Source organism: Pongo abelii, chromosome 20 (genome assembly GCF_028885655.2).
Source record: "Pongo abelii isolate AG06213 chromosome 20, NHGRI_mPonAbe1-v2.0_pri, whole genome shotgun sequence".
Taxonomy (NCBI): domain Eukaryota; kingdom Metazoa; phylum Chordata; class Mammalia; order Primates; family Hominidae; genus Pongo; species Pongo abelii.
This window is the reverse complement of record NC_072005.2, coordinates 50088786-50359965: the sequence shown is the minus strand read 5'-3', so window position 1 is coordinate 50359965 and position 271180 is coordinate 50088786. Positions and strand designations below refer to the sequence as shown.

The 271180-nt window shown below is 40.2% G+C and overlaps 9 protein-coding genes, 3 long non-coding RNA genes and 1 pseudogene across 45 annotated transcripts; 4 read left to right on the top strand and 9 right to left on the bottom strand.

Annotated features, from left to right (window-relative positions):
- Window positions 1-14334: 14334 nt before the first annotated feature.
- On the top strand, window positions 14335-36515 carry ZNF235 (zinc finger protein 235). Of its 3 annotated transcripts, none has more exons than XM_009232705.4 (5): window positions 14335-15391; window positions 16909-16971; window positions 20550-20676; window positions 21381-21464; window positions 31205-36515. In XM_009232705.4, the coding sequence occupies exons 2-5, from the start codon at window positions 16957-16959 to the stop codon at window positions 33181-33183; spliced, it is 2205 nt and encodes a 734-aa protein (XP_009230980.1). In that variant the 5' UTR covers window positions 14335-15391; window positions 16909-16956; the 3' UTR covers window positions 33184-36515.
- LOC112130089 (NADH dehydrogenase [ubiquinone] 1 alpha subcomplex subunit 3-like) lies at window positions 22874-23182 on the bottom strand (annotated as a pseudogene).
- An 8552-nt stretch (window positions 36516-45067) lies between the features above and the next one.
- Window positions 45068-60432, bottom strand: ZNF233 (zinc finger protein 233). The gene is given in 6 exon segments (XM_054540654.2): window positions 45068-45750; window positions 45753-47495; window positions 53343-53438; window positions 53977-54103; window positions 55922-55983; window positions 60109-60432. Coding segments are annotated over 6 exon segments (2181 nt in total). The 5' UTR covers window positions 60233-60432; the 3' UTR covers window positions 45068-45721.
- A 22618-nt stretch (window positions 60433-83050) lies between these two features.
- Window positions 83051-107373, bottom strand: ZNF227 (zinc finger protein 227). 14 transcript variants are annotated; one of them, XM_054540649.2, is made up of 7 exons: window positions 107180-107338; window positions 106522-106684; window positions 105235-105351; window positions 101956-102017; window positions 92276-92402; window positions 91036-91119; window positions 83051-85612 (listed from the first exon to the last, which is right to left on the bottom strand). In XM_054540649.2, exons 4-7 carry the CDS (start codon window positions 102013-102015, stop codon window positions 83484-83486), a joined length of 2400 nt encoding a protein of 799 aa, XP_054396624.1. In that variant the 5' UTR covers window positions 102016-102017; window positions 105235-105351; window positions 106522-106684; window positions 107180-107338; the 3' UTR covers window positions 83051-83483. The 14 variants fall into 14 exon arrangements, with proteins under 14 accessions (XP_054396624.1, XP_063575637.1, XP_024093300.1 ...); XM_063719567.1 differs by having other exon boundaries at window positions 107184-107338; XM_024237532.3 differs by lacking the exon at window positions 105235-105351 and having other exon boundaries at window positions 107184-107373.
- On the top strand, window positions 85448-87021 carry LOC129051995 (uncharacterized). The gene is made up of 2 exons (XR_008516624.2): window positions 85448-85559; window positions 86074-87021. It is a non-coding gene; the product is annotated as an uncharacterized LOC129051995 (long non-coding RNA).
- A 38756-nt stretch (window positions 107374-146129) lies between the features above and the next one.
- Window positions 146130-158704, bottom strand: ZNF226 (zinc finger protein 226). Of its 7 annotated transcripts, XM_054538477.2 has the most exons (7): window positions 158630-158704; window positions 157965-158015; window positions 156985-157067; window positions 153696-153756; window positions 151551-151677; window positions 150816-150908; window positions 146130-148308 (listed from the first exon to the last, which is right to left on the bottom strand). In XM_054538477.2, the coding sequence occupies exons 4-7, from the start codon at window positions 153708-153710 to the stop codon at window positions 146141-146143; spliced, it is 2403 nt and encodes an 800-aa protein (XP_054394452.2). In that variant the 5' UTR covers window positions 153711-153756; window positions 156985-157067; window positions 157965-158015; window positions 158630-158704; the 3' UTR covers window positions 146130-146140.
- Window positions 158705-164795: 6091 nt separating this feature from the next.
- On the bottom strand, window positions 164796-182965 carry ZNF234 (zinc finger protein 234). Of its 3 annotated transcripts, none has more exons than XM_009232737.4 (6): window positions 181206-182965; window positions 180904-180957; window positions 178949-179039; window positions 174958-175084; window positions 173345-173437; window positions 164796-167531 (listed from the first exon to the last, which is right to left on the bottom strand). In XM_009232737.4, exons 3-6 carry the CDS (start codon window positions 178961-178963, stop codon window positions 165664-165666), a joined length of 2103 nt encoding a protein of 700 aa, XP_009231012.2. In that variant the 5' UTR covers window positions 178964-179039; window positions 180904-180957; window positions 181206-182965; the 3' UTR covers window positions 164796-165663. The 3 variants fall into 3 exon arrangements, with proteins under 3 accessions (XP_009231012.2, XP_009231010.2, XP_009231011.2); XM_009232735.4 differs by having other exon boundaries at window positions 181539-182965; XM_009232736.4 differs by having other exon boundaries at window positions 181657-182965.
- LOC129051994 (uncharacterized) lies at window positions 182644-184084 on the top strand. The gene is made up of 2 exons (XR_008516623.2): window positions 182644-182873; window positions 183269-184084. It is a non-coding gene; the product is annotated as an uncharacterized LOC129051994 (long non-coding RNA).
- Window positions 184085-188470: 4386 nt separating this feature from the next.
- ZNF225 (zinc finger protein 225) lies at window positions 188471-210385 on the bottom strand. Of its 2 annotated transcripts, XM_054540642.2 has the most exons (6): window positions 209574-210385; window positions 208929-209093; window positions 207296-207378; window positions 204822-204948; window positions 204556-204648; window positions 188471-192304 (listed from the first exon to the last, which is right to left on the bottom strand). In XM_054540642.2, the coding sequence occupies exons 3-6, from the start codon at window positions 207308-207310 to the stop codon at window positions 190419-190421; spliced, it is 2121 nt and encodes a 706-aa protein (XP_054396617.2). In that variant the 5' UTR covers window positions 207311-207378; window positions 208929-209093; window positions 209574-210385; the 3' UTR covers window positions 188471-190418. The 2 variants fall into 2 exon arrangements, with proteins under 2 accessions (XP_054396617.2, XP_063575632.1); XM_063719562.1 differs by lacking the exons at window positions 207296-207378; window positions 208929-209093 and having other exon boundaries at window positions 209574-209680.
- A 2895-nt stretch (window positions 210386-213280) lies between these two features.
- Window positions 213281-228835, bottom strand: ZNF224 (zinc finger protein 224). 3 transcript variants are annotated; one of them, XM_063719559.1, is made up of 5 exons: window positions 228663-228835; window positions 225237-225319; window positions 222199-222325; window positions 221901-221993; window positions 213281-216726 (listed from the first exon to the last, which is right to left on the bottom strand). In XM_063719559.1, exons 2-5 carry the CDS (start codon window positions 225249-225251, stop codon window positions 214838-214840), a joined length of 2124 nt encoding a protein of 707 aa, XP_063575629.1. In that variant the 5' UTR covers window positions 225252-225319; window positions 228663-228835; the 3' UTR covers window positions 213281-214837. The 3 variants fall into 3 exon arrangements, with proteins under 3 accessions (XP_063575629.1, XP_063575630.1, XP_063575631.1); XM_063719560.1 differs by lacking the exons at window positions 221901-221993; window positions 222199-222325; window positions 225237-225319; window positions 228663-228835 and adding an exon at window positions 217860-217996; XM_063719561.1 differs by lacking the exons at window positions 221901-221993; window positions 222199-222325; window positions 225237-225319; window positions 228663-228835 and adding an exon at window positions 217855-217955.
- Window positions 218065-232410, top strand: LOC103888631 (uncharacterized). Of its 2 annotated transcripts, XR_008516622.2 has the most exons (5): window positions 218065-218477; window positions 220171-220233; window positions 222143-222564; window positions 226817-229269; window positions 230831-232410. It is a non-coding gene; the product is annotated as an uncharacterized LOC103888631 (long non-coding RNA). The 2 variants fall into 2 exon arrangements; XR_653060.3 differs by lacking the exons at window positions 226817-229269; window positions 230831-232410 and having other exon boundaries at window positions 222143-223204.
- A 1202-nt stretch (window positions 232411-233612) lies between these two features.
- On the bottom strand, window positions 233613-250288 carry ZNF284 (zinc finger protein 284). 4 transcript variants are annotated; one of them, XM_009232732.4, is made up of 6 exons: window positions 250153-250288; window positions 247828-247921; window positions 246044-246126; window positions 241632-241758; window positions 241008-241100; window positions 233613-237467 (listed from the first exon to the last, which is right to left on the bottom strand). In XM_009232732.4, exons 3-6 carry the CDS (start codon window positions 246056-246058, stop codon window positions 235921-235923), a joined length of 1782 nt encoding a protein of 593 aa, XP_009231007.3. In that variant the 5' UTR covers window positions 246059-246126; window positions 247828-247921; window positions 250153-250288; the 3' UTR covers window positions 233613-235920. The 4 variants fall into 4 exon arrangements, with proteins under 4 accessions (XP_009231007.3, XP_009231006.3, XP_054396623.2 ...); XM_009232731.4 differs by lacking the exon at window positions 247828-247921 and having other exon boundaries at window positions 250153-250267; XM_054540648.2 differs by lacking the exon at window positions 247828-247921 and having other exon boundaries at window positions 250119-250202.
- A 4711-nt stretch (window positions 250289-254999) lies between these two features.
- Window positions 255000-270438, bottom strand: ZNF223 (zinc finger protein 223). Of its 4 annotated transcripts, none has more exons than XM_063719565.1 (5): window positions 270244-270438; window positions 267260-267342; window positions 261897-262023; window positions 261638-261730; window positions 255000-256393 (listed from the first exon to the last, which is right to left on the bottom strand). In XM_063719565.1, the coding sequence occupies exons 2-5, from the start codon at window positions 267272-267274 to the stop codon at window positions 255180-255182; spliced, it is 1449 nt and encodes a 482-aa protein (XP_063575635.1). In that variant the 5' UTR covers window positions 267275-267342; window positions 270244-270438; the 3' UTR covers window positions 255000-255179. The 4 variants fall into 4 exon arrangements, with proteins under 4 accessions (XP_063575635.1, XP_063575634.1, XP_063575636.1 ...); XM_063719564.1 differs by having other exon boundaries at window positions 267260-269995; window positions 270244-270426; XM_063719566.1 differs by lacking the exon at window positions 270244-270438 and having other exon boundaries at window positions 261897-262069; window positions 267260-267349.
- Between the last annotated feature and the right edge of the window lie 742 nt (window positions 270439-271180).

The window sequence follows — 271180 nt, the reverse complement described above, 5'->3', positions numbered from 1 at the left end:
TATATGGCAAAATAATAGTAGTAGGAGACTTTGACATCCCGCTCTCAGCAATGGACAGATCATCCAGACAGAAAATCAACAAAGAAACATTGAAGTTAGGTCACACACTAGACCTAATAGACATAACTGACATTTACAGATCATTTCACCCAATTGCTGCAGAATACATATTCTTTTCATCAGTACATGGAACATTGTCCAGAATAGACTATATCTTAGGCCACAAAACAAATCTCAACAAATTCAAAAAAAAAAGGAGAGATTATATTCAGTATCTTTTCTGACCACAGTATAATTAAACTAGAAATCAATAACAAAAAGGACATTGGAAGCTTCACAAACAACATGGAAATTAAACAGCATGCTCCTGAATGACCAATGGGGAAATGAAGAAATTAAGAAGGAAATTTAAACATTTTTTGAAACAATGAAAATAGAAATACAACATGCCAAAATCTATGGGATACAGCCAAAGCAAAACTTAGAGGTTTATAGCAATAAACATATATCAAAAAGGTAAAAAGATTTCAAATAACAACCTAATGGTGCACCTCAAGGAACTAAAAAAGTAAGAACAAACCAAATCCAAAATTAGTAGAAGGAAAGAAAGAAAGATCAGAGCAGAAATAAATAAAATTGAGAATGAAAGAACAATACAGAAGATCAATGAAAGAAAAGTTGGGATTTTAAAAAGATAAACAGAAATCATCAAACCTTTGGCTAAACTAACCAAGAAAGAAAGAAGATCCAAGTAAATAACATCAGAAATGAAAAAGGAGACTTAACAACTGAGACCACGGAAATAAGAATCATTAGAAATAAGAATCATTAGAGACTGTGATGAACAATGATACACTTTGGAAAACCTAGAAGAAATGAATAAAAACCTAGAAGAAATGAATAAATTCCTGGACACATGCAATCGACCACAGTTGAACTATGAAGAAATAGAAAACCTCAATAAACCAGTAACAAATAATGAAATTGAAGCCATAATAAAAAGTCGCCTATCAAGGAAAAACTCATGACCTGATGGTTTCACTGCTAAATTCTACCAAACATTTAGAGAACTAATACCAATTCTACTCAAACTCTTCACAAAAATTGAAGAGAAGGGAATAATTCCAAATTTATTCTATGGGGCCAACAGTATCCTGATACCAAAACCAGAAAAGGACACAATGAAAAAAAAACTGCAGGACATTATCACTGGTGAACATAGATGCAAAAATTCTCAACAAAATACTAGCAAACTGAATTCAGCAACATATTAAAAAGATCATTCACCAACATATTAAAAAGATCATTCACCATGATCAAATGGGATTCATCCCAAGGATGCAAGGATGATCCAGTATATGCAAATTGGTGTGATGTGTCACACTAACAGAACCAAGAACAAAAACCATCTGATTATTTTGATAGATTCTAAAAATAAACATTCAGTATAACATCCCTTTATGATAAAAATCCTCATCAAACTGGGTGTAGAAGGAACATACCTCAGAATAATAAAAGTTATATATGACAAGCCCACAGCTAACATTGTGCTGATGGGGAAGAATTGAAGGCCTTTCCTCTAAGATCTTGAAAAAGACAAGGATGCCTAATCTCACCACCTTTATTCAATATAGTACTGGAAATCCTGCATAGAACAATTAGGCAGCAGGAACACTGAGAAAACTTTAGCACTCCAGTTCCCAGAGAAATTAAAGGGCATCCAAATTGGAAAGGAAGAAGTCAAATTAGTCTTGTTCACAGATGACATGTTATTATACATAGAAAATACTAAAGACTATCAAAAAACCATTAGAACTGATAAGAAAATTGAGTAATGTTGCAGGATACAAAATAAGCATAAAAAAATCAGTATTATTTATATATGCCAACAGTGAACAATCTGAAATCAAGAAAGCAATCCCATTTACAATAGCTACAAAGAATGTACAATACCTAGGAGTGAGTTTAACCAAAGTAGTGAAAGAACTATCCAAGGAAAACTCTAAAACAGTGATGAAAGAAATTGAAAAGGACACAAAAAATAGGAAGATAGTCCATGCTCATGGATTGGAATAATTAATATTGTCAAAATGACAGTATTACTCAATGCAATTTACAAATTCAATGAAATTCCTATGAAAATACTAATGACAGGCTGGGCACAGTGGCTCACGCCTGTAATCCCAGCACTTTGGGAGGCTGAGGCGGGCGGATCATGAGGTCAGGAGATTGAAACCATCCTGGCTAACACGGTGAAACCCCATCTCTACTAAAAAATGCAAAAAATTAGCTGGGCGTGGTGGTGGGCACCTGTAGTCCCAGCTACTTGGGAGGCTGAGGCAGGAGAATGGCGTGAACCTGGGAGGCAGAGCTTGCAGTGAGCCAAGATCGCGCCACTGCACTCTAGCCTGGGCAACAAAGCAAGACTCCGTCTCAAGAAAAATAATAATAATAAATTAAATTAAATTAAATTAAAATACTAATGACATTCTTCACTGAAGTAGACAAAAACAATTCTAACATTCTTATGGAACCACAGAAGATGCCATATAGCCAAAGGCAACTCTGAGCAAAAGTAAGAAAGCTGGAGGCAGCACACTATCTGACTTCAAAATATACTACAAAACAATAGCAACTGAAACAGCATAGTACTGGCATAAAAACAGACACATAGACCAATGGAAAAGAATAGAGAGCTCAAGTATAAATCCATGCATTTATAGTTAACTCATCTTTGACAAAGGCATCAAGAACATACAATGGAAGAAAGGTCAGTCTCTTCAATTAATAGTGCAGGGGAAACTGAATATATGCAAAAGAATGAAGCTAGACCCTTATCTCACCTTCACAAAAATCAGATCAAAATTGATTAAAGACTTAAACATAAGACCTAAAACTATAAAACTACTATTAATAAAAGAAAACATTGGGGAAATGATTCACAACATTGATATCGGCAAAGATTTGAGTAGGACCTCAAAAGCACAGGCAGCGAGAGCAAAAATTAACAAATTGGATTACATCAAGCCAAGAATCTTCTGCAGAGCAAGGGAAACAATTTAAAAAGTGAAGAGACAACCCACAGAATGGGAGAAAATATTTGCAAACTGACCATCTGACCAGGGATTAAGACCCAGAATATATAAGGAGCTCAAACGACTCAATAGCAAAAAAGCCAAATAATCAGATTTTTAATGGGCAAAAGATCTGAGTAGATATTTTCAAAAGAAGACATACAAGTGACCAACAGGTATAAGGAAAAAAATGATCAATATCACTAATCATCAGGGAAATCCAAATCAAAACCACAGTGAGATCTCATCTCACTCCTGTCAAAATTACTTTTATCAAAAATACAGGCAATAATGGATGATGGTGAAAGTGTGGCAAAAAGGGAATGGTTGTACACTGTTGGTGGGGATGTAAGTTGGTACAATCACTATGGCGAATAGTATGGAGGTTTCTTTAAAAACTAAAAATAGAACTACCATACAGTCCAGCAATTCCAGTACTGGGTATATATTCAAAGAAAGAAAATATGTCAAAAAGACACCTGCAGTCTCATGTTTATTGCAGCACTATGGACAATAGGCAAAATATGAAATCAACCTAAGTGCCCATTAATGGATGAATTGTATATATGCACAATGGAATATTCTTCAGCCATAAAAGAGAATGAAATACCATCATTGGCAGCAACATGGATGGAACCGGGAGTAATTATATTAAATGAAATAGGCCAAACACAGAAAGACAAATAACATAGTCTCAATTATATATGGAAGCTAAAAAAAAGTGGATCTCATGAAGATAGAGAGTAGATTGTTGGTTACCAGAGGCTGGGAAGGTTAGTAGGGAGGAGGGATGAAGAGAAGTTGATTAATGGGTGCAAAAATATGGTTTGATAGAAGAAATAAGACCTAGCAGTAGATTAGTAGGATGACTATAGTTAACAGTAATCTATTGTATATTTCAAAATGGCTAGAAGAGAAGAATTAGAATGGTGCTAGCATAAAGAAAGGACACATATTTCAGGGGATGGATATTCCAAGTACACTGATTTGATTTTTACAAATTACATAAATGTATTAAATTATCATAAAAATAAGAAACAAAACAATAAACTGAGAAAAAAATTTAAATGACCTACAACTTAATTTTTAATGCCTGCATAGTATTCTTGTGTATTAATGTGTTATTTTTACTTAACCAATTTCTTACTATTGAAGGCCTGTTTACTGTTTTTCACTCTTCTAAACCACAATGCAATAAAAAACAGAGAAAAATAAGTTTCATCTTTTTATATTCATCATCTCCATAGAACATTTAAATGTATGGTTGTTGAGTGAATAGATGTGTTTTAAATTTTATCTATACTGGCTCATTGTCCTGCCGAAAATGAAAATCCTCATATTCTCCAAGTCAAAAATAGTGGATCACAACATCATCTGAGTAAAGTTTGTGATATGCCTGTCCTCTGTCTGCCAGAAAAAAACTTAGATCCTCTGAAGGAAGATTACATTATCTAGAGTCAACACCATTTTTGTACAAAATACCTGGCATTCAACAAAAATTAATGGGGCTTGCCAGAAAATTGGCCAAATGTCAAAACAAAAACAAAAGACAATATAAACATTCAAACTTGGGAAATGAGTAGATTCCTTAAGACTGCAGGCAAAAGAAACTGTACATAAGCATGATATTCTAATAGTTGAAACAGACTTCCAGATGATCCAGATATTGGAGTTAGCGGGCACAGACTTTAAAACAACTGATTAAAGAAAATAAATGAAATCTAAAAGTAATCACTTGGTTCTGTTTTTGAAAATTTTATGCTTAGGGTAGCATTTAAAAGATCCATTTTTAAAAAATGGTTATATAAAAATGTAAACTCCTAGAAAGCTCAACACGATGACTGACATTAAGAATTTAACAGATGGGGGCCAGGCGCAATGGCTCACCCCTGTAATCCTAGCACTTTAGGAGGCCAAGGCAGGTGGATCACGAGGTCAGGAGTTTGAGACCAGCCTGGTCAATATGGTGAAACCCCGTCTCTACTAAAAATATAAAAAAATCAGCTGAGTGTGGTGGCGTGTGCCTGTAGTCCCAGCTACTCGGGAGGCTGAGGCAGGAGAATCACTTGAACCCGGGAGGCAGAGGTTGCAGTGAACTGAGATCACGCCACTGCACTCTAGCCTGGTGACAGAGTGAGACTCCATCTCAAAAAAAGAAATTAACAGATGGGATTAATAGCAGATTAGATATGGCTAATATTTTGTCCTTATTTCTCACAGTTCTTAGTCTAGCTAAAGGCTTATGAACATTGTCATTTCAAAAAAAAATCTTTCCATTTTATCTTCTGTATTGTTTTTATAGTTTCAATTTCATTTATTTCTGCTCTGATGTTTATTATTTCTTTCTTTTTACTAATTTTGGATTTGGTTTGTTTTGCTTTTTTAGTTCCCCTCACAGTCCTATAGCATTTGTAGCTCAGTAGAGTGGGAACTCCTTAAGAGTAAATATGGTGCTTTATACATTACAGGTGTACCGTAAATGTTTGCAAAGACGATGCCCTATAGAGGCCCAGAGTTAAGGTTTCAACAGAATTAAAAGTTACTTGTCTTACCATAAGTACTGCCAAAAAAGAATAATGATTATTGAGAGTAAAAGCAAGAGTATGACTATAGGAATCCACTCTGAGATCTCTCCAAACAACAATTCGAGTGCCTTCTATTTCAGACTGATTTGGGTCTAGGTAATGTAATTTCTTTTAGGGATGTAAGAAAAGCATGGTTGATTTGATCCTAAAATCCTGAAAAGAGAGATGGGAATTACAGCAGGGTAGAGTTTAGAGATGTAAGGTGGAAGTCTATGGAAGGCAAGAAGAGAGAAAAGGAAAGATTGATGGAAAATTGTATATGAGAAAGTTGTTTTCCAAAAGAGTTGCACCATTTTACATTTCAGCCAACAATGTATGACAGTTCGTTTCTCTGTATCCTTGCTAACACTTGTTATTTCTTGTCTTTTTCATTACAGGAGTTCTAGTGGGTGTGAAGTGGTATCACGTTGCAATTTTTATTTGCATTTTCCCTAATGAAATTATATTGAGCATGTTTTCATGTGCTATTTAGCTGGTTCATCCCACCAAACCCATGGCTGGAATTGCCCCAAAGGCGGTGGCAGGGGAGTTCCCACCATGGAGTACCCCCAAACCATCCTGAGATGGGGCTGGTTGGGATTCTAAAGAAAGAAACACTTAATGCCAGTATGATCAGTCCAAAACATTTAGTAGTGGAACTTAAAGAGGGCTGCAGCAATTCTTGTGATGGACAGTGAAAGAAAAGGGGCATTCTACCTAGGTATGTTCACAGCGAGGGAGTCAGGGTATGGAGTTTTCATGAGGGCTTAAGGAATTTGGTCCAGGGCCAGGGCCAGTTTCTTTCAGTATTTTGGGCAACAACCTAGATGCCTTTATCAATGTCTGGGAATGTTGAAGGCCCCGGTTTGGGTTCAAGCCTGCTGGAAAAAGTGTGCAGCTGGCTGGGTCACAGAATGGTCGAGGCACTCTGTGATTTTTGGTCAGGACACAGAAAGAGAGGGTAACTGGAGGACCCTACATTAGCCATTTGTGTGTGCTGGACACTTCTTTGGAGGACTACCTGTTGAAATTCTTTGCCCATTTTAAGTTGGATCTTTTCTTCTCATTGTCTTCCATATGCTAAATATTATATAACAGTCTCCTCCATTGTTGTCTGTAATGTAAAACCATCTTGGGAGGGAGATCCTGGGAAATGGGTAGATGCTTGCTTTTCTTCTTCAATACAGACAAGTTGTTAGAAGGGGTTGTTGTGATGCCAAGTTAATAACAGCCAACCCAACACAGGGATCTAAGGGTTTGAAGAATAACAAGAGTCTTAACATTAGAATCCATACATGTGTATGTTCACACCCTTTATGTGATACTGCAATTAGGACTATGGTAAGATTTTACCTCCTTGGAGACAACAAAAGTGCCCACACAGCTGAATATCCCTATCAGTGGTACGTGACATAAATAATGTTTCACTGTATGAACAAAACCAAAGGATTAGAAATCAGAGAGAGGAAACCCCAACAATACATATTGCAAAAAATAAAAAATATATATAATAGAAAAAATATCATAATGAACAGGCAAGTCACTTAAATAAAAGTTCAAATTGATAGTGAAAATATGTAAAGGTACCCAACCATGTTAGTAACTAGGGAAGTCAAAACTACAACCAGATCTATTTTTATCCCTTAAGGTTGTCAAAGTTTTTTCTTTTTCTTTTTTTCTTTTTTTCTTTCTTTTTTTTTTTTTGAGACAGTCTCACTCTCTTGCCCAGGCTGGAGTGCAGTGGCATGGTCTCGGCTCATTGCAATCTCCGCCTCCCAGGTACAAGTGATTCTCATGTCTCAGCTTCCCTAGTAGCTGGGATTACAGTCATGCACCACCACACCTGGCTAACTTTTTTATTTTTAGCACAGATGGGGTTTCACCATGTTGGCCAGGCTGGTCTCGAACTTCTGACCTCAGGTGATCTGCCCACCTCGGCCTCCCAAAGTGCTGGGATTACAGGTGTGAACCACTGCACCCTGCCAGGTTGTCTCAATTTTTTCAAGAAAATGTGAATCTGCTACTCTCAGAAACTGCTTGTGGGAGTGGAAACTAGTGCAATTGCTTTGAGGAATTAATTAGTAGTAGCTATCAAATGTTTAAATATGCTTACCACATGACCTAGCAATTGCAATTTTTCTGCCCCTCCCATGGAGAATGGTCACACCTCATAGGAGGGCATGAATGAGATGTTTATTGCAGCTTTGTTGTAATAGTGGAAAAATTGAAAACAATTTCTATGTCTTTCATATAAACTGTATAAGCACATTTGCAAAATATTATGTGGCATGTAAGATGAATGATGTTCTTTAAGTCTTACAAGGACACACATTCTACACATTGAAATGCATATAAAAGAGTCCAGAATAATAATAAATAAATAAAAATACAATAAAACAAACAAAAAAGAGTCCATAAGAATAGATACTAAACTGATAACGGTCTCTACCTTAAAGACAGGGAATGGAGAAGAGTACTGGGCAGCTGTGGTGGTCGAAGGAGATTTTAGCTGTTATCTTTAGTATTATTTAAAAGAAAATAGTAGATTATGATTTTATAATTTAAAAATATTAATACTAATAATATCATTACTACTAATAGGGGAAATTGAGTTAACAAATACCCAGTGATATCATAGAAGTGGAAAATGCAATTTCTCAATCCAGAATACATGGAAGAAGTATAGCTTAGCTAAGCGTGGTACCAAGAGAAATACGCACTGACTGGGTAATGCACCAAAGATTAGCAGCCTTTAGAGAAAGGAGCCTTCTGCCCAAAGAGAAGCATTGTTGCAGGTTGCATTCCCTGGGAAGTAGACTCTGAAATGGACAGTAGCACTCAGGTGGTGCAAATGTATTAGAAATATTAAGAAAAGTATAATTTGAAGTGGAGCCTGAAGATGTGACAAAATGGCTACAATTTCATGATAAAACTTGAAAGGATAAGGAGTTGTTTCTTAAGGATGAACAAAGAAAGTGGTTTCATGAAATGGAATCTGCTTTTAGTGAAGATGCGTGAGCACTGTTGAAATGACAACAAAGGATTTCAAATATGATGTAAACCTAGTTGATAAAGCAGTGGCAGGGTTTGAGAAGACTGACTCCAATTTTGAGAGATGTTCTACTGTGGGTAAAATGCTATCAAACACTGTCACATGCTACAGAGAAATCTTTCATGAAAGGAAGAGTCAATCACGGGGGGCAAACTTCATTGTTGTCTTATTTTAAGAAATTTCCACAGCCACTCCAGCCTTCAGCAACTACCACCCTGATCAGTCGGCAGCCATAAACATCAAGGGAAGACCTTCCCCCAGATAAAAGATTATACAACTCACAGAAGGCGCAGATGATTGTTAGCATTTTTTATCAACAAAGTATTTTTAAATTAAGGTATGTACATTGCTTTTTTTTTTTTTTTTTTTTTGAGACAGAGTCTCACTCTGTCGCCCAGGCTGGCACAATCTTCGCTCACTGCAACCTCCGCCTCCCGGGTTCACACCATTCTCCTGCCTCAGCCTCCCGAGTAGCTGGGACTACAGGTGCCCGCCACCACGCCCGGCTAATTTTTTTGTATTTTTAGTAGAGAAGGGGTTTCACCGTGTTAGCCAGGATGGTCTCTATCTCCTGACCTTGTGATCTGCCCATCTTGGCCTCCCAAAGTGCTGGGATTACAGGCATGAGCCACTAGACATAATGCTATTACACAGGTAAATGGTATGTTTACAGTATAGTATAAACATAACTTTTATGTGCAATAAGAAACCAAAAAATTCATATGACTCACTTTATTGAGATATTCATTTTATTGCAGTGGTCTGGACCCAAACCTGCAATATCTCCCAGGTATGCACATATTAAGAAAACTTTGGTCAAGTAAGGTGGTCATGCCTGTAATCCTCTGCACTTTTGGAAGGCTGAGGTGGGAGGATTAGGATTGCTTGAGGCTGAGAGAGACCAGCCTAGGCCACATAGGAAGACCCCATTTCTACAAAAAAAAAAAAAAATTAAAAAATGATCCAGGCATGGTGGTACATGCCAGTAGTCCTAGCTACTCAAGAGGCTGAAGCAGGAGAATTACTTGAGCCCAGGAGTTTAAAATTACAGCGAGCTATGATGATTTCACCAGTGCACTCCAAGGTAGGCAACAGAATGAGACCCTGTCTCTAAACAAAATACTTTCTGCCCTGAGGTTCGTAAAGGTATTAGCCCATATTATTAAGTGGTGTAATTACTTCTGAAACTAATTACTCAGTGTTTTGTCAAACTTCACAGTTTAAGTGCACAGTCCTCAGAAGACTTTTTTCATTCCAAACTGCAAGTTCAAGGGTTTCCATGCCACCCTCACTTCTGACCAGCTGAACACTTCTGATCACTAACCTCTCAGGTTTAATAATTTGCTGAAACAACTCACAGAACCCAGAAAAATTATATTTATTAATTACAGCTTTATTATTGAAAAAAGGATACAAATCAAAACCAACCAAAGGTAGAAACACATAGGACAAGGTCTGGGAGGGTTCCAGATGAAAATTCCATGGTTCTTTCTCTTGAGGTCAGGACACATTACCCTCCCAGCACATAGCTGTATGAAAATACTTGCCAACCATAGAAGTTTATCCAAGCTTGTGTTCATAGATTTTGTTGGGGCTGTATTACATAGGTATGATTGATTGAAGAACTGACATGTAACTCAATGTCTAGCCCCCATCCTCTACACAGGCTGGTGTTATTTGGCTCATAGTCCTAAACTTCAAATCACATGATCTATCTGTCTGGTATAACCAGCACCTATCTGAAGTAATCTCACTAGCAGAACTTATCCAGAGGCCCATCATGTGTCACCTCTTTAGCACAATCTGTCAGGTATAGTGTGAGTGGCCCACCGTGAATAACAAAGAGCTTCTATAATTCAGGATATTTTAAGAGTTTAGATGCCACCTCCCAGGAACTAGGGACAGAGGCCAGAAAAGTTGGAGAAATCCGGAATGTGTAATATCATAACAACTGACCTAATTCCTTCAACAGGTCAGGGTCTGAAAAAAAGGAATGATGTAGTAGTGTTCAATAATAAATACACCTAAGTAGATAAATAAAATGAATGGGCTGAATATTGATTTGACAAACCAGTCATGAGATATTTTTAGGTAATCAGGAAAATTTTAATAGAGATTGGGTATGTAAAGGAAAATAAAAATCTCAGGATCCTTCAAACTTAGGCAAATGTGGAGATTAAGCCCTGGAGTTCAGTCATTGCAATACCCTCTTCCAAATGAACAGCTGTGCATTAGCCAGATCCCCATGAAAGGTGAAAAGCCTCAGGTATTTGGGAAGAGCTTTCCCCATAGATTACTCATAAGTAAATTTTTTGCTGACCTCTCATAAACAAGCACATGCCAATTGTTGCTTTTGTTCTACAATCTAAGTCTAGCTCCTAAAACTCCACACTGATCATGAAAGAGCCTTTGCAAAAATCATGACAGTGAAGAAATCTGACACAAGTGACTCCATCTTGGTTCTAACCCCACAAGCTGTACTTGCTCATTCCTGTGCATAGGCCAAGCTAACTATGGGAAGAATTCAGTTTAGAGTTTAACTTTAAAACAAAGATGATAAAAGTCCCCTCCTGGAACTAACCCCTTCCTTGCTTGGGGACTGAAACTGCCTTCATAAAGCTAACAAATTGTCCACAAGGAGTCACAAAGCTGTAAGTCACAAGATTTGTAACCTCCTTAATTGCTCCTATAGATAACATCACTACTATAAAACCTAGAACTGGTGCTTGAGGTATTTTTCAGACTCTGCATTCTGATGGACCAGATGATGTCACCCAGACCAGTATCCCATACCAAGAAACTGACCTCCACCCTGGAACTAACTCAGTGCACAAAGACAGCTTCGACCCCTTATGATTTCATTCCCAACTAAGTCAATCAGTATTCCGCATTCCCTAGCCCCTGCCCACCAAACTATCCTTGAAAAATCCCAGCCTTTGAATTCTCAGGGAAACAGATTTGAGATATCTCCCATTCTTCTATTTGGCTGGCCCTGCAATTATTAAACTATTTATTTGCTTCAAAACCTGCTGTTTTCAGCGCATTGGCTTTTCTAGGCAGTAAGAAGAACCCTTGCTGATTACAATAATGTTGATTACAAGTTTATCTTCCCAGGTGCAGAACAAAGTCAAGACTCATTCCTCCACCTACTCTCCTCTACCTCCACATATATCTACATAATTGACTCTACTTTTACTCCCCTTTCCTCTTAAGACATTCACCTTATTTATGTCAAAATGTAGATTTATTGGGGACTAACTGAAGTCTCACAAGAATGTAACTATTTGCCTAACTGCATACCTACCCCTCTTCCTATATCCCTTCCCCACCCCTTTAAGGAAATTGATAAATACTAAACCTCCTGAAAACCTCTTTGGAAAGATAGTCACAGATGTGTCTGTGGCTTTGTTTTTCCCTGGCAGGTCCTAAAGCTGGCTTAGGAAACCTCAATGATTGAGACTTATGCCTGAGTCACTCATTTTGGTTGTCAAGTATTAGGAAATATTAAGAAATAACTGGTATTTTGTTCAGTGTGATAGTAGTATTGTGGTTTTGAAAGAAAATATTTTTATTTTAAAATATATTTAGCAAAGCATTTTTAGGTGAAAAGACATAATTACAGGAATTTGCTTTAGAATTGTAACTAAAAGAAGAAAACAGTGATAGATGAATTAAATAGGCTAAACAGTGTTAATTATTGAATTTGGGATATGAGTATATAGAGTTCATTTTACTATTCTCTCTACTTCTATATATGTTTGAAAACTTTGATAATAAAATGTAACAAACTACAGCTGACCTTCAAACAGGTTTGAACTCTGCAGGTCCACTTATACATACACTGTATTCTGCTTTTGCCATCCCTGACACAGCAAGACCAACCCCTTCTCTTCCTCGTTCTCCTCAGCCTACTCAACTCAGTGAAGATGATGAGGATGAAGATCTTTGTGATGATCTGCTTAATAAATAGCAAAAAATACTTTCTCTTCCTTATTATTTTCTTAATAACATTTTCTTTTCTCTAGCTTTATTGTAAGAATACAGTCCAACCAAGGCGGGCAGATCACCTGAGGTCGGGAGTTCGAGACCAGCCTGACCAACATGGAGAAACCCTGTCTCTAAAAAAAAAATAAAAATAAAAATACAAAATTAGCTGGGCATGATAGTGCATGCCTGTAATCCCAGCTACTTGGGAGGCTGAGGCATGAGAATTGCTTGAACCTGGGAGGCGCCATTACACTCCAGCCTGTGCAACAAGAGCAAGACTCTGTCTCAAAAAACAAAAAACATATATATATACATATAACATACAAAATATATGTTAATTGTTTATGTTATTGGTAAGGCTTCTGTTCAACAGGCTATTGGTAGTTAAGTAAGTTAAGTTTTGGGGGAGTCAAAACTCACAGGTAGATTTTTCAACTGCCCAGGGGTCAGCTCCCCTAACCCTCGTGTTGTTCAAGGGTCACCTGTATGTTTATACCTGCCTAGGAGAAAAATCATGGCTTCTTTGTTTCATCTAGTTTATTCAACCATAAGACACTTAATTTCATTTATGTCAGGATCAGGATCAAAGTATGTAATAAAATATTTGAAGCCGAACACAAATTAGAAAACAATTCAAGATTTTACACGTGCCCGTATTACAACGTTGTCTTAGATTCCCTGCCAATGGAGCTGCTTTTGTTTGCCGTAACAGTACACACTTAAAATAAATGAAGTTCAAGATATTTCTCTGGCTTAATATTTATATTGCCTTTTTGTGGGTTCTTAGTATATTAGAGCGAACAGCACATTAAACAAAACACTGTCATAAGCCCTTAGGTACCTTGAGGAATAATGGAGGGAAAGGAGTCAAACACTTTACTCCCTTCTCTCCTTGCCACCAACCCCTAAATATACACAACTCGGACACTAAGGACTAAAACTCCATTCCTCTTTCTCTCCCCCTCACTGATACGGAAGGGGGCCATGGAAGTGCTGGAGAGGAGAAGGGTGTGGTCCCTGACTAGGGGTCTACCCCCAGGCCTGTGGCCACGGACCTAGGCGAGGACAGGCATTCCTGCCTTTGCGCCCAAAGATTGCATTTCCCAAGACCACCCTGGCCCACCACGCCCCCATCCTGTGCCTTTAAAAACCCTGAGATCTTAGCAGGCAGAAACACAAGCTGCTGGACGTTGAGAGGAGAGCATTGGCGGACACACAAACGGCTGGATATCGAGAGGCCGTCGAGGGGAGCAGGTCGGCAAAAGAGCACACTGAAGAGACCGGCAGGCCAGCAGGCCATTAACGGGTGGAACCATGCAGTTTGGCCTAGGTAGTCGGAGGAGCGCCCAGGCCGCCGAGAGGCTGACTCCAGGTGAAAACCATCTCCCTTCTGGCTCCCCCATCTGCTGAGAGCTACTTCCAAATTTTTGTCCAAGGTTTCTCCAAACCTTTAACTCTTTCTCCAAGCCTATGTGCGGTGTGATACGGCTCTTCTGGTACACCAAGGCAAGAACCACTGGGATACAGAAAGCCCTCTTGTGCTTGCGATAAGGCAGGGGTCTAATTGCGCTGACTAACACAAGCCTCCTACAGATGGCTAAACTAAAAAAGCACCCTATAACACACGCCCACTGGGCCTTCAGGAGCTGTAAACATTCACCCCTAGACACTGCCATGGGGTTGGACCCCTACAACCTGCCCGTGTGCATGCTCCCCCTAGAGGTTTGAGCAGCTGGGCACGAAGAAGCGAGCCACCCCCTCATCACATGCCCTGGGAGGGGGACAAGTGAACTTTTCCCGTTTCATCACAATTTACTTTCGGCACTAACATGATTGTTCAGCTGTCTTGTTCAGCAGGCCTTTATTCCAGGAGATTCCTGCCCAAGCAAACTGTTTAATTGTTCATTATGGGAACTTCCACAGAGACCCATCAAATTTTCAATCTCTTCCAAAGAAAGTATCAATAGATTGCACCTTAAGATTCTTTGCTTCAAAAATCCTTGCTATATCCACCAATCCTGGACTATAGTATCATGATCATTATGCAATACTAATAAAATCCCTTGCATTGAAAGACCCGCCTTAAACATCCAATTCTCAATCAGTTCTATCCTTGCCTTGACACCTTGCTCTGTGAAGTGCCAACGCTCCGTCGAAGTGTTGTTCTCCATTACTGCAATCAACAATAAATTCTGTTTTTTGTCTTATCAACAGGTTGAGTTGATGATATTTGGGGAGCCGGCATTTGACACAAGTTTGAGATCTGGTGTTCCTTAACGTTCAGCGTCCATCGGAGCTCAGCCTAAGTCACTTTTACGCTTCCCATTTTTAGCCTACCCTTTGCTTCTGCTAAAAATTTTGGTTTCTAACTTATTTTCATAATACAAGCTGCACTTTTCACTTTTATATGGCATCACTTTAAAAATTTTACAATTATTTTCTCATGAGCTTTTAAAAATGAATAAAACAAAAACGAATCTGATAGTAGTAGCACCAGAGAAGTGGCTCAAACCCAACCGGCTTGAGTGAAAACAAAACCCAGCTGGTGGGAAGCACCGCCCTTGGAGCATTCTGGGAACTGTAGTCCAGGAGTGAGAGAACTCTGAGACGCTTCCGCTTAGGAATTCTGGGAAGTGGAGTCCACGAACCGTGGGCACTCGGAGGCACTTCCGCTCCAGGAAGGCGAGGTCGGATCTGAGATAGCTCCCAGGGAGGTGAGTCAGCTCCGGGTCTCCAGGACTTCTCCGAGCCCTCTTTGCCTAGGCGTGGGGCCAGCGATGAACCGGTCCTTGGCTTGGGGAAGAGAAGCAGCGGCCAGCGCTGGAGGGCGGGGTTGGGAGGCTGCGGGAGTTTGCGTCCCCTCGGCAGAACCTCTTGCGTTGGAGGCTGGCTCGCGTCGTCCTTCGAGGTTGAAGGTCTGCTGCCCTAGCCGTCCTCACGCATATACCAGCCAGTCCTGCCTGCTCCTCGCAGTAAAATATTGGGCAAGTTACTTAATCTCTCCTTGTCTCAGTTTCCTCGTGCCTGTAAAGGGTTAGTGCGTTCCCAGTGATGTTCTTGTGAGAATTAAATGAGATTTTATAGAAATAAGCTTAAAACCAGTGCATAGGAAAATGTTGGATGCCACCGTTAATTCTGTTATAATACTAAAAAAGACGCCTGTTGTTTGGAAACTCCTCTGAGTCTAGGAGATCCAGCTACGGAGCCGCTGTCCCTTCTCTAATCCTTGCCTGATGTGGGGCCGTTCCTGGATTTTTGGACTTTTCTAGCCTCTTGTTTAGGAGACAGGAGATTAGTTCCAGCGGAGCCTGGGGAATGTCCTCTGTGTTTTATCTCAGCGAAGCGATCGTCATGACGGATTTGCAGAGTGCCAGAGGTGTCCTGAGGCCCTAATAAATGTTCAGTATAATGTGGTTATAACCAATAATCCCGTGTGGTTAACTTAAGTGTAACACCATTTCTTAGAGAGTTTTAGGTTTTTATTAGTCATTGCTTTCATGCATGTGGAAAAAGAGACTTTATTGAGGCTCCTCCAGCTTAGTAACATTTGCAAGTAATTACATCTGTTGGAGGAAAAAGAAACCTGTGGCAGTTTAACTATCATTACCAACGGAACTAATTATGTTAGACAACCAATCACAGTTACAGACTTTTCTGAGGGTAATGGTAACTCACAGGACACAGCAATTATTTTTGAGTTCTGAGTTTCTTAAAAGATTCATTTTCTAGAAAGCATACTCTAAAGGGCAGTTTCATGAAGCATAATAGCACTTGCTTGTCAGAAGCAGCAGGAAATAGAGAATACAGGCATTATTATTGTCCCCATTCGCAGGTGACTGAATTAAGGCACAGAGAGATTAATAATTCGCTTAAGGTTTATACTGCTGATCAGTAGAAAATAGGTAGAAATCCCAAAATTTGAAGCCAGGCATTTTGGCTCTGTTACATTCCCCTGCCTGTCTGTGAATCATTTCCTTGGAGACTAAAGTTCAGAAGGAGTACACAGAGAGCTGCATTTGATTTAGGTCTGTTAATAGGAAATGTTCATGAACAAAAGCAGCTGGTTGAGGGGGCCGAGGGGTAGCTGGGAGCTAGCTCCCGTTCTCCTCACTAAGCCGTGTGCAACTGTCTGCCTAGAGACAGGGGGACCTTTCTCTGAAGTGTCACATAAAAGTGCCATGTTGACTAATGGCATCCCTAACCTATCTCATGATGCCTTTCCCTCCCCCAGGTTCACTCCCCCAGAACTCTGCCTTTTCCCAGAAGGAGGAGGGGAAAAATGACCAAGTTCCGGGTAAGTTTGGTTTGCCTTTGTGTTTCTTAAAATGACATCTCATTTCACAAAGACTGGACACATTTTTCCTGTTTGGGAAGAGTAAAAGGGAACGAAAGGCATTTGGAAGATTGTATGCCAGGTTGTTGCCTTTTATTTCAAAATAATAGTATAAAAATTAACAGATATATATATATCTGTTAATTTCTAAAATATATTTCTATATAATTATATATTTCTGTATAATTATATATTTTATAAATATATACAAATATATACTTATATATTTATATACAAATGTATACTTATATATTTATATACAAATGTATACGTATATATTTATATACATATATACATATATTTATATACAAATATATACTTATTTATATATAAATATATGCGTATATATTTGTATATAAATATATACATATATACAAATGTGTATTTATATATAAATACATACAAATATATATGTATATATTTACTCATATATAAGTATATATTTTTATATATATGTAAATATAAATCTCTAAATATATATATTTAGAGACAGAGTCTCACCCTGTTTCCCAGGCTGGAGTGCAGTGGCTCACTGCAGCCTGGGCCTCCTGGGCTCAAAAGATCCTCCCACCTTAGCCTGTTGAGTAGCTGGGACCACAGGCACACACCAGCACAACCGGCTAATAATTTTTAGTAGAGACGGGGTGTTCCTGTGTTGCCCAGGCTGGTCTTGAACTACTGGGCTCAAGCGATCCTCCTGCCTTGGCCTAACAGATATATTTTTTAAATGGAAAACAACTCTCACATTACAAATATGTTTACAAATCATTTCCCACATTCCTTTTCATTTGCACTCACATATATAATCATACTTTAGGTACAATTTCGAATTTTCTAAATTTAATTTTATACCACCTACTCTTTAATGATCACATCATTTTCCGTCATTTACTTGATTTTATTTTTCCTCGTTCTCCATGTTTATGTAATCTATGAATTTTGCTATTTTAAGGACATTGACAATAGCAGTTTTTCCCCATATAACTTCTCTTCCCAGATAGGAATTCTGAGAATTCTACCATTTTTTTAATCTTTAAAGTTTTAGACTCATTTTCTCATACGCAGTACCTCATTTTATGGAGAGAATAAAGTATAGCTTGGTGCAGTAGTATCTGACTGATGCCAAAATCAGAGAAAGTAATTTTAGTTTCAAACAAGAGCTAGATTTCTTTAATTCTAAGTAAAACCTTGTATTATAGTTAAGCATCTGTTTTATTCATTAACATGTTATTATATTTTAAAGATGTACATACTTAGTTTAAAAGTCTTATAGCACTAGGAGATTCGCCAGGAATTTGCACCATGGAACAGCTTTGTGAGGATGTAGATGGCCTTATCTGTATTTTAAACATAAAGAGACAGGTGTGAACCTTTAGACACTTACTGAAGTCCACTCAATGCCCAGCTGTTGTTAAAGCTTCCAGTGCCTAAGCCAGAAGTCAGGTGTTCCATTTGGGTGAAGGCCAGGCACAGTGGCTCACCTGTAATCCCAGCACTTTGGGGCTGAGGTGGGTGGATCACTTGAGGTCAGGAGTTCGAGACCAGCCTGGCCAACATGGTGAAACCCTGTCTCTACTAAAAATACAAAAATGAGCTGGGCGTGGTGGCACACGCCTGTAAGCCCAGCCACTCATGTAGATGAGGCAGGAAAATTGCTTGAACCTGGGAGGCGGAGGTTGCAGTGAGCCGAGATCACACTACTATACTCTAGCCTGAGTGACAGAGTGAGACTGTCTCAAAAAAGAAAAAAAAAAAAAAAACAGCTGATTCAGGGACCTGAGGCTGTGCTACACATGTATGTGTCCCTGGCGTGTCCTGGTAGATGAAGGGCTCCAGAAATCACATTGCTCTTCACCAGATTCCCTTTCTCAGTGCATGGCTCTTTGCCAGATGTGTCATCGAGTTGTTTAGTACATAGATGTTCAGAACTCCAGCCAAAACAAATGCAGGGATGTGCAGTGTCTTCAGATAAAAAATGTTAATTTCCATACAGAAAAACACCACATACAAACTTTATGAGACAAATAGGAAATAGGTGTAGGGGTAGGAATTTATTTATTCTAGAAAATGACTTAATATTCTTAATAGTAATGTTACTGACACATGAAAAATCCCAATAGGATTAAGCAAAGGCAATATGTGAAGAAAAATAATATCAGATCATCTTTAAAAAAATTAAATAAATAGCTGTTTATATCACTCACCAAATTACTCAAGATTAAAAAAAAATAATATAATGTCCAGTTTTGGCCAGAGTATGGAGAATCGGGAATACTTATAATCTCTTACAGGAAGAGTTAATTGAGAAAATTAACATTATACCAGCAAACCAAAGGTATATATATATTTTTTACAATGTAATTACCACTTCTTGGAACTTACCTTTTTTTTTTTTGAGATGGAGTCTCGCTGTCATTCAGGCTGGAGTGCAGTGACATGATCTCAGCTCACTGCAACCTCCGCCTGCTGGGTTCAAGTGATTCTCCTGCCTCAGCCCCCCGAGTAGCTGGGATTACAGGTGTGTGCCACTGTGCCCAAGTAATTTTTGTATTTTTAGTAGAGACAGGGTTTCACCGTGTTGGTCGGGCTGGTCTTGAACTCCTGACCTCAAGTGATCCGCCCGCCTCGACCTCTCAAAGTGCTGGGATTACAGAAGTGAGAGCCATTGCGCCCAGCCAGAATTTATCTTAAGGAAATAACCATACGAGCTGGCTGAGATCTATGTAAAAATATGTTTTTTTTGTGGCATTGTTTGTCACTTTTAAATTTAAAATGATCGAATGTGCATTATTTAGAATGGTTAAATATATTGTAGATCATGTTTATGGACTATCATGCAGCCATGAAAGGGATGAAATAGATGATGGTGGTGATAATAAGAGTAATGATCAACATTTATTGAGTACTTACTGTATGTCACACACACTCCTAAGTTCCTTATATGTATTCACTCATTTAATCCCTTCAAGGACCCTACGATATAGGTCCTCTTATACAGATGTGGAAATTGAGGTATTGAGAAGGTAGGTGACTTGACCAGTGTCACAAAACTAGCAATGGATAGACCCTTGGAATGTGAACTAAGGCAGTCAAACTCCAGAGCCTGTACTCTTAACCTTGACCCTAAATGCTGCTGCAGTTGACCAAGACAGCATGTTCCTGAGAACCCAGAGAGTGAACTGCATACTTGTCCCAGAGCTTTATGAAGGCCTGTTGGATTGACAAAATAGTGGTACTATCCAATGAGAGAAGATAGGTACTATCAAACACTGTTGGGAAGAAATTAATGCAAAATTTCTTATCAAATTTGGTGCTATCAGTCAAATGGTAAAATGTGTGTATGCCATGATTTAACAATGACAGTTCTAGGAATTTATATAAAGGGCACCACGTTACATGTACAAGGTATTTTCCTTCTTCCCCCTAGCATTTTTGGTGTGATTGTGGAAAGGGAAGAATAGTAACTCTACAGAAAGAGTTGCTTAGGTGCCAGTGGCCATTGGGTATGAGATTGAGGTTATGTGTGCTTCATGTTCTAGGAGGCAGTGACATTCAAGGATGTGGCTGTGGCCTTCACCGAGGAGGAGCTGGGGCTGCTGGACTCTGCCCAGAAGAAGCTGTACCGAGATGTGATGCTGGAGAACTTTAGGAACCTGGTTTCAGTGGGTAAGGACAGGCACCCTCTGTAATTCAGCGGGGTTTCTCAACCTCCATGCCGTTGATGTTTTGGGCCAAATAATTCTGTGTTGTATCAGGCTATCCTGTGTATTTTGGGATGTTTAGTGGCATCCCTGGCCTCTGTCCCCTTGTTCAAGGCTTTGGGACTGCTCAGAGACTAGAGTTTTTCTATCTCTTTAGAGCATAGAGATAAGATATTTCTGACCTTTGTTCCAAGGCAAATGATTTTCTTTTAGAAATGAACTATAAGAGAAAAGTTGAGCTTGGCTCCTCCTGATTCCTTATTTCGTATATCTTTTTTAAACTTGCGGGTCATGATCCATTGGTGGGTCAGTAAATTAGTAAGTTGCATCAGCATTTTTGTAATAAAATAAAGTAACAATATCGGAGCCCCTTAGCCAGAATGGTGCACATTGTGGCAATAACTGCCGCTGCTTGCAGTAAGGGATGTGATGAAAACAGATATTGATTAGAAATAGGTCCTTTAATCTTTTATTTCAGTAGTTTACATAGGGTAATGTATTTCCAGCGATAGTAAATGTATTTCTTATAATGTGTCATGATAAAAAAAAAAATGTTCCCTAAACATTGCATGCCGGGGCAGGGAGGAGACTTACATCATGTGATTGGAACCAGATTTTTTCAGTATTCTTTGCCTTTAACATTTTCACTTAAATACTATCTTTTTATAGGACATCAGTCCTTCAAACCAGATATGATATCCCAGTTGGAGATGGAAGAAAAGCTTTGGATGAAGGAGCTTCAAACCCAAAGAGGTAAGGATTCAGGTGAGTACTGTGCAGCCGGAATCATAGTTAACAGCTGTTATTTTTCCTTTATTCAGGATAATTTCTTCTCCACCCAGCTACCTGAGAGACTTTTTTAAAAAACATCTGTCATGGCTGGGCGCGATGGCTCAAGCCTTTAATCCCAGCACTTTGGGAGGCCTGGCAGGTGGATCACTTGAGGTCAGGAGTTCAAGACCAGCCTGGGTAACATAGCAAAACCCTGTCTCTACAAAATATAAAAAAATTAGCTAGATGTGGGTGTGCCTGTAGTCCCAGCTACTCAGGAGGCTGAGATGGGGGGATTGATTGAACCTGGGAGGCGTGGGTTGCAGTGAGCTGAGATCTGCCACTGCACTGCAACCTGGGTGTTAGAGCGAGACTCTGTCTCAGAAAAAAAAAAAAAGAATGAAAACGTCTGTCACATCATGTCACTCTCTGCTTTCAGACCCTCCACTGGCTTCCCATTTCACGAGTAAAATCCAGTGTTAAATTTAAGGAGCTTGTAAGGCTGTATAATGTTTACCTATTCACCTAGCTTTACCATTCTGTTTTTCCCCCTCCCTTTGTCTCTGCCACCCTCACTTGTTCCTCAAATATGACATCTGCATCACAGCCTTTTACTTTCTGTTCTCTGGCTGGAATGCTGTTTTTTCTCAAACCTTTGTCCTCTTATTGATTGATTGATTGATTGATTGATTGAGATAGGGTCTCACTCTGTTGCCCAGGCTGTAGTGCAATGACACAGTCTCGGCTCACTGCAATCTCCACTCCTGTGCTCAAGCCATCCTCCCACCTCAGCCTTCTGAGTAGCTGGAACTACAGGTGTGCACCACCACACCCAGCTAATTTTTATATTTTTTGTACAGACGAGGTTTCCCCATGTTGCCCAGGCTGCTCTTGAACTCCTGGACTCAAGCAATCTGCCCACCTCAGCCTCCCCAAAATGTTGGGATTATAGATGTGAGCCACTGCGCCCAGCCCCTCTTCCTTATTCATGCTTCTGCTCAGAAATCATTTCATGAGAGGCTTTCTTAAAATACCATCTTCCAGCCGGGCGCGGTGGCTCATGCCTGTAATCCCAGTACTTTGGGAGGACAAGATGGGCGGATCACATGAGGTCGGGAGTTCGAGACCAGCCTGACCAACATGGAGAAACTCTATCTCTACTAAAAATACAAAATTAGCCGGGCGTGGTGGCACATGCCTGTAATCCCAGCTACTCGGGAGGCTGAGGCAGGAGAATCACTTGAACCCAGGAGGCAGAGGTTGCAGTGAGCCAAGATCGCACTATTGCACTCCAGCCTGGGCAACAAAAGCAAAACTCTGTCCCCCAAAAAAAAGGTTAGATTCCTTTCTTCTGTCAGTATTGGATTTAATTTGGTTTTGTTTTTTGGCTTTCACATTTTTATTCGGAGCCACTGGGGAGGGTCCTTCTCCCTGTCAGTGGAGATGCTCAGTTTCTTCAGCCACTCCAGGCTTGGGCCCTAGGAGTCCTGGGGGTGGCTGGACACGTAAGGCATGCTCCCATCATCTCAGACAGGCATTGGGTAATTGTAGGGTGTGGCCTGGTTGATCATGATGGCATACTTGGTGTAGGGGCTGAGTGGGGGCAGAATTATAGCATGGCCTGCAATGGTGAAGGACACAGCCAGCACTGGCTGCTTGGCCCAGGCATTCTTGAAGAAGGCAGCAAGTCTTGCAGCCATCTTGGTGTTGGTAATGGCGATGGCTTGTTATTTTTTTCAGTTCCTTAAGGTGTAAGGTTATGATGTTGATTTGAGACCTTTTTCCTTTTCATTGTAAGCATTTATAGCTATAGATTTCCCCCTTAGCACTGTTTTTGCAGTGGATTTGTTTTCATTTATCCCAAGATATTTTCTGGTTTCTCCTTTGATCCCCTGTGATTTCTTCTTTGATCTATTGGTTGTATGTGTATTGTTTAATTTTCACGTATTTATGGAATTTTCAGGTTTTATTCTGCTATTCATTGCTAGTTTCATTTCATTTTGATCAGCAGAGATACTTTGTGTGATTTTAATCTTTTTATATTTATTAGGGCTTTTTTGTAGTTTAACATATGGTGTATCCTAGAGAATGTTCTGTATGTACGTTAGAAAAATGTGTATTCTGCTGTTATTTGGTGGAGTGTTCTGTATAATCATAGTCTACATGTATATATTTGTTAGGTCCCTATACTTCAAAAATGTATAAAACATAGAAAATTGATTAATTTTAAAATTGCTTATGTCCTTTGTTAAGATATCATATAATCCACCATATTGAGGGAGATATGTGATAAAAATGACTTAGTAGGATGCCATTTGTAATCCCGCCATTCAGTTCAGTTTTAACATTCATTTTACATCTTTTTCTGTTAATGAAAATTGACTGATAGTTTAAATGGATAATTTCTGCTTCTCCACCCTTCCCCCAACATACACATAATTTGGATGACCTATTTGTTTTCCTTTCTATGACTTTAAACTTTTTATTTTGAAAACTTAAAAAACATAGAAAAGTAAATAATGCTATAGACTGTGTATATCCATACTGTCTTAGCAGTTACCAACTTTCTGCTGTTCCTGTTTTATCTATTCCCTTTTATTTTTTGCCGGAGAATGTCATATCACCCATAGATTTATCAGTGTCTATCTACAACAGTAACTCCTTATTGTCACTTAATATCCATTCTATAATCAGTATGGGCTCATATGTATTTATTTATACTTTGTGTTATAATCCAGTATTGCATTGTTTATTTTGTTACCAAGTTGTTTCTACTTTGACCACTTGGAGCTTCTTCAGGTTGCCTCCTGTGGTTGAAATCACCAGTGATTTCTAGAAATGCAAATTAAAACAATGGTGAGATATCATCTTATACCAGTCAGAATGGCTATTATTAGAATCTGTTACGGATCTCAGGAGATCTCAGGTAATGAACTCAAGATGGATTAAATAGCACCATTTATTCAATAGGATGTCCTTTCCCCAGTGTATGTTTTTTTCGACTTTGTCAAAGATCAGTTGGCTGTAGGTATGTGACTTATTTCTGGGTTCTCTTTTCTATTCCATTGATCTATGTATCTATTTTTATATCAGTACGATGCTGTTTTGGTTACTAGAGCCATGTAGTGTAGTTTGAAGTCAAGTAATGTAATGCCTCCAGCTTTGTTATTTGTTTAGGATTGCTTTGTCTATTCAGGCTCTTTTTTGGTTCCATGTGAATTTTAGAATTGTTTTTCCTCTGTAAAAAATGACATTAGTATTTAGATAGCCATTGCGTTGAATTTGTAGATTGCTTGGGGCAGTGTGGTCTTTTTAACAATATTGATTCTGCTGATCCATGAGCATGGGATATTTTTCCATTTTTTTTTTATGTCATCTGCAACTTCTTTCATTATTGTTTCATAATTTTTCTTGGTTAGATCTTTCCCCTCCTTGGTTAAATACATTCCTAGGTATTTTAATTTTTTTGTAGATACTATAAATTGGATTGTGTTCTTGATTTGGTTTTTTAGCCTGATCATTATTGTTGTATAGAAATGCTACTGACTTTTGTATATTGACTTTTTTTAATCCTGAAACTTTACTGAAGTCGTTTATCAAATCTAGGATTCTTTTGGAGGAGTCTTTAGGGATTTGTAGGTATGACATCAGATTGTCAGAAAACAGAGATATTAAATGACTTACTCTTTTTTCCAATTTAGATTGGTTTTCTCTCTTTCTCTTGCCTGAGTACTTTGGCTAGGACTTCCAGTGCTGTGTGGAATAGGAGTGGTGAAAGTGGGCAATCCTTGTTTTATTCCAGTTCTTAGGGGGAATGCTTTCAGCTTTTCCCCATTCAGTATGTTACCTATGGGTTTTCATATATGGCTTTTATTGTTTTGAAGTATGTTTCTTCTGTGCCTAGTTTGTTGAAGGTTTTTATCATGAGATGATGCTGAATGTTGTCAAATGGTTTTTATATATCTGTTGAGATGATCATGTGGTTTTTGTTTTTAATTCTGTTTATAGGCTGAATCACATTTATTGGTTTGTGTATGTTGAACCATTCTCGCATCCTTGGAATAAAACCCACTCGATCATGGTGGCTTATCTTTCTGATGTGCTATTAGATTTGGTTTGGGGGGTTTTGCGGGGGGATTTGTGTTTGTTTTTGGAGGATTTTTGCATCTACATTCATCAGGGATATTGCGCTGTAGTTTTCTTTTTTTGTTGTGTCTTTGTCTGACTTCGGTATAAGAGCAATACTGGCTTTGTAGAATGAGTTAGGGAGGATTCTCTCCGCTTAGATTTTTTGGAAGAGTTTTAGTAGAATTGGTACCAGTTCTTTGTACCTTTTGTGGAATTCCAGCGTACATTTGTCTGGTCCTGGGCTTTTTTGTTCTTAGGAGGTTTTGCATTGCTGATTCAATCTCACTGCTCATTACTGGTCTGTTCAGGATTTCTGTTTCTTCCTGGCCCAATCTTGGGAGGTTGTATGTTTCCAGGAATTAGTTCATTTTCTCTAGAATTTCTAGTTTTCAAGTGTATTGTTCATAATAGTGTCTGATCATGTTTTTTATTTCTATGGTATTAGTTGTAATGTCTCCTTATTCATTTCTGATTATGTTTATTTGGATCTTCTCTTTTCTTGGCTAGTCTTACTGGCAGTCTATCAGTTTTATCTTTTCAAAGATAAAAACAAGCTTTTCATTTCATCGATCCTTTGTATGGTTCCTTGGTTCTCTATTTTATTTAGTTCTGCTGTGGTCTTTGTTATATCTTTCTTCTGCTGACTTTGGGTTTGGATTGTTCTTGTTTTTCTAGTTCCTGGAGGTGAGACATAGGTTGTTAATATTTTATCTTTTTTTTTAATGTAGACATTTAACACCATAAACTTCCCTCTTAGTACTGCTTTTGCTTTATCCCAGAGGTTTTGGTATATTGTATTTTCATTTTCATTCATTTCAAGAAATTTTAAAATTTGTCTTAATTTTGTCATTAACCCAAAGATTGTTTAGGATTCTTGGAATTGATTTCTAGTTTTATTCTGCTGAGGTATGAGAAGATACTTGGTGTGATTTCAGTTTTTAAAAATGTATTGAGACTTTTTTTGTGACCTAACGTATGTTCTATCTTGGAGAATGCTCCATGCACTAATCAGAAGAGTGTATATTCTGCTATTGGATAGAATGTTCTGTAAATGTCTGTTAGCTCCATTTGACCTAAAATTTAATTTTTGACCTAAATTTTTGACCTAAATTAAATTTTGACCTAAAATTTAATTTTTGTGACCTAACATATGTTCTATCTTGGAGAATGTGCCATGCACTAATCAGAAGAGTGTATATTCTGCTGTTGGATAGAATGTTCTGTAAATGTCTGTTAGCTCCATTTGACCTAAAATTTAATTTAAGTCCAGTGTTTCTTTGTTGATTTTCTGTCTCAGTCTATCTAGTGGTGTCTGTGGGGTGTTGAGGTCCCCCACTGTTATTGTATTGCTGTGTATTTTTTTAGGTCTAATAATATTTGTTTTATGAATTTGGGTGCCCTAATGTTTGATGTCTATATATTTAGGATTGTTATATCTTATTTGTTTATTGATCACTTCATCATTATGTAATGACTTTGTCTTCTTTTTTTACTGCTGTTGATTTAAAGTCTTTTTTTATCTGATATAAAAATATCTACTCCTGCTCGTTTCTGGTTTCCATTTGCATGGAATATCTTTTTCTACCTCTTTACCTTCAGTCTGTGTCTTTATCAATAAGATGAGTTATGTTGCCATTTGATTTCTTTATCTTCTTTCTTTGTGTAATTATTTTATAAGGCCTGTGAGTTTTATACTTTTGTGTCTTTTATCATGGCAAGTATCAACCTTTTGTTTTCATGGTTAGAACTCGCTTGAGCATTCCCTGTAGACCTGGTCTAGTGGTGACAAACTCCCTAAGTGTTTGTTTATTTGGAGAAGGCTTACTTTTCCTTCATTTGTAGAGCTTATTCTAGTAGGATACAAATTTTTTTGTTTTTTGAAGCAACTTGAAAATAGAATCCTAATCTCTTCTGGCTTGTAAGGTTTCTACAAGTTGAATTGTGTGATGGAGCTTCCTTTATAGGTGACTAAACACTTTTCTCTCGCTGATTTTAGGATTTTATCGTTCATATAAACCTTAGTCTGATGACTGTATGCTGTGGTGAGTTTCATCTTGCAATGTATTTTCCTGGAGTTCATTAGGTCTCTTTTATCTGGATATCTAAAGCTCTTGCTAGATTAAGGAAGTTTTCCTCAATTATTTCCTTAACTAGGTTTCCAAACCTTTTACTTTTTCTTCTCCCTCAGGAATACCTATGATTCATAGGTTTGGCTGCTTTATGTAGTTTCATACTTCTTAGAAGCTTTGTTTTTTCTTCTGTATTATTTTTTCTTTACTTTCGTCTGACTAGATTAATTCAAAAGACCTGTCTTGAAGTACTGAGATTCTTTCTTCTGCTTGTCTAGTCTATTGTAAAAGCTTTCAACTGTATTTTGTAATTTATTCAATGATTTTTTCATTTCCAGAAGTTTTTATTTGTTTGGCTTTTTAAAAAAAGATATCTATCTCTTTCTCTTTGGTAAATTTCTCATTCATATCCTGAATTGATTTTTTGTATTGCTTTTCAAATTTCTTTTGTATCTCATTGAACTTCCTTAAAATCAGTATTTCAAATTATTTATCTGGCTCATTTTTTCCTTTATGATCTTTATTTCATGTTGTTTTTTTCCTGTCTTACTGCACTGACTAGAACTTCAGTAACGTTGAATAAAGGTGGCGAGAGTGGATATACTTGCCTTGTTCCTGATTTTCTGAGGGAAGCATTTAGGTCTAATTTTAGAATACTAAATCAGCCTTGCATTCTTGAGATAATCACTAGTTTGTCATGATTTATCCTTTTTATACATTGTTAGATTTGATTGATCACATTTTGTTAAGAATTTTATAAATATGTTCATTAGGAATATTAGTCTGTAGTTGCCTTTTCTTGGAATGTCATTGTCTTATTTTGGTGTTAGAATAATGCTGGCTTCCTAAAATGTGTTGAGAAGTATTTACACCTTTTCATTTTTCTGGAAGAGTTTGTCTAGCATTGGTATTGTTTCTTCCTTATATGTTTGGTAAAATTCATGGATGAAGCCCTATAAGCCTGAACTTTTGCTTGTGGAAATATTTGTAAGTATGAATTCTGTTTCTTTGGTAGATAAGGGCTATTCAGATCATCTGTATGTTCTCAAGTAAACTTATTTTGTGTCTTTCAAGAAATTTGTCCAGTTCATCTGCAATGTTGCATTTATTGCCATAAAGTTCATAAGTCCCTTATCCTTTTAATAATATATACAGGATCTATAGTGATGTCACCTCTCATCCTGATATTTGTAATTTGTATCTTCTTTCTGTTTTTATCATGCATGCTAGAGTTTATTAATTTTATTGTTCTTTCCAAAGAGCTAGCTATTTCTGTTTTCTTGTTTTCTATTTATGCTTACTTTGTGTTTAATTTGTTCTTGTGTTTTTAGTTTCTTTGACACATTTCTGCTTTATAAATTTTGCTCTAAGTAGAAATTTTGATATGTTGGTTTTTTTATTTTCACTCAATTTATAAAGTCTCTTTTGAATTATTTTTGATCCACAGTTTATTTAGAAGTATGTTATTTATTCTCTGAATATTTGAAGATTTTGCAGAGATGTTTCTGTTCATAATTTCTGATTTAAATCAGTTGTGGCTAGAATACCCTTTGTATGATTTGACTCCTTTTGCATCTGTTAGAACTTGTTTTATGGCCTAGAATATGATCTATCTTGGAGTATGTTCCATGTGCACCTGAAAATAACATTTTCTGCTCTTATTGGATAGAGTGTCCTGTAAAGGCCAAGTAGTCAATTTGGTTGATAGTATTGCCTCAAGCCTGTATCTTCGCTTATTACCTACTTGTTTTTTGTTGTGTTTTGCTTTATTTTTAACATAATTTATTGTTTTTGTTTTGTTTTGTTTTCTGACTGCTGATGCTGCTGTTGCAGCTAAGACCGTTTTTGTTTCTTCAGCTTTTCCGCATTCTGGAAAACCTGAATTCACAGAGCCTTCTTAGTCAGAAGCCACGGTTAGTGGGCTGTTTGGTAATTCAGAGGGGAAAGGTGTCTTCAGTCCCCAGTTCCCTGCATGTCTTCCCAGAGTTGTCATAATAGGTCTTGTGGAGGTTATTGAGCATCTTTTTCCTCTGATTGATGCTTATCAGCAGATAGCATTTGTGGCCTTTGTCCTTTCAATATGTCAGCATGTGTTTTTCGTAACTGTGGATCTTGGCCGGGCACAGTGGCTCATGCCTGTAATCCCAGCACTTTGGGAGGCTGAGGTGGGAGGATTGCTTGAACCCAGGAGGCGGGGGTTGCAGTGAGGCGAGAACATGCCACTGTACTCCAGCCTGAATGGCAGAGCAAAACTCCATTTCAAAAAAAAAAAACGAAACAAAACTGTGGGCCTTGATGTTCAAGTCGGTAATTCCAGCCTCTGGGGAGCTGGTGTCCTCAGGGCTTGCCATGTCCTTTTTTGTCAACTATTCTGGCTTAATTTTTGGCTTCTCCTGGTGGCCATTTCCAAAGACAAGTGTCTTTTCACAACATCATCAACCTTCTCAATTCTGGGAAAGTTCTGGTAGTCTTTGAGCAGCGTACAAGGGGACAGGTCATCATCTTGGCTGGGCTGGACTGGTTTCTGGATGGCATATCCACAGGCGGCCTGGAGGAAGAAACTTGGAGGATACCAGCACCACTGGTTGGAAGGAAGTCTGGTGCTCCCTCCTTTTGGCGTCTCAAAAACTGGAGCTTGGGTCTCAGTGGAACTTAGCTCCTTTCACACAGCCCTTGCCATGGTGACTTCTGACTCCCAAGGGGCCAGGGCAGCTGTCCTTTTCACAGCACGGACTCAGTTACATGAGTGCCACCACACATCTTCCTACTTGCTTTACTAGCTGTCGGAAAGGGGTATTGAAATCTCCAGCTATAAATATGGATTTATCTGTCAGTTATTTTGAGCACACTTCTAGATGTGCAGGTTGTATAATGAGAGCCTATAATTGAGGCATATATTTTGCCTGATTTATGTAGTTGCTACTTATGATTCAGTTGCTGTAGCCAAAGAAGAGGTGACTTTTAATTTACCATTCTTATAGGCAAAGAAGTCAATTTTTCCTTTCTAAGTACTTACTGAGATATCATTTTGTTGTTCTGCAGTTGGCTGGTTTCTACCTCCTGTCCTATTCTTAGATCTGTAGTTCTGTGTTTCGACAGGCAAATAAAATCCAAGAAAATCCATGATGGTAAAGATAAGCTGAAAATTTCCATCATGAACTAAAGCCTGATACCGAAGGAACTACGTGTAAAATTTGGAAACATCTGGACAAAGCATTCACTTTGGAGTTGTGTATACTGGAGAATACACACAGGCAGCAAGACACATACTCAGAAAAGACCCAAGATATACCTTAGCCATACCCTGGGCTGATCTCAAATTTTCTATCTTAAATATGGCTTTTTAAAAAATTTGGTGTTCTCTTGGTTGCAGCTGCTTTTCAGAGTTCCTATAAATTTATTTCAGCCAGTCTAGTTGTTTTTTTTAATGTTTCCATGGGGAAAATGAGAGCTTAGATCTTAATTCTCTACTTTGCTAATATCAGTCTCTTGGTCCTTTATTCCTTATTCTCTCTATCCTTTCAGGAGACAGGAATCAAAATGAGATGGCAACTCTTCACAAAGCAGGATTAAGGTGCTTTTCACTGGGAGAGCTTTCATGCTGGCAAATCAAGAGACACATTGCGAGCAAATTAGCCAGAAGTCAAGACTCCATGATAAATATTGAAGGAAAGAGCTCTCAGTTCCCCAAGCACCATGATTCCCCCTGTCAAGTGGGAGCAGGAGAATCTATTCAAGCTTCTGTGGATGACAACTGTCTAGTGAATCACATAGGGGATTATTCCAGTATCATTGAAAATCAAGAATTTCCAACTGGGAAAGTTCTGAATTCTTGGAGTAAAATATATCTGAATGAGACACAGAATTATCAGAGAAGTTGTAAGCAGACTCAGATGAAAAACAAGTTATGTATATTTGCTCCATATGTTGACATTTTCAGTTGTATTTCACACCACCGTGATGATAATATAGTGCACAAGAGAGATAAAGTTCATAGCAATAGTGATTGTGGTAAAGATACCCTAAAGGTATCACCTCTTACCCAGCGTAGTATTCACACAGGACAGAAAACCTACCAGGGTAATGAATGTGAAGAAGCCTTCAATGATAGCTCCAGTCTTGAACTTCATAAGCAGGTACACCTGGGAAGGAAGTCTCCAGCGTGTAGTACACATGAGAAGGACCCCAGTTATACTTCAGGTATTCCTGTTCAACAAAGTGTTCGTACTGGAAAAAAACGCTACTGGTGTCATGAGTGTGGTAAAGGTTTCAGTCAGAGCTCAAATCTGCAAACTCATCAGAGAGTCCACACAGGGGAGAAACCCTATACATGCCACGAGTGTGGTAAGAGCTTTAATCAGAGCTCACATCTTTATGCTCATTTGCCTATTCACACAGGAGAGAAGCCCTATAGATGTGACAGTTGTGGGAAGGGCTTCAGTCGTAGCACAGATCTTAACATTCATTGCAGAGTTCACACTGGAGAGAAACCTTATAAATGTGAGGTGTGTGGGAAGGGCTTCACTCAGAGATCACACCTTCAGGCCCATGAAAGAATTCACACTGGAGAGAAACCATATAAATGTGGGGATTGTGGTAAACGCTTTAGTTGTAGCTCAAATCTTCATACCCATCAGAGAGTGCACACTGAAGAAAAACCATACAAATGTGATGAGTGTGGTAAGTGCTTTAGTTTGAGCTTTAATCTTCATAGTCATCAACGAGTCCACACAGGAGAAAAGCCATATAAATGTGAAGAGTGTGGTAAGGGTTTTAGTTCAGCCTCAAGTTTCCAGAGCCATCAGAGGGTCCATACAGGAGAGAAACCATTTCGATGCAACGTGTGTGGTAAAGGCTTCAGTCAGAGTTCATATTTTCAAGCACATCAGAGAGTCCACACTGGAGAAAAACCATACAAATGTGAAGTGTGTGGGAAGCGCTTCAATTGGAGCTTGAATCTTCACAATCATCAGAGAGTCCACACGGGAGAGAAACCCTACAAATGTGAAGAGTGTGGTAAGGGTTTCAGTCAGGCCTCAAATCTTCAAGCCCATCAGAGCGTCCACACTGGGGAAAAACCATTCAAGTGTGATGCATGTCAGAAGCGATTCAGTCAGGCCTCACACCTTCAAGCCCATCAGAGAGTCCACACCGGAGAGAAACCATATAAATGTGACACTTGTGGTAAGGCCTTCAGCCAGAGGTCAAATCTTCAAGTCCATCAGATAATTCACACTGGAGAGAAACCATTTAAATGTGAGGAATGTGGGAAAGAATTCAGTTGGAGTGCCGGTCTCAGCGCCCATCAGAGGGTCCACACGGGAGAGAAACCCTATACGTGTCAGCAGTGTGGGAAGGGCTTCAGTCAGGCCTCACATTTTCACACACACCAGAGAGTCCACACTGGAGAGAGGCCTTACATATGTGATGTCTGTTGTAAGGGCTTCAGTCAGAGGTCACATCTCGTCTACCATCAGAGAGTCCACACTGGAGGGAATCTGTAGAAATGAGAGGTGTGGTTCAGCCTTCAGTTAGAGCTCACATCTTTGTCTCCGTTGGGAAGTCCATGCTGATGATTGTGAAAAGTTCCTTTAAAACTAGAAGCTTCAAAGAATCTTGACAGGAAAGAAGTCTTTCAAATGCTGTTTTAGACTTGGTTAGGACATGAATTCTTTACAAACGTCATATTTCACAGATGTGAGAAAACTTTGTTCTGTAAATATGATCAGTGTTTGTATCAGAGTACCAAGTGTCCCAGTTCTCAAGATGTAACACAGCAGAAAAGTCTTGTCAGAGTCTGCCCAGGAGAGAGGCCTTCCTTTAACAAAAGTATGATTGACAGAAAAAATTGATGTCAACTAAAATGTAACCTCTATGTAAGGAGGTGTTTTTCACCACTGTATCTCTACCATGTAGAATTGTGCTTGGCCCATAGTAGAGCCCAGCAATTACTGAAGAAAGTGAAGAAAATACCTATAATTAGGACAAATACTTGAAAATTCTAGTCTGTTTTCTACTCTAAATTTATATTAATTTATATTCAAAAGGAATCCTGCAAGTAGCCTTAATAATGTTAGTTTCAGTAAGTACTGAAAAGTATATAATACTGCCATCCATACTAACACAAATTTGGAAAAAGGACATGAATGGCTCCCATCCTTCAGCCTTAGTTCATTGTACAGCGTATCATCAGTTGTGTACAGTATGATTTTTAATGTCATTAGTTTATAGACTGAACAATACTGTTTTTATCTAATGTGACCCTGCAATTTACATGATTAGAATTTTTGGACACTAAGCTTTACTGTAACTCTGAAAGTGTTAAAAGTAGTTAATGATGACAAAAAGTTTCTTAGTAAACTTGAATTGTTAATAACTGGTTTCCTTTCATTATTTTCATTCAGGTTCAGGTCAAGTTGCTTTTCTATGTGTAGTCTTTCCTCCATCTAGACCGCTTTAGAAGGAGCTTTGGCAGATTTCAGGCATATTAATTTGTCACATTTATCCCCTTAAAAGGAAGTGGCAGGGCAAGAAACCTGTTGAGTCTTTATTGAAATTGTATCTTATTGTTTATTTATTTTGTTTAATAGAGCCTTGCAGTGTTGCCCAGGTTGGTCTCAAACTCCTGGCCTCAAGTATTCCTCCCACTTTAGCTTCCCGAAGTGTTGAGATTACAGATGTGAACCTCTGTGCCCAACCTTGAAATTGTATTCAATGTAATGATTTAGATGGATTACCACTTACACAGCATTCTATGCTTAACAGCTCTTGGTATTAGTGGACAATAAATACTCTTTGACCTGGCAGTCCTAGCACTAGAAATTTCACTTAGGAGATTGTGACAAAAGCGAGAAAGATTGTACACAGGATATTTATCCTGAATTCAAAAAGGAAAAGGTAAAATATTTGAGTAAGTCTTGATATATACTTATAATATACAGCCATTAAGATGATCAGAGGTCTGTAATGACTAGAGAAAACATTATTCATGAGAAAACTAGGTTAGATCCTTCCTGGGATTATCCAATTAATAGAAGTATGTCCACCTAACGGTGTGATTATATGCATAGAAATAGTAGAAGGATATTAATATGCTAACAATTGTTTACTGTGGCATGGAAGGTTGGGATGATATTTTAACTTTTCAAAAAATTACAGTGACATCAGTTTTACCAAAGTAAAAGTGAAACAAAGTTACACATAAATGAAAATCCCTTATAGCTAAATCTTGTTTGCTTTATCTCATTATATGGCATGTAATCCTGTGTTACGGATGTGTAACCGGCTTAAGTCCAGCTGCTCGCTACTCAAAGGCTGAAAACATGGAAAGTAAAATGTAGTGAAAGGAAAGCAGTTTTACTAATCAAATATTAGCAATTGGGAAATGGCCAGACTCATACCTTAAAAGACCATTCCAACTTTTTGGGCTGAGTGAGGGAGTTTAAGAGGGAAAACTTGGTGTGGGAAATAACGTGGGAGCGGTGCAGTTGGGTGCAGGTCTTGCATGTCTTCTTCTGATGGTTTATCTTTGAGCAGTCGCCCATTTGGAGGTCCAGTTTGCATCTTCTTGACTTTGGCCCAGGAGTGGTGGATGAACTGTTCATAACTGCCCTTAAGTGGGAGGATTGTGCAGCTGATTTGTTTAGTCTCTGTGTCTGTTTTGCTTTAAAATTAGTCCCTGGAATTTCTAAGCAAGCACAATTATACCAAGTGAGCACTGTGCATGAAGTACCTCGTGGTGAAAAGGAGAGATGAAGAGTTTTAACATATAAGGCCACATTCTGAGATTGGGGAGGAAAGGGAGAAAAGTTTTAAAATGCATTTCAAAGCTGGAATACTCTGTAAGAATTCCCCACTGTCAAACTTAATCCTATTTTTATGGAAAGTGGGCAACGCAGTTAATCAGGCTGCTTCCTGCTGAAAGGGGGCATAGTTGGGAAGTACCAGAATGGAATCTATTCACTTGGAGTTGGAAATATATCCACATTCCCAGATCTATAGCAGGAACTTGCTGGAGCCTTACAGTGTGAGGACGAAGGACCTAGGAACTTTTGAGAAAGTCTGTCCTCAGTATATAACAGTAGTAAAATCCATAGCAGCTGATGCGGACAATGAGAAGAATACCAACCATACTGTATATGAAAGTCTTTTATAAGGAAGTCAGCTGGACCACACTGTTAAAGGGTCCTGGGAGAGGATCCTATATCTGTATCAGAAATATGGATGTCCAATGTATGCATAGCTTAGGTCATATTGTGAGAATAATGTGGTATATATTCACAATACTTAGTCTTTTTTTTTTTTTTTCCTGAGACAATCGTGCTGTGTCACCCAGGCTGGAGCACAGTGGCACAATCTTGGCTCACTGCAACCTCTGCCTCTCAAGTTCAAGTCTCATGCCTTAGCCTCCCCAGTAGCTGGGATTACGGGTGTACACCACCATGCCCAGCTAAGTTTTGTATTTTTAGTAGAGAGGGTTTCACTATGTTGGCCAGGCCAGTTTCGAACTCCTGACCTCAAGTGATCTACCCTTTTCAGCCTCCCAAAGTGCTGGGATTGCAGGCACTGTAGTCCACTGCTCCCGGACAGAACATTCAGTCTTAATCAGTGCACAAGGGCTGCCTTGTGCTGCAGTTGGGATATCTAAGGCCATATGGTTCTGCAGGGCCACTTGTCTAATCTTGTGAGGGTTTTTCAGTGAGAAAGGGAATGACATGATGGATATTATTAAAAGTAGCAGCCGTATGTTTAACCAGGTCTTTTATTTGTAATTTTACATCTATGGCCACTGCCTGGGGAAAAAAAAAAAAAAAAGGACTAGTGGGTACAACCACCTTGATGCCTATTTTTGATGGGATTGTCTCACCTTTACACTTTCCTAGTTGGCATGGAGAGAGTCTAAATGGGAAAGGATACATCCTAGTAGGGAAGGGCACCCCCAGGTGCATCTACCATTCCAGTTGTAAGTGTTGGGAAAAGGGCTTGTGGAGTGCCTGCATAAATTGGCCATAAAAATATCAGACAATAAGTTGTGGAAAGCCACAAGAGGCCTCTGAGGAGGAAAGCCTCCTAATTGCCATCATGTTCCCATGCTCAGAGCGAGACCTGCTCTCTTATCTGTAAACACTGTGTTCAAGAGAAAAGGCACTCCTTTAAAGCATTGAAATGTAGACAGATACGCAAGCTCCTAGTTAAGCCTGCTCCCACCAGCTACTCTCTGATAAGTTAAAGATACACTGAGCACAAAGGAGATTCACTTAAACCGCCACTACTATAGATCACGCATATAATGCACTGCCTCCCTTTCACTGTTTCACCCTGAACATCTGCTTCTTAGATCTAAGTGATTATATTCAGTAAGTAGCGTAGAGACCAAAACTCTCGGCCTTTGCAGCCTCCGATTTGCTCTGGCCCCCTGGCTCCCACCTTTATGAACTCTTAACCTGTCTCTTCTCATTCCTTTGTCACCACTGGACTTCGGGTACCCTACAAGTGGTGTTAAGGCTGATCCCCAACAGTAAGGCCAACCATGAGTGCCGCAGACCCATAGCAAACCCCAGGGGGAAGGATAAGGCTATGTTATGGAGGTGGATGCTATTTTGATTGTGCCATCCTAGTCACATGTTATTAGTCAGTCCAAGAGTTTGGCCACATTGTTGAAGAGGTAATCATCCCATATTGTGGGAGATAGTGTGGGGTGTACTGTTACTGTGTTTTTCAATGCATAGAAGTCTTGACCCATTACCTGGATTTACACTGCCATCAACCATCATATGCCATCATGTATGGCATATCCTGTAGTGGGGGTGGGATTAACCTGTTTATGAACCAGAAGGAAAATATGTTTCTGTGTTTTCTCAGAGGCAGGGAACTCATGGTAAGTGGTACTCTAATCATAGAAGGGAAACAGGTAAATATTTTTACTCCAAGTATAAAAATACTCAAGTGCTCAGGTTAGCAGTTTGTATGCACCATGGCAAGCCTGTGATTAAAGAAAGGGGTAGCTCCCTGCAGACCCAACAGCCTTTTATTTTGGAGGTAAGTCACCATCTATGCCCATTCAGCAAAAAGGTTAGTTTTAGCAAAGATAAAGAATGTAGTTATGACTGTACAATTCATTAACAATTCATGTTAACAGAAGGGTGTTACTTATTTGTATGATTTTTCTTTAATAAATAGCTTTAGGTCCTCTCGTGGTTTACATGACCAAGCAGTCTGATTGTCTGAGGTATCAGGTTGAGGAGGAGCTCCCTTCACCCGAGTGTGATGTATCTATGGTTGATTCCAGCCAGTCTGACAGATGGAATGGATGGTTAGCAGCACGTCATCAGTTACTGTCTACTTGTTGGCTAGCTGTTGGTCTGGCCCTTGGTTTCTGTAGAATTTTAGTAGCACTTTATTTTCAATTCATAAAGGTCTTGACCTATTACGTGGATTTACACTGCCATCAACCATTCTATGCCACAATATATGAGAAAGTAGAAAGGGTGAATGAGTATTATTTAATTTAAAGTTTTTAGGGTTTTAAATTGCACAAAAAGTCTATAAGCATTTATCTCATTTATAGGTACTCAATATTTTCTCATTTTTAACAGCTTATCTAGATTACTACTGAAAACTGAGATACTACATAAAGCTGGTGATTATTTAAAGTTATTTCCCTGTTAACCGTTTTTAAAGTCTGAATATCAGGTATACATCTAAGTAAGAACCTTAAACACTGGGCATTTTGCCAATAACTCAGAAGATTTAGCTGTTTTCATTAAACTAAAAATTTTAAATTAGTTTTATTTTTCAAAAAAAAATACACAAAGATTACTCTGTTTTCATTTGGGTTTATAGTCTCAGAACCTTTGTGCCGAACTGTGACACCTTAAAACATTTAGCCAAGGCAACTATAAAACTATAAAACTTATTTGCCTGGACAAAAATGTATGCTGACAATTCTGAAGACATTTTTATCTTACTAATGATTTTAAAACCAGTTTTATTTACTGAAGATCTGTGTGAACTTGAAAAGCATTTGTACTTAATTTATAATTATCTACTTACAAGGCCATTTGGTATCATGCTAGACCAACACATAACATAATACATGTTACATACATGTAACAATATAATCACATAAACATATCTAAATATGTACACACATATACAAACAAATATCCAATAGCTTTTACTGTGGGGAAAAGAGAGATCAGATTGTTACTGTGTCTATGTAGAAAGTAGACATAAGAGACTCCATTTTGTTCTGTACTAAGAAAAATTCTTCTGCCTTGAGATGCTGTTAATCTGTAACCCTAGCCCCAACCCTGTGCTCACAGAGACATGTGCTGTGTTGACTCAAGGTTTAATGGATTTAGGGCTATGCAGAATGTGCTTTGTTAAAAAAGTGCTTGAAGGCAGTATGCTTGTTAAAAGTCGTCACCATTCTCTAATCTCAAGTACCCAGGGACACAATACACTGCATAAGGCCACAGGGACCTCTGCCTAGGAAAACCAGGTGTTGTCCAAGGTTTCTCCCCATGTGATAGCCTGAGATATGGCCTTGTGGGAAGGGAAAGATCTGACCGTCCCCCAACCCAACACCCGACACCCGTAAAGGATCTGTGCTGAGGAGGATTAGTAAAAGAGGAAGGCCTCTTTGCAGCTGTGATAAGCTGCGATAAGAGTCTCCTGCTCGTCCCTGGACAATAGAATGTCTTGGTGTAAAACTCGATTGTATGTTCTATTTACTGAGATAGGAGAAAACCACCTTAAGGCTGGAGGTGAGACATGCTAGCGGCAATACTGCTCTCTAATGTACCGAGATGTTTGTTTACGTGCACATCAAAGCACAGCACCTTTTCTTAACCTTGTTTATGACACAGAGACCTTTGTTTACATGTTTTCCTGCTGACCCTCTCCCCACAATTACCCTGTTGTCCTGCCACATCCCCCTCTCTGAGATGGTAGAGATAATGATCAGTAAATACTGACGGAACTCAAGAGACCAGGGCTGGCGCAGGTCCTCCGTATGCTGAGCGCCGGTCCCCTGGGCCCACTTTTCTTTCTCTATACTTTGCCTCTGTGTCTCTTTCTTTTCATGCTGCTGATAAAGGCATACCCCAGATTGGGTAATTTATACAGGAAAAAGGGTTTAATGGGCTTACAGTTTGACATGGCTGGGAGGCCTCACAATCATGGTGGAAGGCAAGGAGGAGCAAGTCACATCTTCGTGGATGACAGGCAAAGAGAGAGCTTATGCAGGAAAAGTCCCACCTCCCCCCCTTTTTTTCTTTTTTTTTTTTTGAGACGGAGTCTCCGGATTGCAGCAGGCAAAGAGAGAGCTTGTGCAGAAAGACTCCCCACCACCCTGCCTTTTCTTTTCTTTTCTTTTCTTTTTTTCTTTTTTTTTTTTTGAGACAGAGTCTCGCTCTGTCACCCAGGCTGGAATGCAGTGGTGCGATCTTGACTCACTGCAACCTCCCCCTACCAAGTTCAAGCAATTCTCCTGCCTCAGCCTCCTGAATAGTCAGCATTACAGGCATGAGCCACCACTCCCAGCTAATTTTTGTATTTTTAATAGAGACAGGGTTTCACCATGTTAGTCAGGCTTGTCTTGAGCTCCTGACCTCATGATCCACCCGCCACAGCCTCCCAAAGTGCTGGGATTACAGGCATGAGCCACCACACCTGGCCAAACTCCCCTTTCTAAAACCATCAGATCTCGTGAGATGTATTCACTATCATGAGAACAGCATGGGAAAGACCTGCCCCCTTGATTCAGTTACCTCCCACCCGGTCCCTCCCACAACACCTCGGAATTCAAGATAAGATCTGGGTGGGGACACAGCCAAACCGTATCAGGAAGGAAAGGGAAAAAACTTTTAAGATGCATTTGAAGGCTGAGACACTCAGTTACAGATGTATGTAAATGGATGTTCACAGTTGCATTGTTGATAATAGCAAACTTTGCATTTATCAGTTGGATTGACAAAATATTTGATGACTTATCCATTCAGTGGAATACAGAGTGAAATGAGAAGAGGTAAATTTATAATTATTGACGTTGGTAGTTACTGAGAATATGCTTAGGAAAGTGGGCAGAGACAGAATTTTGTATGAGTGTGTATATATGTGTATGTGATGTGTGTATATATGTATGTACATATATGATCTTGTTACTTTAAGGGGGCTAGTGTAGTAATTTTTAACATTTTTGTAATGTTTTTTAAAGTTCCAAAATTTTTATTTTGAATTAATTCTAAACATTAAGAAAAGATGCAAGAATAGTACAAAAGAGTCCCACATATTCTTGGGATCTCTAATGTGATTGCAGTTAGACCTGTTCATTTCCACATCTACTGCCTGGACTGAGAGAATGACACAGCTTCGGTTTCTCAGGCATGTCTTTCTATCTCTCTGTGACCTCTTCAGCATGGCAACTTCACAGAGACTGGACATTACATGGTGGCTCAAAGCTAGTATCCAGATAAAAGCCAGCACAAATACTGTGGCCTTTTCTAATCTAGCCTTGAAAGTTCCAACATCACTTCTGCCTCGGTTCATTGAGACAGTCAAAAGTCTATCTACAATCAAGGGGGTAGTAAAATAATCTGTAAACATATTTTAAGACCATTGTAGGTTGAAACAGTAACGTTGACCGGGCGTGGTGGCTCACGCCTGTAATCCCAGCACTTTGGGAGGCCGAGGTGGGCAGATCACAAGTTCAGGAGATCGAGACCACGGTGAAACCCCATCTCTACTAAAAATACAAAAAATTAGCCGGGCGCTGTGGCGGTACCTGTAGTCCCAGCTACTCGGAAGGCTGAGGCAGGAGAGTGGCGTGAAACCGGGAGGCAGAGCTTGCAGTGAGCCAAGATCATGCCACTGCACTCCAGCCTGGGCGAGAGAGCAAGACTCCATCTCAAAAAAAAAAAAAAGAAAAAGAAACAGTAATGTTTCCTAATCTGCAGAGTTTATTTAAATTCCACAGCTGTCCTATAATGTTTATAGCATTTTCTATTTCAGGGTCCAATCTAAAATGTATCATGCCCTGCATTTCATTGTCATGTTTCTTTAGTCTTCAACCTGGATCAGTTCCATAGCCATTTTTTGTCTTTCATGAAATGAGCATTTTGAAGACAACAAGCTATTTTGTAGAACAACGCTAAATTTGAGTTTGAGTCCTCATGATTAGATTCAAGTTAAATGTTTGTAGATTGAGTATTGCATGACTAATGCATACTTCTCAGTGCATCACAATAGGAAACACATGATGTGTTTTGTTGGCGTTAGCGTTGATAACTTGTATGAACTGGTGTCTCCCAGGTTTTTCCACTAAAAAATTGCTATTTTGGCTTTGAAATTAATAAGCAATTTGTGGGAAGATCTTTGAGACTATGTTATCACCTCGTCTTTCACCCACTAGTTTTAGTGTTCATTGATGATTCTTGTCTGAATCAGTTATTACTGTGATGACTGCAAAATAATGACTTTCTGACTCTGTCATTCCTTCTATTTTTAGTAATTGGCATCCTACTTTTTGTTAGAAGAGCTTTTCCTTCCCCTACCCCCATGTCTCTCTACCTGTCTGTCATCCATATGAACCTTTGTTTTCTGGTACAATAAGATATTAGGTTTATCTTGTATATTCCCTGCCTCAGCCACAGATTCTGTAGAGCTGTGATTGCTTTTAGTGGGGAATGATACTTAGAAACCAAGATCTGGGTGCTGTGCATCCTAATCATTATTGGGATAATAGTCGTGTGTGTGTGTGTGTGTGTGTGTGTGTGTGTGTATCTGTAAAACACTGATCCCTCTCATTTTAAATAAGTATTGCAGGATTCTTCCTAAGGGATTTTCCCATTCCATATTTACTTCTTTCTCTAAGAGTCAGAAATTGGCCCCCAGCATCATCAGTAAGTTTATGCATCTGTTCAGTCCTCCAATACATGGCAAGTAGTTTTGGAGTTGCCAGATAACATGAATGCACATAACAAACTTTGCTAGTGTTCATGATTTGTTTGCAGGTCTTTTTCTCTTTAGACCAAGTATATATAGATAAAATTCTTTATTCAGGCCAGGCGCAATGGCTCATGCCTGTAATCCCAGCACTTTGGGATGTCGAGGCAGGAAAACAGCTTGAGCTCAGGAGTTTGAGACGAATCTGGGCAACATGGTGAGACCGTCTTTACAAAAAATTGGCTGGGCATGTTGGTGCATGCCTGTAGTCCCTGGTACTCGGGAAGCTTGAGGTGGGAGGATTGCTTGAGTCCAGCAGGTTGGGACTACAGTGAACTAGGATTGCGCCACTGCACTCCAGCCTGGTCGACTGAGACCTCTCTCAAAAAAAATAAATAAATAAAAATAAAAAACAAAAAACAGACAATCTCTTGCTGCAAATGACAGGATTTTATTATTTTAATGGCTGGATAATATTCCGTTGTGTGTATATACCACATTTTCTTTCTCCTGTCATTTGCAGCAACATGGATGGAACCAGAGGATATTATGTTAAGTGGAATCATCCAGGCATAGGAAGACATTTTGCATATTCTCATTCCTATATGGGAACTAAAAATATTGATCTCAAGGAGGAAGTGATTTAGAATGGTGGTTATCAGAGGTTGGGATGGATAGGAGTGAGGGAAGGATGAAGAGAGGCTGGTTAATGGGTACAAAAATATGATTAGAACAGTGTCAGTAACACTAGAACTTATTTATTCTATCTAATCAATAACACAGTAGGGCAACTACAGGTAATAAGAATTTATTGTATATTTCAAAATAACTAGAAGATTTAGAATGTTCCCAACACAAAGAAATGATAAATGTTTGAGGTGATGGATATCCCAGTTACCATTATTTGATCATTACACATTGTATGTGCACAAATCAAAATATCACATGCATCCCATAAATATATACAACTATTAATATATTAATAAAAACTATTTCAAGTGTTTATTTTTAGAAAAAAATTAATTTTACTCTGGAAAAATGTATATACTTTAAAAGATTCTCCAGAAGGCTGATGTATGGTTCAAATGGCAAACCATAACCCACAGTACTTCTATGAATATTTGTTTAGATATGATATATTTAGGAAAATGAAAAGTCTCTACATGACTAAGAGCAAAAAGAGGTTCAGGAAATAGGTGCTTTAGAAGTACAAAGAAAAGGGAGTGTGGTATGAGAATGTTAACTGAGCATCTGTTCTTTAAGTAAGTTTCCTCAGTAGGTTGGAATGAACAAATATGGGAATCAACTCAGCCAGAAGGGTAGAGGTGAGGGAATCACAGAAGAATTGACCCAGAGCCCTGTTTCAACCAGACCTAGTCCTGCCCTACCTGTATTCTTTTTGTTTTTTGTTTTGTTTTGTTTGAGATGGAGTCTCATACCGGCCCCCTGGGCTGGAGGGCAATGGCGCCATCTCGGCTCATGGCAACCTCCACCTCCTGGGTTCAAGCGATTCTCCTGCTTCAGACTCTTGAGTAGCTGGGATTACAGGCACCCACCACCACGCCCAACTAATTTTTGTATTTTTAGTAGAGACTGGGTTTCACCCTATTGGCCAGGCTGGTCTCAAACTTCTGACCTCGTGATCTGCTCACCTCGGCCTCCCAAAGTGCTGGGATTACAGGCGTGAGCCACCATGCCCAGCCTCTTCTTTTTAATTATGCATACCAATAAATTTTGTTCCAGCTAGTTGGAGTGTGATTTTCCATTTCTCACAATTGAAAACATCTTGATTTAAACAACCATGAGCTCCAGCAACCCACCCTAGTAATCTGGTGGTGACGAGGTGGAGCATTACTGGCCCTGTATTTCTTTTTTTGTTTTTATCTTTTTTATTTATTTTTTCATTTATTGGCCCTGTATTTCTGATGGTAGCATGAAATGAGCTATCATGGAACTTAAGTACTCATTGTCCTGGAAGGTAAGGTCCAGGACAAAAAAAAAACAGTGGGAAAATTTCTTCCACCTCCACTAAATATACACCTGAGTAAACCCTTCATCCAATTACTATGATTTGATCATTACACACTGCATAACGTGTAATGATGTCTGAGAAGTATGGGGTGTTGTCCAAAATGCTGTGTCCTTAACAGCTTAGTTTAACATCTAAAATGCATGCCATATGATGTTCCCCTTTTTTGCAAAACCTTTCTCATGAAGCTTTACGGAACTAAAAACCAGTTGGGATTTTTTTCTTCATTCAGTCTGTTTCTATCACACATGCTCCCAAAAAGAAAGATAGTAAAAGCCCCCACCAAAGAAACATAGCACAACTGTACACCATATGGAAAAAGTCTTAAATGATCAGATAGAAACTTTGGCCTATTACTGCTTGGAAAATGAAGCTGAACTGAGGACAAGCCAATTGCAAAAATATTACTCAAATTGTAGACTGCATGGTTTTATGTGTTTTAATTAAATGTCATTTCCTTGAATTCATTTTAAGGCTTCTTGCAAGAATCCTTTTCCCAGTACAATTACAACGACGAATTGGGGCTGAGCTCACTAAAATATTCAAATATATGTCCTATATATGATAGAATTTTCCTATCAAGTTAAACAGTTCCACGGAAGCCACTATTTGTTAGGTACTGGTTCAAGGTCATGATCATACAGCAGTAAACAATGTTCCTGCATGGAGCTTAGATTCTAGTGGACACAGATTTTTGTCATGTCCCTCATTATACTTTTGCTAAAGTTCTGACCTTACTTATCAGTTTGAAGGCTTCACTCCTGCATATTGCTTATTGAATGTGAAGGTTCTGATTGAAATGTATTGTATCATTCTTTTTAGGGTTTCTCTGTTGTGTGTTCTCTTGACAACTGTGACATTTTGAGCTCTGCTTGAAACTGGTCATATTCATACAAAAATAGGTTTTCTTCAATGGAATTCAGATGACTATAAAAACTCAGCTCATGAATTCTTAAAACATGACATTTTATAAATATTCTCTGCTGTGTGGATTTTCTGAGGAAAATGGGAAGTCTAGGTCTTGAAAAGCACCTCTATCACACTCATCATTAATAGATTGATCACCATCATGGACTCTCTGATGAATCTGAAGACATGAACTCTTACTAAAGCCCTTACCACACACAAAACATCTGTATGGTTTCTCTCCAGTATGGACTCTCTGATGGGCTTGAAGATGTGAAGTCTGACTGAAGCTCTTACCACACATGCCACATTTATAGGGTTTCTCTCCCGTGTGGATCCTCTGATGAACATGAAGATATGAGTTCCAGATGAAGCCTTTCCCACATTCTTCACATTTGTATGGTTTCTCTCCTGTGTGAACTCTCTGATGGGCTTGAAGATGTGAACTCCAACTGAAGCCTTTCCCGCACACATCACATTTGTAGGGTTTCTCTCCAGTATGGACTCGCTGATGGTCTTGGAGATGCGAACTCTGACTAAAGCCCTTCCCACATGTCTCACATTTGTATGGCTTCTCTCCTGTGTGAACTCTCTGATGGGCCTGAAGATGAGAGATCTGACTGAAGTCCTTCCCACATGTGTCACATTTGTAGGGTTTCTCTCCTGTATGGACTCTCTGATGGGCCTGAAGGTGGGAATTACGGCTGAAGTTCTTATCACACACATCACATTTGTAGGGTTTCTCTCCAGTGTGGATTCTCTGATGGGCTTGAAGATTTGAGGCCTTACTGAAGCCCTTATCACATACCTCACATTTATATGGTTTCTCTCCAGTGTGAACTCTCTGGTGAAGACCAGAATTCCTATTAAATATCCTGTCACTTCCTTCCCATTTGTATGTCTTGTCTCTAGAGTGACCTCTCTGATGGGCTTGAAGTTGTGATGTCTGACTGAAGCCTTTATCATATACATCACATTTACAGGCTCTCTCTCCAGCACTGTCTACACAGTGAATGTCAAAATCTAAGCTATGATGGAAGCCCTTCCCACACCTGCCACACGTACACAACTTCTCTCCTGGGTGAGTAAGCTCATGAGAGGGAAGACAGGAGTTCTGGTTGAAGCTCTGGGCACATACCTGACATCTGTAGAGGTTCTCTCCTGTGCTCACTCTCTGATGAGGTTGCAGATGTGAGCCCTGACTGAAGCCCTCACCACTGTCACCATTCCTATAGCATTTCTCTCCTATGTGGACACACTGATGCCTGGGAAGCCCTGAGCTGTAATTTATGCCCTTCCCATACTCACCACTTACATGAGGCTTGTCTCCTAAGTGTAGTTGCTGGTGAAGTTCAAGATTACAGCCAACACTGAAGCCTTTTCCATTCTCATCAGAGGTTTGCTCTCCTGAATGGATTATGCTATGCTGGGATGATTCCTTCACACAATCTTTTCCACAATTATTGTGGCTAAAAGCTTTCTCTCTTTTGTGTAGTCCATGATCATCATGTTGATGAGCAATTCTTTGCCTAACACAATGATCACATTTACAGAGCTTATTTTTTACATCAATTTGCTGACACCTACTCTGATAATTCTGTGGTTCTCTCAGATACATTTTCCTCCAGAAATCCCAGGTGGTCCTCATTGGAAGCTCTTGATTTTTGATGCCATTTGAACTCTCCCCTTGCAGCTTTATTATATAGTTCTCATCTTCAGACACCTGAATAGATTCTCCTGTCCACGCCTGACAGGGGGAATCACCTTGTTTTAGCAACTTGGACCTCTTGCCTTGAAGATTTATTATGAAGTCTTGATTACTGGTTAATTTACTTGTAAATTGTTCCCATATTTGCCAGCATATAAGGTCTTCATATGAAAGGAATCTTAATCTTACTTCTTGAAGGGTATTTATCTCATTTTGATTCCTGTGTCCTGGAATGATAAAGGGAACTCAGAAATGAAAATGAAGACAAGTGAATATTTGTTCAGAAATTAAAAAAAACATTTCACAGGTTGACCACATTGGGAAACCTTAATAAACCAGTGGAGAGTTCAGCTTGACTTTATTACTGGTTTTTTTCTCTTTTTTTTTTTTTTGAGACGGAGTCTCACTCTGTCGCCCAGGCTGGAGCGCAGTGGTGTGATCTCGGCTCACTGCAAGCTCCACCTCCCAGGTTCACACCATTCTCCTGCCTCGGCCTCCTGAGTAGCTGGGACTACAAGCACCCGCCACCATGCCCAGCTCATTTTTTTGTATTTTTAGTAGAGACGGGGTTTCACCATGTTAGCCAGGATGTTCTCAATCTCCTGACCTCGTGATCTGCCCGCCTTGGCCTCCCAAAGTGCTGGGATTACAGGCGTGAGCCACCGCACCTGGACTATCATTGTTTTTCTTCATGCCTATGGGAACAAAAAAGGGTGGCTTCTATATACAAAATGTTGAGACTCATTTAGAGCTATACCAAGACTTTTTTTTTTTTTGAGGCTGCAGATTGTACAATGTAACTATGATTCTGAGGCTCACATATAGCCAGGATTTTCTATATTTTATACATCTGCCATGGAAAAGAGGAGAGGATTTTTTTTTTTTTTTTTTTTTTTTTTTGGAGACAGTCTCACTCTGTCGCCCAGGCTGGAGTGTGGTGGCATGATCTCGGCTTACTGAAATCTCTGCCTCTGGGGTTCAAGTGATTCTCCTGCCTCAGCCTCTGGAGGAGCTGGGACTACAAGTGCATGCCACCACACCCCATTAATTTTTTTGTATTTTTAGTAGAGACAGGGTTTCACCATGTTGGCCAGGCTGGTCTTGAACTCCTGACCTCAAGTCATCTGCCTGCCTTGGCCTCCCAAAGTGCTGGGATTACAGGTGTGAGCCACCATGCCTGGCCAATACCAAGACTTATGTATGTGGTCAAATACACAGACTACAGAGCAACAAAAAGATGTCCTAGAAAGACATTATAGAGGAGAAACTTTACCTCCTTGTCCATAAGAATAATCACTTAAAAATCCTCTCCTCTTTGGCTGGGCACAGTGGCTCACTGTGTAATCCCAGCACTTTGGGAGGCCAAGGCGGGCAGATCATGAGGTCAGGAGATCGAGACCATCCTGGCTAACATGGTGAAACCCCATCTCTACTAAAAATACCGAAAAATTAGCCAGGCGTGGTGGCAGGCGCCTGTAGTCCCAGCTACTCGGGAGGCTGAGGCAGGAGAATGGTGTGAACCCGGGAGGCAGAGCTTGCAATGAGCAGAGATCGTGCCACTGCACTCAAGCCTGGGCTACAGAGTGAAACTCCGTCTTAAAAAAAAAAAAAAAAAAAAAAAAAACCCTCTCCTCTTTTCTATGGCAGATGTATAAAATCTACAAAATCCTGGCTATGTGTGAGCCTCAGAATCATGGTTACATTGTACAACCTGCATCTGTATATGATAAAAAAAAAAAAAGCCCAAAAATAGTTAGAAAAGCCTGAATTTCCCTTTCAGCATTTACAAGTGGATTATTAAGTGATGCCAAGAATTCTCAAAGAGAGAAAGAGGGGACATCTTTGGCAAAAGTGAAGAGAATATAGAAAAATATCTTCTCTGTCTTGAGAATAAACCTATAAGATAGTACCATTATTTCCTTAATTTAGTCCTTAAACATACATTTGATGAGCTAGATTTGGGAGAATTCTCCTTCTTTTCAATGAGGTTCTAAGTATATAATATTCAATTAGTGAACATGATAAATGAAAAAGAATTAGAAAACTTATTCCCACAGCTGACACACCCTATAGGAGTAAAGGCATTGATAATTGTTGCCACTTAGTTTGACTGAATTTTCTGATAAACCTAGATGGCTAATACAAGATGGTCCCCAATGATCTCTGTCACTTCTGATGCTAGGTGATAAAAACACTGTGGCTTCTATCTTCCACACTCCTGAATCACTGGGTCTGCGAGAAACTAGCTGCCATGTTTTGAGGACACTTCAGCAGCCCTAGGGAATGGTTCACTTAGCAAGGAAGTGAGGCCTTCTGCCACAGCCATGTGAACGAGCCCACCTTGGAAGCAGGTCCTTCAGTCCCAGTCAAGCCTTCCAGGGACGGCAGCTCCGTCACTCTTTAACAGCTTTTTGAGATCCTGAGTGAGTACCCTCACTCAGGGTTAAGCTAAGCTGCTCCCATATGCCTAACCCATAGAAACTATAAACCAATGTTCGTTGTTTTAAGGTGCTAAGGTTTTTGTTTTGTTTTGAGACGAAGTTCTGCTCTTGTTCCCCAGGCTGGAGTGCAATGGTATGATAGCAGCTCAATGCAACCTCTGCCTCCAGGGTTCAAGTGATTCTCCAGCCTCAGCCTCCCCAGTAGTTGGGATTACAGGTGCCTGCCACCACACCTAGCTAATTTTTTTTTTTTTTTTTTTTTTGATTTTTAGTAGAGATGGGGTTTCACCATGTTGGCCAGGCTGGTCTCGAACTCCTGACCTCAGGTGATCTGCCTGCCTCAGCCTCCCAAAATGCTGGGATTACAGGCGTGAGCCACCACAACTGGCCAAGGTGCTAAGTTTCACAGTAATTTGTTATAAAATAATTGATAACTAACACAGGTGTCATAAAAATTATAACTAGGCTGAACATACATCAGAAGAGTAACTATGTTCTGAAATAGTCCTTTAATGACACCTCTTTATTCTCTGCCTGTGAACTCTCTCCATGAGAAGTGAAGTTTTGTTTTATTGATCCTTGAGGGAGAAGATGCCCTTTAATTTCTACTTCTGTCCAGTGAAAATAGACCTCAGGAATATTTTGTATAGGTGGAGCTGGGTACCTAGATGGACAGGCAGAATGTGAAACCCTAAAAATTTCTGATGTTTGCCAAAAAATAAAGAGAGGTGAGGGTAGAATACGCTGTCAGATTTGTTCAGTTTTCCAAGGGCTGTGAGTTACATAGTTATATCCTTTTGTCAAAACTCATCACACTGCACACTTAAGGTGTGCACATGTAAATTTTACCTCAATAAAAAAGAACTGTAAAACAAGCCATTTTACTTTCTGAAAATTTAGGGAGCTATACATTTACAATTTGTACAGTTTTCTGTATATATTTCAATAAAAAATTGGCCAAAAATTTAAAAAGTAAAGATTTGTGGCCGGGCACAGTGGCTCATGCCTGTAATCCCAGCACTTTGGGAGGCCAACGTGGGCAGATCACAAGATCAAGAGATAGAGACCATCCTGGCCAACATGGTGAAACCCCATCTCTACTAAAAATACAAAAATTAGCTGGGTATGGTGGCATGCGCCTATAGTCCCTGCTACTCGGGAGGCTGAGGCAGGAGAATCACTTGAACCTGAGAGGCAGAGGTTGCAGCCAGCCAAGATTGTGCCACTGCACTCTAGCCTGGTGATAGAGTGAGACTCCATCTCAAAAAAAGAAAAAAAAAAAAAAAAAAAAAAACAGTCAAGATTTGCTCAAGGAGGCAAAGAAGTTGGGAAGCTACCTGTTAAGAAAAAAAAAAAAAAGGACAATGGCAATAACTGGGATCATAATTCCCAAGTTTAGGTTTATACACAAAAATGAGGCAGTCAAAAACAAAAAAAGAAGATTTTTAAAAATGAGGCAGTCAGTCAAAGAAGTCAAAATCCAACATTCCTGATTGCAATGCAGTAAACCTTCATGCAGCATGGAGATACAAGAAAATAAAAGCTAAGAAGATGGGAAAGATTTTACTACCCCAGCTACTTACAAAATCCAGGGCCTGTCTCTCTCAGATAAGCACAGAGATTCTCCTGGGCTTTTGGTTTGCTTTTTTGTTTTTTAATTTAGGTTTGCGTTTTGGTGCTTCTATCAAGTAGGAACGACTTTAATTAGTATACTTTAGGTATTTATGATGTATATTCAAATTAAAGATAAATGAAGGAAAGAGTGAAGAAAAGGGGGAATGAAATAAGGAAGAGAAAGAATAGAAGGAGAGCGGTGAAAGCAGAACAGGGAGGTTGTCACTGGGTGTATGGATGAGGCAACTCTCACCAAAAGTCACGCAGATACCACAGGTTAGGGAGATCTGTGAGGGAGCCATTTCACTACTATTCAAATGGAAACACCTATCCATTAGTCTATTAACTGATGTTACCGACATCGGTCCATTAACCCATTCATTCACTCATTCAGTCACTCATTCAACAAATATTAAATGAACAGGTATTATGTGCCAAGCCTATTAAAGGCAATAAGGATCAGCAATTTAAAAACAGGTAAAATTAGTGTTGGGCACAGTAGTGCACTCCTGTAGTCCTAGCCCAGGAGTTTGAGCTGCAGCAAGCTATGATTGTATCACTGCACTCCAGCCTAGGTGAAAAAGCCAGACCCCCATCTCTAAGAAAAGAAAAAGAAAAATGAAAAGAAAACAGGTAAAATTCTTACGCTCATGAAGTTATACTCTAATGGGGAAAGAGACCATAAAAAATAAACAAAATATAATACATGAATATGTCAGCTGATGATTGATGATTAATCACAAAGTCAGGCAGAATAAAGAGATGGGTATTTAATTTAATTAAATGTATGTATGTATGTATGTATGTATGTATGTATTTTTGAGACAGGGTCTTGCTCTGTCACCCAGGCTAGAGTGCAGTGGCACAATTATAGCTCCCTGTGAGCTAATTTTTTTAATTTTTTTGTAGAGGTGGGGTCTCACTATGTTGTCCAGGCTGGTCTTAAACTCCTGGCCTCAAGTGATCCTGCCACCTTGGCCTCTCAAAGTGCTGAGATTACAGGGATGAGCCATCACACCCAGCCAAGGATAGGTATTTTAAACAGGGCAGTCAAAGCAGGTTTCCAGGAAGTCGGAGGTTGCAGTGAGCCAAGATCATGCCACAGCACTCCAGCCTGGCAACAGAGCAAGACCCCGTCTATTAAAAAAAAAAAAAAAGCAGGTTTCTGTGATGAGATGACATCTGACCAGACACAAAGGAAGTGGGCTGGGAGCCAAGAGGATGTATGAGGTAAGAACATCCCAGGCAGACAGAAGAGCAAAAGGCTTCAGGTAGAAAGAAATACATGTATGCTGGGCACAGTGGCTCATGCCTGTAATACTAACACTTTGGGAGGCTGAAGTGGGAGGATTGCTTGAGCTCAGGAGTTTGAGACCAACCTGGGTAATATGGTGAGACCTCATCTCTACCAAAAAAAAAAAAAAAAAAGTATATATACATAGTTTTAAAATTAGTACAGCATAGTGGCATGTGCCTTGTAGTCCCATCCCAGCTACTCAGGAGGCTGAGGTGAGAAGATCGATTGAGCCTAGGAGGTTGAGGCTGCAGTATACCACGATTGCACCACTGCACTTCAGCCTGGGCCACAGAGTGAGACCCGTCTTAAAAAAAAAAAAAAAAAAAAAAGCACACTTGGCATGTATAAGAAACACACAGCAGTCTTGTGTGGCTGGAAAGAACTGAGTGAAAAGCAAAGGATAGGAAATCAATTCACAGGGAGTGGGTGACCAGGTCACATAGGACCCTGAAGGCTCAAACAGATTTTGGAATTAATGAGTGAGATGGGAAGTCACAGCAGGCTTTTGAGCCAAGGAGCGACATGCTCTGACTTACATGATCTGGCTGCTATGTGGAGAATGGACTGGAGGGAGGTAGAAGGAGGAAGGTCATGCACAAGCTGCTGCAGTAAACTGGGGTGATGAATGCTGGGGTCTTGGGCCAGGCTGGTGGCTGAGGAGGTGGTGAGGAGGAGAGGACTAGGCTGTACCCTGCAAAGACTCACAGCTGCATGGTTCTCACCTGAACACCCATCTCCTTGGATTTCTGTCTCCATCATCCAAAGCTTGTCTTCTTTTCCCAACTGTAATACCACATCTAGTTTGAAGGGTTGATAGCCTGTGAAAAAGAAATGGCATATATATAAAGTGAATGCATTATAGTCAAAAACTTTAATTCCAACACCACCATTTTCATGCGCTCTAAGTAGTATTTTTCAAAATTGTGATCATGAGCTATTGTCTGAATACCTTTTAATTTGTGATCCGGTACACAAATACATAAATGTAAATCACTGAATCAAGTGATCAGATAATCTGATCCTAACCATTATCTACTTTTATCACATCTTCTTTCCTGTTTTTACTTACAATTTTTGTTGCACTGAATGCAGTTCCTGACAAGGAGCTATAATATTTCTACTTCATTTCATTAAACACAATAGTAATGTAACTCACCAACTGATTTCAAAACCCACCAAGATTTCACAACTGCAATTTGAGAAAAATAGACAAGGTATAGACAAGATGTCCTGGGGAATTAGGAAATTCACATCCCCAAGTTCAGGGAAGCATTTTAAACATCCTAAGTCTTAAATAATTGAAAGCAGGACAGTCCAGAGGACTGATACTCAGTTACAGAAGGTGCCTGTGCTCACCCACTGACAGCAGGTTCCTGAAGTTCTCCAGCATCACATCTTGGTACAGCTTTCTCTGGGCAACGTCCAGCAACCCCACCTCCTCCCTGGTGAAGACCACAGCCACATCCTTGAATGTCACCATCTCCTACAACATCAAGCAGATGTAATCTCAATCTTATGGCCAATAACTGCTGGGAGAGAGGCAGCACTGAGCAGGTAGAAAGAACAGGCAGGAAGATGTTCTGGATTGTGAGGGCCTCAAATCAACTTTAAGTAGCTTCCTCGTTTTCTCCATCCCACATGCCAATCTCATAGACTACTTCTCCACAGTCACATCAAAAGTGTGTGCTACTAAAAAATAACCCCTGTGTATTTAATTTGGTGACATTTGTAAGTATTCCAACAGTAAATGCCCCAGCACTGTAAACCTTGAATCACATGGAATATGTATTTTATAACTTGACTGATTACTACCAAATTGTCCTAGAAATGTTGGGTCAATTTAGTCCCAGCACTGAAAAAGGTGTTTGTACATGCACGTTTATAGTAGCACAATTTGCAATTGCAAAAATGTGGAACCAACCCAAATGCCCATCAGTCAATGAGTAGATAAAGAAACTGTGTGGTCAGCTGCAGTGGCTCACGCCTGTAATTCCAGCACTTTGGGAGGCCGAGGTGGGTGAACCACGAGGTCAGGAGTTCAAGACCAGCCTGGCCAACATGATGAAACGTCGTCTCTACTAAAAATACAAAAAATTAGCTGGGTATGGTGGCAGGTGCCTGTAATCCCAGCTACTCGGGAGGCTGAGGCAGGAGAATTGCTTGAACCCAGGAGGCGGAGGTTGCAGTGAGCCAGGATTGCGCCATTGCACTCCAGCCCGGGCAACAGTGCAAGACTTGGTCTCAAAAAAAAAAAAAAAAAAAAAGAAACAAAAGAAACCGTGGTGTATATATATATATATATATATATATATATATATATATGATGGAATACTACTCAGCCGTAAAAGGGAACAAATTAATGGCATTTGCAGCAAGCTGGATGATATTGGAGACTATTATTCTATGTGAAGTAACTCAGGAATGGAAAACCAAACATCATATGTTCTCTCTCATAAGTAGAAGCTAAGCTATGAGGATCCAAAGGTCTAAGAATGACACAATGGACTTTAGGGCCTCAGGGGGAAAGGGTGAGAAGGGGGTAAGGGATAACAGAGGATGCCTCTGGGGAGTAAGGAACTGACTTGAAAGAGACAGGAGGGACCTTTTTGGGGTAATATAAATGTTCTATATCTTGTTCTGAATGGTGGGCTAATGCAATTATACAGCTGTCAAAGTGGGATATAAAACTGTTATTGACCTGACCACTTAAGATATATGTAATTTTTGTAAGTAAATATTGCATTTTTAAAGCCCCATGAAAAAGTATTGCAAATTGAAATACTATTTAGAGACACAGCATTGTGTATGTTTGTTTGTAGCCTCTGAAAAATTAGACAAAAAATGAAAACCCTTCTGAGACAAATACATAAAGGAACACTAAATCATACAAAACTCTAGTAATAACATTAACTGAAAAAAGAAAATTGTATATAGAATGTGATTGTAGTTCTTTAAAATACACTGACAAGTATAGATATAAGACATACAATATGTAAATACATATAAAATAGTATGGGGGAAATAGATTATTTGTATGCAATGTAGTAACGTGGAGGTTTTCTCCCATTTTTTGATATCTACGAATGTTTGCACTACTACTTGTGAAATAAAGATGATAAAACTACCAAAACAAAAGCTAAAGACATAAACAAAAAATTGAACCAATCGAAAATCAAGTAACTAGCAGATCCCAAATACCTGTTTTCCTCCTTTATCTTTCCCAAGGAAGAGAAAAAAATGCGTCTAATCTTTGAGGAAAAGAGATGTCATTTTAAGAGATAAAAAGCAAAACTCAACTCACCTGAAACTTGGTCATTTTCTCCTGCTCCTTCTGGGGAAGGGCAGGGTCCTGGGAAGGCAGAACTGGGAAAAGGGAAAGAAGCCATGAGAAACAGGCCCTAGCCCACGTGGCTGTTCTGGGTGAATTTTTAAAAGGTGGCTGGGCATGGTGGCTCATGCCTGTAATCCCAGCACTTTGGGAGGCCGAGGCAGGCAGATTGCTTGAGCTCAGGAGTTCAAGACTAGCCTGAGCAACATGACAAAACCCCATCTCTACAAAAAAATACAAAAATTAGCCGGGTGTGGTGGCACACACCTGTAATCCCAGCTACTCGCAGCAGAATGTACTGGCTACAAAAGTGGATTCTGGGGTCACAAGGTCTGGGGTCAAATCCTGGCATGGCTACTAACTCTGTTTAAGCTAATTAACCTCCCCATTCCTCAAATCTGTCACCTGCAAATGAGAAAAATAGTGCTTTCTTGCAAGATTATTATAAGGGTCAAATGTGTGAACAGATGGAAACTCATATAACTGATTTCCCTGCAAGCTGCAGAAAAGCAGATGATATTAGGCATCATAAAATTGTTGTTGCAAATGTCTTTTGCCATCATTTCCAATAAGAAAGTCTTTTATAACATCCAGATTTCAAAGACTGTACAATGCTTTATCTTATGAAATTCACCTTTACCTCTGAAAAGTCTATAATTCTGATTGGCTATATTACTTACTACTTTGTTGTCCTGTAATATTTAATTGATATCAGCATTCAGTTTTGTAAAAGGTATAAATACTTAAGAATTTTCTTCATGTAGCCAGGAGAGTCTCAATGGTGTATCTCCCTTTCCCATGCTCACTGTCGTAAGGAAATACTAATTTAAAATGTGTCTCTGCTAGTTTTTTTTTTTTAAACAAAAGTTTGACAGTATCTGTCTCACTTAAATGAAAAATACTGTAGTACTAATAATAGATCCTAATTTACAGTTGCTTTTGGGATTAATGGGCAAATCAAATAGGCTTGGCTAGGCTAATCCATAGAGACAAAAAGTAAATTAATAGTTGCCAGGGGCTGAGAGAGGAGATAGTAAAGAGTGATGGCTAGGGAATATGAGGTTTCTTTGGGGGTGATACAAATGTTCTTCAATTAGAAAATGGTGATGGTTGTACAACGTAACATTGTGGATACACTAAATACCACCGAATTGTACACTTTAAAAGGGTGAATTATATGGTATATGAATTATGACTCAATTTCTAAAATAGGGGGGAAAAGCCTTGGTTCCGTCTCCGGCACATTATATAAGCTCTCAATAAGTGATGATATGATGACTGTTGTTCCCATTTAATGGATGAGGAAGCTGAGGATTACTGAGATTAAGTTGCCCAAGGTCCCAGAGCTGGTGAGGTGAGACTGCATCTGAACCCAGCTGAGTCCAGAGCCTGTCTCTTAATCGTGTCTCTTTCTCTAACCAGAAATATGAAGACATGGAAGGAATCATGTCTTAGAGATCAGAGAAAGGGAAGTTGGAGGGTATGAACTGCTGAAAATGATCTGCTGAGAGATACTGGAGCCAGATGATGAGGAACCTAATATCCTAATTGACTCCTCTGACTTACTAGCTCTTTGTGCCTATTTCCTCACCCATAAAGTGAGGACAATAACAGTATCTACCTCGTAGGGTTATTAAGAGGTTTCAGTGAGTATATACAAGATAACATTCAATACAGATAGCTACTCCTGTTCATGGGTCCTCCTACTTCAGGCAGAAACACTCTAGTAGGGACGAGAGCAATGTATTCTCTTCTCAAAGCTAGGGAGAGATATCAATTCTTAACATCCAATTCCCTTTGTTCTGGTCCTATATTTACCTGCACCCTCCTGTTCTGCTCAGTAACAGGATTTTGCAAGACTTGACATTTCACAACATTTAGCAGAAAAAAACAAATGGGGTTTGGGGTGCCTGGCTCAGCTCTGCTCACTATATGTACCAGGGCCACTTTTCTAGGCCTGAATTTCCAGACTTTGTTCATTCCTAGGTTGTCAAGTCCTCTCGTGCCTTTGCTCCTGCCACTCTGCCTCCAGAGAGGACCAGCTTCCCTGTCCTTCTCTTGTAATCCCTCCTCTTGAAAGCCTTCAGAGTAGCTGGGGCATTTGGGGTATAATTAGTAAATCAAGCATCTGTTTTGCCTGTGAGATAATGAACAATTACTCATCTTTTTATCCCAAGCACCTAGAATATAGTGAGTATTTGATGCACACGGAATCAAAGAATGGCACGCAGTCAGACAAGGACTGTACTAATTGATCTCCAAGATTCCTTTGAGCTACAAAATTCTGAGGCTATTCCTAATTGGGAGGAGGAGAGGATGAACTTTATCTGTCAATTTCTTCTGGGTTTTTAATTTCATTTGCTTTGCTCAAACAACATCAAGGTCATCCTTAAAAGTGAAATCATAAGGCCGGGCGCAGTGGCTCACGCCTGTAATCCCAGCACTTTAGGAGGTCGAGGCAGGCGGATCACTTGAGGTCAGGAGTTCGAGACCAGCCTGGCCAACATGGTGAAACCCCATCTCTCCTAAAAATACAAAAATTAGCCAGGCATGGTGGCGGGCACCTGTAATCCCAGCTACTTGGAAGGCTGAGGCATGAGAATTGCTTGAACCTGGGAGTGGGAGGTTGCAGTGAGTTGAGATCGCGCCACTGCAGTCCAGCCTGGGCGACAGAGGGAGACTCAGTCTCAAAAAAAAAAAGTGAAATCATTCATAAAAGGGTCAATCACAGACTGGATAATGTAAACCCTATCTATTTATTTATTTTAATAGCAGTGTCAGGTATTTACTCAAATGTCATCTCCTCAGAGTTCTTCCCTGCAAATCCTTTTTTAAAAAGTTTTTTGATTATGACTCGAGCATCCCCCAGTCATTGCCTATGCTGTGAAACCATTTCTTTTCCTCTTTTTATTTTTATTTTTAATTTTTTTGAGACAGACTCTCACTCTCTTGCCCAGGCTGGAGTGCAGTGGCGTGATCTCAGCTCACTGTAACCTCTGCCTCCTGGACTCAAGCGATCCTCCTGCCTCAGCCTCCCAAGTAGCTGGGACCACAGGTGTGTGCCACCACATCCAGCTAATTTTTTAATTTTTTTGTACAGACAGTGTCTCACCATGTTGCCCAGGCTGGTGTTGAACTCCTGGGCTCAAGCCACCCTCCTGCCTCAGCCTTCCAAAGTGTTGGGATTACAGGTGTGAGTCACTGCGGCCCCATGGGACTGACATTTCTCAGGGCTGAAGGAGAGTGGCACAAAGGTCAAGAACCCACACTGCCTGAGCTCAGCCTGAGCTCAAACTCCCAGTTCAGGCTCTTTCCTGTTGTTTTACTTTGGGAAGATAAATGTTTTACCTATCAGTGTTGTCATCTGTAAAATAGGAATTATAATATTATCGTTGTTATGAAGATTAAGCTAATTAATGCATATAAAGCCTATAGAAGAGACCCTGGCACTCAACGTATTAACAAATTATTATTACTCATTCCTGAACACATGCCGAATCCAACCTCCCGTTTATTCCATAAATATTTGAGCATTTGCCCAGCAGGAAAAATAATATTGCTAATGAGTGAGGGAACTCTGTTCTCCAACTGAGCAGAAATAGCAATAGCATATATTAAGTCCTCTCACTTTGGGACAATGTTACCAAGAGCCAGGGGGTCAACACCCTCCTCTCTGCAGCCCTCCGGTTAGTCAAGGCTGAGGAAGGAAAGGAGGTTGGAAGATACCTAAACTGTGTTTCTGGTCCAGGATGAATGACAGTGGACATCCCCAGGCACCACATGGAGGTGAGACACACTCATGCCTTAAAAGAGAAGGAAAAATAAAAAAGATGGAGAGAAAATTGACACCCCCCTCCCCCAGGTTAGGAACCCAGGAACAGCCCCGTGGGGTGCAGGGATCAGAGAAGGGCGAGTAGCACTGCACCTGGAGCTCAGAACCCACTGCGGGCTCACAGAAGCTTTCAGAGACTGAACGCCTCTCCTCTCCAGGAAGAAATAACAGATTGGCAACAACCAGCCACCTTTTCAGTGTGTGCCAGGATCGGTCCTAAGCATTTTTACATCTATTTATCTTACGTAAATCTCACGAAACCGCTACCAGATAGGTACTACTATGAAACTCACTTTACAGAGGAGAAACGGAGAAATTCAGAAACTACCATGATTATATCGCCAGAAGGCAGCAGAGCGTGTGGAAGGTGGGGAAGGCGAGGGAACTTGAGCGCCCGGGAGACCCTCAAACCAAACGTGCGACCAGGAGCCATTCCCAACTTGGAGACCCATGCACCGCCCTAAAAGCAGAGGGCAAGCAAACCGTCGTCCCCGCCCTCTGCGACTTCTCTTCACTGGGGGCGAAGGCAGGCACCTGCGAGTCCAACGCCCAGGCCAGGAAAGCTCGCTGTAGATGCAGAGGTTCCGCGCTGACTCACCTCCCAGAGGGGATTGATGACGGCTGCCTCGCCCTCCTGCAGCGGAAGTGCACAAGGTTGCAAGGGCTCCTGCACTACACTTCCCAGAATGCCCGAGCGGAAATAGGCTACCGTCCCGCCCCGCCAAGAGGGGCCAAGAGGGGCCAGGTGCAGTGGCTCACGCCTGTAATCCCAGCACTTTGGGAGGCCGGGGGGGGGGGGGGGGCAGATCACTAGGTGGGCAGATCACTAGGTCAGCAGTTCGAGACCAACCTGGCCAATATGGTGAAACCCCGTCTCTACTAAAAATACAAAAATTAGCTGGGCGTGGTGGTACATGCCTGTAATCCTAGCTACTGCAGAGGCTGAGGCAGGAGAATTGCTTGAACCCGGGAGGCAGAGGTTGCAGTGAGCCAATATTGTGCCACTGCACTCCAGCCAAGGCGACAGAGTGAGACTCCATCTCAAAAAAAAGAAAAAATCAAGAGGAAGAGAAATATTTACAGTTCTGTACTGTATTGATACTGTAAGTTTACACCATCTATTTACAAAATAAACGGTCTTTCTGAAATGGCAGGCAGCTGCAGCTTCAGACCTCAATCTACAGTACATATCAAGCAATTCAACTTTTTCTTATAATGTCATGACTTTTCTATGCATCTTGGGAGCACTTGCAACATCACTAGTGGCGGTTCACATAGGTCCCATTGTATTATTCAAGGTTTATAATATTGCACTAAACACAATAAAAAATAAGAGGAAACATTTAGATCACTTTTTACTGTAATACACAATTTACTAGAGAGATGAACTGCTCATTTTGAGATAATTAGCATCACTTGGAATTTTAAGCAGATATTTACACACATGAGCTCACCACAATAGTGACAGGAGATAGCTATTAAATTATTACAGTAGCACAGCATGTACTACAGTTAACTTTATGCAGTTTTAATATTGCATCTTTGTTTTACATTTCTCTTGACTGTGAACGTACAGTCTGTAAGTTTTGATAAGTTTTACCTTTTTATAATTCATGTATATTTTATGGTAGTAAATGATAGACTAATATCTATGTATATTTTATGCATTCATGATATACCTAAATTTTTCTTAATTGTTTGATATTTCTAGGCTACATGGCTTATCTGTGATCTTTTTCAAATTGTTGCAAATTTCCAAAAAATTTGCAATATATTTGTTGAAAAAAATTTCACATAGAAGTGGACCCATGCAGTTTAAACCTGTGGTGTTCAAGAGCCAACTGTGTTGTAATTTGGAAAAAAAATCTAAATTATATCTTGAAAATGCTTCTTCCCTTATTTCAACTTAAATTTTTTTTTGTATCCACTCAGCTTGCTCTTGAGATGATAAATGCAATAGAATGATCATCAATCGATCAAGTCAATGTGGAATCCAAAACAAGGTAATATTTAGCAGCCTTGTAAAAGCACATATATCAGGACTTCTTGCAGAGGCTTTGTTTCCAATGTGATTTTCTCTAGAAAGGAGAAAGTTGTTTTGTTTAAGTTATAGGGGGTGGGTATTGTGTATAGGGTGGGTGGGGAACTGTCTTTGATATTTTCTACCACAAATTTTTTTAGCTCAGTCAGCAGAATTTTATTATTTTAGCACCAAAGGAATCCTGCATCATGTTTTGTTTTCATCTCAAAGTATTTTCGAATTTCCCTGTAACTTCTATCCCCATTGGTTTTTATGAGTGTGCTGTTTAATTTCCACACATTTGTGAATTTTCCAGTTTTCCTCTTGTTACTGGTTTGAGTTTCACTTTTTTGTGGCCCAAGAATACATTTCATGTGACTTTATCTTTCTGTTGATACGTGAGATTTTTTATTTTTATTGAGACCTGTTTTGTGGCCTAATGTATGATCTATCCCAGAAAATGTTTCATGACCACTTAAGAAAAATGTGTATTCTGCTGGTTTTAGGTGGGGTGCTTTGTATATATCTGGTAGAAGTTTGGTTTATGTTTCCAAGTCCTCTAATTCTTTATTGATCTTTTGTCTGGTTGTTGTATCCATTATTGAAAGTGAGATACTGAAGTCTGAAAACATTGTAGAAATATTTATTTCTCCCTTCAGTTCCATCAATTTTCACATCATATATTTGGGGACTAGCTGTGTAATGTCTGTATTGTTATATCTTCTTGATGGATTGACTCTTTTGTCAATATATTACGCCATTGTTTGTCTCTTGTCAAGTTTTTTACCTAAAGTCGATTTTGTCTAATATTAATACAGTTACCTCAGTTCTCTCTTTTTACATCCTGCATGGAATAATTTTCTTCCATTTTTTCACTCAACTTTTTTTTGTCTTTGGGTTGCAAATAAGTCTCTTATACACAGCATATAGTTAGATCATGCTGTTTTATCCATTCTGCCAATTTTTGCCTTTTAACTGGAGAGCTTAATCTATTTGCATTTAAATTAATTCCTGATTTTAAAACGGCCTTGCTTCTTTCACTTTGTGATCTGTTTTCTACATGGCTTATCTTTTTTGTTCCTAGGTCTCTTGACTAATGTCTTCTTTTCTGTTTGATGTTTTTGCAGCATACCTTTTTTTTTTTTTCCATTTTGAGACAGGGTCTCACTATGTCACCCAGGCTGGAGTGCAGTGGTGTGATCTCAGCTCACTGCAACCTCTGCCTCCTGGGTTCAAGTGATTCTCATGCCTCAGCCTCCCAAGTAGCTGGGACTACAGGCAGGCACCACAATGCCCAGCTAATTTTTGTATTTTTAGTAAAGACAGAGTTTCACCATGTTGGGCAGGCTGGTCTTGAACTCCTGACCTAAAATGATCCACCCACCTTGGCCTCCCAAAATGCTGGGATTACAAGCGTGAGTCACCATGCCCGACCTGTAGTGTACCATTTAATTTTTCTTATTATTCCCTTTTCTGTATATTTTATTTTCTTAGTGATTACCCTGTGGAATACAGTTAACATCTTTTTCTCTTTTTTGAAACAAGGTCTCACTCTGTCACCCTAGCTGGAGTGCAATGGTGTGATCTTGGCTCACTGCAGCCTCAAACTCCTGGGCTCAAGTGTTCCTCCAGCCTCAGACTCCTGCATAGTTAGGACTACAGAAATGTGCCATTACACCCAGCTAATTAAAAAAAAAAAAAATTGTAGAGACAGGGTCTCACTATGTTGCCCAGGCTGTTCTGAAACTCCTGGCCTCAAGCAATCCTCCTGCCTCACCCTCCCAAAGGGCTGGGATAACAGAGGTGAGCCACCACAGCTGGCCTATTTTTCCAAATTTTATTATGAAAAAATTTAAAGATGCAAAAGTATTGAATAGTATTAATTCAGACTATATTGTAATACATTAAAGAAGTTAATATAGTTTGAATTAATACTAACCTAGCTTCCACAATATAAAAAATCCTGCTCCCATATATCTGTCCTCCTCCCTTTAGGATTTGAAAAATTACATCTTTATACATTGTATGCCCCATTAACATAGATTTATAACTATTTTACTCATTTTTCTGTAAATCATATAGGAGTTATTAGCCAATAATACAATAATATTGGCTTTTGTGTTTACCTATGTAGTTACTTTACCAGTGTTCTTTATTAGTTTATATGGCTTCAAGATACTACTTAGTGTCTTTTTACTTCTGCCTGAAGTATTTTGTATTTCTTGTAGGGCAGGCCAACTAGCAATGAACTCCCTCAGTGTTTATCTAGGAATGTCTTAATTTCTCCTTCATTTTTGAAGGATAGTTTTGCCAGATATAGGATTCTTGGCTAATAAGTTATTTTTATTTCATTACCTTAAATATGTCATCATACTGGCTTCTGGAGATCATGGTTTTTGATGAGGAATGGGTTATTAATCTTATTATAGAGCCTTTGAACATGAGGAGTCACTTCCTCTTGTTGATTTTGAGTCTCTTTTTATGGTTTGATTATAATGTGTCTTGGTGTGGATCTCTATGCATTTATTCCTCTTGGAGTTAGTTCCTTGAGGTTCTCATATGTGTAGATTCATGTCTTTATAAGTTTGAGAAGTTTTTGAACATTATTTCTTCAAATATTCCTTATACTCCTTTCTCTCTCCTCTCTTATTGTGACTCCCATTGTGCATATGTTGATATGCTTGATGGCATCCCACAGGTAACTCAGTTCTACTTATTTTTCCTTCTGCTCCTCAGATGGAATAACTTCAATTTACTTACCTTTTAGTTCACTGATTTTTCTGCTTGCTTAAATATACTGTTGAAATCCTCCAGTGAATTTTCATTTCAGTTATTGTACTGTTCAGCTCCAAAATTCATGGTTTTTAAATAATTTCTACCTATTTGATATCTTTTTTCAGACATGATCCTCCTGGTTTGATTATTATTTTTGTTCATGGTTTCCTCTAGCTCTTTGAGAATATTTAAGACAGTTTATTTAAAGTCTTTGTCTGGTAAGTCCAATGTCTGTGTTTCCTTGGGGACAGTTTCTGTTCATTTATTCTGGGAATGGACCATAATTTTTTATTTGCATGCTGTGTATTTTTTTTTTGTTTTATAATGTGATATCTCTTAAAGTCAGATTCTTCCTCCTGCTCAGTTTGTTTTTATCTTATTGTGGATTGTAATGGTTTGTTTAGTGGCTGTTACAGGTTTAATTTTGTCTCCCAAAAAGATATGTTGAAGTCCTAACCTGTGAACATGACCTTACTTTGAAATAGGGTTTTTGAAGATGCAATCAAGATGAGGGCATTAGGGTGTACCCTCATTCAATATGACAATGTCCTTATTAGAAAAGTAACATACCATATCAAGACAGAAACACATGGGGAGAATGCCATGTGACCACAGAGACACAGCTTGAAGTGATACAGCTAAAAGCCAAGGAATATCAAAGATCAATGGATACCAGCAGAAGCTACTAAGTGGTAATGAAAGAGAGCATGGCCCTTCTGACACTTTGATTTTGGAGGTCTAGCCTGCAGAAAACTGGGAGAGAATGAATTTTTATTGTTCAAGCCACCCAATTTTGTGCCATGTGGTAACAGCAGCTCTGGGAAATGAATAGTGAGTTTTCTAAACTACTCTTTTTGTAAAACTGGTATTCCCTGTATTGTGTGGTATCTAAGGCCTCTATTCTTTTCATTTATTTTTACCCAGTGTGTTAACAGGGATTTCCTTGAATGTCTGGATGAAAAACAAACAAAAAAGGAAAAATATTTGCCCACTCTTTGCGCAATGACTCTTTGTTGGAGCCCTCTTTCAATGCTTAGCCAGGTCATTTACAACTCTGCCAAAGCCTTCCCTTATTGCTTGCACTAAGTCAAAGATCAGTCAGAGGTGAAAGCTTGCAGTTTTTTCAGGTCATTTCTGAACATATGTTCTCCTCTGAGTACGTGCATGCCTTTCTAAATTTCCTGGTGTATGTGGGGAGCTTTTCAATACCCTACTTCCTCACAGAATCTCTCTCCCCAGATTTTCCTCCCAAGTTGTCATTCTGTATATTGTTCGCTTCAACAGTAATCTCTTACCTCAAGTGACAGTGGGTTGTTCATTTGCCTTTCAATGATTTAGAGGAATGTACTCTTCAATTAGCCACTTTTCCACCAAGATAGAATTCCAAGTTAGATAAGATAAAACCAAGTGACTTGCAACAGTCTTTCAAGTAGCCCTCAGACAGTTCAAAACAGACAAACACAATTGAGAACAAGTTCTGCTCCACTGCCTCTGGAGCAAGTGATCAGCGTCTTACACTGGGAATATAGGCTATCACCTTCAAGACCATCACCCAGCTGCAGAGAAAAGTAAATCAAGGGCAAATGAAAGCACCACAAAGCTCCCCTACTATTTTTAAGTTGCTGTTTTCTCTATTCTACATTCCCTGGGTTGTTGTAAACCTTGGACTACTTTTCAGAGTTCTGATGACATTGATTCTGACAGTTTTTGAAAAATCATTTTTGTTGTTTTCTTTCTGTGGAAGGATGGGTCCCTGAAGCTACCTACTCCATCATTTCTCTGACATTACTTTGCCATTCTTTTTTTTTTTTTTAATACTTTTAAGTTCTGGGATACATGTGCAGAACGTGCAGGTTTGTTACATAGGTATACACATGCCATGGTGGTTTGCTGCACCCATCAACCCATCATCTACATTAGGTATTTCTTCTAATGCTATCCCTCCCCTAGCACCTCAACCCCTGAAAGGCCCCAGTGTGTGATGTTCCCCTCCCCGTGTCCATGTGTTCTCATTCTTCAACTCCCACTTATGAGTGTGAACATGTGGTGTTTGGTTTTCTGTTCCAGAGTTAGTTTGCTGAGAATGATGGTTTCCAGCTTCATCCATGTCCCTGCAAAGGACATGAATTAATCCTTTTTTATGGCTGCATAGTATTCCATGGTGTATATGTGCCATATGTTCTTTATTCAGTCTATCATTGATGGGCATTTGGGTTGGTTCCAAGTCTTCTCTATTGTGAATAGTGCTGCAATAAACATACAGTGTGCATGTCTCTTTATAGTAGGATGATTTATAATCCTTTGGGTATATACCCAGTAATGGGATTGCTGGGTCAAATGGTATTTCTGGTTGGATCCTTGAGGAATCGCCACACGGTCTTCCACAATGGTGGAACTAATTTACACTCCCACCAACAGTGTAAAAGCATTCCTATTTCTCCACATTCTCTCCAGCATCTGTTGTTTCCTGACTTTTTAATGATCACCATTCTAACTGGCGTGAGATGGTATCTTATTGTGGTTTTGATTTGCATTTCTCTAATGACCAGTGATGATGAGCTTTTTCTCATATGTTTGTTGGCTGCATAAATGTCTTCTTTTGAGAAGTATCTGCTCATATCCTTCGCCCACTTTTTGATGGGGTGTTTTGTTTTTTTTTTTCCTAGTAAATTTGTTTAAGTTCCTTGTAGATTCTGGATATTAGCCCTTTGTCAGATGGATAGATTCCAAAAATTTTCTCCCATTCTGTAGGTTGCCTGTTGACTCTGATAATAGTTTCTTTTGCTGTGCAGAAGCACTTTAATTAGATCCCATTCATCAGTTTTTGTTTTTGTTGTCATTCCTTTTCGTGTTTTAGTCATGAGGTCTTTGTCCATGCCTATGTCCTGAATGGTATTGCCTAGGTTTTCTTCTAAGGTTTTTATGGTTTTAGGTCTTATGTTTAAGTGTTTAATCCATCTTGAGTTAATTTTTGTATAAGGTATAAGGAAGAGGTCCAGTTTCAGTTTTCTGCATATGGCTAGCCAGTTTTCCCAACACCATTTATTAAATAGGGAATCCCTTCCCTATTGCTTGTTTTTGTCAGGTTTGTCGAAGATCAGATGGTTGTAGATGTGTGGTGTTATTTCTGAAGCTTCTCTTCTGCTCGATTTGTCTGTATATCTGTTTTAGTACGAGTACCATGCTGTTTTGGCTACTGTAGCCTTGTAGTATAGTTTGAAGTCGGGTAGCGTGATGCCTCCAGCTTTGTTCTTTTTGCTTAGGATTGTCTTGGCTACAGGGCTCTTTTTTGGTTCCATATGAAATTTAAAGTACTTTTTTCTAATTCTGTGAAGAAAGTCAATGGCAGTTTGATGGGAATAGCCTTGAATCTATACATTACTTTGGGAGGTATGGTGGCCATTTTCATGATATCGATTCTTCCTATCAATGAGCATGGAATGTTTTTCTATTTGTTTGTGTCCTCTCTTATTTCCTTGAGCAGTGGTTTGTAGTTCTCCTTGAAGAGGTCCTTCACATCCCTTTTAAGTTTTATTCCTAGGTATTCTCTTTATAGTAATTGTGAATGACAGTTCACTCATGATTTGGCTGTTTGTCTATTATTGGTCTATAGGAATGCTTGTGATTTTTTGCACACTGATTTTGTATCCTGAGACTTTGCTGAGGTTGCTTATCAGCTTAAGGAGACTTTAGGCTGAGATGATGGGGTTTTCTAAATACACAGTCATGTCATCTGCAAACAGAAACAATTTGACTTCCTCTCTTCCTTTTTGAATATGCTTTCTTTCTTTCTCTTGCCTGATTACCCTGGCTAGAAGTTCTAATACTATGTTGAATAGGAGTGGTAAGAGAGGTCTTCCTTGTCTTATGCCAGTTTTCAAAGGGAATGCTTCTAGCTTTTGCCCATGCAGTATAATATTGGCTATGGGCTTGTCATAAATAGCTCTTATTATTTTGAGATACATTCCATCAATACCTAGTTTATTGAGAGTTTTTAGCATGAAGGGGTATTGAATTTTATTGAAGGCCTTTTTCTGCATTTATTGAGGTAATCATGTGGTTTTTGTCATTGGTTCTGTTTATGTGATGGATTATGTTTATTGATTTGCATATGTTGAACCAGCCTTACATCCCAGGGATGAAGCCGACTTGATCATGGTGGACAAGTTTTTTGATGTGCTGCTGGATTCGGTTTGCCAGTATTTTATTGAGGATTTTTCACATTGATGTTGATCAAAGATATTGGCCTGAAATTTTCTTTTTTTGTTTTGTTTCTGCCAGGTTTTCATATCAGGATGATTCTGGCCTCATGAAATGAGTTATGGAGGAGTCCCTCTTTTTCTATTGTTTGGAATAGTTTCAGAAGGAATGGTACCAGCTCCTCTTTGTACCTCTGGTTGAATTTGGCTGTGACTCCATCTGGTCCTGGGCTTTTTTTTGGTTGGTAGGCTATTAATTACTGCCTCAATTTCAGAACTTGTTATTGGTCTATTCAGGGATACAACTTATCCTGGTTTAGTCTTGGGATGGTGTGTGTGTCCAGGAATGTATCCATTTCTTCTAAATTTTCTAGTTTATTTGCATAGAGGTGTTTATAGTACTCTCTGATGGTAGTCTGTATTTCTGTGGGATCAGTGGTGATATCCCCTTTATCATTTTTTATTGTGTCTATTTGATTCTTCTCTCTTCTCTTATTAGTCTGACTAGTGGTCTCTCTGTTTTGTTAGTCTTTCCAAAAAGCCAGCTCCTGGATTCACTGATTTTTTTTTAAGGGTTTTTTGTGTGTCTGTCTCCTTCAGGTGTGCTCTGATCTTAGTTATTTCTTGTCTTCTGCTAGCTTTTGAATTTGTTTGCTCTTTCTTCTCTACTTCTTTTAATTGTGATGTTAGAATGTCAATTTTAGATCTTTCCCACTATCTCTTGTTGGCATTTAGTGCTATAAATTTCCCTCTAAACACTGCTTTCGCTGTGTCCCAGAGATTCTGGTACATTGTGTCTTTGTTCTCAATGATTTCAAATAACTTATTTATTTTTGCCCAAATTTCATTATTTACCCAGTAGTCATTCAGGAGCAGGTTGTTCAGTTTCCATGTAGTTGTGCAGTTTTGAGTGCGTTTCTTAATCCTAAGTTCTAATTTGATTGCACTGTGGCCTGAGAGACTGTTATGATTTCTGTTCTTTTGCATTTGCTGGGGAGTGTTTTACTTCCAATTGTGTGGTCAATTCTAGACTACATGCAATGTGGCACTGAGAAGAATGTATATTCTGTTGATTTGGGATGGAGAGTTCTGCAGATGTCTGTTAGGTCCACTTGGTCCAGAGCTGAGTTTAAATCCTGAATGTCCTTGTTAATTTTCTGTCTCGTTGATCTGTCTAATACTGGCAGCTGGGTGTTAAAAGTATCCCACTATTATTGTGTGGGAGTCTTGAGTCTCATTGTAGGTCTCTAAGAACTTGCCTTATGAATCTAGGTGCTCCTGTATTGGGTGCATATATATTTAGGATAGTTAGCTCTTCTTGTTGCATTGATCTCTTTACCATTATGTAATGCCCTTCTTTGTATTTTTTTTATCTTTGTTAAAATCTGTTTTATCAGAGACTAGGATTGAAACCCCTGCTTTTTTTTTTTCTTTCCATTTGTTTGGTAAGTATTCCTCCATCCCTTTATTTTGAGCCTATACTTTGCCATTCTTAAAACAGTTTATCCTTAATGGATTTGAAATTGGAATATTGTCAGGTACAATTGGACTGGAATGGGGAGCAAAATGTAGCGATAACTCCTGTAGTTCAAACACCCGGTAATATGAGGTCTCTAACTCAAGGGGGTGGAGAGGAGGTGGAGACAACTGGGGGTAACAAAGGATTGGTTAAGTGAGCTAATGCTGGAGCTGGAGAGCAGAAAATGAACAAAAGTCCACAATATGAACTGCAAGGTAGTTCTAATTATGGGATTCAGGAAAAAGAAACTATATCTTCACTGTTCTCATTGTGAAGACTGGAGTTAGTTAATGATAGAAATAGGCTTTTAAGAACTTTTATTCTGGATGAAAGCAGGACTAGGGAAACAAGCTTTGCAGAAAAATAGTAAGATTGGAATGAGGCAAGAGAAAAACCATTGACAACAAAAAATAAAAAAGCATTGCAATCTCTCAGGGATGAAAATACCATCCTGAGCAGCAGCAAATAACATATATGGGGTCTGTGGACTGGGTCTGTTAGGTTTTAAAACTGCATTGTTAAACGTGTGTTTAATTTTTCTTTTCCAGTGGTGAGTCAAAACACAATGGCCAGTTAACAATACTTTTCCCATGGAGTGAGGCTGTAGGGAAATGTAATACTTTCTAAAATTGTGTAAATATGAAGACATGGATGTGTAACTGTCTATATGTATTATAAATGAGAGAATACTGAGACTCTAATCAAATAATTAAACTAGGCAAAGGAAAAAATAAGGCCCATTAATGCTTTTGGGGAAATTTGCTTTAAATTTTTTTCTATACTAGGTAATATATTTACATGGTACAAAATTAAAATAATATAAACAATATACCTTGAAAACTCATCCCATTCTGACCCAAGGTTGTTTGCCTATACCAAAAGCCCATGTACCGCATGTAATCTTTGTGTTAGTTTTTTTGTTGGTTTGTTTTTTTGAGATGGAGTCTTGCTCTTTCACCCAGGCTGGAGTGCAATGGCACAATCTTGGCTCATTGCAACCTCTGCCTCTTGGGTTCAAGCGATTCTCCTGCCTCAGCCTCCCGAGTAGCTGGGATTACATATGTGTACCGCCACGCCTGGCTGATTTTTGTATTTTTAGTAGAGACGGAGTTTCACCATGTTGCCCAGGCTGGTCTCGAACTCCTGACCTCAAGTGATCTGTCTGCCTCGTCCTCTCAAAGTGTTGGGATTACAGGCATAAGTCATCACACCCGACCGGTGTTAGTTTTTCGTGTATACTTTCATTGGGTCTTTGTGCACATGAAAAATTCAAGAAGTATATACAAATGAACTTTTACTAATGTATTAAAATATACACCCTTCCATCCTTTGGTTTATTACATGAAGAATGTAGTAAGAAACAAGAATTTCTAGGTGAATGAATATATTGCTGTGGATTTTCAATGGTAGTATCTATATTTTTAAAATAAAAACAATCACACCTTAGACGTAGACACATCATATTGAAACTGCAGTAAATTCAAAATAAAGAGAAAATTTTGAAGGCAGCCAAAGGCAGGAGATGGGTGGGGAGACACAATACATACAAAGAATCAAAGATGAGAATTACAGGACACTTTTCATTAAAAACTATGCAAACCAGAATACAAAGAGTATAGAAAGAAAAGAAACCAACACATAATTCCATACCCAGCAAATATATCCCTCAAAAATGAAGATATAATGAAAACTTTTTAAGACAAAAACTGAGAAAATTCAGTAGCAGCCAACCAGCAGTACAAGAAACATTAAAGAAAGTTCTTCAAACAGAAAGGATGCTATATAAAATTTGGTAAACATGCAAAGTAATGACGATTTCCAGAAGCAGTTAAGAATTTAACTTTTAATTGCTCTGAAGGACACTTGACTCCTAAAGCAAAAATAATAGCAATGTACTGTGGCTTTATAGCATATGCAAACGACAAATGCTTGACAACAATTGGACAAAAGTTTGAAGGAAGGAATTGGGAGTGTACAGTTGTATAAGTAAAGAGTATATATTCAAAATCTCAGTAAACAAACACCTGTTTCCCAAAAACCTAGTGAAATAAAATAAATAAAATAGTATATATTATTTAAAGAGAGGTTGTCATTAACTATAGATGAATATTGTCAATTTTACACTAACACTAAAACAATAATGAAAAGAGGTACAGGTTGAGTACCCCAATCTGAACATCCAAATGCTGTAAAATCTGAATTTTTTTGAGTGCTGACATGACAACTCAAAGGAAATGCTGATGGGAGTGTTCTGGATTTCAGATGTTCAGACTGCGAATACTCAACTGATAACTACAATACAAATATTCCACAATCTGAAAAAATCTGAAATCCGAACACTCCTAATCTCAAACATTTTGGGTAAGGGATATTCAACCTGTATAAATAAGCTAATTGTGGATACAATATGAAATCATTTTTTAAAATTAGCAAAAAATGTGTAACAAGAGGAAAAGAAACAAAGACAGAAGGTAACCAAAAATAGATTTATATCTGACCATATCAATTACTAAATGATATATAAATGACATAAACATACCAATTATAACAAATCATCAGATTGGAGAATAAAGCAACAATAATCAAATTAAATCTGGAGTGGCTATACTACTATTAGGCAAACACTAATAAAAGGCTATAGTGGGCCAGGTGCAGTGGCTCACGCCTGTAATCCCAGCACTTTGGGAGGCCGAGGTGGGCGGATCATGAGGTGAGGAGATTAAGACCATCCTAGCTAACATGGTGAAACCCCGTCTCTACTAAAAATAGAAAAAAATTAGCCAGGCGTGGTGGCAGGTGCCTGTAGTCCCAGATACTCAGGAGGCTGAGGCAGAAGAATGGCGTGAACCTGGGAGGCGGAGCTTGCAGTGAACCGAGATCGCTCCACTGCACTCCAGCCTGGGCAACAGAGCAAGACTCCTTCTCAAAAAAAAAAAAAAAAAAAAAAAAAAAAAAAAGGCTATGGTGGTGATATTAAAAGCAAACAAAGTAGGCATCAAAACAAGGATTATTACCAGAAATAAGAGGGACATTAAATAATAATAAAGAGGTAATTTTGCCAAAAAGACATAAAATTAAATGTGTATGCACAAAACAACAGAGCTTCAAAATATACAAAGCCAAAACTGATAAAGACAAAGACTAAACAACCCACAATTACAGTTGGAGACTTCACTCTCATTAATCAATAAAACAAATAGAAAAAAAACCAGTAAGTCATGATGAAATCTTGCCACGATGGAAAAAAGAAAAGAAAACCAGTAAGGATATAGAAGACCTCAATAACATTATTAATCAACATCATTAAAACATACACCAAGATGGATCATACTCTGGACCATGTAATTCACTGCACCAATTTAAAAGAACTGAAACCACACAAAGTATATTCTCATATCACAACAAAATTAAATGAGAATCAATAACAAAACAATCTCAGGAAAATCCCCCACTACCCATAGAAATTAAATAACCCACGGGTCAAAAAAATAACCCATGAGTTAAAAGAGAAAAGGGAAAATAACTTAAATCAAATAAAAATAAAAAGATAACAGAACTTGTAGAATGCCACTAAGGCAGCATTTAGAGAAAAATTTAGAGCATGAAATGCTTATATTGGAAGAGAAGGAACTTACGTCAATTATCTAAGCTTTTTTAAGCTTAATAAACTTTAAAAAAAAGCTGGGGGCAATGGCTCACACCTGTAATCCCAGGATTTGGGGGAGGCCAAGGCAGGAGAACTGCTTGAGCCCAGGAGTTTGAGACTAGCCTGGGTAACAGAGTGAGACCCTGTCTATGAAAAAAGAAGAAAAAAAAAGAAAAACCCCTGAGCAAGAAAGAAGAAAGCAACAAAAATGAAAGCAGAGATCAACCAAATGAAAAAGAGAATAGTGAAAAAAAAGCAATAAACTTTGAAAAGAACAAGAAAACAAAACAGAAATTACCAATTGTAGGACTGAAAGAAGGATATGATTACAGATCCTAATGACAGGCCATGTGCGGTGGCTCACGCCTGTAATCCCAGCACTTTGGGAGGCTGAGGCTGATGGATCACTTGAGGAGTCAGGAGTTCGAGACCAGCCTGGCCAACATGGCAAAACCCCCTCTCTATTAAAAATACAAAAATTAGCTGGGCATTGTGGCAGGCACCTGTAATCTCAGCTACCCAGGAGGCTGAGGCAGGAGAATTGCTTGAACCTGCCCGGGAGGCAAAGGTTGCTGTGAGTGCAAGATTGTGCCACTGCACGCCAGCCTGGGAGACACACACACACACACACAAGCCAGATCCTAATGACATTAAAATGATAATAAGGAAATATTATGAACAACTTTATGCCATACGTGACAACCTAGATGAAATAGACAATTTATTTAAAAAAGAAAAACTACCAAAATTCATTCAAGAAGAAATAGACATCCTGAATATTCCTATACCTATTAATGACATTGAATTCAAGTTAAAGCACCTCCAGAAACATCACCACCAGGCCTAGGCCTCTTATATGTACCAAACATTTAAGGAAAAAGAAACTACCAATTCTACACAAACATTTTGAGGAAAAAGAAAAAAATAAAGAGGAGAAAAACACTTCCCAACTCATTTTATAAGGCTAGCATTATCTTGTTGCCAAAATTAGAAAAATGCATGAAGAAAGACAACAGATCAATATTCCTCATAAACATAGACACAAAATTCTTCAACAAATACCAGCAAGTAGAATATATGAAAAGAATACTACATCATGATTAAGTAGGTTTATCTCAGGAATGCGATGTTGTTCAAACATTTTAAAATGAATGTAATTCACTATATTAATAGACTAAAGAACAAAAACTCTTCAATCATCTTAGTAGATGCAGAAAAAGCTCTTAGGGAAACAAGCAAAGAAGCAAAAACCATATTGGAAAAGAAGAAATAACTATCTCCATTTGCATACAACATGATTATGTATAAAGAATGAAAAAGTTACCAGAACTAATAAATCAGTTTCAAAAGGTCCTGGGATGCAATGTTAATATACAATATTAATATAAATAACTTGCATTTCTATATACTATTATGAACAAATAGAAACTTACAACAGAACAAAATTTTCAGGAATTTTTTAAGTACAAGTCTAAGAAAACATAGGCAATATCTGTGTACTGAAAAATACAAATCACTGATGAAATAAAAGACCTTTATAAATAAGTGAAGAGACATGCCATTTTCACTGATTGGAAGACTAAAGAAGTCAGATCTTCCAACACACTTCCCATTAAAAGCCCTGCAAATATTCTTTAAAAGAATCAACAGGATGATTCTACAACTTACGTGAAAAAGCAAAAGAACTAGAATAGCTAAAGCAATTTTGAAAAAGCAAAGTTGGAAGACTCGTGCTACCAGATTTAGAGAGCGTTACTATAAAGCTATGTTAGTAATCAAGAACAACTGGCTGTGTATGGTGAAGAGACAAAAAGATCAACAAGCTGGAATGGAGAGTTCAGAAATAGGCCCACTCATATATGGTCAATTGATTTTTGACAAAGATACAAAGTCAATTCAATGGAGAAAAAATCATTTTTTCAACAAATGGTGTTGACATAACTGGACATCCATAGTTTTAAGATGAATAAACATGTTTTGTATTATATACAAGTATTAATTAAAAATGGATCATACATCTGTATGTAAAACCTAAACTTGGCCGGGCACAGTGGCTCACGCCTGTAATCCCAGCACTTTGGGAGGCCGAGGTGGGTGGATCACGAGGTCAGGAGATCAAGACCATCCTGGCTAAAACGGTGAAACCCCATCTCTACTAAAAATACAAAAAATTAGGTGGGCATGGTGGCGGGCACCTGTAGTCCCAGCTACTCGGGAGGCTGAGGCAGGAGAATGGCATGAACCCGGGAGGCAGAGCTTGCCATGAGCCGAGATCACGCCACTGCACTCCAGCCTGGGTGACAGAGCGAGACTCTGTCTCAAAAAAAAAAAAAAAACAAAAACAAAAACCTATAAAATTAGAAAAAAACATAGGAGAAAGTCTTTGAGACCTTGGATTAGGCAAAGATTTCTTAGATATGACACCAAAAGCATGATACATCAATGAAAATTATGAAACTAGACTTCATAAAAATTTTAAACTTCTGCTTAACCACAGACTGAGTGAAAAAATTTTTGAAATCACATACCTGATAAAGCACTTGCATCAATAATATACAAAGAACCCACAAAACTCAATAAGAAAACAAGTTAACCCAATAAAAAAATGGGCAAAGTATTTAAGTAGACTTTACCAAAGATATGATAATGGAAAATCAGCACATGAAAAACATGTTTAAAAAAATGCAAATTAAAAACACAATGAGATACTACTAGGGTAGAATGGCTAAAATTAAGAGACCGACCGTTATACATTTTGATGAAAATGTGAAGAAAATATGCACACTGCTAGTGAAAACGTAAAACAGCACACGCACTTTGGAAAAGAGTGGAAATTCCTTAAAAAGTTAAATACGGGCAGGCACAGTGGCTCATGCCTGTAATCCCAGAACTTTGGGAGGCCGAGGCAGTGGATCACAAGATCTGGAGTTCGTGACCAACCTGGCCAGCACAGTGAAACCCCATCTCTACTAAAAATATAAAAAAATTAGCCAGGCATGGTGCCACATGCCTGTAGTCCCAGCTACTCAGGAGGTTGAGGCAGGAGAATTGGTTGAACCCAGCAGGCAGAGGTTGCAGTGAGCCAAGATCACACCACTGCACTCCAGCCTGGGTGACAGAGCAAGACTCCGTCTCAAAACAAAAAAAAAAAGTTAAACACAATGTTTGGGGTGATGGGCATCCCAACTACACTGATTTGATCATTACACATTGTACACATGTATTGAAATACCACACATACTCCTCCAAATTTCTATAACTATGAGAAATAAAAATACCAAATTAAAAATACAATAAAAGTTATACATATACTTACCATATGATCCAGTTATTCAATTCCTAGCTATTTATCCAGGATAAAATATATAGTCTAGAGTTATATATGGTGTATATATACATATTTCTAGACTATACATATTTCCATGCAAACACTTGTACACAAACAAGTGTTCATAGCATGTCATAGCATTTATAATAGCCAAAAGTTTTAAAACAACTCAAATCCCCATCAACAGATGGATTTTTTTAAAAAAGTATGGTATATCTACACAATTACAATAATGCTCAGTAATAAAGAATTAATTCTATACAAACAACAAGGATGAATCTCTTTCTACAAGAAGTTAGGGAAAAAAAGAGTATATACTGTACAGTTTTCATTTGTTAGAATTGTAGAAAACGCAAACTATGCAGTGTCAGAAAGCAGATCAGTGGTTGCTTGGGGATTGGGGAGGGGCAGAATGGAGATTAAAAGGGAGATATGAGGTGACTTTGAAGAATGATGGATATTTTTGCTATCTTGATTGTGGTGATGGTTTCAAAGATACACATATTAAAACTTTAAAAATCGAACTCTTTAAATATATACAGCTTATTGTATGTTAATTATACCTCACAACTTCAAAGGGGGAGGGAAAAAGAGAAGAGAAATATGGGTATAAATTGTCAAAAGGCTCTCCAACTTAGAATTTTCAAGTGAATGGCTATCCTAAAACCTGCATTTTTAAGATTATTATTTCTGAGTCAGGGCCCCAGGCTGGAGTGCAGTGCAACATCACAACTGCAGCCTCAACCTCCTGGGCTCTAGCAATCCTCCCACTTCAGCCACTGAGCCTGTAGCTGGGACTATAGGCACGTGACACAATGCCCAGCTAATTTTTTGATTTTTTTGTAGAGATGGGGTCTCACTATGTTGCCCATGCTGGTCTTGAACTCCAGGGTTCAAGCCATTCTCCTGCCTCAGCCTCTGAAAGTGCTGAGATTACAGGCATAAGCCACCATGCCTGGCAAAAGCTGCATATTTTTAAATAAACCTGATTTTGTGGAGGCACTACCAAGTAAATAGTTTCAGGTAAGTCCTAAAAAGGATTCCTTCCTCAAGTGGACTGCAAAATTACAGTTGGAAGAGGTACATTCAGTTAGGTTACAACTGCTAGGTTAAAGCTTCAAACATGGCTGTTCTTTTTCAACATTTGAGTTAATTTTTCAGTATTGGATTTTTAATCATCAAACAAGAAGAAATATTTAAAAATTAATGGCATCAACGAGGTCAGAAATGTAATCAAGGAAATAGGAAATACAAAACATATCTCTTAGATCGAGGCGTCCAATCTTTTGGCTTCCCTGGGCCACACTAGAATTGTCTTGGGTCACACATAAAATAGCTGATGAGCTTTAAAAATTTGCAAAAACAATCTCATGTTTTAGAAAGCTTATGAATTTGTGTTAGGCCACTTTCAAAGCTGTCCTGGGCTGCAAGTTGGACAAGCTTGCCTAGATTATTGACTTAGTATAGGAAAAACCTGAGTCGAAATGGAGCAAAAGATTTCCTAGGCAAATTTTGTTCTTTTTGAAGGATATTCCATTCTTATATTTGCACTTTATTCGTGTGAAATGGGATGCATGCTCTACAGAATGCAAACTTAGGGGTTCTGGCCTTGCAATGTAATTTATGCACATAGCATTTAAGAGTAGCTTTGAAGTCAGCAAGATAGACCTGAGTTCAAACTGTGGTTGTGACATTTACTACTGACTGACTTAGGGAAGGTACTTAAACCTATAAAACCTAAGTTTACTTACAAAAAAAAAAACAAAAACAGAATAACATTTATTCATAGAATTGCAGATTAACTACACATTGGACACACAGCACATGGCTTCATATATGGTCCCAATTTTCTGTAAAAAATGTGCTTGTGTTTTTTTATGTCAATTCAAGCATTTTTTTTTAAACCTAAAAGATTTGAGAAGTACTGAATTGAGATAATACATATCTGTAGTATGTATGTATCTCAGAAGCAAATGCTTCTGAGAAACTAAAATTTGCTTAGATCAGGGAATGGCAAACTTCCTAAAAAGGGCCAGACAGTAATGTTTTAAGTCTTGCGGGCCACAGATGGTCTCTGTAGCATTTTTTTTTTTCTTATAACTCTTTAAACATTTAAAATCTCAGCTCTCGTGTTGTACAAAAAGAGGACACAGGCTAGATTTGGCCAGCAGGTTATAGTTTACTGATCCCTTGCTTAGAAATTTCAAATATAAATTAGCAGAAATCTAGTAATAGTGACATCTATGTTGAAAATAATAGTTAACACTATACAGGTCTTACTATATGCCAGGCATATAGTTTTAACCCTTACCACAAAACTAAAAGATATTATCCTCAAACATTGAAGACACAAGCAAACTGAAGAATAGAGAGGTTAACCATTTTGCCTGCAGTTACGCAACTAGCAAATGGTTACACTGAAAAAGAAAGTCTAATTCCAGGGTTCCAGGGTTGGCTTTTTCTGTTATTCTTTTTCTTTTTTTTTTTTTTTTCACTCTTGTCGCCCAGGCTGGAGTGCAATGACCACGATCTCAGCTCACTACAACATCCACCTCCTAGGTTCAAGTGATTCTCCTGCCTCAGCCGAATAGCTAGGATTACAGGGGCCAACAACCACGCCTGGCTAACTTTTTGTATTTTTGGTAGAGACAGGGTTTCACCATGTTGACTAGACTGGTCTGGAACTCCTAACCTCAAGTGATCCACCCACTTCGGCCAGCCAAAGTGCTGGGATTAAAGGCGGGAGCCACTGCACCCAGTTGGCTTTTTCAAGATGGGGTCTCACTGTCACCCAGGCTGGAATGCAGTGGTGCAATCACAGCTCACTGCAGCTTCAAATTCCTGGGCTCAAGTGATCCTCCCACCTCAGCCTCCTGAGTAGTTGAGACTATAGGTGTGAGCCACTGTGCCTGGCTGAGAGTCTGCTTTCTATTATACTATACTACTTTGTTACCAATATTCTGACTTGGTCTCTTTCTTTAACACTAGTTTCTCCTAAAATGCCTTGGTCCTCTCAAGAAGCAGTAGAGGGATGTGGTTTGAGAACTTTGTCAAAATACCTCTGAGAAGGTTAAGAGAATGAGAGGTAAATAAAGTGAAGCAATGCTAATCAACGGCATCAGTGACACTCACAGGCTAGGAGAGCTCAACACTTCACAAGAAACCATTCCTTAACATTATCTGCAAGGAAACATTGACTGGAAGGCTCTCATCTGAATATATCTATCTTTGGATATTTCTATCAGATACTTTTCTTCATGGCACTACGGGAACATTTTATTTGGTTTAAAAGGTCAATACCCTGAGAATAGGAAAAATTATAATGTTTGGGAGACTATGCCATTCAAAAATAATCTCTGGCATCAGTCATCCAATACTCCCATTCTCTCCGAAAGATAGAACCCCCAAGTTCTAGTTGGATGCATGTCCACATTCCCCAGTAAATATATGAATGATACTGGGAGACAAATTTCTGATTCTTGAAGAATGAAGATGCAACATAGAATGGGGATAAGGCTAGAAAAAAAACACCATGATATTAATTTAAGAACTAGAGATAAAAGCAGGAACTCATCATTAATTCTTTCTACCTTTCTACTTCTCTTCCTATCTATATAACTCTTTCCCCTCCTTCATCCCCTAGAGGAAAAAAAAAAGGCACATCTATTACAGCTATTACCTTGATGTTTAACTACCATCCCCCAATCAGAAGAATCTGAGTTCTCAAAGAAACAGCAAATTCCATGGATGGTGCAGGAAGAGTACAAGATGAGTTTGGAACACTGTATTGTGTCAGAGTAAAGATGTGCTCAAATTTATTTAAAAATACATGATGGGCAAACAGGACAGAAGGGAAACTTCCTTAGAGTAGAACAACAATCTAACAAGTGTTGGAGGAATGATGAAAGTTGAATATATCACCCTTTTGCACCATCAGAGCAATTACTGATTTAGGCCAGACTTAGAGAATGCTTAAACTAGTGGAGGAAAATTTACTGAAAAACAAGCTATTTAGAGTCAGGAAGTGTCTCCCCACAAGTTGCCTTTGTAATTATTAATTACAAAGAAAAAAACAGTAATTTTGCAGTGGAAAAACCCAGCACCGCCCTCCCCAATCAAGTGTTCCAAATTAACGTCACCTATAAAGGTACAAACACACCTTATTTCCTCACGTGCTGCACACCACTTACAGAGTCTTCATGGGAAAAAACGTGTACTTTAAATCCAATTGTAAGGAAACCTCAGGCAAATCCAAATTAAGAGACATTCTACAAAATAATCTCAAAAATATCAAGGTCATTAAGAACAATGAAAGAGGTAGCAACTGAGATTAAAGGAGTCTAAATGCAATGTGTAATCTTTGGACTCTAGAGCAGAAAAACAATATATTATTGGGATAATTTTAAGATTTAAATAAGGTCTGTAGGTTACATAGTGTTATGTATCAATAATAAATTTTCTTTCTGGGTGCAGTGGCTCATGCCTGTAATCCTAGCATTTTGGAAGGCTGAGGTGGAAGGATCACTTAAGCCCAAGAGTTGGGTACCAGCTTAGACAACATAGCAAGAGCCCATCTCTACAAAAATCTTAAAAATTAGGTGGGCATGGTGGTCCACACCTGCAGTCCCAGCTACTTGAAAGGCTGAGTGGGGAGGATCGCTTGAGCCCAGGAGTTCAAGGCTGCGGTGAGCTATAATCACCACCCTGCACTCAGCCTGGGCAACAGAATGAGACCCTGTCTCTAAATAAGTAAATCACTGGAATGTTGTATTATAACTAAGTAGATATCCTTGTTCTTAGGAAAGCACACTTAAGTATTTAGTGTAGGGAGAAGGATGTCTGTAACATATTAATATGGCAAAACTTTATGTATAAATGCATTTAATATGTATAAGTATCGGTATATCCATGCTCATACTTATTGAGAGAATAATTCAAACGTGTTAACTGGTGAATCTGGGTAAAGAGTATATGGGAGCTTTTATATAATTTCTGTAATTTTTCTGAAAGTTTCAAATTATTTCAAAATAAGTTTAAAGAAATATAAAAATATACATAAAGTAAAATCCCATTATTTAGAGAGAACTATAAGTAAATACCCATTCATCTATGCGTTTTTACAAAACAGGATCACATAAAAATCTCACATTTTGTTTTTCAAGTTAATATATTCTGAACATCTTCCAACATCCACAGCTAAAAAATTTACCTTTTCCCATTTGATGTCTGCATAGTCTGCCACTGGATTGGTAAAGCACAAAATACTTTGGCAATCCAACTATTTCTATGTTTGCTATTAAAACAATGATGCACTGACTATCCTCTTTTCTCTTTCCCTTTCTCTCTCTCTTCTTTATTTGAGATGGAGTCTCACTCTGTCACCAGGCTGGAGTGCAGTGGCGCAATCTTGGCTCACTGTAACCTCCACCTCCTGGGTTCAAGCGATTCTCCTGCCTCAGCCTCCCGACTAGATAGGACTACAGGCACCTGCCACCACGCCCGGCTAATTTTTTGTATTTTTAGTAGAGATGGGGTTTCACCATATTAGCCAGGATGTTCTCAATCTTCTGACCTTGTGATCCGCCCACCTTGGCCTCCCAAAGTGCTGGGATTATAGGCGTGAGCCACCATGCCCGGCCATACTACTGTCCTTTAATACACCTCTATGGCAGATATAAATTTACTTCTGAAGATCAAAGATTCATCTCTGGGGATATATTCCTTAATTTTAAACCTATATACCATATAAAAGAATCATATTATGAGTCCTTAGCTACAGAAAATTTTTAGTCAGTAATTTTATTCATTTTTCATAGCTTTACAGCTTTTATGAAAATAATGATCACTGTAAGTATAAAATGAAAACTAAAGAAAAGGGATAATAACCCAAAACTCTCCCTGGCCAAAAAACCAGTTAGCATATGGCAAATATCCTTCCACACATTAACTTCAGGCGTATATTCACATTGAAAGGTGATCATTTATATTAACTAGATCTTACCAAGAGAGCCACAAGCCCTATTTCTCCCCTAAATAAGAGTTCTATTCCTGTTCATGGTTCTGTGTTATCATCTTGATGGATTTGTTAGAAAGATTCCAAGTGTGAACAAACCCCCTTCCACTCTCAGTAGTTTTATAGGGTTTACCACCAGCATGGACTCTCCAAAAACTTGAAGATGTGCATTCAGACAAAAGTTCGTAACCCATTTCTCATTTCTAAAGCTTTTTACCAGTATGGACTTTCTGATGATATGTAAGACGTGAACGGTGACGGAAGTCCTTATCACATATGTCACATTTGTATGGTTTTTCTCCAGTGTGGACTCTCTGATGGGCTTCAAGACGTGCACTCTGACTGAAGCCTTTACCACACTCTTCACATTTAAAGAGTTTTTCCCTGGTGTGAACACCCAGATGGACTCGAAGATTTGAGGGGAGACTGAAGGCCTTACCACACTCCTCACATATATGGGGTTTCTCTCCCGTGTGCACCCTCTGATGATGGCGAAGATTCAAGCTCCTACCAAAGCCTTTCCCACACTCTTCACATTTGTAAGGTTTTTCTCCAGTGTGGCCTCTCTGATGGTATATAAACTGCGAACTGTATCTAAAGCCCTTTCCACACACATCACATTTGTATGGCTTTTCCCCCGTGTGGACTCTCTGATGGGATTGAAGACCAGAGGACTGACTGAAGCCCTTACCACAGACACCACATTTGTATGGCTTCTCTCCAGTATGGACTCGCTGATGTACCCGAAAATCTATGGCCTGACTGAAGCTCTTATCACACTGCTCACATTTATAGGGTTTTTCTCCTGAGTGAACTCTCTGATGTGCATGAAGATTTGATCTCCAGCTGAAGCCCTTCCCGCATTCCTCACATTTGTATGGTTTTTCTCCAGTGTGAATTACTTGGTGTAGTTTAAGATTTGAACTATAACTGAAGTCCTTACCACACACATCACATCTATATGGTTTCTCTCCAGTGTGGACTCGCTTATGGGTTTGAAGCTTTGAGGATTGACTGAAGCCTTTCCCACACGTTTCACATTTAAATCGTTTCTCCCCAGTATGGACATTCTGATGGACTTGAAGATTTGAAGCCTGACTGAAGCCCTTACCACACTCCTTACATTTATAGGGTTTCTCTCCCGTGTGAACTCTGAAATGAATATGCAGATCTGTATTACGGGTAAAGCCTTTCCCACACGCCTCACACTTGTATGGCTTCTCTCCGGTGTGGACTCTCCGATGGCATATTAATGGTGAATTGTGGCTGAAGCCCTTACCACACACATCACATTTGTAGGGTTTCTCTCCAGTGTGGACTCTCTGATGGATGTGAAAATGTGCAGCCTGAGTGAAGCCCTTACCACATTCCTCACATTTATAGGGTTTCTCACCCCTGTGGACCCTCTGGTGAACACGGAGATTAACACTCCAACCGAAGCCCTTACCACACTCTTCGCATTTGTATGGTTTTTCTTCAGTGTGGACTCTCTGATGGCACTGAAAATTTGAACTTTGACTAAAGCATTTACCACATTCCTCGCATTTATAGGGTTTCTCTCCAGTATGAGTTCTGTAATGAATGATAAGACCCGTGCTGCTACTGAATCCCTTGCCACAACTGTCACATCTATAAGACTTCTCTCCTGTATGATTAGATTGATAAGAATGAAAAGAGCTCTTATTGAAGCAATCACCAGATTCATGACATCTATTGAGTTTCTCTCCTGGGTGAATTCTCTGATGGGTTTGCAGATGTGAGCTTTGACTGAGGCATTTTTCTCCTGTGTGAACATTCTGATGAAGGGGAAGCCTTGGGCTGTAACTGAAGCCCCTTCCACACTCACCACATGGATGGGGTTTCTCTCCTAAGGGTAATTTCTGATTGGAGCCATCACTAATGATTTTGCCATATTCATTACCTTTGCAGGGTTTTGGTTCTGTGTCAGTTTTAATATGCTCATGAAACGGTGATTTCTTCATGAAGTCTTCATGTATATGCAGGTTATTTTTCACATCAATTTGCTTACCTCTACTCTGAATCTGTGACTCACTCAGATATGTATTCCTGCAAGAATGCTGGGTTCTCCAAAATGGAAACTCTTGATTTTCAGTATAAATAGAGCTATCTCCTTTAGGGTTCACTATATTGTTCTCATTTTCAGAAACCTGAATAGAGTCACCTTGTAGTAACTGGGAATTCTTCCCCTGAAGACACCTGGTTAATTCACTTGCAACCTGTTTCCAGATTTCCCAGCAGGACAGCTCTTGATTTGAAAGGTATTTTAATGCAAATTTTTGGAGTGCCTCCATCTTATTTTGATGCTTGCTGCCTATTAAAAAAACAAAGGCAATATTTAGAGATGAGGGCAGTAAATGCTTTCTTCAGAAATATCAGAATTTCACACTTGGGCCATGGGAGAAAGCCTTGATAAACCAGGGAAAAGGTGACCTTGTCCTTACAGCATTGTGTACTCTTTTGACATGTTTTTCATACAGGTGTAAACAAAGAGTGGGGTCAACAGGCTCCCATTCACTAAGTATAAACACGATCCATATAGAACCATAAGTCTAACAGTTTAATACGAGAGCTAAAAGCTAAAATCAGGTAGCTGCAGGGCAACAAAAAGACAATGCATATTCCAACCTACAATAACATCAATCAACAGCCTACTCACCTCTTCCTCAGTAGGCTTATGACAAGCGGGATTCTAATAACTAGTTAGGTTAGAAAAGTTCAGACTATAGGCATGAAATACTATTGTAGATCCTGATAGAAATTATTCTCCAACAGATTTGGGAAAGCAGTTGGAATAATATGATTGTTCTAAAACCTGGTAGAAATCCAGGTCTCTGGACAAGAAGTGGAAAAGGGAAAGCTAATCTTGTATAACCAGGAGAGAACTTCGGAGAGGAAAGAAATAGAGCATAGTGCCAACTCTCAAAGCCAACACAGAAGACGAAGAGAGGGAGAGGTATGTTCAGCTTGGAAACTTCCTCCCAGAAAGCAGGGGGCCTTGCTTGTTCTCTCGCTCCCTTCAGGTCTCTGCTCACACGTTACATGTTACTCTACCCGTGATGCCTTCCATAACACACGATGTAAAAATAAATCAACGGTACCACCATACACCTTTTTTTTTTTTTTTTAAACACTGTCTCACTCTGTCGCCCAGGCTGGAGTGCAGTGGTATGATTTCAGCTCACTGCAACCTCCACCTCCTGGGTTCAAGAGATTCTCCTCCTCAGCCTCCCGGGTAGCGGGGATTACTGGCGCGTGCCACTACACTCAGCCAATTTTTGTATTTTTAGTAGAGATGGGGTTTTGCCATGTTGGCCAGGCTGGTCTCGAACTCCTGACCTCAAGTAATCTGCCCACCTCGGCCTCCCAAAGTGCTGGGATTACAGGCTGAACCACCACGCCCGGCCTGCCATACACCTTCGACTCTTCCCAGTTCGATTACCCTGCTTGACTTTTCCCCACAGTACTTATTATTTGATTTACTATATACTTTCCTTTTTTTTTTTCCTTTGTCTCTTTAGACCCAGTAGAATGTAACAGTCATGAAAAAAACACGCATTTTGTTTTCTTCATTGCTTCATCCCTACTGTAACAAGGGTTTTCAAATTGTTGCAATGCATTAGTCCACCATGAAACCAAGTATGTAACTTGTGACAAAAAAACAAAAAACAAAAAACACAAGTATGTAACTTGTGACAAAAAAAAAAGAATAAGACATGCTTAGTGTATTAAAAGCAATAAGAGTACCACTATAGAAAATACTTGTTTTAGTTTGTAAATATACACATAAATATAAACGTATTTATGCTTAGTCAAGATGTAAAATTATACTTATGTTGAGGGTCATGGTTAGAAACATATGAAAGACCTTGGCTTAAAATGTTTAGGGGGTGGTTTACCAAGTCCTAATCAAATAATTTGCCTAAATGAAATGTTACATTCTAATAATGCAAACTGAAAAAAAAAAACAGCAACAGGTATCTACACATTTCTGGATATGGCAGGCTGAGTAATGACACCCCACCCCCAAGAGAAGAACACAGCCCGAACCCTCAAACCTGTGAATAGTTAATGTACATGGCAAAAAGGAATTTACAGGCCAGGCGCAGTGGCTCACACCTGTAATCCCAGCACTTTGTGAGGCCGAGGCAGGTGGATCACTTGAGGTCAGGAGTTCGAGACCAGCCTGGCCAACAACATGGTGAAACCCCGTCTCCGCTAAAAAGAAAATAAAAAAACAATTAGCCTGGCGTGGTGGCGGGCACCTGTAAGCTACTAGAGAAGCTGAGATATGAGAATCGCTTGATCCCAGAAGGCAGAGGTTGCAGTGAGCCAAGATTGCACCACTGCACTTCAGCCTGGACGATGAAGCATGACTCCGTTTACAAAAAAAAAAAAAAAAAAAAACGAGCAATTTTTAGATATGATTAAATGAAAGCTCTTAAGATAAGGAGATTATCCTAGATTATCCAATGAGCCCAAAGTAATCACAAGTCCTTACAAAAGGGAAGAAAGAGGGAAGCCACCCAGATTTCACCCTATATATCTCTCCCTTTTGCTGCTTCCAACGTGTATCTTTTTTGCTATAATAAAACTGTAAGTCCAGCACCTTCCCAAGTTCTGTCAGTCATTCTAACAAATTATCACAGGAACTCCCAAATTTGTAGCTACTTGGTCAGAGGTGAGCAAAATTATCTGGGAATCCCTAAACTTAGAACTGATATAGAGAGCAGTCTTGTGGAAAACTATGCCCTTACTCTGAAAGTCCAGCCTAACTTCAGGTGTTTGGTGTCAGAAGTCACTGCAACATGTAAAGTGCTTCTCACATTGCTTGTGCTAGAAGCTAAGATTAATACATGTGGATGCAAATTACACTGGAAACCCAATTTAGAAACTTTGCCTAATCAGGACTCACCTCAACTCCACAGGTATGTCAGCGCCTTTGGACTTCTGGAAATGTCCAATTCAAAACTGCTGAAGAACTACTGTATGTAGGTTATATAACTGTTGGTATTAGAGGGAAGGGGAAATGGGAAAGTGGGAAGTCAGCTGTATGGATAAGGCAGTTTTCACCAATGAGTAAAGCCAACTTGAAATTGATACAGGGAAACTGATGAACTGTAATACCTGCCATATTGCCACTGATAATTTTTGATAGTGAAGTTCTACATTCCAGCCAACTGTGAATAGCTTTTATCTTCTAAGGCTAGTAGGTTTGAATATTTACATGTCCAAAAATGTCTTAGAAATTACTAATTATGTTAGACATTCACTAGAACACAGTGTTCCCAAATAATTAATCACACTGGTGTGCTCTCAATCTATTGGAGCTAACTCTCAGAGTAAAAGGGATGTGATGTCTACTTGTCTCTATTCGCTGTAAGTTTTTTGTTAAGAATTCTTATAAAAATAAACCCTTTGGCTGGGCGTGGTGGTTCATGCCTGTAACCCCAGCATTTTGGGAGGCTGAGATGGGCAGACCACAATCTCAGGAGTTCGAGACCAGCCTGGCCAACATGGTGAAACCCCATCTCTACTAAAAATACAAAAATTAGCCGGGCATGGTGGCAGGCGCCTGTAATCCCAGCTACTTGGGAGGCTAAAGCAGAATTGCTTGAACCCAGGAGGCGAAGGTTGCAGTGAGCCAAGATCACACCACTGCACTCCAGCCTGGGTGACACAGCGAGACTACATCTTGGGGAGGTGGGGGAGGGGGCAGGGGAAGCCCTTTAATATGTGTTCCTCTGACTTATGAAGAATGTTTTAGAATATTACTTGTACATGGAGCATGGTTGCAAAATCCTCAAACATGCTGAAGGCATCAAAGAAAAACCTTTGAGATAGGGTGGCAGAAAATGCTACAAGATTTGTTAGAAGAAAGACTTTGTTTATTTTGCAAAAATGAAAAGTAACAATACCTAGGATAATTCCCGAGGGTAAGTTTGCATATGAAAATGAGACCCAGTAAAGTGAAGCAAATATCTAACATTCCTAAACACATCAAACATGAAGCAGCATGTAGACCTAAAAAGGGAGATGAACCAAAGAAGATGAATTGTATCTATCAACTACTCACAGAATTCAGAGCCTAGTCTATCATGTTAATAGATAAGCTTCCTTGTTTTGTTTTTGGGGTGGGGAGAGCATATAAATTTACAACATTTGCAGTGTCTCACACCAGTAATCCCAGCACTTTGGGAAGCCAAAGTGGGTAAGATCAGAAGTTCAATACCAGCCTGGCCAACATGGTGAAACCCCATCTCTACTAAAAATACAAAAATTAGTTGGGCATGGTGGTGGTCACCTGTAATCCCAGCAACTTGGGAGGCTGAGGCAGGAGAATCACTTGAACCCGGGAGGCAGAGGTTGCAGTGAGCCAAAATGGCACCACTGCTCTCCAGCCTAGGTGACAGAGCAAGACTTGGTCTCAAAAAAAAAAAAAAAAATTCACATCATCTAGGAATATCTAATTTTTACTTTTAATTTTGTGTGTGTGTGAGACAAGGTCTCGCTATGTTGTCCAGGTTGGTCTCAAATTCCTGTGCTCACCTGATGCTCCTGCCTCAGCCTCCCAAGTAGCTGGGACTACAGGTATATGCTAACATGCCTGGCTAATATATATATATATATATATATATTTTTTTTTTTTTTTGTAGAGATGGAGTCTCACTATGTTGCCCAGGTTGGTCTGGAACTCTTCAGCTCAAGTGATCCTCCCACTTCAGCCTCCCATGTAGCCAGGATTACAGGTGTGCACGACCATACCCAGCTTACTTTTAAGTCAGTAGACCTGAGGAATATGCAAATTCAAGAGAAAGCAAAGAAGGAGAGAAAGGAAAGGTAAGGGGATGGAAAATGGAAGGAAGATGGTATTTTAAATTAAAATGGTAAATTTAAACATAGAAGACCTCTCTAATGATATAACATTTGAGGAATGACTCGAGTGCAGTAAGTAAGGTGCTGGGGAGCCTCTCCACCAAGGCAATGAGAAGAGCTGATTATAAGCCATGGAAGAGAAGGCAACTTGGTATGCTTAAGAAATACTCCAAGGGCGGCCAGCATGGCTGAGATGATCTAAGCAAAGGGAAAGGAATGGGAGATCAAAGAGAATCTTCGTGAGATGAGACCAGGTAAGGTCTTGCAGTTCAGTACAAGGACTCTGAGTGAAATGGGAAGGTTGTGAAGGCTTCTGAGCAGAGGAATAACATAATCTAACGTGTTCTTTAAAGAACCATTCTGGGCCGGGTGCGGCAGCTCACATCTGTAATCTCAGCACTTTGGGAGGCTGAGGTGGGAAGACTGCTTGAGTCCAGGAGTTTGAGACCAGCCTGAGCAACACAGCAAGACCTCATCTCTACAAAAAATAAAAAATTAGCCAGGTATCATGATATACACCTGTAGTCCTAGCTACTTAGGAGGCTGAGATGGGAGGACCACTTGAAATCAGGAGGTTGAGGCTGCAGTGAGCTACAATCACGCTGCTGCACTCCAGCCTGGGTGACAGGGTGAGACCCTGTCTCAAAAAAATAAAGATTAAAAAAAGAACCACTCTGGCTACCATTTAGAAAGCAGATTATAGGAGCACAAGGGAGGAGGTGGGGAGACCAGCATGGAAGCTGTTGTTATAATCCAGGTGAAGGATGACCGCACTCAGACCAGAGACGTCATGGACATGGTAAGATGCAGACTAACCAGTACCTGAAGGAACAGACACAGGGTTCTCACCAGAATACCTACTTCTTTGGGTTTCTGTTTCCATCATCCAAAGCTTTTCTTCTGCTTCCAATTGGGATACCATATCTGGTTGGAAGGGAAGATGCCCTATGAAAATGTAGATTTATATGTATTTAAGATGAACACACAACTAAAACACATTATTGTCTGAACCCTATAAGCCTCACAACCTCTAGAATGATATTTTATTATTTTATTTATTTATTTTGAGACAGAGTCTCGCTCTATCGCCCAGGCTGAAGTGCAACGGCACAATCTCAGCTCACTGCAACCTCTGCCTCCAGGGTTCAAACAATTCTCCTGCCTCAGCCTCCCGAGTAGTTGGGATTACAGGCGCCTGCCACCACACCCGGCTAATTTTTGCATTTTTAGTAGAGATGGGGTTTCACCATGTTGGCCAGGATGGTCTGGAACTCCTGACCTCAAGTGATCCACCCACCCTGGCCTCCCATATTGCTGCGATTAAAGGCGTAAGCCACCATGCCCAGCCTCTAGAGTGATTTATTTTTAAGATGTTTTTAGATCATGAACTATAATAAGAAATTTAGGTTGTGGCCTAGTTCATATATATGTCTCTCTCTCTCAAGTTATACTTAGCCAATGTCTGTTTTCATCACATTTGCAATGCTGTATCTCACACCATTCACTGAAAATTGTCAGTTTTTGTTGCAATGTGAGCAGTTCCTGATAAGAAGCTCTGATATTTTCTATCCTTATCTGTTTTATTTCATTGAAAAAAAAGCCAATACAGTGCACTAAGTTAATGCATTGATGGGTTTCATTTGAAAGACAAGGTATTTGAAAGATAAAGCATAGAAGCTAATGTGTCCATTTACGGTTCATTTAAAACAGGGTTTTGCAACTGCAGCACTACTGTTTTGGACTGGCCAATTCTCTGTTGGGGGCACTGTCCTGTGCACTGTAGGAGATTTAGCAGAATTCCTGGATACTACCCACAAAATGCCAATAGCACCCCTCTGTCAGGTGTGACAACCATTTCCAGACATTGCCAAGTATCTTCTGGGGATGAAATCACCCATGGTTGAGAACCAGCAATTTAAAAGGACAGAATTTTGCCTGAGCAGAAAGACCAGAAAAACCTATCCTGTTTTCCTAGGGATTAGAAAACCTTTCGTCTTCAAGAGCAAAGAACCATTTTAAAAGGTCCAAACTCTTAAACACCTGAGAGCAAAGAGATTTTCAAGAGAATTGAAGTTCAGAGTCAGAGAGTGCCTGTCCTCACCCACTGCAACCAGGTTCTTGAAGTTCTCCACCATGACATCTCGGTACAGCTTTCTCTGGGTAAGATCCAGCAGTCTCAGTTCCTCCCTGGAGAAGACCACAGCCACATCCTTGAATGTCACAGCCTCCTACAACATCAAACACATGTAACCTCAATCTTACAACCAACCTCCACTAGAAGAAGGGTGGCATCAAGAAGGAAAAGAGCACTACAAAAAAGTTGTTACAGATTCCAAGAGATCTCAGTCAATTTTCAGCTGTTACAGTTTTCCCTCTCTATCTCCTACGCTCATCCCCATAAAGGCTGTACTTTATCACTGTTTTTTTGTTTTTTTCTTTTTTGAGACGGAGTCTCACTCTGTCACCCGTGCTGGAGTGCAGTGGCGCAATCTCTGCTCACTGCAACTTCCGCCTCCTGGGTTCAAGAGATTCTCCTGCCTTAGCCTCCCAAGTAGCTAGGATTACAGGCGTCTACGACCATGCCCAGCTAATTTTTGTATTTATTTAGTAGAGACGGGGTTTCACCACGTTGGCCAGGCTGGTCTCAAACTCCTGACCTCCAATGATCTGCCCGCCTTGGCCTCCCAAAGTGCTGTGATTACAGCTGTGAGCCACTGAGCCTGGCCCTAACATTGTTTTTAATGTTTGCAAAGTTCACAGGCCTTCAGCAACCCCCTGGACAGGTATATAGCTCTTCCTGTGTTTTCAAGGCACATGTCACATCCACCTACTACAGGATGCACAGCTGCTTAATTTAAAGCACTGACTCTGGAGTCTGGCCAGGTTCAAATTTCAAGGTTTTGCCTTTGACTAGTTATAGGACCTTGGGCAAATTCCTTAATCTCTCAGTAATTCAATTTCCTCTTCTTTATCATTGTATCTAAATTATAAGGTGTATGAGCCTGACACAGAAGGATCACTTCAGCCCAGGAGTTTGAGGCTGCAGTGAGCCATGATTGTGCCACTGCACTTCAGCCTGGGCAACAGAGTGAGACCCCATCTCAATTTTTAAAAATAAATTTTCAGGCTAGGCACAGTGACTCACACCTGTAATGCCAGCACTTTGGGAGGCCAAGGTGGGCAAATCACTTGAGGCCAGGAGTTTGAGACTAGCCTGGCCAAGATGCTGAAACCCCGTCTCTACTAAAAATACAAAAAAATTAGCCAGGCATGGTGATGTGTGTCTGTAATCCCAGCTACTCAGGAGGCTGAGGCAGGAGAATCACTTGAACCTGGGAGGCGGAGGTTGCAGTGAGCCAAGGTGGCGCCACTGCACTCCAGCCTGGGTGACAGGGGTGAGACACTGTCTTAAAATAAATAGATCATAAAGTGTTTGAAAGGATCAGATGAATGAATATATGTCAAGCACTTAGAAGTGCCTAGCACACCATACGTGCTCAATAAACTCGAACAACGAATATCTTTATGATCTCTTTTGTCCTATTTTGTGACTACATACAACAGTATTCCTTGGAACTGATGATTAACCAATCCAAATAATGTACAATTAATTACAGATGTTTACTTATAACCAATACTGCAAAGATCCTTTTATAGAGCTCATGGCCAAGAAGTAACAACTGCAAAGTCATAGAATATTTACTTTAAAAGTTTTGAGGGGTGGAGCCAAGATGGCCGAATAGGAACAGCTCCGGTCTACAGCTCCCAGCGTGAGCGACGCAGAAGACGGGTGATTTCTGCATTTCCATCTGAGGTACAGGGTTCATCTCACTAGGGAGTGCCAGACAGTGGGTGCAGTGCACCAGGTGCGAGCCAAAGCAGGGTGAGGCATTGCCTCACTCGGGAAGCACAAGGGGTCAGGGAGTCCCCTTTCGTAGTCAAAGAAAGGGGTGACAGACGGCACCTGGAAAATCGGGTCACTCCCACCCTAATACTGCGCTTTTCCAACGGGCTTAAAAAACAGCACACCAGGAGATTATATCCCGCACCTGGCTTGGAGGGTCCTACGCCCACGGAGTCTCACTGATTGCTAGCACAGCAGTCTGAGATCAAACTGCAAGGCAGCAGCAAGGCTGGGGCAGGGGCGCCTGCCATTGCCCAGGCTTGATTAGGTAAACAAAGCAGCAGGGAAGCTCGACCTGGGTAGAGCCCACCACAGCTCAAGGAGGCCTGCCTGCCTCTGTAGGCTTCACCTCTGGGGGCAGGGCACAGACAAACAAAAAGACAGCAGTAACCTCTGCAGACTTAAATGTCCCTGTCTGACAGCTTTGAAGAGAGTAGTGGTTCTCCCAGCACGCAGCTGGAGATCTGAGATTGGGCAGACTGCCTCCTCAAGTGGGTCCTTGACCCCCGAGCAGCCTAACTGTGAGGCACCCCCCAGTAGGGGCAGACTGACACCTCATATGGCCGGGTACTCCTCTGAGACAAAACTTCCAGAGGAACGATCAGGCAGCAGCATTTGCAGATCACCAACATCCGCTGTTCTACAGCCACCACTGTTCTGCAGCCACCACTGCTGATACCCAGGCAAACAGGGTCTGGAGTGGACCTCTAGCAAACTCCAACAGACCTGCAGCTGAGGGTCCTGTTTGTTGGAAGGAACACTAACAAACAGAAAGGACATCCACACCAAAAACTCATCTGTACGTCACCATCATCAAAGACCAAAAGTAGATAAAACCACAAAGATGGGGAAAAAACTGAGCAGAAAAACTGGATACTCCAAAAAGCAGAGGGCCTCTCCTCCTCCAAAGGAATGCAGCTCCTCACCAGCAACGGAACAAAGCTGGACAGAGAATGACTTTGACGAGTTGAGAGAAGAAGGCTTCAGACGATCAAACTACTCCGAGCTACAGGAGGAAATTCAAACCAATAGCAAAGAAGTTAAAAACTTTGAAAAAAAATTAGACGAATGGATAACTAGAATAACCAATGCAGAGAAGTCCTTAAAGGAGCTGATGGAGCTGAAAGCCAAGGCTCGAGAACTACATGAAGAATGCAGAAGCCTCAGGAGCCGATGCGATCAACTGGAAGGGTATCAGTGATGGAAGATGAAATGAATGAAATGAAGTGAGAAGGGAAGTTTAGAGAAAAAAGAATAAAAAGAAACGAACAAAGTCTCCAAGAAATATGGGACTATGTGAAAAGACCAAATCTACATCTGATTGGTGTACCTGAAAGTGACGGGGAGAACGGAACCAAGTTGGAAAACACTCTGCAGGATATTATCCAGGAGAACTTCCCCAATCTAGCAAGGCAAGCCAACATTCAGCTTCAGGAAATACAGAGAACGCCACAAAGATACTCCTCGAGAAGAGCAACTCCAAGACACATAATTGTCAGATTCACCAAAGCTGAAATGAAGGAAAAAATGTTAAGTGCAGCCAGAGAGAAAGGTCAGGTTACCCACAAAGGGAAGCCCATCAGACTAACAGCTGATCTCTTGGCAGAAACTCTGCAAGCCAGAAGAGACTGGGGGCCAATATTCAACATTCTTAAAGAAAAGAATTTTCAACCCAGAATTTCATATCCAGCCAAACTAAGCTTCATAAGTGAAGGAGAAATAAAATACTTTACAGACAAACAAATGCTGAGAGATTCTGTCACCATCAGGCCTGCCCTAAAAGAGCTCCTGAAGGAAGCACTAAACATGGAAAGGAACAACCAGTACCAGCCACTGCAAAAACATGCCAAAATGTAAAGACCATCAAGGCTAGGAAGAAACTGCATCAACTAACGAGCAAAATAACCAGCTAACATCATAATGACAGGACCAAATTCACACATAACAGTATCAACTTTAAATGTAAATGGGCTAAATGCTCCAATTAAAAGACACAGACTGGCAAATTGGATAAAGAGTCAAGACCCATCAGTGTGCTGTATTCAGGAAACCCATCTCACATGCAGAGACACACATAGGTTCAAAATAAAGGGATGGAGGAAGATCTATCAAGCAAATGGAAAACAAAAAAAGGCAGGGGTTGCAATCCTAGTCTCTGATAAAACAGACTTTAAACCAACAAAGATCAAAAGAGACAAAGAAGGCCATTACATTATGGTAAAGGGATCAATTCAACAAGAAGAGCTAACTATCCTAAATATATATGCACCCAATACAGGAGCACCCAGATTCATAAAGCAAGTCCTTAGTGACCTACAAAGAGACTTAGACTCCCACACAATAATAATGGGAGACTTTAACACCCCACTGTCAACATTAGACAGATCAACGAGACAGAAAGTTAACAAGGATACCCAGGAATTGAACTCAGCTCTGCACCAAGCAGACTTAATAGACATCTACAGAACTCTCCACCCCAAATCAACAGAATATACATTTTTTTCCAGCACCACACCACACCTATTCCAAAATTGACCATATAGTTGGAAGTAAAGCACTCCTCAGCAAATGTAAAAGAACAGAAATTATAACAAACTGTCTCTCAGACCACAGTGCAATCAAACTGGAACTCAGGATTAAGAAACTCACTCAAAACCGCTCAACTACATGGAAACTGAACAACCTGCTCCTGAATGACTACTGGGTACATAATGAAATGAAGGCAGAAATAAAGATGTTCTTTGAAACCAATGAGAACAAAGATACAACATACCAGAATCTCTGGGACACATTCAAAGCAGTGTGTAGAGGGAAATTTATGGCACTAAATGCCCACAAGAGAAAGCAGGAAAGATCCAAAATTGACACCCTAACATCACAATTAAAAGAACTAGAAAAGCAAGAGCAAACACATTCAAAAGCTAGCAGAAGGCAAGAAATAACTAAAATCAGAGCAGAACTGCAGGAAATAGAGACACAAAAAACCCTTCAAAAAATTAATGAATCCAGGAGCTGGTTTTTTGAAAAGATCAACAAAATTGATAGACCACTAGCAAGACTAATAAGAAAAGAGAGAAGAATCAAATAGACGCAATAAAAAATGATAAAGGGGATATCACCACCGATCCCACAGAAATACAAACTACCATCAGAGAATACTACAAACACCTCTACACAAATAAACTAGAAAATCTAGAAGAAATGGATAAATTCCTCGACACATACACCCTCCCAAGACTAAACCAGGAAGAAGCTGAATCTCTGAATAGACCAATAACAGGCTCTGAAATTGTGGCAATAATCAATAGCTTACCAACCAAAAAAAGTCCAGGACCAGATGGATTCACAGCCGAATTCTACCAGAGGTACAAGGAGGAGCTGGTACCATTCCTTCTGAAACTATTCCAATCAATAGAAAAAGAGGGAATCCTCCCTAACTCATTTTATGAGGCCAGCATCATCCTGATACCAAAGCCTGGCAGAGACACAACCAAAAAAGAGAATTTTAGACCAATATCTTTGATGAACATTGATGCAAAAATCCTCAATAAAATACTGGCAAACCGAATCCAGCAGCACATCAAAAAGCTTATCCACCATGATCAAGTGGGCTTCATCCCTGGGATGCAAGGCTGGTTCAACATATGCAAATCAATAAATGTAATCCAGCATATAAACGGAACCAAGACAAAAACCACATGATTATCTCAATAGATGCAGAAAAGGCCTTTGACAAAATTCAACCACTCTTCATGCTAAAAACTCTCAATAAATTAGGTATTGATGGGACGTATCTCAAAATAATAAGAGCTATCTATGACAAACCCACAGCCAATATCATACTGAATGGGCAAAAACTGGAAGCATTCCCTTTGAAAACTGGCACAAGACAGGGATGCCCTCTCTCACCACTCCTATTCAACATAGTGTTGGAAGTTCTGGCCAGGGCAATCAGGCAGGAGAAGGGAATAAAGGGTATTCAATTAGGAAAAGAGGAGGTCAAATTGTCCCTGTTTGCAGATGACATGATTGTATATCTAGAAAACCCCATTGTCTCAGCCCAAAGTCTCCTTAAGCTGATAAGCAACTTCAGCAAAGTCTCAGGGTACAAAATCAATGTACAAAAATCACAAGCATTCTTATACACCAATAACAAACAGAGAGCCAAATCATGAGTGAACTCCCATTCACAATTGCTTCAAAGAGAATAAAATACCTAGGAATCCAACTTACAAGGGATGTGAAGGACCTCTTCAAGGAGAACTACAAACCACTGCTCAATGAAATAAAAGAGGATACAAACAAATGGAAGAACATTCCATGCTCATGGGTAGGAAGAATCAGTATCGTGAAAATGGCCATACTGCCCAAGGTAATTTGTAGATTCAATGCCATCCCCATCAAGCTACCAATGACTTTCTTCACAGAATTGGAAAAAACTACTTTAAAGTTCATATGGAACCAAAAAAGAGCTCGCATTGCCAGGTCAATCCTAGGCCAAAAGAACAAAGCCAGAGGCATCACACTACTTGACTTCACACTATACTACAAGGCTATAGTAACCAAAACAGCATGGTACTGGTACCAAAACAGAGACATAGATCAATGGAACAGAACAGAGCCCTCAGAAATAATGCCGCATATCTACAACCATCTGATCTTTGACAAACCTGACAAAAACAAGCAATGGGGAAAGGATTCCCTATTTAATAAATGGTGCTGGGAAAACTGGCTAGCCATATGTAGAAAGCTGAAACTGGATCCCTTCCTTACACCTTATACAAAAATTAATTCAAGATGGATTAAAGACTTACATGTTAGACCTAAAACCATAAAAACCCTAGAAGAAAACCTAGGAAATACCATTCAGGACATAGGCATGGGCAAGGACTTCATGTCTAAAACACCAAAAGCAATGGCAACAAAAACCAAAATTGACAAATGGGATCTAATTAAACTAAAGAGCTTCTGCACAGCAAAAGAAACTACCATCAGAGTGAACAGGCAGCCTACAAAATGGGAGAAAATTTTCGCAACCTACTCATCTGACAAAGGGCTAATATCCAGAATCTACAATGAACTCAAACAAATTTACAAGAAAAAAACAAACAACCCCATCAAAAAGTGGGTGAAGGATATGAACAGACACTTCTCAAAAGAAGACATTTATGCAGCCAAAAAACACATGAAAAAATGCTCATCATCACTGGCCATCAGAGAAATGCAAATCAAAACCACAATGAGATACCATCTCACACCAGTTAGAATGGCAATCATTAAAAAGTCAAGAAACAACAGGTGCTGGAGAGGATGTGGAGAAATAGGAACACTTTTACACTGTTGGTGGGACTGTAAACTAGTTCAACCATTCTGGAAGTCAGTGTGGCGATTCCTCAGGGATCTAGAACTAGAAATACCATTTGATCCAGCCATTCCATTACTGGGTATATACCCAAAGGACTATAAATCATGCTGCTATAAAGACACATGCACACATACATTTATTTTGGCACTATTCACAATAGCAAAGACTCGGAACCAAGCCAAATGTCCAACAACGATAGACTGGATTAAGAAAATGTGGCACATATACACCATGGAATACTATGCAGCCATAAAAAATGATGAGTTCATGTCCTTTGTAGGGACATGGATGAAACTGGAAACCATCATTCTCAGCAAACTATCGCAAGGACAAAAAACCAAACACTGCATGTTCTCACTCATAGGTGGGAATTGAACAATGAGAACACATGGACACAGGAAGGGGAACATCACACTCTGGGGACTGTTGTGGGGTGGGGGGAGTGGGGAGGGATAGCATTATGAGATATACCTAATGCTAAATGACGAGTTAATGGGTGCAGCACACCAACATGGCACATGTATACATATGTAACAAACCTGCACATTGTGCACATGCACTCTAAAACTTAAAGTATAATAAAATAAATAAATAAATAAATAAATAAGAAAATCAACATCCAAAATAAAAAAAAGTTTTGAAAGTGTAATGGCAGATTTTCCTCGCCAAAGGTTTTCCCAGTTCACTTTTCATGCAACAGTACAAGCATTCCTGAATCTCTAGACCCTGGCTAAACAGGACTCAGTTCCTTTTTCTAAAAAAGTCATTGACAATGTAAGTAAAACCAATATACAAATAGAAAGCTATTTTATTAACATTTTCACACATTTAAATTATTAGTGAAGATTTTTTTCATAAATTTGTTTCTTTTCTTTATGACACTCCTATTCATTTCTTTTGCTCATATTCCAGTTGGAATTTTCTCTATATTACTAATCTTAACAGGAATTTAAGCTATTAGACCTTTACCTAATGTTAAGCCACCGGTTTGGTGCTGCCTCTTACCATCATACCTGATAGCTTTTGCTGTAGGGAAATTTAAAATACTTATATAAAAACTGTGCTTGAGCATCTACGTTCATGGAATGACTAAGAGACAAAACTAGAGAAGAGACAGGAAGTGAGATGGAAACTGAATGAGGGGCATTGTTGGGGTCTATCCTCCAAAAGGTAATATCAGGGCCAGGTGCACTGGTTCACGCCTATAATCCCAGCACTTTGGGAGGCCGAAGTGGGTAGATCATCTGAGGTCAGGAGTTCAAGACCAGCCTGGCCAACATGGTGAAACCCCATCTCTAATAAAAATACAAAATTAGCCAGGCGTGGTGGTACATGCCTGTAATCCCAGCTACTTGGGAGGCTAAGGCAGGAGAATCGCTTGAACCTGGGAGGCAGAGGTTGCAGTGAGCTAAGAACATGCCGTTGCACTCTGGCCTGGGTGACAAGAATGAAACTCCGTCTCAAAAGAATAAAAAGGTAACATCAGGTACTTCTATCATATGTGCTCATCTCTGTGAATGGAAAACTCTTTTGTTCTGTCTGCCTTTACATGAAAATAGAATGCCAGATATTCCTAATAGTTGGAAGCTTTAGTGTCCAATGAGTCAGCTACCTGGGAAATTTGGGGCAGCTATAAAATGTTCCCATAACCTGTTTCTTCTTATTTAAAATGCAAATAAATCATCTCCATCCTCACATCTGAAAAATGCAATGACAGATGAAAAGGGCTGGCAAGACATCTAAGTACTACTAGACCTTATGTACATGTAGTTACTTTGACGAAATAAATTCATACAAGAAATAAATGAGTGATAAAAACATAAACAGGAAAAAATATATAGCTCTTCTTCTCTGAAAGCATCTAATAAAATTACACCATGTCGTTCTTTAGATGTTCTGTTTACAAAACACCTGAGGGAACTGACATGAAACTGAGACATAAACCTCTTCAATGCAGAGTTCCTAAAACTTTAAGGACAAATAATATTGAATTCCACCAGAATTTCTTTTGAAGGAATTGTTTTTATATGTAGGAAAAAAAGTCACTGGATTTACTTTAAAGTAGTAAAATTCTTAAAATTTCTGGATTTCTGAAAGGCTAAATAAGGAACAGTTTTTGTTGTTTTTAAGGGCACTGCAATTCAATGGCATATGATGTATAATCACTTACAATGCAGGTGATGCAATTAAGTGGAGAATGCACAATTGAAAATTTCATCTACTCAAGTACTGCAAAATGTGTATGAAAAAGGAACATGGGAAAATGAAAAAAGCTAGTTCGTAAGCAGGATAGTAGCATAGATTATTTTTGATTAAAGCTTCTATTATTTTTTCAAACATTGTTTTGTAAAATAGTAAAGGTGATAAACTAAAACAAACACATACATGTTAGCATACAACATGCCCTGAATATCTGTTTTCCACTAACCTTTCCAAGAAAGAGAAAAAATAAATCTCTAATCTTTGAGAAATAAATCACATTTTAAAAGACAGCAAGGAATCCTTTACTTACCTGAAACTTGGTCATTTTCTCCTGCTCCTTCTGGGGAAGGTCATAGTTCTGAGATGGCATAACTGGGGGAGACCAAAGACGCCATGAGACACAAGCCTGCTGTTAGCCCATGTGTACATATGAGGAAATTACAGAAATAGCCCTACATTCAGACAGGTATAGCCACATACAGCTTGGTAAGCAGAACATAGACTGTATTCCAGCTACTAAATGGCATGATAGTTCAGTGCCATTGGGCAGTGAACAGTCTGCACAAGTGCAGCATCCTTGCTACAAGGATTTCTGATGGCAGAGACAGGAAACAAGAGGCAATGTAACAACATATGAGGGCTCTCAAGTCAAGTATCTGGGTTTAATTCCTAGAAATGATACTTACCAGCTGTGTAACCTTGGGGATATTAAAAACCCTCTCTGTGCCTCACTTCTGTTATGTGTACAATGAGGATATGGTAAGAATCATAAATCGTACCTCCCTCATAGGGTTTTTCCAAGGATTAAATAAGTAGATGGAGAGTTCTAAGAACCAGAAGTCCCTTTCTCTTATAGTTACAAAAAAGCTTCTTCATGGCTTCTTGCTGTTTAGCCAGGCCTGGCACAGTGGCTCATGCTTGTAATCCCAGCACTTTAGGAGGCCAAGGAGGGAGGATCACATAAGGTCAGAAGTTTGAGACCAGCCTGGCCAACACGGCAAAACCTCATCTCTACCAAAAATAAAAAAATTAGCCAGGTGTGGTGGTGCAGGTCTGTAATCCCAGCTACTTGGGAGGCTGAGGCATGAGAATTGCTAGAACCTGGGAGGTGGAGGTTATAGTGAGCCAAGATCACGCCAATGAACTCCAACCTGGATGATACAGTGAGACTCTGTCTCAAAAAAAAAAAAAAAGCAGATGATACTTTGCATCATACACTTGCCTTGCAAATACTGCTCTCCTATGAAAGCCACCTTTAATTTCTGAAAAGCCGAAATCTGACTTAAGGTTTCTTTTTAGTAATTTGTTGCCCAGCTAGTAATATTTTACTGACACTGTTATCAGTTTTCTAAAACGTATCATTCTGGGTCAATTTACTTCATGAAGCCTGGAAACGATCATTGGTACATCTCTTTTATGTGCACAGAGAAAAACACACAGCAAAGAGAAAGATAAAGACACAAACGAAAAATCAAGAAACATGAAAGATAAATTGAGAGGCTTCTGTATTTGTCTAACAGGAATGGGAGAAAAGAATGCAGGATGGAGGGAATGACTGAGAGGTTTTAATTTCAAGATACAATTGCTGAGAATTTCACACAATTGATAAAAGATACAAGTTTGCATACAGAAATTCTGAACAGTATAAATAAAAATAAACATACTCCTAAACAAATCACAGTAAAACTCAGAAATGCAAAAGACTAAACAAACATAAAGAACTGGAAACAACAATAACCTTAAAGCTCCTAGAAAGAAAATATAGATAACCTAAAAGAAATAACAATCAGATTGACAGAAATAGGGTAACAGAATGGAGATTTAAAACAAATGAATATTACCTCCAAAATAAAGGAATTGTCAACCTGAATTCTATGTTGAACTAAATGATTATTTACATGAGAAAGAAACAATATTTTAGCTGAAAAAAAAATGAAGAGAATTTAACCATGTGAACCCTAAAAGATGGACTGCAAAAAGCAATGGTAAGAAAACATTTGTGACTATATTGGTAATATAATAATCTTTGTTTAAAAAAAGCCAAAGAACTATAATGACAAATTTTGAGGGTGGTTATAATAAAAAGTAGACCTATAAAAACACAGCCTTCTTTTTTTTTTTTTGAGACAGAGTTTCACTCTTGTCACCCAGGCTGGAGTGCAATGGCATAATCTCAGCTCACTGCAACCTCTGCCTCCCAGGTTCAAGTGATTCTCCCACCTCAGCCTCCCGAGTAGCTGGGATTACAGGTACGTGCCACCACGCCCGGCTAATTTTTGTGTTTTTAGTAGAGGCGGGGTTTCATCATGCTGGCCAGGCTGGTCTCAAACTCCTGACTTCAGGTGATCTACCCGCCTAGGCCTCCTAAAGTGCTGGGATTACAGGCATGAGCCACCGCACCTGGCCCCATCTTCTTTCAGATTTTTTTTAGTCTCAATATTCTTCAGAATAAGAACACATGCTGATTAAGTTTAGTATTTGCTAAGAAAGAGAATATTTTTAAAGTTAGAAGAATGATACAAAACCATATAAACTCCAGACCAGTTGAACACAAATAAAAGGGAATAAACTGAACAAAAAAAGACAAGAAAAGAGAACAAAATATACACACAGATAGTAAAAGCAAATTATCCCAGACTGCACTAAAAAAAAAAAAAATTATACGTATATATTCTAAAAGACACTACGAAAACATAATGACAAGTTTGAAAGAAAAAGAACAAAAAAAGATGTACCGTGCTGAGCAAATGGCAAATTATAGCTTCAGTTTCAGAGGTCATGGTAGAAAATAAAAAAACTGACCTCAGCTACTCGGGAGGCTGAAGCAGGAGAATCGCTTGAACCCGGGAGGCAGAGGCTGCAGTGAACCGAGATAGCGCCACTGCACTCCAGTCTGGGCGACAGGGCAAGACTCCGTTTCAAAAAAAAAAAAACAAAAAACTGACCTGATGTCTGGCATATGCTTTAAGACAACCACCTGCAGCCTTTTTGACACCAGGGACCAGTTTCGAGGAAGATAATTTTTCCACGGATGGGGGCGGGGGAGATGGTTTGGGGATGATAGGTTCCACCTCAAATCATGAGGCATTAGTTACATTCTCATAAGGAGCACACTACCTAGATCCTTCGCATGTGCAGTCCCTTCTATGAGAATCTAATGCCCCTGCTGATCTGGCAGGAGGCAGAGCTCAGGCGGTACCACTCCAATCACCTCCTTCTGTGCCGTCAGGTTCCTAACAGGCCACAGACTAGTACCAGGTCCGCTGCCCAGGAGTTGGGGACTCCTGCTTTAAGACACTCTAATTAAAAAAAAAAAAAAAAATGGGGTGGAAGGAGGAGGAGATGGTCTGCAGCAAATGTTGCATCTAAGTGTTGGTTACGTGGAATTCACTGCACCACTCTTTTGACAGTTGAATATGCTTGAAATTTTTCGGCCGGGCGCAGTGGCTCACACAGGTAATCCCAGCACTTTGGGAGGCCGAGGTGGGCAGATCACCTGAGGTCAATAGTTCAAGATTAGCCTGGGTAACATGGTGAAACCCCGTCTCTACTAAAAATACAAAAATTAGCTGGGAGTGATGGTGCACACCTGTAATCCCAGTTACTCAGGAGGTTGATGCAGGAGAATCACTTGAACCTGGGAGGTGGAGGTTGCAGTGAGCTTAGATCATGCCATTGCACTCCAGCCTGGGCAACAAGAGTGAATCTGTCTCACACACACACACACACAAAAGAAAATTTTCACAATATATTAAGAAAAAAACTACTACACAGAATACCAAACCTATTTTGAGAAACATCCATAGCATATACTAAAGGGAAACACATTAAAGTGTTAGCAGTTTTATTATAAGTAATTTATTTTTAAGTTTTCTGAATACAACATCACTGTCCAATAGAAATATACTGAGACACATAAGTAATTTTAAATTTTCTAGCAGTGACATATAAAAAAGGCAAAAAAACAAAAACACAAAAATAGGTGAAGTTAATTTCAACAACATAATTTATTTAAGCCAATGTATCCAAAATATTACCATTTTGACATATAATACAAAAAATTATCAATGAGCCATCTTACATTTTTTGTACAAAGTTTTTGAAATCTTTGTACAAAGATTTAACACTTATAGCACATCTCAATTTGGACTAGACACATTTCAAGTGCTCCTAGGGCGCATATGGCTTATAGCTACTGGATTGGATAGTGCCATCTCTATAATGAGCATTCATTACTTCTATAACCAGAATATGACATATTTTGACATGGAATGAAATTAAGTAAGTGAGATGTTGTAGGATTTTTCTAATTCAAAATTCATCAGTGCAGTTTTTGAGGTCTTCCACAGTAAAATCCATACCTACATTCCCAAGGCTGATTTCCAACGACTCACCAGTAGCCATATGGATTACTATTTAAGATAACTGAAGATTACTGTATCATTGAGATTAAGACCACAGACTCAGAAAAAGGAATAGAAAATAAACAACACAAAAACCAAAGAAACAAAAACAAACAAACAAAAAAGATCACACAGTCTGAAAAGGAATGCTTGGGTTCAATCCCAAATCCACCTCTTACTATCAGTTGAATAACTTCTGGAAAGTATTTAATAACATAAGCTCTGCCTAATTTCCTCATAACATAATAACAAGACCTACTTCATCAATAGCTATGGTCCACAGACGAATGCCTTAAAATCAAAGTGGTAAGATGTTATTGGTAATACTCATTTCCAAGTAGCTTTTCTACCCACTCTCACATTTATTCAACAAATATTTCATCATTTTTCAGTAGTAACTTACTGAGTGACGGAAACTTGACTAACTGAAAGGACAGAAAACGGAACAACAAAGTGCGTTCAAGAGCAGGTACCTGGGGCTATGCTGGGAGAAGCCAAGAAGTCCCTCCTTCCTCCTCTTTGCAAATTCGGAGGCGGTGAATAAAAGGATGCTGTCAGTTAGCACGATGGAGTCTCTATCCTGGATAAACGGCAGTAAACATCCCCACGCATTGGAGCCCGATGACTCAATCCTTCCTAAAAAAAAATCAGTAAAAGTTCGGGAAGAGCTCGGTCTCCTGAAGCATACGACAGAAAGGCCATGGCATAAAGCCCTGACCTTTCTTCTCTCTTCACTGGAGCTTCCAGTAAAAAGGGCGCTTGTGAGGGAATTACTGTATCAACAGCAGGAGCCAACCCAGTACCAGGTGCCACCACTGTTCTAAGGTTTGACCCGTATTATCTTGTTTAATTCTAATTACAACCCCACCCAGTAACTACTATCTTTATTGCTATTTTAAAGATGAGGAAACAGGAGCGCGGATCATAGGTAACTCGCTGTTTATTATACCTACAGAAGTAGCGGCGCTGCTTGCCAAGTGCGGGAGGAGAGCAAACTTCCCGCCCTCGGCCTCTCGGCCTCCGCCGCGGCCGCGACCTCTTCATCCCAAGACTGATGGCTGGGGAGCGCCTATTCCCAAGCACAGGCTGAAAAGATTCAAGAGGCGTCGTGGGGGTGCAGGGTTGACTCACCTACCTCCCGGACCCAAAAAATGGTGGCGGCCTCGTTTTCCGGGGCGGAAGTGGCGCTGCTTGCCCAGAGCTCCTGAACTACCCTTCCCAGAAGGCCCGCGCTCCTGCGGCCCAATTGTTTCCGGACAGAGTTCTGGAATACGTTTCCCAGAACTCCCAGAAGGAAACACCATCCAGGTGCTGCCCTCTTCGCGCTAAAAAAAAAAAAAAAAAAAAAAAAAAAAAGGAGCGAGCGAGTGAGAGAGGGTTACCGAGAGTGTGACAAAAGAATCTCCAAATTCTCGGAGCTCCCGGACTACAACATCCAGAATCCCCTTCAGGGCTTATTGCTGTTTAGCCAGGCTGAAGCAGTTCTCTGATGTCAGTGGAATTTAGGTTTTTCTTATTAACAAAAAGTAACAGCAAATATATGAAGAATTGGAGCCCTAAAATAAAAAAAGACTATAGGCCAGGCGCCGTGACTCACACCTGTAATCCCAGCACTTTGGGAGGCCGAGGAGGGCGGATCACGAGGTCAGGAGTTCGACACCAGCTTGACCAATATGATGAAGCCCCGTCTCTACTAAAATTATAAAAATTAGCCGGGCGTGGTGGCGCGCGCCTGTAGTCCCAGCTACTTGGGAAGCTGAGGCACAAGAATCGCTTGAACCCTGGAGGTTGCAGTGAGCCAAGATCGTGCCACTGCACTCCAGCTTGGGCGACAGAGCGAGACTCTGTCTCAAAAAAAACGATTATAAGAAACAGATCATGTGATCCTGTACTAATAGAATTATACCCACCACTTCCAAAAAAAAAAAAAAGGCAGAGGAAACCCTTTAAGTTTTTACATTTAACAGGATCAACTAATAGAAAAACTACTCTTTAGATACTAAAAGAATGAAAGAGCAATCAAAAAATGCAACGAAGGCAGAATATATTGTGGATTTCCACTTTTGTTAATAGCACAGTCGTATAATTCAGAACAACTTGCTTACTGAGGATAGCTAGACATAGAAAACACAAGCTTTGGCATATGGTAGATCAACTCCTCAAAGCAACTGGGGCCTCTGTAATCATTCCTCAAGGAGTTTCTGAATTTGAAAGATGAACAAATTTATTACTTCAGTGTTTAAACCATGATCTTTATTTGCTTAAATGTACAATGGAATTGATGTTTCCAAGAATTGAGGGTTGAAAGAAGAGAGCAATACCTAAAAATATCCACATATCCACTACAGTACATGTTTGCAGTTCTCATTTACTAAATATATATTCTTTATTCTGTTATATACAACTCTTATAAAGAACCAAGTATATGCCAGGAACTAGTTCAAACTATTCAGACTATGGGACCCTCACTACATTTTCACAATTTTTTTCTTTTTTTTTTGTTTTGTGTTGTTGTTGTTGCTGTTGTTGTTAGACGGAGTTTGGCTCTTTTGCCCAGGCTGGAGTGAAGTGGCATGATCTCGGCTCACTGCAACCTCTGCCCTCACTCAGGGTTCAAGCAAGCCTCAGCCTCCCAAGTCGCTGGGGTTATAGGCACCCCCCCCTCCCCACCACGCCCAGCTAATTTTTGTATTTTTAGTAGAGACGGGGTTTTGCCATCTTGGCCAGGCTAGTCTTGAATTCCTGACTTCAGGTGATCCACCTGCCCCGGCCTCCCAAAGTGCTAGGATTACAGGTGTGAGCCACCACACTTAGCCCATTTTCACAACTTTTTTAAGACAAATAATGTAATGTCCTCTAGTTTACTCTTTGGGATCCAGAGGCAGAGAGAGATTAAGTATATCTCCTAAGATGGAAATTTGATTATTTTCAACTGCATGTCTATCCAGTGCCCTTAAGAGAAGGTTCAAATGCTTTAACAAGTTACACAAACAGGAATTTTTCAGATGCGGTTTCTGTCTTTGAATCCACTTTCCACTCTACACATCCAGCCATAGTGGATTACTTGTACTCCTACAAAAAGCCTCTAATTCTTTGTATTTGCTGTCCCTTCTGTCATAACCTGCTACTCTTTTCCCTCCTGGGTGACAGTCTTCATCCATAGCTTAAATATTCCCTGCTCTAATAAGACTTACTGTGGGTTCTTGCCTTGTAGACTAATAAAAGTAGTCTGTAGTAGCTAATATTACAGCCTTAGTATAAAGCTACCTAGATTAAAATACTAGTGCTTCCATTTCTTCTGTCCCCTTTTTCTTCATTTGTAAAATGGAGACTATAATAGGGTTGATATCAAGTACAAATGAATAAATACACATAAAACACTGGAAATTCTGCCTGGTTCATGACTACCCTATAAAAAGTTAGCGAATGTTAACCTCAGGTGATAAACACAGGACACATAAATTATGGATGGAAGGTTTCTATAAAAATTTGCTTTGATCATTAAAATATTATCAATAACAACACATCAACTTTTGATTACTGGGAAAAAAACTAGAAGAATATGCAAATCCATCCCACCAAAAGTGAGAGAAAGAGTCACTAATATTGACATTATTTCCTTTTATTTTTCCTAAATCCATTTTGGGAATTCTGAATACAATCTAAATGATCTGCAGGTTTCTGTTTCAAGATACTGGGCAGCTCCACAAACCACAAACACTAAAACCCTCCTTGCCAGTCTTGTGCTGGGTGCTAAGCACATGGTAAAGAATGGGACATAGTCCTTGCAACAAAGTAACATGCAGCCTAAGGGAGAAACAGATCAGATCTAAAAGACCCTGAGTAGGCCAGGCTCTGTGGCTCACGCCTGTAATCCCAGCACTTTGGGAGGCCAAGGCGGGCAGATCACGAGGTCAGGAGATCGAGACCATCCTGGCTAACACAGTGAAACCCCGTCTCTACTAAAAATACAAAAAATTAGCCAGGCGTGGTGGTGGGCACCTGTAGTCCCAGCTACTCAGGAGGCTGAGGCAGGAGAATGACGTGAATCCGGGAGGTGGAGCTTGCAGTGAGCAGAGATCACGCCACTGCACTCCAGCCTGGGTGACAGAGCATGACTCATCTCAAAAATAAATAAATAAATAAATAAATAAATAAAAGACCCTGAGTAAAACATTCCAAATAAAGAAGCCAAATTCATAACTATTCCTTTCCAAATCTCAATGATTCCCTCTCCCTTAGGTTTTTCACATAACTACCTTCCTCCTAGTTGCCAGGAAAGAAAACCCTGAAGTTATTTGCTTTCCTTTGCTCTTCATTCATAATTACTTTATGTTAATTACTTTTAATTTCTACCGACTGACTAGGATTTGGTTTTGATTTCAAATAGTCAAATTCCTCCTCTTCCCACCAAAAACATACGTGGGAGAAGAGTAATAGATGCAATAAGATAGACAAAATGTTTACAAGAGTTAAAGACAAATGATGGTGGGGTGGGGGTCATTAACACTATTTTCTGTATGTGCATGTTTGGGAATTTCTATAAGAAAAATTAGAGAAATACCATGTGGGTGGTATGGCACCAATGCATAAATGCATTTAAAATGTTGGCAGTGGTTATCTGTAAATCCTGAGATTATGGGTTAAAGGGACGGGGTTTCGCTGTCATCCAAGCTGGAGTGCAGTGCCGTGGTCATAGCTCACTGCAGCTTGAAACTCCTGAGCTCAAGCGATCCTCCCACCTCAGCCTCCCAAGTAGCTGGGACTATCGGTATGCACCACCACACCCAGCTAATTGTTTAAATATACAGCAGTGAATATGGGTAACTTTCATTTCCTTTTATACATTTCTGTATTTTCTAATCTCTCTATAATGGTCATGCATTATTTCTATAAGGAGAATATAGACTCTAAAGCCCCAGATCACCTTCCAAACCTGATAGAAAAAGACTTCCACAAACCATATATACGATTATTTCATATGGTTCTAAGAAAAATGTACAGCGTAGAGAATATGAACACAGACTTGAGGCTCCAACTTCTTGGGTTCATATGGACGTTCTGCCTCTTACTAACTGTACGTTTTAGGGTTCGTCTTCCCTCTTCTTTTTCTTAGAGCATTTCCATAAGAAACCTAGTGCTTCTGAATCCTTTCTCTAACCTTTTGATATGCATGTAAATTTCGTTAGAGGCTATGTAAGCCTCTAGCCAGGTTTACAACCTAGAAGTATTTGTGAAAGTTCTGAGATTTGTCCCTTTTGAATATAAACATCTGAGAAAATAACAACCCACTGTCCCTATCACTGTAAGAGTTTAACCAAGGTACCTCTCTTTAAACTGTAAATCGGCTAGCAGATGAGGTAAGAGAAGTTTTATTACTTTGGATAAAGTTAGTTAACTAAGACTGGATTCTCAAGTAAATTTAGAATAAATTTATAAAAGAATTTGCAGTAAATGATGAGACCAAGTCCTCTTATTGAAAAATCATTAATCTTGAGAACTGATGTACATAGTGGTCAAAAGTAGAATTGTATAAAAAGTTTAAAACTGCTTGACTGTACACATAGGGCGGAATTTTTTAATAATATTTTTCTTTAGATTGCCTACAATACTATACAGTGGTTGTCCTTATAAGACAGCTTTCTTTTCTACATTGTGTGGAGAGGTCTATTATCTTCGCCTCTGTTGAACATAGTGGTACCTACCACATAATGGTATTTTGAACATTTAATGAATAATTCGTATAAAAGTACAAGGACCTCCTACTAATGACTCTACTTCAGAAATAAGGAGAATGGGATAGAGAAAGATTAACTCACAAAACGTTATAACACTAGTAAGTGGCAGAGCTGGCAAGTAGGTGGGAGAGGCTGGCTGGGGAATGCCAGGAGACCCTCTAACCAAGCGACAACCGATCCAAGACGCTCCCAACCCAGGGACGCAAGAACTGCTCCAAACGTGAGGCTCAGCCGAGAGGAAAGAACACAAACTGCTCCCAACTCCAGGCTCCCAGCTGGCCACAGCCTCTCTAGCCCTCCTCCAGACGAGGGCCAGGGCCGCGCTTGCTCCCTGACGAGGCTGAGAAAACTTGGAGGGTCCCAGCGGATCCAAACACTTGTCTCCTTGAGCCCTCCTAGAGCGAAAGTGCCTTCCCAGCAACTAAAGAGAAACCCTGGATCACTTCCCACAATTCCCTAGCTCGGCCATCCAAAAGCGGAAGTGCCCCAGGCTACGCGGACCCCTGACTACACTTCCCAGAATGCCCCAGGGGGAAAACGGCCATAGTTCCGCCCCTTGGAGCGGAAATACTTCCGAGTAACCTGAGCTTCCAGGTATCCTAGAAAGCCAGAGCGAATCTTAGCCAAGATTTGCAATTTTAGAGTGGAAGTGTCTGTCTTGGTGGTACCTACCGATTCTGTTGTTCAAGGGCCTCGGGGAAGAAGTTGGGGATCGGGAGAAGGGTACCTAGTAAAACCCAAAGAGCTGCACTACAGGAGTAAAGATAAAGGGCAAATAGATCGTCTTCACTAGGCGACTGAAGCAAAACTTGAAATCACATTCGTACCTGAAAATAGATTAAAGTAAACCTTTTCTGTTAGTGTTTGCAGGTACCTGACATAAACAAAAATACCCTGTCTCTACTAAAACTATGAAAATTAGTCGGGCGTGGTGGCCTGCACCTGTAGTCCCAGCTACTCCGGAGGCTGAGGCAAGAGAATCACCTGAACCTGGGAGGCGGCGGTTGCAGTGAGCTAAGATCGAGCCATTGCACTCCAGCCCGGGTGAGAGAGCGAGACTCCCTCTCAAAACAAAACAAAACAAAACAAACAAAACAAAAAACCTTGCCCAACTCGGGGCTAATATAAACGTCATGAGCACCTTTAAGGCAGGCTAGCCTAAGCTATGATGTTTGGTAGATTGGGTGTATTAAATGCATTTTCGACTTAGGATACTTTCAACTTACGGTAGGTAAGTTCATCAGAATGTGAGCCCACTGCAAGTTGAGGAGCATCTGTCCTAAAACAGGAGAAAAGCTGAACAAAAAAATTAAAACATTTATCTCAGGAATTCAATAAACAAATACCAAAACCACAGTGGGTAGATGGAAAGAAATGATCAAGATAATAGGAAATGCATGAAATAGAAAATGAAATGGAGTGGATCTTAAAAAGCAAAAAGATCATTCTATAAATAGAACAATAAAATTGACAAAGTCCAGTGACAGTAAACAAAAAAGACAGAAATGACATATTACCAATTTCAGAAGTAAAAGGGAACATCACTAAATATATTAAGAGAATATTATGAGGAATATTATGATGATACATTTAAGAAATATAAATTCCCACTTAAAACTAAAATAAACATACACAACAATTAACAAAATGTTAAAAATTTATCTCTGAGAATGAGAATGGGAAGAAAATGCTGAATATCACCACTTCTAATCAAATTGTACTGAAGCTTATATCTAGTAACTTGGTCAAAATAATTTTATTATTTATTTATTCCTTTCTTTTCCCTATGGAACACTTTCATTTCCTCCCCCAGCCCCATATTTTGTTTGTTGTTTCTCTTTGTGTGTGTTTTGTGCAAAGTGCATGTGATGTGGTTGTGTGTGCACGTTTTTAGTTTATATAAGTGGTATTATGTCATAAAAATTTTGAAACTCAGCAGTATGTTTTAAAGATTCATCCATGTTTCTAGCATACATTAACCTGTTTTATAGAACTAATTGTCTACACCCAAAATATTTTACTATTCCATGACAGAAACCTGGATTGCCATTGGCAATAACAATGCTAGGAACATCACTATACATCTTCATAGAAATATGTGACAATTTATTTAGGACACATATCCATAAGTGTAGTTGTTGGTTCATAGCACAGTCATATACTTACACATTTACAAATAATATTAATAGCTATATTGCTCTCCTGAATGGTTAAACCATTCCACATTCTCATGAGCACTGAACACAGTTTGTTGTATAACCACCAATTTCCATACCATCATTTGCCATGAACCATCATCCTATGTCTTGCCACTCCATTAAACACATACTGGTATTTCACTGTTTTAATTACATTTCTCTGATTTTTAATAAGTTTGAGCATTTCTTCAAAATACTTTACAGCCTATTCTGTAAACTGTATATTTATGCCCTTTTCTTCTGTTACGGGTGCTATATTTTCCTTGTTCACTTGGATTATATACCACAAATATTAATACCTTATGCATTTGAGACATAGCAATACGTACTACTTGGTATTTTTTGATATTTCTTATATAAACTTTATTGAGATATAATTGAAATACTATATAGTTTACCCATTTAAAGAGCACAATTAAATGAATTTTATTATATCCACAGAGTTGTGCAACTATCACTGCAATCAATTTTTAAGACATTTACATAACCTCAAAAAGACACCTGATACCCATTAACAGTCATTTCCAATTTTTCCCAAACTCCTCAGCCCTAGGCAATCACTAACCTACTTTCTGTAGATGTACATATTTTGAACATTTTCTGTCAGTGTACTCACACAATATGTGATCTTTTGAAACAAACTTTCTTTACTTAGCATAACATGTTGAAGGGTCATCCATGTTGGTGCATGAACCAGTTATTCATTTCTTTTCATGGCTACATAATGTGCCATTGGATGAATACACCACATCTTATTTATTCATTAATGGCTATTTTGGATTGTTTCCACTTTTGGCTATTATGAATAATGTTGTTTTGAACATTTATGTACAAGCTTATGTGTAGGCATAAGTTTTAATTTCTCTTGGTTGTATATCTAGGAGTGGAATGCTGAATCATATAATAACTCTATGTTTAAACCCTTGGGACACTGCCAGACTGTTTGACAAATAAATTGCACCATTTTACATTCCCACCAACAATGTATGAGGGTTCCAATTTCTCCACTCCCTTGGCAACCCTTTTATTATCTGTCTTTTTTACTGTAGCCAATCTGGTGGCTAAGCAATATCTCATTGTTGTTTTGATTTCCATTTCCCTAATGACTTACGACATTGACCATCTTTTCATGTGCCTATTGGGCATTTGTATGTCTTCTTTTGAAAAATGTCTATTCAGATACTTTGGCCCATTGTTTTTTTTTTTTTTTTTTTTTTTTTTTTCTTTTTTTCTTTTTTTTTCTTTTATTGTAATTATTATTATTATTATTATTATACTTTAGGTTTTATGGTACATGTGCCCAATGTGCAGGTAAGTTACATATGTATACATGTGCCATGCTGGTGCACTGCACCCACCAACTCGTCATCTAGCATTAGGTATATCTCCCAATGTTATCCCTCCCCCCTCCCCCCAACCCACAACAGTGCCTGAAGTGTGATGTTCCCCTTCCTGTGTCCATGTGTTCTCATTGTTCAATTCCCACCTATGAGTGAGAATATGCGGTGTTTGGTTTTTTGTTCTTGCGATAGTTTACTGAGAATGATGATTTCCAATTTCATCCATGTCCCTACAAAGGACATGAACTCATCATTTCTTATGGCTGCATAGTATTCCATGGTGTAGATGTGCCACATTTTCTTAATCCAGTCTATCATTGTTGGACATTTGGGTTGGTTCCAAGTCTTTGCTATTGTGAATAATGCCGCAATAAACATACGTGTGCATGTGTCTTTATAGCAGCATGATTTATAGTCCTTTGGGTATATACCCAGTAATGGGATGGCTGGGTCGAATGGAATTTCTAGTTCTAGATCCCTGAGGAATCGCCACACTGACTTCCACAAGGGTTGAACTAGTTTACAGTCCCACCAACAGTGTAAAAGTGTTCCTATTTCTCCACATCCTCTCCAGCACCTGTTGTTTCCTGACTTTTTAATGATCGCCATTCTAACTGGTGTGAGATGGTATCTCATTGTGGTTTTGATTTGCATTTCTCTGATGGCCAGTGATGGTGAGCATTTTTTCATGTGTCTTTTGGCTGCATAAATGTCTTCTTTTGAGAAGTGTCTGTTCATGTCCTTCGCCCACTTTTTGATGGGGTTGTTTGTTTTTTTCTTGTAAATTTGTTGGAGTTCATTGTAGATTCTGGATATTAGCCCTTTGTCAGATGAGTAGGTTGCGAAAATTTTCTCCCATTTTGTAGGTTGCCTGTTCACTCTGATGGTAGTTTCCTTTGCTGTGCAGAAGCTCTTTAGTTTAATTAGATCCCATTTGTCAATTTTGGCTTTTGTTGCCATTGCTTTTGGTGTTTTAGACATGAAGTCCTTGCCCATGCCTATGTCCTGAATGGTATTGCCTAGGTTTTCTTCTAGGGTTTTTATGGTTTTAGGTCTAACATTTAAGTCTTTAATCCATCTTGAATTGATTTTTGTATAAGGTGTAAGGAAGGGATCCAGTTTCAGCTTTCTACATATGGCTAGCCAGTTTTCCCAGCACCATTTATTAAATAGGGAATCCTTTCCCCATTTCTTGTTTTTCTCAGGTTTGTCAAAGATCAGATGGTTGTAGATATGTGGCATTATTTCTGACGGCTCTGTTCTGTTCCATTGATCTATATCTCTGTTTTGGTACCAGTACCATGCTGTTTTGGTTACTGTAGCCTTGTAGTATAGTTTGAAGTCAGGTAGCGTGATGCCTCCAGCTTTGTTCTTTTGGCTTAGGATTGACTTGGCGATGCGGGCTCTTTTTTGGTTCCATATGAACTTTAAAGTAGTTTTTTCCAATTCTGTGAAGAAAGTCATTGGTAGCTTGATGGGGATGGCATTGAATCTGTAAATTACCTTGGGAAGGATGGCCATTTTCACGATATTGATTCTTCCTACCCATGAGCATGGAATGTTCTTCCATTTGTTTGTATCCTCTTTTATTTCCTTGAGCAGTGGTTTGTAGTTCTCCTTGAAGAGGTCTTTCACATCCCTTGTAAGTTGGATTCCTAGGTATTTTATTCTCTTTGAAGCAATTGTGAATGGGAGTTCACTCATGATTTGGCTCTCTGTTTGTCTGTTATTGATGTATAAGAATGCTTGTGATTTTTGCACATTGATTTTGTATCCTGAGACTTTGCTGAAGTTGCTTATCAGCTTAAGGAGATTTTGGGCTGAGACAATGGGGTTTTCTAGATATACTATCATGTCATCTGCAAACAGGGACAATTTGACTTCCTCTTTTCCTAATTGAATACCCTTGATTTCCTTCTCCTGCCTAATTGCCCTGGCCAGAACTTCCAACACTATGTTGAATAGAAGTGGCGAGAGAGGGCATCCCTGTCTTGTGCCAGTTTTCAAAGGGAATGCTTTCAGTTTTTGCCCATTCAGTATGATATTGGCTGTGGGTTTGTCATAAATAGCTCTTATTATTTTGAGATACGTCCCATCAATTCCTAATTTATTGAGAGTTTTTAGCATGAAGGGTTGTTGAATTTTGTCAAAGGCCTTTTCTGCATCTATTGAGATAATCATGTGGTTTTTGTCTTTGGTTCTGTTTATATGCTGGATTACATTTATTGATTTGCGTATATTGAACCAGCCTTGCATCCCAGGGATGAAGCCCACTTGATCATGGTGGATAAACTTTTTGATGTGCTGCTGGATTCTGTTTGCCAGTATTTTATTGAGGATTTTTGCATCAATGTTCATCAAGGATATTGGTCTAAAATTCTCTTTTTTTGTTGTGTCTCTGCCAGGCTTTGGTATCAGGATGATGCTGGCCTCATAAAATGAGTTAGGGAGGATTCCCTCTTTTTCTATTGATTGGAATAGTTTCAGAAGGAATGGTACCAGCTCCTCCTTGTACCTCTGGTAGAATTCGGCTGTGAACCCATCTGGTCCTGGACTTTTTTTGGTTGGTAAGCTATTGATTATTGCCATAATTTCAGCTCCTGTTATTGGTCTATTCAGAGATTGAACTTCTTCTTGGTTTAGTCTTGGGAGGGTGTATGTGTTGAGGAATTTATCCATTTCTTCTAGATTTTCTAGTTTATTTGCATAGAGGTGTTTGTAATATTCTCTGATGGTAGTTTGTATTTCTGTGGGATCGGTGGTGATATCCCCTTTATCATTTTTTATTGCATCTATTTGATTCTTCTCTCTTTTTTTCTTTATTAATCTTGCTAGCGGTCTATCAATTTTGTTGATCCTTTCAAAAAACCAGCTCCTGGATTCATTTATTTTTTGAAGGGTTTTTTGTGTCTCTATTTCCTTCAGTTCTGCTCTGATTTTAGTTATTTCTTGCCTTCTGCTAGCTTTTGAATGTGTTTGCTCTTGCTTTTCTAGTTCTTTTAATTGTGATGTTAGGGTGTCAATTTTGGATCTTTCCTGCTTTCTTTTGTGGGCATTTAGTGCTATAAATTTCCCTCTACACACTGCTTTGAATGCATCCCAGAGATTCTGGTATGTTGTGTCTTGGTTCTCGTTGGTTTCAAAGAACATCTTTATTTCTGCCTTCATTTCGTTATGTACCCAGTAGTCATTCAGGAGCAGGTTGTTCAGTTTCCACGTAGTTGAGCGGTTTTGAGTGAGATTCTTAATCCTGAGTTCTAGCTTGATTGCACTGTGATCTGAGAGACAGTTTGTTACGATTTCTGTGCTTTTACATTTATTGAGGAGAGCTTTACTTCCAAGGATATGGTCAATTTTGGAATAGGTGTGGTGTGGTGCTGAAAAAAATGTATATTCTGTTGATTTGGGGTGGAGAGTTCTGTAGATGTCTATTAGGTCTGCTTGGTGCAGAGCTGAGTTCAATTCCTGGGTATCCTTGTTGACTTTCTGTCTCGTTGATCTGTCTAATGTTGACAGTGGGGTGTTAAAGTCTCCCATTATTAATGTGTGGGAGTCTAAGTCTCTTTGTAGGTCACTCAGGACTTGCTTTATGAATCTGGGTGCTCCTGTATTGGGTGCATATATATTTAGGATAGTTAGCTCTTCTTGTTGAATTAATCCCTTTACCATTATGTAATGGCCTTCTTTGTCTCTTTTGATCTTTGTTGGTTTAAAGTCTGTTTTATCAGAGACTAGGATTGCAACCCCTGCCTTTTTTTGTTTTCCATTTGCTTGGTAGATCTTCCTCCATCCTTTTATTTTGAACCTATGTGTGTCTCTGCACGTGAGATGGGTTTCCTGAATACAGCACACTGATGGGTCTTGAGTCTTTATCCAATTTGCCAGTCTGTGTCTTTTAATTGGACCATTTAGTCCATTTACATTTAAAGTTAATATTGTTATGTGTGAATTTGATCCTGTCATTATGATGTTAGCTCGATGTTTTGCTCGTTAGTTGATGCAGTCTCTTCCTAGTCTCAATGGTCTTTACATTTCGGTATGATTTTGCAGTGGCTGGTACCGGTTGTGCCTTTCCATGTTTAGCGCCTCCTTCAAGAGCTCTTTTAGGGCAGGCCTGGTGGTGACAAAATCTCTCAGCATTTGCTTGTCTGTAAAGTATTTTATTTCTCCTTCACTTATGAAGCTTAGTTTGGCAGGATATGAAATTCTGGGTTGAAAATTCTTTTCTTTAAGAATGTTGAATATTGGCCCCCACTCTCTTCTGGCTTGTAGGGTTTCTGCCGAGAGATCCGCTGTTAGTCTGATGGGCTTCCCTTTGATGGTAACCCGTCCTTTCTCTCTGGCTGCCCTTAACATTTTTTCCTTCATTTCAACTTTGGTGAATCTGACAATTATGTGTCTTGGAGTTGCTCTTCTCGAAGAGTATCTTTGTGGCGTTCTCTGTATTTCCTGAATCTGAATGTTGGCCTGCCTTGCTAGATTGGGGAAGTTCTCCTGGATAATATCCTGCAGAGTGTTTTCCAACTTGTTTCCATTCTCCCCATCACTTTCAGGTACACCAATCAGACGTAGATTTGGTCTTTTCACATAGTCCCACATTTCTTGGAGGCTTTGCTCGTTTCTTTTTATTCTTTTTTCTCTAAACTTCCCTTCTCGCTTCATTTCATTCATTTCATCTTCCAGGGCTGATACCCTTTCTTCCATTTGATCGCATCGGCTCCTGAGGCTTCTGCATTCTTCACGTAGTTCTCGAGCCTTGGTTTTCAGCTCCATCAGCTCCTTTAAGCACTTCTCTGTATTGGTTATTCTAGTTATACATTCTTCTAAATTTTTTTCAAAGTTTTCAACTTCTTTGCCTTTGGATTGAATATCCTCCCGTAGCTCGGAGTAATTTGATCGTCTGAAGCCTTCTTCTCTCAGCTCGTCAAAGTCATTCTCCGTCCAGCTTTGTTCCGTTGCTGGTGAGGAACTGCGTTCCTTTGGAGGAGGAGAGGTACTCTGGTTTTTAGAGTTTCCAGTTTTTCTGCTCTGTTTTTTCCCCATCTTTGTGGTTTTATCTACTTTTGGTCTTTGATGATGGTGATGTACAGATGGGTTTTTGGTGTGGATGTCCTTTCTGTTAGTTTTCCTTCTAACAGACAGAACCCTCAGCTGCAGGTCTGTTGGAGTACCTGGCCGGCCGTGTGAGGTGTCAGTCTGCCCCTGCTGGGGGGTGCCTCCCAGTTAGGCTGCTCAGGGGTCAGGGGTCAGGGACCCACTTGAGGAGGCAGTCAGCCCGTTCTCAGATCTCCAGCTGCGTGCTGGGAGAACCACTGCTCTCCTCACAGCTGTCAGACAGGGACATTTAAGTCTGCAGAGGTTACTGCTGTCTTTTTGTTTGTCTGTGCCCTGCCCCCAGAGGTGGAGCCTACAGAGGCAGGCAGGCCTCCTTGAGGTGTGGTGGGCTCCACCCAGTTCAAGCTTCCAGGCTGCTTTGTTTACCTAAGCGAGCCTGGGCAATGGCGGGCGCCCCTCCCCCAGCCTCGCTGCCGACTTGCTGCTTGATCTCAGACTGCTGTGCTAACAATCAGCGAGACTCCGTGGGCGTAGGACCCTCTGAGCCAGGTGCGGGCTATACTCTCCTGGGGCACCGTTTCCTAAGCCCGTCGGAAAAGCACAGTATTCGGGTGGGAGTGGCCCGATTTTCCAGGTGCCGTCTGTCACCCCTGGAAGGGGAACTCCCTGACCCCTTGCGCTTCCCGAGTGAGGCAATGCCTCGCCCCTGCTTCGGCTGGCGCACGGTGCGCTCACCCACTGACCTGCGCCCACTGTCTGGCACTCCCTAGTGAGATGAACACGGTACCTCAGATGGAAATGCAGAAATCACCCGTCTTCTGCGTCGCTCGCGCTGGGAGCTGTAGACCGGAGCTGTTCCTATTCGGCCATCTTGGCTCCTCCCCCCTGGCCCATTGTTTAATTGGGTTATTTGTCTTTCTAAAGTGTTGAATTGTAAGAGTTATTTATGTATTCTAGCTACAAGTCTCTTATCAGATATATGATTTACAAATACGTTCACCCATTATGTTGGTGTCTTCACTTTCTCGATGGTATCCATTGATGCACAAAAGTTTTTCATTTTGATGAGTTCCAATTCATTATTTATTTTTTGTTGTTCCTTGAGCTTTTGATGTCATATCTAAGAAACCATTGCCTATTTCAAGGTCATGAAGATTTATATCTATGATTTCATCTAGTTGTTTATAGTTTTAGCTCTTACATTTAGGCCTTTTACGCACTATAAGTTAATTTTTGTATATGGTGTAAAGTACGGGGTCCAACTTCATTCTTTTTCATGTGCACATCCAGTTTTCTTAGCACCATTCACTATTTGTTGAACAGACTGTTCTTTTTTCATTGAATTGTCTTGGCACCTGTACTTGATTTTAATATTCATATACTGTGTCTCACATTGAATAAGCATCCTTAATTTTGAGGAGAGAAATTTAATAAGCATTTTCCTTAATTTCTGTGCTTTTGAAAGTCCTAGGTTTCAAGAATATTGTCCTACATTTAAAAAATTAACTTTCTAAATTTACCTTTCCCATTTAGGCCCTTTAATCCTTTTGAAATCTATGTAAATATTATTAGGTAAAGATCTGCTTTTATTTTCCTGCATATACAAAAAACCTTTAAAATAATTATAATAAATAATATTTATGGATAGACAATTTAATATTTTAAACATCTCAATATTCTTCACCAAAGTAATCCATCATATCAATGCAAACCCAATAAAAATACTAGAATTTTTTCTGGAAATTGATACAAATATTATAAAAATTTGGAGTAAAATCTGAGAGCTAAGAATAGTCAAGATAATGTGAAAGAATAACAAAATGGAAGACTTACTTTATGAGATATCTAATCATATTATAAAGCTACAATATCAGTGTGGCATTTGCTTGAAGATATATAGATAAAGGAAGAGAATAGAGTGTAGATCAAAGTAAATACTGTCATTTCATTTATGAAAAGAATATGCTGCTGTACAGATTATAAAAGTTCTTTTTAATATGTGCTTCTTCATCAATTAGATATCCCCATGGGAAAATATATATTTGTCTGTACTTCACAGAATTCACAAATATAACTTTCAGAAAAACTGCAGCTCTAATTTTGGAAAGTAAAGCAATGACACTTAGGGAAACAAAAGAACCTGTTTGTTGCCTTGAAGTGGAAAAAAAATTATATGAGACCAAAATAATCCACAATTTTTTAAAAATTAGGTGACTTAGATTATTTTAAAAATGAATAACTTCTCTTAATTAAGGCACCAATAAGAAAATGAAAGGGTAATTCTCAAATTAGAAAATTTGTAAACCATATATGTGACAAAAGATTCATATCCTGAGCATATAAGAATACGTAAATCCTAAAATCTATAAGAAAAAAGTCAGGCAAACAAATAAGAAAAATGTAAAAATAACTGAACAGATAGTTCAGAAAAGATGACATAAATACTCAATAATCAAATAAAAAGACATTCAAGTTCTTGAGTCATCAAAGAAACTCAAAATATTATGAGAACTCCACTACATTCCAACCAGAAAGGTTAAAATTAAGAATTAGTCAAAGAAAGGTTGACAAAAATGCAAATACTTGCATCGTGTAGGAATGTAGTTTTATACAACCACTTTGCAATAAAGTTTTGCAGTAATTACCGAAGCTGAGTAGTTTTAGTGCTACCCCTAAAACTTTCAGTGCTATTACTAAAACTGTCGTATAACCCTTAGATCCATGCTTATATATATATTCTCAATAGGAGATTCATATGTTCAGCAAAAGACATGCCTTTTTATGTTTATACAAACACTAATTTTATTTTATTTTATTCATTTTTTATTTATTTATTTTATTTTTTTTTGAGATGAAATCTTGCCCTGTCGCCCAGGCTAGAGTGCAGTGCTGCGATCTCAGCTCACTGCAACTTCTGTCTCCCGGGTTCAAGCAATTCTCCTGCCTCAGCCTCCTGAGTAGCTGGGATTATAGGCACATGCCACCAAGTCAAGCTAATTTTTGTATTTTTAGTAGAGACGGGGTTTCACCATGTTGGCCAGGATGATCCAGAACTCCTGAACTTGTGATCCGCCCACCTCAGCCTCCCAAAGCTCCGGAATTACAGGCGTGAGCCACCATGCCCAGCCTACAAGCACTTATTTTAATAACCAAAGACAAGAAACTACACAAAATCTATCAACAATTAAATGAATTAATAAGTTATGTGATATTTATACATTAAAATAATACATATTAATGAGAGTAAACCAGTTATATTCACTTCCAACGGCGTGGATAAATGTCATGGACATAATGTAGACAAATAAAGAAAACACAAAATTGTATGTATTTTATTATTCTATTTATATGAAGTATAAAAAATAGCAAAGCAAATCTATGCTATTATAAATCAGAATAGTGCCTAACTTGAGAGAAAAGTAGGGATTTGAATTGGGCATGAACATTTTTAGGGTGATGTGCTAATGCAGGTCCTCTTAGAAATAAAAATGCAGCCAGGCGAAGTGGCTCATGCCTGTAATCCGAGCACTTTGGGAGGCCAAGGTGGGCAGGATCACCTGAGGTCGGGAGCTTGAAACCAGCCTGACCAACATGGAGAAACCCATCTCTACAAAAAATACAAAATTAGCCGGGCGTGGTGGCACATGCCTGTAATCCCAGATACTCAGGAGGCAGAGGCAGGAAAATCGCTTGAACACAGGAGACGGAGTTTGCGGTGAGCCGAGATCTCGCCATTGCACTCCAGCCTGGGCAACAAGAGTGAAACTCCGTCTCAAAATAAATAAATAAATAAATAAGAAAAATAAAAAGGAAAGAAAGGAAAAAAAATGCAAAGGCAGAATTACTTGTGTAAGAATTTTATTAGGGAAAATCATTGTGAGAGAAAACAGGAGAGAAGCTGCACCACGATGTAAATCTAACACTGAGTAAAGAACAAAAGGCAGCCTAGGGAACAAAGTGAGACTCTGTCTCTACAAAAAAATACAAAAACTAACTGGGTGTGGTGGCACATGCCTGTAGTCCCTGCTACTTGGGAGGCAGAGGCTGGAGGATCACTTGAGCTGGGGAGGCAGAGGTTGCAGTGAGCCAAGATTGTGCCACTGCACTTCAGCCTGGGTGACAGAGTGAGACCCTGTCTCAACAACAACAACAACAACAAAGGAAGATTGGATAAAATCATTCTGGACTTCCATACAGCTTAAGAAAAGTTACATTAGGCCAGGTGCAGTGGCTTACACCTGTAACCCCAGTACTTTGGGAGGCCAAGGCGGGCGGATCACCTGAAGTCAGGAGTTCAAGACCCACCTGGCCAACATGGTGAAACCCCGTCTCTACTAAAAATACAAAGATTAGCTGGGTGTGGTGGCATGTCTGTAATCCCAGCTATTTGGGAGGCTGAGGCAGGAGAATCCTTTGAACCCTGGAGGTGGAGGTTGCAGTGAGCCGAGATCGCGCCACTGCACTCCAGCCTGTGTGACAGAGTGAGACTAAATCTCAAAAAAAAGAAAGAAAGAAAAGTTATATTAAAGAAAAAGCCATTAAAGTCAGGTATGCACAATCTTATCTACCCAACAGAGAAGATCCATGTCTCCCTGAACAGGTCTACCTTAGAATCCTTACTGCTCTCAGATATTGACTGGGAGCAGCAGCCCTCAGAAAATCTGGCCTTGATGCAAACACAGGATTGACCTTAAAACACAACAATAGGGGTCTTTGGTTACTTGCATTAAAATATTTGTGAAGTACATTTTCATGGCTACCACATGCTGGTTATGTGCAGTTTCTTGATACAGATGCTGGTATTTCGAGTGTGTTGAAAATTAAACAATCATGACACATATGACATATACATTTTTCTACATATATTTATACTTCAATGAAAATTTAAAATATGTGGTGCTATTCATATATTGGACAATTCAATGTTGTAAAGCTATCAGTGCTCCTTTGAATAATCTATATATTTAATAAAATTCTCAGCAGTTTTTTGGTGAAAACTAGCAAGCTGAGTCTAAAATCTGTAAAGAAAAGCAACAGTCAAGAATAACCAAAACATCAAAAGAAAATAGAAAGAGGTGGGTTTATGCGATAAGACATCAAGACATTTTATATATTTGCAGTAATTAAAACAGTGTGCTATATATGCAAATATGAATAGACTAATGGAAGATAATAGAAAGTTCAGAAACAGATTTACATGTATCTAGTCATTTGATATTTGACAAAGATAATAACTAAAATGGAGAAATCTCTTAAGAAGTGAGAATATTGTATATTCTTCACATAGAAAAATAATTAATCTTGACCTTTAGCACATCCCATATATAAATATCAATATGATATGGAATATGGATCTTAACATTAAAAGATTTTTTTAAATAGCTACTAAAATATCTTTGTGACCTTCTCTAATGTTGGCAATGATTTTTTAAAGTACCAACTGAAAAGTAAAATTAAAAAACTTAAAATGAGAATGGTTGTTTATTGAATGTACCGTAAGGAAAGTGAAAATGCTGGCCACAGTTGAAAAGATAATCACAATACACACATATGTCAAAACGCTTGTAAGCAGAATATAAAGAAATCCTATAAATACAAGAATAAGACTGACAACCAAATAGACAAATCAACAAATCACTTGAGTAAGCACTATATGAAGAAGAATATACAAATGTACAAGGCTTCAGATACATGCTCTGTTTGCTCAACTTCATTAGTCATTACAGCAGTATAAATTAAACCCTCAATGAGACAACCCTATCGCCATACCAGAATGACTGATTTTTAAAAAATTACTCGTGTATAACTGACATGTTATATCTTTCGACCAATATGTCCCAACCCCTCCACTCCAACCCCTGGTAACCAGCATTATACTCTACTTCTTTTAAAAAATTAGAATGGTGAATTTAAAAAATAATTTAAAAATAATTTAAGTCTGACAATACCAAGCATTGGCAAGCACATGGAGCAGATGGAACTCTACCACAGTCCTTGTAAGAGTGGAAATTGATACAATCACTTTGGAAAATGTTTCACAGTATCTGCTAGAGTTAAATTTATGTATTCTCCATGACACACAAATTCCACTTTTAGCAAGCAGAAACACACACACATGCGCACCCCGAAATATATACAAGATTTCACCCGTGGGATGTAGTGTGCCTACACTTGCTCTACAGTAACAAAATAAGTAAACAATTGCTATAAAACAGCAGCATAGTTCAATCTCACAAACATAATGTTGAGAAAAACAGAGACACAAAAGGATATATACAATATGATTTCACATATATAAAGGTACACAAAAGGAAAAGTAGTCAATGGTGATAGAAGTTAGGAAAGTGATTATAGTTGAGAGAGACGGGTAGTGTCTGAAAAGGAGCAGAAATGGTTCAATATCAGTCAGGGTTCAATCAGAAAAGCAGAATCACTAGGATTTTGGGGACAAGGACATTTTAAAGTAGGAATTAGGTAAACAAACATGGGAAGACAAATCAGAGATGGTAGGACTTCTGAGAATTGAGGCATGTCCCACTACTGAAATGGAACTGTTAACAGGAATCATGGTTAAGTTTAGTGAATTCTATGAACATGAGCCCAATGGACACAATTCATCTTTTGAAAAATGACTGCCCTGGTCACAAGAAATGCTGGGTGGAATTCCATGGCAGAGAATAAAACATTTTGTAAAGTCCACATGTGATGCTTTTATCAGAAACATTGGAATAGGAAAGGCAAATTCATATCTAGAGTAATTGTCTTTTCCATTGAAAACAAAGTGCTGTCTCCTCCATGATGAAAGTGGTCCGGTGTAATCAAATTCCAGCAGGAGGTTGGTAGTCCCCTTTGAAGAACAGTGCCTATCTGAGGTCCAGTGTTAGTCTATACTTTTGATAGCTTGGCCATATAAATGTGGTTGTAGCCAGATTGGATTTAGTAAATGGAATTTCATAGTACTGAACTAATAAGCTCCATTTCTTCCACCACGGCTACACTGGTCATGCACCCACTGGGAATGGACATGGTTAGCTAGAGAAAAATCTTGAAGAATATTCACAGAATGTACCATCTTGATCACCTGATTATTAAGCTCATCTTCTGGTGAGGTTGCTCATTATTGACAATTAAATAGGCCGCAAGTAATTTTATATTCTGCTCATTAAAAGCAGTCCACTCACATACCTCATTGTCAATTTGCCTTGTCAACCAATTATCAATCATGCTTCTTTGAAGTCCATGACCATCCAGCAAAACTATTCGTCCCCCTGGCATCATTCTCTCTGGGGGAAAAAAAAAACTATGAAGCACACTACTCAAAATTCTAACAAATGAGAATATTTTCTTTTACCACTCTCCTTTGGGGCCACCACAGCATGAGGCTGTAGTGTGCCAGCTGTCCAGTTTTAGGTGATGCTAGAACATTATGCAGAATTACCTATAAACCAGGTCCACATGTTTCTTCTTCATTCAACTGATTATAGCAAACTCCTCATGAAGTCAAATGTATGGACTAAAAGACTGGTGTCACCGTAGCAGGACAAATGGAGCCAAGGAAGGTCATGAAAAGAAGGTTCTCATGCACATATACCTGATAAGAGGAACAATCACAAAAGACTGCAAAAATCACAACCTTGCACAAAGGCCACCACAACCTTACACATACAAAAATACTTTGGTTAAGACAGCTGCCCAGCAACTGGCTGTCCAACCTTGAACTACTACCACCTTTGTTAGCGACCCTTGTAGCCAAAGATAATTGTTTCAAACAACTCATGTAACCCTCCTCACTTCTCCTTTAAAAGCCCTTGTCTTTCTTTACCTCCCTGAATACACCCACTATATTCCCATTGCAATACTCATTCCTGAATAAATACAATTTTCTTTTAGACATCTTCTCTCTGTGTCTGCTATTTAGGTTGACATAAAGTTTGTGTCAAGAAGTGAGACTGAAGTCAGCTGACCTCAAACAGGCCAGCATCCCCTGGAATCTAGTGAGGTACCAACATTGACCCCTTTTGTGCCCTCTGCTTCTATGGCCTTCCTTCTCTGCTTTGGTGAATCTTCGCTTAGATTCTCAGACATCCTTCGTTTGGTAAGTTCTTTTGACTTTATTCAGGATCTGGATTTGGCTATAAGGCTACCTTAAATTAAGGACCTTGCAACCCTTGTGGGACTACAAAAGACTTTTTGTCTTTTCTGTAAAGCCTCTTCTGGTATAAGGCCAAGTGTTCTTTTGGAGAGTACTCTGGTTCCTACAGAACTTATGTTCTGTGAGGCATGTATTTTCCAGTGAATTTGCTTTGGTTTTTCTGCAAACATGGTTTTATATTTTGTTTGCTCTGCAAGCCTGGCTTAAAATTTTTGTGAGCACGCTTCATTTGGTTTCATGTCAGTTTGGTTGCATGCAACTGTAAATAATTTGGCTCTTTTATTTGTTTTCCCTGCTTGTTTCTGAACATTTTCCAAGAACAAAAATTAACACTCTAAATGGCACAGTATATTACTGTTTTAATGTATCATGACTAAAATTTTAAAGGGAAAAGGGAAAATATCTTTTTGTGTTGTCTGTATGTTCTTGTGTCTATATGTTATATGTATGTAATATTTTCTACCAAAATATATGAAAGAGCTCTATTTAATTGACTTAAAGAAAAAAATTAAGCACCTAAGTAGTTCATCAGAAAAATAGTAGTTAACTCACATTTTTTTAAGTTCACATGACTTGGGTAAATCTTTGGTAAATAAACTGATGTTAGTGGACAATTAAAGCCACTAGGACCAGGCATGGTGGCTTGTGCGCTTGTGCCTGTAATCCCAGCCAGCTGGGAGGCTGAGATGAGAGAAATACATGAAACCAGGACTTCCATACCAGCCTGGGAAACATAACAAGACCCTGTCTCTAAAAATATTTCTTTAGAAATTAGCCAGGTGTGGTGATGCACGCGTGTCTCCCCAGCAACTCAGGAGGCTGCGATAACAGGATCACCTTGCCCAGGAGTTCAAGGCTGTAGTGAGCTATGATTGCACCACTGCACTCCAGCCTGGGCAACCGAGTGAGACCTTGTATCTAAACAATAACAATAACAACAAAATAAGAATAATAATAAATGCCACTAGGAACATCACTGCCATCTATGAGGGACTCCAGTCTCCAAAGAAAACATCTCCCATGTAAGGATAAAATGGTCACAGACAAGGAAGATTACCACTGAGGCCCCTGCCAGTCTCGAGAAAATTTCTACGCAACCAGGGAAAACTTGGTCATAGGTTAGACAACTAGGACAAAGGCTATTTGCCAAGTGTAAAAAGATGAATTCTGTCTCAGGTACACTAGTTAAAACAAAACAGCTTGGTCAACGCTTTTGACAAAATTTATGGGCTTTTCTTTGCTCTTGAGAGATTGATAAGAAATGCAATGGGATCTTCAACTTCTAAAGAATGCCAAGCCCTCTGGCACTTGAGGCAGCTATACATTTGAAATTTATGGTCCTTTCTCATGCACATTTAAAAAATAATTGGCAAATTACACTAAGGATAATGTACGGCCATTATGGGAATTATTTAAACTCTCTAAGCTTGTTTCCTTAGAGCTGAATTAAGAGACTGGAACTGTACGATTAACATGTAGGGGCTTCTAAGCTAGCTCTTTTTTCCTCTGCTTGCCCTGAATCTGCTGACTTGTTTGCTTGTATTAAATTTGTCAATAAATTCAAGGATTCTTGGAAGTTTATTTTTCTAGCCAATCCTAACTGAAATGTAAATATCCAGAAGTTAATTAAAACAACTCATTTAAAATTGAAGACGGAAAAAGGGTAAGAGATTTTTCAAAAACTAAAACACTAAAAAACAGCTTTACCCAAAATTTGGTCCACTTCCCTCATAAGATTACCTATCAAAGGCAAAAGAAAAAAAAAAAGATTAGCAATATGAACAACTGATCTTAACTTGTCCCATTTTTTCAAAAATATAATGTGGATCCAACTGTCTTTTTTTATACACTAGTGATTTTATATTACTATATTTTACAGTTTCTTGACTACAATTTTACAGTGATAAGCTATAAGATCTTTTTGTGTTTCTGTATGTTTCTGGGTCTGTGTTATACATACATAATATTTTTCTACAGAAATATATAACTCTATGAAACTGATGTAAAGAAAAAATTAAGCAATTTATCAGAAAAATAGTAAATAACTATTTACTAAAAATAGTAATAAACCCAACTTTTAAAAATTTGTGTGACTTAGGTAAATCTTTGGTAAATAAACTGATTTTAAAATTGTTGGTAAAATAGTGAGGTCTTCAGAATTGCAAGCATACATTTTGCCTGGATATATTTGTCAGACAATTTTCCTTTTATGTAAGATGAATCTTATGGAAAAAAAATTGTGTTTAATCAAGTTGCCTATAGTTAAAAGGGAATTATTCACAAGTTTTATCAGAAATTGAGTATTAATACAGTGATACAAAACCAGAATCCATTCACCTATGTTTAAAGCAACAAGGTTTTCTTGAAGTATTTATCTGATTTTAGTTAAAAAAAATCTGCAAGAGGTTTTGATATTCTGAAATCCGTTTAAATTTTCAACCGTCTTCTGAACTGCAGCTTTTTCCTGTTTTACACTTTCCACTTAATTTCCCTTATTCCAGCTTTAAAATACTATCTCCTTCATTTAAAAATAGTAATTTAGTTTCCCAAAAGAACTTTCCTTTTGAAGCTTTTCAAATTCATATCTCAGTTCGACTTTGCTGTATTTCATTGCACATGATTTGATGAGAAACATGCTTCATGTTGTCTTTATTAGGTTTTTGATTACTTAGGTGCTTTGAAAGAATTAAGGTTTGTTTTTTTTACATCTATGTAAAGTTCTGCATTTGTTTTTGGAAGCTTTTTTCACTCTGATTAAGTGAACAACTAAAATCATGCATCATTGCCTTAAGCTCTTCCTTGTCTCCTTAGGGATGATAACCCTCTCCCTCAACTTTGGTGTCAGCTCCTGTAACTCTCTCTCTCTCTCTCTCCTCTCACTCCTCTTGCTCCTCTCGCTCTCTCGCTCGCTCTCTCTCTGGCTCTCTCTCCAGTTCTGACTCTGCTATTGTGGCCTAACAGTAAAAATGTTTGTCTTTAAGGCCTAGGAGAATCTAGGGGAATAATATTTTCTTCCAGTATAACTTGATTCTGTAGTTTTGTCTTTTCTTGATGTGTCTGAATTGCTCTGTTTAACCAATAAATTCCACATTCTTTTACTTTTTCTAAGAGCCACATATCCCCCTGCTCAAGGTACTTGTTTTCTTGTTTATCTTTTCTATAATATGGTACACTCATAACATTGGATACACACTCTTCCAGTGTTTAGTTGAATTCAAGTACCTTTTCATCAGGCTCAACTTCCAGGTTATTGAAATGGGTTTCCCACAGGGAGAAGCAATCACAAGGGGTTTTTAAATATATAGAAGGTTTTTATCTTTTGATAGCTGGCCTAGGAAACAAAGATTTTTGTTTTATCAAAATAATTTCTCATGCTTCATGTTGTCTTTATTAGGTTTTTTATTACTTAGGAGCTTTGAAAGAATTAAGGTTTTTTTTTTTTTAATCCATGTAATGTTCTGTGTTTGCTTTTGGAATCTCTTTTCACTCTGGTTAAGTGAATGACTATTATTCCACAATAATCTGTGATTCTGTTTTAATTAAATGTTTTAACCATTTTGACATTTTTGGCAGGTCTCTCCAGGATCAAAGTTCTAAATTAAGTCTTTTTGACCTATAATTAACTGAGAGATTTTCCATTTGGGCCCCTGGAGAACCTTAAAGGAGGTATCATCTTGTAGAGATGTTAAACTAATTTGGCTTATTTGATTAATTGTATGGGAATCAATGTCAAATAATAAAGTGATGCTATATTTTCTTTGAGTTACATGGATACGTTATTGATGCATATTAAATATTATGTGAAATTTAAAAAGGTCTGATGGTCCTGATGTAATGCTGTCAACCACGATTCTGGGTGTTACCTTAAAATGCTAAATACAATAGAAATAATTGAATTTCCTTCTCAATTGCTGAACTCCCATCAGATTTTTAATGATGGTTAGTCTAAGTCTTTGACATCCACAGTTTTGATTTTTCTCTAAAGGTATCTGCAATCAGATTCATGGAAAAGACTGTAATAAGTACTCTTAAATACAAGTTTCTAATAACTTAAAGATTAATGAACTAAATAAAACTTTTCACAACTGCAATGAAGAAATTGATGAATTTGTGAAACTGCTAATCAAGATCAAGCATAACAAAAACTAATTACATGAAATTGAATAACTGATAATGTTTTTATAACTTTTAATTTAAACATTGTTGGTTTTTTACTGAAATGTTTTGTCTTCCAAGTTTAAGGAAACATTTTCTCTTAAGCTATCTATAGTTTACAACAATTTGGTAAAATACACTTTTGTGAACAAAGGTGGAAATATTTATTTTTTTCTATTTGGTCCCTTCAAAATTTGGAAACGATTTGCGAGTGTTTCTTAAATGACAATATAATTATTTGCATACATTCAGTATGAATCTGTACCTCCTTGTAACATGATACAGTTAAAAACATTGGTTGTATTACCAAGGTTTTAACTGGAATGCCATATTTAAATTTTTATTGGTACTGAAAACAAAGTCTGAAGTCTGCCTTTGTTTGGCTTTCTAGACTCAAGGAGTTTTAAAATCTGAGATTCTTGGCCAGGCACGGTGGCTCACACCTGTAATCCCAGCACTTTGGGAGGCCGAGGCAGGTAGATCAAGAGGTCAGGAGATCGAGACCATCCTGGCCAACATGGTGAAACCCCATCTCTACTAAAAATACAAAGAAAATTAGCCAGGCGTGGTGGCGGGCGCCTGTAGTCCCAGCTACTCGGGAGGCTGAGGCAAGAGAATGGCAGGAACCCGGGAGGTGGAGCTTGCAGTGAGCTGAGATCGCGCCACTGCACTCCAGCCTGGGCGACAGAGTGAGACTCCGTCTCAAAAAAAATAAAAATAAAATCTGAGATTCTTATGTGGTCAATTTACCACTCTTGCTGCTCTTATGTAAATTATTAAGTTAAGTAATAAATAAACTTAAAAAAACTAAAATAATAAAACTAATAAAATAATACAAGAACCTAAAATAATAATAAAACTAAACTTATTTACAAACAAATCAGTCTTACTGTAATTATCTTTGGTAGAAACTAGGATAACTATATGAGACAAAATTATGTTTCTAGAAAAGGACTATAATACATCTGTTATTAGATTGTAGTTCTGTGCATTGTCTTTGAGTTTTTATTATCTACTGTTGACCAGACTGGATCCTAAGTTATTCTAGGTTCCCTAATCCAATTTTCTCCCATGTTATTACTAAGAATGGGAACTACTCTTTCCTAAAGCCCTGTAAGCTGAAGCTAGAAAACTTGATGTAAATTTTAAGAGACAAGCCTCATGCCTGATTTGTGGGTCATGAAGAAAGTTCACCAAACCACCCAATGCTATAACTAGAGACATTCCAACTACAAACCAGGATGAGAAGTTGATGTCTTTATGCTGTGGACAGCTTTCTGAAGATGCCAGAATAATCTTTATCATAATGAGACTGTTGCCCCTCTTAGTTTGTCCTTGACTATGCCTAACTTTTTCACTGGGCAGGATAATGGTGTAGTTAAAATTTTACAATTAGTAGCTTATGTGGATAACTTGACAAAATGTTAGATCTGTTATGCCAACTGTAGATCTTTACATGACCAAAGAATCCTTTAGTCCAACTTTAAAAATATTCCTAATACAACTGTCACTCACTCTATGCTTTTAATTCAACCCGGTCATGAGATATCAGATGACAAAATTTTTCTATATTATCTATTGGTTAAATAAGGTAGTGTCTATGCTCTTGCTAGGACTACATGCGTACCTGGATAAAGTACTCTGGGGAAGTTGAGACCCAAATACACAAAATAAGAAAACAGGCACATAGTTACATTAGGTCTCACCTAATTCCCAATGATCATTTGATTGATTCAGTTGCTTGCCTTTAAGCCCAGGTTCATGGCTCAAAACCATTATGCAAACTGGGATGATCATATTAGTATAAATTTTACTTCGTATCTTTCTTTTTAAACTTTGTACCTGTTGCCTGTCAAATTTCTGTGGAAGTACAACTCCTAACACAATAATGCTGGCCTACAGCTTTGAAATAATAGCCCACACCTACAGAACAAACAAAATTAAACTTAACAACGGACTCCAGGTAGACCTAGCCTAAGAGCCACTCCCTCCAAACCTCCATTGTTGCTCAAATGTCATGACCTTACACAAACAAAACTACTTCCATGAAGACATCTACCCAGCAACTGGCTGTCCAACCTTGGACTGATACCACTGTTGTTATTGAACCCTGTGGTCAAGAAAAATTGTTTCAAAACAACTTCTGTGGCCCTTTTCATTTTTCCTTATAAAACTCTTGTCTTCATTTACCTCCCTGAATATACCCACTGTATTCCCATTGAAATGCTCATTCCTGAATAAATGTAATTTTATTTTAGAGAGACTTTCTCTTCTACTTAGATTGACATTTATATCAGACAAAATAGACTTAAGACAAAAACTGTCACAAGAGACAAAGAAGAATATCATACAATGATTAAAAGTTCAACTCACTAGGAAGATACAACAATGACAGTTGTTCCTCAGTATTCACAGGGGATTAGTTCCAGGACACTCTGTGGATACCAAAATCCATGGATACTCAAGTCCCTTACATAAAATGGCACAATATTTGCATACAACCTATGCACATCCTCTCATATACTTTAAATCATCTCTGGGCTATTTATAATTCCTAACAAAATGTCAATACCATGCAAATAGTCATTATATTCTATTGTTTAGGGAATAATCACCCAAAAAAGTTAGTACATATTCAGTACAAATGCAACAGTCCATTTTTTTCAAATATTTTTGATCCAAGATTAGCTGAATCTGTGGATGCAGAACCTGCGGATACAGAGAGCTACGTAAATATATATGCACCTAACATTAGAGTGCCCATATATATAAAACAAACATTGACAGAACTGAATGGGGAATAAACAGCAACACAATAATAGTAGGATACTTTAATATCCCACTTTCAATTATGGATAGAACCAGACAGAAGATCAATGAGGAAACGGAGGACTTGAACAACACTACAGACCAATTGGATCTAACAGATATATACAGAACACTTCACCTAACAACAGCAAAATGCACATTCTTCGCAAGTGCGCATGAAACATTCTCCAAGATAGACCATGTTAGGCTACATTACAAGTCTTAATAAATTTAGGAAGACTGAAATTATACAAAGTATCTTCTCTGACCATACTGGAATAAAACTACAAATTAATAGTAGAAGGAAAACAAGAAATTCCACAAATATGTGGAAATTAAACAATGCATGCTTAAACAACCAATGGGCCAAAGAATAAATCATAAAGGAATTTAGAAAACATCAGGAGACAAATAAAAACAGAGATACAACATTTCAAAACTTATGAGATGCAGTGAAAGCAATCCAAATAGGGAAGTTTATATTGGTAAACACCTACCTTTAAAAACAAGAAATATCTCAAATCAACAACCTAACCTTATACTTCAAGGAAATAGGAAAAGAAGAACAAGCAAACCAAAAGTCAGCAGAAGGAATAAAATAGTAAAGATTAGAGTACAAAATAGAGAAAAGAAAATAACTTTTAAAAAGGAAATTAAGAGTCTGTTTTGAAAAGATTAACACAACTGACAAATTAATTAGTAAAAAAATTAAAATTAATTTCTTAGCTAGATTAAGAAAAAGAGAAGACTCAAATATTTAAAATTAGAAATGAGGGAGGAAACATTATGATTGATGTCACAGAAATAAAAAAAATTATAAGAGATTACTATGAAGAAGAATACACCAACAGATTGGATAACCTAGAAGAAATGGATAAACTAGGAATATGCAACCTATGAAGACTTAATCATGAAGAAATTTTAAGAAAACAACTGAACAGGTGTATAACTAGTGAGGCGTTAGACACAGTCATCAAAAGCCTCCCAAGAAAGAAAACTCTAGGACCTGATGGATTCACTGCAGAATTCTACCAAATATTTAAAGAAGAATTAACATGCAAATTCTTCTTAAACTCTTCCAAAGAATTGAAAAGGAAGGAACACTCTCAAACTCATTCTATGAGTCAGCATTAACCTGATACCAAAAGCAAAGACACCCAAGAAAATAAACTGTAGACCAATATCTCTGATAAATATTGATGCAAAAATCCTAAACAAAACACTAGCAAACTAAATTTAACAGCACACTAAAAGAATCACAGGTCATGATCAGTTAAGATTTATACCTGGTGTAATTCAACATATAAAAATCAATCAATGTAATACACCACATAACAAAATAAAAGGCCTTTCATGATTTAAAAAAAAACCACTTAACTAGAAATGAAAGGAAAGTACCTAAATATAATGAAAGCCATATATGAAAAGCCCACAGTTAATATCATATTCAATGGAGAAATACTGAAAGCTTTTACTCTAAGATCAGGAACAAGGCAAGGATGCCCAACTTACCACTACTATTTAACATAGTACTGGATATTCTAGCCAGGTCAATCAGAAAGTTTTTAAAAAGGCATCCAAATTGGAAAAGAAGAATTAAAATTTTCTCTGTTTGCAGATGACTTGGTCTTATATGTAGAAAGATCCCACGTACACAAAAAAGCTACAACTAATAACTCAGCAAAGTTGCAAGATACAAAGTTAGCACTAAAAAATCAGTTGCATCTCTATATACTAGCAATCACCAACGTGAAAAGAAAATTTCATTTACTATAGCATCAAAAAGCATAAAATACTGAGGAAAGAACTTAATCAAATAACTGAAATATTTTTACACTGAAAACTACAATATTGTTATTAATAAAAGAAGAACTCTAAGAAGATACAAATAAATGGGAACTCATGCCATACTCAGGGCTTTGAAGACTTAATAATGTTAAAATTTCCATGCTACCCCAAGTGATTTACAGATTCAATGCAATCACTATCAAAATCCCAATGACTTTTTTTCAGAAATAGGAAAAAAAATCCTAAAATTTGTATGCAATCTCAGAGGCCTCACAATCCCTAACTTCAAAACATACTTCAAAGCAGCAGTAATTAACATGACGTGGTACTGGCATATAGACATATAACCAATATAACACAGAACCCAGAAATAAACCCCTGCATATATAACCAAATGATTTTGACAAGAGTGCCAAGATTACACAATGAGGAAAGGACAGTCTCTTCAAAAAATGGTATTGGGAAAACTGGATATCCATATGCAAAAGAATAAAGTTAGACCCTTACCTTACGTCGTATACAAAAATTAAATAAAAATGGATTAAAGGCCTAAATGTAAGACCTAAAACTGTTAAAATTCTAGAAAAAAATATAAAGGAAAACCTTCAGAACATTAGATTTGGCAATGATTTCTTGGCTATCACAACAAAAGCACAGATAATGGAATGAAAAATAGACAAATGGGATTATATCAAACTCAAAAACTTCTGTGCATCAAAAGAAACAATCAACAGAGTGAAAAGGTAGCCTACAGAATGGAGAAAAATTGCAAGTTATATGTCTGATAAAGGGTTAATATCCAGATTATATAAGAAACTTCTACAACTCTGTAACAAAAAAAAAAAACCCAAATAATCCAATGAAAAAAACGGGCAAAGTTCTTAAATAAATATGTCCAGAGAAGATATATAAATTGTCAACAAGTACATGAAAAGATGTTCAATATCACGAATCTTTTAGAAAATGCAAATCAAAACTATAATGAGATATCACCTCACACCCACTGTTGTGGTCACTGGTAAAGGAAGAGAAAAATAACAAGTGTTGTCAAGGATGTAACGTTGGAAGACCTGTGCACTGTTGGTAGAAATGTAAAATGGTATAGCCATTATGGAAAATAATATAGAGGCTCCTCAAAAAATTAAAAATAGAATTACTGGATAATCCAGCAATCCCACTTCTGGGTATATATCCAAAAGAACTCAAAGCAGGATCTCAAAGGAATAGATATTCATCACAGCATTATAGCCAAGATGCAGAAGCAATCCAACTGTCCATTGACAGAAGAATGGATAAAGAAAATGTGCTATACACATACAATGCAATATTATGCAGCCTTTAAAAAGAAGGAAATCCTGTCACATGGCACGACATTAATCAACCTCGAGAACATTATGCTAAGTGAAATAAGCAAATCACAAAAGGGCAAATGCTGTAAGATTCTACTCATATGAAGTATCTAAAGTAGTCAAAATCATAGGAACAAAATTTAGAAAGGTAGTTACCAGGGGCTGGGAGGAGGGGGGAGGAAATAGTATCTAATTGGTATAGATTTTCAGTGTTGTAAGATTAAAAGTTCTATAGCTCTGTTGCATAATGTGAATACAATTTACACTAATGAATTGTACACTTAAAAATGTTAAGATAAAAAAATGGTTAAGATGGTAAATTTAGTGTTGTGTGTTTTTGTACCATAATAAATTTTTAAAGTCAAGCATACACATACAAAACTCACTAAGAATCCTACTAGTCATTGTGTCTCTTCCCTGTTGGTTTTAGAAAGGTCACATGCTGCTATTTGCTCTTCACTTTGGAATAGGTATCTTGGTATATCTGATACCACTGGTCCTTTAGAAATCTTTTTTTTTTTTTTTTTTTTTGAAATGGAGTCTCGCTCTGTCGCCATAGCTGGAGTGCCGTGGCGCAATCTCGGCTCACTGCAACCTCCACCGCCTCCCGGATTCAAGCAGTTCTCTGCCTCAGCCTCCCGAACAGCTGGGATTATAGGCACCCGACACCACGCCTGGCTAATTTTTGTATTTTTAGTAGAGACAGGGTTTCACCATCCTGGCCAGGCTGGTCTTGAACTCCTGACCTCGTGATCCACCTGCCTCGGCCTCCCAAAGCGCTGGGATTACAGACATGAGCAACCGCGCTCCGCCAGTCCTCTAGAAATCTAATGAACATGGCCAGCTCCTGAATTTTTATATTATCCATCTTCTAACCAAAATGTCTATTGTAATTGCTTCTTTCTGCTTAGAAAGTACAATCAGCATTGTATCTACAGACTAGAGCAGGGGTCAGAAAGTTATTTCTGTAAAGAGCTGTAAATATTTTAGGGCAGTAAATATTTTAGGCATTGCAGATCACATGATCTCTGTGGCCTAACTACTCAACACTATCATTTTAGCATAAAAGCACTCCTGGGTAATATGTAAAGACTGGTTATGGTTATGCTTCAATGAGACAATTTATAAAAACAAGTTGCAGGAGATTTAGTCCATGAAACACAGTTTACCAGTCCCTGGGTAAATTGTGAAAAATACTGGAAAGTAGATACAGAACTGAGCTGGGACCTTAAAAGTGTATTGATGGCCCTACCAAACTAAACTTCTGTTAATGATATTTACAGGCAGGTACAGAGAAAAAGGCATATATTGGCTTGGTGGCTCTCTATATCAGGTGCCAGCAGACATGCTGATTTGCTGTAGAAATAAAACCACATCTGGAACTGCAAATGAAGTCAACTTCTAATTAAGTTTCAAATAATTTCATGTAATTCTCTAGGATATAAGTATCTCTGCACAGGTCAATTGAGTGAATGAATCAGCATATTAACATGAAGGTGATCTGGCTGCAACATCTGTCACCCTATTGATCACCAGGGTTGAATCAGGATGTGATGGAACCATAACCCTTGCAACTTTCAAGATACTGCTAGTGGCACTAACCTCTGCAATTCCTCCATGAATGTGGTTTTGCTTTCAGGTTATCATTTTTTGGCACATACAAAGCATTTATAGTGTTTGTCTTTGGCAAAATAGCCCTCTTTCCATGGATCAGGGAACATTCAGCATGAGGATTCTGCCAGCTACTGAATGCAGCTGTTGCAATCCTGCATTCTGAAACTTGGGAAATAATCAGAGGATGAGTTCCGGGATCCATTCAGACCACCACAAATGGGCCTGAGCAAAAACATTAATTGTTAGTCCTCTATAAGCCCTTCTGCTACCTGGTGGGCTACAGTGACATTTTAGGGTTCTCAGAGTTAATGTCAATTCAGCTCTAGTGACCAGTAATCAATCCCTCCATATTCAGGCTGTTTCCAATTACCTAATCACAGCTCCATTAAATATGGTTGCAAGTCACTTTGCAGAAGTGCAGGATGATTTATGGTAGTATAAGTCAGTTTCGGCAGCATATCAGTGCACTTTCTCAAGGAGACTTGACCTACACTTCATTCAAGGCGTTCTGGGAATGAGAACTCATTCACGTTTATGTTAATTGCCTGAGAGGCCACAATTCTCTCTCATGTTGATTTACCAGACCCAGAGTCTTTCCACTTGAATTTCAAGTCAAGCAGGGATTCAGTAGGTTTCTGGTCTATTTCAGCCAGAGGGACACCACAATCTATGAACAAATGCAAAGATCTCTGATAATCCCTTTGACTTTGCTGATCATTGTGATAAACACGCTCATTTTGTCTCTACTAATAAAGTGCCTCCACTTGACCCCTAATGCTCCAGGATCCCATCATCCTCATTGAATTTTTTTTTAAAGCCCATTTCAATGTCACAATTTTCCTTTCTCACTCCTGGTCTGCTGAGAAGAGTTACTACACAGCTCTCCCGAACTGCCAATGCTCCTCTCGCCAATGAATTTCTCAAGTCCTTGGCAAAGAGTGTCTTCCGAATCTTCCCAGAGTACAAGGGTTGAGTAAGGCTTTACATAAATCCTCTCCAGCATTCTGGCATTCCTATGTCTCTGTATATGTTCTATAACACTGGTTCTCAGTTGGGGACAATTTCCAAACCCCCGCACTGATGTCTGGCAGTGTCTGGAAACATTTTTGTTATAACTGAGGGGGGGTGTGTGTGTGTGTCTGTGTGTGTGTGTGTGTGTGTGTGTGTGTGTGTGTGTGTGTGTGTGTGTGTGTGTGTGTGTGTGTGTGTGTGTGTGTGTGTGTATGCACGCGCGCTACTGGCATCTAGTGGCTAGAGGCCAAGGATGCTGCTAAACATCCTACAATGCATAGAGCATCCCCTAAGAACAGAGCTATCCAGTCCAAAATGTCAGTTGTGCCAAGGTCGAGAAATTCTACAACATACTTACAAAGTTCTGGCTTTTTTTTTTTACTTTAGGGTAGACTAACGTTTTTGCATCCAGGTTTCATACAACCGAGAAAACTGTTGAAACTATTCCCAGGTGCTCAAGCTAACAGTGGGTCTGGAATCACTGTTCACTGCACCTATATCAGCAAATCCAGCCTAATCCATCACTATATTATTTCCACCTGATTCAATACCGGTAAGATCTACAACCATATCTATTTCTCAGGTTTCTATTGATATAAATTACAAAAATCCTTATTTTGGCGATGTATCTCCTCATGGTCATATTTTCCACTTGGTGACTCCTTCCATTGTCTGTGAGGACCCGAGTTTCATTATTGGTCTAGAAAAATGAGAGGTAGTGGAAGCAAGCCTTGAGGATCTAAAGTCTTTTGCAAGGAAACCATCACAGGGAAGGTCATCACAGGCTTTTCAGGCAAGGGAGACTGACCTCAAAGAGAGGAAGAAGGGCTCCTTCTAATGGCAAGAGAGGCTCAGCTAGATTGAGCAAAATCCTCAACTTTGTTGGAATCTGCTCATTTGTTCCCAAATTCCATTCCTTCCCATTGATGCCTTGTGACATAAGACACCCTAAAAGTTGTGAATTAAATGTGTTGTCATTCAGCCGCTGATTTTGGCTTCGCATCCCTCTTTCTCAAAAACAAAGGAATCCTGATAATATATAACAAATTCTCCCAAATGTTAATATGCAGCCAAGCTAAAAGCTAAGATAGAAAAATCTCCCGGAGGCTCAAAATAGGGAAGTTGAGTCCATGGTGGCAAGGGAGAGAAGAAATTTTCTTGAGACAGGCTCTCACTCTGTCACCAGGCTGCAGTGCAGTGTTGGGACCATGGCTCACTGCAGCCTTGACCTCCTGGGCTCAAGTGATCCTTCCATCTCAGCTTCCCGAGTCCCTGGAACCACACATGTGTGCCTCCATGGCTAGCTAACTTTTAAAACTTTTGTTGGAGAGACAGGGTCTCACTACACTGCCCAGGCTAATCTTGAACCCTGGAGCTCAAGAGATCCTCCCACCTCGACCTCCCAAAGGGCTGGGATTACAGGTGTGAGCCACTGCACCTGGCTGAGTTGAAACTTAATAGTTCACAAAGGCCAAAAGAACTGGATACACAACTAGCTGTCTAATCTTGAGTGTAGATGAGAATCAAGGCCAGAGGAGCCACAAACACTGAGTAGTAAACTACCCAATACTACAAATGAAAGAGCACCTCTCTTCCACTGACTGAAAAGAAAAGATAGGTGCTCCCTGGTTGCTAGCCCCATCTTGAACCTAAAGACCAGGGTTAACCAGAAGGGCAGATATGATAATCAAAAAAAAAACATTTTGGAATCCTGACCGAAGCAGGTCTAAGTCCTGCTCTACCTGGGGTCTTTTTTAAGTTATGGGAGACAAATCATTTGGTTTAACATAAGGCTTGGTACATTTTTTTCTGTAAAGGGCCAGAAAGTACATATTTTAGATTTTGTGGTCCATAGTTTTTGTCACAACTACTAAATTCTGACACTGCAGCAAGAAAGCACAGATAATACATTAAAACACAGGCATTGCTATATTCTAATAAACCTTTAAGGAAGTGGGCTGGATTTGGCCCACAGGGGGTAGTTTTTTGACCCCTGACTTAACTCACTAAACTACTGAGAGTTGGAGGGCTATCCTGATATCTAAGAGCAAACTAACATCGAAGACTCAGGATTTCTGATATCTAACACAACTTGAGGTATCATGGACTTTACATACTTAGCATGTGAAGTTGCAGTCCAGGAACAACAGGAATTGTAATCCAAATACAGAAAATTGTGGAAACCTCACAGAAATATATCCTTTGCTGATTAAAACCTTTAACCAAATAAGCTTTAAATGTCACAGAAATGCCTAAGAAAGAAATGGTATTCAATCCTGCTTAACTGCCTGTTCCCAGTTTGTTTTCACCGGCATTATGCTGTTCTCTCCCTACGCACATCTTTTCCTCAGGGAATCTTTATTAAATTTTATCTCAAAAATTACGTATTTCCACCCTGTATCTTCAGAATTTGCCCTCACCTTCTGTTTTGTTTTGTTGTTTTTTTTTTTTTTTTTTGGAGACAGAGTCTCGCTCTGTCACCCAGGCTAGAGTGCAGCGGCACAATCTCAGCTCACTGCAACCTCCACCTCCTGGGTTCAAATGATTCTTCTGCCGAGTAGCTGGAATTACAGGCGCCCATCACCTCACCCGATTAGTTTTTGTATTTTTTTTTTTTTGTATTTTTTTAAATAGTGATGGGGTTTCACCATGTTGGCCAGGTTAGGCTCCAACTCCTGACTTCAGGTGATCCGCCTGCCTCAGCCATCCAAAGTGCTGGGATTACAGGCACGGGCAACCACACCTGGCCTCCGTAAATTTTATTATTCCTTTCTTCCACAGCTCGATTTTCCTTGCCATACAGTACCTAGAATGGGCAAGCCATTTCCTCCAATCAGACCAAGCACTTGAAAAGACAAGCCAGTGCCCTGGGTTATCTATCCATTCAGCCAGTGAGTAAGTCTGTCAAGAAATAAGAAGCATTCCTACTACTGGAATTACATTAAAACCGTATTGATTGCATAGATTTGTACCTAAGCAGCTTCAAATGCATTCACTGCAAATATATATTCACTCTCACCAATGCATCCGTATCTTTGAACCACCATACAAGTTTTTATAATTGATTTCCAGAGTTCCATTCTTTAATTTTGGCCTTAGATGCTATATGACACAAGATTTCTTATCTGTAAGGGATTAATATATTCTAGTAGTTTTTTAAAATTATATTTTAGTTTTACTATGTTACTGTAAAGTAACAGTATTTTACTATAAAACCGATGCTCAGTTAAAAAATTAAAATATAGAAGTCAAATGTGAACAAAAATTCCTGCATTCTCTTCGATGCTGTAGTGGCATATGATAGACTGTCACATGATTAGATGCACTATTCACTCACATGGACACACACGAATTTAAGGTATGTGATTTTTTTTTTTTTTTAGGACTGAGTCTCACTCTATCGCCCAGGCTAGAGTGCAGTGGCAACATCTCGACTCACTGCAACTCCCGCCTCCCAGGTTCAAGCGATTCTCCTGCCTCAGCACCCCAAGTAGCTGGAATTACAAGCACGCACCACCATGCCCAGCTACCTTTTGTATTTTTAGTAGAGACAGGGTTTCACCATGTTGGCCAGGTTGGTCTCGAACTCCTGACCTTAGGTGATCCACCCACCTTGGCCTCCCAAAGTACGGGGATTATGGACGTGAGCCATCACACCCAGCCTGTGATGTTCTTAAACTGTTACACTCTTCTGTCATAAAATTTGGTCATCACTTTCAACGATCCTTTTTACTGTAGTATATAAAAAATTATTTCTATTTTTACAAAATTCATTAACACTGATGTGCTACTCACATTTTCTACTTGAATCTCCTAATCAAAAATTCCTATTCTATGAACTCCAGAAAAAAGAGATGCACATTCTATATTCTGATACATACTAACTTCTCTTCCAAAAGCATTTTTTTCACTGCCACCACTAGAAAAAGGGTGAAAGTCATGCTCCAAAAATCAATTTTTGATGAAATTTATCAAATTTTAACAAATATTTTGTCCTTTTTCTCAGAATATGGGGGAGAGAAGTTGACAAAAGAAATCTGCAATAGCCGCAACCTAAGTTCTGATTAAAGTAATGCTAAAGCCCTTAGAAGGCAATCATGTCAAAGCCTGAATGAAAATGTGAAAAAACCAATGATCAATTCAACATCTACTAAAAAATGTTTGTCAGTAGCAACTCTGACACTTAAACCCCTGCCTTAACAGTGTTGAAAAAATAAGCGTAGTATGTAGTGTCCAGTTATTACAAGATGAACAAAATTATCTGTTACAAAAGATAATTGAATCTATATGGTATAAAACCAGTAGAAAACTAGACATCTGGGAAGATAGGACCCAACTTGATTAGTGAGGCTAAAGGAGGACAGGATCTAATCACAAGACAATGCCAAATTAACATTGGAGAGTTCAGTATTGAGTGGTTTTCTACATTTCAGTGGTCTCCCGACTTAATCTTATTAAGGCTATTTTCAGGTTTCCTGTTTACAAATTCATGATATTCTGCAGGTGATCTCAACATAATTTTCAAAAAGGACCTATTAACAAATATTGGGCACCTGTGAAGTATATGGCAATGGTAAGATTATGTAGATTCAGTAGTGAACAAAATCTCTGCCTTTATGGAGTTAACATTCTAGTGGACACTTAACTTTGGCATGTCCACCACGATACTTTTATAAAAGGCCTGAGAAAAATTTCACTCTAACACCCCTCTTCTAAGTAACATTTTATAAAGGTCAAGGTTCTGACTAAAGAAGCCCTTGCTATGCTAATCATAAAGATTGTTTCGTTGTCTTTGGACCACTGGGACATGAGGAGCTACGGCTGAAACACTGACTTTGAGACGATAACCAGAAGAATTCAAATGACACGAGTCTTCACAAAGAATCATTTTATAGATTTTTTTTCCTGTGTGGATTCTCTGATGTTCTTACCACCCCTATTATTTTTATAGGATTTATCGCCAACATGGATTCTGTGATGAATTGTAAGATTTGATCGCCAACTGAAGCTCTTACCACATATCTCACATTTATAAGGTTTCTCCCCAGTGTGAACTCGCTGATGAGATTGTAGTTGTGAAGACCGACTGAAGACTTTACCACACACATCACATTTGTATGGTTTCTCTCCTGTGTGGACACTCTGATGAAGTTGAAGACTTGAGGCCTGACTGAAGTACTTATCACACTCCCCACATTTATACGGTTTTTCTCCTGTGTGCACCCTCTGATGCATGTCAAGATTCAAGCTCCACTTGAAGCCCTTCCCACACTCATCACATTTGTATGGCTTATCTCCAGTGTGGACTTTTTGATGGGCTTGAAGATGTGCACTCCGACCGAAACTCTTCCCACATTCTTCACATTTGAATGGTTTTTCTCCACTGTGGACTCTCTGATGGGCCAAAAGATTTGAGGCCTGCCTGAAGACCTTCCCACACTCCTCACAATTATATGGTTTCTCTCCTGTGTGGATTCTACAGTGAATTTTAAGATCTGCTCTACGACTAAATCCCTTGCCACACTCTTCACATTTGTATGGTTTCTCACCCGTATGGATCAGCTGGTGAATCTGAAGTCGTGAGCTCTGATTGAAACCCTGCCCACACTCCTCACACTTAAAAGGTTTCTCTATACTGTGGGCCTTCTGATGGATTTGAAGATACGAACTTTGACTGAAGCCCTTCCCACATATCTCACATTTATAGGGTTTCTCTCCTGTGTGGACCACTAGATGAACTTGATAATGGGAATTCCTCCTGAAGCTCTTCCCACACTCACTGCATTTGTATGGCTTCTCTCCAGTGTGCACTCTCTGATGGGCTTGAAGATTTGAACTCAGAGTAAAGCCTTTCCCACATACAGTACATACGTATGACTTCTCTCCAGTGTGGACTCCCTGATGGGCCTGAAGACTTGAAGGCCGACTAAAGCCTTTACCACATTCCTCACATTTATAGGGTTTTTCTCCTGTGTGGACTCTCTGATGAATGTAAAGATTTGAGCTACAAATGAAGCCCTTACCACACTCCTCACATTTGTATGGTTTCTCTCCTGTATGAACTCTTTGATGGGATTGAAGATGTGAATTCCGACTGAAGCTCTTACCACATGCATCACATTTGAATGGCTTCTCCCCGGTGTGGAGTCTCTGATGGTCCTGAAGATGAGAGGCCTGACTGAAGGCCCTCCCACACTCCTCACAATTATAAGGTTTCTCTCCCGTGTGGACCTTACAATGAACATTAAGTGCTGATCTACGACTGAAACCTTTCCCACATTGCTTACATTTGTATGGTTTCTCTATCACGTGGACTTTCTGATGGGTCTGTAGATGAGCGCCCTGACTGAATTCCTTATCACACTTAAGTTTTTCTCCCACATTTACTTTCTGATGAACAGGAAGAACTGAGCTGTAACAGAAGCCTTTTCCACGCTCAACACATGTAAGAGACTTCTCTCCTGATTGTAACTGCTGATGAAGATCAAAGCTGGAGAGATCACCGAAGGGTTTTTTACACTCATTACACTGGTAAGATTTCTGTCCTGTGTGAATCATGCTATTCTGATCAAATGTCAAAATCTTCATGTTGTCTTTTTTGTAATCATTGGGTCTATAAGATTTTTCACTTTTGTGTACTCTATGACCATCATGATGTGAAATCCAACCAATGGGATTAACACCCTTCTTACATTGACATAATTTATTTTTTATGGAAATCTGCTGATCTCTGTTCAATCTCTGTGACTCAGTCAGGAATGTTTTCCTCCAAGAATCCTGGGTTCTCAAGATAGGAAACTCTGGATTCCCAGTATTATTGGGACCATCTGCTTTATTTACTAAATAGTTCTCATCTTCAGAAATTTGAATAGACAGTTCTGTCCCTACCTGGCAAGGGAAATCACCTTGTTTGTGAAACTGATAATTATTGATCATGGAGTCTTGACACCTGGTTAAGTCATTTGCAATTTGTTGCCAGATTTGCCAGCAAGAAAGCTCTTCTTCTGATTCTCTGTCTTGAACAGTAATTAACTTACTTTGATTTTTCTCTCCTGTAAGGACAAAGGATTCAGAGAGATAGTGAATTTTTTTGTTCAAAGATTTAAGATTTCACACTGAGGACAGAGTAAAAGACTTTAATGAGCCTTGGGATAGTTCTGCTCATCTTTTGTGACACATTTGAAGTTTCTGGTTTACATACTGACAGAAACCAAGAGATGGTCCACCAAGCTCCCAATTGCTAAGCACTAATGAAACCCATTTAAAAATACAACTATTGACATACTATCTAAATTTTTTACTCCATGTCTTTCCTACCATAATATGGTATCAATAAGGAAAAACATTTCGTAGTGCTCACAGTTTACAACCACAGCCCAGAAGTTACTGCTCGGCAGTTATTCATAGTCACTCAAGGAATGTATGCATATATGAATCCTTCCAACATTTCTTCATATATAAATGACTTCCAACATTTCTTCTAACTTCAAATCCAAGTTTAAGTTTGAGCCAGGTCATAGAGCAAAAGAGCTTTTACAAGTAAGGTATCTGAAATACAAAAAGAACTAGAAAGTACAGTTTTGCTGCAAAGTTGAAAAGCTGTACCTGAGGTAGGGGTACACCAAGTGAGTTACTGCTGAAGAGAAAAATCAAAGTTGATAATCACTTGGGGTGAAAGGAAAGCATGAAGACCTATGCACTGGATCCTTCTAAGGCTTTTGCACTGAGTCAAAATTGGAAGGCTAGCAAAGAATGCTGTCTCTTTGACAGCAAGGTATGGAAAGTTTCTGGATGTAGATATGTTTGTCTTTAACAAGAATGTTTTCCAAATTGACAAAGTGGTCTATTAGTCAATTGTGAAATAAATTTAATAGCTTGTGATATTTAGGAAAAAAAACAGATAAAGTATATCAGAATAATCACAAGCAGTAATGGTGTCATTACATAAAAGGCCTTCTAAAGACATATAGATAAGCCTACACAATATAAATGTTTGAGAGGCAACAATGTAAGATCCATTTCTTTTTATGAATGTGGACTTTGGAAGAAGCAAATGGGATGCAACTGTGCAAACTTTTTAAGGGAAAGGCTAATGCTCGTGTCCTGGTTTTTAGTTTTACTTTTTCTTTCCTGATATAAGGGATAAGGAAATCGAATTTTATTCCCTTCTGTGGGGGAATACTTAAGAAACAGAAATAAAAGTCCTTATTGTAAAATATTCCCTCCCCGAATGAATATGCTCTGCTACAAATGCTCAAAGAAAGTCATAAGGACAGCATGTTATTCAGTTTGGTTACAACTATGACACTATAGGTTCCCTAAGATATGGGTCAACTTGTACAGACAGGCAAACACATGCAAACACACACACACACATTCACAAAGAGAAATCAGAATTAGGTTAGGAATTCATTGGAAGACAAAAAATATTTTGCAATATCCTTTATGCTGATTTGTTCACCACCTATTAGTTACCTCCATGGAAGACAGATTTCCATTAACTCATTTATTCAACTAATATTTATAGTGTCTCTGCCATATACCAGGACTATTCTAAGCACTGAGGAGACAGAAACAAATAGATAAAATTCCTCCACTCCTGGAGATTACACTCCAGTGAGGAGACAAAGGTGGTAAGTCACTAAACAAAAACATATATGAGGTGATAATCAGTGCTTACACACAATATAAGGCAGTGCACAGAGAGTAAATGGAAAGACTGTGTTTTTAATAGGGTGGTCAGAGGAGTTCTTTTTTTTTTTGACAGTCTCGCTTTATCGCCCAGGCTGGAGTGCAGTGGCACAATCTCAGCTCACTGCAACCTCTGCCTCCTGGGTTCACACCATTCTGCCTCAGCCTGCCGAGTAGCTGGGACTACAGGCGCCCACCACCACGCCCAGCTAATTTTTTGTATTTTTAGTAGAGACAGGGTTTCACCATGTTAGCCAGGTTGGTCTCGATCTCCTGACCTCATGATCTGCCCACCTCGGCCTCGCAAAGTGCTGGGATTACAGGCGCAAGCCACCGTGCCCAGCCGAGGCCTTTCTTATAATACTAAAACTGAGCTAAGAACTGAATGAAGAAGGGACCAGAAGGATTATAGGTAAAAGATTATTTCAGGCAGAGAGAAGAACACACACAGGGCTGTAAGGCAGAAGCAGCCTTGATAGGTCTGAAAAGCAAGAGGGAGGACAATGTGGCTGGAATTCACAGAAAGAGAGAGAGTATAGAAGATATATTTAGAGAGGTAGTAGGGATGAAAAGCACACCGTGTAAGACTCTGTCAGCCACATTACGTGGATTTTACTCTGTAAAATAAGTCACAGAGAATTTTGAGCAGAACAACATAGTCTGACACAAGGTAACAAAAACTCACTTTGCCACTTAAAGAACAGAATGTAAGAGGAGAGGGGTGGGAGCAGGGCAAGCAGTACAAAGGGTGTTGCAATAATCCAGGAAAGACAGCTGGCAATTTGGACCAGGTGATGGCAACAAGGCTAATGAGAAGCAAAGCAGATGGACAGTTAACTATAAGAACTCACAACTGTTTGGTTTTTACCTAAATTTCCCTGTCTTCGGGTTGCTGTCGTCACTATCCAAAGCTGCTCATTTCTTTCTATAGGTGATACATCTTGTTTGAAGGGTTGATGCCCTGTGAAAATGCCAAATCACAAGTTGAAAATGAACATATTAGAGTTAAAATACACTGGAAATCTGAGTTGCAACTGCACATTCAAGACACTGAAAGCAGTGTTTTTCAAACTTTTATTTAAATCGTGACTCAGTAAAGAAACACCATTTATTTCATGACCCAGACACACATGCGTAAATACATATTATGAAAACCAAGTCTGAATAACCTATTTTTAACTAATGTCTGTTTTCATTAAATCTCCCATTGGTTCTCACATCACTCAAGCAATTGGCCAGTTTTTGCTGCAGTGTGTGCCATTCTTCCTAAGGAGTTCTAGTATTTTCTGCCCTATTTTATTTCATTAAAATCTGCTGGTGGCATTCAATAAATTGGTTTTATAATTCAATATTGGGACAGGTGTAAAACATGAAAAAGAACAGACAAGGCATAGCAGTATTCTGTTCATTTATAGTTCTTCTATAAATCACAAATGAAAAAGACCTAAAATATTCTGTTCAGAAAGACCAGAAACATCCAGTGTCTCTGCATCCCATAAAAATTAGGAAAGTCAGGTTCCCACACTCAGGGAACCATTTCAAGGGCCACAAAGCCTTAAAACTCCAAGGGCACAAAGATATTCCAGAGAGAGGCTGTCCTCACCCACTGACAGCAGGTTCCTAAAGTTCTCCACCATCACATCTCGGTACAGCTTCCTCTGGGCAGGGCCCAGCAGCCCCAACTCCTCCTCCGTGAAGGCCACAGCCACGTCCTTGAAGGTCACTGCTTCCTGCAACAAAAACACATGACCTCAATCTTACAACCAATGTCCACTGGAAGATGGGTAACACTGAGAAGGTGAAGAGAACAGGTGGAAAGTTGTTCTGGATGCCGAGCCATTTGTAGATTTCCCAGCCCTTCTCCTGTCTTGCCAATGCCATACACTGACTTACCAAAAGTGCTGCTGTGAAAAAGAAAGCTTTGTATATTTACTGGATGCTCTCAGTGAGTACTCTTATAAGGGAATTTCCTAGAACTGTTACCTGCTGAACCTAAAACATTGCCAATTTCCCCAGAAAGGTTCACCAATTTAGTCCCAATAGTGTCTGATAGCACCTGCCTTCCTACTGAGGTGGGAGCCAAGTGAGCAGTGTCATATGTGGAAATAAACCTAAAGGGCATGTCAGGTTTCTGAATGAAGGACTCTTTCTCTCTGTCCTCCTGTCTTGGTCTTTCACTTGAATATAATACACTGATCCCAGATCTTTAGTTTTCCATGTGAACTTGAGCACGTTCCTGATTTTTCACAAGCCCTTTTCTATTTATGTTTAAAATGGAGACAAAACAAAGAATCTCTTCATAGTTGCTGTGAGGTATCAATACAGGGGCAGAGTGTAAGTGCTTGGCAAATCCTTTCCTACCACTAGGCATTTTAAATTAAGGTCACATATTACTTTGACTAACAAAAATATTCAAAGGGAAGAAGACCAGTAAACACACAGGGTATGGCTGAGGCATGGGGAAGACAGAATCTAGCTCTTGTAGTAAAAAAAAAAGTCTAATTTTTTTCTGGGTGAAGCAGCTGTTAAATCTTGACACACTGTGCCATATTTGAATATTCTATCAAAAAACATCTTAAGTACCACACACAAAACATACCTTTTCAATTCTGAATACCTAATGTTACGGATTTTAAAAGGCAGTATTTTTCAAAATTGATTTTTTCAGAAAAAGTTAAATGCAAGAAAACACTGTAGTTCCTAAAACAGTAAAAATCCTACACTAACTGTATATAGAGAATAGTTTAAAAGCTGGATACATAAATTTGATAGAAATACAACAAAAATAAATGTTATAAATGTAAGAAATGTAAAATTATATGTATGTTATGAATGCCAATATATAATTACAAGTACATACAATGAAGAGATTACGGAAATAAGATATTTTTCATTTCTATTAATTTTTTTTTCTTTTTTTTTTTTTGAGACAGAGTCTTGCTCTATTGCCCAGGCTAGAGTAGTGGCACAATCTCGGCTCACTGCAACCTTTGCCTTCCAAATTTAAGTGATTCTCCTGCCTCAGCCAACTGAGTAGCTGAGATTACAAGTGTGCACCGCCACACCCGGCTAATTTTTTTATTTTTTATTTATTTATTTTTTTGAGACGGAGTCTTGCTCTGTCGACCTGGCTGGAGTACAGTGGCACGATCTCTGCTCACTGCAAGCTCCGCCTCCCAGGTTCAGGCCATTCTCCTCTCTCAGCCTCCCAAATAGCTGGGACTACAGGTGCCTGCAACCACACCTGGCTAATTTTTTGTATTTTTAGTAGAGACGGGGTTTCACTATGTCAGCCAGGATGGATGGTCTCCAACTCCTGACCTCGTGATCCGCCTGCCTCTGCCTCCCAAAGTGCTGGGATTACAGGTGTGAGCCACCATGCCTGGCCTAATTTTTGTATTTTTAGTAAAGATGAGGTTTCACCATGTTGGCCAGGCTGTTCTCAAACTCCTGACCTCAAGTGATCCCACCCCCTGCCTCGGCCTCCCAAAATGCTGGGATTACAGGTGTGAGCCACTGCGCCCACCCATCATTTCTATTAATTTTTCTACCTTTATTTGTAAAATAAAAATGATGAAATAAAACCAAAACCAAAACCAGCTAAACTTAAACGGGACAAAATAAGCACCTAGCACACTCAACAGGTTCTCAAATGCCTTGACTCTTACTTGAAAAAGAAAAACCTGGTCCCATCTGTTAAGTACTAAAATGGTATTTTTAACAGCTGGGAAAGGCAAGCTCTACTCACCTTGAACATATTCATTTTTAATTCTTCCTTCTGGGGAAGTGCAGAGTCCTAAGAAGCTGAACTAGGAAAGAAGAGAAAAATAAATCAAAACTGGGTAAGTCGGTTGCTAATCCACGTGGCTGCTCTTTAGGAATTAGCAAAGGTGTGTGCTTCTTGGGATGGCTGCAGCTTTATGTGGCTTTTAAGCAGATTATGACATGGATCCCAGATATCCATCTACCCCTTTCAGCAGTAGTTCAGAACCAGGCTAACCACACAGTGGCCTCACTGCCCATGTGCCTGTAATTGCACACCAGTAATTCTTATTCTGAGTATGGCATAAATTGAGACAATATAAGTCCAGTAGGCCTGGAACTGATATGCACGGGTTAAAATCCTGACACTAAAAGTGTCACCTTGGGGAAACTATTAACATCTCTTTACCTTACTTCTGTCATCTGCAAGTGGTAAAGAATAACAGTACCAACCTCATCGGATTGCTGGAAGGTAGAAAGCTCTTACAACACAGTCAGGTATCTTATTTATTTGCAACTGCAATAAGTAGAAGATAGTCTACGGTTTGAAATTATCCTTAAAAATATAATTTCCACCAACAGAATATTATAAGATAGTTGGAGTTCACAGGTTGTTGCTATGTCACGTGAAAGTATCTTATAGCTTCTGAAAAACATCTCGTCGTCTTTCCAATAATTTGCTAACACTGAACTAATAAAACCTAAGATACTGCAATTAAAAAACACCGTTTGATAATCCATACCTAACTTAAATTAAAAAGGCAGGAACCTGGCCAGGCACAGTGGCTCATGCCTGTAATCCTACTAGCACTTTGGGAAACTGAGACAAGCAGATTACTTACAGTCAGGAGTTGAAGACAAGCCTGGCCAACAAGATGAAACCCTGTCTTTACTAAAAAGACAAAAATTTGCTGGACATGGTGGCAGGCACCTGTAATCCCAGCTACTTGGGAAGCTGAGGCACAAGAATTGTTTGAACCCAGGAGGTGGAGGTTGCAGTCAGCTGAGACTGCCCCACTGCACTCCGGCCTGGACGACAGAGTGAGACTCTGTCTCAAAAAAAAAAAAAAAAAAAAAGGAAAATGGAGGAACCTGAGTCTGTACTGTTATAAACAAAAGAATGTGTAATAAATAAATGGGTGACAAAAGAAAGCTCCTATAGAACACATAAACTAATAAAGGTAGAATGAAAGATAACTAGAACATCATCAATAGCTGCTAAAAACTGGTGAAAGTTTGGTGAGGAATAAGATGGCTACATAGTCTCAAAGTATTAAGTGCAAAAGGAAAAAGGTAACCTGGCAGACATTTTATCCAAAAAAACAAAGTTGAGATCACTAGTGGGACAAACCCACAAACCAACATTTGACTCCTATGATGCACTGAGAAGGATGCCTCACTACTTTTATGGCATCTCTGCTGACAATGCATAGCCTGAATTTAATCATGAATAAATATTAAGGAAACAAAAAGAAAGAACATTTTACAAATAATTTCTCAATACTCTACAAAGATATCAAGAGCAAATAAGAAATAAAGTCTGAGGAATCATTCTAGACTAAAGGTGACTAATGAAACCAAAACTAAGTGCAATGCATACAATTAGACCGGAAACTCACCTGGGGGAAGAAATTACTTTCAAAGTCTTTAATGGGAAAATGGAATAAGTTTAAATACAAACTGTGGGTTAGATAACAGTAAGTTATCAATGTAACTAATTTCATTTTGATCACTATCTCTAGCTTGCTCTCAAATGCTTCAGCAAAAAGACAAAAACAAAATATAAGTATGACAAAGTTGTGAAAGCAAAAAGACAAAAAAAACTGCTTTGACAACTAACAGCAGCAACAACCAGAACCTGGTGTTTTCAATTTATAAACAAGAATGACACAGGTCTACTCAGTGATCATGGTGAAAAAGAAAAAAACAAAACAGCTTGTAACACAGAGAGAAATACATTTCTACATTGACAAAAATAGCCAAATAATTGCCTCTTCCATCTAACATGACCACTTTGTTATCAGTGACAACTCCAATCTCGTTATTTCCCCACCTCCAACATAAAAATTACAACAGTCTGATCAAATTACTACTGCTTCTTCACAGCATCCAATCCAGAACAAACCCACTGCCTAAAACTCTCCCCAACTCAGCTAACATAAACCAAAACCCTATAACCAGGGTCCTCCTAATTGCCTCTTACCAAGACACCCCATGCATGTGTGTGCTCCTTGGATGCAGCAAGCTAAAACAAACTTAATGGTTGTTGGTTACAGGTATGTTCCTGGTGATGGCTGATGGTCATCAACAGAGCAAACAGGGAAAACATAACAACATAGCAAACAAACAAACATAACTGGTGAATCTGGGTGAAGAGCATACGAGATTTCCCTACACTATTATTTTTGCAGCTTTTCTACAAGTTTGAAATTATATTTTTAAAAAAAGTTGGCTGGGCACAGTGGCTCATGCCCATAATCCCAACACTTTGGGAGGCTGAGGTGGGTGGATCACCTGAGGTCAGGAGTTCGAGACCAGCCTGGCAAACATGGTGGAACCCCATCACTACTAAAAATACAAAAAAATTAGCCGGGTGTGGTGGCAGGTGCCTGTAATCTCAGCTGTTCGGGAGGTTGAGGCAGGAGAATCGTTTGAACCTGGGAGATGGAGGTTGCAGTGAGCCGAGATCACGCCATTGCACTCCAGCCTGGGCAACAAAAGTGAAACTCTGTCTCAAAAAAAAAAAAAAGTTAAAGAAATTAGGAAAGTCATTAATCACAATAATAATGATGACGAGATGATGACAACTATGGCAATAATATCTAACGTTAATTAACAATAACTAGGTAGCTGATCTTCCCACTTCAGGCAGAAGGCCTCCAGTACAAAAGATGCAAGGAATCTACTCCCCAAAGCCTGGGAGAAATAGATCTTCAGGACTCTAGGTTCTTCCATTTTGACTCTAGACTTGACAGCTGCCTTCTACTCATGTCATGGTTTTTGCAAAGAAACTTGACAGTTAATATTTAGTGGGAAAGAAAAATCACTGGACTGAGTAGGGTTCTAGTATGGCCAGCTCAGTTTTATCTGTGACATCTGGCAGGGTCAGTTTTCTAGTCCTGAGTTTCCAGATAAGACCTTTTCCTGAGCTTCTCAAACTTTAACATGCACCTCAATCACCTTGGGATCTTGTTGAAATGCAGATTTCTGGGTCCTATCTGCAAAAATGCTAAATCAGAAGGTCTTGGGTAGGACTCAAGAATGAGCCTTTCTACCTGGGTGATGCCAATGTTGCTGCTTTGTGGACCACAGTTTGAGTAGTGTTGCACTGTACTCAGTCCCTCTCCCAAAACAGCTCCTAATAAACAGAAATATATACAAGAAAAACTTGACAAAAGGCACTAAACTATAGTTGTTATCTTTATACCCTAAGGTCATGGGGAATTTACATTTTTTAAATATATTTCCGTGTTTTCCATGATTATGTGTTACCTCTATATTATTTGAAACAAATAAAACTAATAATTGAGAAAACTATTTTTAAAAACTCTTTTCTTTTTTTGAGACAGAATCTTGCTCAGTTGCCGAGGCTGGAGTGCAGCGGTGTGATCTCAGCTCACTGCAACCTCACCTCCTGGGTTCAAGCGATTCTCCTGCCCCAGCCTCCCAAACTCCTGGGATTACAGGTGTTCGCCACCACGCCTGGCTAATTTTTGTATTTTTAGTAGAGATGGGGTTTCGCCCTGTTGGCCAGACTGGTCTCAAACTCCTGGCCTCAAGTGATCTGCCCGCCTCAGACTCCCAAAGTGCTGGGATTACAGGCGTCAGCCACCGCGCCCAGCCACTATTTTTTAAAACTCATAGAATAGCCCAAACCTTGAGCAAAGTCCCCACAGTGAAGTCCCAACCTATTTTCACATGATACTAGCCAGCTGCCTATGGCTCATGCAGAACATACCAAAGAAAACTCAAGTCTAGACTCAGACTGCCTCGGTTTCAATGCTAGCTCTGCCTCCTACTAGCTAGGTGGCTATGAGCAAACAAGTTATGTTCTTATGTCTCAGTCTCCTCGGAAAAAAGAGTATCACTTCACAGAGCCACTGTATAGTGGAAAGGTGTTCATTTGTATAAACCCCTTAGAATGGAACTTAGCAACTAACGCTAAATTATAATCACTTCTCATGCCCAAATACATGACCCCACACATTCTCTGATTTATGTGAATAAAACAAGAATAACAACAAGTCTTACTCACATGGGGTTCTGCTGCCTCCTCCTCTGTGCAGTGCTTTTTGAGAAGTCAGGGCTGGGGAAGAAAAACAGGCTGTGAAATAACCAGGACTGTGTCTCCATCCCCGATACATCACAGTGGCATCTCCCAGTACCAGTTACAAGCAACCCTCTCCTTCCTAAAAAGAGGTCAGGGACAATCCAGCTTCATGGACTCACAGAAGTTCGCCACAAAATGGGAGTTTCTAGGGAAATTATAGTAGTATTGGTAATTCACGTGCCAGGCAGTTTTACACTTTTTGTATTACCTCGTTTTCTCTCAAACCATTCTATTAGGAAGTTACTGCTTTTATTTTCCTTCAGAACAGCAAACGAAGGCACAGGGATTAACTAACTCGCTCAATGTGATACTGTATGAAGTGGTAGGGCTGGCTCATTAAGTGGGGGAGTCACAATGAGGGAGCGAACAACCCCACAGAGCTTCAAACCCGACGAAGCATCACCCCAGCCGCCCCAAGCCAGTACGCCCCCAATGCAAACAAGCTCCGCCCAGGGAAACGCAAAAGAGCACCCTGGCCCCTCAAACCTCCGCTCTTAGCCGCTACTCCTTTTTTTCCCCAAACAAAAGACCGCTAGCTGCTGACCACAAGTGCATTTCGGGGAAGTTTGAAAGGTTCCTGAGAAGCTGACCTGAATCACCAAAGCCAGGGAAAAGATGGCTGCTACGTCGTCTTCCTGGGCGGAAGTGCCTGCGAGTATCAGGAGGACCTGGACTACACTTCCCAGAATTCCACAGCACTGCCTTCCTCGAGCCGGAAGTGCCTACAACTACCTGGAACGATTGGACCTACAGTTCCCAGGATTCCGCAGGGAAAACATTTACAGCTTTACTGCAACTGAGCTATACGCCACTACACGGAACTCCGGACTACATATCACAGAATGCTGGAGTTGGGGGAAAAACAGAACAGTACCGCCCTCCTGGACTACACTTCCGGAATGTCCAAGCCTTCTGATGTGGAAGTGTCCAACTACCTTGAGCTCCTGGTTTTCATTTCCCAGAATCCCTCACTTCTCTTTAGGTATTATTATGGTCTGAGTGTTTATGGCCCCCACCAAATTCGTATGTTTAAATCCTAACTCCCAAGATGATGGTATTAGGAGGTGGAACCTATGGGACGTGATCAGATCAAGAAGGCAATGCCCTAATGAATAGGATTAATGCTCTCTTATAAGTGGCCTGAGGGAGCTCCTTTGCCTCTTTAGTTATGTGAGGACACAGCCAGAATGACCATGTATGACTTAGAAAGCGGGACCTCACCAGACACTGAATCTGCTGGCACCCGATCTTGGGCTTATGTGCCAGCAATTTCACTCCTAAGTAAATACGCAAGAGAACTGAAACATATCCACACAAAAACTTGTTCTAAAAAAGTTCATAGCAGCATTAGTCATAATAGTCAAAAAGTGGAGAAGACCTGATGTCCATCAGCTGATGAGTGGATTAACAAAATGTGGTCTAGCCATATAATGCAATATTATTTAGTAATGTGAATGAACAAAATATTGATTTATGTTATAACATAGATGAACTCTGACGACATTATGCCAGATGAAAGAAGCCAGACACAAGATACCATATATGGTATGATTCCATTTATATCAAATGTGCAGAATAGGCAAATCCATAGAGACAGAAAGTAAATTAGTTGTTTCCATGGCTGGGGAGATGTAGTTGGGAATGGGGAGTGACTGTTAATACGTAGGGTTTTTTTTTTTTTTCTTACTTTTTTAGAGACAGCGTCTTGTTATGTTTCCCAGAATGGAGTACAGTGGCTATTCACAGGCATGATCATAGCACACTGCAGCCTTAAATTCTTGGGCTCAAGTGATCCTCCCGCCTCAGCCCCCTGGGTAGTTGAGACTACAGGCATGCACCACCACACCCAGCTCATGTAGGGGATTTCTTTTGGGAGCAGATGAAAGAGTTCTAGGATTAGATAGTGGTAATCATTGCATAATATTGTGGATCTTTTCAAAGATAGAAAAATGTTATGTGACAATATCCCCTAAAGCGTTAAAATGTAGCTAAACTCAAAGCTAAGACAGGGAAATCCCAAGGGCCAAAGATGAACAGGCAAGTCAAGCCCACAGATGGCAAAACTGAATGATCCCACAAGGGCTGGGTATACTAGGTAAGAGCTAAGAAATTAATCTTGTGTGTGGATGGGAGTTAGAGTAGCCATGCATTTTGGGAGACATGAACTATACAATACTACAAATGAAACAGTTCTCTCCTCTTGACTGTGAACAAACAACAACCAACCAAAAACAAAGCCAGATAGCTCCCAGCTTCTACAGCTGTCTTGTGACTAACCTGAAAACTCTGGTCATGAGGAGGGTAGATGTAGACTGTACCTACAGTCTTATCAGTTATGGGGTGGAAGGGCAAGAAATTATTTGGTTTAGTCTACTAGTTTTGGTTACAAATTACCTTGAAGGAAGATGACCTAATGTGGTATCTGGTGATACGAAGAAAGAAAAAGAAAGAAAAGAATATAGGTACTGGATTTCTGAAGCCCTTTGTTCAGAAAAGAGTTAACATAGGCCTGAGATGGTTATACTTAAAAGGCCTGCTTGCAACATGCTATAGTTTGATGGTGTTCCCTTGTTAAAACTTAATCCCTTCTTGCTCTTTTATCGCTTCCACCATATGAGGACATAACATCTGTCTCCTCCAGAGGATGCAGCAACTAGCTGCCATATTGGAAGCAGAGAGCAGCAGTCCTCACCAGACGTTAAACCTGCCAGCATCTTGACCTTGGACTTCCCAGCCTCAAGCACTGTGACAGATAAACTTATATGGTTTATAAATTACCTAATCTGTGGTATTCTGTTACAGCAGCACAAGATACAAGGTTAGCCCTTGACTGGTGTCTGGGAACTTGAATTTCAGGAGGATTTCCACAATTCCCTGATAAGAGTGGCTCACCATGCCCCGGCTATTTGTATAATGCGATTTATGCTGAATTCCTTTTGGGAATCTAGAATTTTGGCCCAAGCTGGCCTATGTGACCAGTTCCAAAACAAAACACAACGTAGTGCCTAGGGCACTAAGTCTCCATTGAGCTTACTGGGTAGACATTTCACATGTTACAATTCAATGCTGAAAAAACAGTACATCATGAATGATTCTACAGGGAGTGGATTATTGGAAGCTTGTACCTGATTTCTTCTGGACTTCATCCCGTGCACATTTTCCCTTTGCTCAACTGACTTGGTATCTTTTACTATAATAAATCATAGTGACTATGATAACATAGGGTGTCTTGAGTCCTCCTAGTGAATTACAAGAATGTGAAGGTGGTATTATCAATCCCAGCATACCATGCAAATTGAGGTAGTATGGACCTTAATGAGTAGCAAGCATCCAGTGAAGGTATACTGAAGAAAATCAATAGTGGAAAAAAGTCTCCCCAGTTAGATATAATTTATTGAGTAAAGCCCTTTAATCCAGCAGTTCACAACCTTTTTGGCACAGGGGACCAGCTTTGCAGAAGACAATATTTTTCCACAAGGTGAGGTGGGGGGATGGGGATGGTATGGGGATGATTCAAGCACATTACATTTATCATTTTATTCTCACAAGGAGTGAGCAACTTAGATCCTTTCTTTAAAAAAAAAAAAAAAAGAGTTTCACTCTTGTTGCCCAGGCTGGAGTGCAATGGCACAACCTCAGCTCACTGCAACTTCCATCTCCTGGGTTCAAGTGATTCTCCTGCCTCAGTCTCCCAAGTAGCTGGGATTACAGGCACCTGCCACCATGCCTGGCTAATTTTTGTATTTTTAGTACAGATGGGGTTTCACTATATTGGCCAGGCTGGTTTCCAACTCCTGACCTCAGGTGATCTGCCCACCTCAGCCTCCCAAAGTGCTGGGATTAAAGGCATGAGCCACTGCGCCTGGCTGCAACGTAGATCCTTCACATGCATAGTTCACAATAGGTTTCATGCCACTGATCTGACAGAAGGCAGAACTCAGCTTTGCTCACTTGCCCACTGCTCACCTCTTGCTGTCTGGCCCTGTTCCTAACAGGGTCTGTGGCCCAGGGGTTAGGGACCCATGCTTTAATCAACTACACTGAAAATATCACCATCATGTCCAAGGAATATGGAATGTCATTCAAACCCACTCTTTGTCCTTACTGGTTCCACATCCAGTAAGTGGATTGCACTATATTCTCCTCTTATGCACACTTTTTCCTCAGTGAACATTTTTAAACATACCTCCCTAACATATGTATACCACTTTGTTTTCATTTCCAGGATTCTCTCTGTGTTATAGATTAATGCTTTTAAAAATGTAGCAAGCAAGGCTGGGAGCAGTGGATCATGCCTGTAATCCCAGCACTTTGAGAGGCCGAGGCGGGCAGATCACTTGAGGTCAGGAGCTTGAGACCAGCCTGGCCAACATGGTGAAACCTCGTCTCTACTAAAAATAAAAAATTTAGGCCGGGCGCGGTGGTTCACGCCTGTAATCCCAGCACTTTGGGAGGCCAAGGAGGGCAGATCACAAGGTCAAGAGATTGAGACCATCCTGGCCAACATGGTGAAACCCCGTCTCTACTGAAAATACAAAAATTAGTTGGGCGTGGTGGCGCACACCTGTAGTCCCAGCTACTCAGGAGGCTGAGGCAGGAGAATTGCTTGAATCTGGGAGGCAGAGGGTGCAGTGAGCTGAGATTGCGCCACTGCACTCCAGCCTGGCAACAGAGTGAAATTCTGTCTCAAAAAAAAAAAAAAAAAACTTAGTTGGACATAGTGGCATGCCCCTGTAATCCCAGCTATTCGGGAGGCTGAGGCAGGACAATCGTTTGAATTCGTGAAGCAGAGGTTGCAGTGATTCAAGATTGCACCACTGCACTCCAGCCTGGGCAACAGAGACAGACTCCGTCTCAAAAAAAAAAAAAAAAAAAAAAAAAAAAGAAGTGTAGCAGGCATTAATTGCAAAGATACAGTTGTTCACACTCATCCATTTATCCATGTATTCAGAGAATTTTTTTGTTTTTAAAATTGGCTTCCAGAATCTATTACTTAATTATGATCTTATGTGCCATATAATGATACAGAACAATCATATTTTGAAGGGATTATCATATAGCACTTTTCAAAATTCTAATGTACATAATTTACTGCTTTGGTAATAGTGATGTTCAATAAGAAATTAAAATGTAATTTATGGAATCATAAAATGGAAAAACACCACAAAATGCTCATTGCAAGAGAAAATTGCTAAAAAAAAAAGTATCCTTTACACATTATCTTATGCATGTACATACACACTCACTCACAAAAATGTATAGATTTCATTATGCTACAAAGGCAATAGTCTATGATTTTCCAAAGCCCATATTCTTTCTTTATCCTGTCATTACAGATACCTGCCACCATTTTAATGGCTTCAGGTCAATACAGAAATGAAAATATCAAAAGTCAAATTATTATAGAGGAACACACACTTCCATTTAAAACAATTCGTTGACATCATTGATATGTTACTTAGTCTTTTTGGTATTTTAATCTCATAATCATAAATTCCAATTATATAACTTCCAAATCAGAGATATACAGTGTAAATTCTGAAAAACACTCTTCCTTAAACCCATGTTTTACTGCCAGCAATAGGGAAAAGCATGGTAAATGCCAATCCTGCCCAAATAATACATTTGATAAAATTATCAAATTTCCACAAGTTGTTTTTGGTATTCACTTAATGGGTGTGGGGCAAAAATATGGTAGAGCCCCTACCTCAGAAGTGTTTTTTTTTTTGATACGGAGTCTTGCTCTGTCACCCAGGCTGGAGTGCAATGGCGCGGTCTCGGCTCACTGCAACTTCCGCCTCCCGGGTTCAAGCAATTCTCCTGCCTCAGCCTCCTGAGTAGCTAGGATTGCAGGCGCCTGCCACCATGCCCAGCTAATTTTTGCATTTAGTAGAGACGGAGTTTCACCATGTTGGTCAGGCTGGTCTCTAAGTCCTGACCTCAGGTGATCCACTTGCCTTGGCCTCCCAAAGTGCTGGGGTTACAGGCGTGAGCCACCACACCCAGCCAGAAGTTTTAATAAGAGAATGCTACAGTTATTAGAAGGCAATCATGTCAAAGTCTGGATGGAAATGTGGAAAGTCAGAAATCAAATAAATTCAAGGGGGTTGATAAAAATTTGGCATTGGCAACTACTTCTGACACTTTAGAAGTGTTAGAGTAAACCCCTGCCTTAACATTAATGGATTAAAAACTCAATTGTGTAATATTCAGTAAACTCTCGTCATGTTAATTAAATTTTTTTCAGTCTGCACTGTCAGAAAAATCACAAAAGATACTTCAACTTGGCCGGGTGTGGTGGCTTATGCCTGTAATTCTAACACTGGGAGGCCAAGGAGGTTGGATTGCTTGAGCTCAGGTGTTCAAGACCAGCCTGGGCAATGTGGTGAAACCCTTTCTCTACCAAACATACAAAAATTAGCTGGGTGTGGTGGCACGTGCCTGTGGTCCCAGCTACTCAGAGGGAGAGATGGGCGGATGGATGGAGCCTGGGAGGACGAGGCTGCAGTGAGCCATGATTATGCCACTGCACGCCAGCCTCGGTGACAGAGCGAGGTCCTGTCTCAAAAATAAAATTAAAAATAAAGGTACTTCAACTTATGTTTTATACAACCCTTGGGAAACTAGACAGGCTCTCAAACAATAAGAACCAAATTTGAGAGAAGAGACTAAAGAGAGGACAGGTGTCAACTGTAGAAGAGTAATATTAATATTGTAGGCTGCAGTATCCAGTGGTTTTCTGCATTTCAAAAAATGTTCATTTCCACAAATAATTTTATTTTGCAGGTTTCTTCCTTTGGATACAATGTTCAAATATTGTGCATTTACTCCTTTTGATTCAGTTAACAAACAAGTATTGAGCACACCTACAAGCACTAGTCAATGTTAAGGTTGTATAGATTCAGCAGCAAAATTCCTGCCCCCATGGAGCTTACAGTCTAATGGACATCAATCCTGGCACCTTCATCAGTATACTTTTTTAAAGCTCAGGTCAAACTCATTTCTAAGTCCCATTTCCTAGGTGACATGTCATAAATATCAAAGTTTTGACAGAATGCTTTACTGTACCACTTAACAAGGGTTCTCAGCTGTGTGGTCACTGGACCACTGGGATATGTTGAGCTATTGCTTAAACACTGGCTTAACTAAAACAAATATTTTAAATAAGAGAATGCTACTGTAATTAGAAGGCAATCATTTCAAAGTCTAGATGGAGGCCAGGGGTGGTGGCTCATGCCTGTAATCCCAGCACTTTGGGAGGCTGAGGTGGGTGGATCACATGAGGTCAGGAGTTCGAGACCAGCCTGGCCAGTATGGCGAAACCCCATCTCTACTAAAAATACAAAAATTAGCCAGGCGTGGTGGTGTGCACCTGTAATCCACTGAGGCAGGAGAATCGCTTGAACCCGGGAAGTGGAGGTTGCAGTGAGCTAAGATCGCACCACTGCATCCAGCATGGGCAACAGGGCGAGACCCCATTTCAAAAAAAAACAAAGTCTAGGTGGAAATGTGGAGCGTTACAAATCAAATAAATTCAAGGAGGTTGATAAAGAAAATTTTTCTCTCCTATGAAATCTGATTACAAGCATTCAGGTTGTACATGAGTTCTGTTTTTTTTTTTTAATCACCTTGTAGAACTTCCTCCCTCTGACAACTCTCTGATGTTCTTACTATTCTCATCATTTTCATAAAATGTACCAGCAGCATGAATTTTGTGATGACTTACAAGATTTGATCGCCAGCTGAACCTCTTACCACATATCTCACATTTGTAAGGTTTTTCCCCAGTGTGAACTCGCCTATGATACTGTAGTTGTGAAGACCGACTGAAGACTTTACCACACACATCACATTTGTATGGTTTCTCTCCTGTGTGGACACTCTGATGAAGTTGGAGACTTGAGGCCTGACTGAAGTGCTTCCCACACTCCCCACATGTATAGGGTTTTTCTCCTGTGTGCACCCTCTGATGCATGTCAAGGTTCAAGCTCCACTTGAAGCCCTTTCCACACTCCCCACATTTGTATGGCTTTTCTCCAGTGTGGACTTTTTGATGGGCTTGAAGGTGTGCACTCCGACTGAAGCTCTTCCCACATTCTTCACATTTAAATGGTTTTTCCCCACTGTGAACTCTCTGATGGGTTAGAAGATGCGAGGCCTGACTGAAGACCTTCCCACACTCCTCACAATTATATGGTTTCTCCCCTGTGTGGATCCTACAATGAATTTTAAGATCTGCTCTACGACTGAATCCCTTTCCGCACTCTTCACATTTGTATGGTTTCTCGCCGGTATGGATCAGCTGGTGAATCTGAAGTCGTGAGCTTTGATTGAAGCCCTGCCCACACTCTTCACACTTATAAGGTTTCTGTACACTATGTGCTTTCAGATGGATTTTAAGATATGAACTCTGACGGAAGGCTTTACCACATACTTCACATTTATAGGGTTTTTCCCCTGTGTGGACTACCAGATGCACTTGATAATGAATTTTCATTCTGAAGCTCTTCCCACACTCATTGCATTTGTATGGCTTCTCTCCAGTGTGGACTCCCTGATGGGCCTGAAAACTTGAACTGTAAATGAAACCCTTACCACACACTTTACATACATATGGTTTCTCTCCAGTGTGGATTCTCCGATGGGCCTGAAATTGTGAAGGCTGAATAAAGCACTTACCACATTCTTCACACTTGTAAGGTTTCTCTCCCGTGTGGACCCTTTGATGGATACGAAGGTTTGAGCTACAAGTGAAACACTTACCACAGTCCTCACATTTGTATGGTTTCTCTCCTGTGTGGACCATGCAATGATTATTAAGTGCTGATCTACGACGGAAGTTCTTACCACATGTATCACATTTGAATGGTTTCTCCCCAGTATGGATTCTCTGATGTTCCTGAAGATGGGAAGCATGTATGAAGGCCCTCCCACATTCCTCACAATTGTAAGGTTTCTCTCCTGAGTGTAATTTGCAATGTACAGTAAGTGTTGATCTACGACTGAAGCCTTTCCCACATTCCACACATTTGAATGGTTTCTCTACAGTGTGGACTCTCTGATGAGTTTGAAGATGTGAGCTCTGACTAAATTCCTTACCACACATGTCACACTTATAGCGTTTCTCTCCCATGTGGACTCTCTGATGAATATGAAGGGCTGAGATGTAACAGAAGCTTTTTCCACACTCATCACATGTATGAGACTTCTCTCCTGAGTGTAACTGTTGATGAAGATCAAAGTTGCAGACATCAGTGAAGGATTTTTTGTACTCATCACATTGGTAAAGTTTCTGTCCTGTGTGAGTTGTATATAGTCCTGCCCTAACCTGGCAGGACAAATCACCTTGTCTAGGGAACCGAGAAATATTTATCATAGAGTCTTCATACTTGATTAAATCACTTGCAATCTGTTTCCAGATTTGCCCCCAGTAAAGCTCTTCATGTCGTCCTGCTTCTGGAACAGTCTCCATCTCACTTTGGATCTTGTCTGCTGTAAGGACAGAGAATTCAGAGATGTGGAGGCTCTGTTAAAAGTTTTCAAGATGTCATACTTAGGCGAGAGCATGGAATTTTAACAAATCCAGAGAAGGTCCAGTTTGTGTAATGGTCTTTTCCACTGTGTACCATGATCTCTGATTTCCACGCCTAGATAAATCAAGAGGTGGTCCAATTGGCTGCTATCTACCAGGCATTAAACCATACCAAGTCTCCTATGTGAGACACAAGTTAGAAGTCAGAGTTAATTTTAAAAATTAATATAATACAAATTGTTCAAGTACTGCCATTTCCATCAAATTTTAAAGTCAGTGTAGAATAATAAATAGTAAATTATCTAAATATAAAAAGCATAGGCCAGGCATGGTCATGCCTGTATATCCCAGCATTCTGGGAGGCTGGAGCAGAAAGATAGTTGAAGGCCAGGGGTTTGAGACCAGTCTGGGCAACAAAGCAAGAATGTACCTCTATTAAAAATATTAAAAGTTAAAAAAAATGTAGATAATATAAATCAACAAGAACTTCAAGGGAAAGTAAGAAAATAATCAAATATTTTGCAGTTTAGGTTCATGTTACATATTCAAATTATTAAGTAACCTGAAATGTTTATATTTACATGTTCAAAATACAGTTGACCCTTGAACAACACAGGTTTGAACTGCATGTGTTCACTTACACATGGATTTTCTTCCATCTCTGCCATCCCTGAGACAGCAAGACCAACCCCTCCTCTTCCTCCTTATAATTTTCTTAATAACATTTTCTTTTCTCTTTATTGTAAGAATAAAGAATTCTTCCTTTATTGTAAGAATATATATATAATACATTATAACATACAATTGACTATGTTATCAGTAGGTCTTTCAGTCAAAGTAGGTCATGAGTAAAGTTTTAGGGGGGAGTCAAAAGTTATACTTGGATTTTTTACTGTGAGGGGAGTTGGTGTCCCTAACCCCCAAGTTGTTCAAGGATCAACCATATTCTTGAATATTCTGCATAACATATACACTTAATCTTATTTTTTTGTGTTGATAGACATTAAACGAGCTGACAACTATTATAAACTCTTGACCACTTCTAATATAACTTAGATTTAAAATGTGTCTTCTGAAAGGTTTATCCTTAATAATATTCCAAAATGTTTAATCTTGTATAAAGAGATATAAATATTTGGAAATTATTTTTTATATGAACTCTTCCACATAAGTTTAGTGGAAAGAAGTACCTCTAAGAAAATTTTTACAGGGGAAAAACTTACTCCCCTCCCTGCAGGAATAGTCATTTAAAAGCTGCCTCTTGGCAGGGTGCAGTGGCTCACACCTGTAATCCAAGCATGTTGGGAGGCTGAAGCCGGAGGATCACTTGAGCCCAGGAGTTCAAGACCAGCCTGGGCAACATAGCAAGACTCTGTCCCTACAAAAAATCTTTTTAAAAAATTGGCCAGATGTGGTGGCACGCACCCGTAGTTCCCACTATTTGGGAGGCTGAGATGGAGGATCCCTTGAACTCATGAGTTAGAAGCTGCAGTGAACTATGATTTTATCACTGCACTTCAGCCTGAGGGACAGAGTGAGACTTTGTCTCAAAAAAAAAAAGAAAAAGAAAAAGAAAAAAAAGGCTACCTCCTCCTTTATATCAGTAGACATTTGTTAAATGGTGTCTATATAACTCTGCCTTGAGTCATTTTATTGGAAAGTTACTTCAATGTCCAGGTGACTGGAATGGTTAACATGACTTGCAGGCTGGGAGCAAGTATCTAACGACATACTGACTAAAATATAAGCAGATAAGCAGATGGTGAAACTTTAGCTTCTGTCAGCAAGTTTCCTACATGAGGACTAAAGGGAAAGAAAGTTGAACTGATAACGTGTATTATTCTAAAACCTGGCAGTAATTCAGAACTCCAGAAAAAAAAAAAAAAGTGAAAAAGAAGTAGACTCCAATCTTTCACAATTGAGATGGAGACAGGGAGAAGAAAAAGATGTCAGCGTAAACTTTGAAAGCCACCCCCACAGCAGGAGTTATATTCAGGGAGGAACTCTTCCCAGATAGCGAGATGGATGGTTCCTCACGTCTTGTGGGTCTCTGCTCGATGTCAGCTCACCAATGAGGGCTGCTTTATTACTCATTGAAAAATAATGAATCCTGTCTTCACCCAATTCACCTCTAGCAACTTGAATTTGTCTATGTTCTTCACAGCACTTTTAACCACTGGACACACTAAGTTACTGGTTGTTTAATGTATGTCCTTCCCACCACAATGCAGCATCAATGAGGGAAGCATTTTCTAATTTTGACATAATACTCATTTTACACTTTTCTACTTTATAACCATTGTCCAGAACTGTGCCTGTCACAGCGAATGCTCAATAAATGCATGTCAAATGAATAAATGAACCCCAACTTGGCTTTTTTTGTGTGAGAATTTAAGCCAAGTCCTAGAAGAAAAACATCTTTTCCAAATGTTATTTGAAATAGGAAAAGAACAGAAAATTATAATTTTGCAGAGAAGCTGAAAAGCTGTACAAGAGACAGGTATATCCAGGGTGAGGCTAATAAGAAAATTTGAAGGTGGCAAGAATCACTTGGGATGAAAAGAAAGCAGGAAGCCCTATACACTGGTTCCTTCTGAAGCTCTCAATGTAGGTAAGTTGGGCCTTTTACAACAGTTTTTCAAATTAAAAACTGCAGCCCTTTAGTGAGCTGTGAAATAAATTTAAAAGCTTGTAATAAGCATTCAGAAAAAAAGAACCAGGATAGAAACTATCAGAGTATTACCACCAGCAGGAAAGGGGTCCTTCTGAAATGCTTACTAAAGCTATAATGTCAATCTATACAGACATGAAATGTTTGTTTCATTGTTCTAGTTTCAACAAAAAATGCATTTCTTGCTATGGCTCATGCTCAAAAGAGCTCGAAAACTTTGGTTCTAGAAGTTACCTGGTCCTTAATTAAACAAAGTGTTTCAAATGGAAAGACAATTTCTAACCGTGACACCTTGGAAAAATATTCATAGGAGAGTACGTAACTCTTGGTGTGTATCTTTGTTAAATATAATCATATATTCATCATATGTGTGTGTATATATATATATATATACACACACATATGATGAATATATGATTATATTTAACAAACTGATCCTTAAAAATTGTAGTTTTTTTGAGGGGGACAAGTCTCTATGATGATGTGACAATTTTGAGCAAGAAGTTTCTTCATTTTTCCCAGGTTATAATGTCAACTAGTTGAAAATAAAAGCCAGGTCTTTATAAAAATAAAGGAAAAATTGTATGACATCTATATTCTTTAATATATGCTTAATGGCTACTACATTTGTAGAAAATAAAAGCACACCATATTTTTGAACCAGAGAGTCAGGCAACATTCAGCTGTGTCACTTTTGCCACTCAAATCTTAAATCTTCCACCTCTGGCACAGGGGAAGCGAAACATGGTGACAGTGATGTGGATAGGTACTTTGGAACAAGCAAATGAGGTTCAGATGGGCAGTCTGCTGAAAGGAAAGCAGTTTGCAACCTAGTTACTATCTGACACCTTAGGAAATAGTTATCTTCTTGTGTGGGGAGCTATCTCAGAAGTAGACATCAGAATCTTCATTCAAAAATTATTCCTTCCCAGAAATGAATGTGTTCCATATGATGGAAGCCTCCAGGAAAGCCACTGGGAAGGCTTGTTACTCAGTGTGGTCACAACCACGATGCTTGTAAGTTTTCATGGTATGAGGTTCAAGTGCACACACAAACATTCACATGAAGGGCACCTAAGGCAGAAGAAACTGGATGTGCAGCCATCAGAAAACAAATAATGTTCTGCAACCCCCTTCATTCACTCTGGTTTGTGTGTGACCTGTCCTAGCTGCAAGACCCCTAGAGTGAGGTCACATCCATCCATTAATGCCTTCATTACGCCAACAAATATTTATATTAACAGATATCTGCCATGTAACAGGACTATTTAGGCACCGATGATAGAGTAATAAACAAACAAACAAAAAAATTCCTCCACTCTTGGAGATTATATTCCAGTGGGGAGAAAGAGGGGACAAGCAAGTAAACCAAAGTCTACGAGACACAAGAGAAGGCAGGGCAGAGAGTAAAGGACGGCATTTCCAGTAAGGACATCAGAAAAGGCCTCATCAGAAAAGTGAAATTAAAACTGAGCAGAGACCAGGATGAAGTAAGAGAGGGGCCGAGAGGATTGTAGGTGAGTTTTTCCAGGCAAAGACAAGGGCAAATAAGGGCTTTGAGGCAGAAGTATCTGTAGTTGGCAGAATAATCATCCCCCAAAGAATCCACGTTCTAATTCTCATCCTAAGAATATGTCAGGTTATGACAAAGGGTAATTAAGGTTGCAGAGGGAATTAAGGTTGCTTAATTCAGCTGAACTAAAGGTTCAGCTGAACTAAAAATAGAAGGCAAGTCTACATTATCCAGGTGGGCCCAGTGCAAGGTCCTCATAAAGTGGAAAAAGGATGAAGAGATAATAAAAGGGAAATGCAACTATAGAAGAATGATCAGAGAAGCAATGTTGCTGGCTGTGAAGAGGGCCACAAGCTATGAAATTTGGCAGCCCCTACACACCGATAAGGTAAAGATACAGATTCTCCTTCCCTAGAGCCTCCGGGAAGAAACAGGGACCTGCTGACAGCTTGATTTCAGCCTAGTGAGACCCATGTTGGACTTCAAACAAAAAACTGAAAGACAATACATTTTTATCATTTAATCCACTCAGTTTGGGGTAATTAATGTTACAGCAGCAGTAAGAAATACAGTGTCCAGGTTGGGCACAGTGGCTCATGCCTATAATCTCAGCACTTTGGGAGGCTGAGGCAGGCGGATCACTTGAGGTCAGGAGACCAGCCTGGCCAACGTGGTGAAACCCCGTCTCTATAAAAAATACAAAAATCACCCGGACGTGGTTACAGGCACCTGTAATCCCAGCTACTTGGGAGGCTGAGGCAGGAGAATCGCTTGAACCTGGGAGGCGGAGGTTGCAGTGAGCTGAGATTGCACCACTGCACTCCAGCATGGGCGACAGAGCGAGCAGTGTCCTTACCAGGTCTGGGAAACAGCAGGAGGGAGGATGACGTGGCTGGAAAAGATGGAGCAAGAGGTAGAATACAGGAGATGTAGTCAGAGAGGCAGAGGAGGATGAACAGCAGACCATGTAGGACTCTATAAGCTCCTTTAAGAGGCTTCAACTTTAAGAAAAATAAGAAGCCATTCAGAGTCTTTTTTTTTTTTTTTTTTAGATGGAGTGTCGCTCTGTTGCCCAGGCTAGAGCGTAGTGGTGCAATCTTGGCTCACTGCAACCTCTGCCTCTTGGGTTCAAGTGATTCTCCTGCCTAAGCTTCCTGAGTAGCTGGGACTACAGGCGCTGGCCACCATGCCTGGCTAATTTTCGTATTTTTAGTAGAGACAAGGTTTTGACATGTTGGCCAGGCTGGTCTCAAACTCCTGACCTCAGGTGATCCTCCTGCCTTGGCCCCCCAAAGTGCTGGGATTATAGGCGTGAGCCACTGTGCCCAGCCCTGTACAAGGTCTTAAGCAGAGGAATGGCAATCTGACTTACATTTCCAAAGGATCACTTTAGCTGTGACATGGAGAACGCCTGTAGGAGAACATATTTTATACTATCAAGGGTGGATGCAGTGTGCCCAGTACAAAGGCTGTTGCAATCATCCAGGACAGAGGTTTGGCAATTTGGACCAGATGGCAGCAACAGCAGGGAAGAAAAGTACAACAGATGGACAATCATGTACAAGGACTCTCAGCTGCTTGGTTCTTACCTGATTTCCCTTTTCTTTGAGTTGCTGTCTTCATTATATCAAGCTTTTTTTCCTTTTCTAAAGGGAATACATCATGTTTGAAGGGGTGATGCCCTAGAACATGCAAAGTCACATATTTAAAACAAACACAATAAAGGTACAACTGAACTTACTGGCAATTTGAATTACTACTGTATACCGATCAATCAATCAAAAGTAGTGTTTTCAAACACTTTTAGAAAAACCTAATGAAGAAATATCACTATTTCAAGATCCAGACACATACACATAAATATGTGCTATAAAAACCTATTTCTGAAAGGAGTTAGTTCACTTGCCTTAGGTAGACAGCAAGGGAAGGGTCTTTGGAGAGCCCCTGACCCATGGGTTAGTGCCTTATTTTTATATAACATAAAAAGCAGTCTGGAAAAAAAATTTAAGCTGCAGGCACCGAAAAGGGAACTAGCACAGGGTGTTGTGCCTGGAGACATGCCCACGGCTGCACAGATAGAAAAACCTCCAGCCCATTTGGATAAAAACTTGTACAAACCTCCAGCTCAGATAAAGGAGCAAGGCCTGGCATAAGAATGCCTTTGTCCTTTGTATAGTCAGTGGGCTCCCAGGAAGAAGTTTCTTCTCCTTTTGTGGGCATGGGTACAGTGGGCTCCAGTGGGTTCCAGTGGGCACTCTACTTTCTTTTTTCAAACTGTAAGTCCGGTCTCTATAAATCTTTACTTCAACCTGATTGGTCCCAGGCCAAGGTCCCGGGCCAAGCTAAGTCACACTTTCTCCAATATAGCCCACAAACTAAGCACATTCCTTCCCCTTCCCAGTCCATAAAAACCCCAAACCCCTGCCTCACAGGGGGAACTCCGTTTGGGTCCCCCTCTCTGCTGGCAAAAAGCTTTCTTCTTTTGCATATTAAACTTTCACTCTAATCTCACCTTTCTGTCTGCACTCATTAATCTTCTTAAAAATAAAACAAAAAAACTCCGGGTGTTATCTCAAACAAAAGAAAAACTGTTACATCTTGGTGCATTACTAAAATTACATTTCTAACCAATGTCTTTTTTTTTTTTTTTTTTTGAGACAGTCTTACTCTATCACCCAGGCTGGAGTGCAGTGGCGTGATCTAGGCTCACTACAACCTCTGCCTCCTGGATTCAAGCGATTCTCATGCCTCAGCCTCCCAAGCAGGTGGGATAAGAGGCATGCACCACCACACCTGGTTAATTTTTGTATTTTTTATTTTTTGGTAGAGATGGAGTTTCATCATGTTGGCCAGGCTGGTCTCAAACTCCCGACCTCAGGTGATCCACCTGCCTCAGCCTCCCAAAGTGCTGGGATTGCAGGCGTGAGCCACTGTGCCTGGCCCCCATTTGTTTTCATTAAATCTCCTCCCACAGGTTCTCACACCTCTCATGCAATTTACCAGTTTTATTTGCTATGTATTCCATTAATTTTAATGAACTCTGATATTTCTATCTCATTTTATTTCACTAAAAACTACTGAAAGGAAAGTCAGGTCTACAAATGTAGGCAACTAATTCAAGACCTCCAAAGTGTTGCACCCCTGAAGACACAAAATCACTCCAGGAGACTGACATTGAGTGTCAGAAGGCTCATGTCCTCACCCACTGACAGCAGGTTCCTGAAGTTCTCCAGCATCACATCTCGGTACAGATTCCTCTGGACAGGGTCCAGCAGCCCCAGCTCCTCCTCAGTGAAGACCACAGCCACATCCTTGAAGGTCAGTCCCTCCTATAACATCAAGCACACCTCGCTTCAGCCTTTTTAACAACCTCTTGAAAAGAAACAGCACTGAGAAAGTGGAGAGTATGTGGGGGAAGCTGGTCCAGATTTTCAGAGACTTAATGTGTAGATTTCTCAGCCCTTCTCCTTCCATCTTACAAATGCCACACTTTGATTTTCCTTACTGTCAGTAAAAGTACATCAGTGACAATAGCCTTCGACATTTCCTTTGTGGCTTCACTGAGTCTATTTGTAAGTAACCATCTAGAACTCTAAATGATGCATCCTGAGCCACACAGGTTTCACCTTTTGGTAAATATTACCAATTGCCCCAGAAACATTTAGTAAGTCAGAACCAACATACATGATAACACCCACCTTCCTCCTCTCTCACATAGGAACCCTGGATGCTATCCCTTTTCATTAAAGTCTGCCAAACTAACAAGCTTTTGGTAACATATCTAAAACTGCTATGTAGTTTTCCTTCTGTACGCCCAGGGCACACAGCACCAACATTACCTGCAGCATTTAGTGTCACGATCTGGAGCCATCATGGCTTAGTGCACACAAGGGTACCCTTCAAAGTTGTGTGACCTTGGATAAGTTCACCTAATTTCATCTCGGTATGATAGTTCTTACATGACAGAGTTCTTTCAAATGTTGAACAAGAGACTACATATAGCATTTGGAATAGCGTATGGCACAGACTAAGTACCTAAGAAACATTAGCTATTATCTATTATTATTACCATCATCATCTATTTCACCTCATTTCATGACTGTATATTATTCAAGGGAACTGAGGATTTGCATCTACCTGTTCTAAATAATGAATATTTAATTTTCAATATTGTTCTCATTATAACCAATCCAGCAAAGAACATCATTTCATGTAGATCTTACTTTCTTTCCTTTTTTTTTTTTTTTTCTTCGAGATGGAGCTTCGCTCTTGTTGCCCAGGCTGGAGTGCAATGGCACAATCTTGGCTCACTGCAACCTCTGCCTCCTGGGTGGAAATGATTCTCCTGCCTCAGCCTCCTGAGTAGCTGGGATTATAGACATGCGCCACCATGCTCAGCTAATTTTGTATTTTTAGTAAAGATGGGATTTCACCATGTTGGTCAGGCTGGTCGCGAACTCCTGATCTCAGGTGATCCGCCTGCCTTGGCCTCCCAAAGTTCTGGGATTACAGGCATGAGTCACCCCACCCGTCAGATCTTACTTTCGTGTGTATTTAAAATGATTTCAGGCCATGCACAGTCGCTCACACCTGTAACCCCAGCACTTTGGGAGGCCAAGGATGGAGGATTGCTTGAGCCCAGGAGTTCAAGACCAGCCTGGGCAACATGGTGAGACCCTGTCTCTACAAAAAATACAAAAAATTAGCTGCATGTGGTGGCGAGTGCCTGTGGTCCCAGGTACTCAGGAGGCTGAGGTGAGAGAATTGCTTGAGCCCAGGAAATCAAGGTTGTGGTGAGCGATGATCACACCACTGCACTCTAGTCTGGGCTACAGAGTGAGACCCTGTCCCAAAAAAATAAGTTAAACTAAATAATTGCAAATAAAAAATAAAACATCAAAAAAATAAGCGCATTAAAAATTATGATCACGTAATGGCAGATTTTCTTCCTTTATTCCTGCCTCCCTAATCTTTCAAGAGAATACAAGCACGTGGCTGGGTGCGGTGGCTTACGCCTGTAATCCCAGCATTTTGGGAGGCCGAGGTGGGTGGATCATGAGGTCAGGAGTTCAAGACCAGCCTGGCCAATATGGTGAAACCCCGTCTCTACTAAAAATACAAAAATTAGCCAGGCATGGTGGTGCGCGCCTGTAGTCCCAGCTACTCGGGAGGCTGAGGCAGAAGAATCACTTGAACCCGGGAGGCATAGGTTGCAGTGAGCCGTGATCGTACCACTGCACTCCAACCTGGGCAACAGAGCCAGACTCTGTCTCAAAAAAAAAAAAAAAAAAAAAGAGAGAGAGAGAGAGAAAATACAAGCACCTTGTTTCTCTATATGATGACCAAAAGCAGGTTATAAATTTTCCAATGGTTTTGATAATCTAATTAGGAAGAACAATTCTATTATTCTTACTTACTTGATTATAAATGAATACCAATGTTTATTATGAATTTCATCTTTTTTGGCACCTGTGTGGTAAATATTTTTGCCCCAACTTGTTATGTTTTCTCTTAATACTCTGTAAGGTATCTTTTGTCACAGAGTAATTTAAAGATTTTATATAACCACTGTGCTAATCACTGTCCTTGTGCACCTGGAGTGCTGAGCATCTTAGTGCATCTGAGGTGCCACCACATTAGGAAGACAAGAGGTCCCCCACTACCTGTGGACGTTATCACCCAACAGGGCACTCCAGACGCTCACACCACGGGTCACTCAATTGAGAAATATTTGTTTCCTTTTGTCTCTCACTTTCGCTTGAATGGAATGGCTAATGTTTCTGACCCCTGACTTTCTATGCCAATCTGAGGTTTCTCATATTTCACCTGTTTAAGAGGAAGAAGAGACCAGGAACCTCCTCATTCTGCTGCTCTGAGTAAATACAGTAACAGAACACAAGTGACTGGCAAATCTTCCGTATCACTGGACATTTTAAATGAAGGTTATTACCTACTACTTTGGTCAAACTAGTTACTTTATAAAGGCAATAAGACACTAGTAAATAAAATACATACAAAGTATGATTGAGGCACAGAGAACACAGAATCTAGCTCTTCCTATATGAAAACTCCAACAATATTACTTGTGTGAAGCAGCATTATAGCCTGTTGTGCTGTGCCATGTTAGAATATTCTATCTACAGCCGGGCACTGTGGCTCATGCCTGTTATCCCGGCACTTTGGGAGGCCAAGGCAGGCGGATCATCTGAGGTTAGGAGTTCGAGACTAGCCTGACTAACATGGAGGAGCCCCATCTCTACTAAAAATACAAAATTAGCTGGGCATGGTGGCACATGCCTGTAATCCCAGCTACTCAGGAGGCTGAGGCAGGAGAATTGCTTGAACCTAGGAGGCGGAGGTTGCGGTGACAAAAAAATCAGCAGAAAGTTTTCAGAATTGATTTTTGAGGAAATGGTTATGTAGGAAAATTGTCATTGCAGTGTTATTTAAAACAATCAAATTCTTAAATCACCTGAATGTCCATGAGTGGGAAGTAGTCAAAAATAAAAAGGCACATTAATTAAATGGGAATATGGCATAACCTCAAAAAATGAACATTATTTAGTACTTAAGGAAAAAATCACAAAAATAAGATATACATCATGAATACCAATATAGTTATGAATGCACGTTAGGGAAAGACTATAAGAAAATAAAAACTCTGCTCATATGTAAGCAGTGAAGTAAAGTAGGAGAACTGTTCATTCCCACTAATTTTTCTACTCCATAAAATAAATACAGTTGTTGCTCAACACGCTTGGGGAATTGGTTCAAGGACCCCTGAGGATACCATAATTTGTGGATGCTCAAGTCCCTCATCTAAAATAGTGTTTGTACTACAGTCAGCCCTCCACATCCATGGGTTCCACATCCACAGACTCAATCAACCGCAAAAGGAAAATACATATGGTCAGCCTTACATAGACTCAGGTTTCAATCTGTGGTTGGTTGAATCCACAGATGCAAAATTCAAAGACGCAAAACCCCTAGATGTAAAACCCACAGATACAGAAGGTCAACTGAAATAATAAAATAAACAACATCTAAAAACAAAGTCAACTCAAAAGGCAGAAGGATGCACTTAGCATAAACAGGTTCTCAAATGCCTGTTGTTCTTGAGTCTTCCTCAGGAAACATGACAATGTGAACAGTGAGATGGAATTTTAACAGCAAGAGAGGCAAGCCTTATTCACCTTGAATGTGGTCATTTTTCCTCCTGTTTCTGGGAATTTGCAGAGTACTGAGTTATGCCATTTGAGAGAAGGCAGAATCGTGCCTGGAACACTATGGAAGACATAAAAAGAGACATGAAAGTGTGGCCAGGGATGTCCCCACCAACACAGATGTGTATTGTGAATTAGCACATGAATGTTCACAGCAGCATTATTCATAATAATCCCAAACTGCACACAACCAAAATGCCCTCCTATGGAAAAATGGATAGACAAATCCTGGCATATCCATACAATGGAATCTTATTTGGAAATTAAGAGGAATAAAGTACTGACTCACGCTACACCATGCATGAACCTTGGAAACACTATGCTGAGTGAAAGAAGCCAGGCACACAAAACCACAGATTGTATGATTTCGTGTATCTGAAACGTCCAGAACAGACAAATGTATATAAAAAGAAAGTAGGTTACTTGTTGATGGGCATTTGGGATAAGAATGGGGATTAAATGTAAATGGGCAAGAGGAGTCCAATTGGGGGATGAAAATGATCTAAACTAAATGATGATGATGATTACTACACTCAGCAAAGTTCCTAAAGATTACTGAATTGTACATTTGAAATGGGTGAATTCTGATACGTAAAATACACCTCAATAAAGTTGGAAAAAAATTATTAATCTACATGTCATTTAATTTAACAAGACTGAGTTCTGAGTCCATATTGATACAATATTTACTTTTGAATGAATGAATAAGCAAACAGGGGAACAGGGGATGCTGGTCTTTACAGTATGATGCCCACTAACAAGTATATCTACTCATAAAAATTAATTTTATTTTATTTGAGACAGAGTTTTGCTCTTGTTGTCCAGGCTGGAGAGCAGTGGTGCAATCTTGGCTCACTGCAACCTTCTCCTCCTGGGTTCAAGCGATTCTCATGCCTCAGCCACCAGAGTAGCTGGGATTACAGGCACGCACTACCACATGTGGCTAATTTTTGTATCTTAAGTAGAGACAGGTTTTCGTCATGTTGGCCAGGCAGGTCTAGAACTCCTGGCCTCAAGTGATCCACCAGCCTTGGCCTCCCAAAGTGCTGGGATTACTCGGGCTCTGACCCTGAGTGCCTCAGTTCCATAACTCAGGACTCAGGCGTGACCCACCATGCCCTGCCCTCTTATACCATTTTTGCAACTTTTCTATAGACTTAAAATTATATAATTACTGTATTAAAGTTTTTTTTAAAAAAATCAGGAAATAGTTATAGGAGAAATAATAATGAGAAGAATAAGAATGAGCATGATAGAATATGGCAGGTCACTAGTTTATTATCTGTTTATTTGGAAATTTCCATGGATAAGCAGATAAATAGAAAAACATTGAGAAATGTATAATAAAAATTTTGTAAAACATTTATAAGTAATATAAACATAGAACCACTAAAACAAAATGAATTAGAAATTTAACCATTACTATCTTTACATCCTGAATTCATAGGTAATTAAAATTTTTGTATCTTCGTATTTCTGTAATTTCTGAATGCTCCACAGTGATACGGTTCTATTAGAATGTGAAATATTTGTAATAAATGAAACAAAATAGTTGACAGTTTTTAAAACCTGAGAAAACTCCAAGGCAATTAGCCTTGCTCTAAAGGTCCTTTAATCAAGTTCTAACTTACTTTCCCCACCTGAGTACAGCTAGTTCCTCTGCCTCAATGAGAATATATCCAAGAGATGATCAACTCGGGCTCTGACACTGAATGCCTAAGTTCCAACCCCAGTTTCACCTCTTACTACCTGGATGACCAGTACCTCTCCACAGAGTCACGGTGCGGCTTAAACGTATCTAATTGTATAAATCCCCTAGAATTGAAGTTAGCAATTAAGGCTTAATTATTATAAATGCCCATGCCCTATTACACATGCTACAAAGACACAGTCTCTGTAGAAGAAAAATGACAAGTCACACTCACGTGGAGCTTTGCTTTCATTAGCCAAGAAGTCAGTCCGCGCTGTCCTTTTTCAGGCTGGGGAAGGAGAAAGCTGTGAGACACCCTGACTGGGTCGCTGTCCCCGAGAAAAGTTAAATGCTCCCCTCCCTTCGTGGAAGTGGACGCAACCCTCGCCTTCCTAAAAAGAGGTCAGAAGGCGTCCGGGATCGTCCAGCGTCCTGAAGGGATCAGAGACAAGGGCTGGGGCCCTTGATGCTGGAGCTCTGACCCCACCGGGGGACCTGACAGGCTTCGTGGGAAATTAACAAGAAACCACCACTCACCAAGTGACAGGGACTGCTTGTGTTGTGTAACCTATTCCAGTTACCAAAACGATTCTCCAAGGATGGTCCTAACGTCCCCATTTTAAAGAACAGCAAGGAGAGGCCCAGGGAGATTAACACGCCAACCTTGCACTGTAAAAAAGTGACTACGCGCCTGGAGTGCAAGGGAGACGGAGTGGGCGAGCTCAGAGCCCCGGAAACTCTGAAACCAGGCGAGACGCGACCCAACCAAGTCCCAATGCCCCCCGCCTCCGGCCGCGGGACACGAGGGGAGCCCCAGCCCAAGAAGGCTCCGCTGACACAACAAAAGCCGCCGCCCTCGCCTCTCCAAACCTCTGCTCTCGGACGAGGCTTCTTTTCCCATAACCCGACCACCAGGTCCCAGCGAGCCCCAAGCTTAAGTCCCTGACATTAGGAAGGGCCCGCAAGTCGCGGAACTGGAACAAACTACCGTGGAATGCGCCGTGACAACCGCTCCCCCTTCCTTGGAGCGGAAGTGCCCGCGACTCCGCTGATTGTCGGGACTACATTTCCCAGAATTCCCCGGATCCGCCTGCGTGGGTCAAACGGACCACGACTCCACCGAGCGTTTGGATTACACTCAGAATGCTGAGGGAAAAACGTTCAGAATCTCACCCTTCAGGGGAAAGCGTTGGGACTCCGCGGTGCTCCTTGACTACGATTCCCGCACTGCCCATGGGGAACGAATCCTATGTCGCTGAGCGCCTGGTAGGGAATGTGGACTGTGACCCTGAGAGTCGTCCTTCCCTCTGCCTGAGTCCTTGAGCGAAAATATTGAATAGACAGCAATTCCTGAAGTCTAAACGCCTCCCAGGACTACAGGAGGATTATTGGAAAGAGAACAAGCGAGGAGATACAATCTTCAAGGACTAAACGGGGAATGACTTCTTAGGGGTCAGTAGATGATTGATGATTGATTACTATAAACTGATAATATGAGGCCAAAACTAAAAGTTTAAAGAGTGAGCAAGTTACAATGGTTTGGGAAAGGCAATGAAGAACAAAGAAGGTGCCAGCCCCTACTCCGGACGCTGTGTTACCACTGGTTTGGCAGGAAAAACAATCATTTGAGAGGGCCAGTGGGGAAGCCCTGTCCTCATGGAAAAGCTATCTTCTTTCATTTACACTTTTCATGGTATTATGTCTACTGAAGAGGTAAAAACACCAAATTTCAGAGAAGCTCTTAAATTGCCCAATACTTCAAAGCAAGTATAACTGGTGAAGCGCTTGCCATTGATGTCAGACACCCAATGCCTATGATTTATTTAATGCAGTAGCATTAAGGAGGGCTCCTATACATGAAGGAACATATTTTATTTTCTTCCTTTATATTTTTTGGTTAAAATATCGTTATTATAGTTAGCAATTTGGAATCTGGCTTACGTTGGTTGATACAAATTAATAATAGAATAAAGCAAAATCAGAAAACAACCGATGTAAAATCTTTCTTCAAGATAACCAGGGGCTGGGAGCGGTGGCTCACGCCTGTAATCCCAACACTTTGGGAGGCCAAGGCGGGCGGACCATGAGGTCAAGAGTTCGAGACCAGCCAGGAGAACATGGTGAAAACCCATCTCTACTAAGAATACAAAAATTAGCCGGGCATGGTGGTGCGTGCCTGTAATTCCAGCTACTCGGGAGACTGAGGTAGGAGAATCGCTTGAACCTGAGAGGCAGAGGTTGCAGTGAGCCGAGATCGTGCCACTGCACTCCAACCTGGGCGACAGAGCAAGACTCCGTCACGGAAAAAAAAAAAAAAAAAAAAAAAAAGATAACCAGATTTTTTTCTCCCCATGAACATACATTGGCCTATTGATATGGTTTAGATCTGTGTCCCAACCCAAATCTCATGTTGAAATGTAATCCCCAGTGTTGGAGTTGGGGCCTGGTGGGAGGCGATTGGATCATCGGGGAGGTTTCTAATGGTTTAGCACCATCCCCCTAGTGCTGTTCTCCTGATAGAGTTCTCATGAGATCTGCTTGTTTAAAATTGTGTAGCACCTCACTCCTCGCTCTTTTCCTCCTACTCTGGCCATGAGAAGTGCTGGCTCCCTAGTCGCCTTGCAGCATGGTTGTAAGTTTCCTGAGGCCTCCCCAGAAGCTGAGCTGATGCTGCCATGTTTCCTCTACAGCCTGCAGGACTCTGTGTGAGCCAATGAAACCTCTTTATAAATTACCCAGACTCAGGTATTTCTTTATAGCAATGCGGGAATGGACTAATACACTTATCAATCTATATTTTTGTTTTTTAAAAAACGAAGTCTCACATTCTAGATTCATTTTCTAAACTAAAAAAAGACCTTTTCACAATTTTGTTTACACATAAAAACAAGGTTAGTATGCTAACCACACAATGCCATACATTCCCCTCTTTGAAAATTGACTGCTATTTCTATACTAGTTACAGCTGTGTTGTTGCTCTAGTCTGCCCTTCCAAATGACAAAATTTATTGAGATGCTCCATCTCTGCCAGGCGCAGTGGCTCACACTTGTAAACCCAGTACTTTGGGAGACCAAGGCCAGTGGATTACTTGTGGCCAGGAGTTTGAGACCAGCCTGGCCAACATAGTGAAGCGCTGTCTCTACTAAAAATACAAAAAATTAGCTGGGCATGGCATGGTGGTACATGCCTGTAATCCCAGCTACTCAGGAGGCTGAGGTACAAGAATCACTTGAACCTGGGAGGCCGAGATCACGTCACTGCACTCCAATCTGGGTGACAGAACGAGAGACTGTCTCAGAAAAAAAAAAAAAAATGGAAGGGAGGAAGGAAGGGAAATGCACTCCAGCTGAGTGACAGAGCGAGAGTCTGTCCCAGAAAAAAAAAAAAAAAAAGGAAGAAAACAAAGAAATGTAAATCAATCAATATCTTCTAAATAATTTAAAATTATTTTTTCCAGGGTTATATTTTTAACATTTTGATCTTCAGCGATTCCAACATTCAAGATTATGTCTTTCTGGATTATGATCAATTCCTGTCCTTAGTGCATGATCTCAGGATGTACCAGATACTAGTTTTTATCCATTACTGGTGCTGCTAAACTTGAACAGTTGATTAAGGTGTTTCTCTCCAGAATTCTGCACTCTAAAATTATTTTTCCCCTAAAAAGTTACTACTATCTGGTGAAAAATTGAGATACTCCAACTCATTCTATGTTGATTTTTTGGCATTATGCTCTGAGAAAAAGCTTTCCATCTGTATTATTTATTTGTTTATACCAGTGTGGATTTGTGAATTCTTGTTATATTAATGAGTTCACATCTACTACTGTTATTATGTATTTTGATTCTCTGGTTGTCTCAGATTTTGCCAGTAAAATCCTCTTCAAGCAGTCCCCTCTTGCCTTCTGGCTCCTCCTGTTCATCATGATATGAGCTCTTTGCGCACTGGTTTACTTTCTGATACTGTGTGTTCCAAGTTCATTAGATATTTTTCAAGTTCACTGGGTATTTTCCCTACCCTAGCCATGAGATCAGATATTTCTCCTAGGACTTCTGGTTCCTATTTGTGGAAAATGTAGTTAGAAACAAAGAACTGAGTGCTAGGTGTGATCGCTGCTACCTTAGTGTTATTGATTCTTGACCCTGTCAGCTGACAAAACTAGCAAATATATACTTTTTTTTTTTTTTGAGACGGAGTTTCCTTCTTGTTGCCCAGGCTGGAGTGCAATGACGTGATCTCGGCTCACTGCAACCTCTGCCTCCCAGGTTCAAGAGATTCTCCTTCCTCAGCCTCCCAAGTAGCTGGGATTATAGGCATGCACCACCACGCCCGACTAATTTTATATTTTTAGTAGAGCCGGGGTTTCACCATGTTGGCCAGGCTGGTCTTGAACTCCTGACCTCAAGTGATCTGCCCACCTTGGCCCGGCCTTTTTGTTTGTTTTTTGTTTTTTGTGGTAGAGACAGAGTCTCACCATGTTGCTCAGGCTGGTCTCAAACTTCTAGACTCAAGTGATCCTCTCGCCTCAGGCTTTTTCCACTTTTTATACTGCTATTGATGTCTAGTTATTATGATCTAGATTGTAATTGGAAAATATATTTTCATGGTGTCAAACTTTTACATTTATCAAGACTTGTTTTGTGGCCTAATATATGATCTGTCTTGAAGAATGTTTCATGTGCAATTGAGAAAATGTGTATTCTGTTGGGGGGCAGAGATTTATGTAAATGTCTCTCAGGTTGAATTGGTGTATAATGTTCTTCAAATTATCTGTTTCCTTATTTATCTTTCGTCTGGGTGTCCTATGCATTTGAAAGAAAGATAGGGAGTCACTATTATTGGAGAGCTGTGTATTTCTCACTTCAATTCTGTCAGTATTTACATTTTATATTTCGGAACTCTGATATTTGGTGCATATATGTTTATAACTGTTTCATCTTAGTGAAATGAACCTTTTAGCAATATTTAATGCCTCGTTTAACAGTTTTTGACTTAAGATCTAATTTATCTGTTAGTATAGCTACCTGTGCTGTTTTTTTTTTTTACATGGAATATCTTTTTCTATCATTTGCCTTTCATCTATGCATGTCATTAATTCTAATGTGCAGAGCATATAATTACATATTGTCTTTCAATCATTTTGACAAACTACATCTTTTTATTGGGGAGTTTCATTAATTTCACTTAAACTAATTATACATAGGTAAGGACTACCATTTTAAATTTGTTTTTTATATGTCCTATTGTGTTTTTGCCTCTCATTTCCTTCATTACTATTGTCCTTTGTGTTGAGTTCTTTTTTTGTAGTGATACATTTTGAATCCCTTCTTTTTTTTTTTTTTTGAGATGTTGTCTCACTGGGTCGCCCAGGCTGGAGTGCAGTGGCACAATCTCAGCTTACTACAAGACCTCCATCTCCCGGGTTCAAGCACTTCTCCTGCCTCAGCCTCCCGAGAGTAGCTGGGACTACAGGCGCGTGCCACCATGCCTAACTAATTTTTTTTTGTATTTTTAGTAGAGATGGGATTTCACCATGTTGGCCAGGATGGTCTCGATCTCTTGACCTCGTGATCCGCCTGCCTTGGCCTCCCAAAGTGCTGGGATTACAGGCATGAGCCACCATGCCTTGCCTTGACTCACTTCTTATTTTCTTTTGTGCATGTTTCATTGGTATTTTCTTTATAGTCACCAAAAGTATATGTAACATCCTAAAGTTGTAACAGTCTTTTAAATTGATACCAACTTAACTTCAATCAGATATAAAAACCCTACTCCTTCACAGCTCCTTCCTTCCCGCACTGTTACTGATCTCATAGTACATCTTTACATATTGTGTACTTACTTACATAGATTGGTAGTCATTTTTATGCATTTGTCTTTTACGTTGTATAGAAAATAAAAACTGGGATTACAAACTAAAATTACTATCATAATGTTGTTTGTATTGCTTCATGTAATTGCCTTTAGTATAGATCTTTATATTTTCATATGATTTCAAGTTATTGTCTAAAATCCTTTCATTTCAACTTGAAGGATTGATTCCCTTTATCATTTTTTTTTTTTTTTTGAGATGGAGTCTCGCTGTGTTGCCCAGGCTGGAGTGCAGTGGCATAATCTCGGCTCAGTGCAAACTCCACCTCCCAGGTTCAAGCAATTCTCCAGCCTCAGCCTCCTGTGTAGCTGGGATTACAGGTGCCCACCACCACGCCCAGCTAATTTTTATATTTTTAGTAAAGACAGGGCTTCACCATGTTGGCCATGCTGGTCTCAAACTCCTGGCCTCAAATGATCTGCCTGCCTCAGCCTCCCAACTTGGCCCCTTTATCAATTCTTGAATAACTTGTCTACTGGCAATTCTCTCAGCTTTTGTTTTTCTGAAAAGTTATTAATTGATCTCTCATTTTGGAAGTATAGTTTTGCTGAATATAGAATCCTCAATATACCAGGTTTTTTCCCAGCACTTTAATACATCTTCTGGTCTTGGAGGTTTGCTGAGAAATCCACTGATGATCTTTTTTTTTTTTTTTTCTTTTTTGAGACAGTCTCCCTCTGTCGCCCAGGCTGGAGTGCAGTGGCATGATCTCAGCTCACTGCAATCTCTGCCTCCCAGGTTCAAGTGATTCTCCTGCCTCAGCCTTCCAAGTAGCTGGCACTACAGGTGTGCACCACCACACCTGGCTAATTTTTGTATTTTTAGTAGACACAGGGTTTCACCGTGTTGGCTAGGCTAGTCTCAAACTCCTGACCTCAAGCGATCTACCTGCCAGCCTCCCAAAGTGCTGCAATTATAGGCATGAGCCACTGTACCTGGCCAGAGCCACTATGATATTATTGAGGATCTCTTGTACATGACAAGTCATTCATGCTGCCGCTTTCAAGATGTTCCTTTGTCTTTTTGATTATAATATGTCTCAGTGTGTGTCTCTTTGGATTTATCCTACTTGAAAACAAGAATTCAGTCACTGCCAAAATGCGTGATTATTTCTCTTTTTGAGTACAGTCACAGAAGTTCATGACCATAGGTCCTTATGGAGATCTCTGGGGAAAAAATTAGTGCTGTACATTTTTTGCAATCCAGCAAGGTCCATCCTTATCCAGAACTGCCCTCCCACCCCATCAAAGGAATTGTGGATTTGTAAACTGGACTTGTCTTGGAATTTATTTTTGGTCTGTGAGTCTGCATTAGAGGATTCAAGTTACACTTTGGTTCACTTGAAATAGAAACCTTCTACCTATATAGATTATGTAACAATTTAACAGACTTCTCATAAACTTATTTATTTCATTTATTTTTTTGAGATGGAGATGTGCTGTATCACCCAGGTAGGAGTGCAGTGGCACGATTTTGGCTCACTGCAACCTCCACCTCCTAGGCTCAAGCGATTCTCCTGCCTCAGCCTCCTGAGTAGCTAGGATTACAGGCGCACACCACCACACCTGGCTAATTTTTTGTATTTTTAGTAGAGATGAGATTTCACCATGTTGGCTAGGCTGGTCTAAAACTCCGCCTCGGACTTCCTAAGTGCTGGAATTACAGATGTGAGCCACCGTGCCCATCCTTCATCAATTTATTTATTATATTATGGATAATAAGACCAACAAAGGAAGGTCAACTAACCTGACTTGAAGCCTCCCTCCTTTTTCAAACACAGAAGAAGGATGATAACCTGTAACAATCCCCACCAACTGTGAAAATATACCCAAGTCAAAGTTATATTAGGGAACAAACCAGTGTCCACAAAAGAAAAAGGAAATCAAATCTGTGGTGAAAAATGGCAAAGAACATTAGCCCCACATAAGCTCAGGGTACTAGATATAGAACTAGGTATTTAATGTTCAGTGTGGTTGGGAGAAACAGAAATATTAACAAGAAACACAGTCAGTCCCACATGTTAACACCATGTTGTAACCAAGTTGATGATCCAGGACACACCAGAGAGCAGACATAGACCCTACCAAACTTTTAATAATTATAATAGGCAAGTATTTTCTGTTTAATCTGCTGAGTATTCTGTTACAATTACCTTGGAGATGAGCTATTCTGGTATCTGGTGACAGTTAAAAACCAAAACACACAAAACAAAAAGAAGACTGCAGCCAATAGTTTTCTAATATTATGTGCACAAAAAGTTAATATAACAGGCCTGAGACTGCAAATCTTAGAAAGGACTTTTTACAAGACTGGCCTTTAGCTGGTGTTAGGAAACACGGAGTTTGAGAGTGTTGCCACCATTCCGTAACTGGTAGGCATGGTTCAAGTTATTCTGAACACTTTCTCCCCTTCTTGGAGTCTAGAATCTTGATATGTACCAGTGGGATGGTACCTACATGATTAGTCCCAATAAGAACATTTGGTACGGGTTGATAATTAATTTCCATTGTAGACATTTCACAAGTACGATCACAATTCAATACCGGAGGAATTGAGACCTGTTACTCCATGCACAAAGGATCTTTACAAATTTATATCTGATTCCCTCCAGATATTATCCAAGAACATTTTCCCTTTACTGATTATTTATATCCTGTCACTATAATATAGTCATGAGTACAACTATATTCTGAGTCCTGTTAGCAAATCATAGAATCTGGAGAGATTGTCTTAGGGACCTCCAACCCACTATGCAAATTGAGACAGCATGGATCTTCATAAAGTACGTAGCATCCTGAAAAGATACAGTCTAGAACATTAAGTATAAAAATCAAATCTCTAGTAGACATTTTGCTGAAGAAAGCCTTTTAACCTAATGTTCTCAAAATATCACCACGGTGTCTATGAATGGAATGGTGCTCAATCCTGCTCTTTGTCCTAACTGGTTCCAGACTGTTAGAGGCCCCACTGCTGTCATGCTATTGTTCCCTACCCATACACACCTTTTCTTAAAAGAATCTTTGTTGATTTTTTACATCCACATGTATACCCCTTGATTTCTATCTCCAGGATTTTTCCACTCCTTCACTTATGCTTAAAGCAAGCTCACATGCATTATGTATGAGGACAGCTGAAGACACTCACCAATTTTTCTCTATATTCAAACTAGAGAATTTTTTTTTGAAAACCAATTTCCACAATCTTATTCCTTAATTTTGAGTCATGTCATACTATTATATGATACTTGGTACATATCCAAAGAAGAGGAAATCAGTATGTTAAAGTGTTATCTCCACCCCTCCATGTTTATTGCAGCACCACTCACGATAGCCAAGAAATAGGCCACAATATGTAATCAACCTAAGTGTCCACTGGATGAATGAATAAAGAAGATGGGGCAAATATACACATCAGAGTACTATTTAGCCATGAAAAACAACAAAATTCTATCACTCACAGCAAAGTGAATGAGCCTTACAAGGCATTATATTAAGTGATATATGCCAGGCACAGAAAGATACATACCACATGTTCTCACACATATGTGGAAGCTCAAAAAGTTAACTTCATAGAAGTAGAGAGTAGAATAGTAGTTCTTAGAGGTGAGGAGGCAGGGTGGTAGCCAAAGGTTGGTTAATGAATACAGAAATACAGGCAGGTAGGAGGACTAAGTTCTAGTGTTTTATACCACTACAGGGTGACTGTAATTAACAATGTATTATTTTCAAATAGCTAGGACAGTGAATTTTAAGGGTTCCCAACACAAATAAATGACAAATGTTTGAGGTGATAGATACATTAATTACATTGATTTGATCATAACACATTGTATACTTGTATTAACTATCACACTGTACCCCATAAACGAGTACAACAGTTATGTATCATTTAAAAATAACAACAAAAGTGTATCAAGATTCAAGCGCCTCTTGTAGCGCTTCCCACAGTCCTCACACTTAGATGTTTTCTCTCCACTTTGGTCTCTTTGTTGGTCTTTAAGGCATGAACTGTGCACAATGCTCTTCCCACAGTCCTCACATTGAAGTAGTTTTTCTCTACTGTGGAGTCTCTGATGGGTTAGATGAGTTGAGGCCCATCTGAAGCTCTTTCCACACTTCTCACATTTGTATGGCTTTTCCCCAGTGTGAACCCTCTGATGGGAATGAAGCTGTGAATTCTCAGTAAATCTCTTCCCACACTCTTCACATTTGAATGGCTTTTTGTCACCATGGAGTCTCTTATGATTCAAAATACTTGAGGCCCGGCTAAAGCTCTTCCCACATTCTTTACAATTATAAGGTCTCTCTCCAGTGTGGACCCTCTGGTGCATGTCAAGATTAAACTTACTGTTGAAGCCCTTCCCACACTCTTCACATTTGTATGGCTTTACTCCAGTGTGGACTCTGCGATGAGAATAAAGTTGTGAATTCTGAGTAAATCTTTTCCCACACTCTTCACATTTGAATGGTTTTTCTCCACTGTGGACTCTACGATGGGTATAAAGTTGTGAATTCTGAGTAAATCTTTTCCCACATTCTTCACATTTAAATGGTTTTTCTCCACTGTGGATTCTCTGATGATTCAAAAGACATGAGGCCCAGCCAAAGCTCTTCCCACATTCCTTACAATTATAGGGTTTCTCTCCTCTGTGGACCCTCTGATGAAAGTCAAGATCCAACCTCCTTTTGTAGCCCTTCCCACACTCCTCACATCTATATGGCTTTTCTCCACTGTGGGCTCTCTGGTGAGAATAACGTTGTGAATTTGTATAAAATCCCTTCCCACATTCTTCACATTTGAACGGTGTCTCTCCACTGTGGACTCGCACATGTCTTGAAAGACCTGAGGCCCATCTGAAGCTTTTTCCACATTCTTTACAATTATATGGCTTCTCCCCTGTGTGGTCTATCTGATGCTTATAAAGATCTTGCCTATAAATGAAGCATTTTCCACATTCCTCACATTTGTACCGTTTCTCTCCTGTGTGGACCATGCGATGACTATTAAGTGCTGATTTCAGACCAAAGCTCTTACCACATGTATCACATCTGAATGGTTTCTCTCGCACGTGAACCATGGAATGCCTATTAAGATTTGCTCTACTACGGAAGCTCTTACAACATATATCACATTTGAATGGCTTCTCCCCAGTATGGATTCTTTGATGTTCCTGAAGCTGGGAATCATGAATGAAGGCCTTCCCACATTTTTCACAAATATGAGGTTTCACTCCTGTGTGTAATTTACGATGAACATAAAGTCCTGATCTACGACTAAAGCCTTTCCCACACTGCTCACATTTGAATGGTTTCTCTCCAGTGTGGATTCTCTGATGAATTTGCAGATGTGAGCTCTGATTGAATTCCTTACCACACACATCACAATTATAGAGTTTCTCCCCCATGTGAACTCTCTGATGAATACGAAGAGCTGAGTTATAACAGAAACTCTTTCCACATTCATCACATGTATGAGACTTCTCTCTTGGCTGTAATTGTTGATGAAGATCAAGGACGGAGACATCACTAAAGGACTTTTTACACGTCCTACCCTCAGAAGGTTTCTGTCTTATGTGAATTATAGATAGTCCTGCATCAACCTGGCAGGGCACATCATCTTGTTTGGAGAACTGAAAGCTGTTTACCATGGAGTCTTGAAACCTGGTTAAGTCACTTGAAATTTGTTCCCAGGTTTGATGACTGAACAACCCTTCATATGCTCCTGATTCTGGAACAGTCTCCATCTCCGTTTGGATCTTGCCTCCTATAATGACACAGAATTAAGAGATGTGGGCAAGTAAAGCTTTTATTCAGTGTTATCAAGATTTCATACTTAGGACATAGCCTGAAATTTTAATAAATACAGGGAATGTTCAGCCTGTATTTTCCTTTTTTTTGAGACGGAGTCTCGTTCTGTCCCCCAGGCTGCAGTGCAGTGGCGTGATCTCTGCTCACTGCAAGCTCCACCTCCCTGGTTGTTCACACCATTCTCCTGCCTCAGCCTCCTCAGTAGCTGGGACCACCGGCGCCCGCCACCACGCCCAGCTAATTTTTTGTATTCTTAGTAGAGATGGGGTTTCACTGTGTTAGCCAGGATGGTCTCGATCTCCTGACCTCATGATCTGCCCTCCTCAGCCTCCCAAAGTGCTGGGATTACAGGCGTGAGCCACTGCGCCCAGCCCTGTATTTTCCTTTTTTTAAGAGAGGGTCTCCCTCTGTCACCCAGGCTGGAGTGCACGGACACGATCATGGCTCACTGCAGCCTTGACCTCCTGGGCTCAGGTGATCCTCCCAGCTCCGCCTCCTGAGTAGCTAGGACTACAGGCACATACCACCATAACTAGCTAATTTTTACATTTTTTGTAGAGACAAGGTCTTGCTATGTTGCCAAGGCTGGTCTTGAACTCCTGGCCACAAGTGATACTCCCATTTTGGCCTCCCAAAGTGCTGGGATTACAAGCTTGAGCCACTGTGCCCAGCCAATGTGTTTTCCAAGTACACTATGGACTCTGGTTTGCATGAGACCAATTCAGAACCACACCAAGTGTCATATGTGAAATACTTGGTAGAAATACAACTTTTCATGGTAAATTATGTAACTAATAAATTATGTAAACAGTGAAATATGAATCAAATGTGAACTTTAAGGAGAAGCCATAACATCATCAAAACTTTGTATATTTTAGTTTGTATTGTATACCATTATGAAGTAAAGAAATTATCCTAAGTCACAAAGAGGCCTGGGTGATGTCCTCAGCATCTGAGAGGCAATCTCTCGGTCCTTAAAATGTCATGCCTTAGGAGAGTGTCTTTGTTTGCCTGGAGGTAGTAGGTCTAGTAAGTCACTCTGGACGGTGTAATACTACGATTTAGGATTATGGGTGGCCACATCTATGAGGAGAATGTGGTGCTCACTATGTGAGAAAGACCAACAATGTGATTTATGGTGAGGCTTTAGGTCATGTGGAATCAGTCAACCAGGAGACTGAGACTACTCATACGGGAAAGAAATCAACCAATAATGGCTATGTAATTAACAGACAATGATTCCTCTGAATACCAGGGATCAGGAAAGCTTCCCTGATAGGCTCTCCTCCCATCTAATGTCACACCTTAATCTTGGGGATGTAATGCATCCTGATTTCATGGGGAGAGTACAATAAAAAGTTCTCATTTGATACTTCCCTGGACTCTGTCTTACTTGATTTTTCTCCTAATTGTAATATGCATCTTTCCCCTATAAAAACCCATAACTTTAAGAATATGGAACATGAAGGTAATTTGGGGAAACCACTGAATTTGTCATTGGTATGCAGTGACAGCAGTCTTCTGTGAGCTGTCACTTTAAACTTTGTAATTGGTTAAGCTATTCACAATACTAAATATCAAATACCTAGGAGTATTTATGTCTACATTTTCAGAGTATTCCTGCACAAGAATTTTTGCAGAACATGTATAATCTCATTTGTCTGTACTGATATGAACAATAACTTGGTTACCTGAAATAGAAAAGGATCAGAAACCTTCAGTTTTGATGGCAATCTGCAAGGCCAGACCTGACAGAAATACACAAAGGGGGATGCTCCTGATGAGAAAATGAAAGTTGGTAAGATCACCTGGGATGAAAAGAATGCCTAAGGGGTCATGCCCTGGTTGGTTCCATGTGAAGTTATTGGACTGTCTCATTGAAAACAGATGGCAGAAAAAATATGATGTAAAGAAATAGACCTTTATACCCATTTTCAAAATAAACACTACAGACTCTTAGTGAGCTGTAAAATAAATCTGCAACCTTCTAAAAAGCATTTAGGAAAAAGAACCAGAATAGAAATTATCATAGCATCGTGACAAACAGGAAAGGTGCCATTATATGAAATGCCTACTAAAGGTACTCATACACATCTACATGCACAAAATATTTTCATCCTGGTGATGATGAAAGATGTATTTCTTACTATGGCTCATGGTCATAAAACATTGAAAATCTTGGTCAGGATATTACCACATTCTGAATTAAGTAAATCAATCAAATGGAAAATTAATTTTCAATGGCTGAATCTTAGGAAACATTAGTAAGTAAGTGTGTACCTACTGGTGCACATTAGTACATGGATATAATTAAAACATCGGCCCTTATAAATAAGAGATTTTTGGGAAGAAGGAGGAGTCTCTTTCAGGATGTTAACATTTTGAGAGGGCAGTTTCCTGATTCTTTCCAGGATATAAAGTTCACCAGTTCAAAATACAGCACTATGTCTCCATACAAAGAAAAGGAAGATTGTATGAAATCTGTATTCTTTAACATGTTTAACAAATTTGTAAAAAATAAAGATGCAGAAATATATACCACGCTATCAAACAAAGATGACTAGAAATATAGGCAACATTCAGATGTGTGACTTGTGTCACCCTTATCCTCATTCTTCCCTCTCTAGGAGAAGGAAAGAGAAACCGGGCGTTGGTGATGTGCATGTAGACATTGGAAAAGGCAAACAGGCTGCAGATGCGTAAATCTCTCGAAGGAAAGGTAGCTGGAATGCTGGTTATTTTCTGAGACATCAGAGAATTGAAAGTTTTTTCCCCTTGTATAGGAGAGCTGTTTCAGAAGGAGAAATCAGAATCCTCCTTTGAAAAGGTTTCTTTTGGCCAAGCGTGGTGGCTCATGCTTGCAATCCCAGCACTTTGGGAGGCCGAGGTGGGCAGATCACCTGAGGTCAGGTATTCGAGACCAGCCGACCAACATGGTAAAACTCTGTCTCTACTAAAAAATACAAAAAAATTAGCTGGGCATGGTGGCATATACCTGTAATTCCAGCTACCTGGGAGGCTGAGGCAGGAGAATCACTTGAACCTGGGACACGGAGGCTGCAGTGAGCCGACATGGCACCACTGCACTCCAGTCTGTGTAACAGAGGGAGACTCCGTCTCAAAAAATAAAATAAAATAAAGAAAGAAAAAGAAAATAAAAGGTTTCTTTCCACAGATGAATATTCTCCCTACAAAAAGCTCCAAGACAAGATCATCATGGCGGACGGAAGGCAGGACTAGATTGCAGCTCCAACTCAGACGGACAGAGCAGCATACAGAGTCTCCCATTGTGAATTTTACCTCCAGATCAACTGCAAAAACAAACTAGCAATCCCGAGAGGACCCACAGACCCTCTGAAGGAAGTGGACTGCTCCTGCAGGACCCTGGAGACACCCCAAATACTGTGAGTGCCCCAACTGTGGAAGTGAGAAAAAGCCTCCTCTCCTGAACACACACCCTCACTGGAGAAACTGAAGGTCTGTTTGTGGGAGAAGTTTCCGACCTTACCTGGAGCTGAGTCAATTTAGAGAGCTGAGTAAGATACAGGGGTAGACAAAGCAACAGAAAGGCCTTGGGACCTCGTTGGGTCCCTAAGCAGGCCATTCTTGCCTGGCATCACAGGGATCCATCAGGAAGGCAGCCAGAGGAGCAAGGGGTGGGGAACTCCACAAGGAGAAAGAAGTATCCAGCTGAACTTTGTAACAGTTTGAAAGGGGCAAGAAGCCTCCTGGCCAGAACTTGGGGGAGGGTGTGAATCCAGTATGCAGACTCACAGGCAGGGGAAGACCCAAGCCCTTTTCTTTTGCAGCTGAGAGGTGGGTAGCCTGGGGCAAGGCCTCAAGCCCAGCTTGCCCACTGCCTGGAAACAGACTCAGGACTGTTAGTGGGGGCACGGTGGGAGTAAGACTGGCCCTTTGGTTTGCATGGGAGCTGGGTGAGGCCTGTGACTGCCAGCTTTCCCCTACTTCCCAGACAATTTGCATGACTCAGCAGAGGCAGCCATAATCCTCCTAGGTACACAACTCCAGTGACCTGGGAACCTCACCCACATCCCCTACAGCAGCCACAGCAAGACCCACCCAAGGAGAGTCTGAGCTCAGACACACCTAGCCCTCCCCCTCCCTGATGGTCCTTCCCTACCCAACCTGGTAGCTGAAGACAAAGGGCATATAATCTTGGGAGTTCTAGGGCCTCATCCACCGCTGGCTCCTCTCCATACTACCACAGCTGATGCTCTCTGGAAAGTGCCACCTCCTGGCGGGAGACCAACCAGCACAAAAATAAAGCATTAAACTACCAAAGCTAAGAAACCTCACGGAGTCCATTGCACACACCCGCCACCTCCACCGGAACAGGCATTGTTATCTATGGTTGAGAGACCCACAGACAGTTCATATCACAGGACTCTGTGCAGACAGCCCCCAGTACCAGCCCAGAGCTGGGTAGACTTGCTGGGTAGCTAGACCCAGAATAGAGACAACAATCACGGCAGTTTGGCTCACAGGAGGCCACATTCATAGGAAAAGGGGGAGAGTACCACATCAAGGGAACACCCTGTGGGACAAAAGAATCTGAACAACAGCCTTCAGCCCTAGACCTTCCCTTTGACAGAGCCTACCCAAATGAGAAGGAACCAGAAAACCAACTCTGGTAATATGACAAAACAAGGCACTTTAACATCCACCAAAATATCACAGTAGTTCACCAGCAATGGATCCAAACCAAGAAGAAATCCCTGATTTACCTGAAAAGGAATTCAGGAGGTTAGTTATTAAGCTAATCAGGGAGGTACCAGAGAAAGGCGAAGCCCAGCACAAGGAAATCCAAAAAATGATACAATAAGTGAAGGGAGAAATATTCAAGGAAATAGATAGCTTAAATAAAAAAACAATAAAAAATTCAGGAAACACTGGACACACTTATAGAAATGCAAAATGCTCCGGAAAGTCTCAGCAATAGAATTGAACAAGTAGAAGAAAGAAATGCAGAGCTTGAAGACAAGTTCTTCGAATTAACCCAATCCAACAAAGACAAAGAAAAAAGAATAAGAAAATACAAACAAAGCCTCAAAGAAGTATGGGATTATGTTAAATGACCAAACCTAGGAATAATCAGTGTTCCTGAGGAAAAAGAGAATTCTAAAAGCTTGGAAAACATATTTGGGGAAATAATCAAGGAAAACTTGCCCAGCCTTGCTAGACACCTAGACATCCAGATACAAGAAGCACAAAGAACACTTTGGAAATTCATTGCGAAAAGATCATTGCCTAGGCACATTGTCATCAGGTTATCCAAAGTTAAGATGAAGGAAAGAATCTTAAGAGCTGTGAGACAGAAGCACCAGGTAACCTATAAAGGAAAACCTATCAGATTAACAGAAGATTTCTCAACAGAAACCCTACAAGCTAGAAGAGATTGGGGCCCTATCTTCAGCCTCCTTAAACAAAACAATTATCAGCCAAGAATTTTGTATCCACCAAAACTAAGCATCATATATGAATGGAAGATACAGTCTTTTTCAGACAAATGCTAACAGAATTTGCCACTACCAAGCCACTACTACAAGAACTGCTAAAAGGAGCTCTAAATCTTGAAACAAATCCTGGAAACACATCAAAACAGAACTTCTTTAAAGCGTAAATCATACAGGACCTATAAAACAAAAACACATATTAAAAAGCAAAAACAAAAAAATACAAAAACCAAAGTACACAGGCAACAAATAGCAAGATGAATGCAACAGCATCTCACATCTCAATACTAACATTGAATGTAAATGGCCTAAATGCTCCACTTAAAAGATACAGAACTGCAGAATGGATATGAGCTCACCAACCAACCATCTGCTGCCTTCAGGTGACTCACCTAATACGTAAGGAGTCATATAAACTTAAAGTAAAAGGGTGGAAAAGACATTTCATGCAAATGGACACCAAAAACGAGCAGGGGTAGCTATTCTGATATCAGACAAAACAAACTTTAAAGCAACAGCAGTTAAAAGAGACAAAGAGGGACATTATATAATGTAAAAGGCCTTGTCCAACAGGAAAATATCATAATCCTAAACATACATGCACCTAACACTGGAACTCCCAAATTTATAAAATTACTAACAGACCTAAGATATGTGGTAGACAGCAACACAATAATAGTGGGGGATTTCAATACCCCACTGACAGCACCAGACCGGTCATCAAGAAAGAAAGTCAACAAAGAAATAAGGAATTTAAACTATATCTTGCAACAAATGGACTTAACAGATATATACAGAACATTTCATGCAACAACCGCAGAATACACATCCTATTCAACAGCATACGGAACTTTCTCCAAGATAGACCATATGATAGGCCATAAAACGAGCCTCAATTAATTTAAGAAAATTGAAATTATATCAAGCACTCTCTCAGACCACAGTGGAATAAAACTGGAAATCAACTCCAAGAGGAACCTTCAAAACCATGCAAATACATGGAAATTAAATAATCTGCTCCTGAATGACCATTGGGTCAAAAATGAAATCCAGATGGAAATTAAAAAATTATTCAAACTGAAAGACAATAATGACACAACCTATGAAAACCTCTGGGATACAGCTAAGATGGTGCTAAGAGGAAAGTTCATAGCCCTAAATGCCTACATCAAAAAGACTGAAAGAGCACAAACTTACATTCTAAGATCACACCTCAAGGAACTAGAGAAACTAGAACAAACCAAACCCAAACCCAGCAGAATAAAGGAAAGAACCAAGATCAGAGAAGGACTAAATGAAATTGAAACAAAACAAAATAAAACAAAAAATACAAAAGATAAATGAAACAAAAAGCTGGTTCTTTAAAAAGATAAATAAAATTGATAGGACATTAGCAAGATTACCCAAGAAAATAAGCGAGAAAATCCAAATAACCTCACTAAGAAATGAAACAGGAGATATTACAACTGACACCACTGCAATACAAAAGATCATTCTAGGCTACTATGAACACCTTTACACACATAAACTAGAAAACCTGGAAGAGGTGGATAAATTCCTGGAAAAATGCAACCCTCCTGGCTTAAATTAGAAAGAATTAGATACCCTGAACAGACCAATAACAAGCCGTGAGATTGAAATGGCAATTTAAAAATTACAAACAAAAAAAGTCCAGGACCAGATGGATTCCCAGCAGAATTCCACCAGACATTCAAAGTAGAATTGATACCAATTCTTTTGACACTATTTCACAAGGTAGAGAAAGAAGGAACCCTTCCTAATTCATTCTAGGAAACCAGCATCACCCTAATACCAAAACCAGGAAAGAACATAACCAAAAAAGAAAACTACAGACCAATATCCTTGATGAACATTGATGCTAAAATCCTTAACAAAATACTAGGTAACCTAATCCAACAACATATCAAAAAGATAATCCATCATGATCAAGTGGGTTTCATGCCAGGGATGCAGGGATGGTTTAACATACCCAAGTCAATAAATGTGATACACCACATAAACAGAATTAAAAACAAAAATCATTTGATCATCTCAATAGATGTAGAAAAAGCATTTGGCAAAATCCAGCAACCCTTTATGATTAAAACTCTCGCAAAATCGGCATACAAGGGACATACCTCAATGTAATAAAAGCCATCTATGACAACCCCACAGCAAACATAACATGGAATGGGCAAAAGTTGAAAGCATTCCCTCTGAGAACTGGAACAAGATAAGAAAATCTACTCTCACCACTCCTCAACATAGTACTGGAAGTCCTAGCCAGAGCAATCAGACAAGAGAAAGAAATAAGGGGCATCCAAATCGGTAAAGAGGAAGTCAAACTGTCACTGTTCACTAACGATATGATCGTGTACATCGAAAACCCTAAAGACTCCTCCAGAAAGCTCCTGGAACTGATAAAATAATTCAGCAAAGTTTCCGGATACAAGATTAATGTACACAAATCAGTAGCTCTTCTATACACCACCAGCAACCAAGCAGAGAATCAAATCAAGAACTCAATCCCTATTACAATAGTTGCTAAAAAAATAAAACACTCAGGAATATACCTAACCAAGGAGTCAAAAGACCTCTACAAGAAAAACTACAGAATGCTGCTGAAAGAAACCATAGATGACACAAACAAATGGAAACACATCTCATGCTCATGGATGGGTGGAATCAATATTGTGAAAATGACCATACTGCTAAAAGCAATCTACAAATTAAATGCAATCCCTATCAAAACATCACCATTGTTCTTCATAGAATTAGACAAAATAATGCTAAAATTCATACGGAACCAAAAAAGAGCTCGCAGAGCCAAAGCAAGACTAAAGCAAAAAGAACAAATCTGGAGGCATCACACTAACTGATTTCAAACTATACTATAAGACCACAGTCACCAAAACAGCATGGTACTGGTATAAAAATAGGCACATAGACCAAAGGAACAGAATAGAGAACCCAGAAATAAACCCAAATCCTTACAGAAAACTGATCTTCGACAAAGCAAACAAAAACAAAAACATAAAGTGGGGGAAAGGACACCCTTTTCAACAAATGATGCTGGGATAATTGGCTAGTCACATGTAGGAGAATGAAACTGGATCTTCATCCCTAACCTTATGCAAAAATCAATTCAAGATAGATTAAGGACTCAAATCTAAGACCTGAAACTATAAAAATTCTAGAAGATAACATTGGAAAAATCCTTCTAGGCATTGGCTTAGGCAAGGATTTCATGATCAAGAACCCAAAAACAAATGCAATAAAAACAAAGATAAATAATTGGGACCTAATTAAACTAAAGAGCTTTTGCACAGCAAAAGGAAAAGTCACCAGAATAAACAGACAACCCACAGAGTGGGAGAATATCTTTACAATCTGTACATTTAACAAAGGACTAATATCCAGAATCTACAACAAACTCAAACAAATCAGTAAGAAAAAACCAAACAACCCCATCAAAAAGTGGGCTAAGAACATGAATAGACAATTTTCAAAAGAAGATATAGATGGCCAACAAACATATTTTAAAAAGCTCAAAATCACTAATGATCAGAGAAATGCAAATCAAAACCATAATGTGATACCACCTTACTCTTGCAAGAAAGGCCATAATCAAAAATCAAAAAACAGTAGATATTGGCATGGATGTGGTATTCAGGGAACACTTCTACACAGCTGGTGGGAATGTAAACTAGTGCAGCCACTACAGAAAACAATGTGGAAATTCCTTAAAGAACTAAAAGTAGAACTACCATTTGATCCAGCAATCCCACTACTGGGTATCTATCCAAAGGAAAAGAATTCATTACATGAAAAAGATACTTGCACATGCATGTTTACAGCAGCACAATTCAAAATTGCAAAATCATGGAACCAACACAAATGCCCATCAATCAATGAGTGAATAAAGAAACTTTGGTATTATATACGATGGAATACTACTCAGCCATAAAAAGGAATGAATTAATAGCATTTGCAGCAACCTGGATGAGACTGGAGACTATTATTCTAAGTGATGTAACTCAGGAGTGGAAAAGCAAACATCATATATTCTCACTGATAGGTAGGAGCTAACCTATGAGGATGCAAAGGCTTAAGAATGAGACAATGGCCTACAATCCCAGCACTTTGAGAGGCCAAGGCGGGTGGATCACGACGTCAGGAGATCAAGACCATCCTGGCTAACACGGTAAAACTCGTATCTACTAAAAATATTTTAAAAATTAGCAAGGCATGGTGGTGGGCGCCTGTAGTCCCAGCCACTTGGGAGGCTGAGGCAGGAGAATGGCGTGAACCTGGGAGGCGGAGCCTGTAGTGAGCTGAGATCGCACTCCAGCCTGGGCGACAGAGCGAGACACGTTTAAAAAAAAAAAGAGAGACAATGGACTTTGGGGACTTGCGGGAAAGAGTGGGAGGAGAGCAAGAGATAAAAGACTACAAATATGGTGCAGCGTATACTGCTTGGGTGATAAGTGCATCAAATTCTCACAAATCACTAAAGAACTTATGTAACCAAATATCACCTATACCCCAATAACTTATGGAAAATTTTTTAAAAATACAAATAAAAACATAAAGCTCCAAGACAAGTCAGAGAGAAGGCATAATACTCAGTGTGGTCATAAAAAGAACACTTAGACGTTTCCATGGGATGTGGGTGAACTGCACATACCTAAAAATAGTATCCCAACAAGGAATCCTAAGAAAGTTCGAATTAGATAAGCAGCCATCAAAAGACAAAAACATGTTCTGCAATAGCTCTCATTCACTCTAGTTTGTGTATCACTTATTAGCTATCTAGCTCCATGATTCCTGGAGACACTGAAGTTCCCCTCATCCATTAATTTATTTATCAGGATAACAAATAATTAGATACCTGCCATGTACCAGAACAATACCTTCTAGCCTGTGAATAGACAGCCATGAGCAAAACAGCTAAAATTCCTCCTCTTAGACATCACATTCCTGGGGGTAAAGGTGACAGGTAAACAGAAATATATAAGACACAGTGCAAGACAGCACAAGAAGAAAAAAATAGAACAGTGTTTTGTTTGTTTTTTTTGAGACAGAGTCTCACTTTGTCACCAAGGCTGGAGTGCGGTGGCGCCATCTCGGCTCACTGCAACCTCCGCCTCCTGGATTCAAGTGATTCTCCTGCCTCAGCTTCTCGAGTAGCTGAGACTACAGGCACACACTACCATGCCTGGCAAATTTTGTATTTTTAGTAGAGATGGGATTTCACCATGTTGGCCAGGCTGGTCTCGAACTCCTGACCTCAGTGATCCACCCACCTTGGTCTCCTAAAGTAGTGGGATTACAGGCGTGAGCTACTGCGCCTGGCCTAGAATAGTATTTTAAATAGGGTGGTTGGAAATGACCTCTCTAAAACTAAACAGAGACTTGAATATGCTTAAAGGAGAAGCCAGAAAGTTTTGAGGTGAAAGAGTATTCTGATCAGAGAGAAAAGCAAGTAAGGGCTCTGAGGCAGAAGCTTCAGTAGTAGACAGAACAATGATTCATAAAAGATGTCCACATCCAGTACCCAAGAACATGTTATATTACACAGCAAGGGGGACTGGGATTGCAGATGCAATTAAGGTCACTAATCAGCTAACTAGAAAGTGAGGTCATTGTGAATCATCCAGGGGTAACCAACACAATTACAAAGAACCTGAAAGGCAGGAGAGGGAGGCATAAGAAGAGTGGCAGAGTGAGCATGACTATGGAAGAAGGGTCAGAAATGCAAAGTAGCTGCTTTTGAAGATGGAGGAAGGGAAACAAGAGCCAAGGAGTGCCTAGAGACTGGTAAACCAAAATAAAGGCTTCTCCCCAAGAGCATCCAGAAAGAAACAAACACCTACAGACACCTTGATAATTGTCCAGTGAGATGTGTCAGACTTCAGGCCTAAAGAACAGAAAGATAATACATTTTTGTTGTTTAGTCGACTAAATGTGTGGTCATTGATTACTACAATAGGCAATACAGTGTCCTTGGCAGGTCGGAGAAACGGTAGGGAGGACAACGTGGCTGGAAGGACAAGGCAAAAGGGAGAGGACAGGAGATGTAGTCAGAGAGGTGGTGGGGGATGAAGAGCAGATCACATGGTCTCTAAAAGCCACTTAAAACACTTGTAACTTAAGTAAATATAAGAAGCCAGCCGGGCACGGTGGCTCACGCCTGTAATCCCAGCACTTTGGGAGGCCAAGGCGGGCGGATCACGAGGTCAGGAGACGGAGACCATCCTGGCTAACACGGTGAAACCATGTCTCTACTAAAAATACAGAAAATTAGCCGGGCGTGGTGGTGGGCGTCTGTAGTCCCAGCTACTCAAGAGGCTGAGGCAGGATAATGGCGTGAACCTGGGAGGTGGAGCTTGCAGTGAGCCGAGATTGCGCCACTGCACTCCAGCCTGGGCGACGGAGCGAGACTCTGTCCCAAAAAGAAAAAAAAAAAAAAAAAAAAGAAGCCGGAAAGGCTTTTGAGCCGAGGAATGGCAGTCTGACTTACATTTCCTAAGGAACACATTGGCTGCCATGAGGAAAACAGATGTCAGGGTGGGAAAAGTGGGAGCAGGGCAACCAGCCGAAAGTCAGCTGTAATAATTCAGGAAAGAGGTCTGGCCATTTAGACCAGGGCAACAGAGCTGGGCAACAGACAGAAGTAAAACAGACAGACGGGAGAGTCGTGCACAAGGACACAGAGTTGCTTGCTTCTTACCTAAATTCCCTTCTCTTTGGGTTGCTGTCTCCATCATCCAAAACTTTTCTTCCTTTAGGAAGTGGAAATTATCTCTGTGGAGTGGTTGATGCCCTGTGAACGTGAAAAGTCATGTGCTTAGTGCCAATACATCCTAGAAAAAAATCTAAGTAAAATTTACTAGAAACTTATGCATAGGTTCCCAATGCATACTCAAACTTGAACACTCTAGGATACAAAGCCACTCCTGGTCCTGATGTTCCCTTACAAAGGGTGCCTGTCCTCACCCACTGAGAGCAGGTTCCTGAAGTTCTCCAGCATCACTTCTCGGTACAGTTTCCTCTGGGCAAGGTCCAGCAGCCTCAGCTCTTCCTCAGTGAAGACCACAGCCACGTCCTTGAAGGTCACTGCCTCCTACAGCATCAAACATATGCAACCACAGTCTCATGACCAATGACTACTGAGAGAGGGGTGGCACTGAGCAGACAGAGGGGAGGGATGAGAAGCTGTTTTGGACCTTGAGAGACATAGGTCAACACACAGACTTCCTTTTTTATTATTTTATTTTTTAATTTATTTTGAGACAGTCTTGCTCTGTTGCCTGGGCTGGAGTGCAGTGGCGTGATCTTGGCTCACTGCAACCTCTGATTCTCGGGTTCAAGTGATCCTCTCGCCTCAGCCTTCCAAGTAGCTGGGATTACAGGTGCCTGCCACCATGCCTGGCTAATTTTTGTATTTTTAGTAGAGATGGGGTTTCACCATATTGGCCAGGCTGGTCTCAAACTTCTGACCTCAGGTGATCCACCTGCCTCGGCCTCCCAAAGTGCTGGGATTACAGGCATGAGCCACTGCGCCCAGCCAGCTCATAGATTTCCTATTCATTCTGTCTGTATCCTGATAATGATGGATTTTCCTGAGCTCCACCAGAAGTGCAATGATGGAAAAGACCTCCTGTAGGTTTACTTTGTGCACTTACTGAGTCTCTCCTTGTAAGTAACCCTGTATGACTCTAAATGCAGCATCCTGGGCTGCACATATATAGGTTTCAATGAATATTGCCAATTGCCCCAGTAACATTTAACAATTCAGTCCCAGTCTTGTCTGATAATTCCCATTGTTCTCTCTCATACTTGAACCCTGAATGTTATCATTTTTCTTTAATATCTGCCACTAAACTAACAAAGCTTGTGGTAACCTGTGTGGGACAATTATACAGTACGTCCTCTGTACTCTCAAGGCATAAACTACATACATTAATTGCAGCATTGATCTATGATCTGCAGACAGTGTGCCTAAGAGCACATCCCAAGGCTCTGTGCCTTCCTGGTCACATGACCTTGGACAAGTTCACCTATTTACTCCCTCTCTAATAATTTTCATATTATAGTTTTTTCAATGATTAAACAAGGAAATACATGGAGCATTGGGAAAGTTGATCAGTGCAGACTAAATACCTAATAAACACTAGCTTTTTAAAATTATTTTTTATTATTATTGTCATTGTTGCCATCTATTTTATCTCATTTCATGTCTGCATAGTATTCCAAAGAATTGATAATCTATTTTTATCTGCTCTAAATAATCTTTAATTTTATATATGCTCATTAATACCAATCCTGTAAAAAAAAAAAAACATTTTAGATAGATTTTACTACTGTTTACTTAAAATAATTTTAAATGAAAATTAAAATGTCAATAAATAGGCATATTTAAAATTATGATCATATAATATCAGGTCTCAATTTTTTACCAAACCCTAATCTTTCAAGAGGATACATGTACACTGATTTGTCTTACCATAACCAAGAGCAGGTTATCAATTTTCCCATGATTTTTGTAATCATATTAGGAAGAATTTAACAGTCTCACTTATTTGATTATAAATAATACCATCACCTTTTCAAATATTTATTGGCCATCTCAATTTCTCCTTTTAAACTTGCCTGTTAATGTCCTTTATTCACATTCCTTTGGATTTTCTTTTTCTATTCTGTACATAAGATTCTTATTTTGGATTTTATCTTTTTCAGATATATAAGTAGTGAATATTTTCACTCTAGGCTGTTATATTTTCTGGTAACATTGTGTGAGGTATCCTTTACCATACTAAAAGTAAAGACTTTATATCATCACTATGGTTATCACTGTCCTTGGATGCCTGGAGCACTGGGTGCATCTGAGTAGGTGTCAAGTCAAGAAGAAAGAAGATCACCCCGAAATGGTGTCTGGGAGGAGCAGTGCCACCTGTGGACGCTGGCTCTCGGGTTGGCACAACACAACAGGCTATAACTGCTTAACTGCTGCTTCACACAAGGATTATTGGAGGTGTTCACACAGGAAGAGCTAGATTCTGTTTCTCCCATGCTATATCTCTGTTGTACTCCCTAAGTCTTCCCAAGACTGAGAAGAACCTGTGAGAATATGAGTAGTGAGAAGAAATACGGCCGGGCACAGTGGCTCACGCCTGCAATTCCAGCACTTTGGGAGGCTAAGGCAGGCAGATCACCTGAGGTCAGGAGTTTGAGACTAACCTGGCCAAGATGGTGAAACCCCATTTCTACTAAAAATACAAAAATTAGCCGGGTGTGGTGGTGTGTGCCTGTAGTCCCAGCTACTCGGGAGGCTGAAGCAGGAGAATCACTTGAACTCTGGAGGTGGAGGTTGCAATGAGCCAAAATCAGGCCACTGCACTCCAGCCTTGGCGACAGAACAAGTCTCCATAAAAGAAATTTTAACAGCAAGAGAGGCAAGCTCTTCTCACCTTCAACGTGGCCATTTTTCCTCTTATTTCAGGGAATATTCAGAGTCCTGAGTGATACAGTCCGAGGGAAAGCAGAATCCTGCCTGGAAAGTACCAGGGAAGGCAGAAAAAGAGACATGAAAGTGTGGCCAGGGATGCCATCCACCAACACGAATGTGTATTGTAAATTAACACATGAATGTTCACAACAGCATCATTCATAGTAACCCACAACTGCACACCAACAAATGCCCTCCTATGCGTACATGGATAGACAAATTGTGGCCTATCCATACAATGGAATCTTATTTGGAAATTAAAAGGAATGAAGTACTGATTCATGCTACAACACGCATGAACTTTGGAAACATTATGCTAAGTGAAAGAAGCCAGTCACATAGGAAGGCCCACATATTGCATGATCCTGTATTTATGAAATTCCAGTGTAGGCAAGTGTATATAACAAGAAAGTAGGTAGGTGGTCTCTGCATATTTGAGGTGACAAAGAGGATTAACTGTAAGTGGGCACAAGCAGTCTTAATGAGAGATGAAAATGATTTGAACTGAATTATGGTGATGTTTATTCCACTCCATAAAGTTCCTAAAAATCATTAAAGTGTACACACGAAATGGGTAGTTTCTATGATATGTAGAATACACCTCAATAAAGTTGGACAAAGCATTGGTAATTGTTCATCCACATGTCATTTAACTTAATAAGACTAGATTCTGGATCTACACTGATAGAATATTTATAGTTGAATGAATGAATAAGCAAATGAAGGAGAAGGGGAAGTTCACCTTTCCAGTAGAATGTGCACTAATAAATGTATTTCTCCTTAAAAAATTTTATTTAACTAAAAAATTAGGGAGTGGATATTGAGAGCAACTTGAATCTGTGTTCCTGGGGTAAAAAAAAATTCAAAATAATAACTTTACAATGCGGAAATCTGACAAACATGACTTTGGCCAATGAACAAAGTTGATATCACCAATGAAGTGACAAACTGACATATGGCCCCTGTTACATTGCAATAAGAAATTTACCACTTCAGGCTGGGCACAGTGGCTCACGCCTGTAATCTCAGCACTTTGGGAGGCCAAGGCGGTTGAATCACCTGAGGTCAGGAGTCTGAGACCAGCCTGGCCAACATGGTGAAACCCCGTCTCTACTAAAAATACGAAAATTAGCCGGGTGTGGTGGCAGGCACCTGCAATCCCAGCTACTTGGGAGGCTGAGGCAGGAGAATAGCTTGAACCCGGGAGGTGGAGGTTGCAATGAGCTGAGATCGTGCCATGCACTGCAGCCTGGGCGACAAGAGCGAAACTCCATCTCAAGAAAAAAAAAAAGAGAGAGAGAGATTTACCACTACTGTGGTATTCCAGCAAAAAATGCATAATTTGAAGTTAAACGTGAAATACATCAGAAAAACTCCAAATGAACATCTTTGACCAAAATAACTTCATCTGTACTCTTCAAAAATAACAAGGATAAAATATCAAGAAAAAAAAGATGAAAGCTATGCTATCTTTCAAGATTAAAGACTAGAAAAACATGACAACTGAAAGCAACACCCATGCCCGAAGACACATCCTATACACTCTCGGTTGGGGTTAGCATCTCTGTCTAAGAAAAAAGCCAAGGATCACTCACGTAGAGCTTTGCCCTCCGAAGCCAAGAAGTCCCTCCCTGCAGCTCTTTTGGAAAGGTCGGGCTGGGTAAGGAGAAGGCTGTGAAACACCCTGACCGTGGTCGCCGTGCCCCATAAAAGTTAAATGCTCCTCTCCCCTCCTGGAAGTGGATGCAACCCTAGCCTTCCTAAAAGAGAGGTCAGAAGGCGTCCGGGATCACCCAGCGTCCTGCAGGGATCAGGGAGAAGAGCCGGTGCCCCTGCAGCTGGAGTTTCACCCCACCCGGGGACCTGACAGGCTTCGTGAGAAATTAACAAGAGACTACCAGTCACCAAGTGACAGGGGCTGCTTTAAGGCTCTCATTTGTGTTACCGCTTTCAGTTCCCAAAATGATTCTATTAGGATGGTCCTAAATTCCCCATCTTAAGGAACAGTAACGGGAGACCCAAGGAGATTAAGTAACATCCCAACGTTTTATCGCGAGGAAGTGGCCACGCGCGTGGTGTGCAGGGAGGCGGAGTGGGCGAGCTCAGAGCCCCGGAGACCCTAAAACCAGGCGAGACGCGACCCGACCAAGTCCCAAACACCCCGGGGACGCGAGGAGAGCCCCAAGCCCAAGAAGCCTCCACTGACGAGAACGAAAACAGCGGCCCCCTCCCCGCCAAACCTCTGCTCTCCGACGAGGTTTCTTTTCCCCTAATTCGATCACCAGTTCGTTGAGAATCCAATGCGTAGGTCCAGGAAATTCAGAAGAGTCCCGCGGAACTGACCCAAACTACCAGGGACAAAACTGCAGCAACCTCACAGTAACGGAGCGGAAGTGCCCGCTACTCCACTGAGTGTCTGGACTCCACTTCCCAGAATTCCTGAGACAAACTGACCGCGACGACCCCGAGCGTCTGGACTACACTTCCCAGAATTCCCTGGGATCCACCTGGCGGAGCCAAATTGATCGCGATTCCACTGAGCGTCTGGACTACATTTCCCAGAAATCCCCTGATTCACCTGCCGGAGCCAAGCTGACCGCTACTCCACTGAGCGTCTGGACTACCATTCCCAGAATTGCTTGCATCCTCCTCCTGGAGCCAGTGTGTGCGACTCCACAGAGCATTTGGATTAGGCTCCTCCGAATGCTGAAGGAAAAACGCTCAAAATCTCATTCTTCAGGGGGAAGCGTTGCCACTCCGGGGTGCCCACTGGAACTAATCCCAAAGCCACGAGCGCCTGCCTGGTGGGGAATGTGAACTGTTATCCTGAGAGTCGTCCTTCTCTCTCCCTGGTTCAGGACAGAAAATACTGAATAGACAGGAATTCCTGAAGTCTAAACGCCTCCAATGATAACAGGAGTGTTACTGGAAAGGGAACAAGCGAGAAGACACAGTCTTCGAGGAGTTAAGTTTTGCTAATCTAATGGTAAGAAATGGTATCTAAATGTAGTTTTAATTTGTATTTGTTCTTTTGTAAATAAAGTGGAACATCCTTGCATATTTTCCGTTGCCATTATTATAGTCTTTGTGAATTGGTCAAATAGTTTGCCCACATTTCTATTGAGTGTTTAGTCTTTTTCCCTCCATTAAGTATTATTTACATATTCACATTAACATTGTATCAAATATTGCTCAACCAAAAAGCTTTTTTCCTTTGACTTGTTTTTTGCTATGCAAAACGTTTTTAACATAGTCGTTTTATTATTTAAAAAACATTTTTGAGGTGTAATTCACAAAATAAAATTATTTTAAGGCACATAATTCAATGGCAATGGCATCTAGTACAAATACAGTGTAGTTGATATATAGGAGTTAAGAAGCAATCACTTAGGCAGATAGGGTATGGAAGCCCTCGGTAAGGCTTTTCTTTTTAATGAAAAGCAGCCCCAGATTATTTCCCTTCCTAAGGAAGAGCAGCCTGTAAAATCGAGCTGCCGCAGACATAGATACCAGCAGTTGTGCCAATCATGTTCAAGATGGCGGCTCCATCTTCCCTTCTCTTTGTCAGCCACGTGCACAGTAAGAAGCTGACAAGATGGGCCAATCAACTGGGAAGCCTATTTGCATAAGAAGATTAGGGTGGGGCGACCAGCCTTCCCCACGCACTATGTAAACGTCATAACTGATCGAACCAATCTATGACCCCTATGTAAATCAGACACTGCCTCCTCAAACTGGTCTGTAAAGCTCAGCACATTCACTGCCAGCCGACCCTTTTCCGCTCGGAGACCTCTATAGAGGAACCTGTTTCTCTTTCTCTTCTCCCTATTAAACCTCCGCTCCTAAACTCCTCTTGTGTGTCCGTGTCCTAAATTTTCCTGGCGCTTAACGGCGAACCCCGGGTTTAAACCTCAGACAAAGTAGCTGCTTCATTGTGAAACCACCACCTCTTGAATTCCAAACCATTTTTATCACCCAAAGAAAACCCCATGCCCACTAAGCGATCACTACTGTTGTCCATAATCCCATTCCTGGGGAAACATTAATCTTTCTCTTTTCTATTACCTGTTTTGGACAAATCACAAAAATGAATGGAACATTTTGTTTCTAACTCCCTTTGCTTAGCATAATATTTTTAATGTTATTCACATCATACCACGTATCAGTACTTCATTCCTTTTCATAGATGAATAATATTTTGTTTATACTACAGTTTGTTTCTCCATTCATACATTGATGCACATTTGGCTTCTTTTCACCTTTTGGCTGTAGTGAACTGTGTTGCTACAAATGTTCGTGTATACTATTTGTTTCATTACCAGCTTTCAGTTTTGGTTGTTGTTTTTTTTTTCTTTTTTTGAGAGGGAGTTTCGCCTCCCGCGTTCAAGTGATTCTCCTGCCTCAGCCTCCAGCGTAGCTGGGATTACAAGCATGTGCCACCATGCCCGGCTAATTTTGTATTTTTAGTAGAGATGGGGTTTCTCCATGCTGGTCAGGCTGGTCTCAAACTCCCGACCTCAGGTGGTTGGCCCGCCTCGGCCTCCCAAAATGCTGGGATTACAGGCGTGAGCCACCGCGTCCAACCGCGTATTCCACTTCTTTCTGCTGCTGAGACACAATAATTTCAGATGACTTCTCTTTATATTCACCCATTCTGAATACAGCAAGAGTAGGGAGATGAATATTAGGTGCACTTACCTGTGGCTTCAGAGCCTGCACAAACACAATCTCATATATACCACTTCCAAATGGAATACTAATCTGCACATGTAACTTAAAGAGATGCAGGGGTCAACACCCAATTCATGATGGAAAGCATAAGTCACATGTTAATTTGGTGGTCTGCGGTCAAGTGTTCTGTCCCTTTTAAAACTCCTAGTGGCCGGGCGTGGTGGCTCACACCTGTAACCCCAGCACTGTGGGAGGCCAAGGCAGGTGGATCACAAGGTCAGGAGTTTGAGACCAGCCTGGCCAAGATGGCGAAACCCCGTCTCTACTAAAAATACAAAAATCAGCTGGGCACGGTGGCAGGCACCTGCAATCCTAGCTACTGGGGAGGCTGAGGCAGGAGAATCGCTTGAACCCGGAAGGCAGAGGTTGCGGTGAGCCAAGATTGCACCACTGCACTCTAGCTTGGGCCACAGAGCAAGACTCGTCTCAAAAAACAAACAAACAAACAAACAAAAAAACCCTAGCAAAATGAAAAGCTTCTTCTCCAGAGGAGAATAAGTATATGCAGAGGATGGCAGAAATTTGCTTCAAAATACTAAGCACCTGAATTTTGATTCTCCAATTAGGGCCAGCCATAGGCTTCAAACATACTATCTGCCACGGACATTTCAAACACTTTTGGACCTCCAGGATCATAGGGTTTTAGTGGCAGAGAAGCTTACATGGAAGCTGGGACATATTACACAAACTTCTCCTGTCTGGGACAAGTCAAAAAGTTTTTGGGTCACTCATAAAAGTCAGAGTAGCACAGTTGAAACAACAAGTTGCATCCAATATCAAAAATGGCACACTAAGCATTGTGACATTTTCTTTGCTTGTAGGGGGGTGATAAGCCCTATTTGCTCTATACCTTAGAAAATGTATCACTTTAACACACTTAAGATATTACTATGGTGTATACCTGATGAATTAGCATCTGACAATAGTTTGAATATGTATCCCCTCCAAATCTCATGTTGAAATATGACCTCCAGTGTTGGAGGTGGGGAATATTGGAAGGTGCTTGGTCATGGAGGCAGATCCTTCATGAACATTGGTGTCCCCACCATGGTAATGAGTGAGTTCGCACTCTTAATTCACACAAGGGCTGGTTGTTTAAAAGATCGTGGCATAAAAAAATTAAAAATGCACGGAAGTATAAAATGGAAAAATGCCTGCAAATACTCATTGCCAGCAAAGATCAGTAAAAATATTCATTTACACAGTATGTAAACACTTAAAAGAACATAAAACACACAAAGATATTTATTTGATTAGGTTATGAAGGCTAAAAAAAACCACATTGTTTTTCTCCTTTTGTTATTGTGTCTAGGTCATCATCTCATTGAGTTCATATTATCATAGGAATAAATGCAATTCACACAAATTCCTGTTCTTGAACACTTGTTCTTTCCATTTTAAAATGGAGTGACATCATCAATGTGGTCTTCTACTTTTTGGAGTTTTAGTGTCATAGGCATAATTTCCTATCCTATGGTTTTCATATCAAACAGTTGCACCTTATACATTCTGGCATGTTCTGCTCTCCAAAAGACATATTTTTACTGCCAGCAATAAAGAGGAGGATTTAAATGTTACTCCTGCCCCCAATATTGAATATATTTGATGAAATTACCAAACTCCATTTTCTCTTCCTGTTTCATAGCGTTGGTGGAAGAATATTGGATAAGAAGGTTGACAAAAGCTGTCCTTCAAATTTAGAATATTTTATACCAGAGAAGTTAAAAAAAAAAAAGAAATTGTACAGCAATTAAAAGGCAATCATACCAAGGCCTGCATAGAAATCACAAATCATGATCAATCTAGGATTGACTAAGAAAATTTCTGTCAATGTACATCTTGCACTTTAAAAGTGTTACTGTAAATCTTGCCTTAATACTGTTGAAAACACTTAATTGTGAAATATGCAGTGGTCTGTTATTGCAAAATTAACTAAACCTTTTCAATCTATACTGTGAGAAAAACTACAAAAGATAGTTAAATTTATACCGTATACAAGCAATGGACATTTCATAGAGCCACAAATAATAATCTGACTTCAGAGCACAGTATGGGGAGAAGCCAGGAGCCAAGTGCAATAAAATAATATTCAATGAATATGATAAATCTGATCAAGAAAAAAATTTAAAAGAAAAAATAATAATATGCAAAATATTGCTATGGATTGCAGTACTGAGTTTACTCTGCATTTCAACTCATGATTCCCAGAATTATTTCTTGCAGGCTTCCCTTTTTGGATACACAAAATTGTATCCAAATCCATACATATGTTTTATCCTTTCATTGATTTAACAAACAAGTACTGAACACATACAAAGTGCTAATCTGTGTTAAGGCTGTGATGATTTAGCAGCAAAGAAAGACACATGTAGCTTATATTCTACTGGACATCAATTTTGGCATGTCCACCATTAGAGTCTGGTAAATTCATGGACTCTTACTCTTTCTAAGGCCTGTCTCCTGAATGATAGCTGTAATTATCAAACTTCTGAATAAAGCTTTATTGCACCATTTACAAGGATTCTCCATTATGGTGGTCCTGAGACTTGGGGCACGCTGGGCTATGGCTGAAGCACTGATGTTATCTTAAACAAATGTTTTCCCTCTTGCAAGAATGGGTGAAATTTATCACCAGCATGGATTCAGAGATAAAGTACTCAAAGGGAAGTGCTTACTATGTGCCTCATGTTTTAATGTTTCTCTCCTTTGTGAACTTTCAAATGAGACTGCATTCGTGAAAACTGAGTGAAGATTTTATTGCACCATCACATCACTAAGGTTTTTCTCCAATATGAACATTCTGATGAAGTTGAAGACTTGAGGCCTGACTAAAGCACATATCACACTCCCTACACTTCCATGTTTTCTCTCCCATGTGGACCCTCTGATGCATATCAAGATTCAAGCGCCTGTTGTAGCCCTTCCCACAGTCCTCACATTTGTATGGCTTTTCTACACTGTGAACTTTTTCTTGCACTTTAGAGAATGAATTCTGTACAATCTTCTTCCCATGCTCCTCACATTTGAGAGGTGTTTCTCTGCTGTGGCGTCTCTGATGGGTCAGACGAGTTGAGGACCAGCTGAAGCCCTTCCCACACTCATCACATTTGTATGGCTTTTCTCCAGTGTGCACTCTTTGATGAGAATGAAGCTGTGAATTCTGAGTAAATCTTTTCCCACACTCTTCACATTTGAATGGTTTTTCTCCACTGTGCAGTCTCTGATGTTTCAAAAGACACGAGGCCCAGCCAAAACTCTTCCCACATTCCTTACAATTGTATGGTCTCTCTCCTGTGTGGACCTTCTGGTGCATATCAAGATTAAACTTACTATTGTAGCCCTTTCCACACTTCTCACATTTGTATGGCTTTTCTCCAGTGTGAACTCTCTGATGGGAATGAAGATGTGAATTTTGAGTAAACCTCTTCCCACACTCTTCACATTGGAATGGTTTTTCTCCACTGTGGAGTCTCTCATGTTTCAAAAGACATGGGGCCCGACTAAAGCTCTTCCCACATTCCTTACAATTATACAGTTTCTCTCCTGTATGGACACGCTGGTGAAAGTCAAGATCCAACCTCCTTTTGTAGCCCTTCCCACACTCCACACATTTATATGGTTTTTCTCCACTATGGGATCTCTGGTGGGAATAGCATTGTGAATTTGTGTAAAATCCTTTCCCACATTCTTCACATTTGAATGGTTTTTCTCCACTGTGGACTCGCTGATGTTTTAAAAGACACGAGGCCCATCTGAAGCTCTTCCCACACTCTTTACAATTATATGGCTTCTCTCCCGTGTGGACCATATGATGCGTATAAAGATCTCGCCTACAAATAAAGCCTTTTCCACACTCCTCACATTTGTATGGTTTCTCTCCTGTGTGGATCATGTGATGACTATTAAGTGCTGATCTCTGACGAAAGCTCTTACCACACGTATCACATTGGAACGGTTTCTCTCCCGTGTGAACCATGGAATGCCTATTAAGTCTTGATCTACCACAGAAGCTCTTACCACATACATCACATTTGAATGGCTTCTCTCCAGTATGGATTCTCTGATGTTCTTGAAGCTGGGAATCATGAATGAAGGCCTTCCCACATTCCTCACAATTATAAGGTTTCTCTCCTGTGTGTAATTTGTAATGAACATTAAGTGCTGATCTACGACTGAAGCCTTTCCCACATTCCACACATTTGAATGGTTTCTCTCCAGTGTGGACTCTCTGATGAGTTTGCAGATGTGAGCTATGACTGAATTCCTTACCACACACGTCACACTTATAGCATTTCTCTCCCATGTGGACTCTCTGATGAATACGAAGGGCTGAGATGTAACAAAAGCTTTTTCCACACTCATCACATGTATGAGACTTCTCTCCTGAGTGTAATTGTTGATGAAAATCAAAGAGGGAGACATCACTAAAGGACTGTTTATATCCATTGCCCTGGGAAGATTTCTGTCTTGTGTGAATTACAGATAGTCCTGCCTCAGTCTGGCAGGGGAAATCACCCTCTTTGGAGAACTGAGAGCTATTTATCACCAAGTCTTGAGACCTGGTTAAATCACTTGCAATTTTTTCCCAGATTTGCTGGCAGGACCACTCTTGATTTGTTCCTGCTTCTGAAACAGTCTCCATCTCAGTTTGGATCTTGTCTCCTATCAGAATACAGAATTAAAAGATGAGGACAAGTGAAGCCTTTGTTCAGTGTTATCAAGATTTCACTTAGGCCATGGCATGAAACTCTCATGAGTATAGACAACATTCAGTTTGTATTTTTCAAGTGCACCATAATCTTCGGTTTGGATGAGGCCGATTTTAAACTAAACCAAGTATCATATGTAAAATACTTGGTAGAAATAAAAGACTTATGAAAAACAATAGATGTTGACATGGGTGTGGTGAAAAGAAATGCTTATACACTGCTGGTGTGAATGTAAATTAGTACAACCTCTATGAAAAACAGTATGGAGATTCTCTAAAGAACTAAAAGTGGATCTACCATTTGATCCAGCAATCCCACTACTGTCTACCCAAAGGAAAAGAAGTCATTACATCAAAAGGACACCAGCATGCCTATATTTATTACAACAAAATTCACAATTCACAATTTCAAAGATATGGAACCAACTTAAGTGCCCATCAACCAATGAGTGGATAAAGAAAATATGGTATATATTCACCATGGAATACTATTCAGCCATAAAAAAATACAATAATGTCTTTTGCAGCAACTTGGATGGAACTGGAGGCCATTATTCTAAGTGAAGTAACTCAGGAATGGAAAACCAAATACCGTGTTTTCACTTATAAGTGGGAGTTAAGCTATAGGTATGCAAAGGCATACAGAGTGATATAATGGACTATGGAGACTTAAAATGGGGAGGGTGGAAGGTAGGGTAAGGGATAAAAAGCTACAAGTTGGGTACAATCTACACTACTCAGGTGATGGGTACACTAAAATCTCAGACTTCACTATTAGACAATTCATCCATGTAACCAAAAACCACTATATATTTTAATAAAATAAAAAAAGACTACTGAAATAAAATTTTTAATAAAATAAAAAGACAATAATAAAATTAATATGATACAAACATTATACCTGCTACTCTTCCTAGTGAATTTCCTAGTCAGTCTAAAATCTTGCATGGTAAATTATGAAACTAATAAATTATGTATATAATAAAATATGAATCAAAACCAACTTTAAAGAAAAGTAATATAATCAATACTTGGTACATTTGTGTTTATATTGTGTATCCTTACAAAGTAAAGATATTAACCTTACTCAAAATGAGGTCTGGATGTTTTCCTCAGGATCTGAGAGGTAATGTCTAGGAGTTGATGCCTGAGGAGAGTGTCTTTGTTTGCTTGAGAGTAAAACTAGGTCACTGGAAAGTGAAACAATATGATTTAGGGTTGTGGCTGGCCACGCCTTTGGGGGTTGGTGCCCCCTATGTCACAAAGAGCAACATGACTTAAGGTGAGGCTTTAGGTTACATGGAATCAGTGGCCCAGGAGACTGACTAGTCACATGGGAATCAATCAACAAATAATGGCTATGTAATGCAGCCTCAAAAATTACTTGTAAAACCAGGGCTCGGCTGGGCGCGGTGGCTCACGCCTGTAATCCCAGCACTTCGGGAGGCCAAGGCGGGCAGATCACGAGGTCAGGAGATCCAGACCATCCTGGCTAACATGGTGAAACCCCGTCTCTACTAAAAATACAAAAAAATTAGCCGGACATGGTGGCAGGCGCCTGTAGTCCCAGCTACTCGGGAGGCTGAGGCAGGAGAATGGCGAGAACCCAAGAGGCAGAGCTTGCAGTGAGCTGAGATCGCGCCACTGCACTCCAGCCTGGGTGACAGAACGAGACTCCCTCTCAAAAAAAAAAAACAGGGCTCAGGTGAGCTTCCCTGATTTGCTGTACTCTCTACGTCACACCTTAATTCTGGGAATGTAACGCATCCTACTCTATCAGGAGAATACAATACAAGATCCTCATTTGGTACTTCCCAGAACTGTTTCTTATTTTTCTCTTGGTGAAATGTAATGTGCATCTCTACCCTGTAAATATCCGTAACTTTTGGTATAAAAGCATTCAGTGAGTTCTGCTTATCTTTCTAGGTAATTACTGAATGTGAAGGTAGTTTTGAGAAATCCCCACACTTGTAGTTGGTGTGAAGTGAGAGCGATCTTCTGTAAACTCATGCTCTAAACTGTGTAGCCGGTTAAACTCTTCACAATAATATCAAAGGCCTAGGAGTGTTTATATCTACATATTCATAATATTCCTACACAAGAATTTTACATAACATGTATCTCTAATTTTATTTTTCTGTAGATATGAACAATAATTTGGTTAAATGAAATAGGTAAGAAACAGACAACCAGTTTTGATGGGAATCTGAAAGGTTGGACCTGACAGGGGTATACAAAGGGTGATGCTCCTAATGAGACAATGAAAGGTGGTGAGAACACTTGGGATAAAAAGAATGCCTGAGGGGTCATGCCCTGGTTGGTTCCATGTGGGCATATTAGACTCTCATAAAAAAAAAAAAAGAGCAGAGGCTAGGCACAGTAGCTCACGTCTTTAATCTCAGCACTTTGAGAGGCCAAGGCGGGTGGATCGCTTGAGCCCAGGAGTTGGTGACCAGCCTGATTAACATGGTGAAACCCTGTCTCTACTAAAAATACAAAAATTAGCCAGGTGTGGTGGCGCACGACTATAATCCCAGCTACGCGGGAGGCTGAGGTATGAGAATCATGTGAACCCAGGAGGCGGAGGTTGCCGTGAGCTGAGATGATGCCAATGCTCTCCAGCATGGGTGACAGAGTGAGACCCTGTCTCAAAAAAATAAAAAAGAAGAAAAAAGAGGGCAGAAAATATATGATATAGATAAAAACTCCTTTATACTTATTTCCAAATGGAAGAATATAGACAAAAAGTGAGCTGTAAAATAAATTTAAAACCTTCTAATGAGCAGTTAGAAAAAAAGAACTAGAAAAGAAATGATCACATCTTCATAACAAGCAAGAAAGGTATCATTTCATGAAATGCCTACTGAAGTAACCCATAGACATCTACATGTATGAAAAATGTTTGTCCTGGTTATGGTGAAAGATGTGTTTCTTACTATGACTCACACTCATAAAAATGTTGAAAACTTTGGTCAGGATATTACCAAGTCCTAAATTAAGTCAGTCAAATGGAAAGTTAACTTCCAAGGTTGAATCTTGGAAAAACAGTAATAGTTAAATGTGTACCCAATGGTACACACTGGAATATGGATATTATACACACTGCTACTTAAGAGGTTTTTGGGGAGAAGAGAGTCTCTTTCACGATGTTGATATTTTGAGGGGGCAGTTTCCTGATTCCTTCCAAGTTATAAAGTTGAAAATAGAGCACTAGGTCTCTAAAAAGTAAAGGAAAAATTATGTTGTAAAATCTATATTCTTTTATGTTTTTAACAATTAAATTTGTATATAATGAAGATGCAGAAATATACATATTTTTGAACAAAGATGACCAGAAATATAGGCAATGTTCAGCTGCGTGAATTGTGTTGCTGTCTTCCTCATTCTTCCCCATCCAGGAGAAGGAGAAACCTGGCGTCAGTGACGTGCATGCAGACTTTGGAAAGGCAAATGGGCTGCAGGTGGGTAAATCTCTCAAAGGAAAGCTAGCTGGGAAGCTGGTTATTATCTGACACATCACTAAATGGAGAATTTTTTCCCCTTGTAGAAGAGCTGTCTCACTAGTAGACATCAGAATGCTCATTCAAAAATGATTTCTTTCCAGAAATGAATATGCTTCCTACGAAAAGCTCCAGGATAAGTCACATGGAAGGCATATAGCTCAGTATGGTAATAAAAAGAATGCTTAGAAGTTTCCATGGGATGTGCGTCCACTGTAAACACACAATGCAATCAAATAACGGAACCTAAGAATGTCATAATTAAATGCATGGCCATTGGAAGACAAAAAACATGTTCTGCAATATCTCTCTTTCACCATAGTTTGTGTTTCACTTATTAGCTCTCTCCATAATTCCAGGAGACAGTGAAGTCACCCCATTCATTAGCTTATATATCAGGTTAACAAAAATTTGGAAACCTGCCATGTACCAGGACTATTCTAGGCACTGAAAATACAGCCATGAAGAGTTAAAATTCCTTAGACATTACGGTCCAGCATGTAGAAGTGACAGATAAACAGAAGTATGTAAGACTTGGTACAAGAGAGCACAAGAAGAATCAAAATAGAGCGGAATTATAAAGAGAGTGGTTTGGGATGGCTTCTCTCATGACTTTAAAACTGAAAAGAAACTTGAATAACTGAAGGAGATGCCAGGAGGTTTTGAGGTGACAGAGTATCCCAATGACTGAGATGAGCAAGCAAGGGCTGAGACAGAAGCTTCTGTAGAGACAGAATAATGGTTCCTAAAAGATGTCCACATCCAGTCCCCAGGACCTATGATCATGTTGTTATACAGCAGGGGAACAGAGGTTGTAGATGCAATTAAGGTTGCTAGTCAGTTAACCAGAGAACAGAAAGATCATCCTGGATTATCCAGGAGTGATCAAAGCAATTACAAGGGCCCCATAAGGTGAAAGAGGAAGGCATAAGAAGAGTGGCAGAGGGAGCGTGACTATGGGGATGCAAGTTGCTGCCTTCGAAGATGGAGGAAGGGAAGCAAGAGCCAAGGAGTGTGGACAGTGCCTAGACACTGATAAACCAAAGTAAAGGCTTCTCCCCAAGAGCATCCAGAAAACATGAAGCCCTACAGACAACTTGATAATTGCCCGGTGAGATGTATCAGACTTCATCCCTAAAGACCACAAAAATAATAAATGTTTGTCACTCAGTCTGCTCAGTCTGTGGTCACTGGGTACCAGCAAAAGGCAACACTGTGTCCTTGGGAGGACAGAGAAACAGCAGGGAGAATGAAGTGGCTGGTAAAGACAGAGCAAGAAGGAGAGGACAGGAGATGTAATTAGAGAGGTGGCAGGGAGGGGATGAAGAGCAGATCACAGGGTCTCTAAAAGTCAATTAAAGAGGTTGTAACTTTAATAAAAATAAGCCAAACAGGCTTTTGAGCTGAGGAATGGCAATCTGACTTACATTTCCTAAGGATCACTTTAGCTGCTATGAGAACAGATGTCAGGATGGGAAGGCGGGCAGCAGGGCCACCAGGTGTAAGACCGTTGTCAATAATCCAAGAAAGAGGTTTGGCCATTTAAGCCAGGGTAATGGATTTGAGCATGGACAGAAGTAAAACAGGTGGAAGAGATGTACAGGGATTCATAGTTGCTTGATTCTTACCTGAATTCCCTTCCCTTTGGGTTGCTGTCTTCATCATCCAAATCTTTTCCTCCCTTAGGAAGTGGAAAGTATCCCTGTGGAATGCTTGATGTCCTGTGAACAGGCAAACTTTCATGCTTAATCCCAACACATTCTAGGTAATATCAAGGTAAAATTTACTAGAAATTTAGGTGCTCACTGCACACTCAAACTTGAACCACAGGTTCAAGTTACTAATTAAGACTTGAAACTTTGTACCCTAGGATACAAAGCCACTTCTGGGGCCTGACGTTCTGTTACAGAGGGTGCCTGTCCTCACCCACTGAGAGCAGGTTCCTGAAGTTCTCCAGCATCACATCTCGATACAGCTTCCTCTGAGCAAGGTCCAGCAGCCCCAGCTCTTCCTCAGTGAAGACCACAGCCACGTCCTTGAAGGTCATTGCCTCCTATAGCATCAAACATATGCAATCTCAACCTCATGACCAACGATTCCTGGGAGAGGGGTGGCACTGAGCAGACAGAGGGGAGGGGTGGGAAGTTGTTTTGGATCTTGAGAGACATCGGTCAACTCATAGACTTCTACTCATTCTGTCTGACAATGACTGATTTTCCTGAGTTCCACCAGAAACACAGAGATGAAAAAGACCTCCCGTATTTTTACTTCGTGCAATCATTGAGTCTTCTTGTAAGTAACCCTCTAGGACTCTAAATGTGGCGTCCTGGGCTACACATATATATGTTTTGATAAATCTTGACAATCACCTTCAGCAACATTTAGCAATTCAGTCCTGACTTTGTTTGATAATGCCCATTGTCTTCCTCTCTCAAACTTGAACCCTGGATGTTATTGTTTTTCTTCAACATTTGCCAAACTGACAAGCTTATGGTGACATGTTTGAGTAGTTATGCAGTGAGTCCTCTGTACTCTCCAGGCAAAAACTACATACATTAATTGCAACACTGAATGTCATGATCTGCAGCCAGCGTGCCTCAGAGCGCATATATAAGGCTCTGTTCCTTCCCAGTCATGTGACCTTGGACAGGTTGGCCTGAATGCATTACTTTCCTCTCTATATAATGATCATCACATGATATAGTTTTCAAATAATTAAACAGTGGAATATGTATATGTTACTGGGGAAAAGTGTGTAGCACAGACTGAATACTTAAACATTAGCTGTTTTTCTTTTTGTTAATTATTGTTGATTTTATCTCATGTCTGCATAGTGTTCCATGGAACTAATCTATTGTTATTCTAAGTAATGAATATTTAATTTTATATCTTTTCCATGATTACCAATCCAATAAAGAACATCATTTCAGGTAGATCTTACTCTCCTATTTAAAGTAAGTTTTAAATAACAAAATGTCAGAAAATAAGAATGTTTAAAATTATGATTATGTCATGTTTTCTCAATTTTTTTTTTTACCTAACTTCAAAATCTTTCAAGGGGATACATTATTCTGGTTTTTCTTAACATAGCCAAAAGCAGGTTATCAATTTTCCCATTACTTTGGTAATCTGATTAGGAAGAAATTGTTTTTTTTCTTTTGTAGAGATAGAGTCTTGCTATGTTTCCCAGGATGGTCTTGAGCTCCTGGTTTCAAACAATCCTCCTTCCTAAGCCTCCTAAAGTGCCAGGATTATACGTGTGAGTCACAGGCCTGGCCATGATTTTGTTTTATTATTCTCACTTATTTGATTATAAATGAATACCACCATCTTTTCAAATATTTATTGACATCTGTTTTTCTCCTTCTATACATTCCTGGTAATGTCCTTTATTCGTATTTCTTTGGATTTTCTTCCCTAGTCTGGGCATAAGATTCTTATTTTGGATTGTATCTTTTTTTAGATATCCAAATGGTAAATATTTTCACCTTAGACTGTTACATTTTCTGGTAACATTGTGTAAGGCATCTTTTCCCATAATGAATTTTAAAATGTTCTATAACGATTGTGGTAATCGCTGTCCTTGGGTGCCTGAAGTGCTGGGGGCCATGGAGGAGGTACCACGACAAGAAGAGAAGATGCCCCCCTCCCAAGGTAGGTCCAGGGAGAAGCGATGCCACCTGTGGACGTCATCACTCAACAGGACACTCCAGACACCCACACCACAGGGCACAGTTCCCTCAATGGAGAATTCTCTTTCTTTTTCTCTTTCAACTGAGTAAAAAGGCTAAAATGGCTAATATTCTTGACCCTTGGTCTCCTGTCTGAACCCGAGCAGGTTTCTCATATTTCATGTGTTTAAGAGGAAGATAAGAATAGCCTCATTCAGCTGTTCTGAGGAGTAAATGAAGAAACGAAACACAAATGACTGGCAAATCTTCTAGTATCATGCACAAAAAATGTAGGTTAGGCTTGGCACGGTGGCTCACGCCTGTGAATCCCAGCACTTTGGGAGGCCGAGGTGGGTGGATCACCTGAGGTCAGGAGTTTGAGACCAACGTGACCAACATGGAGAAAGCCAGTCTCTACTAAAAATACAAAATTAGGCATGGTGACGCATGCCTGTAATCCCAGCTACTCGGGAGGCTGAGGCAGAAGAATCCCTTGAACCCGGGAGGTGGAGGCTGCAGTGAGCCGAGATCGCACCATTGCACTCCAGCCTAGGCAACAAGAGTGAAACTCCATCTCAAAAAAAAAAAAAAAAAATTAGCTTACATATTACTTTGGTCAAATTCCTTAATATATAAAGGAATAAAGAAAGACCAGTAAATAAAAGACACAGAAGGCATGACTCAGGCATGGGGGAAAGAGAATCTAGCTCTTCCTGTGTGGAAACTTCCAGCAATCCTTGGGTGAAGCCACAGTTACAGCCTGCTGTGATGTGCCACATATGGATACTCTATCTACAAAACAGCCAACGTGGCACACATCAAAAGTAGCCTTTCAAAACTGAGTTCCTGGTGTCTGGGAGTATAAAGTAATTAAAAGGAACATCGATTAAATGGGAATATGGTGCAACCATTAAAAATGAACATTATATAATATTAAATACAAAGAGTGCAATTTAAATTAGATTAATATCACCAACACAAATACAGTTATGAATGTACATGAGGAAGAGTATCACAGGAGAAAAATAGCTAATGTGTGAGCAGAGAAGTAGTATAATGAAATAATTATCCATTCCTACAATCTTGTCTACTCCATAGAATAAATGATACAAGAAAACAAGAAGTAAAAACAAATGCAAAATCCACTCAAAAGTAACAAAGGAAGTACATGGTACACAAGAGATCCTCAAATGTCTGTTTTTCTCCTTGAGTCTTCCCAAGACAGAGAAAAACTTGTGACAATCTAAGTACTGAGAGGGAATTTTAAGAGTAATAGAAGCAAGTCCTACCCACCTTGAACGTGGTCATTTTCCCTCTTACTTCTGGAAACTTGCAGAGTCCTGAGTGATGCAGTTCGTGGGAAAGCAGAATTGTGCCTGCAAAGTGCCAGGAAAGGCAGAAAAAGAGACATGAAAAGGTGGCCAGGGATGCCACCCACTAACAGGGATGTGTATTGTGAATTGGCACATGAATGCTCACAGCAGCATTAATCATAAAAACCCAAAACAGCACAACCAAAATGCCCTCCGGTGGCTAAATGAATAGACAAATCATGGTCTATCCATACAACGGTATCTTATTTGGAAATTTAAAGAAATTAAGTACTGACTCATGTTACAACATACATGAAGCTTTGAGATATCATTGCTAAATGAAAGAAGCCAGTTACAAAGGACTACATATTGCAGGATTCCATTTCTATAAAATGTCTGGGTGGGAAAATGCATAGAGAAAACTGATTAGTAATTGCTTCAGATCTGAGTGAGAATGAAGTCTAACCATAAGTAGGCAGGAGGAAATCAATATGAGCATGAAATGATCACTGAATTGTGGTGATGGTTACTCCATTCAGCAAACTGTCAAATGATCACTGGATGTACACCTGATATAAGTAAGTTCTATGATACAATAGGTTGGAAAAAATAATTGTTAACGTACACGTCATTTAACTTAACAAGAGTCAATTCTAAGGCCATACTGATATAATATTTGTAGTTGAACAAAGAATAAATGGAGGAGAAGGTCATTTTACAGCTGAATGCCCACTAATAATGTTATCTATTCCTAAGAAACTTTATTCTTTTCAATTTTTTTAAGTAACTTTATAGTGGAGAAATCTGAAAGACAGCATCTCGGCCAAGTGGACAAAGTTGAGATCACCAATGAACAGACAAAGTGACATCACTTGGACCCTGTTATGTTGCAATGAAAAGGACATTTCAGCACTTCTGTGGTATCCCTACCAACAATGCATAATCTGAACCCGCATTTCACCACTTCTGTGGTATCCCTACCAACAATGCATAATCTGAACCCGCATTTCACCACTTCTGTGGTATCCCTACCAACAATGCATAATCTGAACCCGCACATGAATTATATCAGACACAACTCCAAATGAATGCCTTTCTCCAAAATAACTTGCCTATACTCTTCAAAAATATCAAGCATAGAAAGACAAAGGGTGTAGAATCCTCAAGATTAAAGATTATGGAAATGTGACAATTAAAGGCAATGCATAAAATTAGACTGTGAACACGGGTGGTGGTGGCAGATGGGTAGGGGACACTTGTAAGAACCTTAAGTGAAAAATACAACAAATTTAAATATAGAACTGCAGAGTATATAACATGAAGTTAGGTAATATGTTATCTAGAACTGTATAATAGATAACACAATAAACTACTATTAGCAGTCTTTGGATAGATATCTAATATTTAATAAATAACATTATCTGGTATACAATCTAAAATTATCTAATATGTTATGTGAAACCATATACTAGGTCTTCCTAAATTCCTCTTACCAAGACAGCCCCTGGTACGTGGGCTTCCTTGCTGCAGAAAGCTATAATCAGCTGTCTCTGGTTACAGGTATGTTTCTGGTGGTATTCAGCTGATGGTCATCAACAAAACAAACAGGAAAAATGCAAACACTTGGCAAACGTGGGTAAAGAGTAAATAAGAATTTCTTAGGCTACTTTTGCAACTTTTCTATAGGTTTCAAATGATATGAAAATAAAAAGTTTTATAATTTTAGGAAACAGTCGTAGGAAAAATAACAATAATGAGATTAATGAGTGTGATATAACATGATAATTCACTAGTTTAGTCTCTGTCAGTATTTGGAAATTTCCATAGTTAAACACATAAGGGGGAAATATTAAGAAAAAATAATAAAAATTTTTAAATGTTCATAAATAAACCTATAAATATACAAAAAGAAAGAAACACATTACAAGCTTAACAGTTGCTATCTTTACATCATGGATTCGTGGGTAATAAAAATATTTTGTTCTTTTTTTTTTTTTTTTTGAGACGGAGTCTCGCACTGTCGCCCAGGCTGGAGTGCAATGGCGGATCTCGGCTCACTGCAACCTCCGCCTCCCAGATTCAAACGATTCTCCTGCCTCAGCCTCCCGAGTAACTGGGATTACAGGCGCCCACCACCACGCCCAGCTAATTTTTGTTAATTATTTTTTAGTAGAGACGGGGGTTTCACCATGTTGGCCAGGCTGGTCTCGAACCCCTGACCTCGTGATCCGCCCGCCTAGGCCTCCCAAAGTGCTGGGATTACAGGCGTGAGCCACCGCGCCAGGCCCATTTTGTTCTTAATAAAGAAAAATAGAATGCTCTGCAATGACATGGTTCTATAAGAGTACAAAATATTTGTAATGATTGAAACAAAATAGTTGACAACATTTTTAGAAACTCAGAAAATTTCAAGCCCCTAAGTCTTGCTTTCCCCACCTAAGTCCAACTAGTTCCTCTGCCTCAAAGACAACGTATCCCAAGAGAAGATCAAATCAGGCTCTGACCCAGACTGCTTAGGTTCCAACCCCAGCTCCACCTCTCACTAGTCGGGTGCCTATGCGCTCTGTGTCTCACTTTCGTTTTTAAAATAGAAAAAAGCAATACTTCTCCACAGAGCCACGGTGTGGCGTAAATTTATTTGTATAAAGCCCTTAGAATGAAGTTACTAATTAAGACTTAATTATTATCGACCCCCATGCCCGAGGACACAACCTATATACACTCTCGGTTGGGGTGAGCATCTCGGTCAAAGAGCCAAGGACCACTCACGTAGAGCTTTGCCCTCAGAAGCCAAGAAGTCCCTCCCTGCATCTCTTTTGGAAAGGTCGGGTTGGGGAAGGAGAAAGCTGTGAAACACCCTGACCGCGTCGCCATCCCCCATAAAAGTTAAATGCTCCTTTCCCTTCATGAAAGTGGACGCAACCCTCGCTCTCCTAAAAAGAGGTCAGAAGGCTTCCGGGATCATCCAGCGTCCTGCAGGGATCAGGGAGAAGGGCCGAGGCCCCTGCAGCTGGAGCTCTGACCCCACTCGGGGACGTGACAGGCTTCGTGGGAAATTAACAAGAGTCCACCAGTCACCAAGTGACAGGGACTGCTTTAAGGCTCTCATTTGTGTTATCTCTTCCAGTTCCCAAAACGATTCCATTAGGATGGTCCCAAAGTCCCCATTTTAAAGAACAGTAACGGGAAACCCAAGGAGATTAACACCCCAACGTTATATCGCGAAGAAGTGGCCACGCGCGTGGGGTGCAGGGGGCGGAGTGGGCGAACTCAGAGCCCCGGAACCCCTGAAACCAGGTGAGACGCGACCCAACCAAGTACCAGTGCCCCGGGACGCGAGGACAGACCCAAGCCCAAGAAGGTGCCACGGACGAGAACGTAAACAGCGGCCCTTGCCCCTCCAAACCTCTACTCTCCGACGAGGCCCCTTTTCCCCTAATTCGATCACCAGTTCTTTGAGGATCCAATGCGTAGGTCCAGAAAATTCAGAAGGGTCCGCAACGCGAGGAACTGCCCCAAACTATCGCGGAAAAACCGCAGCAACCTCAGTCCCCGAGCGGAAGTGTCCGCGACTCCACTGAGTGTTTGGACTCCACTTCCCAGAATTCCCCGGGACCCGCCAGCCGGAGCCACACTGACCGCGACTCTACTGAGCGTCTGGACTACACTTCCCAGAATTCCCTGGGATCCACCTGCCAGAGCTAAACCGACCGCGAGTCCACTGAGCGTCTGGACTGTACTCTTGCAGCATCACTCTCCAGGGGAAGTGTTGAAGACTACTGAGAAGCCCTTGACCACTCTTCCCACGGGGAACGAATCTCGTATCCCCGAGCGCCTGTTGGGAAATGTGGACTTCTACCCTGAGAGTCGTCCTTCCCTCTCCCTGGGTGCCCAAGAGAAAATAATCGTATAGAAAGGAATTCCTGAAGTCTAAACGCCTCTAGTGATGACAGGAGTGTTACTGGAAAGGGAACAAGCGAGATGATACACTCTTCAAATAAGTTTTGCCAGTGGTAAGAAATGGCATGTAGTTTTAATTTATAACTCTTGTAAAAATGGCATATTCTTTGCATATTTTCAGGTGTCATTATTACATTTTTTGTAAATTGTCCAGATGTTTTGCCCACTTTCTTATTGAGTTTTTGGTTTTATCCCCACTTTTCAAGCACTGTTTTTATATTCATGATATTAACATTGTATCTCGCAAATATTTTCTCAACAAAAACGTTTGTTTTTTTCTTTATTGTTTTATCTATGCAAAACATTTTAACGTATTTTATTATGGAAAACATCTCTATTGAGGTGTAATGCACAAAACGTGAAATTCACCATTTTAGGATATATGTAGTACAAATAAAAAGTTAGGAAACGTTTTCATCACCCCAAAGACCCCATACCCACTAAGCAGTCACTGTCTAACATTAATCTCTGTCCTATTGAATTACCTATTGTGGACATTTCATATAAATGGAATTATACACTATGGAACCTTTTGTTTCTGACACCTTTCACTTAGCATACTGCTTTTTTTTTTTTTTTTTTGAGACAGAGTCTCACTCTGTGGCCAGGCTGGAGTGCAGTGGCACGATCTTAGCTCACTGCAACCTCCGCCTCCCAGGTTCAAGCGATTCTCCTGCCTCAGCCTCCCGAGTAGCTGGGACTACAGGCGCTTGCCACCACGCCCGGCTAATTTTTCTGTATTTTTAGTAGAGACGGGGTTTCACCATGTTAGCCAGGATGGTCTCGATCTCTTGACCTCATGATCCTCCCGCCTCGGCCTCCCAAAGTGCTGGGATTACAGGCGTGAGCCACCGCGCCCGGCCAGCATACTGCTTTTAAAGTTCATCCACATCACAGCATGTACCAGTACTTCATAATATTTTATGTTTATGCTACGATTTGGTTTTTTTGTTTGTTTGCTTTGTCTTGTTTTGTTTTGAGATGGGGTTTCCCTCTTGATGCCCAGGCTGGAGTGCAATGACACGATCTCAGCTCACTGCAACCTCCGCCTCCCGGGTTAAAATGATTCTCCTGCCTCAGCCTCCCAAGTAGCTGGGATTACAGCCATGTGCCACCACACCCAGCTAATTTTTTTGTATTTAGTAGAGACAGGGTTTCACCAGGTTAGTCAGGCTGGTCTCAAACTCGTTACCTCAGGTGATCCGCCCACCTCAGCCTCCCAAAGTGCTGGGATTACAGGCGTGCGCCACAACTTGTTTATCCATTCATTGATTGAAGGACATTTGGGTTCTTTCCACCTTTTGGCTGTAGTCAATAGCATTGCTACAAACAGTGGTGTACAAGTATTTGTTTCATCACCTACTTTCAATTCTTTTGGGTATATACCTAGATATGAAATTTAGTGATTCATATGGTAATTCTATGTTGGGAACCATGAAACAACTTTCCACAGCAACTGCACCATTTTTACATTCCACCTTCAGTGTGTGAGGGTAGTAATTTCTCCACATCCTCTCCAATACTTATTTTGTATATATGTATGTATAAAATATATATGTATATGTATATGTGTGTGTGTATAAATTGAAAACGGGATCTCCCTGTGTTGTGCAGGCAGAATTGCAGTGGCTATTCACAGACAACATCTCACTACTGATCAGCATGGGAGTTTTGACCTGCTGTTTCCACCCTGGGCCAGTTTACCTCTCCTGAGGCAACCTGGTAGTCCTCTGCTCCTGGGAGATCACCATGTTGATGTCGACTTAGTGTGGACACCCAGTGGGCATAGCTCACCACACCTCAAAACTCCTGGGCTCAAACAATCCTCCTACTTCAGCCTCCCAAGTAGCTGGGACTGCAGGTGCCTGCCACCATATCGGCTATTTTCTATTTTTAAGGATGATAGCTAACATAGCTGCTGTAAAATGGTATCTCATTATTGGTTTGATTTGCATTTTCCTAATGACTAATAGTCGAGCATCTTTTCACATGATTGTTGGTAACTTGTATATCTGAAATTTCTATTTGTATCTTTGCCCATTAGAAAATTGGGTGGTTTCTCCTCTTGTTATTGAGTTGTAAGAGTTCTTTCTTTTCTTTTTAAGAAACAGAGTCTCTCTTTGTTGCCCAGGCTGGAGTGCAATGGTGCATCACACCCCACTGCAGCCTTGACCTCCCAGGCTCAAGCAATCCTTCTGCCTCAGCCTCCCGAGTAGCTGGGACCACAGGTGTGGGTCACTATGCCTGGCTACCTTTGTTTTTTTATTGCTTTTTGTTTGTTTGTTTGTTTGTTTTTTGTAGAGACATGGTTTTTGCCATGTTTCCCAGGCAGGCCTCAAACTCCTGGGCTCAAGCGATCCACCCATCTCAGCCTTCCAAAGTGCTGGGATTATAGGTGAGAGCCACCTCACCTGGTCTAAGAGTTCTTTATATATTCTGATACTAGAAGCCATGCTGTATGGTGTTTTCATGCTCTTGACAATGTTTCTGTATGCATAGCATTTTTTTTTTTTTGCTCTAGTCCAATTTATGTGAGTTTTTTTTTAGCTTGTGCATATGGTGTCTTATCTAAGAATCCATTCCAAATAAAAAGTCTTGAAGATTAACCTTTATGTTTTATTCTATGAGTTGTATAACTTAAGCTCTTACATTTGGGTCATTGATCATTTTGAGTTAATTTTTAAGTATAGTGTGAAGTGCGGATCTAGCTTCATTATGTTGCATATGTATATATATTTGCCCAGCAGTATTTGCTGAAGAGACTCTGCTTTCTCCATTAAGCAATCTTGGATCCTTCTTGAAAATCAAGTGACTTTAGATGTATGGGTTTCTTTATGGACTCTCAATTCTATTCCATTACTATAGCTTGGTAGTAAGTTTCAAAATGGGGAAGTGGGAGCCATCCATCATGTTCCTTTAAAAAAAAAAGATTTTGTCTATTTGCATCCATTGCAATTACATATGAATTTATGAATTGATTTCTGCAAAAAAAAAAAAAGGCTGTTTGGATTTTGATAGTGATTGCAGTAAAACTGCAATTTTGGTTTGGGTAGTATTGTCATCATAAAAATGTGAAGTCTTCCAATCCATGAATGTCTACACAATAAGTGAATTCAGCATGATCATAGGATACATGATCAGGATACCAAAATTAATATATATATTATACTAGCAATGAACACATGGAAATCAAAGTTCATACCTAGATGGAAGTTCGACAAAAGATGTACAAGGGTTGTAAGATGAAAATTACAACACACTGATGAAGAAAATCCAACAACATTAAATGAATGGAGAGACATTCCATGTTTGAGGATCGTGGGACTCAATATAGCAAAAATGTTCATTCTCCCCAAATTGATACACAGGGTTAAAATAATTACTATCAAAATTCCAGCAAGATATTTTGTAGATATAAAATTATTCTAAAATTTATATGGAAAGGCAAAGGAACTAGAATATGAGTATGGTTAGGGTTGTATTCACAGTTGAAAATCTTTCATTTAACCAGAGACATTATAGGGGAGACACTCTGTAAAAAGCTGGTCTCAAACTCTTAGATTCAAGTGATCCTTCTGCCTCAGCCTCCCAAAGTGCTGGAATTACAGGTGTGAGCCACCATGCCTGGCCACTTACAAGAGACTTACAAAAGTGAGGCACTAAATTATTAAAGTAAAAATCAATAAATTACCTTGAAAAATGCCCTGTATAAATGTGATTATTATATTTTCAGCTTCAGTTTGATATCACATCACCATCAAAATCAAGGAGCACATAAAAGAAAGCAAGCTTGTTTATTTTTATTTTTATTTTTTGAGATGGAGTCTCACTCTGTCACTCAGGCTGGAGTGCAGTGGCGTGATCTCGGCTCACTGCAACCTCCACCTCCCTGGTTCAAGCAATTCCCTTGCCTCAGCCTCCTGAGTAGCTGGGATTACAGGCACACGCCACCACCACACCCAGCTAATTTTTTTGTATTTTTAATAGAGACAGGGTTTCACCATGTTGGCCAGACTAGTCTCAAACTCCTGACCTCAGGCAATCTGCCAACCTTGGCCTCCCAAAGCGCTGGGATTACAGGCGTGAGCCACCACGCCTGGCCAAAAGCAAGGTTATTATACTCACTTTGGCATTGGAGAGGACCTCTCATAACTAGCAGACAATTTTCTCAGAAAACCTATGTGTAATGAATGTAGACAAGGATTCAGTGACGGCTCACTGAATTTCAGTAGACTTGAAATTCATCACTAACTAGATTTAGGAGACAGCCCCCATATCTTTAATAAAATATATTGGGCTTTAACGATAGCTGAGTTTTTCCCATTCATGAGTTTTCATCCGTAAGCCCATCACGTTGTCAGTGTTGGAAACTTCAGAAGTATGATGCACCTTCAGATGGATTAAAGTCTTCACGTTTATTAAGGAGTCCATGACAATGCTACATCTTTTACAGGTAATGAGTATGGTTAGAGTTGTCTTCACATTTGAAACCCTTTCATTTAACCAGAGACATTACAGGGGAGACACTCTATAAAAGTATGTGCTTTAAATATTCCTACTTATGTTATGTTCATCTTTATGCCAATATTTTTATGCTGTCCAATTCATCAGATTTTCTTTGTTGTTTAGTGATTCCCCCCCCCCCCAAAAATACTAGCCTTCCCAAGTTTGTGGAAACAGTGTACTATTTTGTTGACAGAAACTAAAGAAGATCAATCAGGGGTGGTGGTCCATGCTTGTAGTCCCAGCTTCTCAGGGGGTTGAAGCAAGAGGATCACTTAGGCCCAGGAGTTCGAGGCTATAGGGCACTGTAACTGCATCTGTGAATAAGCAATCCAGCCTGGGCAACACCGAGAGACCCCATCTCAAAAACAAAACAAAATGCTGGGCGCAGTAGCTCAGGCCTGTAATGCCAGCACTTTGGGAGGCTGAGGAGGGAGAATCACTTGAGCCCAGGAGTTTGAGACCAATTTGGGCAACATAGAGAGACCCCATCTCTACAACAAAAATTTAGCCAGGTGTGTTGCTGCATGCCTATAGTCCCAGCTTTTGAGGGGCTGAGGCAGAAGGATTTCTTGAGCCTGGGAAGTCAAGGCTGCAGGGAGCCATGATCATTCCACTGCATGCCAGTCCGGGTGACAGAGCAAGACTGTCTCAAAAGAAAAACAAAAGCCAATTCTTGCCTAATAATGGTCAGAGTTTATAGTGGTACAACCAGTTTGAAATACTTTTCGGAAGTATCTACTAAGATTAACATATTCATACCTTATAACTCTTTGCTGTCACATATATCACATTATTAAGGTTTCTCTACAGAACAGACACTGAATTTGAAGATGTGAGCCCTGACTGAAGCATGTACCACAATCTCCACACTTCCATGGTTCTTCTCCAGTGTAGATCTTCTTATGCATATCAAGATTCAAGTGATCCAGCAATCCCACTACTAGCTGTATATCCAAAGGAAAGGAAATCAGTGTGTTGAACTCCTATCTGCACTCCTATATTTATTATAGTACTATTTGCAATAGCTAACATATGGAACCAATCTAAGTGTTCATCAACAGAAAAAGGTAAAGAAAATGTGGCATACCTACACAAAGGTATACTATTTAACCATAAAAAATAATAAAATTCTGTCATTTATGGCAAGATAAAGATAAGCTTTGGAGAACATGATGTTGAATGATGTAAATTCAGGCCCAGAAAGATAAATACCACATGTTCTCACACATATGTGGAAGCTAAAATGTTGACATCATAGAAGCAGCATAGCATTGGCTGGGCACGGTGGCTCATGCCTGTAATCCCAGCATTTTGGGAGGCCAAGGCAGGTGGACCATTTGAGGTTGGGAGTTCAAGGCTACCCTGGCCAATATGGTGAAACCCCATCTCTACTAAAAATACAAAAATTTTTAGGCATGGTCACTCATGCCTGTAATCCCAGCACTTTGGGAGGCTGAGGTGGGCGGATCACCTGAAGTCAGGAGTTCAAGTCCAGGTTGGCCAATATGGCAAAAACCCATCTCTACTAAAAATACAACAATTAGTTGGGTGTGGTGGCGGGCGCCTGTAGTCCCAGCTACTCGGGAGGCCGAGGCAGGGAGAATTGTTTGAACCCGGGAGGTGGAGGTTGCAGTGAGCCGAGATCAGGCCATTGCACTCCAGACTGGGCGACTGAGCGATACTCCGTCTCAAAAAAAAAAAAAAAAGTACAAAAATTAGCCAGGCGTGGTAGCGCGTGCCTGTAACCCCTGCTACTCAGAAGGTTTAGGCAGGAGGATCGCTTGAACCCAGGAGGTGGAGGCTGCAGTGAGCCAGGATCATGCCACTACACTGAAGCCTGGAAGACTCTGTTCTAAAAAAAAAAAAAGCAGAAGCAGCGTGGCATAGCAATTACTAGAAGGGAAAAGTAGGAGGGAGGGTGGATGATGAAAGATTAGTTAACAGATACGAAAGTACAGTAAGATGAAAGGAACAAGTTCTAGTGTTCCACAGCACTAAAGGTGACTATAATTAATAATAACTTATTTTCAAATAACTAGAACAGCAGTTTTTGAAGGTTCAAAACACAAAAAAATGATAAATGATCAACACAAATAAATGATAAAGGAGGTGATGGATATGCTAATAACACTGATTTGATTATTATACATTGTATACATGTATTGAAATATGCTGTAACCCATAAATATGGACAATAATTATATATCATTTAAAAATAATGATAAAATCATATCTAGATTCAAGCGCCTCTTGTAGCGCTTCCCACAGTCGTCACATTTGGATGTTTTTTCTCCACTGTGGTCTCTTTGTTGATCTCGAAGGCATGAACTGTGCTCACTGCTCTTCCCACAATCCTCACATTGGAATAGTTTTTCTCTGCTATGGAGTCTTTGATGGGTTAGATGAGTTGAGGCCCATCTGAATCCCTTTCCACACTCCTCACATTTGTAAGGCTTTTCTCCAGTGTGAATTCTTTGATGGAAACGAAGTTTTGAATTCTCAGTAAACCTCTTCCCACACTCTTCACATTTGAATGGTTTTTCTCCAGTATGGAGTCTCTTATGTCTCAAAATACCTGAGGCCCACCTGAAGCTCTTTCCACATTCCTTACAATTATAAGGTCTCTCTCCTGTGTGGACCCTCTGGTGCAAGTCAAGATTAAACTTACTAATGTAGCCCTTCCCACACTTCTGACATTTATACAGTTCTTCTTCTCTGTAGGCTCTCTGATGTGAATGGCCCTGTGAATTCATGTAAAATCTCTTCCCACATCCGTCGCACTTGAATGTTGTTTCTCCATTGTGGACCCGCTGATGTCGTGAAAGACATGAGGACCACCTGAAGCCCTTCCCACATACATTACAATTATATGGTTTGTCTCCTGTATGGTCCATCTGATGCTTACAAAGATCTTGCTTACAAGTGAAGCTCCTTCCACATTCTTCACATTTGTATAGTTTCTCTCCTGTGTGGTCCATGCAATGACTATTAAGTGCTGATCTCTGACCGAAGCTATTACTACAGGTATCACATCTAAATGATTTCTCTCGCATGTGGACCATGGAATGCCTATTAAGATTTGATCTACTATGGAAGCTCTTACTACATATATAACATTTGAATGGCTTCTCCCCAGTATGGATTCTTTGATGTTCCCGAAGCTGGGAATTGTGAATGAAAGCCTTCCCACATTCCTCACAAATATGAGGTTTTTCTCCTGTGTGTAATTTGCAATGAACATACATTCCTGATCTACGGCTGAAACTTTTCCCACACTGCTCACATTTGAATGGTTTCTCTCCGGTGTGGATTCTCTGATGAGTTTGCAGTTGTGAGTTCTGACTAAATTCCTTACTACACACATCACACTTATAGCGTTTCTCTCCCATGTGAACTTTCTGATGAATACAAAGAGCTGAGCTATAACAGAATCTCTTCCTGTACTCATTACATGTATGGGATATCTTTCCTGAGTGTAATTGTTGATGAAGATCAAGGATGGAGACATCACTGAAGAATTTTTTACACTTCCCATCCTCAGAAGGTGTCTCTCCTATGTGAATTATAGATAGTCCTGCGTCAACCTGGGAGGGGACATCACCTTGTGTGGAGAACTGAGAGCTACTGATGGAGTCTTGAGGTCTAGTTAACTCACTTGCGGTTTGTTCCCAGATTTGCTGGCAAGACCACTCTTCATGTGGTCCTGTTTCTGGAACAGACTCCAACTCAGTTTGGATCTTGCCTCCTATAAAGACACAGAATTAAGAGATGTGGGTAAGTGAAGCCTTTGTTCAGTGTTTTCAGGATTTCACTTAGGACGTGGCCTGAAACTTTACTGAATACAAGGAAGGTACAGTTTGTGTTCTCCAAGTGCACCACAGTCTCTTGTTGTCACGAAACCAATTTTGAACCACATAATGTCTCATACGTGGTAGAAACGAAAGACTTAATTTAAAATATCAATACAGTTAACGTGTTACTATTTCTACCAATTTCCTAGTTAGTCTAAATTATGTAACTACTAAATTATATATATGATGAATCAGAAGGAACTTTAAGGGTAGGAAGACTTCAAGATGGCTGACTAAAGACATCCAGAGCTTGCCTCCTCCACAAAGAGCCAAAATAATGAGTAGTGCTCACTTCAGCAGCACATATGGTAAAACTGGAATGATCAGCCCCTGCGCAAGGCCAATATGCAAATTTGTGAAGTATTTTCTTAATAAAAAATTTAAAAAAGCAAATAGATAATCATACATCAAATAGCATCTAAGAGGGATCACTGGAATTCAGCAGAGAAGTGACAGGAAACACCCGAAGCACAAAAGGAGAGCGAAGGGAGGTAGCCCTTCTGGCCGTGATCACCTGAAAGCCGGGAAAGGCTCCCAGTGCTGGGAAAGGGTAAGTGAGAGAGCCCTAGTGGTTTACATTTCCGCTGTGGACTCCAGCAATCAGCCATGAGAGAGGCCCTCGACCCCTGCGGGCCCTGAGACTAGCATAGGGGGCTACCTGGAGTCCATTCAATGGCACTCAGAGAGGGTGCTCATGATGGGACCCACACAATCCCCAAGACTCAAGCAGCTATGGCACAGCGCTATTTTGAGAGCCGCACCCCCACCAGACTGCATTTTGCCCTGGGGCCCAACAGCCTTTGCATCTCCAAATCCCTGAAGCCCCATCGACATGCCCCCACATCCACCCGGAGGGTTACAGTAATGCCTGTTAGACCCAGCAGTATGGCAGAGTCCCCAGCAATCTAGGCCACATAGTGTCCCATACTCTGGGGAATGGGCCATGCAGCACACCAGGGAGGCTGCCCCCAGTACAGTACAAAGGGACCCAAAGTGTGTGCACTCACCAGAGCTTGAAAGCTGCCTCTCTGGGGCTGCTGCCTCTAACGGCAATGCTACCTCACCCCCAGCAGCAGGGCCACTGTACACTTACATATGTTCTCATTCTGAGGAAAGGTTCTCCGCACACTCTGCCACTGCCACCCAAGCACACCTCCTAAAGGCATGGGGAGTCCCTTGCACTGCCCACCACAACCTGTGCCTGTGCACAGGACAAGCCTACTTCACTTGGTACTGCCCATCTCAGTGCCAGAGCATGACACAGAGGGACCTGGGGACTGCTCTACCCTGTCTTGCCTCAGGCACATGTGTGCACAAACAGGAGACCTGACAAAGACCCAGCTTGTGTGCTGCCAGTGCTGGAGCATGCCATCTGGGGACCTAGGGATCATGCCGCCTCTTCCACCACAGCCTATATCTGCCTGCACCACTGAAAGGCCAGAGGACAGGCTCACCTGGCCTGGCGTCATTCCTCCACTACCTAAGCATACCACTTGGGGCTGTTGAGATCACCCTGCCATGTTGGTTGCCCCAGGCATGAGCATGTACCATGCAGGGAGCTTTACAACAGACCTAGAACCCTACCGCAGGTGCCCAAGCATGCTGTCTGGAGACCTAAGGATTTCCCTGCCCTGATAACCACCACTGGCATCTGTGTACTCCTCCTAGTGATCTGAGGACAGGTCCTACAAGCCTGCTGTCACCATCACCGCTGACACTCACCTGCACACACCATGTGGGGGCCTCAGGACTGGCCCACCCACCCCATCATCACTACCTCTAACACCAGTACACATAGCCTTGAAATCTGAGGGTTATCCTGCCACCACTATTGGGTACTGTGCTCAGTACCTGGGTGACAGAATCATTTGCAAAGCAAACCTCAGCATCACACAATATACCCAGGTAACAAGCCTGCACATGTACCTCCTGAATCTTAAAATAAAAATTGAACAGCTAAAAGTCCTCCTCTTAAGACATTCTATTCCAGTGGGTAGAGATGACAGCTAAATAGAAATATATAAGACACAGTATAAGACAACACCAGAAGGGTAAAAATAGGATGGTATTCCATTCTATTTATATAGAGAATTTATTTTTTTTTGAGACAGAGTCTCACTCTGTCACCCACGCTAGAGTGTAGTGGCACAATCTCAGCTTACTACAACCTTTGCCTCCTGGGTTCAAGTGATTCTCGTGCCTCAGCCACCCGAGTAGCTGGGATTACAGGACTGTGCTACCATACCCAGCTAATTTTTGTATTTTTAGTAGAGTCAGGGTTTCGCCATGCTGACCAGGCTGGTCTCAAACTCCTGGCCTCATGCTATCTGCCTGCCTCAGCCTCCCAAAGTGCTGGGATTACAGGCGTGAGCCACCACGCCCGGCTGGTATTTTAAATAGAGTGGTCAAAGAAGGCCTTTCTCATGATATTAAAACTGAACAGAGACCAGAATAAAGGAAGGGTCAGAAGGTCCTGAGGTGAAAGAGTATTCCAATCAGAAAGAAGAGCATGTATAAACTCTAAGACAGAAGCTTCTGTAGTAGACAGAACAATGGTCCTTGAAAGATGTCCACATCCAATTCCCAGGACCTATGAACCTGTTATGTTATACAGCAAGAGATATTAAGGCTACAGATGCAATTAAGGTCACTAGTCAGCTAAAGAGAGAGTCGGAAGGTCATTCTAGATTATGCAGGAGTGACCAATCCAATCGCAAGGGACCCGAAAGGTGGAAAACAGAGGCTTAAGAAGGGTGGCGGCATGACTATGGAAGAATGGTTACAGATGCAATGTAGCTGCTTTTGAAGATGGAGGAAGGGAAACAATAGCCAAGGAGTGTGGACAGTGCCTAGGGATTGGTAAACTAAAGTGAAGCCTTCTCCCCAAGAACATCTAGACAGGAACAAAGCCCTAGGGACACCCTGATTTTTGTCCAGTGAGATGTGTCAGACTTCAGGTCTGAAGAACAGAAAGATAATTGTTTGTTGTTTAATCTGCTAAGTGTGTGGTCACTGAGTACCAGCAACAGGCAATACAGTGTCCCTGGCAGGATGGAGAAACAGCAGGGAGTACAACATGGCTGGAAAATGGAGATGTAGTCAGAGAGGCAGCGGGGGATGAAGAGCAGATCAAGGGTCTCTAAAAGGCACTTAAAGCAGTTGTAACATTAATACAAATAAGAAGCCATAAAGGCTTTTAAGCTGAGGAATGGCAATCTGACTTATATTTCCTAAGGATCACTTTGGCTGCTATGAGAAAAACAGATGGCAGGGTGGGAAGAGGGATTGCGGGAGCAGGACAACCAGTAGGAAGGAGGTAAGAATCCAGGAAACAGGTTTGGCCATTTACACCAGGGCAATGGAGTTGGGCAATGGACAGAAGTAAAACAGATGGAAGGGTCATGTACAAGGATGCATGGTTGCTTGGTTCTTACCTGAATTCCCTTCTCTTTGGGTTGCTGTCTCCATCATCCAAAACTTTTCTTCTCTTCGGAAGTGAAAAGTATCTCGGTGGGAAGGTTGATGCCCTGTGAACAAAGTCACATGCTTAATCCCAATACATCTTAGGTAAAATTTACTAAAAATTTAGGTTCTCACTGCACACTCGAACTTGAATGCTGATATGGTTTGCGGTGTCCCCACCCAAATCTCATCTTGAATTGTAGTTCCCATAATCCCCACATGTCATAAGAGGGACCTGGTGGGAGGTAATTAAATCATGGGGGCAGTTTCCTCCATGCTGTTCTCGTGACAGTGGATGAGTTCTCACGAGATCTGATGGTTTTATAAGAGGCCTTTCCCCCTTTGCTTGGCACTTCTTCCTGCTGCACTGTGAAAAAGGTGCCTTTCTTCCCCTTGACTTTCCACCGTGACTGTAAGTTTCCTGAGGCCCTCCCAGCCATGCGGAACTGTGAGTCAATGAAACGTCTTTTCTTTATAAATCACCCAGTCTTGGGTATTTCTTCATAGCAGCGTAAGAACAAACTAATACAAACACCCTAGGATACAAAGCCATTCCTAGGGCCTGATGTTCCATTACAGAGGGTGCCCATGCTCACCCACTGAGAGCAGGTTCCTGAAGTTCTCCAGCATCACATCTCGGTACAGCTTCCTCTGGGCAAGGTCCAGCAGCCCCAGCTCCTCCTCGGTGAAGACCACAGCCACATCCTTGAAGGTTACTGCCTCCTACAACATCAAACATATGTAATCCCAATCTCATGACCAGTGATTCCTGGGAGAAGGGTGGCAGTGAGCAGGTGAAGGGGATGAGTGAGAAGTTGCTGTGGATCTTGAGAGATGTAGGTCAACTTACAGATTTCCATTCATTCTGTCTGTAGCCTGGCAATGACACACACTGATTTTCTGGAGCTCCACCAGAAGTGCAATGATTAAAAAGTCCTATAGGTTTACTTTGTGCACTTATTGAGTCTCCTTGTAAGTAACCCTCTAGGACTCTAAATGCAGCATCCTGGGCTATGCATATATAGGTTTCAATGAATCATGCCAGTTGCCCCAGCAACATTTAGCAATTCAGTCCCAACCTTGTTTGATAATGCCCATTGTTCTCTCTCGTACTTGAACCCTGGATATAATCATTTTTCTTTTTTTTTTTTAATTTTTATTTTTTGAGACGGAGTCTTGCTCTGTCACCCAGGCTGGAGTGCAGTGGCGCTATCTCGGCTCACTGCAACCTCTGCCTCCTGGGTGCAAACAATTCTCCTGCCTCAGCCTCCCGAATAGCTGGGATTACAGGCACCCACCACCATGCCTGGCTAATTTTTGTATTTTTAGTAGAGACGGGGTTTCACCATGTTGGCCAGGCTGGTCACGAACTCCTGACCTTAGGCGATCTGCCTGCCTCGGCCTCCCAAAGTGCTGGGATTACAGGCGTGAGCCACTGCACCCGGCCGACGTTTTTTAATATCTGCCAAACTAACAAGTTTACGGTGACCTATGTGGGACAGCTATGGAGTGGCTTCTCTGTATTCAAGACACAAACTACATATATTAATTGCAGCATTGAATGTCATGATCTGGAGCCAGTGTGCCTATGATCACACTGAGCGTGTGTGATCATTCACAAGGCTCAATCCCAAGGCTCTGTGCCTTTGCCTTCCCAGCCACATAACCTTGGATAAGTTTGCCTACATGCATTCGTTTCCTTTCTATATAAAGACTGTCACATCAGTTTTCTCCAGGAATAAACAAGAGAATATAAATGGGGAAAGTCTCTAGCACAGACTAGGTATTTAATTAACATTAATTTTATTACCTTTTTTTCTTTTTTTCTGAGACGGAGTTTCGCTCTTGTTGCCCAAGCTGGAGTGCAATGGTGCAAACTCAGCTCATGGCAACCTCTGCCTCCCCAGTTCAAGCAATTCTCCTGCCTCAGCCTCCTGAGTGGCTGGGATTACAGGCATGCGCCACTATGCCCAGATAGTTTTGTATTTTTAGTAGAGACAGGGTTTCTCCATGTTGGTCAGGCTGGTCTCAAACTCCTGATCTCAGGTGATCTGCCCGTCTTGGTCCCCCAAAGTGCAGGGAATATAGGCGTGAGCCACCGCACCCAGCTGGTAATGTCCTTTATTTGTATTTCTTTGGATTTTTTCTTATAACTTTCATTATAGTTATCTATTTCATTTCATGTCGGCATAGTATTACAGGGAACTGATGATCTATCTTTATTCTAAATAATGAATATTTAATTTTATGTAGTTTTCATTATTACCAATCCCGCAAAGAAAATCGTGTTATGTGGACCTTACTCTCCCGTCTGATTATTGAAAATAATTTTGGCCAGGTGTGGTAGCTCACGCCTGTAATCCCAGCACTTTCGGAGGCTGAGACAAGCAAATCATTTGAGCTCTGGAGTTCGAGACCAGCCTTGGCAACATAGCAAAACTCTGTCTCTACAAAATATACAAAAATTAGCCGGGCATGGTGGCACGTGACTATAATCCCAGACACTTGGAAGGCTGAGACAGAAGAATCATTTGAACCCAGGAGGCGGAGGTTGCAGTGAGCCAAGATTGCACCACTGCACTCCAGCTTGGGCAACAGAGCAAGACTCTGTTTCAAAAAAGAAATAAAATAATAAATTAATTAATTTAATTAAATAAAATAATTTCAAACCAGGTGCAGTGATTCACACCTGTAATCCCAGTGCTTTAAGAGGCTAAGGTGGGGGGATTGCTTGAATTCAAGAGTTCAAGACCAGCCTAGGCAACACACCAAGACACCATCTTTATAAATTTTTAAACTAGCCGGGCATCGTGGTATGCGCCTGTAGTCCTAGCTGCTTGGGAGGCTGGGACAGGAAGATCTGGACCCCAGGGGTTCAAGGCTGCAGTGGGCTACACTTACATCACTGTACTCTATCCTGGGCAACAGAGCAAAACTCTGTCTCTAAAGAATAAGAATAAACGAAAATAAAATAATTTCAAATGAAAATGAAAGTGTCAAAAAATAAGAATGTTTAAAATTGTGATCATATATGTCAGATCTCAATTTTTTATCAAACTCCAAAATCTTTCAAGGGGATACATTACCCTGGTTTTTCTTAAAATAGCCAAATGCAGATTATCAAATTTCCTGTGATTTTGATAATCTCATTAGAGAGAATTCACCTTATTAATCCCCTGTATTTGATTATAAATAATACTCTCACCTTTTCAAATATGTATTGGCCACTTCTATTTCTTCTCTAAAATTTACCAATTAATGTACTAATGTCCTTTATTCATATTCCTTTGAATTTTTTTCTCCATTCTGTACATAAGATTCTTATTTTGGATTGTGTCTTTTTCAGGTATCAAAGTGGTAAATATTTTCACCTTAGGCTGTTATATTTCCTGGTAACACTCTACAAGCCATCTTTGCCATTAGGAATTTAAAGATTTTCTATAGTGAGTATAGCAATCACTGTCCTTTGGTGCCTGGTGTACTAGGTGCACCTGAGGAGGTGGCACAGCAGGAAGAGAAGAGGTCCCCTGAGGAGGGGTCAGGGAGGAGCTATGTCACCAGTGGTTGTCATCACTCAGGAGGGCACTCCAAACACCCATACCAGAAGGCACAGGTCCTTCAATGGAGAATCCTCTTTCTTCTTCTCTCTCTTTTTCAATTTAGCAAAATAGCTAACATGCCGACCCTGGGTTTCCTCTCTGAACCTCAGCAGGTTTCTCATATTTCACATATTTAAGAGGAAGATGATGCTGAGAATTGCATCATTCAGCTGTTCTGAGGAACAAACAAAGGAATAGAACACAGTGACTAGAGAATCTTCTGATATCATGGACATTTGAAACTAAAGCTACCAAAACTAAAAAACTAAAAAAAAAAAAAAAAAAAAAAAAAAACTGATTACATTCAGGGTTCAAGTATGAGAACCCTGGGCATTATCAAACAAAGTTGAGACTGAATTGCTAAATGTTGCTGGAGCAACTGGCAAGATTCACTGAAACCTATATATGTGCAGCCCAGGATGCTGCATTTTGGTCAAACTCCTTAATACATAAAGGAATAAGAAAAGACTAGTAAATAAAATACACACAATGCATGACTTAAGCATGGGGAAAACAAAAGCTAGCTCTTCCTATGTGAAAATCTCCAGAAATCCTTGTGTGAAGCCACAGTTACAGCCTGCTGTGCCGTGCCACATGTGGATATTTTATCTACAAAACAACCAACGTGGCACATGTCAAAAGTACTCTTTCAAAACTGAGCTCCTAGTGCCTGTGAGTATAAAGTAGTTAAAAAGAAACATCGGCAGGTGTGGTGGCGCACACCTGTAATCCCAGCACTTTGGGAGGCCAAGGTGGGCAGATCACTTGAGGCCGGGAGTTCGAGACCAGCCTGGCCAACACGATGAAACCCCGTCTTTACTAAAAATACAAATATTAGCCAAGTGCGATGGTGTGCGCCTGTAATCCTAGCTACTCGAGAGGCTGAGGCAGGAGAATCGCTTGAACCCAGGAGGCGGAGGTTGCAGTGAGCCAAGATTGCGCCACCATACTCCAGTATGGGCGACAAAGCAAGACTCTGTCTCGAGGAAAAAAAAAAAAAAGGAGCATCAATTCAATGGCAACATGATGCAACCATAAATAATGAACATTACATAATATTAAACAAAAAGAACACAATTTAGATAAGTATCAATACAAATACAGTTATAAATATACATGAGGACTAGCATGAGAAAATAAAAATGCCTAATTAGTGAGAAAAGATGTAGTGAAATGGGAGAATTGTTCCTTCTCACTAAATTTCTACTCGTAACATAAATAATGGTAAAAGTAAACAAAATCAAATCCAAACGCAAATTCAACACAAAAGAAACAAGGAAGCACCTGGCACACAACAGGTGCACAAATAACTGTTGTTCTCCTTGAGTCTTCCCAAGACTGAGAAAAACACGTGACAATCTTAAGTAGAAAACAGAATTTGAACAGCAAAACAGACCAGACTTACTCACTTTGAACATGGTCATTTTTCCTCCTCCTTTGGGGAATTTGCAGAGTTCTCAGTTATGCAGTTCAAGGGAAGACAGAATTGTGCCTGGAACGTGCCATGGAAGGCAAATAAAAAGAGACATGAAGGGGTGGTCAGGGATGCCACCCAACAATACGAACATGTGTTGTGAATTAGCACTTGAATGTTCACAGCAGCATTATTCATAATAACCCAAAATTGCACACAACCAAAATGCCTTCCTATGGGTAAATGGACAAATTGTCGCCCATCCATACAATGAAATCTTCCTTGGAAATGTAAAGAAATGAAATATTGACTCATGCTACAACATGCATGAACCCTGGAAACATTATGTTAAATGAAAGAAACCAGTCACAAAAACCCATGGACTGTATGATCGCATTTATAGGAAATGTTCAGAATAGGCAAATATATACTAGAGAAAGTAGATTAGTGGTTGCTTCACATTTGAGGTGAGAATGAGGCTTAACTATAAATGGGCACAGCGAGTCCAACTGGGAGATGAAAATGATCTAAACTGAATCATCATGATCATGGTTATTCCACTTCACAAAATTCCTAAAAATCATTGAGTTCCATGCCTGAAATGGGTGAAAGCTATATGTCAAATACATCTTGATAGAATTGGAAAAAATAATTGTTAATCTACATGTCATTGAAATCAGTAAGACTGAATTCTGAGTCCATATCAATAGTTTATAGCTGAATGAAGGAATGAATAAATGGGGGAGAAATGGCAACTCTTCTTTACAGTAGAATGTCCACTAAGCATGTATCTCCCCATAAGGAACTTTATTATTTTCAAAATTTAAAAAAAGTAACTTCACAGTGGACAAATCTGAAAGACTTCGTCTTGGCCAAGTGAACAAAGTTGAGATCACCAGTGAAGGAACAAACCAACATTATTTGGAGACTGTTATGTTGCAATGAAAAGGACACTTCACCACTACTATGGTATCCCTGCCAATCATGCATAATCTAAACCTAAACATGAAATTTACCAGACAAACCCCAAATGAATGTCTTTCTGCAAAACAACTTGCCTATACTCTTCAAAAAACCATGCATATAAAAGACAAAGGCTGTGGAATCCTTCTAGATTAAACAAAAGTATAGAAATGTGACAATAAAGACAATGCATAAAATTGGACTTTGAATGGGGTTACAGGTAAAAAGTGGGGCAAGGGATAGTTATAAGGACCAAAATAAGAAACTGAATAAATTTAAATATGGAAGCTGCAGATTAGATAACAATGTTATGTAATATGGTATCCAACACTATCTAATAAATAACACTACAACTACTATTAGTAGCTTTTTAACAGATGTGATATGTAATAGATAACAATATTATTTAATATAATATTTAATTATTTTTTTGAGACAGAGTCTCACTCTGTCATCCAGATCAGAGTGCAGGGGCGCCATCTCAGCTCACTGCAGCCTCTGCCTCTCAGGTTCAAAGGATTCTTATGTGTCAGCCTCCCTAATAGCTGGGATTACAGGCGCACGTCCCCTCAAATTTTAAAAAAGTAACTTCACAGTGGGCAAATCAGCTAATTTTTGTATTTTTAGTAGAGATGGGGTTTCTCCACGTTGGCCAGGCTGGTCTTGAACTCCTGGCCTCAAGTGATCCACCTGCCTCGGCCTCCCAAAGTGCTACAATTACAGACATGAGCCACCATGCCTAGCCAGTATAATATCTAATAGTATCTAGCATGTTATGTGAAACCCTATAACCAGCCCTTCCTAAACACCTCTTACCAAGACACCCCACAATTATCTTGAAATGTAGGCTTCTTTGCTGCAGAAAGCTACAAGCAACTGTCTGTGGCTACAGGTATGTTCCTGGTGGTATCTGGGTGATCAGCAACAACAAAGCAAACAGGAAAAATGTAAACATTTGGCAAATTTAGATAAAGAGTATATGAGAATTTCTAACACCATTTTTGCAATTTTTCTATAGGTTTCAAATGATATGAAAATAAAATGTTAAAAACTTTTTTTTTTTTTTTTTTTGAGACTGGGAGGCAGAGGATGCAGTTTCGCTCTTGTTGCCCAGGCTGGAGTATAATGGTGCAATCTTGGCTCACCACAACCTCCGCCTCCCGGGTTCAAGCGATTCTCCTGCCCCAGCCTCTCGAGTAGCTGGGATTACAGGCATGCGCCACCATGCCTGGCTAATTTTTGTATTTTTAGTAGAGATGGGGTTTCTCCATGATGGTCAGGCTGGTTTCAAACTCCCAACCTCAGGTGATCCGCCCAACTCGGCCTCCCAAAGTGCTGGGATTACAGGCGTGAGCCACTGCGCCCGGCCAATATCAGGAAACATTTACCAAAAAAAATGAGATAACAATGAGATAAATTAGGATGAGCATGATATAACATATAAATTCACTAGTTATTTCCCTCTTGGCAGTGTTTCCAAATATCCATAGTTAAACACATAAGGGAAAACACATTTTTTTAATTATAAAATTTTGTTTAAATGTTTATAAATAAATATGCAAATATACCAAAGAAAGACCAAAAAGAAATTCACCGGGTGCGGTGGCTCACGCCTGTAATCCCAGCACTTTGGGAGGCCGAGGCTGGTGGATCAGGAGGTCAGGAGATCAAGACCATCCTGGCTAACACGGTGGAACCCCATCTCTACTAAAACTACAAAAAAATTAGCCAGGCGTGGTGGTGGGCGCCTGTAGTCCCAGCTACTCAGGAGGCTGAGGCAGGAGAATGGCGTGAACCCGGGAGGCGGAGCTAGCAGTGAGCCGAGATCGTGCCACTGCACTCCAGCCTGGGCAACACAGCAAGACTCTGTCTCAAAAAAAAAAAAAAAATGCACTCGAAGTTTAACAGTTACTATCTTTACATGCTGGATTCATGGGTAATTATAAACTTGTACTACTCGTATTTCTCCAATTTCTGAACGCTCCACAATGATACCGTTGCATAACAAGTGAAATATTTGTAATAAATGAAATAGTTCTAATGAATGAAATAGTTGACAAACTCCCAGAACAGTCCAAGCCCATGAGCCTTGCTCTCAAGGTCCCTTCAATCACGTCCTAGCTTGCTTTCCCCACCAGATTCCAGCTAGTTCCTCTGCCTCAATGAGAATATATCCAAAAGTTTATCAATTAAGGCTCTGACCTGTGATGCCCAGGTTTCAACAGCAGCTCCACCTCTTACTACTTAGGTGACTATTCTCAGATAACTCCTGCTCCTTTGTATCTCACTCATCTTTAAACCGGCAAAAAGTAGTACCTCTCCACAGAGCCACGGTGTGGCGAAAATGTGATTATTTGTATAAAGCCCTTGGGATAAAGTTACCAATTGAGGCTTAATTATTATCAACACCCATGCCTGAGGACACATCCTACACTCTCGGTTGGGGTGAGCATCTCTGTAAAAGAAAAAAAGCCAAGGACCACTCTCAGAGCTTTGCCCTCAGTAGCCAAGAAGTCCCTCCCTGCGGCTCTTTTTGAGAATCAGGCTGGGGAAGGAGAAAGCTGTGAAACACCCTGACCGCGTTGCCATCCCGCATGAAAGTTAAATGTTCCTCTCCCTTCGTGGAAGTGGACACAACCCTCGCCTTCCTAAAAAGAGGTCAGAAGCGTCCGGGATCACCCAGCGTCCTGCAGGAATCAGAGACACGGGCGGGGGTCCCTGTAGCTGGAGCTCTGACCCCATCCGGGGACCTGACAGGCTTCGTGGGAAATTAACACTAAGAAGAGACCACCAGTCACTAAGGGAGGGACTGCTTTAAGGCTTTCATTTCTGTTACCTCTTCCAGTTCCCAAAACGATTTCATTAGGATGGTCCTGAAGTCCCCATTTTAAAGAACACCAGTGGGAGGTACAGGGAGATTAATAACATCCCAACCCTAAACTGTGAGAAAGTAGCCTCACAGGTGGGATGGAGGGAGGCGGACGGAGCGAGCTGAGAGCCCCTAAAAACCCTCAAACCAGGCGAGACGCGTCCCGACCAAGTCCCAACCCCCAGCCTCATCCCCGGGGACGCGAGGACAGCCCCGAGACCAAGAAGGCTCCGCTGACAAGAACGAAAAGAGCGGCCGTTGTCCCTCCAAACCTCCGTTTTCCAACGAGATTCCTTCTCCCCTTAGTCAACTTCCAGGTGGTTGCGAGCCAGCATCGTAAGGGGACACGTTTAGAAGGATCGACAAGACACAGGACTGACACCGAACTACCACCGAATGCACTGCAGCAACCTCACCCCCCGGGAGCGGAAGTGCCCCTACCGGGCGCAGCGTGTGAACTACATTTCCCAGAATTCCCCGGATACGCCGTCCTGCGCCTACTTGCTCGTCATTCAACAGATCTCCTGTGCTACACTTCCTTGACTGCCAAAGGAGACGTTCTGTAGTATCACCCTCCAGCGGGAAGCGTGGGACTCCGCGGTGCTCTTTGACTACACTTCCCGCAGTGCCCACGAGGAATGAATCCCACAGACCCGAGCGCCTGGTGAGCAATATGGACTGTGGCCCTGAGAGTGGTCCTTCCCTCTCCCTGCGTCCTCGAGAGAAAATACTGAAAAGACAGGAATTCCTGAAGTCTACACGCCTCCCATGATGACAGGAGTGTTACTGAAAGAGAACAAAGCAAGGAGATACAATCTTCAAGGAGTTAGCGGGGAGTGACTGTGGAGCGGTCAAGAGATGGCTGAAAGGCTAATATACGAGACGCTAACAGTATGAGGCTAAATCCAAGAGCTTAAATAAGGGGCCAGGAAAAATGGTTTGGGAGAGGCATTGAGTGGTGCACCAGCCCCTGTTCCAGACACTGTTGTACCACTGGTTTGGCAAGAAAAACAACCACAGTTTAAGTGTTTAAGAGGGCTGTAAGAGTTAAAGAGAAAAAAAACAAAACACGAAAAGCGGCTCAACAGTCAAAGACAGGTTCGTTTTGGAGAATAAATCTGAGAGGGGCTTCTGGCCGATTGCGGTCAGGAGCGCTCTCTCTTACAGACTAAGAGTATGTATTGGTTTTAAAAGGGTGAGAGAGCTTATCACAGGCTTAGAATGTTTCTGTGTTGGGGAGAAGTCTGTTGTGGGGTTGGAATATCTCTGGTTGGAGGGGAGGTTATCTTGGGACTGACATCTCTCCAACGGAGGGGAGGTTATCTCGGGGCTGGCATGTCTCTGGTCAGGGAGGGGTTTATCTTATGGTTGGAATGTTTCTGGTTGGAGATGTCATTTGTGGTTTATGGTCATGCTGACCTTAGCCATTAGGCTGATGCCCTTTGGATTTAGGCAGTTTTTGATCAACACGAACTTTAAAATGGCAGTGCTTGTCCAAGATGGCGATGCTGCTGCCCTGTCAAGGGCCAATATGGAGGGCCAGTTGCCCTCCTGGAAAAGCTATCTTCCCACTTTTAAAGTTTTCATATTAATATTCTTTAGACGTGGAAATGCCACATTTCAGAGAAATTAAACTGCTTAGTATTGTGAAAGGAAAATATCTTGGGCCCCCAAAATCACTAAGGAAACCTCAAGCTGGAAATCACTTACGGCAAACCTGCCTCCCATTCTATTCAAAGCCACTCCTCTATCTGTCCTTGCTATCACAAGAACAGCATGGGAAAGACCCACCCCATGATTCCATTACCTCCTACTAGGTCCCTTTCATGATATGTGGGAATTATGGGAACTATAATTCAAGATGAGATTTGGGTGGAGACACAGCCAAACCATATCAATATGTGTAGATTTCTTATTTTCCATTATTACTTAAAGCACATTTCTAACTCTGCTATGGTCATGTAACAACATATCCTAGAAATCACTTCATGTACAGTACATTCTTTTTAGCACCGCGTAAAGTAGAAAATCCAGAAATAAATTTCTACACCTACAGTGAACTCATTTTCAACAAAGGTGCTAAGTATATGCATTGCGAAAAGGACAGTCTCTTCAATAAATGGTGCTAGAAAAACATGATATCCACATATAGAAGAATGAAACTTCACCCCTATTGTTCACCATATACAAAAATAAAATCGAAATGGATTAAAGACTTAAATCTAAAACCTCGAACTATGAAACTACTACAAGAAAACAATGGGGAAATACTCCAGGACATTGGTCTGGGCAAAGATTTCTTGAGTAATACCCCAAAAGCATAGACAACCAAAGCAAAAATGGACAAATGGGATCACGTCAAGTTAAAAAGCTTCTGCACAGCAAAGGAAGCAATCAACAATGTGAAGAGCCAACCCACACAATAGGAGAAAATATTTGCAAATTATCCATCTGACAAGGGATTAATAACCAGAATATAAGGAGCTCAAACCCAATAGGAAAAAAATTAATAATTCAATTTAAAAATGAGCAAAATATCTGAATAGACATTTCTCGAAAGAGGGCATACAAATGGCAAACAGGTATATGAAAAGGTGCTCTACATCATAGATCATCAGATAAATGCAAATCAAAACTACCATGAGATATCTCATTCACTCCAGTTAAAATAGCTTTTATTCAAAAGACAGGCAATATCAAATGTTGGTGAGGATGTGGAAGGAGTGAGGGAGGGAATCCTCGCACATTGTTGGTGGGAATGTAAATTAGTACAACCACTGCGGAGAACAGTGTGGAGGTTCCTCAGAAAATTAAAACCACATCAAAGTGATATCTGCACCCTCCCCTGCAATGTTTATTGCAGCACTATTCACAATAACCAAAATTTGGAAGCAACCTAAGTGTCCATCAACAGATGAATGGATACAGGAAATAGACATATACACAATGGAGTACTATTCAGCCACAAAAAGAATGAGATTTTGTTATTTGCAAAAATATGATGGAACTGGAGGACATTACGTTCAGTGAAATAAGTCAGGCACAGAAAGACAAACTTCACATGTTCTCACTTATTTGTAGGAGCTAAAAATTAAAACAATTGAATGCATGGAGATAGAGAGCAGAATGTTGGTTACCAGAGGGAAGGAAAGGTAGGGTTGGTGGTGAGGGAAGTGGGGATGGTTAGTGGGTACAAAAATATACTTAGATAGAATGAATAAGATCTAGTATTTGATAGCACAACAGAGTTACAGTCAACAATAATTTATTGTACATTTGAAATAACTAAAATGAGTATGGATTGTTTCTAACACACAAAAAACTGATAAATGCTTGTGGTAACAGATACCCCATTTACCCTGATGTGATTATTATGCATTGTATGCCTGTATCAAAATATATACTCCATATGTGTACCCATAAAAATTAGGATTTTTTTTTGGGCTGGGTGCAATGGCTCATGCCTGTAGTCCCAGCACTTTGGGAGGCTGAGGTGGGCAGATTACTTGAGTGCAGGAGTTCGAGACCAGCCTAGGCAACATGGAGGAACCTCATCTCTACAAAAAAATACAAAACTTAACCAGAGGCAGTGGTGCACGCCTGTAGTCTCAGCTGCTCAAGAGGCTGAGGTGGAAGGATGGTTTGAGCCCAGGAGGCCACCACATCCAGCTAGTTGTATTTTTAGTAAAGGCAGGGTTTCACCATGTTGGCCAGGCTGGTCTTGAACTTCTGGCCTCAAGTAAACTGCCCACCTCAGCCTCCCAAAGTGCTGGGATTACAGGCATGAGACACTATACCCAGCCCTTTGCCCATTTTTTTAATTGGGTGGTTTCTGTTATTGAGTTGTAAGAATTCTTTATCTAATCTGGATAGTAGAACTCATGCTGTATGGTCTTTTCATGTTCTTGACAATGTCCATGTATGCATAGCATTTTTTAAAACTTAGGTCCCATTTAGTTATTTTTATTTGCTTTTGCTTATGTTGTTTCATTGAAGAATCCATTCCAAATAAAGTCAGGAAGATTTACTTCTATGTTTTCTTCTAATACTTTTATAGTTTAGCTACTACATTAGGTCATTGATGAATTTTGAGTTAATTTTTAAGTGTAGGGTGAGATACAATCTAACTTCATTATGTTGTGTGTCTGTGTATAGGTGTCCCAGCAGTATTGGTCAAAGAGACTATTCTGTCTCCATAAAGTAATCTTGGATCCTTCTTGAAAATCAAGTGGCCTTAGATGTATGGGTTTCTTTATGGACTCTCAATTCTATTCTATTTGTCTATATATCTGCCTCCTGGGTTCAAGCGATCCTCCCACTTCAGCCTCTCCAGTAGTCTCCAGCTGGGACTACAGGCATACACCACCACCACTGGCTAATTATTGTATTGCTTGTAGAGATGGGGTTTCTGATGTTCACTGAGAAATCGAAAAATAATGCATACAATTATAAAATAGAAAAATACCAGCAAATATTCACTGCGGAAGAAAATAAGAATATAATTGTAACACACTATGTATGTACACTAAAAAAAAAAAATTCCAGAAACACAGCAAGATGCTTGTCCAGAAACAAACAAAGGTATTTATTTAATTTTTTTTTTTTTTGAGACAGGGTCTCACTCTGTTGCCCTGGCTGGAGTGCAGTAGCACTATCATAGGTCACTGCAGCCTCAATCTTCCAGACTCAAGCGATGTAAGGATGCAGCAAAAATACAAAGACACATGTGGCTGACATTCTAGTGGTCATCAATTTTGACATGTTCATCATTAGTGTTTTGAAAGTGTGTGAATAAACTCTTATACTAAGACCTGTCTCTTGAATAATAACTAATTGTCAAACTTCTGTTAGAAACCCTGCAGCATGACTTACAAGCATTGTCTGCCCTGACAGTCCCACGACCGCTGGGGTATGCTGAGCTATGGCCAAAACACTAACTTTAAACTGTCCTCACTCACATGGGGAAGCTAAAAAAGCTGATTTCTTAGAAGTAGTGAGAACAGTGACTCTAGAGGCAGGGAAGGGCAGGGGATAGGTGGGAAGGCCAAAGGTTGGCTAATGGATACAAAAGTACAGGTAGATAGGAGGAAGAAGTTCTACTGTTCTGCAGCACTAAAGGTGACTATCATCAACTACAATTTATTTTCAAATTGCTGGAACAATGAATTTTTAATTTTCTCAACACAAAAAAGAGATAATTGTTTGAGGTGATAAATATGCTAATTACACTGATTTGATCATTAGACATCATATACATATATTTAAATATCACACTGTACCCCATAAATATGTACAACACTTACGTGTCATTTAAAAATAATGATAAAATTATATCAAGATTCAAGCGCCTCTTGTAGCGCTTCCCACAGTCCTCACATTTGGATGTATTTTCTCCACTGTGGTTTTTTTGTTGGTCTTTACGGTATGACCGGTATACAAGCTTCTTTCCACAATCCTCACATTTGAATGGTTTTTTTCTGCAGTGGAGTCTCTTATGATTCAAAATACTTGAGGCCTGTCTGAAGCTCTTCCCACAGTCATCACAGTTATAAGGTCTCTCTCCTGTGTGGGCTCTATGGTGCAAGTCAAGACCTGACTTAGTAATGTAGCTCTTCCCACACTTGTCACATTTGTATGGCTTTTCTCCAGTGTGGACTCTCTGATGGATCAAAAGATAGGAGGACCGTCTGAAGCTCTTCCCACATTCTTTACAATTATATGGTTTCTCTCCTGTGTGGATCGTCTGATGCTTACACAAATCCAGCCTACCAATGAAGCCTTTTCCATATTCCCCAGTGTTATTTGGTTTCTTTCCTGTGTGGACCACACAATGCCTATTAAGACTTGACCTAAGACGGAAGCTCACACTACATATCTCACATTTGAATGGCTTCTCCCCTGTGTGAATTCTCTGATGTTTCTGAAGCTGGAAATCATGAATGAAGGCCCTCCCACATGCCTCACAATTATAATGTTTCTCTCCCATGTGTAATTTGCAATGAACTGTAAGTGCTGATCTACATCTGAAGCCTCTCCCACATTGTTCACATTTGAAAGGTTTCTCTCCAGTATGGACTCTCTGATGAGTTTGCAGATGTAAACTCTGACTGAATTCCTTACCACATATGTCACACTTAAAGAGTTTCTCTCCCAGGTGGACTCTCTGATGAATATGAAGTGCTGAGATGTAACAGAAGCTTTTTCCACACTCATCACAGGAATGAGACTTCTCTGCTGAGCGTATTTGCTGAGGAAGATCAAAGATGGACATATCACTGAAGGATTGTTTACACTTCCCACGATTGGAAGGTTTCTGTCCTGTGTGCATTATAGATAGTCCTTCCTCAGCCTGGGAGTGGGCATCACCCTGTTCAAAGAACTGAGAGCTCTTTATGGTAGAGTCTAGAGGCCTGGTTAAGTCACTTGCAATTTCTTCCCAGATCTGCTGGCAGGACCACCCTTCATGTGGTCCTGCTTCTGGAAAAGTCTTCATCTCAGGTTGGATCTTGCCTCCTATCAGAATACAAAATTAAGAGATCAGGACAAGCTATGCCCTGTTCAGTGTTTTTAAGAGCTCACACTTAGGACATGGTATGAAACTTCAATGAACGTTCAGTTTGTGTTTTCCAAGTGCACCCTGGTTTCTGCTTTGCATGAGAGCAATCTAAAACCATACCATGTCGCTGGGCACGGTGGCTCACACCCATAATCCCAGGACTTTGGGAGGCCGAGGCCCTTTGGGAGGCCGAGGCCCTTTGGGAGGCTGAGGCAGGCGGATCACTTGAGGTCAGGAATTCGGGACCAGCCTGACCAACATAGTGAAACCCCGTCTCTACTAAAAATACAAAAATCAGCTAGGTGTGGTGGCGCACACCTATAATCCCAGATACTTGCGAGGCTGAGGCAGGAGAAATCGCTTGAACCCAGGAGGTACAGGTTGCAGCAAGCCGAGATCATGCCACTGCACTCCAGTCTGGGCGACAGAGTGAGACTCTGCCTCAAAAAAAAAAAACAAGAAAGAAAAAAAAGAAAAAAACATACCATATTTCAAATAAAAAATCCATGATAGAAATAAAAAGTTTAATAAAAAATTAATATGACACATACATTTAACCTGTTACTGTTTTTAAAATTTCCAACTCAGTCTGAAATTTTACATGATAAATTACTAAACTATTATATACATAATGAAATATGAATCAAAAGGAACTCTAAGGGAAAGCAGTAACATAATAAATACTTTGTATATTTGCCTATATATTGTATATCTTATAAAGAAGTTAACCTTCCTTTCAGTATGAGATGGCTTAAAAAACATTTTTAAAAATAAGAAAAGAAGTTAACCTAACTAAAAAGAGGTCAGGACTTTGTCCTCAGTATCTGAGAGGTAATCTGTAGGATCTTGAAGGGGCATGCCTGAGGAGAGTCTGTTTGCTTGGGGGCAAATCTTGGGTAACTCTTGATAGTGAAATAATATAATTTAGGGTTGTGACTAGCCACAGCTTTGGGGGATGGGAAATGGCAGGTGGCGTTCGCCATGTCAGAAAAAATAACAATGTGATTTAATGTAGGTCTTTAAGTCACAGGGAACCAGTGGACCAAAAGACTAAATAACCACATGGGAATCAACCAACCAATTATGGCTATGTAACAGAGCCCCAATAATTACTTGGATCCCAGCACTCAGTTGAGTTTCCCTGATTGGTGTTTCCTTGTGTCTAAGTCACATGCTAATTTTGGGTATGTAACATGCCTGACTCTACTGTGAGAATACAATAGGAGATCCACTGGTACTTCACTGGACTGTCTTATTTGTTTTTTCCCCCTTGATTAACTATAATATGCATCTTTTCCCTCTAAAAATCAGTAACTGTGAGAATAAATGGATCCAGTGAGTTCTGAGAGTCTTTCTAGGAAATTATTGAACGTGAAGGTAGTTTTGAAAAACTCCCGAATTTGCACTTGGAGTGAAGTGAGAGCAGTTCTCTGTAAAATGTCCCATTAAACTTTTTAGTTTAACCCTTCATGATACTAAACATCAAACACCTTAGAATGTTTATATCTACAAATCGAAAGTATTCCTGTACAAGAATTTTGCACGACACATATAAAATACTTAATCTTATTTTTCTGTTTTGATATGGATGGTAACTTGGTTATCTGAAAGAGTACAGAGACAGACAACTGCAGTTCTGAGGGGAATCTGAAAGGCTGTCCTTCCAGAGGTCCACAAAGGAGGATGCTCTTCATCAGACAATCAATGATGTGAAGAATCACTTGGAATGAAAAGAAAGCCTATGATGTAGATAAACAGGCCTTTATAACTGTTTTTATATTCAGGACTACACATCAGTGAGCTGCAATAAAGTTAAAACCTGCAATAGACATTTATAGAAAGGAACCAGAATGAAAATTATCACAGCGTGGAGACAAGCAGGAAAGGTGTCATTACATGAAATGTCAGCTAAAGTCACTCACATACATCTACACGCATGAAAACTGTCCAGGTTATACTGAAAGAGGTGTTTCTTATTATGGTTCATGCTCACAAAATGTTCAAAACTTTGTCAGGATATTACCAAGTCCTGAATTAGGTAAATTTTTCTGATGGAGAGTTAAGTTCCAAAGGTTGAATCTTGGAAAATATTAATAGGTAAGTGGGTACCCATCAGTATACCTGGCCAAACTCCACCCTTAAGCCTAGAACTTCGGCCCTAAGTGAAAACAGATGACCCCATTTTTCTGCCCAAATGTTGCTTTTTTTGGCCTGCCTGCCACTATCCTGTGCCCATAAAAGATTTCACCTGGCAGAGCAACACAAGCAGCTGAGTGGCAAGGATACAAGTCGCTGAGCGGTGGGCAGAGAAGCAACTGAGTGTCGGAAACTATGGATAGATGTGGCTAACTTCAGAAGGTGCGGCTTTGGAGAGGGGCCCAGCCACAAATGGCCTGGCTTCAGGAACATGTTGATCCCCTTCCCATCCCCTTTCCAGCCTCCCTTTCTGCTGAGAACCACTCACCGCTCAATAAAGTCTTCTGCATTTATCACTTTTCACACAGTTCATGTGACCTGGTTCTTCCTGGATGCTGGACAAGAACCCAGGTGCCAAGAAGGCAGGGGCTGCTACCCTGACGCTCCACTGAGCTGATTAGCACTTGGCCATCCCCAGATGGCAGAGCTGAAACAGCATGGGTTGTAACATGCTTGGACACTGCTGTGGGGCGTGCGCGGAGCCTGCTCTCGCCAGAGAGGAGCAACCAGCAAATTCCAGCATTCATTTGCTCCAGTTCCTGCACTCGCTCGCTTGCACGCTCCCTCCTGCAAGGAGTGGACAGTGGTGGGCTGAGTGAAACAAACCCTGAAGTTCCCGCCCGCAAAGACGGTCAAGGGAACAATCCTGTCTCATAGGTACATGGGTATATTTAATACACTTTTTATAAGGAGTATTATATAAAAAGGAGGTCTTTTAAGGAGAAGGGAAGGTCTCTCAGGATGTTTCTATTTTGAGCAAGTAATTCCCCAATTCCTTCCAGGTTATAAAGCTTACCAGTTCAAAATATAGCACTAAATCTATAAAAATAAACAAAAAGCCTGTCCTTTAACTTTTTGACAATTAAATTTGCATAATGTAAAGATGAGGGATATACACATTTTTGAAGAAAGATGACCAGAAACAGAGTCAACATTCAGCTACATAACTTGTGTCCTCTCATCCTCATTCTTCCCCCTCTAAGGGAAGGAAGGAGGAACCTGGAGGCAGTGAAGTGCGGGCCAACTTTGGAAAAGGCAAATGGGCTGCAGATGGGTAAATCTCTCAAAGGAAAGCTAGCTGGAAATCCTCATTCAAAAAGACTTCTTCCCAGATATAAATATGCTCCCTATGGAAAGCTCCAGAGTAGGTCCCAGGGAAGGCATATTACTCAGTGTGGTCATGAAAAAAAATTGCTATGCTTAGAAGTTTCCACAGGACATGGGTCAACTGCACACACATAAAACCAATCATGTCAAGGAAACCTAAGAAAGTTGAAAATGGATAAGCAGCCATCCACAGAGAAAAAAACAATAAAAACCTGTTCTGCAATATATAATCAGCCCTCCATATCCATGGGTTTGGCATCCATGGATTCAACCAACAGTGCATAAAAAATATTTAGGGAAAAAAATTCTAGTTCCAAAGAGCAAAACTGGAATTTCTTACACACTAAGTCCTATGTTGAATCCTTGTGAGTGAAGTGAAAAGTAGTCATTGCATTTGGTATTATAACTGGTCTAGACATGATTTAAAGTATACGGGAGGATGTACATAGGTTATAGGCAAATACTTCACATATATCAGGATCTTGAACATCTCTGGCTTTTGGTATCCATGTGGGGTCCTGAAATCAAACCCCTATGGCTTCCAAGGGACTAATATATTTCACTCACTCTGGTTCATGTATTACTTATTAGCTAGCTCCATGATTCCTACAGACAGTGAAGTCCCCCCATCCATTCATTCATTCATCAGGATACCAAATATTTACAGATCCCTCCATGTACTAGGACTATTCTAGACGCTGACGATGCAGTCGTAAACAAACAGATAAACACCCCGTAGAGATTATATTTGAAAGGGAACAGGTGATCTATCAGTAAACAAAAGCATATGACACATAATACTTGCAGGCCAAGTAAAGATAGGATGGTATTTTCAATAGGGTGCTTGAAGATGACCTCTTCCGTGACATTAAAACTCAGCAGAGACCTGCATAAACTAACAGAGGGGGTCAGTAAGTTTTGTGGGAACAGAGGATTCCAGTCAGAGAGAAAAGCAAGTGAGGGCTCTGAGGCAGAAGCTTCTGTAGTAGAGAACGTAATTGTTCCTGAAAGATGTCCACATCCAACCTTCAGGACCTATGATTCTGATACGTTACACAGCAAGGCAGATTAAGGCTGCAGATGTCATTGAAGTCACTAATCAGCTAAGCAGAAAGTAGGAAAGTCAACTTGGATCATGCAGGAGTGATGAATACAATCACAAGGGACCTGAAAGGTGGAAGACACAGGCATAAGAAGAGTGGCAGAGGGAGCATGACTCTGGAAGAATGGTCAAGGATGCAATGTAGCTGCCTTCAAAGATGGAGGAATGGAAACTAGAGCCACGGAGTGTGGACAGTGTCTAGGGACTGGTAAAACAAAGTGAAGGCTTCTCCCCATGAACATCCAGAAAGGAACAAAGCCCTAAGACAGCTTGATTTTTGCCCGGTGACATGTGTCAGACTTCAGGCCTAAAGAACAGAGAAATAATAAATGCTTCTTATTTAATCATCTAAGTTCGTGGTCATTGGGTACCAGCAACAGGCGATATAGTGTCCTTGGCAGGATGGAGAAATAAGAGGGATGACAAGGTGGCCAGAAAAAATGGAGAAAGAGGAAGAGTATGGGAGATATAGTCAAGAGGCAGTGAAGAATGAAGAGTAGGCCACAGGGGTTTCTAGAAGCCACTTAAAGAGGCTTTCATAAAATTAAGAAGCCAGAAAGGCTCTTAAGCTGAGGAATGACAATCTGACATCCATGTCCTAAGGATCACTTTAGCTGCCATGAGGAGAACAGATGTCAGAGTGGGAAGGCATGGAGCAGGGCCACCAGCTGGAAGGAGGTTTTAATAATCCAGCAAAGATGTTTGGCCATTTAGAAGAAGGTAATGGAGTTGGATGTGCACAGAAGTAAAACAGATGGAAGTCACAAACAAGGACACACAGTTGCGTACTTCTTACCTGAATTTCCTTCTCTTTGGGTTGCTATATCCATCATCCAAAACTTTTCCTCCCTTAGAAAGTAGAAAGTGTCTCGGTGGAATGGTTGATGCCCTGTAAACAGGAAAAGTCACATGCTAATCCCAACATATTCTAGATAATATCAGGGTAACACTTACTGGAAATTTAGGTTCCCACTGCACACTCAAACTTGAACACCCTAGGATACAAAATCACTCCTGGGGCCTGACATTCCCTTATAGAAGATGCCTGTCCTCACCCACTGACAGCAGGTTCCTGAAGTTCTCCAGCATCACATCTCGATACAGCTTCCTCTGGGCAAGGTCCAGCAGCCCCAGCTCCTCCTCAGTGAAGACCACTGCCACATCCTTGAAGGTCACTGCCTCCTACAGCATCAAACATATGCAACCTCAATCTCACTACCAATGGTTACTAGGAGAGAAGGAACATTGAGGAGGCCAAGAGGAAAAATGGAAAGTTTTTCAGGATCTTCAGAGATGTAGGTCAACTTATAGAATTCCCATTCATTCTAGTCTGTGTCCTGACAATGACACACCTTGATTGTCCCAAGCGTCATCAGAATTCCAACGATGAAGAAGTCCTGTGGTCTTATTTAGTGAACTCATTGAGTTTACTTGTATGTAGCCCCCTAGGAGTCTAAATGCTGCATCCTGGGCTACACGTATACAGGTTTCAATGAAACTTGCTAATAGCCCCAGCGACAGTGAGCAATTCAGTCAGTATCTGCCCGACCTGGCAGCCGGTTGATGAGGCTGTGGCTGTGAAACCCCAATCTCAGTATTCCCAATAATTATTTTTCCTTTTCCCCTTTATAATGCACATCCTGTTGGTAATTTGCGGTTCAGATCACCGCAGTAACTGACAAAGGTCCTCCTGACTCTAATCTGGAGGTGATGCTTTCCTGAATATCCCCTGACTTCTACAGGATCCCACAGTGGTGAAGAATGAGACCACGGAATACTGTAGGGGGTACCAGAGTCCTTCTGATGGTACTGGGGACACCTGGTCCTTCCATTTGGGTGGCTGGCACTAGCAGGCATATCTTTTTGTATAGGACATGACCTCCCTTCCTGACTGAACAACTGAGGCAGGAAGGTCTGAGCCAAACAACCAGGGGAATGGATGTCTACAGTGGTAGTAGCCTCAGGACAGGGACAGACAGACTGGGTCACTGCACCACCTCAGCCCACCCACTATCCAATAGCTATTAATCTGCTGTTCCCCCAAGGATATGGCAGCAGAGGCCTGAAAGCACAGCACATTCCTTATCTCAAGCTGCAGTCACCTCATGTCACCTGGCTAAGTGTTCCATCTGCTACCCTGGATTTATTCTATCACCAACCACAGTGACCCTCTCATCCTGACCATGGTAAACCACACCAGCATCCCTCATGCCACGGTGCACACCAACAGCTCCACAACCCTGGCTTGTCAAGTCAGAACCTGGCACCTGCCACATGAGAGAGAGATGGAGGGCCCTGTGGTAACTGGTGTAAGGCAGCAGAATCACACAACCTCAACAAAGCTACAGTGGACTGTGCTTTCTCACACCATGTTCCTTTGACTACCTGGATGAGAAATGTTCCACATAATGAAAACCAGGACTGGATGAGTGGTATTCCTCTCTGTAAGGGCCGCATGAATGTCATACTGGGGGAACTGACCTTATGCAACTGTGCCAAAAATGAGATGTGGCTGGCAAAAGATAATGTCCCCATTCCCACAAATGGGTCACAGAACGGCCAAACAAGGGAATGGGTGCAGTGTGCACCTGAGCCTTATGGCTTTCTCTGTGGGTGGTTTGGAGGGTAACCCAGGTACAGGGTGGGCAATGTCATGCCTGGAAAGCTGGCAGACTGTTAGATCCCAAACATTGGGCATGCTGGGGGTGCCCCTAGATGTTACCCTGGGAGCAAGATGCACCACTGGGCAAGAAGGCTAAAGCTGTGCCCCAGGCTGACTGGGGACCTGCCTGGAGGTACAGCTAGCTCCAGATTTATGTCCTACACCTACAAGTGAATTCCCATGAAAAATGATGAGACACCTGTCACAGACAATGGCCGATAGATACTGTTTATTCCACGGCCACTGCCTTGGGAGCCCAGCAACATCCCTTCACTCCCTCAGGAAGGTTCAAAAAACACAAGTGCTCTGTGCTTTTAGCCCTACTGGGAGGAGTGGTTCTATGACTGCCAACACCTCCGGCCTTCTCTGGATACATAGCTATTGTAAAAACTCAATGAGAGGCAACCCAGAAGCAGGTCCACTGGCTTCAGACACTGGGGCCACCTGAATCATTCTTCTTTGGTATCTTCAGCAGCTTCTTATTTTGATAACTGGGACCTGGGCAGGATTACTACTTCAGGAAGGTCTAGCTGTGCTGCTTGTGGTCATGCTCCTCTGGGGTCCAAGGAATGTATTCCAGCTATAATTCCATGAAGTTGGCAGAGATTGTGTCAGTCAAGGTGTTACACTAATCTAACAAGATCAGGGGAGGCCAGGGGAGGTCGATGGACATATGAAATGGACCAGTTTGCTAAGGGGGATATCTGGGTCAGGGGATGGACTGCAGGACAGTTGGGGTACAGACCCCACCCAGCTCTCTCCCCTTTATTGCTTGTAGTTCTCAAGAATAACTGTAGATTATTCTAAGAATGCAATATTATGGGGAGGAACTGCCTTTGACAGTCTGGGCTTTGTTCCTCTCTCACCTGGAAGGAAGATGACCTTCAAGTTTTTCTCCATGAGTCATGGCACCCTGAAGTATATAAATGGGGGAAGGTTACCTTCTGGGGTGCCTCAGCTCTGGTGCAAGTGGGGCACATACAGTCAAGATTCCATCTGCTCCAGGTAGATTTCTTGAGCCCTGGATGGCCAGCTCACAGTGGACCCTAGGCTTCTGGGCTCCCCTGCTGCCAATCTGTAGTAATAAATCTGCTTCATGCAATCTGTTGCTTGTGAATGTGTTCTGTCCCACAGGACTCACACGAGTTGGTAATCAGTGCACAGTGAACCTGCTCCATGGTACCCTGAGACAGCTATGCGGTGTGTCTTCTGTACTCACAAGGCACAAACCACATATGCTTATTGCAGCATTTAGTGTCCTGATCAGAAGTCAGAATGCCTCAGTGCACATTCTGAGACTCTGCCCATTTCTAACCATGTGACCTCAGACATGTTTTCCTACAAGCCTTGTTCCCTCTCTGAATAATAGTTCTTACATGACAGAGTTTTTTCAAAGATTAAGCAAAGAAATGCACAGTATTTTGAAAACTCTACAGCACAGACTAAGTGTTTAATGAACATTAGCTGGTATTACTTATTACTGTTATTACCATTATCTATTTCAGGGTTCCATAGTATTCCAGGGAACTGATGATCTATTTTTAGCTACACTAAAGAATAAATATTTAATTTTACATATTTTCCATTATCAATCCTGCAAAGATGATATAGTAAGTAGTAAGATGTAGGAACATCTGACTCTGTCTCATTTAAAATAATTTCATATGAAAATTAAAATGTGAAAAATAAGCACATTTAATATTATCATCATATAATTGCTTACTTTCTTCTCACTTTTTTCCCTACCTCTCTAATCATTCAACAGAATACAAGCACCCTAATTCTCCTTATGATAGCCAAGAGCACTTTATAAATATTCCCATGGTTTTGGTAATCTGATTAGGAAGAACAATTCATTCTATCATTCTCACTTATTATTATAAATGAGTATCACCACTTTTCAAGATTATTGGCCATCTCTATTTCTTCTTTTACAATTGCCTTTTGGTATTCTTTGTTCCAATCTGTTTGAACTTTTTTCTTTATCCTTTTAGAAGATTCTTATTCTGGATTTATTCTTCCTTAACTATTCAAGGGGTAAATATTTTTGCCCCAGGTTGTCATTTTTTCTGGTAACAATGTGTGAGGCGGGCCGGGCACGGTGGCTCACGCCTGTAATCCCAGCACTTTGGGAGGCCGAGGCGGGCAGATCATGACGTCAGATCGAGACCATCCTGGCTAACACGGTGAAACCCCGTCTCTACTAAAAATACAAAAAAAAAAAATTAGCCAGGTGTGGTGGCAGGCACCTGTAGTCCCAGCTACTCGGGAGACTGAGGCAGGAGAATGGCATAAACCCAGGAGGCAGAGCTGGCAGTGAGCTGAGATCACGACACTGTACTCCAGCCTGGGCGACAGAGAGAAAAAAAAGGTGAGGCATCTTATGCCATAAGGAGGAATTTAGGGAATTTTTTTTTTTGAGACAGAGTCTCGTTCTGTCCCTCAGGCTGGAGTACAGTGGCGCGATCTCGGCTCACTGCAAGCTCCGCCTCCTGGGTTCATGCCATTCTCCTGCTTCAGCCTGTGGAGTAGCTGGGACTACAGATGCCCGCCACCACGCCCGGCTAATTTTTTTTATTTTTTTTATTTTTAATAGAGACGGGGTTTCACCATATTAGCCAGGATGGTCTCTATCTCCTGACCTAGTGATCCACCTGCCTCAGCCTCCGAAAAAGTGCTAGGATTACAGGCGTGAGTCACCGCGCCCAGCCAAAGAAAAAATGTGTGAGGCATCTTGTGCCATAAGGAGGAATTTGGAGATAAGAACAGCTGTGGTAATCACTGTCCTTAGGTACTTGGAACAATGAGTATACCTGAGTAGGTGCCAGGTCTGGAAAAGAAGAGGTCACACCAACGCAGGACAGGGAGAAGCAGCGCCGCCTATGGATGTCATCACTCAAGGGAGCACTCCAGACACTCACACAACAGGGCACCGGACCCTTAATGGAGAATTTTTCTTTCTTCTCGTCTCTCTCTTTCACTTGAGCAGAATGGCTAACATTCCTGATCCTTGATTGCCTCTGATTTTGAGCAGGTTTCTCATATTTCATGAGTTTAGGAGAAGAAGAGATCAGGAACCTCCTCATTCTGCTGCTCTGAGAAGTAAATGAGTGGCAGTACACAAGTGACTGGCCAATCTTCAGTATTACTAGACTTTTTTTGTTTTGTTTTGTTTTTTGAGACAGAGTTTCGCTCTTGTTGCCCAGGCTGGAGTGCAATGGCCCAATCTCAGCTCACTGCAACCTCCGCCTCCCGGTTTGAAGTGATTCTCATGCTTCAGCCTACCGAGTAGCTGGGATGACAGGCATGTACCACCATGCCCAGCTAATTTTGTATTTTTAGTAGAGATGGGGTTTCTCCATGTTGGTCAGACTGGTCTCGAACTCCCGACCTCAGGTGATCCGCCTCCCTCAGCTTCCCAAAGTGCTGGGATTACCAGCGTGAGCCACTGCATCCAGCCCAGTATTACTAGCCATTTTAAATGAAGGCTTTCTGGCTGGGTGCGGTGGCTCACGCCTGTAATCCCAGCACTTTGGGAGGCCGAGGCGGGCAGATCACTTGAGGTCAGAAGTTCAATACAAGCCTGGCTGACATGATGAAACCCCATCTCCACTAATACTACAAAAATTAGCCAGGTGACAAGAGATCCTCAAAGTCCTGCTGTTCTTCTTGAGTCTTCCCAGGGCAGAGAAAAACACACGACAATCTGAGTAGTGAGATGGAATTTTAACAGTAAGAGAGGCAAGCCCTACTCACCTTGGACATGGTCATTTTTCCTCCTACTTTAGGGAATTTGCAGAGTCCTGAATGACACAGTTCCAGGGAAAGCAGAATTGTGCCTGGAAAGTGCCATGAAGACAGAAAAAGAGACATGAAAGGGTGGCCAGGGATGTCGCCCACCAACAAGGACTCATATTGTCAATTAGCACATGAACGCTCACAGCAGCATTATTCATACTAACCCCAAATTGCACACAACCAAAAAGCTCTCCTATAGGTAAAGGGATAGAAAAATTGTGGCATATTCATACAATGGAATCTTATTTGGAAATGTAAAGGAATGAAATAGTGACCCATGCAACAACACCCGTGAACCTTGAAAACATTACAGTAAGTGAAAGAAACAAGTCACAAAAACCCACAGACCCTACGATTCCATTTATATGAAATGTCTGGAATAGACAAGTAGAATAGGATAGAAAGTAGGTTAGCAGTTGTTCTAAATTTGAGTTGAGAATGAGGTGTAAAGTAAATGGGCATGAGGAGTCCAACTGGGGGATGAAAGTGATCTCGGTTGAATTATGATGATGATTACTCCACTTCAAAGTTCCTAAAGACCACTGACTTGTATACCTGAAATGAGTGAATGCTATAACTAAAATAAACCTAGAGTTTAAAAAAAACTGTTAATGCACATATCATTAGAATCAATAAGACTGGATTCTGAGTCTGTATTGATAGAATATTTATAGTTGAACAAATCAATGAACAAATAGAGGAGAAATGGAAGCTCTTATTTATAAGAAAATGCCCACTAATTATGTATTTTCCCATAAGAAACTTCATAATTAAAAAAAATAATTTGTACATAAGAGTGTACAAATCTGAAAGACATCTTCTTGGCCAGTGACAGCTGAGATCACCAATGAAGGGACAAACGAACATCACTTGGACCTTGTTATGTTACAATGAAAAGGGCATCCTATCGCGCCATTGTACCCCAGCCTGGGTGACAAGAGCAAAACTGTCTCAAAAGAAAAGAAAAGGGCATCTCAACACTCCTGTGGAATCCCCACCAACAATGTATAATCTGAACCTAAGTGTGAAATATATCTGTAGGGGAAAGAAAAAGAAATGAGGCTGTTACTGTGTCTATGTAGAAAAAGGAAGACATAAGAAACTCCATTTTGATCTGTACTAAGAAAACTTCTTCTGCCTTGAAATGCTGTTAATCTGTAACCCTAGCCCCAACCCTGTGCTCGCAGAAACATGTGCTGTATTGACTCAAGGTTTAATGGATTTAGGGCTGTGCAGGATGTGCTTTGGTAAAAATGTGTTTGCAGGCAGTATGCTTGGTAAAAGTCATTGCCATTCTCCAGTCTTGATTAACCAGGGACACCATACACTGCGGAAGGCCACAGGGACCTCTGCCCAAGAAAGCCTGGGCATTGTCCAAGGTTTCCACCCACTGAGACAGCCTGAGACATGGCCTCGTGGGAAGGGAAAGACCTGACCGTCCCCCAGCCCGACACTCATAAGGGGTCTGTGCTGAGGAGGATTAGTGAAAGACGAAGGCCTCTTTGCAGTTGAGGTAAGAGGAAGGCATCTGTCTCCTGCTCATCCCTGGAAATGGAATGTCTTGGTGTAAAACCCAATCGTACATTCTATTTACTGAGATAGGAGAAAACCGCCTTATGGCTGAGGTGAGACATGCTGGCGGCAATACTGCTCTTTACTGCACTGAGATGTTTGTGTAAAGTCACACATAAATCTGGCCTGTGTGCACATCCAGGCACAGCTCCTTTCCTTAAACTTATTTATGACACAGAGTCCTTTGCTCACATGTTTTCTGGCTGACCCTCTCCCCACCATTACCCTACAGTCCTGCCACATCCCCCTCACCAAGATGGTAGAGATAGTGATCAATAAATACTGAGGAACTCAGAGACTAGTGCCGGTACAGGTCCTCACTTGCTGAGCGCCGGTCCCCTGGGCCCACTTTTCTTCCTCTATACTTTATCTCTGTGTCTTATTTCTTTTCTCAGTCTCTCGTCTCCGCCTTATGAGAAATACCCACAGGTGTGGAGAGGCAGGCCCCCTTCAATATCAAACTCCAAATGAACAACTATGGAAATGTGACTGCTAAAGACAACACATAAACTGGACTTTGAATAGGTGAAGGGTGGGGCAGAGGACAGTCATAAGGACTTTAAATGAAAAAGTTAACAAATTCATATATGGAACTGCAGATTAGATAACATGATGCTAGGTAATATGCTATCCAACACTATCTAGTAAGTACACTACAAATACTAGTATTCTTTTAACACATCTATCTGATATGTAATCGGTAACAGTACTATTTAATATAATATCCAATACTATCTACCGTGTTATGTGAAACCCTATAACCAGTCCTTCCTAAATGCCTCTTACCAAGACACTCCACAATTACCCTGGTATGTGGGCTTACTTGCTGCAGAAAGCTACCAATCAGCTGTCTCTGGTTACAGGTATGTTCCTGGTGGTATTTGGTTGATGGTCATCAACAAAGCAAACAGGAAAAATGTAAACACTTGGCAAATTTGGGTAAACGGTATATAAGAATTTCTTATACTGTTTTTGCAATTTTTCTATAGCTTTTAAATGATATCAAACGTTTTAAAATATCAGGAAACAAGAGACCACCACTTACCAAGTGACAGGGACAACTTTAAGGCTTTCATTTGTATTATCTCTTTCAATTCGCAAAACAATTCTATTAGGATGATCCTATAAGCACCATTTTAAAGAACAGCAATGGGAAGTACAGAGACATTAACATTCCACATCACACTGCGAGAAAGAGTGTACACACTGCATACGTAGGGAGGCGGACTGAGCGAGGTCAAAGTCCTGGAAACCCTCAGAGCAGGGCACACAGGGCCACCCCTATCCCACCCCCCGGGACGCGAGCAAAGCCCCCCGACGCCAGGAGGCTCCGCTGACGGGAACAATAAACACCCTCCCCGCCCTCGCACCTCTAAACCTCTGCTCTTCGCCAAGGCTTCTTTTCCCCTGAGACGATCATCGATCATCGGGTGGTTGCGAGCCTCAAGCAAAGGAGGTTCGTTCAAAATGTCCTGCAAGACGCAGAAATGGCTCAAACTACCCCGGTCATTAAAGCAGGAACCTCAGGCTAGGAGACCGGAAGTGTCCACTGCGCCAGCGTGTCTGGACTCCACTCCCCAGAATTCCCCGGACCCGTCCGCCTGAGCCAAAGGGCCCGCAACTCCGCAGAGTGTCTGGACTATCGTTCCCAGAATTCACCGGTTCACCTGCCGGAGCCAAAATACCCAGTGTTCCACGAGCCAGTGGACTACACTTCCCGTAAAATGGACTACTCTTCCCAGAATTCTCCGGAAACGCCTACCTGAGCTGAAGTATCAGGAATCCCGCAAGGTGTCTGGACTGCAGGGCCTCGGATGCAAAAGGAAAATGTCCATCATCTCACCCTTTAGGCGCAAGTGTTGCGACTACATGGTGCTCCTCGATTACACTTCCCGCAACACCCACGGGGAACGAATTTCATAGCCCCAGGAATGCAGACTGTTACCCTGACAGTTGTCCTTCCCAGAGTCCTCGAGCGAAAATATTGAATAGAAAGAATTTATGACGTCTAAATGTCCCCCATGATTGACAGGAGTGTTCTTGGACAGGGAACAAGCGAGGAGATACAATATTCAAGGAGCTAGATAGAGTGACTGTTGAGCGGTCAGATGGCTGAAAGGAGGCTCAGGGTTTAAAGCAAGGATATCCAACTCCAGGGCCACAGACCTGTACCGGTCCACTGACTATTAGGAACCGGGCGGCACAGCAGGAAGTGAGCGGCAGGTGAGGGAGCATTATGGCCTGAGCTCCACCTCCTGTGAGATCAGCCCAGCATTACATTCTCGTAGGAGCGTGAACCCTATTGTG

Coding starts and splice junctions, on each gene's coding strand:
- ZNF225 (XM_054540642.2), bottom strand. Junction 204,649..204,821: donor CAGGAACCTGCTCTCAGTGG/GTGAGGACAGGC, acceptor TCACGTTCACAG/GGCATCAACCACTCCACAGA. Junction 192,305..204,555: donor CCAAAGAGAAGGGAATTTAG/GTAAGAAGCAAG, acceptor GTGTCATTATAG/GAGGCAAGATCCAAACGGAG.
- ZNF284 (XM_009232732.4), bottom strand. Junction 241,101..241,631: donor CAGGAACCTGCTCTCAGTGG/GTGAGCATGGGC, acceptor CTTTGTTCACAG/GGCATCAACCTTCCCACCGA. Junction 237,468..241,007: donor CCAAAGAGAAGGGAATTCAG/GTAAGAACCAAG, acceptor GTGTCTTTATAG/GAGGCAAGATCCAAACTGAG.
- ZNF223 (XM_063719563.1), bottom strand. CDS start 266,589: ATGAGGAGGTTCCTGATCTCTTCTTCTCCTAAACTCATGAAATATGAG. Junction 262,024..266,316: donor CAGACCTGGCACCTACTCAG/GTATACTCATTG, acceptor TTGATGCTGTAG/GAGGCAGTGACCTTCAAGGA. Junction 256,394..261,637: donor CCAAAGAGAAGGAAATTCAG/GTAAGAAGTACG, acceptor GTATTCTGATAG/GAGGCAAGATCCAACCTGAG.
- ZNF227 (XM_024237532.3), bottom strand. CDS start 102,015: ATGCCATCTCAGAACTATGACCTTCCCCAGAAGGAGCAGGAGAAAATG. Junction 91,120..92,275: donor CAAGAACCTGGTTGCAGTGG/GTGAGGACAGGC, acceptor ACATTTTCATAG/GGCATCTTCCCTTCCAACCA. Junction 85,613..91,035: donor GGAAACAGAAACCCAAAGAA/GTAGGTATTCTG, acceptor TTTTTTTAATAG/GCAGCAAGCATCAAAATAAG.
- ZNF224 (XM_063719559.1), bottom strand. Junction 221,994..222,198: donor CAGGAACCTGCTCTCAGTGG/GTGAGGACAGGC, acceptor GCCTGTTCACAG/GACATCAAGCATTCCACAGG. Junction 216,727..221,900: donor CCAAAGGGAAGGGAATTCAG/GTAAGAATCAAG, acceptor GTATTCTGATAG/GAGACAAGATCCAAACTGAG.
- ZNF235 (XM_009232704.4), top strand. Junction 20,677..21,380: donor TAGGAACCTGGTTTCAGTGG/GTAAGGACAGGC, acceptor ATCTTTTTATAG/GACATCAGTCCTTCAAACCA. Junction 21,477..31,204: donor CCAAAGAGGTAAGGATTCAG/GTGAGTACTGTG, acceptor CTATCCTTTCAG/GAGACAGGAATCAAAATGAG.
- ZNF226 (XM_054538477.2), bottom strand. Junction 150,909..151,550: donor TAGGAACCTGCTGTCAGTGG/GTGAGGACAGCC, acceptor GCATTTTCACAG/GGCATCAACCCTTCAAACAA. Junction 148,309..150,815: donor CCGAAGACAGGGAAATTTAG/GTAAAAACCAAA, acceptor TTGTCCTTACAG/GAGAGAAAAATCAAAGTAAG.
- ZNF234 (XM_009232737.4), bottom strand. Junction 173,438..174,957: donor CAGGAACCTGCTGTCAGTGG/GTGAGGACATGA, acceptor TGCATGTTCTAG/GGCATCACCCCTTCAAACAT. Junction 167,532..173,344: donor TCAAAGAAAAGGGAAATCAG/GTAAGAACCAAG, acceptor CTGTCCTTACAG/CAGACAAGATCCAAAGTGAG.